This window comes from Vipera berus (assembly GCF_964194415.1).
Source record: "Vipera berus genome assembly, chromosome: 1".
Classification (NCBI taxonomy): Eukaryota; Metazoa; Chordata; class Lepidosauria; order Squamata; family Viperidae; genus Vipera; species Vipera berus.
Genome location: NC_138202.1, coordinates 104,755,374 through 105,028,888, shown reverse-complemented (window position 1 = coordinate 105,028,888; position 273,515 = coordinate 104,755,374). Strand labels below are relative to the sequence as shown.

Below are 273,515 nucleotides of genomic sequence, written 5' to 3'. Positions count from 1 at the left end.
ATAATTGATGCATGCACGATTTAAGTCAAGATCCACATTTTCTGATCTGTGGTACAAAACTGTTCATATGTGCATCCATCTGCTGTAATCACTTATGCTTCCCCAGACTTAAGCCCTGCAACCTGGCATATTGCTCACTTGGTCCTTCAAGAGGAGGCATGCCCTCCATCCAGAATCTGTATGTTTCTGTCCAGGTGATCCTATTCACAGCATTTCTGCCTTGTCTTCATTAAGCTTCAGCTGATTCACCTTCATCAAGCTCAAAACCTCCTCCAGCCACTGGTTTGAGGTGGTAGAATTGGAGTCCTTTTAGACTGATCAGCGGGATAGTCGATGCTTTAAATTAAAAACAAAAAATAGTACTTTACCAAAACATGCATAAGTTTTAGGATGTTTTCCCCCCCTCTCCCATGTAAGCTCTTAGTTAAGGTAGAAATGTTCAGGTTATCTCCAGCACAATTCTCGATGGCTGATAGGAATGTGGAATCCCATTCATTTTTATCCACCATATACTAGGATAGGGGAAGAGGGTCACTACCTTAGACATGTGCTGTGTGCCAAGTCCCAGCCACTCAACTTTGCCCAAGATTGCATCTCTTAATTAAAGCATGGGGAAAGGGTTGGGATTCTAGCAAGCTCTGTGCTTACTTAAAAGTTTACTCTGTGACTTCAGAATGAAGCACTGAGGTGTAAGTTGGCCCCTTGGCATTGACTTTGGATGGGCACCTGGGCTTCTTCCCTGTCTGCCCTGTGATGTCATGGCATTTCCTGATTATAGTTCTTACTCTTCTAAAGTCTACTGCGGAGGTCAGTAAGGACTGTATTATTTATGACATGAAATGTAAAAACGTTTGAATTTTACATAGAAATATTGCTGGTGGAAGGGAGGGGGAATGGCATGCTTCATTTAATATGTGGTACTTCTTTTATGTTGATATTGATTTATATATGTCTGATTTCCAGTTTCAGACAATCTATGTATCTCTGGGATACAGTAAGCCTATGTATTCAACAGTAGTGCTATATAGTGTTTTGGATTTGATTGCAAAAAAGGTGCTTCTAAATATAAGAATACAAATGTAGCATCTAGTTTATCTATAACTCATTAAACCAGACATGATTTTTTTTCCTGGTATTGCATAGATCAGTGATGGTGAACCTTTTAGACACCGAGTGCCCCCTCTCCTCTGGGGAGGCTGCTGGTGAGGAGGGGGCCACGGGGGGAGGCGGGACTTGGGTGACGGCACGTGTGCCCACAGAGAGGGCTCTAAATGCTGCCTCTGGCATGCATGCCATAGGTTTGCCACCACTGGCATAGATGTTTTTCACAGTTGTCACATATCAGGACATGATGTTGAGGTTTTAAAGAGCTGTAGACTGCCTTGGTGCCTCCCTAGGTACCTAAGCATCTCATTGGCATTGAGTCCACATCATTTAACAGTCCTATTAAACTGTAGGATGAAGACATGCCAGATTGATTTTGTGTAAATGAGATTTTTTTAAAAAAAATCAGTAATCTTAACAAATACATAATAATCATTTTGCTTCAGTGACTTATTAATGTGAAGACCAAGCATGGGATCACCAACTCTCTATACAGAGTTATTCTATGTCAGAATGACGTTATGGGTCTACTAAAATGTGGAGAACAAAATCTGAGTTTTGGAAAAAGCTTGTGCTAGTAATGTTCATACTGCTAATGGGCCTTTTTGAATATGTAAAAATGTCTGGCTCACTGAAAATCTTACACTGATTTTGTCTAAGGAAAAGTAGGACTGTATTTGAAAATTGATGACATTGTCCAGGTAAAAGCTTTAGAACCTACTGTGTGGCAGAACAGTGTTTTGATTAATGGATGAATTTGGGAATCATGGTTGTTCATAACTGTGCACAAGTGTATAGATCTCTGCAGGAACTCTCATCTCTAGCTGCCTTTGAAGTGAAAATCTGGAGCGGGTGTTTTAATGTAACCTTTTGTTATTAATTTGCACTGGAGGTTGCCAGTTTTTTGATCTGAGAAATGGTGGGCTGCCTAGACAAGACCACATGATACTCTTGGCTTACATGCTGGAGTTGTCAGTATGTTTCTAGACATGATTCAAGATGCTGGCTCCCATTTATAAAGCTCTCTGTGGCATGGAAATTAGTTATCTGAAAGGCTACCTATCTTCCATGGTATCTATGCAGCAGGTAAGAGCCAACAATTGGCATGCTCTGGATGCCGCAGACTAAACAGTGTAATATTTTGGGATCCAGGAAATGAGCCTTCTCTATCATACCTGACCTCTGGAATGAGATACCTCCTGAGATCCAGCTGATTTCCATCCCGATGATCTTTTGGAAGGCCTTTAAAGACCTGGCTGTTCTTCCAGGTCTTGGAACAGGGTGGATGGAAGCCTTGTTAGATATTATCATATCTTCATATGTTTTGATATTAATGATCCAGATTTGCCACGTTGCTTATTTCCTTTGTATTTTTTATTTATCTTATTGTATTTGTTTTTATATTGTGTGCTGCCCAAAGTGAGTCTGAAGTTGGGCAGAAAGTAAAATAAAAGTAAAAGTAAAAATAATCCAGCTAGGTGGCAGCATCTAATCACCCTTATTTAGCTTATATTGAAAAGCTAATCAGTATTGGACATACTTATATATTAATAAGTGATTCCAGGAAACCCTAGACTGGGAATTTTTATTCTAGAATCACTTTAATCACAAAATTATTTGCTATTATCGTCAAATAAACCTTACTGATGTGTCCATAATGCCACCCAGACTTAATATTGATTCATACGTAGAGAGAAAATTGCCAGGAAAATGGGCTAAATGGAAAGGACACGTACTAATGCGCCCTCTGATGTGAATAGACCCTTTGGAAATTCAGATGACAGGATTGGAATTATGGTGCTCCTGCAACATTTGCAGCCATTAATGTTCTGATTGGTCTGTGATTGTGGATGTGCACAATATATTGCACTTCTGAATAGAAACCAGTAGACTTTATTCTCAAGAAGAATACACCCCATCTGCATTCTGCAGGGAGCCAGCTTGGAATAGTAATTAAGCCATCAGGATAGAAACCAGGAGAGTGTGAGTTCCAGTTCCACTTTAGGCATGAAGCCAACTAGGTGACCTTGGGCCAGTCCCTCTCTCTCAGCTCTGAGATGGAGGCAATGGCAAGCGACTTCTGAAATCTTTCGAAGAAAACAAGAAAAACTAATCTAGACAGTTGCCAGCCGTCAAAACTGACTTAAACGGTATCTGTTTGTCTACAAAAGAACTAATTAATTTGCTTGCAACAAGCCAACAATTCTTTGACCGTTGGGAGCGATCTTTTCCAAAGCATGCATCTGTTCTGGAGCATGTTACTACAAGATTATGAGGTGTCAAAGCATCTCGTTTTAGGCTCAGAGATACATTTTCTTGTGACCGATCATTGCATAGCTTAAATACAGGGTGGCTGTTGGCACCCAAAACTGCTCTTTCCTTGTTACAAAGCTGCAGCTGGGAGAACTTCAGTTAGTTACTTGATCCCAGGTTTCAGTTGCCTATATTTTAAATAATTTCCATTCTTTTGATTCATCATCATAGAAATGTGGTTTTCCTAGTGAGTGGAGGTGATTTCTTTTACTGTCTTTTATTAAGAGAAAAATAAATATATATTATCAGATCAGCTTTCTTGAATTATGTAACATGTAGAAAAGTGTTTATTTGCTAGTTGTCAGGGTACAGTATGGGTTTTGTTGTAGTCTTTTTCTGAAGTGGATTACACTGGGTTGCCCTCCAGAAATAATGCTGATAAATAAATAAATATTCTGTTTCCCAAGCAAGCAAATATGATAAAGAGCCTTGGTGGAGCAGTGGGCTAATGCCTCCTTAAGTAACACCAGCTGCCTGCAATTAGTGCAGGTTCGCATCCCACCAGGCTCAAGGTTGACTCAGCCTTCCATCCTTCCGAGGTAGGTAAAATGAGGACCCAGATTGTTGGGGGCAATAAGCTGACTTTGTAATAATGCCGCTTGGGGTGTGTGTGAAAGCCCTAACAAGCAGGCATATACATAGAATGAAGGCTACTGCTAAGCTTGTAAGCCGCCCTGAGTCTTCGGAGAAGGGCGGGATATAAATGTAATAAAAATAAATAAAATAAATAAATAAATAATCCCTACACTCAAGACACTGACATTTTATTTTCTTTGTGTTCTAACGTTCTCTCTCAAGCCTTGTAAGTTTTAAATTGCCTATCCTTCACCATACTTCATTTCTTTCCCAACATTTCTTCAAATAATTTCGTGCTTTCCACATTTGATAAGGCAATTCTTTGAACTTCCTAGATTTTTATTGATACAATGTTGTGATGTGGACTACATTTTCTTTTGGCTAGGGCTGTATCACTGGGCTTCTTCTCTGTATCCTGCAAATGCTATTATTTGTATAGGTACAGAGGGGAGGGAGGGAGGCAGAAAAAGCCCCCTTTATATACAAATGGCACAACACAAGAACAGTTTTGCTTCATACTGTAAGTTTTTTAAAAAGGGCACTTAGTAAAGGAGATCCATATCATGTAAGAAATCCGTATTCCAGACAGACAAACTTACCTCTGAGCTGTGATTTCACTGGCTAAATTAAAAGGCTGTTACACAAATTTTGTCTCATAGATGGTGATCTCATTTGGGAGCCTTTTTTTAAAAAAATAATTTGATGTTCAGGGCTAGTTAGTGAACCCTCCAAAATAAGGGCCTGGTAGAGCTGGTGGTTTTAGATGCTTTTGGCAAACACAGTCCTGGTTTCCCTTAACCCAGATTAGTGTATTTCTGCTAGCGTCTTACTTGACAGATTCTTTTTGTCATTTTTATTTCTTGTGTTCCATTTAATTCTATCGCAGGCAGTATTTCCCTTTGGGAATGAGTCTGACTCATCTTGGCAAGTCTAAATATAGAATAGTCGGAGTTGCAGGGCCATCATAGCATACATTTGTGTAATATAGTTTTGTTTGCTAGGTATTTCTTATAGGATCTCTTCTAAAAAGAAGAATTTCTTCCCCACTGTCATGAAGGGAAAACAAAAATGGGAGTGTGAAATAAAATATCTTTGGGATGCACCTCAGGCTGTACAATTCATCTAGACTCCATTCTTGCACTAGGAATAATAGTAATACCACCACTACTAGCAACAGATGGGTATTATCAGATCCATCTTTTACCTCTCCTAGTCTTTGAAGCAGACTGCTTTGGAAATCAGGAACTCTTTACTAGAGACAGGCCTTAATGGAGACATGTGAGGAGGGGAGTCTGGCAGCATCCAAAGTCCTCCCCATCTTCCCCCGCAACCTGTGCCTGGTTAAATATTTGATATTCTACATGCCTAGAGTCAATTTATTTCTTTCCACACAGTGGGAATAAATAGAAACAGCAACAGGAGAGAGGCAATTGGTGTTCTTTCCTATATTTTACTCAGACTGCCTGTGTCTAAGCAGGCCACAGAAAATGTCAAAATGCTCCAAGGTAAAAGCACTCTGTTGTTGGTTTGGGAGAGAGGTAGTTAGAATTGCTTTTTTAAAGGACTGTTTAATGAGAAAAGCGTTCTCCAGAAAAGTGAAGCTCTGTCAGTGAAGTTATTGTTTGTTCTTCCTTTGATCTTCAATCCTGAAAAAGGTAATCTGCAAAAATAAGCTCTTGGCTTGCCATTCAGACAACCTGTAATGTTCCTTGTAATATTCTTTCATTCTTGAATTTTTTCTAACTAATACTGAAAAATCAAATCTTATTTTACTGCTCTCTGTAACCAAAGGCCACCCCGATGCTTCTTTTATGATGTCACGCTCTTGTTATGTATTGTTGCTTTTGGTTGATCACATTGGCTCATGGCTGTGAAAGCTGAAGTCTATATAAGTGGAAAACATCCATATGAAAAAGGAGGCTATGACTGAGAGGCAATGTGATGTAGGAATTGAAGTAGGAATGAGGAGACCCATGTTCTACTCCACCCTAAATATGGAAGCATGCTGGTCATTTTTTCTAAGCCCACAGGTCTGTGGTGAGGAAGGAGGAAGAAAGCACTTTGTCTCAAGCTCCTGAACAGAAGGCATCTATAAATACAATTCTTACGATACCAGATACTGTGATTCTCTACTGCCTGTTATGACCTAGTGTCATGCCATTATTACATATCTATCTGTCTGTCTGTCTGCCTGTCTGCCTGCCTGCCTGCCTACTTACCTACCTATCTACCGTGTTTTCCCCAAAATAAGACCTATCCCGAATATAAGTCCTAGTTTGATTTTTACACATGCACCTAATATAAGCCCTACCCCCCAAATAAGCCCTAGTTTGGCAGGGGTGGGGGTGGAGCTGCCACACGCATCCCATACCCACTTACCTTTGGATTGCTGCAGCCAGGCATCCCACACCCTGACATCTGTCATGCCACTGCTCGACTTCTTCTGCAACTGCTTGTGGCAGGAAGCTGCGCATGCCGGTGCCACCACTCATGGCATGTTGTGCTGTGGCGCATGTGAGTGGTGACACTGGTGCAATGCACCACGTGGCCTCCTGCCACAAGCGGCACCAGCGCAATGCGATGCATGGCCTCCTGCCACAAGCGGTGGCACTGGCACGACGGTGTGATGCGATTCATGGCCTGCCTGGGTGGTGGCACAACATGATGTGCGGCCTCTTGCTTCAAGCGGTGGCACCAGCACAATGCGCCAGGTGGTGTCTGGCCACGAGCAGCCACGAGTAGCCGCAGAAGTCAGGCAATGGCGTAACAGGTGTCAGGGCATGGGAAGCCTGGCTGCTAAGCACATAAGTCATCCCCCCAAAATAAGACCCCTCTCTCTCTTCTCTCTCTCTTCTCTCTCTCTCTTCTCTCTCTCTCTTCCCAGGAAAAGGTACTTAAAAGATGTCACCTGCGTTAGTTGGCTGCTTATAGACTTTCTCGAAGAACCTGACGGTTCTGGTATTAGTGTAGGAAAGAGCTTATGTGACAGTGGCTTTCTAAAGTACTGTAGTGATGATAACAAGGACTGCCCTGGTCTTGCTTCCTTACGCATCCACAAAATCATTCTGAAGTGTAAATGATTTTGGGGCAGAGGGGAATGAATTGGGGCAACATGGTTGAGAGATCTGTAAACAGCTACATTCTATAAACTGGAGTCCAATAAACTACTCTGCAGTGAGGTCTTCTGAGATCTGTATGGCTCCTAACCTGATGACGTTCCCAAAACCCTTAAAAATCTGGCTATTTGCACAGGCCTTGCCGTCGGGTGGATGGGACTATCATGTTTGTGAGGTTTTATGCTTCTTTTGTTGTTGGATTGCCATCTTGTGATTATTTTGTAACCTGTTCTTTTTTTGGGGTTTTTAATATTATTTTATAGTTGGGAGCTACTCAGAGTTGGTTGGAGTCAGATGGCATCCAAATAAACAAAGAAACAAACAACTGATATTCCTTGTTTTTTGCTGAAGTCTGCTTCCGCTGCTAAAAGATGTATTTGTTGATAACAGTTGCATTTTTTCATCTTGGATAAGAATAAAAAATATACATCTTTTAAAAAGAAAAATGTTTAACTTCTCTTGGGCCACTATTTTCTATTTTAAAATGTTGTTATTAATATAATAACACAAGAGCTGAAGTTTATTTAACTTTTTTTTTAGAAATGATTTCTTATTCTTGAGACAATTATGTTGCCATGGAGAAGATATACCTTTAAATTTATCCTGTAAATATGTAAGGGAATGTCTCTTAATTCATTTGCCACTCTCACTTGTAGCTATGTCAGCCCTGTTTTCTGTTATTTTTGTTTTTACATATTTACTTTTATTTATAGGCAAGTTCTTTCTGTGATTGTATGTTGTATATTATATTTTGCTTTCTCTGGTGACACCTATTTTTTATGGTAGGCTGGAATGTTCTTATCTGTTGCAAACTGTCTTTTAATCTCTGTAGCCTGCGTGGAATAGCAGACTGCAAAGATGTATTAATACATTAAACTGCTACTTTATTTCCTTTTTAGAAAATGAAGATTTAACCTAATAATACATATCATTAATGATTTTTTTTTAAAAAAGGGAGATAATATGAAGCAATTAAGCTGCCGCTCTCCAGAGAGTTCTTGTTACAATTGCAGAAAGTTTTAACCATTGGCACTTTTCCATTGCAGAAAATGTTGAACATTCACATGGGTAGAATGGAAGACCTTAACAGGATCTTTGTATTCCTCCTCTCCTGGGAACAGTTTGCTTTTTCTGTGGAAAAAGATATGTAACAGTGTTATGACTTAGCTATCCTGTTACAAAGATCTCCACTGTACAGCTGTTCCCTTTCATTCTCGCTCGGTGGGGGTCTGTAGCCATTAAAATGAATTATCGAAATTTGAGATGAAGTCCCCTATTTGTTAGCTGCCCCTTCATATATCATGTTCCTATACTTTCAGGGATTAGATGCAGGCAAACTAAATTAAACAGATTTCAAAAGTGAGGGTGTTTAAAAAAGGGGGTGGACAATCCCGAGTCCTTAAAGGTTCTGCCTTGGTTGAGAGCTTAATGGCTTCTCTCATCTTCTTGTGAGTGCAGACTTGTGAGTTGTCCGCTCTCCCATGGTCTCTTCATAAGGAGCAGACAGGCTCTTGTCCTCTTTTTGTCCGGAGGGGTTCGGTTGGACCAAGCTCATTGCCAACCCATTGGCCATCCTCTGGAGATGTCTTAGCTCACCACTGCCTCACCTAAAATTTCAGGCAATGTAGGACATGTTGATGTATTTGGGGAAGCAGCCTAAAATGCTATGTGTTTATATTAGTTCACCAATTTCCTATGGAACCAACCCTTTTACTTTGGTCTCTGACCTTTTTGCCCTGCAAGTGGTTCTTTTTGGCTACAAAGAAGACTGGAACTCCAGTTTCCAGAGACACATTTTGTTAAAGAGCTGGTCATCTTTTCTGTCAAGGTGGCAGATATACCTAATATTCCCACCTCCTACTTTCTCCTCAGTAGCCATCCCATGAGGTGAGTTGGGCTGAGAGAGAGTGGCTGGCTGAAAGTCAACCAACTGGCTTTCATGATTAATTATACAACAATGCATGTGTGAGAATAAAAGGAATACTTTTTAAATGGTTCAGTATTGAGTAGTAAAGATGTGTGATGCCACTTTGGTTGCTTAATGAATTTTTGAACAAATACACGTGGAATTCTGGGAGTAACATTAGGGATGTCTGAGTTGATTATACAAATGTGCATGCACTTGTGCATGCAGATGTTGGCTGAAAATCCAAACGATCTTTAGTAAATATGGATCAGAGAATTAATGTTTTGGGAACCAAGATAGTTGTGCTTGACAAGATTGCAAGTTCTAAATAAAAAAATAGAGGAAATGGGTAGAATGTGGTAAAATGTGAATTAGATATGGGAAGATGAATGGGAAAAAATGAGATGCAGAAGGTACTATTTGGTCTCGTGCAAGGACTGACTGTTTTGTCCAAAGAAGCAAAAATGTAAGAGCATGTGTCTGCCTGCTTTGTTGTATGGAAATGACAGTCAGGTATATAAAGATGAACATAATAAATTGAATACAGTGGGATGCGGTACTTTAAAAAGTGTGAAAAACCAAAATGAGACAGGGCCAAGAATGAATAGATGCTGAATACACGTGAACTGAATACAAAAGTGGACAACTAGTATGGAAAAGTATTTGAGGTTGTTCGATTATCTAAATATAATAGATGAGGAACAAACTGAAAAACAAATATATGGAAAAGAATAAATGGATCAAAAGGAAGGCCACTACAGTTGTGGTTGAATTAAGTTGATTATATTATGAAAAAGAAAAGAAGTGTAAGAACTTTAAAGACACAAAAGGTAGTGTGCAAACTGTTGTATGAATGTGGGAGAAGGATGGTTTGCAAGGATAGTAAAGTATACAGAAGCATAGCAAATGATACAAATTAGTTTTGCCTGTGTTTCTTTCATTTATTTAACTTTTTGGCTAATTGTTTCTTACTCCCTCTTTGCACCAAGCACAACACTGATTACGATGAAAAGGAAGAGCTTGTAGGTATGTTTGCATGTAAGAACTGATATCTTACGTTGTGCGCAGGCGTCTCTTTAAGTAGCTAAACTGGATATTACTGCAGCTTGATGATTTTCATTCATACTTTAGATTATTGAAAGACATTGTTTTGGGTGGCCCATAAAAAAAGAGCATGACAGTGTCTAAACTGAAGGGCTAGTATTAAACAATTGTTCAAAATTTCTTTTACTTTTTGTTGCTGCTTACATTTTTATTTGCAGTCTTTAAATATATTGACAGGGTTGCTCTTCAGGGATGAGCAATCTAAAGACTTGCCGCCTTGTTTCTATAGCAACCCCGCATCTCTGTCCTTTCAAAATAGCAAGTATGCTGCAGGGGTATTAGATTGAGCAGAATTATGTTAACAATTGAGCATCTTTCCATTTCTAAGTCTTTGCACAAGAAAATGGGCTGTACTGGCACTTAAGAAAGAAAAGGGGAGAAATGTCTTTTCTCCTGGAAAACTAATTTTGTTTTAGACAAAAAGGCTGTTTATTTTTTAGGCTTAGGTTTCTTGGTAGAAGGAAGTAATTTGCTATTTCAGATATGATGTGCTCTTAAAAAGCACGAGAATAGCTGTGGGTTTCCAACAAGCTGACAGAATCAGTGCCTGCTGTCCCGTGTTATCTTCAGTGAATTGTTCTGTATTAAAAAAAACTATCATTAGCATTATATTCAGAACCTCAGCTAAAGATATACGGGCAGAGCAGATTTCTTGCACCTTGCATGCACTTACATTCACAACCACAATTATTTCAAGAGGCAAAAAACCTTCTGTAATTTTAGCCCTTTGATCTTCTGCTGTATTCAAAATTATTCTCATCTTTGGGTTAGCCAAAGTGCAGCACTGCAAGTAGTGCTGATCTTTCAGCTCATTTCTGCTTCTCCTTCTTTCAATCTTGGTTATTGTTTCATTATCATATTATAGGACAGGGAACTCTAAATTGTGTGGATTAATCATTTTCCTTGATTTTTAGCTTGAAAAGTATTTTTTACAATTCTTAAATCAGGGTGCTGATGGTAATGTAAAACTGGTAGATATTTATGCTGTACTTAAATACGTTTTTTAAACCCTGGGAAAAATATAAACCAATTTAGGCAAGCAAGAAGAGGATGCAGCTATAACTAGTTGCATTAAAATTGAGAAACTTTTATGAACTCAATCTGTCTAAGGGTAGAGTTATGAAATGAAATGAAAATAATCCTGAATAAAATTTGTATATTTGAGCTGGAGGTTGACAATTATTGTCCCAGTTTACAACTAGGGAGACCTTTGTCTGGTTGGTTTAATAATTATTTAAGCAGCCAAATTCTGAGATCCTAATGCAGGCGTGGACCATAAACCACATGCAGCCCTGGAGAGCTTGTAATACAGCCTCACGGTATTTATATAAAAAAAATAAAAGTTTTGTTATTTATATACGTTAACTATACTTTATATGCAGCCCAGAATAATTCGTCTTCATTCATTGCAGCCCAGGCAAGCTGAAAGATTGGACATCCATGTCCTAATACATATCCTCTGCGTGAATAAACTTAGGAAAAGAGAACATGTTTTCTCATTGAATTTCTGACATGCAAAAGTATCCCTGATAGAACATAAGAATAGTTTTTATTGTTCTATGTCGATATTCTCACTTCTGGTTTCAGATATACAGCCAAAAGAAAATAAACTGCTGAATCACCTGATATGAGAAGGAGAGACACACACAAACATGAAACATAGAGCCTTGGTGGAGCAGTGGGCTAATGCGTCCTTAAGTAACACCAGCTGCCTGCAATTAGTGCAGGTTCGCATCCCACCAGGCTCAAGGTTGACTCAGCCTTCCGTCCTTCCGAGGTAGGTAAAATGAGGACCCAGATTGTTGGGGGCAATTAAGCTGACTTTGTAATAATGCCGCTTGGGGTGTGTGTGAAAGCCCTAATAAGCAGGCATATACGTAGAATGAAGGCTACTGCTAAGCTTGTAAGCCGCCCTAAGTCTTCGGAGAAGGGCGGGATATAAATGGAATTAAAATAAAATAAAAATAAATAAAAATAAAAAGAGAAAGTGTCTCATACCAAGTACAGAGCACACTAAGTTACATCACAAGTGGTCCCTTTTGCATCTGAAGGCAGTGTTCATGTGGTTATTCCTATTTGCCAAATAGCAGCTGAATAACAAATGAGCTAAAAAAAAAGGGATGCGGTGGCTCAGTGGGTTAGGACGCTGAGCTTGTCGATCAGAAGGCAGTTTGGCGGGTCGAATCCCGAGTGCCGTGTAACAGTGAGCGCCTGTTACTCGTCCCAGCTTCTGCCAACCTAGCAGTTGGAAAGCACGTAAAAATGCAAGTAGGGACCGCTACGGTGGGAAGGTAACAGCGTTCCGTGCGCCTTTGGCGTCTAGTCATGCCGGCCACATGACCACGGAGACTTCCTCGGACAAACGCTGTCTCTTCGGCTTTGAAACGGAGATAAGCACCGGCCCCTAGAGCCGGAAACGACTAGCACGCATGTGCGGGGGAACCTTTACCTTTACCTTTGCCTAACAAATGAGCTCAGGAAGACCCTTTGAAACTTAGCATCCCACAAAACATTAACATCTTAGTCTCTTCTAACATTTCATCATTTGTGATATTAAACAACACCATAGTTAGAAGAAATTTCTCCAATATTCATTTTCATGCATGGGTAATAGATTGTTTTTTGCTTCAAAGAAGATCCATCAGTAACTTGATGGATGATATTTTTGTTTGTGATTCACAATATTTTTCCCCAAACCTTTTCATCTTGTTGCAGAGGCTGGGGAGCATATTTGGTACTTTGGGTCTGTTTTGCGAGCACTTTCACAAAATGGTTACAGGAGCTTCCAGATCAATCACAAAATGACCGTAATGTGGGACTAGCTCACTTCACAGGGTTGCTCTGCCAGACAAGATACCTGCTGTCTTTGAAGAATGTTCTATTGTGGATTCTTGCGTATCTTTATCCTTCTGGATATTAGTCATTAATTTCTCGTATGAAAACTTATAAAAGAGTCATTGAATACGAGATAGGTGGCAAATAAATTTTATAAACAAATTATAAATAAGTAATAGAATCCCATTCTAACTTTCCTTTGGCTTAACTTTAAAAACTACAAATAGAGAAGGATTGTTTACCCATTTTAAATGCCCAGGCAAAGAAAAAAGATTTAGACTCCACACTAAAAATATTGGGAAATAATTGCAAACATAGAGTCTGCTAGAAGAGGAACGCAGGGACACCACAAACTAAAGATCTATAAATGTTTCATTCTGGTTTTATAGCCAGTCCTTGACTTACAACTGGTGCTTTTTTTGTCATAGAACGCACCGGAACGGAATTCCGGCACCTTTTTTTGATGGATTTTTCCAAGTTTTAAAAGCAGCTTTTGAAAATTTGATGTTTGGTCCTCGTGGACATTTAGCTGCCTAAGAACTAGTCAGGCAAACCAGGTTTACCAGACCATATTGGGTTTTACTAAAACCAGCAACTCAGCCATTTCAGCCATTTGAGCCACCAACCATTATCTCCATTTCCAACTTTCTTCTCTTTCCTAATTGGGTTTCATTCCACTTCTAATGTGAGCATGGCATCTTTTACTGGTATAGCCCACCATCTACGAGAGCTTTTCCATGAGAGACAAAACTAACTCTTACTGTAATCTCTGTATCAGCAAAGTGAAAACAAACTCTTTTGTTTGGGTAAGAATAGGTCAGGGGTCGGCAACCTTAAACACTCAAAGAGCCACTTGGACCCGTTTCCCAGAGGAAAAAGAAACACTGGGAGCCGTAAAACCCGCACGCACACGTGCATGCACATGAGGAGGAAAGCTTGATTGAAGAGTTTAATTAAAAAGAAATAGAGGCTACTGTGCATGAGTTCTCTCTCTCTCTCTCTCTCTCTCTCTCTCTCTCTCTCTCTCTCTCTCTCTCTCTCTCTCTCTCTCTCTCTCTCTCTCTCTCTCTCTCTCTCTCTCTCTCCCTCCCTCCCTCCCTCCCTCCCTCCCTCCCTCCCTCTCCCTCTCTCTCCCCCCTTCTCTCTCCCTCTTTCCGATCTTCTGCTCACCTGGCAAGCTGGCTTCACACTGTTCTCTGATAAGCTGACACACATTCTTATTGGGCTGGCTCTCCTGCCCTTGAGAGCTTCTGCTTTCTGCTGCTTCCAGCTTCCTGTGGAGATGCAGCAAAGGCAGGAGCCCCACCCAATAAGCTTGTCAGCTTGTCGGAGAACACACACACACACACACACACACACACACACACAGAGAGAGAGAGAGAGAGAGAGAGAGAGAGAGAGAGAGAGAGAGAGAGAGAGAGAGAGAGGGCACCTCTCTCTGTCTCTCTGCAAATGGTGGAGGACGACTGGGAGCCACAGGTTGCCAACCCGTGAAAAAGCCGCATGCGGCTCCAGAGCCACTGGTTGCCAACCCGTGGAATAGGTGAAGGGTCAATAAGATGCCATGGTGGAACATAGGACCCTCCTCTTTTATGAAAAGGACTGGGACTTTCACAGGTGCCAGTGATACACAGTGTACAGATAGCTGTCTCTGGATCAGTTTCATATGAAGATAGAAAGGGAGTATAGCTCGGTGCTGGTTTTCTGCCTATTGCTGCATGGCACATTTAACGTGCAAGTCTTTTATTAGGAAGTTTCATTTTTTTCCTAATCAAACTATTAGTTGGTTGTCTGTCATTGTAGGTTTCTCTGTAATTTGAGAAAATGCCTCAGACAGGACCCTCCTGAATTCACATGAAGATAAAGTGAGGAAGTGTCTTCTGTCGAGATTGTTTTTTCAAATAAAACTGTCTTTAGACCTAATGGGATTGGTTGGTTAGTCTGACCTACCTTATAAGGCTGACAATAGCCTTTCGCTTAGTACCGTAAGTACTTTCTTGAAAGATATAAGATTGGATGCCTATCATCATTAATCTTTTGCCTTAACATAACTCCTCTGATCATATCAGAGGTATCAGCATGCAAAATAAATGGAAGGTTAAAATCTGACCTCTTAAGAGAGGATATAAAGCAGTTCCTAACTGTTGGGGGGGGGAAATTGCCACACGCAGATGTCTATGAGGCTTTTGTGTTGGTGGAAAAATGAGGTGTTCCATAATATTCCAAATATCCTAGGAATCTTCATGGAAGATGCATCTGTTGAATAGCTTGCATATTCTTTTCTTGTAGCTTAATATTTTGCTGCTCAACTATGTAACTTAAGTAATGTTAGAAAATAACATCTTTTAACTGCTGCATATGTTCTTCCCAGATAGAGCTTTAAATAAATATCATCCAGGTGAGCTTCCCAGTATTTCCCCTGGTCTGGAAGTATGTTGTCCATGAATCTCTGGAAGTTTGGAGGAGCTCCATTTACAGCTGAAAGGCATTTTTACAAACTGTTATAGTCCTTCAAGTGCAGAGAGGCATGGTGGCCCAGCAGCTTAATGATGCTGGATTTGTTGGCTAGAGAAGGCCAATTCCCTGCACTTCAGTAGTTTGAGCCTAACACTGCATGACAGAGTGAACTTCCCTTACTTGCCTCAGCTTCTGCCAATCTACCAGTCTGAAAGCATGCAAATGCAAGTAGATAAATAGGTACCACTCCAATGGGACTAACAGTGAAGGCAAGAAACCAACCCATGCCAGATCTGCCCAACTTGAGGCAAACAACTAGCACGCATGTGCGGGGGAACCTTTACCTTTACCTTTATGAAACAATTAACTCTCTTCTCTCAACCCATTTTCTCCAGTAGTTTGTAAGATAGACTTAGTTTTTTCATTCCTAAGTCTGTTTTGTAGTTAAAAAAGATCCCATTCTCTGGATCAGAGTAAATGGCCCTTACAACTTAGTTTGCAATTTACATTCCTGAATATCAGCAAAAGCAATACCTCTAGAAATTTCATTGCAGCTTTAATATAATGACATTCCTTGGTGTCTTGCACAAGTTTAAAATTCTCCTATGGTATGTCATAGGAGTTTATGCCATTTCCTCCTTTGTGTGACAATACTGTCCACTTGGTCTTTGGATCTGGAATTTCACTGGTCCATCCATGACAAGAATGCTGTTGGTTTTGTCCTATACAACATACATTCAACTTTAAAGACCTGAATCCAAGTGGATGTACAAATGCTTTAACAAACTGGATGGATTGGGGTTTGATCCATGAGAATTTCATCAGGGACTTCCTCACTATTGTACACTTGAGTAATTCATTAGAAATATCTTTTTGCTGTGACTGTGTAGAAGGAGTTTGTCTCTGGGCATTTAGTACCACAGTCTGAAATCACAAGTATATACTGATTTCTTCTTGCTGACTTTGGAAAAACCCAACTATAGCCATAACAGTTCTAGAAAATAAAGTAGAATCAAGGGGATTCTTTCCACAAGTGTCTTATATTATTTTTTTCCCTTAGGTTTTTTATACTGACATTTTTGGCAAGACTGACAATGAATTTTCTTGGTCAAAAGTATATATCCCTAAGCCTCATTAGAGATTTTTTTCTTTTCACATGTGAGTTGAGATTTTCACTGTCAAAATTCAAGAAACCTTTTATAAAATACTGCAGTCTGCTCTGCATTGTTTTCTGAATGGATCTCCTCATAACGTCTGTGAAACAAAGTTTCTCCACTACATCAACTTTAAGATGTGTGGACTTTAACTCCCAGAATTCCTTAGCCTACATGTTGCCTGGGGAATTCTGGGAGGTGAAGTCCACACATCTTAAAGTTGATGAGGTTGAGAAATACTACTATAAAGATCTCCTTTTTCACAAAGACAGCTGATGTAAACAAAACTGCTTCTTGCAATGATAAAAGATATTGCCTCCCTGGTGGTTGAAGTACTCCCCAAGATGCTGTTAGAAATTTGGTTTTTATTGTTCAGCTGAATTTTCTTCCCTGGAGAAATCTATTCAATACTAAATGTCATGTAGATACTTTAATGAATTTTTTTTTAAAGAATCATTTCATTTGTATTTTTCTTCGATGGTAAGTGCCAAAAAGAGCATTAGAATAGCTGAAATAATTCTCCCACAAGCAAATTGCTTCTGTTCAGACAAAGAGTTCCCTTTGGCATCAGATTATTTTAAGTGTTTGAGAATTTCATATGGAATTTCTATCTCTAAATATCACTAACAACCAATCTTGGTTCTTGATCTGACAAAGGATAGAGAAGATATCATGGAAAATAGTGAAATGTTATGTTAGCAAAATTGGATTGCAATTATAATTAGTCACACCACACATTATTCTCTTTTTAACTGAACAATTACGAATGATCAACAATGTAATAATCAATTCAATTGCAGTCCCTACATCGTAATTTTTAATCCCTGTGAAGGCCTATAAATTGGTATAGGTAGTCCACAACGTATGACCACAATTGAGCCCAAAATTTCTGCTGCTAAGTGAGACAGTTGTTAAGTGAGTTTTGCCCTATTTTATGACCTTTCTTTGCCACAGTTGTTGAGTGAATCAGAACAGTTGATGGTAACACGGTTGTTAAGTGAATCTGGTTTCCCCATTATCTTTGCTTGTCAGGAGGGCACAAAAAGGGATCACATGACCCCGAGACACTGCAACCGTCATATATATGAACCAGTTGCCAAGCATTTGAATTTTGATCATGTGACCGTGGGGGATGCTGCAATGGTTGTAAGTGTGAAAAACAGTCATAAGTTACTTTTTCAATGTTGACGTAACTTCAAATGGTCACTAAATGAATAGTTGTAAGTCGAGGACTACCTGTATACCTTCTTTTTCTTCATTTTTTTTTTAGGACGGCACTCAGCAAAGTTAGTGAGCTTTGCTAAATACAATTCATTAGGATTTTGGATGTTACGATTTTTCACTGCTTTAATATGCTGATTTTTTTCTTTTTTCTTCTTGCTTAGGTAATCAGTGTCTTTCCTGGGGATGGAACGAGCACGGCATGTGTGGCAATGAAACAGAAGAAAATGTTTGTCTTCCTCAGCCTGTGGGAGCTCTTAGTTCTGCAGAGCTGCTTTCAATTGGATGTGGCGCTGGACACTCCTTAGCATTTTGTGGTTTACCAAGCTTAGATGTAACACTGTAGAACCCTCTGCACAATTTTAATTTCATTTTAAGGCAGGGGGCTCCAACGTTGGCAACTTTAAGACTTGTGGACTTCAACTCCCAGAATTCCTCAGCCAGCAAAGCTGGCTGAGGAATTCTGGGAGTTGAAGTCCACAAGTCTTAAAGTTGCCAAGATTGAGGACCCCTGTTCTAAGGTTTATGCTTAGTTGATAAATGCAGTTAATGTCAAAGCAATTCAGTCATACTGTATGTAGCGATGGCAAGATTATCCATATTATATACTGACAGTCATTTTGCCGGGTTCATATTTAAAAGGAGGGAGATTTTTTTTTGGGGGGGTGCTTTTATTTGAGGGGGCAAAATATGAAAACATTTAGGTGTGATGAAATGAAATAGGATGTGCTTTATTTATTGTCAAGCATGAAAAAAACAGATCCACACGTAAAGGTTCTAATTAAGTGATTTATTACTACAGCCTATACATAGGAATATCTTCATATTAAGAGTTAGCACCTGGACAGAACTAGATAAGTGGTCATGGCATTCAAGGGGGGAGGGTTGGACTTAGTTCGCTTGTGGCTACAAAATGATTCTAAACTGAGGCCTAGTTTAACTCTTTCCCCTGGCTCTGCCAGTCTCTTCCCTACATTTATTGATATCAAGCAAATGATTACCTCAGGTAGTCCTCGCTGAATGACTGCCCTATTTAATGACTCTTCAAAATTACGATGGTGCTGAAAAAGTAACTTTATGACCAGTCCCTGCCCTTGCAACTGCAGTTATGGGAACTGCATCCTGCAGTTATGGGATCCCCAATTGTACACTTCATAGCCAGCTTCCAACAAGCACAATGAAGAAGCCAACAATAAAATTACAACTCACAATCCTGATGTCTTTCTTAAAGACTATGTTGCTTAGCAACAGAGTTGTTGTTCCTAATTATGATAATTAAGTGAGGACTACCTGTCCAGTTTTTATCCAAGAAAATATAGTAGAGCATTATTCTCAATATTGAGGATTTATAATTGGACTATACTGTTTCATCAATACAAATGCCATCAGATATGGAGACTTTATCACCTGGGGACTTCCAGGTGACAAAAATGCTGGATAGATGCATCTCTGAAAGCGCAAGGATGCTAAGGATGGAATTCTGCCTGCCGGTGTGGTTGTTCTTACAAAATTTCTTCAGACAAAGAAAAGCTAAAAAAATTGCCCTTGTGTGCTCTGGATGGCAGTTCCTTATGAGGAAGCCTATAGCAGCCAAAGGATTCTGCAGGCACCTCATGAGTAAAAAATACATGGAGCCAAGGAAGATGTGATTTGCAGACTCAATAGAGCTGCAGGGGTGTCAAACTTGTGACATCACGTGACATGTCGCAATGTATTGCGACTTTTTCCATTGCCAGCAGTAGGGGTGGGTGAGGTTTCGTCATGACGCATCCGGCCTGTGGGCCGGCAGTTTGACAACCCTGCTTTAATAGATACCAAATCCCACTTTCTTAGGCACTTTGGATGGTAACTATTTAATAACTAAAGAATTCTCGGGAGTAGTAGTTTAACTGGAACTTCTGTGTTTAACAGAAAAAGAACAGAAAAAATCTTCAGGAATTAACTTGCAGCAAAAAGCACATTAAAAGCTTGGACTATAAAAGTTTTAAACAAATATAGGAACCAGTGGTATTTTTTTAAATTTTATTATTACTAGGTTCCTATATAAATAGAGGAGGGGAATGTGAGGAGAGTAGAAGTAGCTGAAATGGCTAAATTGACTTGTCTAATTAAAGAAGGAACAACAATTATTTTTTATGAAAGAGTGGAAACCCTTTATGGACTTTTTGCTGCAAATGGACAAAAATGGTGATTTGGGGATTTACTGATTAAAAAAGGTTGTTTACAGGAAGATGGGATCCAAAATATATAATTTCAGAGGCTGGAAATGGTGAATAATCATGCTAGTAATGGTTTGCCTTCAGAAGTTGTGGGTGCTCAATTACTGGAGGTTTTTAAGAAGAGATTGGACAACCATTGGTATAGGGTCTCCTGCTTGATCAGGGGGTTGGACTAGAAGACCTCCAAGGTCCCTTCCAGCTCTGTTATTCTGTTTTATATATTCTGTTTTTTTTCTGCAAAGAAGATTGGGAGTTGTTTCTTTAGATATCTTTCTTCTTCTTTGTCTCACTTTTTCATTTTTTTTATATCTTACATAGAAGCATACATACACATACATAAGCAATCAAGTACTTTATGTACTAGAGACTACGTTACCACTACTCATAGTTCCTTGTTGACATTACCTCTCTACGTTTTATTGCCTATTGACTGAATGTTTTGCTGGGTCACAAATTCAGATGGTATTTTGAAAGGCCTTTGTGAATTAGTTCAATATCTAAGCTACAGCACTAGATACAAAAATACTTTTCCTGAGTCTTCCTCCTCCATTCTTTATTTTAATCCTGGGTTGAATGCCCATCTCCTGGGGTGTATTTTATAAGTCAGACTTCTGAATATATTAGAATTATGCAGCCCTTTTGATTTAGTTTCAGCAAATTTTTTGACACACCGATTTCTGTGAGCATAGCACCTGCCTACAGCTCTTTGAAACCTTCATGTCTTTTCTCAGGATTCGATGGATACCTTGTGAGAGATAGGGGAAAATATGGCTGCTTTAAAGAGTTGCAAGCAGGTGCCACATTTGTTCTTGTAGTATCTCGAGCGGGTTCCCGATCAATAAGGACAGCAGACTTGGTAGATTTCAGCTGGTTTATTTCGTCTCCTCAGGAACGCTGACAGTGTGTTTAAAACCCTCCTTTTATACTATAGCTGGCAAGTCTTCGCCCAATCCCCAGCCAAGGATTCTCCCACCGCTTGTGTTTTTAACCAATAAGCGGTGACCGCGTGTGGAGCTGTCAACTCGCAGCTGTCAGCGGTAACCGCATGTGGAGCTATCAGCTGTCAGAGGGAGCTGTCAAACCTGCGCTGTCAAACCGCAACTGTTAAATGCACTTTTTAACTATCATACATTACACCCTTCCCCCTGCAATTAAACAATAACTATTTACAGAATTCTTGTTGTACAGTGTTCATTTCAGCCGGACTCTTGACCCCCAGACCATACATAGTCTTTTAAGTATGCTGGTGGCCTTCTTGTCCTGACGGGGCATCTCAGGGAATCGTCTGCTGTACCTTCCCTGGCTGATGGTGTTGTAGGATGTAAGGGATTCATAGCCATGGAGTTTTTGCTGCCCTGGTGACTTAGGGCAACATTGGGGGTTACCCCTATCTGGGGGTTTTCCCCAGAGTCTGGAAGGTTTTCTAGCCCATCTTGCTGGGGCATTTGCTGGGTGTTGGGGGCAAGGGTGACTGGTTCCTCTGGAGATGGTTGTCCACCAGGGGCTTGAGGCTGGTTACTTAACCCCCTTTTCCTTAATTGATCTATGTGCCGTCTAAACTGACAGTCCCCTTCCCCCTCAACAAGATAAGAAATAGGCCCAGTGCGCATAATAACCACCCCCGGTAACCATTTGTTCCCCAGTCCAAAGTTCCTGGCCCACACATAATCCCCAACATTGAATTGTCTTGGAGGAACTGGTAGTTCTGGTTCAGCTGCCACCCTGTCAGGGTGCAATCTGTCAGGTTTTGTGACCAGTCGGTGGCCCCAACGTAACTCTGCAGGACTCTTGCTGGTGGCTGTGCAGGGGGTAGAGTGCTGGGCTAAAAGAAACTGTGCCAAACATTGGTGCCAATTGCCAGTGATGATGCAGTGTAAAGCATCTTTAGTTGTTCGGACCATGACTTCAGCCAGGCCGTTAGTGGATGGCCAAAAGGGAGCAGAGGTGATGTGTTTAATCAAATTGGCCTTGGTGAAAATCTGGAAATTGGCAGAAGTAAATTGTGGCCCATTATCTGAGACTATCACATCAGGGAGACCATGTGTAGTGAAGAGCCCCCCTAAGCACTTGTACAGTGCTGGCTGTGGTTATATTTTTAACTGGGATCACCTCTAGCCACCTTGAATAACTATCAACTACAATGAGAAATAGCTGCCCCTGGAAGGGTCCTGCAAAGTCAATGTGGATCCTAGACCAGGGGTTGTGAGCTGATTCCCATCTGTGTAGAGGTACGTGAGGGGCCCCTGGCCTGGACTGCTGACAACGGTGACATCCAGCTACGTGTTCTTCAATATTTTTGTCTAAGCCCAGCCACCACAAGTAGCTTCGTGCTAAAGCCTTCATTTTTACTACTCCAGGATGACCTTCGTGTAGTGCTAGGAGGGCTCTATCTCTATGTTTGTCTGGAATGACAACTGTGCTTCCCCATAAGATACACCCTTGGTGTGTGGACAATTCATTTCTCCTTACAAAATATGCTTGGAACTCAGCCCCTGGGCTATGGCCTTGCCGCCCTGAGGTTACCCAAGCTAACAACCTACTCAGGATTTTATCTGTGGTTGTTGCTGAGGCAATGTCCTTTATCTGCAGGGGGCAATCAGGTAGTTCTTCAATGGCTAAGATTTGCCCCCCAGGTGCTGGGTCAGGGTCATTATCAGCTAAGGGTAGTCTACTTAACCCGTCAGCATGACACATTTCCTTACCCGGTCTGTAGATCAATTTGAATGAATATGCAGATAAGAACGTTGACCAATGCAGAATCCTTGGGGATAGAATTTGAGGGGTCTGTTTATCAACGGTGAATAATCCCAATAAGGGTTTGTGATCTGTAAAGATCGTGATTTCCCTTCCATATAAATAATCATGAATTTCTTTTACCCCTGCAACGATGGCTAGTGCCTCTTTGTCAATTTGGGCATAATTTCTTTCAGCCCTGGATAATGTCCTGGAGTAGTAAGCAATTTGTTTCTGAACTCCACTTTCATCTAAATGGCTTAGCACGGCGCCGACCCCATAAGGAGAGGCGTCACACGCTACACAAATTGGTTTGTGTTCGTTGTAATGGGTGATGGTTGAGTTGCTGGACAGTAAATTTTTTAGGTCCCTGAAACAGGTTTCATGGAGAGATGACCACTTCCAAGGAGTTTTTTTTATCCAGCAGCCTGTGTAAGGGTTCTGCAATAGCTGCTTTCTGGGGAAGAAAGATGTGGTAAAAATTTAAGAGCCTCAAGAAAGCTTGTAATTCTGCTTTATTCCTGGGTGTTGGGGCCATTTTAATGGCCCGCACTTTAGATTTTGTGGGATGGATTCCCTGTGCATCTATCCTATAACCCAGGAATTCCGTGGATGTCACCCCTATTGAGCATTTTTCTTTTTTAAGTTTTAACCCTGCGGTGCGAAATCTGCTTAGCACCTTCTGCAACCTTTCTGCCAGCATCTCTTCGCATTCTCTGGCGATTAGAATGTTGTCGAAGTATGGACACACCCCCGGGATGCCTTTCAAAGTTCGTTCCATAATTTCCTGGAAGATTCCAGGGGCAACAGAAATGCCAAACTGCAGACTGTTAACTTTGAAAGCCCTGCGGTGTGTCACGATCGTTTGCGCATCTGCCACCTCCCTGGTAACAGGGAGCTGCAAATAGGCATGCGCGAGATCGAGCTTAGCAAAGATGGCGCCGGACAGAATCGCAGAGAGGACGTGCTTCACCGATGGGACAGGGTAAGCATGCGGGTTCAATGCGCGGTTGAGGGTGGCCTTATAGTCAGCGCAGATCTGAACCTCGCCATTAGGTTTAACGGGGGCGACTATAGGGGTTTCCCAGCTTCCCCCGTCCACGGGTTCCAGTACTCCCAAATTTACAAGGCGTTCCAGTTCGTTCTCAATTTTTTGTTTGAGGGTGAACAGAACCCTTCTAGCCTTAATTCTGACTGGGAGGACGTCAGGTTTTAATTTCAGGGAAATAGGGGCCCCTGTGTATTTTCCTAAAGAGCCATCGAATACGTCTGCAAATTGTTTGCAGACGGCTTCGAGGCTTTTGGCCTGGGTAAGATGGACTCCTCCTAGCCAAATACCCAAGGCCTCAAACCAATTAAGTCCCACTAAACTAGCCCCCTTCTCCTGGGTGACTAGTACTTCCAGTGGTCCTAGAAATCCCCTGAAATGAACAGTTAGCATTGCTATCCCTTTTAGTTTTATTGGGGCTTGTTGAAAATCAGCCAATGTCATTTGGGTGGTTTTCAGGGGAATCTTCCATTTGCTGAGGCTGCAGATTGAGTTGTAGGTCTCCACTGAAATTATGGAGACTGAGGACCCGGAGTCCACCTCCATTTCGCAAGGAACTCCTTGCAGATGGACTGTAATTTTTATCTTTGGCCTCAGCAACTGGTGGACATTTAGACGGCTATCCGGCTCCCCATGCCAATTAGTGGTTTGTACCAAGGGCCAGGGGGGCTCAGTGCGTGGGGAGTAGGGGGTTGTCATACCTGGCAAAGATGATTCGAGGTCGTTGACGTTTCCCCGATTTCGGCTACGGCATACGGACCGGATATGCCCTGTCTTGCCACACTCGTGGCATTTGGCATTCCGGAACTTACACGATGCCTGTGGGTGAGCTGCTCCACAGCTGGCACATCTAGGTCTGAGGTCCGTTGTGCAGGGGCTTTGGTAGTTGTTTGTAGTCTAAAGTCTGTTTGGCCCCTTTCCAGCACCGCGCTGTGCCTGGGGTTTTTAAATTTTTTGCTGAATTACATCTATCTCGTTGTCGGCTTCCGTGACCTCTTCATCGCTATCAGTAAAACTGCTTTGGTGGATTGACCCGTTTGGCCCGTTGGTGGGCTGAGCTTGGGTCTCCTCATGAGTAGTGTCATGTGCTCGGATCTCGCTGATAACCTCAGTGAGGCTCATTGTCGGTTTTGCGACAATTTTCCGTTGGAGCCGCTCGTTTAGGAGTCCGAGGACGATTTGGTCCCGTATCCTGTCTTCAAGGTCCGGGAAATGGCACCAGTGAGCGGCGTGTCATACTGCTGCGACGAAGTCTGTTGTGGCTTCGCCTGGACGTTGGGTCCGACGGGCGAACTGAAGCCGCCAGTATATTTCTGAATGTACTGGCGTGAAATGTTTGTTTAGTTTGTCTATGAGCTCTGAGTAGGAGACGGTGTTGACTGGGTCAGGATTGCAGAGTCCGCTGGCAACGTCATAGACTGCTGGCCCACTGAGGCAAAGTAAAGCCGCGGCCTTTAGGTGGTCCTCCATTATTCTGTTGAAGAGGAGGTAGCCCTCTACCTGTCCCAAGTGCGACTCCCATCGCTCAGGAAATCGAATATCAAATTCTCTCATCTGTCCCAGTGTAGTCATGCTGTCCCGGTGAATGCTGCTTCGCGGATTTCTTTGGGGACGAATTTCCCCAGTGACTTCAGCTTAGTGACAGTCAGCTTGTGACTTCGCTCAGTTATAACTCCGTGAAGCAGTACCACCTTCGTCGCCAGATGTAGTGTCTCGAGCGGGTTCCTGATCAATAAGGACAGCAGACTTGGTAGATTTCAGCTGGTTTATTTCGTCTCCTCAGGAACGCTGACAGTGCATTTAAAACCCTCCTTTTATACTATAGCCGGCGAGTCTTCGCCCAATCCCCGGCCGAGGATTCTCCCGCCGCTTGTGTTTTTAACCAATAAGCGGTAACCGCATGTGGAGCTGTCAGCTGTCAGAGGGAGCTGTCAAACCTGCGCTGTCAAACCGCAACTGTTAAATGCACTTTTTAACTGTCATACATTACAGTTCTACTGTGCTTTCTAAAGCCCCTTTTGGAATTGAAGCAAAGGCATTGCATAGCCCTTGTGTGTTTGTGTGTGTGTGTATAATATATATATATATTAGGTGGTAGAAGGGGCATAAATATAACAGTAGCCTTCACAAATAAGCTAGTTAATTATAAAAAGAGTTTTATTTTCTTGGACTGGAGTTTGTCAAGTGTTTAAAATGCAGAAACGTTCAGGATACAACTGAAAAAAACAAACCATATATACAGTATACAGGTGAAACTCGAAAAATTAGAATATCGTGCAAAAGTTCATTTATTTCAGTAATGCAACTTAAAAGGGGAAACTAATATATGAGATAGACTCATTACATGCAAGCAAGATAGTTCAAGCCGTGATTTGTCATAATTGTGATGATTATGGCTTACAGCTCATGAAAACCCCAAATCCACAATCTCAGAAAATTAGAATATTGTGAAAAGGTGCAATATTCTAGGCTCAAAGTGTCCCACTCTAATCAGCTAATTAAGCCATAACACCTGCAAAGGGTTCCTGAGTCTTTAAATGGTATCTCAGTCTGGTTCAGTAGGAATCACAATCATGGGGAAGACTGCTGACCTCACAGTTGTGCAGAAAACCATCATTGACACCCTCCACAAGGAGGGAAAGCCTCAAAAGCTAATTGCAAAAGAAGTTGGATGTTCCCAAAGTGCTGTATCAAAGCACATTAATAGAAAGTTATGTGGAAGGGAAAAGTGTGGAAGAAAAAGGTGCACAAGCAGCAGGGATGACCGCAGCCTGGAGAGGATTGTCTGGAAAAGGCCATTCAAAAGTGTTGGGGACTTTCACAAGGAGTGGACTGAGGCTGGAGTCAGTGCATCAAGAGCCACACACACAGACAGATCCTGGACATGGGCTTCAAGTGTCAAGCCGCTCCTGAACAACAAACAACGTCAGAAGCGTCTTACCTGGGCTAAAGAAAAACAGACCTGGTCTGTTGCTCAGTGGTCCAAAGTCCTCTTTTCTGATGAGAGCAACTTTTGCATCTCATTTGGAAACCAAGGACCCAGAGTCTGGAGGAAGAATGGAGAGGCATACACTGCAAGATGCTTGAAGTCCAGTGTGAAGTTTCCACAGTCTGTGTTGATTTGGGGAGCCATGTCATCTGCTGGTGTTGGTCCACTGTGTTTCATTAAGTCTAGGGTCAACGACGATGCAGTAAAAGTGCTACACTCAATTTGCCAGCAAATTTGGAAAACTCAACAGTGGCCACAGGATTGGAAAAGATCAGTTTACATTCCAATTCCAAAGAAAGGCAGTGCCAAAGAATGTTCAAACTATCGCACCATTGCACTCATTTCTCATGCTAGTAAAGTTATGCTTAAAATTCTACAAGCTAGACTCCAGCAGTATGTGGATCGAGAACTACCAGAAGTACAGGCAGGATTTCGAAGAGGCAGAGGAACAAGAGATCAAATTGCTAACATACGCTGGATCATGGAGAAAGCTAGAGAGTTCCAGAAAAACATCTACTTCTGCTTCATTGACTATGCTAAAGCCTTTGATTGTGTGGATCATAACAAACTGTGGCAAGTCCTTAAAGAGATGGGCATACCAGACCATCTTATTTGTCTCTTGAGAAACCTATATGCAGGCCAAGAAGCAACAGTGAGAACTGGACACGGAACCACTGATTGGTTCAAAATTGGAAAAGGAGTCCGGCAAGGCTGTATACTGTCGCCTTGCCTATTTAACTTATATGCAGAGCACATCATGAGAAAGGCAGGGCTAGATGAATCAGAAGTTGGAATTAAGATTGCCGGAAGAAACATCAACAACCTAAGATATGCAGATGATACCACTCTAATGGCAGAAAGTGAAGAAGATCTAAAGAGCCTCTTGTTGCGAGTGAAGAAGGAGAGTGCAAAACTTGGGTTGAAACTAAACATTAAGAAAACCAAGATCATGGCATCCGGCCCTCTCAATTCCTGGCAAATAGATGGGGAAGAAATGGAGGTAGTGACAGATTTTATTTTCCTGGGCTCCAAGATCACTGCAGATGGGGACTGTAGCCAAGAAATTAAAAGACGCTTGCTCCTCGGGAGGAAAGCCATGTCAAATCTAGACAGCACACTAAAAAGCAGAGACATCACCCTGTCAACAAAAGTGCGTATAGTCAAGGCGATGGTCTTCCCAGTTGCAATGTATGGCAATGAAAGCTGGACCATAAGAAAGGCTGAGCGCCAAAGAATTGAAGCCTTTGAACTATGGTGCTGGAGAAGACTCCTGCGAGTCCCTTGGACTGCAAGGCGATCAAACCGGTCAGTCCTAGAGGAGATCAACCCTGACTGCTCTTTCGAAGGCCAGATCCTGAAGCTAAAACTCAAATACTTTGGCCATCTAATGAGAAGGAAGGACTCACTGGAGAAGAGCCTAATGCTGGGAAAGATTGAGGGCAATAGAAGAAGGGGACGACAGAGAATGAGGTGGCTGGATGGAGTCACTGAAGCAGTAGGTGTGAGCTTAAATGGACTCCAGAAGATGGTAGAGGACAGGAAGGCCTGGAGGAACATTGTCCATAGGGTCGCGATGGGTCGGACACGACTTCGCAACTAACAACAACAACAAATATTCTAATTTTCTGAGATTGTGGATTTGGGGTTTTCATGAGCTGTACGCCATAATCATCACAATTATGACAAATCACGGCTTGAACTATCTTGCTTTGCATGTAATGAGTCTATCTCATATATTAGTTTCCCCTTTTAAGTTGCATTACTGAAATAAATGAACTTTTGCACGATATTCTAATTTTTCGAGTTTCACCTGTATATGGAGATCTGTGCCACATCAGTTGAATCAGTGATAACAGTATTGTACCAATCTAAGACTTTGTGTTAATAGTCTGATACTCTGTAAGCATAATCTGTCCATCTGTCTACAAGCAGTTTATCCGGAAAGCCAATTAAAATGGATTAACAAAATCCGTTAGCCATTTGTGATCTCTGTTACTTTACCAGAAATTATTGCAGTAACTACTCCCTTTATATGCACTTTAGTTTACATAAATCATAATGTATGTACACAAGTATGTTTGGGTAGGTTAGAAATAAAAGGAAAGTCAAAGAGATAGGTCTATTGTGAGGAAGCAAGTATTGAGCAATAGTAGGTGAAGATGAGAAGGCAGGATTTTTAATTTTGCACCCGTCTTCTCCCAGAAGAGAAATTGAGCTTTAGTTGACCACAGTTATGCTATTGTGGGGAGGAGAAGGCAGAAGATAGGCCAGAGTAAGGTAGCAGTTAGTTAATTTAAATGAATTAAAGTCTACAGGACCAGGTGAATTACATTTGACAGTACTGAAGGAGCCTTTATCAGTAATCTTTGAAAAATTTTGGAGAACTGCTAAGGTTTCAAAAGGCGAGCAAATAGCATTCCCATCTTCAGAGAGGGGAAGGAGGAGGACCCAAGAAATTACAGACCTATCAGCTTGAAGTCTCTATTGGGTTAAGTCTTTGAAAAGATGATAAAGCAGCATCTTTGTAGAATGGCCTTATTTCCTAAGTGAGGGGTCTCCAAACTTGGCCACTTTAAGACTTGTGGAGTTCAACTCCCAGAATTCCACAACCAGCTGCGTTCTCCATCACTGAAAACATTCAAACAGGCTAGATGATCATTTATCAGAAATGATCCAGTGCAACCTGCATTGAGTAGAAGATTGAATTGGATAACTTGTGTAGTCACTTCAGTTCTATGATTCTAAGAACAATGAATAATGTTTGCAACAATATTGTATTTTTTGCTTTGCGTTCATAGTTGGTGAAACCAACACTGGTTGCTAGCCCTTCTTAAAGGTCTCTTCCCCTTCCTCAATTACTCAGGACATTATAGAACTTTGAGACAGAATGGTCTTCTACACATATTCTGTACCATCCAACAACATTAAGATAGGTATACAATAGGAGATTCCTGAGCAAGTCAAGATACTGAGAGCATGGTGGCAGAATGGTTAGAATGCAGTACTGCAGGTTAACTCACTGCTCACTGCCAGCAGTTCAATCTTGACGGGCCCAAGGTTGACTTAGCCTTCTATCCTTCTGAGGTTGTTCAAATGAGGACCCAGATTGTTGGGGGCAATAAACTCACTCTATAAACCTTTTAGAGAAGGTATAAACTACTATGAAGTCTAAATGATATTGCTATTGCTATTGGCCTGGTTAACACAGAGGCTACATGGTTATTCTATGTCAGAGTTACTCTAGTAGAACCTGCACTAAGCAAGGGAATGAACTAATTAGCTCCTTCTAACTCAATGAAATTAAATGGGGTGACAAACAGTCTTATACTGTGTTTTCCCTCAGATTACACCATAAAAATTCAGTAACGCAGAAAGATGTTCAATATGAAGAGGAAGATTGCTTGAAAGAAACAAAAAATACAGTATTCATGAGGTGTCCTTCCAGCTTGTTTTGTTTGTAATCATCAGCACACAGAAATCATTTCATAATGTTGAAAATGCTATAAATTATTTTACCTCTTCAGGTTCTTGCTGACATCCTTTTGTAGAAGGTTTTTTTATTTAAAAAATATGTTCTGCTATTAGGCTTACTTGTATTCAGGCTATTAAACTTTTTATCTCTAGCTCTTGATTAGGCATTTGCTTGTTTTAACAGTATTTCCTTGGCTAAAGGGAAAGATTATGAATTGAATTTTCATTCACAGCTGCATTTTGTATTCCTTGTTCTCCTCTTCCTTTGTTCTTCCTTTTTATTTTTCCTCCTAAGCTTGAGTTCATTTAAGGTGTACACCTTTAGTGATTTACATTATATTGTTAATTCTGTACTATATATCTATTGTTTTGTATTTGTTAATATATCATTGCATACTAAAATAAATAGATTTTTTTCCTTTATCCTCCTCTTTGATTTGCACAATATTAACAATAAAATTATCTGATTAGTTGTTTAATCTGTGTAAGGGACATCAAGATGCATTGCCGAATATTTTGATCATGTGGTATATTATTTTTATCAAGTAATTTTTTTAAACTTTCATTTGTTTGGGAGGGGGTGTTGCCTTTTGATATGATAGATGGATAGAACAATTTTTTTTCCATTATTTTTGATGTTAATTATATTCTGAGCCTGTTGGGTCAAAGCAAAGGCCTATCAGGTATCCAGGGACAGAATTAAAAACCCCACATCCTTATGTGCCCTCCTGAATCTATGTATGCAACCCAAATAGCCCTCTGAAAGCTTCTGGTGAATTATTATTTTGTGTGACAAAAATGGAACATTATTAAATGCAGCTGAATGAGGATTGTTCATGTAAAGCAGTGGTGGGGAACTATGGTCCCTTTATGAGTTTTGGACTTTGACTCCCAGAATTTCTGAGCCATGCTGGCTCAGGAATTCTGGGAGTTGAAGTTCATAGTTCATCAAAGGGCCATAGTTCCCCACCGCTGATGTAAAGGGTTGTGTTCCTAGAGTGCATGTTTGCTAGACAAGTTTCTTTTGGATCGAACACGCTTATAATAATAAAAATGGGGGTGATCCAAAGCTATCATTTACAGTAAGTTCCATTACTAAAAGGAAAATTAGAACATACTAAGATATGAATTCTCAGTCCTTCAGATAAACAAGGATATACTGGTAAGTTCTCTTATATTCTACTTATGACTGTAATAGTGCCTGCCCATTACAGTTGTAAGTTGTGACAATCTTAAAGTGAGTTGCCCATGTGACTGACCAGATTTTACGACCTTTTTTGAGGCAGTGGTTATTAAGTGATACTGCAGTTGTTAAGAAAACCAATTGTTTGCTAGGAGCTGCTTTGCCAAAACTGAAAGTAAATGCCAGTTTTTGGCAAAAACCTCATAAAATGAGGTCCTGTACAGCTTAAAATGAGGTGCTGTGAAGATGGACCAGTTACTAATATGCAGTAATTTGATTCTGGTGTGTGTGTGTGTGTGTGTGTGTGTGTGTGTGTGTGTATGGCAGATGTTGTGACTTTGGAAGCAGATCATAAGTACACCAGGAGAGGTCTATCATTACTTTGAACCATCACTAAGCAACGGATCATAAGTTGAGGACTACCGGTAATGCAGCACAACCAATATTTAGCAAGCATCAATGCAGTTGTTTCTAATAAATAGTAAAGGGAAACCTGATGATTTGTCCAGTGCTGATACTAAGAATAAGAGCTGCAAAGTCTTAGTTTCTCATTCATGGTGTCTATATACATAAGGGAAATTGCATTTGCATGCTATGAAATGTGTGCAGATGACTTGGAAAATGAGGGCAAGAGACGTTGCCTACGAAACAATCACGCACGAGAGGCAGGAACTCCCCGTGGCTTAACGGTCAGGTAAAGAAACTTGCTCTAAAAGATCAAGCAGGTAAAGGTGGCAGGAAGTTTATACCTTTGAACCTTAAGATTTGCAATATTCTGTTAATGTAGCCTTACAATAATCCAGTGGTGGGATTCAGCCGGTCTCCACCAGTTTGGCAGAACTAGTAGTTAATTTTTTGTTGCCCAGACCCAGAACAGACTTACCCGAAGCGGCATCCACACAGAGAACCGGTTCACATATTTGAATCCCATCACGGCTTTTATGTAACTTTCAGAAAATATTTTGTAGCCTCAGTTAAAATAGGCATGCACCCTAATGAGAGACTCTGGCAGATATTTTGGCAAAAATTTCTTGGAGGACATGACATTATGTCATTTCACCGATTTTTTTTATGGGGTGTCTAGATTGGGATACCTTTTCCTTTGGTTTCCCTTGTTTTTTAGCTGCTGCTTCCATCACAAATAAAATATTTTTGCCAAAACAAGACAATAGCCAAATATTGTCTGTGGCCTGTTAAAGGTAGAATGAATCTACCTGCCTGTGGCCCATTGCAAAATCAGAAACAAAAATAACCATGTTAATCTTTAAAATGCCACAACAGGTTTTTTTTAGTTTTATTTGTAACTTTATAGCAATGCTACCAAATTCCACAGAATTGGAGATACTTTTGCCTTGTGTCATTAAGGTGGAATTAAATCTCAGTAGGTTTTAGTCTGCTTGGATACACCTTTTTCTTTTAAAGAGAGAAGAGTTGTTAGGAGCCCTTTTCCAAAGAGTCATAGAAGGTTGCTGTGACATTCCAGCATACCAAGATGCTGTTGTTGATCAGCAAAAAAATTGGTAGCTTGGATTTTACTCCACCTAGGAGTTCCTTTCCTGCTGCAACCTATCATGATTGTGAATCCTGAAAGATCCCTCCTGATTGATCTCCATGTGTCCTCCAAAGCCCCTCAGTACAGAATCCTTCTATAGTTGATTTTGGAGCCTGTCTTGAAATTTATCAAAGAAGGACAAGCTGGAAGTCAAGCCCTTTGCCCCTTCTGCTGTAATATTGGAAATTATGGATCCTACCAAAACTAAATTATTGGGTGTGTGTTTGTTAGATCTCATGTGAGAAATTCAGCAGAAATTGGGGAAGGGGGTTGACTGGCACACACACACACACACACACACACACACACACACACACACCCATATATACATATACATATACATATACATATACATATACATATACATATACATATACATATACATATACATATACATATACATATACATATACATACTGTACACACACACACACACACACACACACACACACACACCCATATATACATATACATATACATATACATATACATATACATATACATATACATATACATATACATATACATATACATATACATATACATATACATATACATTCACATATACATATACATATACATACACACACAGACACACACACATATATACATATACATATACATATACATATACATATACATATACATATACATATACATATACATATACATATACATATACATATACATACTGTACACACACACACACACATACACACACACACACACACACACACACACACCCATATATACATATACATATACATATACATATACATATACATATACATATACATATACATATACATATACATTCACATATACATATACATATACATATACATACTGTACACACACACACACACACACACACACACACACACACACATACACACACACACACTCTGTATTATATCTCAGGCCTAGAATTTGTTTAGCCAGCAGAACGGAGATTTGATAAAAACGTTAAAGTGATACAATGGCAATGTTAGTTTAGATGCACTTTAGTATGGATTTCATCTGTATTTTTATTGGTAACCTCCCTAACATTTGTACTGTATGCATGACATTAATTTCCATCCAAATCCAGTGATTACACTGAAGCATTCTCATGTCTGACTTTTAGCACTAAAATCATTTTAGCCTATTTTTATTTATTCCAGGCAAACACTAAAAAGAACAGAAATAAATAAATAAATAAATAAATAAATAAATAAATAAATAAATAAATAAATAAATAAATAAATAAAACACAACACATTGCCAAGTTTTAGATTACACCCAATTTAAATATTACACATTTCCTGGGTAACAGCTGATTAGAGAAACTTGACCAATATGGCATCTAAACAGTTTAACTGTTTGGCTGACTAACTTGTATGGCTGACTACAAAAATACAGTTTATTGCTCTTCCCACCCTACTTTCTGACTTAAGTAAAAAAAAAGAATTAATAGATTTCAGCCCTAAGATACAATAAATATAATCACTCCATCTATATTGCCAGACATGGAGGTCCACAACTGGGAGTTTCCCAGCTGGAAAGCCTGACTGCTATTTAAGGCCATCAGATTTGGTCTGCAGGGGAAAAAAAGTCACTAGATGGCAGTAAAGAAATGCAGAAAAGTCCATTCTTTTCAGGCAGATAAAGTACTTTGCCAGATGTTACAACCTGCCAGTGGGGCCAGAAAAAAGAATACTGTAAGTTAGGGGCAGCTATAGAATTTCAAATAAAATCTTGAGATCCAGACAATCCTGGAATTAGCACTAATTAGCACTAGTTCAAATATATCTCTAGGAAGTGACATTTTCAGTCCCATCTATAAGCCTGGAAAAAACAGGCTGCTTTAATGAGTAACAGGGAAGCCCTACCCTCCTGCAAGGTTCAAAGGTTCTTGTTTTCAAAGGGTGCACAGCTTAGTTGCCATACTGGTTAGTCCTGTGGAGAGAAAGTCTGCCCCCCCTGCTTTATTGAAAACTGCAGACTGTGAAAAATCTTCCGGACTGGGTTGAATGACTAGAGATACAATTTTATGAAAAAGAGCCAAATAAAAGAAAGATTTTTCTCAGAACTGGTAAAAACGGATGGGGGAAGTAGGGTAGAACCGCCCTCTTTTCAGCAGTTTGGGAGGTACAAGCTGTCAATTAACAGAAACGTTCAGAAGAGAGATTGGACGTGTGGGTTTCAACTCAAAAAGAGTGACTTGGACAACCTCCTTACGTTGGATTTACAAAAGAGATGTGGTTATACTCGTGAGAAAAGGTAGAGGATGAAAAGAAATCACTACTTAAAAGGAATAAACATCAAGACTTTTTCTAAAAAATAAAAAAAAAGATTTATAGAGTTGGTTTATTTGATCAAGGTTAATATAACATTGTTAATTAAACCCTTCTAGCAGTTTTTGCTGTGTTTTTTTGACCAGATGTGATGGCTTCCCCAGTTGCTTCTCCATACGCTAGTTTGGATGAGGAAGAGACGGGTTCAGGGACATCAGGAGGAGATATGGAGGAACATCTGGAAGTTTCCGGAGGCTGCCAGGAATTGCGAGGCCAAGCACAACAGAGCAGTCGCAGAAGGAGCAAATGGCCAGTTGAGCTTTGGGCTGGAGAGGCACAGCTACAGTTGGGAAGCCCAGAGGCTTTGGGAGAAGAGGGCACGCAGCTGCAGCTGGTCAGCAGAGATGAGGAAGATTAAATCCCCACCCCCACACAATCTGAGAGTGCATAGGGTTGAGAGGAGACAGGCACAATGAAGGTCAGTGAGGCTATTTGTGAGTCGGCATCCTTGCCCCTCTTGATGGACTGCACTGGGGAGAGGTTATTTAGCTCAGCGCTTGGGATGAAACGATGCTGGAAGCAACATGTCCGTTTCCTTGCTGTGTGTTCTTCAGGTGCAGTGATTCTTGCCTTGACTACCAGACTTGGATTCTGTACTTCGAACTTTGGATCATGCCTCTTGAACTCTGGACTTGCCTTTGCCCTGTGGACTGGCATGAGGTTTTCCTTGAATGCCCTATTGAATCCTTGGGGATGGCGCTGATGTGCGTGTGAGGAATTTCTGGGCAAGACTATTCTGGGCTTGGAAGCCTCAATAAAGACTTCTAACACCCGTGGCCTGTATGTATGTGAGCGGGATAGGACACCAGGACTGAATTTTATTTTTATTTACAGGTAGTGCTTCACTTACAACAATTCATCTAGTGACTGTTCAAAGTTACAACAGCACTGAAAAAAGTGCCTTATGACTGTTTTTCACACTCATGACTGTTGCAGCATCCCCCTGATCATAAGATCAAAATTCAGACGCTTGGCAACTGACTCATATTTATGATGGTTGGAGTGTCCTGGGGTCACACACTCACCTTTTGTGATCTTCTGACAAGCAAAAACAATGGGGAAGCCAATTCACTTAACAACCTAACTAAATTAGTTACTAACTTAACAACTGCAGTGATTCACTTAATAAACATGTCAAGAAAGGTTGTAAAATGAGGCAAAACTCAGTTAAGTCTTAGCAATAGAAATTTTGGGCTGAATTCTGATTGTAAGTTGAGGACTACATCTATCTATCTATCTATCTATCTATCTATCTATCTATCTATCTATCTATCTATCTATCTATCTATCTATCTATCTTTCTATCTATCATCATCATCATCATTGAATGAGCCTTGGTGGAGCAGTGGGCTAATGCCTCCTTAAGTAACACCAGCTGCCTGCAATTAGTGCAGGTTCGCATCCCACCAGGCTCAAGGTTGACTCAGCCTTCCATCCTTCCGAGGTAGGTAAAATGAGGACCCAGATTGTTGGGGGCAATTAAGCTGACTTTGTAATAATGCCGCTTGGGGGGGTGTGTGAAAGCCCTAATAAGCAGGCATATACATAGAATGAAGGCTACTGCTAAGCTTGTAAACCGCCCTGAGTCTTCGGAGAAGGGCGGGATATAAATGGAATTAAAATAAAATAAATAAAAAATCATCCATCCATCCATCCATCCATCCATCCATCCATCCATCCATCCATCCATCCATCTAGCTATCTAGCTATCTAGCTATCTAGCTAGCTTTATATCACATTTAGAAACCACCCATCTCTACAGTATGTGAAAGGCTCTAGGCAGTATACAAATAAAATGTTAAAAACATAAAAAGTTAATATAAAATTTAAAAAGAGACCAAGGATAGTTAAAATTTTACATTAAAAGTTTTCTTCAGGGCACCAGCCAACCCCACTACTACATGTTTTCTCTGAGTCCCAAGCAAGATGGCAGAGCCAGATCTTTAGATATTTTTGAAAGTACAGGAAACAGGGCCAGCCTTGTCTGTAAGGGGAGAATATTCTGAAGGGCAGGGGCAAGGGCTGAGAAGGCTGTCTTCCTGGAATTGCTTCCTGAATTCTTCAACTGTTAGGGTCTTCTTGAGAGGGTAGGAGGGGTTGATGGGGCAAATACGGTTCCACAGGTAATTTAGCTCCATGCAATGTTGGGTTTTAAAAGGAATAACCAACACTTTGAACTGGACCTGGAAGCAAATTGGCACCTAATGGTGAAGCTTTAAAGATTTATTTATGGATAAGACATGGAGAGAATGGATTATTTTTTGTTGTATTTTTAGAGAAAGTGATAAGCTATGGTATTAAAATGGAAGAAATTTGTTAAACTTGTGAAGGAGTTTCTGAAAGGAGATGAATAGATGCTAAGAAATTTGTAGGACATTATTTGATGGGATTAAATTTCAATATGTTGTTTTGGGTAGCTTTTAATGAATTTTTAAAGTGAATTTCGAATGATGAAGCTTTAAAGATTTATTTAGAATTATAAGATATAGAAAGAAATGGTTTCTTATATTATTACAGAAAATGCTAAGTTACTGGCTAAAGTAAATGAAAGAAATATGAAATTGATTTACTTGTTTAAGTTTAAATATGTACTTATATTTATTTCTGGTAGCTGTTAATGGACTTTTGTTGATTAAGATTGAATTGTGAGGTTTTATAATTTGCTAATAGATAAAAGATGAGATTAAATTTCAGTAACACCACCTTTTCTAACATTTCAGCCTAAAATCTCTTCATGAAGAAAATGAAGAGATTTTACTGGTCTTAAAGAAGGGAGAAGTCATATATAAATATATGACTTCTTCCTTCATCAAGACCAGTAAAATGTAGGCTGAAATACAAAAATCCACTTCTTTCCATATCTTCTCTCACTCTCTGGTGAAAAAAAAGCAATCTGACTAATGCTGAATAAGAGTAGATCCCTTTAAATGGATATAAAATTATAGTTTGGCACATATGTCAAAACTAAAGATATGAGACAAAACATCTCGGTATCACCAAATCTGATGAAAAAGAACTTAGTTTGGAATTAATTTGGAAATTACTTTCCAATGAAAGTTTCAGCAAAATTCCCATTGGTGTAGTATTGTTTTCTAGTACATACTCAGTTGCCAGGTAGCCAAGGGGCCTATGAAAGGTGCTATCTTTCCATGTACAATCATGTATTCAGCAGTTTTCCACCTCCCACTTTCATTGAATCCCAAGGGAATACAGCAGTGTGTGTGTGTTTGTGTTGGGGAGGGGAAGAATCTTCCTATGAGTCTTTTTCCAGTCTGAGCTTCAGAGAGATTGAAAAACATACAACCCTATAAATCAACACCAGCTCTAGAACCTTTTGCCACTTCCAACAACAAAGGGGTTTTAAAAAGATACCAAGGAAAATGGAAAAGGCATTCACAAGCCCTCTATGCTCTCTCAGGGCTGATTCTGGAGTTGAAGTCCACACAAAAGAGCCAAGGTTGCCTACCCCTGTCCTAGGTAGTACAAGATTGCTTCCTTTAAAGTTTAGCTTTCAAATAGAACTTTATTAGACAACCAGCCTGCTTTAATGGCAAATTTTAGTGGACTGTGTTGAATTCTTTGCCATGAAAGTCATGTTATTGGAAAAATAATAAGGCTATAATAACTAGTTGTAGATGGTTTTTAAAAAGGCAGATATTCAAGAGATTTCCAGTATGTGGAAAAAACAACAAGAGACATCCGAGTTGGCATTTATGTCACATTTTAAAACTGATGTCATATTATGATTATTTCCATAAGATTTTATGTTTATTTGACATCTTTGTGTCCATTTAGTGAAAAAATTAATTGGTTCAGTTACTTGCTGGACATATGCTCACAGTACCACATTGGTTCATGGGATACTATATTCAAGTAATTCCCTTTTAGACTTACATTACAGAATAATTATTGTTCTGGAAACTGAAGATTTATACGGATTCTCATCTGCTCTGATATCATACTATATACCGATGTTTGGGAAACTAACACAAAAACAAAGGCACATATGAGTTTTTATGACAGCAATGTAAATTAATAGATTAAATCCTGATACTGCAGTATCCATGCCTTATCAGTTTATACAATATTCTGAAGAACATACATATACATTCCTATATATGAATAAATGTTTTATTGATAAATGCCTTCTTTAAAAAAACTATTTAGAAATGTTGATTACATATACTAATTATTACATTAGATGCCTCACTTTTTTATTAAATATACTGACCTAAACATTCAAGGATAAGAAACTTATGTTCTTTTGGATTTCCTCCCCCATTTTTTCCCTTTAAGAAATGGAATGAATTTTTGAAGTGGGATAAGGAAAAGTAAACCATCTTGTCTATTCATGTAAATTTTATTGCTACTGTCTTGTGTTTTTCTTATGTTTATCCTATGAAATACTTCATTCCTAAACTTTCTCATCACCACTGTCGTCATCATCATCATCATCATCATCATCATCATCATCATCATCATCATCAATAGCCTTAGCTTCTTCCTAGGAAGTAGTTAAGTCTTATGATGTGATGAAACTGTAATGTTTTGCTTCAGTGCTTTAGCTACAAGCAAATTTATGATGAAAATTCTAAATGTTTTCTTTCAATCTGTAGTAAAATGATATGATTCAAAACTCTATGACTACCTTTAATGTTAGGTAATTTAAGACATTATTTAGTATGATTAAAAGGTGTCTAATTCTACATCTTTCTAATTACTATCAGCTGTTAAGAGAACCACAGTAGTAAGAAAAACTGAATTCACATGTTCAACTAAATAAGCCAAACTTTTATTATTAATCGAGAAAGGAGAAATAGAGTAAAATCTACCAAACTCTCTAGGCTTTATCTATTCAGTTATGGAAATATTTATTAGTGTTGTGAAGACTGAAGACATCAGTTGTATCAAGGATTCGAGAGGTGACTTCCTCAGGCTCTCACCAGTTCACCAACTTATAAGCAAAGCATAACCAAAGCTTTTTTCTCTCTCATAGTTCCATTGGGAATCTTTCTATGGCATTTATTTACAATTTCAAAAGCATTTCTTTGGGAAGTTGTGGACATTTCAGAAAGGAATTCTGATTTACACTATACAGCAGGCATCGAAACCATCATACAAAATTTATTTCATGCTAGAATTATTTTGCATAACCTTGTGCATGCATTTTATTCGGAACTCTAAATTGCATACAGTGCCATTTTGTTGTTTCTTGAAACTCCGAAATAAGTTTATATTGAAGTAGTTTCCTGATTTGTATATTGTAAATCCCCAGGTGTTGTTGTTGGTTTTAAAAAAAACAATGTTGGTTTCTTTTTGGTTGAATTCTTTACTGATCACTTAATATAAACAATTTGTCATAAAGGGTCTTCACACTGGATCTATACACCAATAAAGTACAGAGCTGGAAAATTAGTTTAGACCAGCTGTTTCCATCAGGTTCAAAAACTGGTCCCAGGTTTCACAAGCATGCCAACAAAAACAGACAAGAAAAGAAGATTGTTCGTACATTTTACACAAGTCTAGTTGGATGAAAAGTTCTTGATTTTCATGTTCTGCGTGATGAATTTATGAAGGCATGGTCAATGTGACTGCCAATTGCACTTTGTAAACCATCCACTCTTGTGATCATGTATACAAATAAACAATCCATTGCAAAGGAATGTACGGCTTTAGAATATCTTTACAGTTTGCTACCACAACATATGTAAAAGTAAAGAGCTTTGAAGGAAAATATATTAGTTTATCTCCCCACCCTCCCCCAAAACACCCCTTTAATAGTAAAGTAAGTTAACTTGTACAATCTCAGAGGTTTTCTTTTTTTTCCCATGCAATTCATGCTATGAAACAACAACAATGAAAAAAATCTGCCATTTGTTACATTCTGGCCATAGAGAAATCCTGCATATCTCCCTCTTTGAAACCACATATATCATCCTGCAAACTTGCATGGAGGGAGATTACATTTGTCCAAAGAAGAGGTCTTCTATGCCTGCATAGTTCCACCCAGACGTTTATAAGCCATCAATGTCCATCTCGTTTTCTCCATGTCAAGTCACTTTGACTGCCTCTGTTGGCATATATTTAGCAATGACAGGACTTTCTTTGCAAAGATCTGCATGTAAAGAATATAATCAATACTTGAGCTTCTCTCCTGTGCTTTTCAAACCAAGCTGGGTGTTTTATAGCAAGGAGGAGAAAGGAGAAAGAGCTACATGCAGAGGCAGCCAATTTTCTTTTCCGCCAATACTTTTTTCCCATGCAGTCAGCCAGCCAGCTAGAGACCTCTCTACAGTGTATCTTATTGCTTTCAACATAGAAGAGACACCATGCAAAGTTTTGTCCTACTCCTTGTATTTTGCTCACACTCTTGTAAGGTTCCTATGGCTCAACAATATCCTGAGAAAAGCAAAAATCTTTAGTCATTGGCAAGTTTCAGCATTGGACTATATGACAATCTAACCCACTTCAAAAAGCCAGTGGATCTACCATTAGCTGAGAAAAGCACATACCAGGATGGGGTGCACCACCACAAGAAACTATGCGGTGCCTCCAGCTTAGCATCTTATGTACCAATAACATGCAGTGTTATGGCCTGCCAAAGCAACTAATAGTGTCAATTTAGCTCTACATGGTGAAGGATCTGGTCAAGATAAGTGTTACTAACACCAGTAGTAACACCAACCCCATGAGATGCTATCAAAAGCCATGATACTTTCAAACATCAGGATCTGGTTACAAGTGATACCACATAAGCTAATGAGAAATCATTGCTTTGCTTTCCCCTCTTTTTATTAGCTTTATTATGATTGGAATACTAGAATCTATAAGACTATTCTTTGCGACTGATCCATGCTATGGAATGGGAGACCAAGAATGTCTCATGAAGTTCGAAGAATTCCAGGCTTGAAGGATCTTTCTACCATTTTCCCATGTCTGCAAACTAAGCTGTTAAGGCTTATAACATTTCAAAACCTTCTTTCAAAAGAAAAAAAAGGCAAAAACATAGCGTATTGGATCAACATCAGAATGGGCAAACCCAATAACGTACAGCCTGATCGCAGCAGCATCCTTCATGCTTTGACATGCCAAGAGTAGTATCCCTTGCAACTTGGCCTTGGCTGGAAATGGTGGAGGAAAAAGATTCCTATGTTTCAATGGTCCCACTGCTATGATACAGAGAGAGCTATAGAGGAGCTAGAAATAAATAAGTGCAAACCCTCAATCTGTCATAGAGAAACTGCAATACTAGCAAGTCACTGTGTTGTATGTGATTGTACTGAACCTTTGGCATATCATACTGTATTATCTGATACTAAAAATGTCTCTATCTTTCTACCCCCTCCATCAAAAGCATTTATAGTTCTGTTGCTATAGAGATACTACTCAATTTGTTTACCAGCATTTTTGCATGCATTTGGTTTACTCTTCCTTCTGCCAGTTTTTTAGTCATGCATCAAACAGCTCAGCAAATCAGAGGCATTCTTATGCAATCTATGGAATGAAACTCTGTAGAAATACTAAAGGTGTCCTTGATATATTCCCCCACCCCTCAACACAGGCTAACAATATGTTGACATTTATCATTCCTTTGGCCAGCTGGCTCCATCCTTTCAATCAACTGGGTGGAGTCTCATTCTTTCAGTGGCTTTGGGAGAATTGTTCATTGGTCATCCTAAAAGAGGAAGGGTTTAGAAGCCAGGTCCCAAAGCACTAATCCAAAAACCAGGGCTCAAGCTGAATGAAAATGACCAACGTGTATCCAGTATAGAATCAGGTATAAAACACTTTGCTACCAAGGTAAACTTAACCAAAAACTTTCATATAAAAGTACAATGATCCTGCTATTTCTTATCATTACTAAACTTTGAAATTATAATCATGTATACTCTATAGTTGTCCCTTTTTTTCCCCTGCCAACATGCAATGCATCCTACAGGTTTAATAAAGTACTAATTTGTGCCACACTCTGTAGTTTTTGCAGTGTCTGTAGAAATATTATTATACTCTGCGGCTACAATCCACAAGGTTTTTGTCATAATCACCCAAAATACAAGTCGAGGTTCTGCATTTACTTAACTGAATATACCATTCAGGTATTCTGTTCAATATGAAGGAGCTGCTCATTTGAAGCACCATGGCCACAATGGAGCCTTTGTTTATGCTTACTTAAATGAAAAAAAAAATTACAGTTTTTCTAAATATGCACTTATTAATGTTATCATAGGTGGAACCTTAACAAGTATGAGATTTTAATTCTCATGGATTTAGATTAAGTATGCCACCATTTGCTTATTTTCCTTTCACATGTGCAGACAATATTGTAAGAAATATTCAGGAAGCTCAGCAATAAACTTCAGTAAAAAACAAAAATTCAACATCAGTTAATACAACTGAACACGGGAGCATAAAATGGTGGTAGAACTTTGATGGTAGTACGAGAAAAGTGGCTATTGTTCTGAACTATAAAGCATTTATGCCTTTTAAATTAAACTAGGAATTTTCACCAGAGGTGGACAAATAATAGAATTTGCCTGCATTGTCCAATTAGCTACTAATTACTAACTTCAACAATATAATATTTCCAAGTTGACTAGCCTGTTTAATGATGGAGCTTTTCTTAATTTGGTGGTTTACAAACTAGGATCCTGAAACCCATTAGGGACATGAGCTTCTGCCAGGAGAAATGGTAAAGAGATATTTTAATGACCACTTTCCCTCTGCGAAGAACTGCTTTTGCCACAGAGAAGCTTCCTTCTTGCCTCTGCAAACCTTCTGGGAAAGAAAAGCTAAAGAAGGAACTAACAGCAAAACTGTAGGGTTGAAAATATGTGTAGTGTTGAAAGAAAGGGCACCAGGCTGGCCCAGGACTGCCATAACAACAGTATGGGAAAAAAATCTAAAGTGGAGTCATATGACCACTAAGGTCATAATTCACAATAAAAGAACACGTTGGACATCCTTATCAGGTAGAATTATCTTCAAATAATAGCAAACGGCAAGTGCAAATTTCAGCCATCTCCATTTCTTGTCTGATGGATGGATTAAGATGTCTGGCTGTTACTTTTAGTGTAAGAAACCAATATTCTCATACAAACTTAAAACACTGTTCAATAAATCATATCTTAAACTATCTTACTATCTACGTGATTGGCGGACCTTATCTACATACCCTTTCTTATTCCTCCATCAGGCGGGCAGGGATATTCCCCGGTTGATAAGAGGAAGCAAGGTCCATCTCTCTCCCGAGTGCCAGAACGGGTAAATGGCAGACTTTCCTCAGGTGACATAGCCTGGTCTATGTGGGGACAGTCTTCATTTGCCAGCGCTGCCTTGGCCACCTCCCCATTCAGTTTCGAATCTTCAAACATATAAGCAGAAGGCTATTGAAACACTAAGCATGCTTTCGTTGACATGAAATCTCTCGGTAGGGTTCCAAAACTAGGTGGTAACGGTATGGGGTGGGGGAAAGGAGCACATTTGTCCTGGGTAGCTTGGTGAAGTGCAGGGCACTCTTGTTTAAAGAAAAAAAATGTTAATGGGGGGAAAACAGAAAAAAGAGAATGTTAGCTTGCTAGAAACATGGCTCCTAACTTTGTAAGCAGAAGTCTGTAATTAAAAACATGATTATATCTAGTAGGATGGAAGCTGGCACCCAAGTGGTCTGTTTCTCATCTAGCTGCCTAGAACTCACAACATTTTCTGAGGCTGGCACTCACGATGATTCAGATTGTGTTATTGGAGTAACTTCTAGCTTTGTTGTCTTACTTTTTTTCCCCCCAGTATGAATTTTGAACAAACTTATCCTTAAGTTTCCATTTCCGTATATACAAAACAGTGGCACTCATTTTATGCAGACACACATAGCATGCAATGAAAATGTGATAGCAGAACATAGATTTTTTTTTCACTTTAAAAATCCATGTGCCAAGAAGTTGACTGATGGTTCTTCTCCCTCCCCCGCCCTGCCCCACCCTGCATATTTCTATGGCAGCAGAGGATGCTGGATATCTCTGGATAATCAAATGAGATTGGAAAAACAAACATACATGGCACATGATTAAAAATGGCTTGTAAACATGTTTCCATCTGCATGTTTTTAAAGAGAGCTGACTTTGTTTCCTCTGTGTGACTTGCTTCACAATCTCAAAGCAATTTAAAGTGCTCTTTTAAAATTGTTATTAAAGTGCGAATTAGCATATTAGGAATATAGGTGAAATATGGCATAATTCACTGTGGTCAAGAAGGAATCACTTATGTAAAAGTAAACTTTTCAGAGGAACTGACACACTATAATTGCATCATTCAAACTCTTAGTTGCACAATGCTTACTACATAAAGATAGCTGGCTAGACATAGAGGTGTCTCAACACATTTTAAACTAAAGGGGACATTGATGGAGCCTAATATATTCTGTTCTTATGCTAGAATTTAATGCTCAGACTTGTCCAACGCAGTCTGTAGTTTCATTGATTCATAATGGGTAATTAGTAAAAATCAATCTCATTTAAAAGAGATCATGTAACAATCAAATGTATTCATCAGTAAATAATTTGAAAACTTTCTGAGACTTAAATTTTTTTTAAGAGCATAACATATACAAATAACATTAGGATGCCTCGAATTGCGAGATGAGTGGCAAGTAAATTTGATAAAAATAGTAATAATAATGTTTCTTCCTAAGTTGATCAGCTTTCTTATTCCTGTTATATAATTTTAGGGAAGGGTGATCTGATCCTACTTACTACTTTGTGCAGTAAGTAAAATTGGTGGACAAACCACTTTTGATTTTTACAATCCTGTAGTTTATACCTGCTATATTGACTCTATAGCTTATTTAGGAACTAACTACTGTATTTTACATTTATCTTTACAATTACCTGGAATACAATGACCATACAGAAATAGCCTGGCATGGCATTATATTGTACCTTACCAAATTAGCAAACTGAGTTTTAACAGTATCTATTTCTATCTGGCTTTTTTTTTAAAAAAAATTGAAGTCTGTTGGATCAAGCAGTTATAAATGGATAGTGCCAAGTACCTGATGCTCATTAACTTTACTATAACTGTATTCAAAATCTAATGACAACTGGCAACAGCACTAAGTTTGGAACATCTCCAGGGAATATCCAAGCAACCACACTTTTAATGCAAAACTAAAATGTAATGTAAAAATTTAAATTTCAGTGAGATTGCTAATTGACTAGAGAGTATAATGGTCTTCAAAATCTTGCAAGATTTGTAAGGTGAGAATATTGAAATATCATGAGATCTTAGATGCAAATGACAAAATCTCCGCAGATTTCATAGTGAGATTGCCAAAACGTCACGAGATTTGAGGAATTTGTGAAAATTTGATGATTTTAATTCTATTTTTCCTGTGATTTGTGTCATTATATAAAATTGCTTGATGGCCCCTGCCACCTGAAAAATTTGCCAATCTCAGACCTATGTTTTCTGTGTTGACCTGCTTGCAAATATTGATTGCTTCATTTTTTACTCTATCATTTACATTTTTGTTAATATTTCCCTCCAACCAAAAAGTAATACTTGGATTTTGAGAAAGTTTGTGCATGTATTGCCATTCTTTAGAAGGAAATGACATTTTGTAAATTATCATGGAGAATTTTAATTTTTCACAAAAAAAAATTAAAAAGCTGCTTAATCTGGACTTCCATCACAGAAGAGAGCAATTAAATCACAACATATAAAAGGGGCCAAGACAAGGAAGCTTCTGGGCATTTAGTAGGATATAAATAATTTACATTTAATAAATAATACATGGTTTTTAATAAAATTGATTCATGTAATCCTCCAGAAGAAGAGGAAAGATGGCACTTTTACAAGCTGGGTATTATGTGCTTATTTCTTAAGACAGCATACGAACTATGCCAAGACAATTGAACTCTCAAGCCATGTTTGACCCTGGAAATTTCAGTCTCTTTAAAATGATTTTTAAAAAGATATCTGGACATCTTGTAAAATGACTTCATGATGCCCAAAATATATCCTCCACCCCCTTGATTCTCACTTGAATTCCCAATTCAAGGAAGGAATCTAGATATTACAGTACATCAGAACCAATAAGCAATGGCCTGTGCCAGTGGTGGGATTCAAATATATGAACAACTGGTTCTCTGTGTGGATGCCGCTTCCGGAAGTCCATTCTGGGCCTGGGCAACAAAAAATTAGCTACCAGTTCTGCTGAAGTGGTGTGAACTGACTGAATCCCACCACTGGCCTGTGCCCATTTTTCTTAACTCACAATTCTCAATTTTCTGATTTAGCAACAATGGCTGCCCAACTCAGGAAGTAAGTAAGAAATGATCCTGAAGGAGCCAGAAAAGTTCAAATATCAAATCTGTTATATCCAGATGATTTCGGTGAGTGAGGCCTGAGCTTCAAAACTTGTCATAATATTAGTGAATCTGAGTTATATCAGTAGAGGAAAAATACAAAGGACAATTATTATCTTTTTAATAAGGGGTATTATTTTTCTCTTTATATAACATTTGACTCCTGTAATTCTTCAAAATATAATAGAGGTCACATTCAGGTTTATTGCTTTCTATTATATTTTGTTTGTTTGTGTTTGCAAAGAGAAAATGAAAAAAAAAATCAAAAGCATGGAATTATGTACATTTTCCCATGCCTCTGCTTCTAATCTCTTGCAAATTCTGTAAATACAAAATATAAGATTTTTTTTTTTAAAATGGAACCAAACTGAGCACTATATGCTCAATTGCAAAAGGTTTAATATACTGGGTCTGCGCCATGCTTTGAATTAGATTCCCCAAAACCTATGGGAGCGAGAATGCACCATCTCTTTGCATGCTTTACAGCAGCTGGATGTTTTCTTAAGTTAGCATGGCAGTGAAACACAAAGCATTGCACAGCTGTGTTAGGAAGCATAATGCTTCAAAACAGCACAATATCAAAAAAAATTCTCTGCTCTAAGAATGAGAAAATGCTTGGGGATAGAACAATGTGACACTTCGAAAAAATAAACAGGTGGGCACCTACTTTTAAGATCAGGACCACTCTTCAAAATATAAATATTGTTTGGTTTCTGAATATCAACAGATGTGAGCATCATGATGTCACCAGATGGAGAGGGGCCAAAGTCCATGACCCTTTTGATTTGGGAGAAGAGTTTTTATGAAGTGAAATGGATATCAAAAACTAATTTTGAAGGAATGGAACATTTTAAGGGATAATCACTAGAATAGCTAAAAATTGGACGAGAGTTGTCCCATCAGTTGAATCATTTCATTTGTGCATTTTCATTCGTGAGCAAGAGATTATTTGCACCGTCACTGTGGATGCATGTTTTAAGAATACTGATTGTTCTTTTTAAAGACTCCTAAAATCTTCATCTATGATTTGGGATTCAGTAAAGCAGATGATACAGTCTAAAATATAAGTTGTATTTTAGGAGACATGCTAAGAAACCTTACAATATCACACTTAGTATTACGGAGCAATAAGCTAAGTTATGTCTATTGTGAATTAGAAACTTGACATGGTGGGATGGCTTGGTAACTTTCATGTTATCTGAAAGTAATGCTGGTGGATTTGGAACTCTTGGTAGGGTGATCTTGTCTGAAAAAGGAGGTTAAGATAATGCATGACAGGCATGAGGGAAGATGGGGCCCTCCAGATGAGATGACAGCCAATCCACTCGGAAGAATGAATTCCAAAATCAAACTTGATAGAAGGCAATGGCAAATCACTTATGTACTATTGTGAAGAAAATTATGGTGTCATGGTTCCGACCGACAGTCAGAGATGAATAGAGCAGAACTCTGAGGCTTGGAAATTCCTCAAAGAACATGTTTATTAGTTACAAAGTATCAGCATGTTAAAAGTGAAACCAAGTCTGGAGTTTCAGTGTAAATAAGGATGTCATCAAGCATGGCTGAAAATTGAAACAAATTTATGCCAGATGATGAAAATCTCATGTTGAAAGGGAGTCTCTATAATTACTGGAAAGGAGCCTGCGGGGATGATATTATGTAGTCCAAAGCTAGGCTGCTGATAATGCCAATACTAAAAGAGAAGCTCCTTGTCTTTCAAGGACATATACATAATGTGAGAAGCAAGGGAAAATTGAAATGGTCAAAGCAGTATGAAGCCTACTAAATGAAGCCTACTAGGCATAAAAAAAGGTAAAGGTTCCCCCGCACATGTGTGCTAGTCGTTTCCAACTCTAGGGGCCGGTGCTCATCTCTGTTTCAAAGCCGAAGAGCCAGCGCTTGTCCGAGGACGTCTCCATGGTCATGTGGCCGGCATGACTAGACGCCAAAGGCACATGGAATGCTGTTACCTTCCCACCATAGTGGTCCCTATTTTTCTACTTGCATTTTTACGTGCTTTCGAACTGCTAGGTTGGCAGAAGCTGGGACAAGTAACAGGCACTCACGCTGCTACGCGGCACTCGGGATTCAACCCGCCAAACTGCTGATCTTCTGATCGACAAGCTCAGCGTCCTAACCCACTGAGCCACCGCGTCCCTTCTACTAGGCATATGTAGGTTTAAATGGGCCAGATTAATTACTATAAATCAGATGACCATATGATAAATATTTTCAGACTATGTAAAGAAATCAAGAGTTAATGTCTGTCAACCATGACTTCCCTACGGATGGACTTGGTTATAAATGTTAAGATATTATCTTCTAGAATTAATGTCTGGTAGGAATCTCAGTGTTATATAAATGTATGTCACCACTACAAATGCAGTGGTGGAAAACACTGACAACTTCTACTGCAACTTGAATTTAGTAGTAAACATAACATTAGAAAAGACGTGGGCACTTCAAATGGTTAATTGGAATGTAAAAGTTAGAAAAATGAATAAGCTTGGAATTACATGAAGATTTGTACTGGGGAAAAATAATAATACAGAAGAAAAGTTAACAGATTATTGAAGAAAATATTGCGTTGGTTGCTGATGTCTGCTCTGTCTAACAAAACCACAGATTCTACTCTTGGGCAACATCAAAATCAAGTAAACCAATGAGAGGAAACTAAATATGGAAATGGAGAAGTGCAACCCTAGATGCTTCTAGATTGCGGAACAGAATGTGAACTGTTGATGTTAGATATATGATTATGCTTAGGAAATTAAGGAGAGTGGGTGCACCAACAGATTATAGCCTGGAGAATATAGAATCAGGATATCAGATTAAGAACAATTTACAATGCTCAGTTTGCCCAAAAGTGAATCTAAGGACCTACGGACAGAAATAAGAGACGTAAGTGGGAAAAAGATCTAAAATTTGAAAGATGAAAAAATATCCAAGTTATTATATTCATATAAGACAGAGGACGAAAGCCTTGCACAAGAAGAAGGCTGTATGGTGACAGACTTCTAATGCTAACCAAATGCTGGTAATCCTCGACTTACAGCAGTTCATTTAGTGACCATTTGAAGTTACAATGGCACATGCAATGACCGATTTTCACAGTTATGCACATTGCAGCATCCCCACGGTCACATGTTCAAGATTCAGATGCTTGGCAAAATTGACTCATACTTATGATGGTTGCTATGTCCCAAGGCCATGTGATCCCCTTTTGTGAACTTCTGAGAAACAAAGTCAATGGGGAAGCCAGAATCACTTAACGGGGGTTACTAACTACAGTGATTCACTTAACAATCTCACTTTCTTGTGGCAAGAAAGGTAGTAAAAAGAGGGAAAATTCACTTGACAACTGCATCACTTAGCAACAGAAATTTTGGGCTCAATTGTGGTCGTAAGTTGAGGACTACCTGTCGATAAAAAAAGATAACTCAGTCCAGAAAGTTAGCAGATAGATGTTATGTTATTTGATTGATTAGCAATCTTTTAAAGAAGAGCAAGCATAGAAAATTTATTACTGATGTAGGACTAGAATAATCATGGAAGAGGTCCAGGATATGCAAATGAAGTTAGTGAATCCCAAAGGTGCTTTTTCAAAGGCAACTGGATTTTTGTGGTTTTTCCTTGAAGACATTTTGCTTCTCATCCAAGAAGCTTCTTCAGTTCTGACTGAATGGTGGGGAATGGAAGGATTTATATTTCATTGCAGTCATCTGGCCGCTAGCACTCTCTCTGAGAGTTGTTGAGGCCACTTGGAGGTTCATTTGTGCCTTCAGGGTCATCTGAATAGTGCAAATGGATGTGGGACCTTCTTGGAACTGATGAAACACATGTTTGCACTATTCAGATGACCCTGAAGGCACAGATGAGAAGCAAAATGTCTTCAAAGAAAAACAATGAAAGTCCAGTTGCCTTTTGAAAATCACCCTTGGAACAACCATGATTTGGATGACTGAGAATCTCCATACACATGAAGTTAGTGAAGAAATGTATCTACGGGTAGATATATAGATAATTTATTTATTTATTTTATTTATTTAATTTAATTTGTATACCGCCCTTCTCCCGAAGGACTCAGGGCGGTGAACAGGGCAATAAATAACAAAAATACAAAATACAAAAATTAAAAACAGATTAAACCATAGTGCCCAAATTACCAATTATCTATTGATAATCCTTTACCAATTGAATTATAAATACCAGAAACATTTTCAGAGACAACATATTCAGGAATTGACTCCCTTACAAAGTAAAGAGTCAGTAAAACAGCAACCATACACAAAAACACCCCGCGTGGAAAAAAAGCATAGGGAGAGATATAATGGTTCAGAATAGAGAAGGAAGTAAAACAAACATGCATTTTGTCCCTATAATCATTGAACTTGTTCAGCAAATCTACTGTAAACCATGACAAGACTGGAATAGATGTCAGCCTAGAACACAATTCAAGCTAGAAACACTAAAGTCTGAGATGCCTAGACAAGCCTACTTTCTTAGCCGAAGCAAAAAGACCGAAATGAGCTCATTAAATAAGCAGACCCGGAGAGTGAAAAATATGGATTAAAGTTAAAGTTTAAAGTTACAAAGATAATGTCAACCGGCATGCTAATGAACTCAGAGCTGATGTGAGAGAATGAATGTAGATGACAGTTTTGATTTTCTGGGACTCAGAATTCAAATTGGACAGCCGAGCAGTTTGATTCATGGGAAGAAGGCAAGGTTAAATAAGATCAAGGGTATTTCTGTGACAACAAAAATCAGTATAATTAAAGTAATGACTTTTCTAGGACTATTATGCAACTCTGAAAGCTGGAGATTGAGAGAGATCAAAAGATAGAACATAAATGGCTTTAAATAATTGATTTAGGAACGATTATTAAGTACCATGGACTTCAAGAAAATCCAGTTTGTCCTGGATGAAATAAAGTCCTGATTAGTCACTTGAAGTGATGACCAAAAAGCAGAAAGTCACATACATTGGGCTTCAGATGTGAGCAGGCAATGGAGTAGAAAAAATAACAGAGCTTGGCAAAATTGAGGGAAGTGGAAAAAGAGAATAGAACAAGTGGCTCAATGGGGTTTAGAAGCTTGTAAGCCGCCCTGAGTCTTCGGAGAAGGGTGGGATATAAATGGAATTAAAAAAAAAGATACCTGGACTGTCCTTGGAAGAAATAGGAATTATTGGTTGGAACAGGTTGAGATAGTGGGTATTTATCTGTATAACTACCAAAGACCAGGCCTGACTCAATGGAACCAAACTTAAAACATATTTTTTAAAATATGCCCTGTAAACCGCCCTGAGTCCTTCGGGAATAGGGTGGTATAGAAAACTAATTAAATAAATAAATAAAAATAAATAAATGTTTAAATTAACTTTTGAAATAGGATTTTCTTTCTTTGTAAAAATCCATTTTTGTTTATGCATCAACTGAGAGCTAGTTATTTAGCTATTAGTTTAGTTCCAAGTGAAAATATTTGTTTGATTATATACACGGTTTCATTAGATTTGGTAAAATTCCAATACAATTACATTTAGCTCACTTCTGAGAAATTGCACTTTATAATATAAAGTTGAGAATTTGGGGGTTCTTGAAATGAATCATTATTATCCTTTTTGTTTGCTCTTCTTCCCACCCCACTCCTTATAATTTATGCATATTTCTAATGGTTTTCGTTACTCATGCTTTAATCACCATGGTTTATATTATGCTCAACTAATATATGACAAATTAGGATCCAGCCTTCCTCATTCAGAATAATACATTATTATAGATTACAGCCATATATTTATTTCTCTTTTGTTGAGAAATAAACACAAAAGCACCTATCTAGATTTGCTTCATTGAAAATAAAAGGGACATTTTCAGTCAGGCTCTAGATTAGCAAAATATTTGTCTATCTTGTGCAGCAGACTCTGCTCAGAAAGAAATGTTATGCTCAAGTGGAATTCCAAAAGGACTCTAATTCTGCTCCATTGTTTGCTGTGAAAGGAGATGACCTTTCATCTAAGTACTCTCTCAGGAGTAGTTCCACTGAAAACCAGTTGACTCATTTTGATTGTTAAGGGTAGGATAGCACATTTGCCATTAATTATAACAGAGAAGAATTACAGAAGAGACAAGAAAACTCAGACAAGTAATGATGACATGAGAAAATGACAGCTCAGAAAGATGATGGATACAAGTACAGCTTCGAGCTATGACAGAAGTGATTTTGAAAACAGTGGTGGAATCCTCTTACAGCGGATACATTTTGGAATTATTCTGCTGGAGAGCTATGCATCTTAACTTGTTTTCCATGCAGATAGTACTAAAGAGAGCAACATAGCCAATTAGTGCCATGTTGCGTCAAGTACTTACTTTTTCTTTTGTTATTTATACCTTTTTCATCAGGATTTGTGTGTGTGTCACAACCTCAGTGGAGTTTACCTACAGCCTGTGATATCCCTTGTTGTTTTGGATTTAAAGAACTGTACTCTAATGTCCTTCTGTTGCTCAGTATGGAACTCAGGTTGATGACAATTGAAGAAAAACTTCAGAATATAAAATGTGACAGTCTGTAACATACATAAGTTGGAAGCAACATATAGGAGTAAATAAATAAACAAACAAATAAATAAACCAAATAGTGAGAAAGAGAGAAAAAGAGAAACATGAAGAACATGTAAAGACTTCAGTTGTTTCTATACAGAAGCTGATTTTAACTATCTCAAAGCTTTATAGTTTTAGCTTTTTGAACCAGTAATATTGCTTTTCATAAAACTTAGAATTATCTTATGCACATATCTAAGTGTGTGATTCAATGCCGTCTTTGTAGCAACAAAGCTTACCTTGATAAAATTTAGCTTAGCATACTAAATCTAGAGACCCTTAAACCCAACCTACCTGTGAGTAGTTACTCACCAGTGTGTTGAATTGGATCCCTCCAGGAAACGTGGGTCCCAGTAAAGATCTTTCAGCCAATAATCTCTCTCAAACCTTACTGGCCAACACTGTGATCTCTCTTCTAGACAATACCCCCATTTTTAGAGACACAATATCTCATACCTCTACTAATGAGTGAGGTAGCACAATGGTTTACTGACCGCTGAAGCAAGGGGTTAAAAATAAGCATGAGAAGTTCAGGCAGTCTTTCCTTTACAGGTCACTCTGGAAAGTTACAGTTGGGTAATCCTGAAAAAACAGTTTGTTCCCAGCAGCACTTCCAAAAATGTACCTCGGAACTTGAAGTGGTCTTGCAGTACTTACGGCCTATCATAGATAGTAGCCCTATCTATGAAATCATACTAAAACCATAGCAATGTTCTGTTACGATGCGCTATGCACAAGTCAGGCATTGAGGGATATTATATTACATTCAATGTACAGCTGGGAGAGGGAGATTTAATGTGGGTACTACCTCTCCCCGTTACCCTTTAAGACCCCTGAGTTTAGATTCATTCTTAGATAATAAACACTTCAACATGGTGATCATGGGATCTATGCCATTCATGGAGTGGGAATGAATGTGAAGGACCATGAGAGCAAGAATGGTTGGTTAATGAAAATAGCAGATGCAGAAGAACCTCAGCAGAAGTTTACATCATGTATAAGAGAGTAAGAAAAAGTACGCTGAAAAGATTCTTATGAAATGATTGTTTGCTCCCTTTTCTAGTTGTGCAAGCTAATCATCATTTGTTTTCTGTTAGTGGCCTAGTATAAACTTTATCACCAGCTCTAGGATTCAAATCACCTATGCTTTAGGCTTCCCATCTTACTACAAATTCTGATTTTAAGACATAATTCCCAATTCTGATCAGATTATTATCTTGGATTTTTTTTTAGTGCAGCTGCATTGATGTTGATCAGCATTGGTGCAGAAAGTGACCACTGAAGGTCAGATGGCTGTCAACGTGACCTGTGATTGCATCATTTTCAGTGAAGCAAATAGATTTGGATAATGCCACAAGGTAGAGAGATGCTCATTTTGTTCCTACCCAGTTTCAGTTGGGTGACTGACATTCACATTCACAAATTTCCAAAGTCAGACACATAACATTGCTGCTAGGCTTTCATTGCATGCAGAGTGAATGATTGTCCAATCTTGGTATTTAAGGAACTGTAACACAGTTGCCTCTATTTATTAATCACACATGACTGAATCCAGGATTTAGGCATTCCTAGACAGAGATTATATTGTATTGCTGAAGCTAGAACTTCCAGTTGGGTTAACCATAAACAGCATCATCACTGAGTTATTTCTTTTAAGTACAAAGACATGGAATATGCTGAAAAGACAGCCAGGGTAGTATTGCAGTGAATGTGAAAGCCTAGAACCAAGGAACCTCAGTATCTAGTCTACCTCAGCCATTGAGGGGGTTACTTTGAGTCAGTCCCTATCTTTTAACCTAATCCCTTAGTATAGGTAATTTTGGAGGAGAAAACACAATACATACTATTTGACCTCATATATTTTAATAAAGAAATGTAGAATTTTAGACCATGATGGTTGATTCTAGGGAGACAAATTAAGTCAAGGGTGGACGAAATGTTCCAGTAATAGCTCAAATTCAGTCCAAGTTTGGGGAGTAAGAAAACAAGTCTTCAAATTCTGTTCAGTTTCTACTTGTGTTCTCTTGCATATAAAAGCAGAGAGCCAAAGTGAAATTGACTTTCAATATAAATCTGGAAAAATCTCACTTTTGTGTCTCAAAAGAATAAAAAATATCAACATGTCATTATTTACACTTTGCTGTTTCAGTTCAGAATGGATCCATCCCAAATGATCCTTTATAAGATGTGAATAAGCATTATAAACTCTGTATAATAAAACTGCATCTATCAGCCATCTTCTCTTCCTCAACCTCATCATGCTTTAGACTTCAGACTTCCTATTGTATGCTATCATGCAATCACACAGTGAGTTTCTCCAGCCTCATCAGTCTCAGCAGAGAAATGTTTAATGCAGTGTTAGCGAGACCTCTAAAATATTTCTCAATCTAACAGGCTCAAGGGAGAAAGCTTGCTACGTATGTAAACTCCATTTTCATGGGTTTCTCATGGAAATGTAATGTGTTTATATCCTTTCTCTGGTCTACAAGTAGCTGAATCACACTTATGCCTTGATCATTGCAGCAAAGGGTGTTAAATTAAGTGATTGAAACAAATAGTATTGTGCTTTTTTTTGGTCTTTGTTCCTTTTTGTAAACAAAGGGCCTGTTAACATGAAATCTCTGGTGATTTTTTTCACTCCCTCTTGGTCCTGATAAAGTTATCAAGAAGGGCAAGGGCTCCAGTCCAAAGAACATGAAAATAACTAGCCCCAAATTAAAATGAACAAGTATTTATGTATCGGTTATTTAACCCTGTTGTAAATCTGAAGACTGGAATATCTTCATTTTTGTCTTACGTCGGTACCTCAGTGGGCGTGGAATGGGTTGAATTACCATTTAATGAAGGATAAAGTTTAGGATTGTTCTCAGCGGAGTAGTCGGCTTCTACTGAGCATAACCACTGGTCCTGCTTGGTGCCTATTGTTTTTATTAAATGGGAACGATTCCATTTCCAAGTTCCCCCTGAATATATTGGAGATGGACTCTGAGGCCTTCTGCATGTGAAGAACAAACTTGATTTCTCAGTGATGACATGTCATTGTATAGTTCCATTTGGGTTGGGTAAAGGGAGCATTGCTATACCTGTGGACAATGCAAGCACACGCTATGCTCCACCAGTCCCCCCCCCCTGTAATTAAAACAGTGGGAAGCTGTTTTCCTGCAAAGCAGTCAGCTGTTTATACATATAGGAGTTAGCAAAGCAGTCAGCTGTTTATACATATAGATTTGCTACACTGTCTATGGACTCATATAGGCCCTCAGGCATTCTTAGAAAATAATAATTGTGGCTGACTGCAGAGGTTCCAGGAAAAAGGCAAAACTAACATGAGATTACAGACTGCATTTTGAAGATAGGGGGAGGAGAAATTATTAGAGGGAATGGCAGGAAGCACCATCATTAACCTGCCATTGGATACATGGGTATTTTGTGATGGAACAAATCTAGGTGCATGAGGAGGTTAAGTGCTTTTTTGGCAACCATTTTGTGAAAGTGCTCACATGAAGCGCTGAAAACTGCAAATATGCTCACCAAACACAACATCTTGCCTGACTTTTACTGCATTCAAATATACCTCGTTGGCTTAGTAATTTTGCTGCTGTGCAACTAAGATCAGGAATCACTTTTTCCTTCAATAAGGCAAAACAGTTCTATTAAAGTAAACTATCCATTATGAGGTAGGTAGTGCAATCCTGTAGTGAAGCTGGTTATGCGGGTTCTAATGAATTCTCCAAACAGAGACAACTAGACCATCCTAAATGAAATGGTGTGGTACTCGGTATCATTTCACCTTAGTCAACAAACCAACATATTATCCTTTATCGTACCTTTACTACATTGGTTGGACTTGGCCTGAGATCACTTGTTTCAGCTCATCTGGTAGCCTAGAACATGTTCCTTACTTCTAAACACTGGAAAGTTGCACCAAACACAGGAAGAACATCAAATATTTACCTTTGACTGTTGACAGATTGATATCTGATGCACAAATGCACCCATTTCACTCTTTTCATTAGCCTTTTAATCACTCCAAAACTCTTTAGAAGAAAATAATAATAATAATAATAATCTCTCTTCTTTAATGTGGACTGTAAAAGCTGGAGAAAACAGATACTTGTGCAAACATGAATGAATAGTTTTCCACTGGAAGTGTTACTAATGCTACTACTAGCAGAAGTCATTAGAGGGAGATTTAAATAAAATTTTGGGATATTTTAGTACATTACAAGTAGAATAATCTAATCTTAAAATTTCCTACTGCACCAGAAACTGACAATCGCTGATCAATATCTTATTGCAAGGCGCATAGAACATTCATTAGATCTGCCTCTGAAGCAGCTACTTCCTTGTATTCTATACAACAAAGTAGCTGATCACTACATGGGAGAAATTATAACAAAATTGTAAAGAAAGCATGTTTCTTCAGATATGAAAATGAGAGTAATTAAAGAAACCTAGGATAAAGTGGGCATCTACAGTCCTTCTCAGATGCTATCTATTTTATAGGTCAACATCCACTGATAATTGAGTGTTGGTTGTGATTCTCTTTGGTTTATATTCACATCCAGGTTTAGGATACTAAGTCCTGTGATTGATACTTAGAAGTTTAACTTATGATGGCATTTGTATACAGGAAATAGGATTTACTTGGAATCTCCAGATCTCTTGATTCTGGATATGACAGAATCCTCCTCAACTCCTTAATGCCTTCCCTGCCAATTAAGCATTAAACATTTGCTTCTATTGTATTGAATAAACAACCAGGTACTGTAATCCAACTCTATTAAACAAATTACAAATGGGCTCTTGGAGTTGATGAAAAGCACAAACAAACTGTTGACTTTAAGGCTCATGCATGCAAGCTGGCCAATTGTTTTCTGCACATAACCCTTTTCATGTATAGAACCATTTGTGGATGTCCTAACATGAACTGGGCTGCATAGAAGTGCTAGCCCAGTCATAACCAGTACAAAAGAGCTGTTTGGCTTATATCATATACAGTACAGTTTACTTCATACTGCACATAATTCCAAATGTGAGAAGAAATAGACCAATGATAACAGGTGGCCACAAACTCTTTTTACACACATGGGTCACATATGATTTTAGAGCCTTCATGAAAACCAATTGGTTCTCTGAACTAAAGGTACCCAATAAGCAGGGACATTGTTCAGCAATTGGAAGTATGTAGCATACTGCTTTGTAAGCATTGTTTTATCATCCCTGTGTTACAGAATCATACATGTACTTCTTTACTCATGAAGAAGTTGCATTATTCTTGGTGACGACTTTGTGATAAGCATTTGCAACCTGAGAAGAATGCGTAGGTATGTGCAAAGGGTAAAATAGTAAAGAGGCAGTCATTGCATGGATTGTGGCCAGCCTGGAGCAATGGAAGTCTTCAAATTAAATTAAAGGATTAAAAAAAAATCCACAGGAAAAACAGAGGCAAAATGAAAACTTTACCCATCTGGATGGATTTTCAAGTTCCACAACGAAATAACTGAAAAGTTGTACTATCTCTTTGTCATCTCTTAGAAATTAGCATTTGGCACTGGTGAAGCCACACACACAAAGGAAAGTTATACTTCTTTTGTGTTCTTTCAATAGCATTCACATGCATGGCTATGAGATGGAAAGAGAAGGGTCCTCACCACATGGAGCAATAAATTAGATTTTCCACAAAAGTAAACAAATAAATGGTACTGCAAGACCATCATAAGCTCATCCTTTAAACAGATTCTTACCCCTAAAGAGTAGCATTAACTGCTGTATAAACAAGTATTTTTCTCAATATATACCAATCAGAAATGTCCCACCCCCCCCCAACACTTAGGCTGAATATTGCACACGGCTTGCAACTTACATTGATTTCACCAGCCTGTGTCTGTTTTTCTTAAAATTACATTTTTCCCCCCACAGAATAGGTCAATGATATTCCATGGATAGAGGTAGATTATGGGGTTGAACTAATCAGATCAAAGCCCTGTACATTTGTGTGCTCTTTTGAGGAGTCTCATAAAACTGAGACAGTCCCAGAACTGACCACTAGCCATGGGATATTATAACATATTCCATGATGACTAGTATTTTTATTCCCCAACCTCTCTGTTGAACCAATGTGAAAAATAGTTTTGTCCGAATGGAATTATTTTCTTATTGCTTTCATTTATCTCTATTTTTTTAAAAAAAAGATACCCTGTGAAATTATCGCTCAAGCCTCTTCAGAAGAAATCTGCCCCAATGGCCACCAAGCTCCCCTTTTTCCATCAGCCTTTTAATAGTAGATGGTTGAAGAAGCTGTTGATTGTAGACTGTTTTCAGGAGAAAGCATTGATGAGCCTCGTGTTTTGAATGCTAAGTGCTATGCTTCTGCATGATTCTACTGGGTTGGAATTGCCTGCCACAGAATAAAATCCTTAGCTGTGTGTCTTTCTGAACCTCATCACATGTCTTTAAGAAATCTAAGCTGCCATTCTAATAAGTAAATAACCACTTGGAATAACCACTTGGGGGCGAATGTTTTTCTTATGGATCTGCATGTAGATGTAAATTGCTGTATGCTTTGTTCTTCTAATCCCCCAAACCCATTGGTTTTCTGCAACTTTAGAAGTAGCGGTAGCTAAGTATAAAAGGAAAGTAGCAAGCTAGGGGGAAATGTACTGTAGGTTTGTGTTTTCTTTGGGGGGGGGCAAAAATTGTGCCCTTGACTGCTAATATGCTAAGCAGCAGGCAAACTTTGTGAACCAGCTTGAAATAAAAAATGTAGTCTGTCAGTAAAAATTGTAGAACTGAAAATATTCCTCTGCTCAATCTAGTTATTCCTTCAGAGCCTTTAAGTATCCTGTTAAACAGGACTGATCTGAGGGCTCCTTACAAACCTGTGCACTGCTAAATTTTGTTTATCAGCTTCTCCTGTTTGCCATTTGTCCCTGCAACCTGTATGTCCCACACATGATTCCATTTGTGGCAGTGGGACAGCAATGGGATAACGTGTTATCCATTGGGCTAAGAATGCAGTCTGACTGAATCTTTCAAGCTCTAGAAAGGATGGAGATTAAAAGTCAGATGGACATTCCTCTAAGAGGTTTCCTACCTGCTCTGTTAATTTCTAACATTTCTTCTTGGGCGAGTGGGCATGTGTCGCTCTGAGTACTGTGGTGTGGAGAGTTTATGACAGATTTACAATAATTGGGGGATCCCAGCTGGGGCGGCCGCGGGATATGCTTCTTTTTTTTCTTTGGTAGCTTCTGCTTAGCCATAGCTAAGGAGTAATACATTCCAAAATTGTTCACAATGACGGGTACAGGCATGGCAATGGTCAGCACGCCTGCGAGAGCACAGAGGGCCCCCACCAGCATGCCTGACCAAGTCTGAGGATACATGTCTCCGTAGCCCAGGGTAGTCATGGTGACAACAGCCCACCAGAAGCCAATGGGAATATTTTTAAAATGTGTGTGTTCACTGGCACTAGGGTCATTGGGTTTAGCACCTATTCTCTCAGCGTAGTAGATCATCGTGGCAAAGATTAAGACGCCCAGTGCCAAGAAGATGATGAGCAGCAAGAATTCATTTGTGCTGGCACGGAGAGTATGACCCAAAACCCGCAGTCCTACGAAATGGCGGGTCAGCTTGAAAATTCGCAGAATTCGCACAAACCGGACCACCCGCAAGAAGCCCAAGACGTCCTTAGCAGCTTTGGAAGACAGGCCACTGAGTCCAACCTCCAAGTAAAAAGGGAGAATGGCCACAAAGTCAATGATATTCAAGGTATTTTTGATAAATTCCAACTTGTTGGGGCAGAAAATGACCCTCATCAGAAACTCAAAAGTAAACCAAACCACGCAGACCCCTTCAATGTAGGTCAGGAAAGCCTCCGTCTCAGTCTCCTGATAGACCCGCACCTGGGTGTCATTGCCAACAATTTCCTTCTCTGTCTTGTTAACGATAGGATTAAATCTCTCATGGGTCTCGAGGCAAAAGGTGGTGATGGAAACCAGAATGAAGAAGAGGGAGGCAAATGCGATGTACTGTAGAAAGAAAGAAAAAAATAGAAGAAAACAGTTAGAGAATTAAGTTTCTTTGGGAAGGATAGAAAGATCACCAAGCATACAGAGATCCATTTGTGACTCATTAAAGGAAATAAGGTTGGCACAAATACCTAAATGCAGATTCTTGGCACTCTTTCAGTAAAGTAACCAGGTCCTGGCCTAGTTAATTTATGAGCAAAGAGAAGGCTCACATACAATTCAGGAACCATCTTGGAAATCTTGTCATTCTCTTGTGTGGAATTTGTTTTACAATTTCTCTCTTAAAAAAATAAAATAAAAAAATAACATGTTTACAACATCCAGGAAAGTGGATGTTGTTTGGGCCACTCAATATTCTGGAGTCATAAAAAAGAGGCGTTACATTAAATGGAGGAAAGTGTTTTGCCAAAATATATGGTATAGTATGATTCCTTTAGAAAAGAGCCAGGCCAATTGTTCATTTGGTATAGTGGAAAATTCCCAGTGTTTATCATTGTATCCCATGACAGCTGATGCTACTAAGGTTAGTAAGTTTTAGCAATGACGGGAAAAAAATTTAAAAGTTGTATTATTTTAAGTCATAGCCTTGTTTTAGTTTGGGGACCACAGCATTTTATTTGTTGCAAGCCTCCTTGAATATCTGCATTAAAAGCAAAACAGGTCATAAATTCAAATAAAAGAAATGCAGCAATGAATAAGAAGGTAGGGAAGATTTTTTTTAAAAAGGGGAGGTGATAATCATAGGTGTAACAAGAAGAAAAGTCAGATAATTAAATATGTCACCAGATCTTTTATTAATCTGATGCTCTTCAGATTGTATATGTATTCAGATATATTTGAATTTCAGCTCCCAGAATTCCGTTCCAGCACAATCATGCTATAGTTCATATGTATGTATGGTAGGCATGATGTTGGTAATATAGGTATGAAAAACAAGTGAAGAATGATATCAGATATCATGATCAAAGTTTTCAGGTTAGAGGGAGGATCTGTACACTAGCAAGACTTGTTTACAACCGGGTGCTGAATGCTTTATGAAAATTTTGTATATGTGTGTGTGTGTGTGTGTATGTATGTATCTATATTACTATATCTCTCTGCCTCTGTCTCTGTCTCTCTTTTTTTGAACAGAGCTGCTAGTATACTTTAGATTAAATATTGTATTGCTTACTGTTGTAAGTAACATCAGGAAAGTAGTACTTCACATGCTTAAAATCCCAGTTTTTCAGTCCATTTTCTCCCCCACTTACGCTGTTTCATACACATGACCTAGTGCTGACATGAAGCCCTGACACAGTAAAGCCCTTGTTCCAGGAAACAACTAAAACCTCCAACCTCATAAGCAGAAAATCAGGAATGCATAATTTATTACTGTACACAACATTTGAAATTTACTAATGTCAGGTGGATGTTTAAATAGCTATTTAAAGTTCAATAATAGATATTTATTAAGAATCTCTCCAATTACATGCTCATTGCTTTCATTGTTCCTATTTTTCTGATCTCAGAAGCTGGAAAAAACTTAAATGCTTTGGGATCAGAGCACCATGCTTTTAGGTAGTTCCTCACCCAATTACCATAGTCCTATCATGACTGTATTCAGAAATCACTTGATGATCTATTCAGGTTATTACACAGTTAATCCTGAAGGTGATAATGTTCTGTCAAGGATACCCAAATTTCAAAGAAATATTGATTGTTTTACGTCTGTCAGTTTCAATGTAACCATTAGTTACAAGGAGAGTATTGCTTCTGTTTCACTCCAGTGCTGCTACCATTTGTGTGAGAATTCCATATTAATGTAAAAAGTGGGAATGTAGGTTTATTCATATGCATTACAAGAATGCCTTAGGCATGCCTACCAAGTTGTAGTCTCTGAAATGAGAATTAATGATCCAGAGATAGATACCTTAAAATGTGAAAGACAAATATTCCAAGTTAAAGATTAATTGTCAGCGCAACAAAATATCAATCCAAAAACGAGAAACAAAAAGTCAAAGATTGTACTAAAACATCATGGGCTTATGATGAATGAAACTACCGTATGCTTAAACTCGACTCAGGGTGTTTCTATCTATGATTTGTTTAGTGTGTGAACCAGTAACTTTGGATTGCTTGTTATCTAACAGCAGGACCACAAACCAGGAAATAAGATACGGCTTATGACTTAATGAGCCATTCTAGTTCCCATTTAATATGAAATGAGCCAGAGGACCCAAGTGGGAGCAATCAAGCAGTTGGCACTGGGCACTTTTATTGTGACATCCAAGATTTTGAGAAGCAGTCCTTGTCCCTATCCTCACTTGCTAGACTGTAGTGCTGCACAGTGCTTCAGATATGAAAGTAAGAAGATGCTTCAGAGCATACAGGAGTGCACCCAAAACATCTGTCTGTAACTACTTAAAAAGCAGCTTATCCTAGAGGTGGGCAGTTACATCCACGCACTCCAAAGCACCTTTTTTTCCCTCTGAGTTCAGCAGCACTATCAGATTCCATTGGAATACATCACAATCCCACCTTATATAGGATAGAGTTGCTTTTTTTACATGAAAATGGGATAAACCGAGTGCCTTAGAAATGCGCATCAACTAAAACTTGTAAAAATTAATTGGAAAGCTAGTCAGGAAGCAATGCAATAAAACAGAAGGTGGCCACTATGGCATTTGTGGAAAGATTAAAAAGCATTGCTGTGTGATAGGTTTAACTCCTATAGCAATGACACTTCTGAGGAATAGAACTAAGCTAAAGGGATATGAGAGAACTATGTAAATTTTTTTTTCAGGAAAGACATATGCTAATTTTATACTTGTGAATCAGAACATCATTTCAAAATTCACATAGTTGAACAATATCATCATCATCGTCATCATCATCATCTTCATTCTTCTGCTTCAGAAAGACCATGTTTATATCATAGTTAAAAACCCAACACAGAATCAAAGCTTTCCGTATAGGATAAATAATAATTCAGGCTCAACTTAATCATGCAAATTTCATATCTTCAAAGCTTCCCGACCAGATAATGCATAGATAATAACAAGAGAAAAGCTATCATGGCTAGATATTCTGTTGTTACAAAGTATATTATTTGTCAGGTGTGCTGGTCATAAGATGCTGTGGCTGAGAAATGCTTCTGTTCCCTCCTCCCCCCACAAAAAAGTTGACCCATTGTGAAAGCTAGTTGGCATGCAGTTGCTATGGTCACCAAGGCAAGTTCACTGAATGTCACCAATGATTAAATACCAGTATTGGACACCACTATATTCAAAAGTTTGTACATTTTTTTCTAGCTATCAGCTGTGGAGAACTGTTCAGTCATGGTTAATTAAGTGTGGAGGAAAAGGCCTTCATTCTCTTCATTTTAGAGTCTTGTAGCAAACCATTTTCTGCCATCAACGTGTTATCTGGCAGTACTTCAGTATAATACTGAGAGGTACTCAAGATTTACACAAATGTGAAAATACGTTTGCGAATGCTAGCAGATAATCTCTTTGCCATGTGTTTCTTTCAGGTTCTCTTCCCATCTGTTGAACAAGAATTTGCTTCAGAGATTTATTTCAAAGGAAGAGACAATTGCTGAGAAATACTCCTGGGTGGAGCATGTTGTTCCTATACTTAGCAGCAAAATGACTAATTGGTCTATGGGATCACGAAGCGTTGCACGTGACTTAGAGACTGAACAATAACAACAACAAGAAGATGACTAAAGTGTCCGTGTGAATTTCCTGTCTTTGTAAATAAACTCTCAAGTGCATATCTTATGCGGGAAGCCTCTCATTGGGCCCTTTTAAATTGGGGAGCTTAGAGAGCCGGGGAGCCTTTTTAGCAATGTTAATATAAGAGCCTTGGTGGAGCAGTGGGCTAATGCCTCCTTAAGTAACACCAGCTGCCTGCAATTAGTGCAGGTTCGCATCCCACCAGGCTCAAGGTTGACTCAGCCTTCCATCCTTCCGAGGTAGGTAAAATGAGGACCCAGATTGTTGGGGGCAATTAAGCTGACTTTGTAATAATGCCGCTTGGGGGTGAATGAAAGCCCTAATAAGCAGGCATATACATAGAATGAAGGCTACTGCTAAGCTTGTAAGCTGCCCTGAGTCTTCGGAGAAGGGCGGGATATAAATGGAATTAAAATAAATAAATAAAATAAATAAAAAATAATATATGTGGCACAAAAGAGTAATGCTGGGAGTTGCATCCTCAACCACCTTCAATGATAACATTACAGAATGTGGCCTTCAAAGTCACTACTACCTGTGCTATTTCATTTCAAATGCATTGTCCCAAGTTGCTTTTTCAAGAGGCAACTGGACTTTCTTGTTTTTCTTTGAAGACGTTTTGCTTCTCATCCAAGAAGCTTCAGCTTCTTCAAGGAAGCCCAGTTGCCTCTTGAAAAAGCACCTTTGAGACAACCATGACCTGGATGACTGAGAATCTCCACAGACATTCAAATGCATTTCCTTACCTCTTCCTCCTTTCTATTCAGCTGCTCTCATCAGAGTTAAAGCCTAGCATTAATATAAGCAAAAACAAGCAGTTTTTGATCAAGCTTTTGGTCCACCTTCACCAACCACCACCACAAATAGAAGTCTTGTATGTGGTGGTAAGCCAGAGGAACCTAAGAAACCTTTCTGCTGACTTCTGCCTAGCATCTAATTTATAGACTGCATTGGTTATGTCTGAAATCAGTTGATGCTTGAATATGCTAGAGTCAATATTTTGTGCGGAGACATCTGTTGAAAAAGGAAGAGGTCCTTGGTGGAGCAGTGGGCTAATGCCTCCTTAAGTAACACCAGCTGCCTGCAATTAGTGCAGGTTCGCATCCCACCAGGCTCAAGGTTGACTCAGCCTTCCATCCTTCCGAGGTAGGTAAAATGAGGACCCAGATTGTTGGGGGCAATTAAGCTGACTTTGTAATAATGCCGCTTGGGGGTGAATGAAAGCCCTAATAAGCAGGCATATACATAGAATGAAGGCTACTGCTAAGCTTGTAAGCCGCCCTGAGTCTTCGGAGAAGGGCGGGATATAAATGGAATTAAAATAAATAAATAAAATAAATAATGTGATAGTGTGTTGTTGGAAATACAAGTGAATAAATGTGAATACATGTGCCACATGTTTAAAACCAATCTTTAGTCAAAACCTGTTGTGCTCACCTATGTCCTTGGATTGCAAATAGATTTTTCAAGATGATCTAAACCCTGTATTTCTTAACCTCAGTTGGTTTTCTCCACAACTTCTCATTCAGGATCATCTTCTTTGATCTTTGTAGCCAAATAGGTTCATATAACAGATATGACTCTGTCTGCAGTTAAACTATCCTTTTCATTGAAATATCCCAAAGCAATGAATGTCCTTTTCTACTAAGAAAAGTTGCTAGGCACATTTGCCAAAAGGCTCTGATACCAATAAGGCCACTTTGCTGTCCCTCCTCTTTTAAAAATCAAGCTATAACACGGATTTTAGTATCAGACTTTCAAAACCAGCTATAGGCAAGCAGGGAGAAGCAGGGAAGATTTTGCTTCCCCGGATAAATAATGCAAAATGTAATGTTTTGAAAGGAGAGTTGATATGCATGCATAATCTCCAATTACAGCTGGCAGCAAATTGTAATGCAGATAGTTCAAATGGGCTATTTTAAGAGAAGTGGAAGGCGAGGCTCTCACTTCCCTTGTCAGGGAAGCATCTTGCTGTCTCTCTCTTCTATCCCCTTCTGATTGAAAGAGCAAGTAATGACAGTGCCTCGTCTTCTGCTGGCCTTTCTTTGGGATTCTCAGAATGGTCCTCATTAGGGAAGATTTGGTAACTCACTAGCTCTAGCATCCTGCTTCATGTTTTTAAAAGATGCATCCCAAAGAGCCAGAAATGGGATGTCTGCCGAGCAGCTGGTGACCTCTGAGGGAACCAAACACATTCCCACTCTCTGAAGATTTTCCCAATCAGGAGCTGAGGGCAAAACATGCAGAAAGGAAAGGTGGCCGATGCTGTCCCTTCTTTTTGCCTTGTTTATTTGGATCAGCAGGAGTGATCTGAGATAGGCATAGATATATTGGGTGTAATGTTCTTAAAGAGGGTTTTTTGGGGGTAGGGGGGGTTAGCGTTATTGGATAAAGAGGTTGGGACTCTGTCTACCTACCAAGAGCAGATAAACTTCCCAAAAGCAACAGAACAGGACCAAATTTGGGACTGAAAAAAAGTCAGCAAAAGAAAAAAAAATGATTTCAAACTGTAGATAGAGTGGGGGAAAAAACCCCACTGTATCTTTGTTATGTATTAGGGTTAAAGAAACACTTGTATAACAGTCACCACTAGGAGGTGCTGAACTGTAACCGTTCTGGCGGGAAATGCTTTGGTGGGAAGTAGAGGTTCAATCTGATTGGCTGACTGCATACCTGGCAAGGTATATAAAAGGTACAGGTAACCCTAGCCAGTAGTACAGTTATGGTCACCAAATAAAGAGCTGTTTGACTGTACTCATCTGCCTGGCATCGTTCCTACTCTTCAGAACCCACTACACAACAGTGGCGACGAAGGTGGGATCCTGCTTTGCCTCAAAGAGCTGAATTCAGGAGGGGTTGGCTTCATGTGCTGGAGGAAAGAGGCATCTTTCTCCCCCCTCTACGGCCGGCTAGTCACCACGCTAGCGGCCACAAACTCAGAATCACACATCTGAGTCTGCGGAGCAGGATTTAATTATACAAGGAAGAAGATGCCTAAGGTTGGCCAGCCCAGAGAATTCGACATCCGCCACCCCGAACAGTGGCCATCTCACCTCGGGTAAGTCAAAAACTACCTCTGGGTGAACCAGATTGCTGAGGACAGCCTAAAAGCAGTGACCTTGCTTTGCATAAGCGGACCGGCAACATTCAATGTGGCGGAAAGCCTATTTGCCCCTACGCCGATCGAAACCGTCTCATTCACCGACCTCAAGCAGAAGCTGAATGGGCACTTCAAGCCCAGAATGTCCGAGATGGTCTGGCGGTTCCGTTTTGACCAGATGGTGCAACGGCCGGGTGAAACCGCATCAGAATTTATTGCGGCCTTGCAACAGGCCACCCATCTCTGCAGGTTTACCAACCTAGACGAGTGACTACGAGACAGGCTGGTGTGCGGCCTAAGAGACAAGACGCTTCAACAGAAACTTTTTGCCATGCCCAACCTAACACTACAAGACGCACAGGACGAAATCATGGCCGAAGAGGCGGCCGGAGGCACGGTGCAGGTGGTACAGACGCCAATACCCAGCAAATCAGAAGAATCAATTCACTATGAAGGCGCTACTTACAGCGAGATTGCAGAAGAAGAGGAAACCGAAGTCGACCAGATTTGGAAAAAAACAGAGCAACAAGAGAGAGGATGTGAGAACAGGGAGAACCAGCAAAAGCCAGCGCCGTTTCCAAAATGCAGAGGGTGCAGCGGCAACCACGCATGGGTGAACTGCAAATTCCGGTCAGCCACGTGTCGGGCCTGCGGAAAATCGGGCCACATCGCAGTGGTCTGCTGTAGTCAGTTCCGAGAGGGCCTACACAAGCAACAGCCGGAGAATCCGTCAATGAGAGGTACTGGGGCCCAGAGCCTGATCAGTGTGGGGTTTTTCGAAAGCCGGAGGGCCATTTGCCGAACCGGGGCCCGCCGCCCGCTTAAACCTAAATTAAAACTGGAAGTCCATTTACAAGGCATTCCTTGTAAAATGGAGCTAGACTCCGGCTCTGCAGTCTCGATTATATCATATGAGACTTTTAAACATGTTTGCAGCCGAAGTAAGAAGTGGGTCAAATTGGGGCCCTCCAGTATTATTTTAACCGATTTCCAAAACGCCCAGGTAAAAATCAAGGGGGAGGCTACCCTTTCCGTATGATTTAAAAGGTTTCAGGGGCGCTTGGACATCATTGTAGTTGAAGATCGTAGGACCAGCTTAGTTGGATTGGATTGGTTTGAGGCATTGGGCATTGTAATTTCAGGCATCCATAGAACACAGGGAAACAACATCAAATCTGTCTGCAAAGAGTTTGCAGATGTTTTCGATAATAAGCTGGGAAGATATACAGCCCCCCCCATTTCATTTAAATTAAATCCCAGTGTCTTACCCATTAGAATTAAACCCAGGAGAGTTCCCTTTGCACTCAAACATAAAATCAACACAAAATTAGACAAATTAGTTGAACAGGGGGTCATGCAGCCGGTAGAAGGGGGGGAGTGGGAGACCCCAATTGTCACCCCCCTCAAAGCTAACAGGGAAGTCCGTATCTGTGCTGATTATAACTGCACCCTAAATAAGGCCCTCAACCAGCACGCTTACCCCATCCCCATGGTCAGCCACGTTCTCACTTCCCTCCAAGGCGGCGCCATCTTTGCTAAACTAGACCTCGCACAGGCATATCAGCAGCTGCCGGTTACTATGGATACAACAGCAGCTCAAACAATTGTAACTCATAGGGGAGCCTTCAGAGTCAACCGCCTGCAATTTGGCATAAGCGTGGCACCTGGGATTTTTCAGGAGGTAATGGAGCAAACACTTAAAGGCATCCAAGGGGTTTGCCCTTATTTTGATGATGTCCTAATTGCAGTGGAAACAGAGGAAGTACTAGCAGACAGACTTAGGGCAGTTTTAAATAGGCGTTGTGCTGCAGGTCTCAAGCTGAAAAGGGACAAATGCAGTATAGGGGTTGCATCTACAGAATTTTTGGGGTTCAGAATCGATGCCAGTGGGATTCACCCCACAGAATCAAAAGTAAAGGCAATTAAGATGGCCCCCCACTCCCAAGAACAAAGCTGAACTGCAAGCTTTTCTGGGATTATTAAATTTCTACCATTCATTCCTACCTCACAAAGCTGCCATAGCTGAACCCTTGCATAGGCTTCTTGATAAAAAAGCCGTTTGGAAGTGGACCAATGTCCATGAAAAAAGCTTCCAGGACCTTAAGGCCCTATTATCTAACAAATCCACAGTTACCCATTACATTGAAATGAAGCCCATCTGCATTGCTTGCGATGCTTCACCCTATGGAGTGGGAGCAGTGTTAAGCCATCTGGAGGAAAATGGCAAACAGGTTCCCATCGCCTATTACTCCAGAACATTATCAGGGGCAGAGAGGAACTATGCACAGATAGACAAGGAAGCCCTGGCAATAGTGGCTGGGGTCAAGAAATTCCACGACTATGTTTACGGACCATAAGCCTCTATTAGGCTTATTCACCACCGACAAGCAAACCCCCCACATACTCTCCCCAAGGATGCTCAGGTGGTCCATATTCTTATCGGCTTACAGTTTTAAAATGATTCACAAGCCAGGGAAAGAAATGGGCCATGCTGATGGCCTCAGTAGGCTACCCCTAGCAAACATTAAGCCAGATCCGGCCCCTGCTGCACAGATACTGTCAATCCAAGACCTACCTGAATTCCCTCTCCATGCAGGGGACATAGTCGATGAGACAACCTCAGATAAAATCCTAAGCAGAGTTCTGTCTTGGGTTTTCACAGGGTGGCAGGATAGAAGTCCAGGCCCTGAATTCCAAGCTTATTAGGAGACACGAATTATCCACACATAAAGGATGCCTATTGTGGGGTAGTAGGGTCATTATACCCTCAACATTGAGAGATAGAGTTCTGCAGTCACTACATGAGGGGCACCCTGGCATAGTTCGCATGTAGATCCTAGCAAGGAGCTACCTATGGTGGCCGGGGTTAGATAAGGCAGTGGAACAGCAGGTACATGGATGCTACACTTGTCAAAGGTCCAGACCTGAGATGCCCCAAGCGCCTGTACACAAATGGGAGGCAACACACATACACACCCTGGTCCAGGGTCCACATCAACTACGCTGGTCCATTCCAAGGACACTTTTTCTTAATAGTGGTGGATAGCCACTCAAAGTGGCTAGAGGTAGTGCCAGTCCCAAACATGACCACTGCCAGAACAATCCAAGAGTTAAGGAAACTTTTTGCCACTCATGGGCTCCCTGATGTTTTGGTATCAGATAATGGGACTCAATTTACTGCTGCTGACTTTCAGGCCTTCTTGAGAGCAAACATGATTAAACATGCCACATCCATGCCCTTCCACCAGTTGTCTAACGGTCAAGCAGAAAGGATGGTGAGAACAACCAAGGACGCACTCAGGCGCATCATCGTTGGTAACTGGCATCACAGGTTAGCAGACTTCTTATTGTGTCAACCCTCCACACCATGTACAGCCACTGGAAAGAGTCCTGCGGAGCTCCGTTGGGGCAGACGCCTTATCACCAAACTGGACAGACTCCACCCCGACAGAGTGGCTTCTGAGGCTGCTCAACCCAAACCCCCAAGGGGACTACAACCGGGTGACTTGGTTTGGGCCAGGAATTACGGTCTGGGACATTTATGGATTCTGGGGGTGGTGGTTGACAAAACCGGGCCCCTATCTTACTTAGTAGGGGTGGAGGGGGGTCGACAGTTTAGATGGCATATACAGTAGACCAGTTACGAAAAAGAGTTCCAGAACGGTCACCAAGCAACCTCGGGGTAAATGACCCCTCACTGAATGCTCAAGCTGGCACACAAGCTAGCTCACATCCTCCCTACCAGAGCCACCAACAAACAACTGAGTTCACGTCTGAGGAGGACCACAATGACACAGAACTGCAGCAGGAGACTCCTGATCATTCGGATCAACAACCCTTCAATGACCGCTGTGCTAACTCTGCCACAGGGTCTGACTCTGGGGTGGGCCTACCAGAAACGGTCAGCCAGAGCTTCTCTACTGACTCTCCAGTTCAGGAGAACTTGGACTTCCAGGGCACGCCTAGCAAATTGTTAGACCAACAGGGGAGAGAACCCATAAGGCATTTATCTCGGCCTCATAGGCCACCCGCTTACCTCACTGACTATGTGGTCAACTAAGAGGAAAAAGTTGTCATGGTCTTCATTGGGCATGCCTTTTGTTATTGTAATTTCTGTAAAATTGGGTCCGCCTAATCTATATCTGGGGGTCAGTGTGTACCATTAATGGTACATTGCAACTGACATTGACATTGGGTTGCAAGGGTCAGTATGAGCAACTCTCACCTTGTTTAGAAGTTACTACCTGGAGTGGGGTCAATCACTCATGCTACCTTGAGTGGGGTCAATCACTCATAAACAAAAAGTGGAGGTTGGAGTAAGAAAATCCTTACATAAGGGTTTGCTGTATATAACCTTGGGGGGGGGGGTTTTCAATCCTTCACATTTAGTCCGGAATGTGGAAGTGGGAATGTAAATATGTTGCATAAGCCATATTGTTTAATCCTTAAAAGGGTAAGGGGTGTTATGTATTAGGGTTAAAGAAACACTTGTATAATAGTCACCACTAGGAGGCGCTGAACTGTAACCATTCTGGCGGGAAATGGTTTGGTGGGAAGTAGAGGTTCAATCTGATTGGCTGACTGCATACCTGGCAAGGTATATAAAGGGTACAGGTAACCCTAGCCAGTAGTACAGTTATGGTCACCAAATAAAGAGCTGTTTGACTGTACTCATCTGCCTGGCATCATTCCTACTCTTCAGAACCCACTACACAACAATCTTTATGGAGGAGGCAATAGGGCAGTGGCTCAGAATTCCACTGACTTCTTCATTCTGCAGAGAACCAGTTTGATTAAGGCATCAATCAAAGACCATCAGCTCCAGTTCCACCTTAAGCATGCAACCAGGTGGGTGATCGTAGCCGGTCACTCTCTCTTAGCCCTAGGAAGGAGGCAATGACAAACCATTTCAGAGAAATCTTGCCAACAAAACTGCAGGAACTTGTTCAGCAGTCTCTGAGATTTAGATACAATTGAATGGAAGAAAAAAAATATTTTCCAAACCTGCTGAGAAACCGTGTGACCGTTTAAGATTTTGGAGATTTGCTCATATTTCATTAACTCCTACAATTTCGTTTAGCAATATTGTCTAGAGTTCCTTTCACTTCGCTTTTCAGAATGGCTGCTCCATTATCAAGTCTTCAAATGTATCATTGATTTAGGGAAGTTGTTTTGTATAATTTGTCTGTATATTCATATTATCTTTTCTCTATATCTTCTTTCTCCAGTGGATCTTTGATCGCAGCCCTCTTTGAATGAACACTTTCCTTGGTTTCTGCAATTCACTTAAGTAAAACGTTTGTCCCTTCCATTCAATTGCCATCCTCAGGTTCTTTAAATATAACTCCTTGCCCCTTCTTGCTCTTTTCTGGGACTGGACCTTTAGTTGGACACATTTTCTTTTTTTTTACATTACTATTGGTACTTTTTTTTGCCAGAGAAGTTTTATTTTTATTTGCAGGTCTTTGTATTAATGATGTCAGAAATTTTAGAGTTTTTGAGGCACTCTCTTTATCAGATTGAATCCTGTAAATTATTCTTTGTCTTCCTCATGTTACTGAAGTGTTACTGATTATTTTATCTGTTTTCTTTTTAAATTGTAATTTTCCAAGATACAGTTCATGACCTCCACTTCAGTCAAGAGAAGCTCTGTTTTTGGTGACCAAATAGAACTTCTCCAACTATGATTTTGATTTTGACCTTGTTTATTCAGTGATGTCCATATATAGAATCATTGTTTAGAAGGTTGGAAGGAGACATGTGTTACAGCATCAAATTTCTTTGCAGAATATCATTAATCTATCTCCTGCTTTCTTTTATACCTTCAGCCCATTTTTTTCATAATTCATTATAAAATTTTACTTCTGAAAGAGTTTTTTTGGTATTGTGCAAATTATCTATTATGATTCTGTAGCTGAAACATATTCTTGGATCCCCATAAATATTCATTTGCCTTTTCTTAATAAATATGGTTTTTCTATTTCTTCTTTGAATTTTTTTTGTCCACAGAAGAAGATCTGATGCTCCTATGATATGAAGTGACTCATTCCAATCCATTTCAGTTTGCTCATATCCAGAATATTAATGTTCAAATTTGACATAGCCTTGATTCATGGTCCCAATATTAAGAATATCTTTGCAACACTGAAGTTTTTTTTATCTCTGGCCACATTAGCAGATGGACTTCATTTCAGCTTTAATTCAGCCACATCATAAGCACCAGCGCTTATTGATATTTGTCCTCTATTATTTTCCCTCAGTAGCTCATGTTATACCTTTCAACCTGGCTGACTTATTTTCCAGTATCATGTCCGCATTGTCCTGGTTGTGAATGTCTATTTGCTTTTCTTTGGCAGAATACTGAAATGGGTTGACATTTTCTTCTCCAGTGGACTGTATTTAGTTTAATCCCTCATCTCTAATTTGCCCATCACAGGTGACTCTTCTGGGAATATATATTCCCAACAGTATAGCTCTTCCTGTCATTGGGATGATCCTTAACCACTACTGGGAAAAATCCATTATGGCCACTTCTGTTAAAGGAAGTGGAAATAATTCTAGAAATAACACTCTAGAATTGTTTAAATTCAGTCAGGTTTTGTTAAGATTGTCAAAGAAAGATCCTTTGAGATTACCCCTTTCCTATTTTCATTATTTATATTATTTTCTTCCTCCCTCCCTTTTTTTTGTTACACATGCTGCCATATTCATTTAGACATCCTTCAAAACTACTCTAGAAGCTGGACTCCTTATTTCTAATTAGTGCGATCACAGAGTTGCTTGAACAAAATTGCTTTCTATTCTTTAGCATGTTTCTCCAAATTCATGTCTTCTAGTTGCAAAATGCATACTTTCTCATTGAAGCTGAGTTAGGAAAAAAAATTGCAGGAATTAGGAAAACTGAAGGTGGAAAGGATTTCACGACATATGGAAGACTTCAGTGAAAGCTGGGATTAATTCCAATCTCATTTCAGTATCAGTTACTAATCAATGTTAGAAGGTTATTATCTCTGAAACAGTGTAAATGATTTTTACAAGTAACAGTTGTTATTGTTGTTGAGATCCCCCTATCTAGTGGCTGTGAAATGTGAGGTTTGAGTGTCATTCCCAAATTAAATTAAGTTACTTATCAATGGATAAGCATTTTTCTATTTCTAGGGTTTTTTTGGAAATAAATCATATCCAGAGCACGACACAGCTCTACTAAATTAAAACATTTGAGTACATTCAAACACTTTATTATGCCTTAGCAATATTAGGCATAAAAACTTCACTGCATTAAATTAGACTACAGATGAATCTTATCTATACCGAGGGGCATCTGGTCTCCAGGGTCTTCTAAAACGGACTATGAGTCAAAGGCATGAAAGGCAGCTCAACCATTTCCATATGACTTGACTTTGCAGGAAATTAGGCATCAGATGACAAGACAAAGGGTCAGACATTGAAATTTTATCTAGAACATGTCTATCCTCAGTCCATACACTGCTGATGAGAGCACAGACCCAATGGGCAGATCATGTCACTTGTTTGCAGGATGAGCACATATCCGAGCAGCTCCTTTTTAGTGAACACTCGACTGGAAGATGCTTGCACAGAGGGCAGAAAACACATTTCAAAGACACACTAAAGGTCTCCCTGAGGTCACTTAATATAGACACAAGCACCTGGGAACTTCTGGCACAAAGCTGCCCTACATGGAATGGCCTCATTCACAAAGTTATGGATGAAGCTTATGAAGCTTATGAAGCAAGGTGCATTGCTAAAGCACAATGTAAGCACAAATTACGTAAGACCAGAGCTTAGTGCAACAACATATCTGTCCAATATGTGTGAGAACATACTGTGCCCAAATTGGTCTGTTCAGTCATCTTTGCACACATACCACAACTAGTCTCAACATAATTAAAAATGGTACTGAGGTCTTCAGTGACGGTGATGGACAAACAACAATAAAATGACCTTGAGAAACTAGGACCTAAACGTGGAACTTTATGCATGCCAAGCATGAATTTTCCATTGAATTACTCATGGCTTGCTTTATTCTGTCCCTAAATATCTTCTTGATTTTAATCAAGATGCTGTTTGGGTAATTATTTTTCCAGATGGTTCTTGTTTATTCAGTCTCTACAGCTAAGTGACCTTTATTAAGAAATAGCATGATGAGTGTTATCATCATTCAGGATTTCATTGGAGGCTTTTATAATACAGAACATAATTGTATGGCAATACTTGCTTACAATGGGCAGCTGCTTTCTTTGTACAAGAACTGGCATCTATTTGCCATGAATAGCAAATGATTGGCACTCGTTTTTATGCCATATCGGTATTGGTGTCATGCATAACAGAAAGTGTTCATGTCTTGTCTCTTTAATGCATTTCTTCGACTCGAGTGATTTCCAACATTAAGCACATATGATAGTAATGGCAGGCAATGGGACATTCGTAGACCAGTGCTGGCGTATTAATATTCTTCGGTTTTACCGTGATAGAAAACAATCTGATAGAATTTACTTATATAAAATATAACAATATACAATATAATTGCAATACTGTTGCCCTCATCAGATGCTGACAGCAGTGGTGGACAAGAAATTGATGGACTCAGTTACAGTGATGATGAGTGCATCATTGGGAGTCTTGAAAGAACAGGTGAGAGATAGATTGTCGTGGAGAAAATCCATCTATGCAGTCTCTAGGAGTTGAAAATGACTTGATGGCACACAATCAATTTAATCAATCAATCAATCAATCAATCAATCAATCAATCAATCAATCCATCAATCAATACTTCTGACTGATCTGCAGAAGATTGGGGCACCTGTTCTTCTTCCCCATTCCATGTACAAACTCCAGATAAACTTTCATTAACATTTAGATTAGGAGAGTATTTAATAATAGCAAAAACAAAAATGCAACTAAAAGAAATTGCTGAAATTAAAGCTGTTGCTGGTAGCCATAAATGCATTACTGTATAGGTTCACCTTAAATGCAGGTAAATAACTAGAAACTATATATAATTAGTAGCCAACCCTAACCCTACCTAGAGTCTCAGCAGGTGAATATAACTGGCTGGCCTTGTTTGGGCTTCATGGCTAAGCAGGATTACATCTTGGTAGTTCTTGGATGGAAGACTTCCAGGAAATGCCTAGGTTGCAGACTAGATTGGGAAGCAAAAAAAAAACTATTCTAAAAGAAAATAGCATGAAATCAGTTGCATTGCCAAGAAAAATATGTGGATTTATGTATGAAGTCATCAGAAGCTTAAGCTTTGACTGAAAGGAGATGTTATTTTATTAGAAGGACATTTGGAAGTTCTGCAGTGAAATTTAACAAAAATTTAACAGAAATGTTGTTCTGTTAAAACAAACAAACAAAAACTCAGGGAGATCTGAGAAGCTTGACATCTGCCAATAAAGAGAAGAACAAAGTAACAAATGAAGTCCTATATGCACTTTCTGATTTGTAGAATGCATAATGCATAATATATCATGCTGGCTATAATTTTGTTTGCAATAGTTAAATTCTAAGCATGTTACAGTAATCTAAACAAGAAATTATTAAGGCATGGTTGACTGAGGTCAAATCCACTTATAACAGAAGGAAACACAACTGATGTATTATCCAAGAGTCTGGAAAGAGATTCCTTTCCATTGTAGCCATGTCGGCTGGAATTATAAAAGTGTACCAGATTGAGAGCTTTTAGAATCTCAGGAGTTGAACATGCCTCAATTCCTGAAGATTTTTTCCAGTCTTAGGATAAATAATGTATGTTGTATGTCTAGTTTAATGAAGAGTATGTCTAGTTTAATGAAGAGAAGGATGAGGGGGGACATGATAGCAGTGTTCCAATATCTCAGGGGCTGTCACAAAGAAGAGGGAGTCAAGCTATTCTCCAAAGTGCCCAAAGGCAGGACAAGAAGCAACGAATGGAAACTAATCAAGGAGAGAAGCAACCTAGAACCAAGGAGAAACTTCCTGACAGTTAGAACAATCAGTGGAACAACCTGCCTCCAGAAGTGGTGAATGCTCCAACACTGGAAGTTTTTAAGAAGAGACTGGACAACCATTTGTCTGAAATGGTATAGGCTTTCCTGCCTGAGCAGGGGGTTGGACTAGATGACCTCCAAGGTCCCTTCCAACTTGATGATGATGATGATGTCTTTAAAGTTCAGTGCTTTGGATTGTCCAGAAAGAGGGGAAAATGGTAACTACTCTTCCATTTCTCTATTTCTGATTCAAAATTAAACAAAAAGAATATAAATGTTTTTAACTATCTAATAAGCAAGAGGGATTCCTTTTTTCCTTTTTCCCCCTAAATGTGAATTTAATGGAGGCTGATGCTTGGCTTGGTTGAGTCATTTCTTCTACAGAATAATAATTTCATTTCTTCTATGCAAATAATAATCTGCCTTCTAGTTCTGTCTCCTTGCAATTAGTACAGTGAAACAATATTAAGGTAATCAACATAACAGTTCACTTCAATAAACACCATTCACTCAGCCACAGAACCTTTTGCATTTATGTTATCCAGCTGTGAGATATAATGAAGCCGCAAGCTTGCAGATAGACTAAGCTTGCTCTGAAGGATAAAGATTGTCCATTTGCTTTCAGACGAGCTAAAAGACACAATTATGCAATCCTGAAAAACAGAACGCATTGTGCTCTATAAGGTGTGTAGCTCTGTCTTGGGGAAGAACACTCAGATGAGAAAACTGTGAAAGAGTCAATGTGCTGCCATCTGGAGAGTAAAAAAAATATTATCTCCCTGAGTTCTTTGTGTATAAAAGAGAACACAGCATTTCATGGGTAAACTTTGAGATGCACTCAATGGAAGTTTGGGTATCTTCAGAGCTGGGGTTAAAAAGAAAATAAGGAATGGTGACTATGGTCATAGGATAGAAGCCCTATGAAGTACTGAAAGACACCCCCTTAATTTAAGCATCTATTCTAAAATCAAGTTGAGGAGTTAAAATGAAAAGGCATTCAGGAATGACATAAATGGATTTAGACTCCAAACACTGCCAGTATTTCAAATAAACCCAATGACTATGCAGTCCTACAGATTTTTATTTTAAAGTAAGTTCCATCAAATTCAGTTGGGTTTGTTCCCAGAGAAGTTAGCACAGAATCACTATCTGATCCTTCTACTAAGGAAATCTGTGAAGCAGGATTACAACTTCATTAAAGGTAAAGGTAAAAGTTCCCCTGCATATGCGTGCTAGTCGTTTCCAACTCTAGGGGCCAGTGCTCATCTCCAGTGCTCATCTCCGTTTCAAAGCCAAAGAGCCAGCGCTTGTCTGAGGACGTCTCCGTGGTCATGTGGCCGGCATGACTAGATGCCAAAGGCGCACGGAACGCTGTTACCTTCCCACCGTAGTGGTCCCTATTTTTCTACTTGCATTTTTACGTGCTTTCGAACTGCTAGGTTGGCAGAAGCACAACTTCATTAACAACACCTTAATTAGAGATTGACTAATATTTTAGTAATTGTAAATTTGACTGCAAGTTTAGAATAAGTTATCCTTCACCAAGTTAGCAAACTGTGACTTGAATCTGGACATATTTGTCTGCAATTTATTTATTGTAGAAATTCAATGGACCTCATTGCTGTCAAGAGGGGAATGTTAACTGTCCTTTCTGATATCTATGGTACAGATACACCCTAGGGAAGCCCCATGAAAACAATATTTCTCTACCCACTAAATTCTGATGATCATTTCAGGTTACAGGTACCCCTGTGGCCACGTGGGGGAAAAAAGAGGTAGAATTGGATGTAGATTACCCAGCTCCATGAAAGCTTCCACTGTGATGCCAACTGCAATCACAACACAGTGGATTTTGATTTTTCCTCCAAAGGATGGAAAAAAATGCCAGGGAAAGAGGTATTAATCCTTTTCATGGTGGATGAAAGGATCAAAAATGTTCCTGACCAAGTCATGTGTGCTGCTTGTCCCCAAAAGCAAGTAAACCAAATGGCAGAAGGGATGACTTAATCATTGGTGTTGTGGGAACAGAAACATTATATTTATATTCCTTGCATGCAACCATAGTTACTATATGAAGTTTGTGTCCATTGCTTTACAAATATCATAAGCTGCTTCTACCTTCAGTATTTTTGAGTATTCTAAATGCCAAACTAAGGATCACTATACAGTATTTAGAGAGCAAAAAAAAAGATATTGGGGGAAAGCCTCTTGTAGTAATAGCAATGAAAGAAACTATATGGGTGGAAGTTTGGATAACTAAACCCTGGAAATTCCCAAGGTACCGTGTTTCCCTGAAAATAAGACCTTTTTTTTTCCCACCAGGTCTTATTTTTGTGGTGTGTGTGTGTCTTTTCCACTCACCTCCGGCACCAACAGTCTCGCCCAAAGGAGCAGCTTCATTCTGAAGCTGAGAATGGAGCTCGGTCTGCATTTTGCAGTCAGAGGCCTTTCCGGAAGGCCTTTGCAGCCAAGAACCAAGCTATGGATTCAATCCATAGCTCGGTTCTTGGCTGCAGAGGCCTTGTAGAACTGAGCTATGGATTGAATCTATAGTTCAGTTCTCGGCTGCAGTGGCCTTCTAGAAAGGCCTCTGACTGAGAAATGCAGGCCTGGAATGCTGCAGAAGAAGTGGGTCAGCGAGGAGAGGTCTGGTTGCAAGGTAAGTGGGTGCAGGTTGCGTGGGGCAGCTCCACTTCCCCCATCCACACCCTAGCTTGATTTTTAGGTGTGTGCCTCACCCCCAAACTAGGGCTTATTTTGGGGGTAGGGCTTATATTAGGCTCATCCCCCAAAACCAAGCTAGGGCTCATTTTTGGGGTATTTTATTTTTATTTTATTTTAATTCCATTTATATCCCGCCCTTCTCCGAAGACTCAGGGCGGCTTACAAGCTTAGCAGTAGCCTTCATCCTATGTATATGCCTGCTTATTAGGGCTTTCACACACACCCCAAGCGGCATTATTACAAAGTCAGCTTAATTGCCCCCAACAATCTGGGTCCTCATTTTACCTACCTCGGAAGGATGGAAGGCTGAGTCAACCTTGAGCCTGGTGGGATGCGAACCTGCACTAATTGCAGGCAGCTGGTGTTACTTAAGGAGGCATTAGCCCACTGCTCCACCAAGGCTCTTATAATAGGTCTTATAAGAGCCTCTTATAATAAGGTCTTATAAGGGTAGGTCTTACTTTCAGGAAAACATGGTAGGTAAATCCAGTTAGGGCCAGAATAGAAGTCTGAACAAAGAAGACAGGTAAGCAATTATATTGGAGAAATGAGGAATTGGGAGACAAGGCAGTGTGATAAACACAGGCAAGCTCTAGAGCACGGGTGTCAAACTGCCGGCCCATGGGCCAGATGCGTCATGCTGAAACCACGCCCATCCCATTGCCGGCAATGGAAAAAAAGTTGCAAGTTTGACACCCCTGCTCTAGAGTCAAGGAAAGAAAGCTTGATGTATCTATTTGCTTCTGCTTAGCCTTTCAAAAGATGTTTGAGGCCAAAACCAGACAGGGCATAATCAAAGCTGCAAAACAATCTTCCTTTCTTACAAGTGCAAGCAGGTGAGACATTTGCAGATAACCCTGAATTGAAGGATACTTCAGATAGGATGTGTTTGCTCCTAAAATTAGAAACATCTAAAAAGATAATAAGCAGGACTGACATTTTTGATTTAGTGTGTGAGTCATGTTTAGTTTGCTCACTGAGTCCTTGGTGCTATTCAGGTGAGACTCTGCAATAAATTAAAAGGTACAGCTTGTCACATCCACAACTGTAGATAGTGATATAAATATATAAATAGGGGAGATTTGCCAGGGCTCACGAAGTGTGAGAAATTATTTTAATGTTTTTATGTGTCAGCTGTTCCTAAATATATATGGTGTAGTCTTGCTGGCTGTATGCATAAATTTCTTATTGCAAAGAACCATGTAAATGACAGGCTAGTGAAGACATAATGTTGAGCTGCCTGCAGGCGGCAATGCCAAAAGTCTTTATTCAGGCCAAACATCTTGCACCTGCTTATGCAATCCAAACACTGTATTTACCTATCAGATATCACTAATCCTGTGGATGAGGCTATAATCCTGAATATCTACCTACCTACCTACCTACCTACCTACCTACCTACCTACCTACTTAAAGAGTTTCAAGTCAACAATAAACATCAATATTGTCTTTTCTCTAATCCAACAAATCGGTTTGGCTGCTTCAGCAAGTTCAGACATTTTCACCCACCTTTTGGCAAATCTTTCCATTTACATCATACAATAATCCTTACCTATAAAGCCCTACATGGCTTAGTCCCGGGATATTTGCAGGACCGTCTGCTGCCAGGAATGATTTCCCATCACCCTGTGCGCTCGCACAGAGAGGGCCTCCTCAGGGTGCCGTCGGCCAGACAATGTTGGCTGGTGACCCCCAGGGGGAGGGCCTTCTCTGTTGGGGCACCTACTTTGTGGAATCAGCTCCTCCGGGAGCTCCGGATGGCCCCAGACCTTCGGTCCTTTCGTCGTGACCTTAAGACATATCTTTTCCAACAGGCCGACCTGGACTGATGATAACGGGGTTTTAATTATGATTTTAAATGTTTTTATTGGTTTTAGTGAGACTTCGACATAATTTAATTCTTTTTTAATATTTGTATTTATTATATTTTATTGTTGTTAGTTGCCCTGAGTCCTTCGGGAGATAGGGCGGCATACAAGTCTCATTATAAATAAATAAATAAATAAATAAATAAATAAATAAATAAATAAATAAATAAATAAATAAATAAATAAATAAATAAATAAATAAAATCTCACAAGGCTATAATCCTGATCTGATGCTATAGCAGAGGAAGAAGCTTTTGAATGTACATCTTTTAAATGCTGGTCACAAGGAGCACTTACAGTCTATCTAGACTTCTTTCTACTGAGAACCAGTTTAGTATAGTGGTTAAGGTACCTGGCTAGAAACCCAGAGACTGTGAATTCTAGTTCCACTTAATCCAAGGTCATCCAGCACAAAGTCAGCTGGATAACCTTGGACCAGTCATTCTCTTTCTCAGCCCTAGAAAGCAGGAAACGGCAAACCACTTCCAAAATCTTGTCGAGAAAACTGCAGGGACTTGTCCAGGCAGTCCCCCAAAGTAAAAAAACTGACATGAAGCACCAAAACAAAACACAACTTCTTCAGGATTACTCAAGGCTCCTACTATATTTGTAGCTATCACTGTCAGATTTACTTAAACAACTCCCACCTTCATTAAGTAGGGTTCCTACTAAAATAACAATTTCTTTTCAGCTTCTTGGACTGCTTTACAGTTGTTAACTTATCTAACAAATCTTATTTTTAAAAGCGAGTTTATGTTTTTTATAGTATCAAATTGTAAACCAAGTAAATTAAATAAAATACTTGTGTAAGTGGAAATACTGTTTACTGTACCTTTCTCTGAATTCTTGTTTAAGATTCAGATACTACTATGACACCCTTCTGTTCCCTATCTGCCACTAATATTATGGTAAGAAATTTGCTGCAACACTACTACTAACAGGATCTGTATTGTTTTTTTTTAATATAAAACACCTCTGAAAAGATTGGCTTCTCTGAGAAGCTTATAAACAGTTGCATTTAAAAGAAGAATAAAAACATGATTCAGGTCACTCAGTGATTAAGCATGTTAGATTTGTATGTCTCTGTCTGTCTGTCTGTCTGTCTGTCTGTCTCTCTCTCTCTCTATCCATCCATCCATCTATCTATCTGTCTATCTATCTTAAATGCTTGCTCCAGAAATATGTTTGGTGAAGTCAGCAAAATGATAGGTGATTTTGGTTTCATAGATTTATAATGATAAGAATTAAAGTAAATGTCCTTTGAGTATTTATTGAATAATTAATCCCATTCCTGAATTTGAGTAGATCACTGTCCTGAATGAACCACGCCATCCTTAGGAAGAAAGGTGTCAGAACAAAAGGAAAAACCAACTTCTAATAACTGAAAATTATTTAAATTTTGTTTTCCATTTCTCTCTCTCTCTCTTTCTCTCTCCCCCTCCATCCCTCCCTCTCCATGAAATCATGTCAAAGATCATGGAGGTACTGAATTAACTCTAATGTCCAAATCAGATCTCTGGTTTTCTGTGTCAGCAAAAACCTGAAAAAATGAACAAAAATGAATAAATATTCCAGTTTGTACAGTCAAAGAAATTTCTTTTGTCTTGTTTCTGACTCTCCTCCAGGAAATTCTCTTTTTTCCTTTAATTCTGCTCTATTCACTTTAAGCATCTATTCTTCTTTGTTTCAAGAGGGTGTTTGTTCTCATTCTGTTGTCATGGGGATGCATGTCTGCTTTGCTTGCAATTTTAATTTCTTGACTGGATTTCTGCTGCAGTTTCAGAGCTTTTCTTAATGGACACATTACCATTCCAGGGAATTCTTTTAAAGGCATCCTTTCCCTTCCCTCAATATTGGCCAATCCCATTTTAACACTTAAGACTGTTCTGTTCCAGCCTACGACCGGCCCTGTTTGAATGTCAGGGACAAACCCTTTTTATAGTCAACAGGCTGGAAAAACCCAACCAAATTTATTTATAAAGAAATCAAAAGTTCAAACAAGAGTTAAACAGGAATAACAGACCAGGACTCTAGCAGAAGATCTTCAAATGGTTGCCTTCAGCAACCAGCACCTCCCACACCTTCCCCTTTTATCAGCAGTCCCAAGGCGTGGCTTCTCATTGCCTTCTCCTCCTCTCACCGAGTTGCCTCATGGCCCTTCTCTGTTCTACTCTGCTGGAATACCTGCTGCTCCTAGCATCCCTGAATAGATCCAGCTGTGAATCATCTACGTCCAATACCTTGTGCTCACACGGCTGAGTCTGATGAGGAACATGATGGGAGGGGCCAGGCTGAGAGTCCTGCAGTGCATCAGAGCCTCCCCTGACACCAAAGGCTCTCCAACCCCCTCCTCCTCCTCCTCTTCAGAATCATCAGACTCAACTGCCGGTATCACAGGCTGATGCTGAATCACAACAAAGACATAATATGTTTTTCCCCCCATGGAACAGGTTATATTACTTAGGTATTAAAGAGGCTGCTGCAAACAACTATATCATGTCCAATGAGTATATACTGACACAAACATTGACATTGTTTTTAGACTCATAGCCAAAGTTAAGAAATTAAGACCACAAGAAGCCTATTGTCCCCCAAATGCATTTGATTTTTCAATAGTACTATGAAGAGTATTGCACATATAGAAAAACAATTCTACCACAATCCAGCTATCTTATACATTCATAGTAAGGGGAATATTTAAGTGGGATAACTCACTTAACAATGACCTCTCCTCCAATAAACAAACAAAATCACCAATGGGCAATTCTTGCCTGATACTGTCTCTTCAAAGAACATTGTGGTGGTATGTTGTGTGGCTAGAGGTGGCTTTTTCCTGGCAGGTTGCGCAGCTTTCAGAATAGTTTGCCCAACTTAGTGCAATTTAAGTTGAAGGCTTTATAGGGCAGACAGTTGCATTTGTATGTGCACTGACTTCATTTGATGATTTAACAGAGGGGGCTTTTCTGGTTTTAATAACATAGGTGGAGAATAGTGGGGGAGAGAGAGAGAGAGAGAGAGAGAGAGAGAGAGAGAGAGAGAGAGAGAGAGAGAGAGAGAGAGAGAGAGAGAGAGAGAGAGAGAGAGAGAGAGAGAGAGAGAGAGAGAGAGAGAGAGAGAGTGCATAACACAATACAACCAGAAGCTAGATGTTTCTAGCCTTTGCATCTTAAGCTCATATTTGCACGGATGAACACTGTGGAATGATATGTAGCCATCACTGCTTCTTCTTTGCAGTTTTCCTACTGCCAAAGCAAAGGATTTCATTGAAGTCCATGTACTACAGCACAGTCATTAGACCATTTTTCCTAGGATATTCATCAACCATATTTAGTTGTTGTTGTTGTTGTTAGCTGCGAAGTCGTGTCCGACCCATCGCGACCCTATGGACAACATTCCTCCAGGCCTTCCTGTCCTCTACCATCTTCTGGAGTCCATTTAAGCTCACGCCTACTGCTTCAGTGACTCCATCCAGCCACCTCATTCTCTGTCGTCCCCTTCTTCTATTGCCCTCGATCTTTCCCAGCATTAGGCTCTTCTCCAGTGAGTCCTTCCTTCTCATTAGGTGGCCAAAGTATTTGAGTTTTAGCTTCAGGATCTGGCCTTCTAAAGAGCAGTCAGGATTGATCTCCTCTAGGACTGACCGGTTTGATCGCCTTGCATTCCAAGGGACTCGCAGGAGTCTTCTCCAGCACCATAGTTCAAAGGCCTCAATTCTTTGGCGCTCAGCCTTTCTTATGGTCCAACTTTCACTGCCATACATTGCAACTGGGAAGACCATAGCCTTGACTATACGCACTTTTGTTGACAGGGTGATGTCTCTGCTTTTTAGTGTGCTGTCTAGATTTGCCATGGCTTTCCTCCCGAGGAGCAAGCGTCTTTTAATTTCTTGGCTACAGTCCCCATCTGCAGTGATCTTGGAGCCCAGGAAAATAAAATCTGTCACTACCTCCATTTCTTCCCCATCTATTTGCCAGGAATTGAGAGGGCCAGATGCCATGATCTTGGTTTTCTTAATGTTAAGTTTCAACCCAACTTTTGCACTCTCCTTCTTCACCCGCAACAAGAGGCTCTTTAGTTCTTCACTTTCTGCCATTAGAGTGGTATCATCTGCGTATCTTAGGTTGTTGATATTTCTTCCGGCAATCTTAATTCCAACTTTTGATTCATCTAGCCCTGCCTTTCTCATGATGTGCTCTGCATATAAGTTAAATAGGCAGGGCGACAGTATACAGCCTTGCCGGACTCCTTTCCCAATTTTGAACCAATCAGTGGTTCCATGTCCAGTTCTCACTGTTGCTTCTTGACCCGCATATAGGTTTCTCAAGAGACAAATAAGATGGTCTGGTACTCCCATCTCTTTAAGAACTTGCCACAGTTTGTTATGATCCACACAATCAAAGGCTTTAGCATAGTCAATGAAGCAGAAGTAGATGTTTTTCTGGAACTCCCTAGCTTTCTCCATGATCCAGCGTATGTTGGCAATTTGATCTCTAGTTCCTCTGCCTCTTCGAAATCCTGCCTGTACTTCTGGTAGTTCTCGTTCCACATACTGCTGAAGTCTAGCTTGTAGGATTTTAAGCATGACTTTACTAGCATGAGAAATGAGTGCAATGGTGCGATAGTTTGAACATTCTTTGGCACTGCCTTTCTTTGGAATTGGAATGTAAACTGATCTTTTCCAATCCTGTGGCCACTGTTGAGTTTTCCAAATTTGCTGGCAAATTGAGTGTAGCACTTTTACTGCACTGTCTTTTAAGATTTTGAATAGCTCAGCTGGAATACTGTCACCTCCACTAGCTTTGTTGTTGCTCAGCTTTTCTAAGGCCCACTTCACTTCACATTCTAGGATGTCTGGCTCGAGGTCAGTGACCACCTCATTGTGATTATCAGGGACGTTAAGCTCGTTCTTGTATAGTTCTTCTGTGTAATTTTGCCACCTCTTCTTAATCTCTTCTGCCTCTGTTAGGTCCCTGCCATTTTGGTCCTTTATCATGCCCATTTTTGCATTAAACGTTCCTTTCATCTGTCCAATTTTCTTGAAAAGATCTCTGGTCCTCCCTATTCTATTGTTTTCTTCTATTTCTTTGCACTGTTCATTTAAGAAGGCATTCTTATCTCTTCTAGCTATTCTCTCGAATTCTGCATTCAATTGGGCATATCTTTCTTTTTCTCCCTTGCCTTTTGCTTCCCTCCTTTCCTCAGCTATTTGCAAAGCTTCCTCAGACAGCCATTTTGCTTTCTTGCATTTCTTTTTCTTTGGGATGGTTTTGGTTGCTACCTCTTGTACAATGTTGCGAACCTCTGTCCATAGTTCTTCAGGCACCCTGTCTATCAGATCTAATTCCTTAAATCTATTTGTCACCTCTACTGTATATTCAACGGGGATATGATTTAATTCATACCTGACTGGCCTGGTGCTTTTCCCTACTTTCTTCAGTTTAAGCCTAAACTTTGCAACAAGAAGCTCATGGTCTGAGCCACAGTCAGCTCCTGGTCTTGTTTTTACTGACTGTATAGAGCTTCTCCATCTTTGGCTGCAGAGCATATAGTCAATCTGATTTCTGTGTTGACCGTCTGGTGATGTCCATGTGTAGAGCCGTCTCTTGGGTTGTTGGAAAAGAGTGTTTGCTATGACCATCGTATTCTCTTGACAAAATTCTATCAGCCTGTGCCCTGCTTCATTTTGTACTCCAAGGCCAAACTTGCCTGTTATTCCAGTTATCTTTTGGCTTCCTACTTTAGCATTCCAATCCCCCATGATGATAAGGACATCATTTTTTGGTGTTAGTTCTATAAGGTGCTGTAGGGCTTCATAGAACCGGTCAATTTCATCCTCTTCAGCACTGGTGGTTGTGGCATAGACTTGGACTACTGTGATATTGAATGGTTTGCCTTGTATTCGAACTGAGATCATTCTGTCATTTTGAGGATTGTATCCCAGTATTGCTTTTCCTACTCTTTTATTGACTATGAAGGCTACTCCATTTCTTCTGAGGGATTCTTGCCCGCAGTAGTATACCTGATGGTCATCTGAATTAAATTCACCCATTCCTGTCCATTTTAGTTCGCTGATACCTAAGATGTCGATGTTCAGTCTTGTCATCTCTTGTTTGACCACGTCCAGCTTTCCTTGATTCATGGATCTTACATTCCAGGTTCCTATGGAGAAAAAATCTTTACAGCATTGGACTTTCCTTTCACCACCAGACACATCCACAGCTGAGCGTCCTTTCGGCTTTGGCCCAGTCGCTTCATTCTTTCTGGCGCTACTAGTACTAGCCCTCTGCTCTTCCCCAGTAGCATATTGGACGCCTTCCGACCTGAGGGGCTCATCTTCCAGCGTCATATCATTTTGCCTTTTGGTACTGTCCATAGGGTTTTCATGGCAAAGATACTGGAGTGGGTTGCCATTTCCTTCTCCAGTGGATCACGTTTTGTCAGAACTCTCGGCTATGACCTGTCCGTCTTGGGTGGCCCTGCACGGCATAGCTCATAGCTTCATTGAATTACGCAAGCCCCTTCGCCACGACAAGGCAGTAATCCAAGAAGGGGTATTTAGTTGTAGAAAACATTAATTCATTTGTCTAAAAACCTTTCAATTATGTGCATTGTATAATTCAACAAATCTCATCTTTCTTTCATAAACGTTGGCATCTGGCAGGAAAAGAGGGAACATTTTAGAAAGGAAAGTAAATGCTTTATTTTATCAAAGACATCACACTATTGCTAAAATTATGATGCAGTAGTAGCCAGCCACTTGAGAATTCCCTGTCTTGCTCCCCCACCAGCTTTTTTTTTTTTAAAAAAAAAAAAACTTTTTGGCTAGGTAAATACTTTTTTTACTTTTAGTTTTCTATAGACCAGATTTACAGGTATTCATATATTGTTGGGACTTGATGCATTTAAGCTATTTCAGGCCTTTTCTCTGTGTTAACTTTTGCTATTACATTCCCATGTTCTAGACTTACATAGAATGCCTGATGTTGTTTCCTATTCTATGCAGTGATCTTACAGGACTTATTTATTCTTTGAATATTTTTCTGGGATTAGACCATTGATATCTAAGAAGCTTTAGCTGCTAGAAAAGAAATAAAAGAAATATACAACATTTCAGAATTGAGAACTATGACAGAATCTGTCCTGGTGGATCATCCAATCTCTGAAGGATTTCTTTTATATCTCTATCAGAAGATAGCCATAAAGTCAACAATTTCCTTGAAAATGTTCTGCAAAAATGTTCTAGCCCTGTGTTCAGAGACAGCAGTTTGCACTGATTTGATTATAATCCCTCAAATACAATTCTAGAAAGCCTTTGATGAATAGAATGCAATTTTAACTTGGTGTAGTTCCATCTATGAATTACTATTAGTCCCTGGCATCTTAACCTTCAATTGCATTCCAAGGAAAGAGACGTCTTAAGGGAACTTCTCCAATTGGCAGTCAGGATGGCTTCAGTGATAAAGCTGTATACAGAAAGCCACACCAACAGTTCTAAACTCTGCCATCAATCCAATCAAATCAACTCCAAAGGACCACTCAGAGAAATGTGAAATAAATTCTAAGGCGTTCCACAAAAAAGATGGGAAACAGAAGACTCTTTTGCATTGGAATTAACAATAGTAAAATATTGCAAGGCATTTATTTTCAAAGATTCTCTTCGATCTGCTGATACTGCCTAGCCTCGGTAACAAATTGGAAACAAAATTCAAATCATTGAAAGGTGCTCATCCAGAGGGTCTCATAGCAAACTATGTTGAGAAAAGGCTTCCAAAAATAGGCACAGACTCAAGAAGATCCTGACTATTGCTTAGGGAAGAAATTGTCAAAAGCTGCTTGTGTTGTCTAGCAAAAAATAAATAATAAAAAAAAATCATGGAGTCCTAGACAATGCCTTTTAGCAGGGATGAAAAATGAGAATGGTTGACTGAGATATGAAAGCACATCAAAGCAAAGAAAGTGGGAATTGAAACTTAAAAGTAGTTTTGAAGTATCCAACTCAATCAGAAATCTGCTTTTCCAGTTCTTTAACTTCTGGGGAAAATTCTCATGAGTTGTAATAGTACAGTGACAAAACTAAATTCCTGTCAAAGTGATCCTACTTTGTCCTTCAAGTCTGCATTTTGCATTATCCATTAGGTAGCACTGTATACACTGTATAGGACGTATTTGTTAAAAGAAGGATGTATTTATTTATTTATTTATTTATTTATTTATTTATTTATTTATTTATTTATTTATTTATTTATTTATTTATTTGTACGAGGATCCATACGCTTGCTCCTGGGGAGGAAAGCCATGGCAAATCTAGACAGCACACTAAAAAGCAGAGACATCACCCTGTCAACAAAAGTGTGTATATTCAAGGCTATGGTCTTCCCAGTTGCAATGTATGGCAGTGAAAGCTGGACCATAAGAAAGGTTGAGCGCCAAAGAATTGAAGCCTTTGAACTATGGTGCTGGAGAAGACTCCTGCGAGTCCCTTGGACTGCAAGGCGATCAAACCGGTCAGTCCTAGAGGAGATCAACCCTGACTGCTCTTTAGAAGGCCAGATCCTGAAGCTAAAACTCAAATACTTTGGCCATCTAATGAGAAGGAAGGACTCACTGGAGAAGAGCCTAATGCTGGGAAAGATTGAGGGCAATAGAAGAAGGGGACGACAGAGAATGAGGTGGCTGGATGGAGTCAGTGAAGCAGTAGGTGTGAGCTTAGATGGACTCCAGAAGATGGTAGAGGACAGGAAGGCCTGGAGGAACATTGTCCATAGGGTCGCGATGGGTCGGACACAACTTCGCAACTAACAACAACAACACGAGGATCCATATAGAGCAAGAGATTTATTGTGGCATAAGCATTTTGAGACTAGAAGCTGATTTTTATCAAATGAATCTCTTGTTATGGGCTTAAATCTACCAAAGCCTGTAGCATAATAAGCCTTTTGTTAGGCCTCAAGGTATCACAAAGTAAACCTTTTGTTTTTTTTTTGCTGTACCAGACCATCACAGCTACTCTTTTAGCTCAGATTCGGTTTTGAAAGCTGCAACCAAGGTAATTGAGTTTCATTTGGTTACCAAGGCAACTGGAGGAGTAATACTATTTATTGTAAAATCAGACAAACCTACTCATGTTCTCTGTTAGTTTGAGAATAAATTGTTTGACCATTTTGAGCCACTAAGTCCGTATGATGTAAGAATAATGTATGGCCTGTTAACTGCATGTTAATATGCAGTATAATTCTGGCAGAAAAATCCTTTGTGTCATTTTTTAATGAAAATGCTGTGACTGTAAGATTTCTTTTTGATAACAGCATCTTCAAAGCAAAAATAAAATTTTTGAGCTTTTTAGTTAATAAGCAAAAAAAATATTGTACTGATTTGGACCCCAAGTGATATGCCTGAATGCTTTCTCAAAGATCTGCATTTTTGTTCTGTTATGGCAAGAAAGGATTTATTAAATATGTGCATATGAATTGAACTCATGCAGTTCCATCCTGAAAATCAGATTATTCTGAATGATACATCATGGGAAGGGGGATAAGTTGGTCGAAACAGAATTATAATTGATTCTGTGTTTTACAAATTAGAACAATGCATTGATAGTCAGACTGAATACAATGGGCAGCAACATTCAAAGAATCATGTTGTTTTTGTCCTTCTCAACCTTTGTCTGCTCTCAATAACTCCAAATCAGAGAAGTGTGATGTTGCAATCTATTTGCTCATGCTTTATACTTCGTCTCATAGCACGATGGGCTTCAGGAAACAGAAACTTTGCACTACCTCTGTTGATTCTCAGGAGACATGAAAATGGATGAGACCATTTCCCCTTTCCTTCTTTTCTCAAATCCCTGCTTGACTCACTGTATGACTTTTTGATGTTGCACAAGCCCAAACAGTGTCTTCTGGATGTATGGGAATTGGAGTTTCCCGAATTCCAAGTCAGGGAAGTTAAACTGCATAGAAGTTGGTACCAACCCAATTTAAGGAATTTGGGATTCCTCTAAATGAGGCTTTCTTCAAAATACAGCACTTAACTATTCCGTGATTGGAAAGGACATTCATATCACTGAAAGTGAGCTGGGCAATTTTGCAGGGTATCAATGTGGTATACTCTGCTCACCTCCCCCACCCCCAAATTGGCTTGTCTCTTTTCAGTATCTCTGACCCATGTTTGGAGATCCATTGCTCAGGCTTTCTGTTAATGGAGGAAAGTGGACAATCCTTGTGGTGCAGCTTCATGTGGCAAGCTTCCACAGGTTGGTAGGAAGGTCTGCGTGGGTGTATGCAAGAGTCCTGTCAAACACAGACATGCATGGGGGTGTCAAATGCAGCTCTCCGATTGAAAAGAGGGTGGAATGAAACCAATTATCTTTTTTGAGAAAGCCTGTCAAGGGAGGGGGGGCTTTACTTCTTTAGAATAAAGGGAAACAGATGATCATTTCCATGGCAACACCTGTCTGGGTTTAGCCCTGAAATGTCATCAAGAGGTTTTGATGATGAATCTGAGGATGTTTTCAGATGTCAATTAACAATAGGAAAAAGCTTTGGTGCAATATTAAGGTTCATAAATATACTGTTGCCTAATTATTACATATTCTACTTCTACAAACATGTTCTGAAGTCATCCCCCTACAAACATTCCTGTTGGTTTTTCTTTCTTTTCTTTTTAAAGATATGATTTGGGTATTGCTCGCATGCATATCTATTGTTGATCGGCTATTATAAAGATTGCAGCTTATTTTAATTTAGTTTTTTAAAAAATCTAATTAGTCTAACGGCTTGTCTGCCTTGCAACCTCTTTGATGAGCAGCCTAAGTACAAGATGTTCTTCTTGGCATTTTACATATTCTCGGCATTCCTTTGTTATTTCTCTCCAGATATACAGCTAAGTGGTACTGGGCTGAACGTAAAGCATTACTTTCCCACCTTATAGAATGAATTGCAAGCAATTGTGATAAATCAGTGCTGTGAGTGACCCTAATTCAAGAAGACAACTTTCTGAGTCTTCCAGGCGTGACTCATATACAAAGAAAAAAGCTGGATTCACCTTTAAATCTCTGAGAGTCCAAATGATATCCTTAAATTATGCCAGACACACATTTGAAACCGGATAATAGTCTATATGTTAAATGGAAGTCAAATTGGCAAACCTCACCCTCTTTGTCCTTTCAGTAAAATATCCATAGACTGACTTTTGGACTGATTCCATACAGCTCTGAGTGCTAAGAATCAAAAGAGATGGCATAGCAACTCTACCTTTTCTTCCTTGATGGATTTTCTTGGGAAAGAAAAAAATATAGAAAAAGTCTTGGGAAACATTGAGTTGGTTACAGACAACATGATCAACTGGAACCTTTGTAAAAAAAAATCTGTGATTTAAGCAACATAATTGTGCAGTAACAGTTTCATCTGAAAGCACCCTTGGTTATTACACTGCCCTCAGAAAAAAATGAATGAAATATGTACAGTCTCTTGAAATATAATGAAGACTTCAAAGATACCTTTTTCCCCCACCTCATTCTTTTTTTCCATTGGATAAAAAAAATTCTGTAAATAGCAATAAATAACCTCAGATATGACTGGACAACAAATATTTTGCTTCCTGAACACTTCTAGATGTATCTTATGGATTTTAACCTGTAATCTAACTTGTCACATACATTTTATAGAAATCTTCTGTTTTTACACAATGGCAACATATACTGTTTAGTACCTGTTGGCTATGCTGCGCACATGAAAGAAACATACAAAAACATGGAACTGTTGTTGAAGCACATCCTGTACACCAAGTACAGCTGGAATATCTGTGGAACTCTAAAAGTAAGGGGTCTGCTGCTTGGAATGCAGCTCGGATATACCAAGTGCTGTTGTTACATATGCAAATGGGCAGCCGTGCAACAGAGTTGCATTGCATTAAAAACAAATGACCATGAATTTGGTTTTGGGACAGAAAAACATGGCATACAAACCATATGTTGACCCGAGAAAGATATTTTTCGCCTCTGCTTCACATAAAACAGACTGATGAAAAATTTTATGAATTTACCTAAATTTCCTACTTGTCCCTCTGCAGAACTTTATAAGGAATTTTAGAATGGCAGAAAGTGAAGAGGAACTAAAGAGCCTCTTCTTGCGAGTGAAGAAGGAGAGTGCAAAACTTGGGTTGAAACTAAACATTAAGAAAACCAAGATCATGGCATCCGGCCCTCTCAATTCCTGGCAAATAGATGGGGAAGAAATGGAGGTAGTGACATATTTTATTTTCCTGGGCTCCAAGATCACTGCAGATGGGGACTGTAGCCAAGAAATTAAAAGACGCTTGCTCCTGGGGAGGAAAGCCATGGCAAATCTAGACAGCACACTAAAAAGCAGAGACATCACCCTGTCAACAAAAGTGCGTATAGTCAAGGCTATGGTCTTCCCAGTTGCAATGTATGGCAGTGAAAGCTGGACCATAAGAAAGGCTGAGTGCCAAAGAATTGAAGCCTTTGAACTATGGTGCTGGAGAAGACTCCTGCAGTCCCTTGAACTGCAAGGCGATCAAACCGGTCAGTCCTAGAGGAGATCAACCCTGACTGCTCTTTAGAAGGCCAGATCCTGATGCTAAAACTCAAATACTTTGGCCACCTAATGAGAAGGAAGGATTCACTGGAGAAGAGCCTAATGCTGGGAAAGATTGAGGGCAATAGAAGAAGGGGACGACAGAGAATGAGGTGGCTGGATGGAGTCACTGGAGCAGTAGGTGTGAGCTTAAATGGACTCCAGAAGATGGTAGAGGACAGGAAGGCCTGGAGGAACATTGTCCATAGGGTCGCGATGGGTCAGACACGACTTCGCAACTAACAACAACAACAGAGTGACAAGTATAAACTGAATATTTGATTAAGGCAGACTTGGTGATAACATGTTTACCAAACAAGTCTGAGAATTCTGAAGGTAATTAAGTTTTGTAAATATCGTTTAAATCAGTTCAAAGTTTGACCCAGTGATTCAGAATCACAATAATATGTGTGTCATGCATTTAAGAATTTACTCAGAATGTACAAACAGCATATAGATTTGATGGAAAAAGAAATAGTTCTTTTTCACAGTTAAATATTACATACTCCATAGTCAACAATCAAGTTACATTCTGGTCACCCTATCCAGAAGAAATTAAACTTATTATCAATAGCTCATATAGCTCTAAAGTTATTACTGTCAACAGTCAAGGGGTAAAATAGCACACAGTATATTTAATAAAAGGTATGCCCACAACTAATAATATAGTGCATAAATGTAACCCAACAGAGTAATTCTGATCTCTAAAACAGATCTTTTCCCCCCAACAATAGCTATTAATGGAAACTTATTCATTAAAGGAATTATTCTTGGAATTTTACCTTCCAGTAAATATTTAACATAAAACCTAGTGGCTCTTCCTGGCAATGGAGTCACAATAGATGCAATCAAGTTGCTGAACCCCAATACAAAAATTGCCAAACAGTAGACTGTGGCACACAATAATCTTCACTTCATAGAAAAGCCTCAGTAAGAGATATTTGAATATTTCTTCTCTGCATTACTAGTGTGGGGAAACATGTTCAGTTTTGCCCAAATAAAGTCAGTTGGGGGACCTTCGGCCAGTCACACTCTCTCAGCCCAACTCATCTCACAGGGTTGTTGTAGAGAAAATAAGAGGAAGGCACATTCTATGCTCCACTTTGAATTGTACAAAATAAAGGGTGGAAATAAATAGGCAGTTTTAGAGGTAATTACATGACAGCTGTTAAACTAGGCACTGAATGAAAAACTTTTTCAAATAAAATCCCCAAATGGCTTGGGGAATAGAATGAATGAGCATAAACAGGAAAGTCCTGAAGGGAACTATCAAAAATTGTATCACTTTATTTGTGTGACTGCAGAACTATACCCCATCTTAGCTGGTGATAGCAATAACAATAGCATTTAGGCTTATGTACTGCCCCATAGTGCTGTATAACACTGTCTGGATAGTTTACAGTGTAAACATTATTTGCATATTTCCCCCAACAATCTGGGCCCTCATTTTATCAGCCTTGGAAGGATGGAAAGCTGAGTCAACCTTGAGCCCCATCAGGATTGAACTTCAGGCTGTGGGCAGAGTTTACCTGCAATGCTTCACTTTAACCACTGCCACACCAGAGATCTTTACCTGATATAGTGAGTGCTTTATGTTACTTGAGTTGCTCAGGAGCAAGGTCTGAGAGTGCTTTTGTAGCTATCCTAAAGATGCATATTCTCACTCAGACCTTTCAGGTAAGCAATGATGTTCTGATCTCTGAAGGGACCTACTGTATCCTATGTACAGTAGATCAGCAATCCCTGGAACACATTGGGGTGATGATGAATGTAAACAGCATGCAAGAAATTGCAAGTGATTTAGATCTGAAGAAATTCCAAATGACAGCTTAGTGAAGAGCAGAAAAGTAACTTTAGCCCTGAAAATGTTAATATCAGCACATCCTTTAATTTTTTTAAAAAAAATGAGGAAAAGAAGATTGATTAACTGAAGCTTTATGGAATGCATAATTTATAAGGTTACAACTTATATGCATGGACCATGTAAACAAAACACTGAAGCATATAGCACCTTTCCATCTCTTTTGTGATTTGGTCATCTCCTCTCTTTTAGGTTAACACCCCAGGTAAAGTAAGCATCTTGTCAAAGACTTGTCAAATTTTTGATTTAGTGCAAATCATCTCTAAGGAATTGCTCTTGCAGTAAGGGGAGCATTAGCACTTCCTGGGTTATGGCCATGAATTTATGAGCCTGGATCTCTCCCAAGTGGCAATTTCCTAATTTTCTGACAGCTTTACTGCTTAATTGATAAACAGAAAACTCCTCTTGTTTTTCTCCAACTAAATGAGTGTCTTGTGGGTTTTTGTATTATGATGTTAAAACTAGAAAACAGAAAGAGCAAGGATGTCCACTTCTTCCTCTGAGGGAGAACTGCTTGCTGATTTGGCAGATTAGCTGATAGCTAGAATGATCACAGAACCAAAATAAAAGGGAAAGACAATCTGGTTTGGTTGCTTATCTCTAAAAAAGCTTGTCGCTACACATCTTCAATGAAAGCAAGTACAAATCTTCAACAGGAACGTGTGACAAAACAGAAGGTACTTTATTCAGCTCCAATGCTCATAAAGTGAAAAAAAAAGTTGCCTCCCCCCCCACTGAGTGTCGGGCCCACGGGGCTCGACAAAGCTATTTTCTGTAACATACAAACTAAACTTTCAGAATATCTGAAATTGTGCAGAATTTCTTGCACCACCTGATCAGGTTTTAGGATTTTAAAAAATAAGTTATAATTTGGTGAGTGATTCACATGAAACAAGAGTGGCTCAACTAGAACATTTTCATAAAGAATGGGCTCCAAATGTGGAAGGAATGTGAAAGATACCAGTAGAGAAGCAAATCAAGAGTTATTAATATGACCAAAGATCAGCAAATAGGAGAAGAATAAAGTAATAAAATCAGTTTTTGGTGGAAAATGTACCACTTTTGAAGTAATTGTTTCCACATTTTCACTGCAGCCATATAAAATTTGGGTATTATGTTGATGGCATATGAGAGAAGCAGCCGATTCCTCAGTGAATTGCTCTGAAAGCAATTTAAATTGGTGGGAGTCATAAATTCTGATGGCAGCTGATAATATAAGCAGGCTTGGTGAAATATCAAAGACTATGGGGGTAGGGAGGAAAAACAAACTATCTAATCAAAAACAGAATCCCAGCGGAAAGCTTACCGGGAAGAATGATGGGGATGGAAGGAGAAGAATGGAAAGCAAGGAAGAAGAAAGAGGCAATAGCAGGGGATTTTTATTTTATTTTTTACAAAAAACAGATGGAATTGACTGGCCCAGCCTGGATCTCTGAAGACAAATAGCTCCCACCATAACTTATATATGTAAGGCATCTGAGGAGCCCTGTTGGCTTAGGGATAGTGAGGACCTATGATGAGAGGAGTAAATTTCTACCTTTGAGTGATCTCTTTCTTTGGAACTGAAAGGCATTCTCTGTTGTGAGTTCATCAGAGTGTCCCCCATCCAACCTTCGGGTTTTTAAAACAACGAATGACAGTAAATCTTGCATTTTTGTAGCCACCGTTGCACTTTCCAGATCCCTGGGGAAAATGTCTATAACAACTAAGCCCCCAAATATCAATTCTAGTTTTCTTCCACGATTGGTTTGGCATTAGTTTAATCATTAATGTTTATTTTTCTCGAGAAAGTTCAGCTTTGGAGGAAGATTCACTGATTTTAAAATTGTGGTTCTGGGCACATCCCTGTTCTGTACCAGCCTGCTACCGGCCCTGCAGAAAAGGGAGGGACAACCCCTTTACAAACGGCAAGAGGCTGGAATTAAGCCTGCCAAATTTATTAACATAAAACAGCAAAACAAGACACCAACCATGAAACAGGAGCTATGAAACAGGAACTAATCAAGCGGTTGCCTTCAGCAAACCAGCCCTCCCACGCATTCCCCTTTTATACAGTTCAGGGCGTGGCTTCTCTCTGCCTCCTTCTGAGGTGCCCCATTGCCTTCCTCTGTTTACTCCTGATTGACTGCCTCCTGCGTCGGGCGTCCTTGAACAGGGCCAGCTGTGGGTCATCTTCATCCACGCTGTCAGGCTCACACAGCTGGGTCTCCGTCGTGACCAGGTGGGAGGGGCCTGGTTGAGGGCTCTCATCAGCAAGATCTTCAACCCCCTCAGCAAGGTCTTCAAAACCCCCCTCCTCCTCTGAGTCGTCCGACCCAACTGCCAAACCCACAGGCTGACCCTGAATCACAACACATCCCCATAGTAGCATTCAGCTCTCGTCCTCTAATGTCTATGCTGACATTAGCTGGAAATGAAACTGCTGTCATATTTCATGTTTTGGCAACAATGTTGGCTAGGTTTTTTTTTGTCCAGATGGTGATTGCCTTGATTGGTGGATTCCCCTGCTTCTTTAACCCTTCAACCTGTTCCAAGAAAGCAAGCACCAATCATTTAGGTACATGGGGAGGGGGTGCGGGTGGCGGCAGTTCTTTCAGGACACATTTCCATCTGTGTGAACAATCAACATTCAGCCATCATAGAATCATAGATTTAGAAAAGATTTTTGATGTAACTTAAAATGTTTGCTCATGATGAGAACTCAGTGAACTGCTGAGTGGGAGAACACTCTCCATTTCACTGTTCTAACAAGGACTTGTGAAAATAGTGTAATAAAAAAAAATTAGGATTTGCTACTCTGAGGCCTGGTGGCAGCCACCAATTTGGCTGCCTTCAAAAAGAGGTTGGTTCAATTCATGGAAGTGACAAATGGCTCCTTGGTGCTCTTGGAGCTTGATTGTTTTCTTGCAGACATTTTATCATTCAGTTCTGATGGTATTACCTTGTTTGGGTAATGAAACGTCTGCAAGCAAGCAAGCAAGCAAGCAAGCAAGCAAGCAAGCAAGCTCAGAGAGCATCAAGCAAGGGCCCCTCATTTCAACCCTGAGCTAAAAATATTCTCCTTTATTGCCTCAGTGACTGATTGCCTTGATGCCTTTGAAGGCCAGCTGCCAGGAGATTAGCGAGTTTCCTTATGCAGTTGGTTGGCCACTGTGAAAACAGACTGCTAGATTAGATGGGCCAGAGTTCTGATCCAATACATTACTGCTTATGATCCCCCTGTGTATCATAACCCACCCATTGGTGGGTTAAGAAAAACACCATCATTTTACATCTTTCTGTCATTCTAGGTAGAAAACAACCTGACAGGGCTGTTGTCCATTTGTTATGATTCCATCTGATCCCAGTTTGGAGTAGGACTAGGAGTTGGAACTGGGACTATCTGACAGGGATAGCACATCTCTCCTGGAATGTTTGGAGAGGCCAGGGGCTGAGGATGATGCTGTCCCAGGCCCCACAGGCATTGGGGGAGGTGGTCAACTGGATGGGGAGCTGCCTGTCTTCACAGACATGGGGGAGGATCGGCTGCAGACAGGGAGTGGTGATGAGTGGCAGCAGATCCCCTCTGATGAGGAACTGCTGCCTCCCGCACTCAATCCAATCCAAGAGTAGAGCAGAGTCAAGCTCAAAGGAGGTCTGTGAGGCTGCTTGGGAGAAGGTCGCCCCACCCCTCCTCACAAGGAACACCTTGCTTGGCTTGACTTAAGCAGTGGCTGGGGTAGATTGTCTTTGTCAGAACAATTGTTTTGCTTTGGCATGGACTTCCCTGGCCTTGGAACAACTCTGACTTGTATTGTGTTTCTGCCTATGGAATTCAACCCTCGCTTGTGGACTATGACCTTGCTCTGTGGACTTGGAATCTCATGTACAACTTACAGACCTTGCTGCGTGGACTTGCACCTTGTTTCTGCACTTCCTCTCTGCCTTTGCAATTTGGCTCTGGTGATCATTGGCTTTATTTGTGGAACTGGAGGTGGCTGCCTTCAGGGAAGTTTCAGATGGAGCACTACCGGCCCTTGCAGGGCCATTTGTTGTGGAATAATAAGGGACTCTGTCAAGGCCTGCCTCTGTCACAACACATTTCGTCCCCTGCTCCCAAATATGCCAAAGTCAATGTGATGCCAGGGGCATGTTGGCAACAAGCATCCACAATACCCAGAGACATATCATAAAGTACACAAAATGGTATCAGAATAGTGAAAATAACAGTGCCAGACTGTATTTACATCAGGCTATTTTGTTTTGCTTTTTAACATTTTTTTAGGAGAGGCTGTGGTGGCTCAGTGGTTAGAATCCAGTATTGCAGACTAACTCTGCTCACAACCAGGAGTTTGATCCTGATCAGCTCGAGGCTGACTCTGCCTTCCATCCTTCTGAGGTCAGTAAAATGAGGATCCAGACTATTGGGGGCAATGCAGGTGGTCCTCAACTTACAACAGTTCATCTAGTGACCATTGAAAGTTACAAACAGCACTGAAAAAGTGACTTATGACTGTTTTTCACACTTATGACCGTTGCAGCATCCCCATGACCAAAATTCAGATGCTTGGCAACTAATTCATACTTATGAGGGCTGCAGTGGCCTGGGGTAATGTGATCAGCTTCTGCGATCTTCTGGCAAGCAAATCCAATGGGGGAAACCGGATTCACTTAACAGCCGGGTTACTAACTTAACAACTGCAGAGGTTCACTTAACAACCATGGCAAGAAAGGTCATAAAATGGGGCAAATTCCACTTAACAAATATTTCACTTAGCAACCTAGAATTCTGGCTCAATTGTAGTCGTGACTCGAGGACTACCCGTATGCTGACGTTGTAAACCATTCCGGGAGTGCTGCAAAGCACTATGGAGTGGTATACAAGTGGTATTGCTTTTTTTTCATCCTCCAAAGTTGAAATGGCTGAGGAAATGGCAAATAACAGGGAGTGGAGGAAAGGAAGCATTCCTACTAAAGTACATATTAATCAGTTGGAGGGAGGCCTTGAGCACACCAAAATAAATTATAGCAGAAGGACCATTTGGCATGACTTGTACTAAGAGAACTGGGAAAGCACTCCTCTTGATGGACAGTAAGAAGAAACAGAGCTTGCCTTTGTCCAGGCTGGAGATGGATTGAGGACAACAACATCGTGCATTTATTTCCTTAGGGTTTTAGGTCATAAATAGGCTGCATGTCTTGGAAATAAAGTAGTAAGGAGGCTATAAGCATCTTGCATAAAGTTCAGTATTATGTATAGATCTGAATCAGAACCAGCAAGAAACAGCCAGTCAGAAATAAGCTTTGAAACACTGCTTCATGTGTCTCCACCTCTCCTAAACGCGGAATTCAGTTTGCATTAGAAGAGTTCAGTGGGACTTGGGACAAAGTTTTGGTTCCCAGAGATATTTTGCCTGGATACTATTCAGCATGAGGTTCATAGCTTATCACCTGGAGAAATTCTGGCATCGTACTTGAAATCCATGCAAACTTTCAGACAAACCAATGAGATACAGTCTATATTTGCATCTGGAAAGAACCTGGACCATAAAGATAACTTGAGAACTATTTATATACTCTACCCCCACAGCTGCAAGACTTTCTCAGTTTGAGATTATCACATTTCTCCATCTGTGAGCGTTTTTGGACCAATAGGCTTCAGGCCTGCCTTGTGACTGTGAAGAACTTATTAGGGCCTATTCCATGCCACCAGGTGTCTCAATCTTCAAGTTGGATAACCATAAACATTTTTAAAACAAACAAAAGGCTAGCACTGATGATGTTACCTAGTTTGGGTAATGAAACATCTGCAAGAAAACAAGCAAGCTCAGAGAGCACCAAGGACCCCTCAAAAAAGCAACAAATAATTATATTAGTCTGACTAACACCCACACCAACACTGCAGTGCACCACTTATCATTCACTATCAGCGCTGAATATCAGATAAGAATAATTTGATCCTCCCTGGAGCTTTGTCTTCTGTATATGCCAGTGGTATCTGTTTTGAGCAGTTCACTGAAAAAGTGGGGAATCTCTGCCAAAACCCATCAGCCTAATTAGGGATTTGAGGGGTTAATTTCCACTTTCTTAGCATCTGAGCTTACTCTAGATTAATTTATACACCATCCCAAGTTTGTGAGGAGTTTGGAGCCCTTTATCCTTATAGGGACAAGCTCTCATCTGGTTCTTCATAGAGAGCCATATAGCAAAGTGATGAATATATATATATATATATGAATATATATATATATATAAAAAATTATACCCTCCCAATATCCTAGATTAGAACCCACTCTTTTGGAACATGTCGGAAGCTCAAGAAATCCCAAAACGGTTTTGGGATTGAAATGATATGTTAAATGTGAATTAAACAGGGTTTAAATTCTAGACGGATGAGCTTAAACTGAATAGAGGGGAGAATAAAATATTGCAGAAATGAGAAATATTTTTTAAAAACATATCTGCAGTATTGAGTAGGGGAAAGAATGCCATTTATAGTAGGAGATTCTACCTTGTACTTTTCATGGTTATGTCTAGTTGTTTCAAATTTATACATATGCAAAAGCATTCATAGTTGTTGGTACCATTCTGTTAGATACTGGGTTCATTGCTTGATTGACGAGACAAGGTGAGTGAGTTCAGCAAGATCATTGTTTATTTGGTTGCAGGAACTGAACTGAGAAACAGGGCTGCGAATGCAGCAATTTATACCCTGGCCTCTAGGCGGCAGCCAATAGGTTTAAAGCAACCTATTGCTGCCCTAGAGGCAGCCAATGGCGGCCCTGGAGACGGGTTGTCTGAGGAGTTGGGCGCCGTTAGCCAGCTTCCCTGCTTGAGCAACCTTCCAGCAGTTAACCTCATGTGATAGTTCTTTAGCAAGACAAGCCCAATACATTACAATTCTATACACCAGTCTGTTCAGGTCACACTTCAATCACTCTGCGCTGGATCATCCTCTGTAATTCTTCTTCAATTTTCAGAAGCAAAGGAGCTCATAAATTTCTGGTGATATGGACAGCACAGGGAATGGGTCCCTGCTTTATCCTTATCATTACTGGAGGAAACAAAGCTTCTTATTTACATGTGAGACTCTGGGATAGTTCTTCCATCCACTATCAATGCAGTATCTTCCAGACAGATGATTTATCTGATTATGGAGAATGTAAAGTTTAAATTAATTTCTTTGCCTCCGTTCTGAGTAGTAACTCTAACATATCCTGGGCAATGTAAATTTTTGCTGCTACCTGCAAGCTGTGGGACTTGACGCAAGATCTGGAAAGAACTTTAGAAATCATAGACATATCAACTCTTATCCCCTTTTAAAGCACACCACCCAGGTTTATAAGTTTATATAAATATAATTATGAAAGCTAATAAGTATCCTATAGATTATACAAGGAATTACCTGGTATCTTTATTAAATGTTGATGTTGAGTTTTTGACAGTTACCTTGCCAAAATGAAAATGGAACATATTACCCATAATAATTATTTCAGGACAAACTGGCTTTATGAAAGGGCACGATACTTCAATAGTTGGTTGATGGTTGATATAATAGATGTTTATGTCAATATGTACAAATCTTTGAACATAGAAGAGGTTATGGTGCAAATTAATATTTTTTAATTGATGAAGTTTAGATTTAATACAGTATTTATTTATTTATTTATTTATTTATTTATTTATTTATTTATTTATTTATTTATTTATTATATTTGTATACCGCCCTTCTCCCGAAGGACTCAGGGCGGTGAGCAGGGCACATATAAAATGCAAAATACAAAAGTTAAAAAAGAATTAAACAGAGCCCAAGCTAAAACAATAAATAATAGTATAAAAAACCCGCAATAAAAACCCCAACACATCCCATTTATTTTTCAGATTACAATGAATTATTCTAATCCTCCTGCTTGGGTCATCTCTAATGGGATTGTTTTATTGGTAATTGAAATCCAACAAGGAATGCATCAAGGATGTCTTTGATCACTTATGTTTCAATTTTATTTGCACCTTAGTAGGAAGCAAATTAGAAACTGAAGCCTTGGTTAATGCCTTTTTAAAAATGACAGCTAATTCATTTGTTGGGAAATGTGGTCCAAAAGTATAGTTATTGTTTTTAATAAGTAAAAGTACTTTTGCTTACTTAAAAATAGCAATAACCAATACAGGCAGTCCTTGCTTAATAATGGTAATTGGGATCGGCAACTCCATTGCTAAATGATGAGTTAATAATATTCTATGTCATGTAAAGGCACCAATTTATGACAGCAGTTCGGGCAGTTGCAGTTGCTGTGTTTAGGTGAATCCCGCATGGTCACTGTCTCCTCCAGTTACATAATCACCATTTGCAACCTCCTACTATTTTCCCCCTGATTTTGCTAGTCAGAAACCAGCAGTGACAGTTGCAAATAGCAATTATATGACTGTGGAACACTGCGACCAAAATTGCAAGGCAGTTGCCAAGTGCTCAAATCACCATCAGAATGCTGCGATAGCCACAGCTATGAGGACCCCGTTATAAGTCGCCCTTTGTTCAGTGTTGTCTTAGCTTTGAATAGTCACTGGACAAATGGTCGTTCGGCGAGGACTACCTGCACTTCATATTTTCATTGTTTGGGATCACTTACCAGATAATCCTATGCTTAACAAAATACGCTAATGAAATATATCAAGAATTTGTTATCAATACCTGAATAAAAGCAAACGAACAGAGAAACAGAATTGTATCATTTTTAACTTTCAGGTAAAGTACATTTGCACTTTGTCATAGGTTTCACAAATCTTTCCTAGGCTTATCTACTCAGAAATAAATCTTGCTGAGGTTAATTGATGCAGAATTAGAAAGCATCTATTTACGCAAAGAAATCTCTTTTTTTGATTTTACATTAACTTAATAATCAGAATTAACTGGAAAGATTACTAGGCTATTTAAAATATTCAGCAGGAAAACGAGAAATTGTTATACTACAAAGAAGAATAGAACAATCAAAATATATAAAAGCCACTCTGTTAGCACCCAGTGAATAGTCTAATATCCTAGTATCATATGGATATTATAATCTAATTATAAAAATCAAGAATAAGCTCTCATAAAGAAATGCAGATTCGCTCATCTTTTCAGAATGGGACAAAATGGGAAGAACAAGACATGGACAGTCTTGTCGACGTCATCTGGGAGGAATTTGATCCTGTGACTCCTAAGGAAGTGGACAGGATTATGAGGAGGTTGAGCTCCTCCACATGCTTACTGGACCCGTGCCCTTCCTGGCTGGCTTATGCGGCTCGAGAGGGGACACGAGGCTGGTTCCTGGCGGTCATCTCTGCTTCTCTGAGTGAGGGTCACTTCCCCACCGCCTTGAAGGAGGCGGTGGTGAGACCTCTCCTCAAGAAGCCCACCTTGGACCCATCCTCATTGAATAACTTTCGTCCAGTCTCCAATCTTCGCTTCCTTGCGAAGGTTGTTGAGAGCGTGGTGGCGCACCAACTTCCTCAGGTCCTGGATGAAGCGGTTTATCTAGACCCGTACCAATCGGGCTTCAGGCCGGGCTACAGCACGGAGACGGCATTGGTCGCTCTGATGAATGATCTCTGGAGAGCCCGGGACAGGGGCCATTCCTCTGTCCTAGTCTTATTAGACCTTTCGGCGGCTTTCGATACCATCGACCATGGTATCTTGCTGCGACGCCTCAGGGGACTGGGAGTGGGAGGCACGGTTCTGCGTTGGTTCTCCTCCTTTCTCCAGGGTCGCTTGCAGTCGGTGCTGGCAGGGGGACAGAGGTCGACCCCGAGGCCTCTCGTTTGCGGAGTCCCTCAGGGGTCGGTCCTCTCGCCTCTCCTGTTCAACATCTACATGAAACCGCTGGGTGAGATCATTCGCAGCTTTGGAGTAGGGTACCATCAGTATGCTGATGACACCCAGCTTTTCATCTCAACTCCAAACAACATCAGTGATGCCATCGACGTGATGTCCCGCTGCCTGAAAGCGGTCCGGGAATGGATGGGGAGGAACAGGCTTCAACTGAACCCGGACAAGACTGAATGGCTGTACGTACCGGCAAGCCAGGATACTCAGAACATCCCATCCCTTAACATCGGGGATGAGTTACTACCCCCTGTTGATAGGGCCCGCAACCTGGGTGTCCTCCTAGACTCACAGCTCTCCCTGGAAGATCACATAGGAGCTGTGACCAAGGGGACATTCTCCCGGGTTCGACTGGTGCGCCAACTACGGCCTTATCTGGACCTGGATGCCTTACGTACAGTCACCCATGCCCTTGTGACCTCTCGCCTAGACTACTGTAACGCTCTCTACATGGGGCTGCCCTTGAGATCCACTCGGAAGCTTCAACTGGTGCAAAGTGCAGCGGCACGGACACTTTTGGGAGCCTCCCGATACTCCCATATCACACCTCTCCTCCGTGCGCTGCACTGGCTTCCGGTTGCCTTCCGAGTGAAGTTCAAGGTGCTAACAATGACATACAAAGCCCTACATGGCATGGGTCTGGACTACCTACGGGAGCACCTTCTGCCAATGTCAACACCCCACCGCCCTGTGCGCTCCCACAGAGAGGGCCTCCTCAGGGTGCCACCGCTCAAGGAATGTCGGCTGGTGGCCCCCAGGGGGAGGGCATTCTCAGTGGGTGCGCCAGCCCTCTGGAACTGCTTACCAACTGAAATCCGGATGGCCCCCGACCTCCGCACCTTCCGGCGCGACTTAAAGACTTACCTATTCCAGCAGTCCGGCCTGGCCTGATAGCTCTGATAGCTCTAATTGGGGTCCCAGTTTGTTTTGTTTTGATTATTGTTTTTCAATACTGTTTCATTATGTTGCCTATCTTACTCTGTACACCGCCCCGAGTCCCTCGGGAGAAGGGCGGTTTATAAAAACAAATAAATAAATAAATAAAATAAATAAATAAACTCACTGCAGGCAAATTGCTTTGGCCATCTCGACATACCCATCTCACCATTTTTGTCAATGGAAATAATGTCAAACAAACAGTGGCAGAAAATATTTATCTCGTTGAGTTATTCCAATGGAATAGTCCTACAGCGAGTTGTCCCACGAGAAGATGGCCTTACTGGGTTGGCTGCAGTGAGATGGCTGTGCTGGATTGGGTGCAGTGAGCTAGCCCTGACAAGTTGTCCTAGACCAGGGATAGGCAACCTTGGCTCTTTTATGACTCATGGACTTCAACTCTAAAAGAGCCAAGGTTGCCTACCCCTGTCCTAGACCCCCATTTTTAACTTGGGCTAATTTACTAAAAAGGTAAAGGTTCCCCCGCACATGCGTGCTAGTCATTTCCAACTCTAGGGGCCGGTGCTCATCTCCGTTTCAAAGCTGAAGAGTCAGCGCTTGTCCGAGGACGTCTCCGTGGTCATGTGGCCGGCATGACTAGACGCCAAAGACGCATGGAACGCTGTTACCTTCCCACCATAGTGGTCCCTATTTTTCTACTTGCATTTTTACGTGCTTTCGAACTGGTAGGTTGGCAGAAGCTGGGATGAGTAACAGGCGCTCACTCTAGCTTGCTATTATTTACAAGAATAATATTTCTCTCTCTGGTAGTGGACTTATAGAAGAGGAAAGATTCATTTATTTAGTTAAATATTGATTTTCACCATTCAGCCTCAAAAAGCTAACTGACAGCAACAATTTAAAGCAATCAGAAAGGACAACTGAAATCAAAGGCAAATAGATTGGATCTCAAGAATTCAGACAGAGTGATCCATTGAACAAATGCATTCAGCTGGGGCAAAGAATAAAAATTCAGCTTTCAGAATAGCCTCCCCATCTCTAAAAGGAGCAGAAGTGATCAGAGTAGCCGTGGAAGACATCTGGATGGATGGCTATAGCTTGGGCAATTCTGGGAAGGAAGGAAGGAAGGAAGGAAGGAAGGAAGGAAGGAAGGAAGGAAGGAAGGAAGGAAGGAAGGAAGGAAGGAATTAAGTTGAAGAATATATTGAAAGCAAATAAAAGTCATGCTAAGAAACAGATGGAAACTTAATTATGTTTAAAGATGAATAGGAAAATATGGGTCAAATCAATTAAGAAAATTAAAAAGGTGTTGTAGATGAAATTATTGGGTGAAAAATAAAATAAAAGCAATGGGGTTGTTTGCACTTATTTGTGGCAGACAAATGGAAGGTCAAATTCGTTCCTTGGTTTCTCCACATCTGAAAGGGAGAAAACAATACTAGATGCAAAAAACAAAAACAAATCTCTGTGCAAGCCACTGATGTCGGGTAGAGGTAAGTTACTCTTTTATTGATTTTAATTGGGAGGAAGCAGGGATGGACAAAGAGAATTGCAAGGTCTCTTGGCAGTGTACTTTTAGCCTGTGGCGTAATTGCAGACCCTTTCTTTCACGGGGAGGCTGCACCTGAGAGCACAGTCTTTACTGAACCGAGGCAAGGCATTTCAGCTTCCAATCTTGGCCTCTGTTTGGAATAACAGAAGATATCCTGGCCTTCTGCTTCCTCATCCCCCCTGCCCACTTTTGAAAACCCCTGTCCCTTGACTGCCTTGCCCTATGTTTAGGGACAATCAGGCAGCCCTCAGTCTTTTTGAAAGGTCTGGCTCTCTCTTGTCAACAAGAGGCTGGGACAAGGACAAGAAGAAGAGCAAAGGTTGCAATCTGAAGAACAGGTTTATTTAATAGGTTAATAAGTTTGTGTATATAATAATAATAATAATAATAATAATAATAATAATAATAATAATAATAATAATAATAATAATAATAATAATAATAATAATAATAATAATAATAATCAGAAGAAGAAGAAGAAGAAGAAGAAGAAGAAGAAGAAGAAGAAGAAGAAGAAGAAGAAGAAGAAGAAGAAGAAGAAGAAGAAGAAGAAGAAGAAGAAGAAGAAGAAGTAGTAGTTGGAAGGGACCTTGGAGGTCATCTAGTCCAACCCCCTGCTCAGGCAGGAAACCGTATACCATTTCAGGCAAATGGCTGTCCAGTCTCTTCTTAAAAACCTCCAGTGTTGGAGCATTCACCACCTCTGGAGGCAGGTTGTTCCACTGGTTAATTGTTCTAACTGTCAGGAAGTTTCTCCTTAGTTCTAGGTTGCTTCTCTCCTTGACTAGTTTCCATCTGTTGCTTCTTGTCCTGCTTTCAGGTGCTTTGGAGAATAGCTTGACTCCCTCCTCTTTGTGGCAGCCCCTGAGATATTGGAACACTGCTATCATGTCACCCCTCACCCTTCTCTTCATTAAACTACACATACCCAATTCCAGCAACCGTTCTCTATATGTTTTAGCCTCCAGCCCCCTAATCATCTTTGTTGCTCTTCTCTGTACCCTTTCTAGAGTCTCGACATCTTTTTTACATCGTGGTGAACAAACTGGATGCAGTATTCCAGGTGTGGCCTTACCAAAGCATTGTAAAGTGGTATTAGTACTTCACTTGATCTTAATTCTATCTCTCTGTTAATGCAGCCTAGCACTGTGTTGGCTTTTTCGGCAGCTGCAGCACACTGCATTTACTTATTTGTTTACTTATTTCCATATTGACTTCCAGATTGTATTCACCTAGCATGCAGTCTTTATTGGATGATTAATGATTTCCCAGCTCAGTTGCCACACAAAATTCAATGCCTTCCCCTTTTGAATCAAATGTGGAAAATCTGTTTATATACCAGTGGGTGTTTTGGGTACCAGATAACAAGTACCTCTCAGACATCATTAAAGATAACCATACTTTGCATATTTAAATAAAATTTCATTTGTTAGTCCTTTTAAGGGCATTCAACTATTGTCTACGTTACTGTAAAACTGAACCAGCCCCTAGCACAATTCAAATTATTACTTGATTACAATAATGTTGGACTAGGAACAGAGAAATCCATGTTGTAGTCCACTATTAGCCACAGAAGTTCACTAGGTGACTTTTGGTCAGTCACTCTATCTCAACTTAATCTACCTCAGTGAGTTATTGTTGTAGAGGAGAAATATGTCTTATAGTGCACTTAGATACTATATACTGTAAGCTCACATCAAATTTAAAAATTGCTCTATCATGGTTTGTTCTCCACCATAGTGGAGAAAAGTAGCACACAGTGCTAAGCCACAAATGATCCTGGTCTGGTTCACATAATATGCTAAGCTAAATCCAAATAAACCAGCCTCTGTGTCACAGTCATAGACATGTCTCTGTGCAAAATAGTTCTCACCAACCAAAATAGTAGAAGGCTTTCTGTTCACTGTGCTTGACTCCTTCCTTGAAGGTGATTCAAGCAGATATGCATGGGTTTCATTTTCAGATTTCAAAAAGCTATCAAATTGATATCAGTGTTCCAATATCTAAGAGGTTGAAACAAAGGGGGTGGGTGGGTGTCAACTTATTTTCCAAAGCACCTGAAAGCAGGACAAGAAGCCATGGATGGAAACTAATGGAGAGAACCAACCTCGAACTAAGGAGAAATTTCCTGACAGTTAGAACAATCAATCAGTGGGACGACTTCCCTTCAGAAGTTGTGGGTGCTCCTTTTTAAATAAAGATTGGACAACCATTTGTCTGAAATGGTATAGACTTTCCTGCTTGAGCAGGGGGTTGGACTAGAAGACCTCCAAGGTCCCTTCCAACTCTGTTATTCTGTTAAGCCTTGACACTTGGTGACCTTACTTTCCCATACATTTTTCTTAACATTGATCTGAAAAAAGAGCTTGGAGTCCTCAAGAATCTGCCGATTGTTTTATTACATTTAAAAGTATTCTGTTATTGTAGCATTTGGATGGGCTGTTGCTGCTGACTGTCAATGACTTGAATGTAAGTCTCTCCTCCCTTGGCTGTTCAACATTTTCAGTCCTACAGAAGTTAGGAGGAGGACATTTCAACTGTGGAGCTTGGGCCTGGACTTGTGCCCAATGGATATGCCATTGTAAAATATGGAAATCAGACTTCATTAAGCTCTAAACAGAGCAACAGCATGGTCCATTTTTTTTTTACTGATACAAAGAATGCAGCTATTTTCATCCAAAGTTTTGTTCCTGCTCATCAGAAGTAAAATAATGAAGCACACAAGCTGTGTTCTATTTAGAGGCATGATGGTAATTGTCCATATATTTGTGGCCACCCACATTAATGGTTTGATGGCATGCCTGGGAAATCTACTTGCTAATGCCAAGCCATAATGTCTTCAAAAGAATTATCTGCAGGTGATAAAGCCGGGAAGGTGGGGGTAGGTGAACTCTGCACAGTTATAGATAGCTATAGCTACTAGAGTTTCAGGGACCAAGATTTTAATGATAATTTACTTAAATTAAATGACAATAAAGTGATAGTGAACATTCTAATTGTTTTGATGACTGTGTTTGCAGCCCAGCTGTAGTAGACATACAGCTATTTAAAAATGGCCATAAGTATATGATAAGCATATTAAAGAATATTGATTATCAGGTTAAGGCAACTTAACCTGGACTAGATGACCTCCAAGGTCCCTTCCAACTTCTTCTTCTTCTTCTTCTTCTTCTTCTTCTTCTTCTTCTTCTTCTTCTTCTTCTTCTTCTTCTTCTTCTTCTTCTTCTTCTTCTTCTTCTTCTTATTATTATTATTATTATTATTATTATTATTATTATTATTATTATTATTATTATTATTATTATTATTATTATTATTATTATTATTATTATCCTATCAGTAAATATCTAGAAATCCAAATATGAAAACAGGAAAATACAAGAGTTACAAAGTACAGTATAGAAGGTATTTCTTGTTTTAGGAACAGTAGGCCAGAGTTACTTATTGGGATCCTTTTGTTGGAAGGACCATATTAAGGGGCATACAGGGCACATGATGGGAATTCAATGGTAAAGTCAGAACATTGAATTTAGAAGAGCTTTGGTGCTTCTGATTAAAAGAATAAGGTCATGGGTGAGGAGAAAGATTTCCTCTGAGAAGCAGAAGGGGTAGGCAATACAGATGGAAAAGCTACTTGACTTGATATAAAGGGAGCGTCCTTGGTTTCCTCTTAAAGAATCAAGCAGAATGAGCCATCAGCTTTCTAATTATTCCTCTGTTTTTGAATTACTCATTTTAATGGGTCATTTTTCCTATACTTTCCACAATTTCAGTCCTTAAAGTTGTTTGAAACTGTAGCCAAATATAATGGTATGTGTATCTGTGAATGAAATGAAGAACCCGAAGAAGACTGTGGCATATGGTTTTAGGGACCCTGTTATGGCTGCTCTTGTGCCGGCATGGGTCAGCAAATAGAAAGAGAAAAAGAGAAGAAACTTGATTCTAGCTTTGAAGTACAGTTGAGTTGTCACAAGAGCTGGTGAGCTAAATTGGCTGCAAGCTGGAACTGTTGTGGGGCAGAGGTAGGCAGACAAAGTCTCAGAGACACAACATCTTTGCTCAAGAAGGTAGGCGGGAGATAACTGACTTTGGCAAAGCTAAAGGCTCTGGGGAAAGGCGGAGCAGAGGATTCCTGAGAGAGTTCTTCCCCCAACCGAGCAGCCACAGTGTCGCGCCCCGCGGGCTTGACGCCCAGCGGCACCACGGGCGCGACACTCACCAGCGCTGGTCTCTTCCGCTCCTGCTTCTTCTGATCGGGCCGGCTCGGATCGGGAAAGTGCTCAACAGCTGCGGCAGCGACAACGGCCTCTACACACGGCCGCCGAGCCGGCTGACGCCCCGACTGCACGCACGCGCGTGGTGCAACCCGGCCCCGCCCTGCCGGCTACGGAGGCCTCACAGGATCCTGGAATCAGCTTCGCCCTGCCGGCTATGGTGGCCTCGCAGGACCATGGGCCCAGGTCGGATAGCAATTCGGGCCTTGCGGCGTTGGCAGGCGGGGCCCTCAGCAGCGAAGCTCGGCTGCATCAAGAACGGACTGGGGGCTTGCCAGCCTTCCGAGGGGGGGCCGGACAGCAGGGCAGAGGTGTGTCCGCAACAGGAGGGAAGGTGGCGGGATCAGGGACGGGGGTGGGGGTGGAGACTGGCGTTCGCGAGAGGACTCACCTGGGAGGTAGAGGGTGCCGGGTGGTGGGGCGTGTCACAAAAGAAGGTGTTTTGGGGACACGGGAGTTAAGTAGGGAATGGGCGGAAGTGGGTGCGGCTGGGTGGGGCGTGGGTGTATACATGCAGTGTGTATTTAACAGCGTTGGATGCGGGTAGCAGCCAACGCTGGCTTTGTTCCGTTTGATGATCGTTTGCTTTTGCTTATTAAACCGTTTTGGAAACTCAGCTTTCATCTCGGTTGCTTGAATCTCCTGCTCTCCGGACGAGGTTTGAGACACAGATGGTGGTGAGTGGCTGAGCAGATCCAGGAAAAGGTAGTGAGCAGTGCTGAACACCTTCATAAATCCAGCATATTCCTTCCCTCTAACTCTCTCTTGTTAATCAGAGAAATCAGAGAGGGAGAGGGAGAAAAGGGGAGGAAATATTCAGAGGGGAATAGTTTTGGAGAGCGAAACGTCAAGGAAACTCAACACTGGGTAGAAGCTGGAATCCTGTTGTAAATAATGTTGCTGTATGTAGTAAAGAAGAAGCCTAAAAGCCTACATTGCCTTGGTTTCTTTGTGTCAACTGCCATTCTTGTAAGCCTAAGTATATTTCCAGTCCTAAAGAGACCCCAGTCCCACTGTGACATACTGTATAACCTGTTTGTGAATTTCCTTGGCTTTGCTTTTATGCCAGCCTTCTTCGAGTGAATTCAGTAGCACCAGTCCAGAGATATGCAGTTATCGGCCTCTTTATGAATAAGAGAGAGCACAGAAAAATCATAACTGAGTCAGAATATAGTGAACGAGCCTTGTAATCTCACAATGGAACACAGATCTAGATGTGATGACCCATGACAGGAATCTAAAAGGCAACACCCTTTGGCTTGTGAGTGTGTCCCAATCCAGTAGAAGGTGCCAGCTGAATGCATGCATTGCAATGCATCACTTTTAACTGGAATGACCTTGACCTTGAGCCATTTCATGGGGGTTCATTTGCGTATCAGATCCTTTACTGAGCAATCCACTTGCCTCTGTGTGATCTTAAGGCCTAAACTGATAGAGCTGCCGCACTGATATATATTTTGTACTGTGCTGTGCTATGGCTAATGTCTGCAACATGATTAAGTATTTACAACTGTAATCTTTTGCAGGGCATTTAAAAGATAAGATCCAAAAATATGACCGTAAAACTGGCTCTGGAATTTTTTTTTATAGAAGGAACATTTAACCATGCTGGGATCAATTTCTTTACCATATGAAAAATTTAAATATAAAGTTGTTCTCATGAATCAGCACTTTACATGCTACCAAGTTCAGGCTTAAAGATGATTTCTGAAGGGATATGACCTTCTGAGCAGCACAAAAAAAGAGGAAGAGAATGTTAAAAAAAAAGGCTCAAGTGAGAAAATCTCTATTGGCACCACATTTGAAGCCAGCTTAATTTAAAAAAAAAAATGCTTCCATACTGAACCCATCCGTAATAGTCAATGTAATAAAGGGAGCGGGAGGAGAAATAATTTCATTTTCAAGAAATCTACACTTCTCAAACTTGCAAGGATTATAAATGCATAGAATGGTAGAGGAAACTCACTTTACTCTAGAAGAGGTCCTTCATGATGGCTTTGGTCCTAAGGCCAATAAGGTAATTCCAGAAAGTGGGGAAAGGGACAGCTACTGACCATATGCTGAGATACTTCTCTGCAGTTATTGATGCTGCCTGCTCTTACTTTTTACAATCCTGACCTGTAATCACTATGCTATTCCTGTCCCAAAACTGCTAAGCAGACTGCCTAGGGTGCCAGATATTGCAATGCTTTGAAATAAACCTGACCACCCCCATGTATAAATTTAGAATCCCAGCAACTTAACTCAGCTAATTGAATCACTACCGGTAGTAGCAGTGTCATATTCTCTCTCTCTCTCTCTCTCTCTCTCTCTCTCTCTCTCTCTCTCTCTCTCTCTCTCTCTCTCTCTCTCTCTCTCTCTCTCTCTCTCTCTCTCTCTCTCTCTCTCTCTCTCTCTCTCTCTCTCTCTCTCTCTCTCTCTCTCTCTCATTATGTGTGTGTGTTTATAGTGATTCAATTAGCTGAGTTATGTTGCTGGGATTCGAAATTAATATATATATCCAGATGCCCTCCCCCCACCCCACCCCCCATTCTCAGCTTTATATCCTACTGGTAAACATGCAAAATTAAACATGGTTTTTCAACAATATTTTTTTGGGGGGAATAATATTCCAGTTAAAGTGTGGGAAATAAAGCAACTAATATGTGGCTATCCTTTGCCAGTTTAGCCACTTCACTGTATTTATCACTACATATTGTAGAATCAACTATCTCTCATTCCTTCCTTGTACTGGTAACTGTTATTTCCCATTGGCCCAGTGGGGATCATCAAAACCAGATGGTATATCGGCTTTACTAGACAAACCTGATAGGGAATGTTATATTTTCGGTTCGTAGGCATTAAGTGAGAGGAGGTGTTGAAACAGCAAACAAGTTTATTAACTCAGAAGAGAAGCAAGCTAATGGCCACTGTGCAGCTATTTATACGGTTGGCCTCTTTAAACCAATAGGTTTAAAGTAGCAGTTTCCCACCCCAAACCTAATTATCAGCCTGGAGACAGCAAGTCTGGCTCAGTAACAGCAACTGTTACATAACACAGAAAAAGTAGGTCAAACATTAAGTGAGTGATCAAACATTAAGCAAGTGATGTTAAACAGAAATGGCCAATACATTACAGGGAACATGACCAAATGAGGTAATTTTATTTTATTGTAAAACTATGTTAACAGAATCTTGCAAGTTTGAAAATACAATTCCCCCCCCAGTCTCCTTTATCACCTGAGATACTAGGGAGGGTCTCTTATGATCCTCTTGCCTCACTCGCTGTCCAGCTGCATGCAATTTTTTTTGTCTGACTGTTCCCTAGATGGTTTCTATGTCTCAGTCTCTTTCTCACAGACCATTTCAAGATGTCTTTGCTCTTCATCTCACTGCAATCATACAGGAATTTGGAGGCTTACACCTGAGGACCAGCTCCAAGAAGTAATTGGCTAAGCCTATGCTATCAATACAATCAGTATTGTAATTGAGCAAAACAGCCTGGGATCTGCTTCTCAAAGTCACAAGACAGTGTGGTCACTTCAGCCTTCTCCCAAATAGCCTTATAGGGATGCCTGGAGGTCTTCTTGCCTAGTCTCCTGGCCTCAGCCCTTCCCAGGCAATTGGCGGTTCAAACTTTGTTTGAAAACATCCAAAAGAACTTAGAAGATCAATCACACCAGGATTCTGAGTTCCTTTACAGCTTCCAGGAGAGAATCTAGAGAGGTGCTTTGCTCCAAAGTGAAGCATTTCATCAAATGTTGTACAGGCCTAGTATTTGTTAATTACAGTGCTATTTAAACTCTTTTCTTTCATTGTTCAAATTTATATACAGGCCATATTTGCTGCCATGTAGTACAACATCAAAGGGCATCCCTGTTGTTTAATACCAGGTTCAGTTCTGTCTTCATTTCACCCAGCCTTCAATAAAAAGCTAATAGGCAAGTAAATTCCTCAGAATGTCGAATAGAAATCCAATACTGGCAATTTACAGATGCCTTGCTAATTAGAACCTAGCGTGGCACTGTTTTTTTTAAAAAGGGGTGTTAAAGCATATAGTATTTTCTCTAGCAGACAGCCTGTAGATATGGTATAAAATGTGTTAGATGCTGCAGCATTACAGCTGTTATATACTTGCTAGACCATAGTATACAAGAAAATACATTTTCTGGCAACCTGGTACAATCCATACTGTGATGAATAAGAGACATAAACTGCTACATTCAGAGAAAGTTTGACTTTAAATTGAAATAACATTTTGAATTTACTTCTGGGGTGTTGGATGTAAAAATCCAAGGGCCAAAGCATATATTCTGTCATTGAGCTATAATCCTTCCCATGTGAAAAAAAAATGTCCAGAATTTTTGTCCATGTCCATGTTATCAATTTAATCTGAGCATGCTTGGTATGGATGCTGCCATTGTATAGGCCACTGAATCCAGCCCCTGATCTGTAAGATAATCTGATCAAATGTATATAAATTTTGCCTTTTACACCAGTGTGTTGTATTAAATAGCTTCTACCCATCGTGCCCTGGAGATTAAAAGTATCAAGGTTGTTGCTAGGCAGAAATATAATTGCTCAACTCTGATATATAATATGAATTATGACTTGACCAGCTTGGAAGGACCTAGAACCAGGATGCATTAACAGAGGGATAGAATCAAGATCACATGAAGTGTTAATACCACTTTACAATGCCTTGGTAAGGCCACACTTGGAATACTGCATCCAGTTTTGGTCACCACGATTTAAAACAGATGTTGAGAGTCTAGAAAGAGTACAGAGAAGAGCAACAAAGATGATTAGGGGACTGGAGGCTAAAACATATAAAGAACGGTTGCTGGAATTAGGTATGTATAGTTTAATGAAGAGAAGGATGAGGGGGGACATGATAGCAGTGTTCCAATATCTCAGGGGCTGCCACAAAGAGGAGGGACTCAAGCTATTCTCCAAAGCACCCGAAGGCAGGAGAAGAAGAAACGGATGGAAACTAATCAAGGAGAAAAGCAACTTAGAACTAAGGAGAAATTTCCTGACAGTTAGAACAAGTAGAACCACCTGCCTCCAGCAGTGGCGTAGCGTGGGGGGTGCAGGGGGGGCCGGCCGCACTGGGCGCAACATCTGGGGGGGCGCCCATTAAGCTCGCCGGAGGGGGACGATTCTGCTTCACCGAGGGTCGGAGGAGCGAGCGAGTGGGCGGAGCATAGAAAGCAACCGCATTTGCTGCGCCCAGCCAGAGCGGGATCCCGTCCTCTCGCGGCTGCGGATCGCCTCCTTTCTCGGGTGGGGGTGGGGAGGCTTGGCGGCGTCTCGCCTCCCTCTCTTTCTCCCGCCGCGGCTCTCCTCCGCTTGGCTCTCAACCTGCAAGCCCGCCCCCCCTGACCCAGCTCCCGCCCCCATCTCCTTTCCCGGAGGTAAAGGTAAAGATGAGATCCCCCCATCTCTCTTAGATTCAGAAGACCCGGTTGCTGAAGTCGTGAACTCGCCGGGTCGCGCCCGTCTTCACGGGGCCTGAATGAAGGCGTCGGTGTTAAATCTAAATAACCAATCCATCACCCTCCATTTAAGCAAGAGGAACGGATAGGCGGTTCTCAAAATCACTCGGCGGCTGCCCCTGATCTTGAACTTCCTCTTAACCAAGACAAACGGGAGCTCCCAGGTTGAGAATTCGGAGGAGCTTCCCCTCGGCCGTGGAAGTTCACTTTTGAGACAGCCGCTATCTTTGGGCAATTGGTTTCACTGGGTTTCTATTGTGGGGTAAGGAGGGGGAGGGGGGCAATGTACCTTGTCCGGAAGGTATTGAGGAGAGGAGGAAGGTGACTGGAGAGGGATGGAAGTCCAGGTAGCGCCAAGTTCCTGAAATCTCTGCCAGAAAAGGAAGGAAGAGAACGGTGCTTGTCCTAGTCCTAGTTGGGAAGAGGAATCTGCCTGAAATTGACTAGTCAATGGGACTTCAGAGTTTTCCCTTTGGGGGGTAGGTCCGAGAAATTGACAAGACCCACTCTCGAATCCGTGTTGAATTTAATAAGGTCACTTTATAGTCCAATCCCCTCCGTGCTGAGAAGTAGCCGAAGCCAGTTCCGTGAGATTCATTCCCAGGTAAGCAGAGACTTCCCAGTACGTTCGACTACAGCATCCCTCATCCTTGATTGACCCTGGATGAATTGGTGATGACTGGGACTTGAAATCCAGGACATCGAGCGAGCCCGGGTTGGGAGGGGAAAGGGGGAGGAAGGGGGTAGCCTGGACTGTGGGTCTGCAGGAGGCAACAATCTGGAATATGGACAATTTGGAATAACCTTGGGAAGCTGAGGCATTGTAAGTTGGAAGTCATTGTTTGTTGCCTAACATGTTGGGTCACCCCACACCACATGCTAAGCCATAAACCGTGGTTGGTATCCAGGGTTTAGGACAAGATGGAGAAAACTAGCCAATTGTGGGATCATAAATCTTGATGAAGCCCATCATCGCTCCATGTGATGTATGCACTCAATCTACAAACGTAGTCCAAGCCTATTCATATCTGTTGTAAGGTCATTCTCTCGTGGGGTTTATCTTGACATCCACTAAGAGTGGAACAAACATGCCCCATTAACCATTTTCAACGCCATGTCCTCTCTTTGTCTCATCCTAAATCACAGCTGAGGCACCTTAAAGTTGCCTTGTTTCAGTTTTAAACTAGCATTTTCCCTCTTCTCCAGAGACCCTTTTTTGCCTTGAACCTAACTCAAGGGTAGGCAACCTTGGCTCTTTTATGACTCATGGACTTCAACTCCCAGAATTCCTGAGCTAGTGGAAGAGACTCGAGTGCTAAAATCCACGGGTTAGGGGGCGCAAATTACTTGCCTTGCCCCGGGTGCTGACAACCCACGCTACGCCACTGGCCTCCAGAAGCGGTGAATGCTCCAACACTGGAAGTTTTTAAGAAGAGACTGGACAACCATTTGTCTGAAATGGTATAGGGTTTCCTGCTTGAGCAGGGGGTTGGACTAGAAAACTTCCAAAATCCCTTCCATCATCATCATCATCATCATCATCATCATTTCAGAAAAACCATAGTTTAAATGTAGAGATGCATAAACAATAGTCACTCAAAACCAAGAAAACTTTTCAAGCTTTTTTCTCAACATTTAGCTGGGCCACTCATCCCTGATTACCATTTCAGCCTTTACTTTAATCACTTCATGTGCAAGCACAGCAGAACTGATCCTATGTAAGCTCACTAAGCCTGCTTTGGCTTCCTGCCTGTCTGCTTATTCTAAACTGAGTCTGCCTGCCTCTTTGTGAAGTGCTTATGGGAGCTCTTAGGGCCACCACTGACCATTTCCAATAAAGAGAACAATGTTGTACTACAAGTTCTCTTATTGAAGAATCTTGTAGTGGCAAGTTACTGATGGAAGTAGTTTAGCAAAGCTGGACTATTTTAATATTCATCATTCCTCTTCACTTACCTGCTTGACAAGTGTGTATATTCACTTGCATGCTGGATTTTATGGCTTTCTGGCACACAAGTTATTTGCACAGATTTTTGCATGCTTGTAATTCTTGGGACAGGATGTGTGGGGTACAGCTTCTTCTCCTTCCTTCCCTAAGAAATGATATTTGGTTTTTACTTAGACTACAAGTGTTAGCAGAGTCTGCTAAATGCATTTTTACAAAACCAGCATTCTTCATCTTTAAATTCCTTAGTCAGGGCTTGATGCCTGGTCCATCTACATGAACATGCACTGAATGGGACATATACAGTCTATCTTCCCTTAAATCCCCAAAGAGAGAAATGCGGATGTTATATTATGTCATGACCCTAGTATAGGGTTTTACGTGACTTCTATCACCCCTCTTGGCAGGGGAAGGGAGGATTTCATTGTGGGAGCATGATATAATTCAACACCTGTATTTCTTTGCTCTGAGAGCTTCAGGAAAGGAAGCTTTAAATCAGGGGTCTTTGAACTTGGCCCTTTTATGACTTGTGGACTTCAACTCCCAAGATTCCTCAGCCAGGGTGCCTGGCTGAGGAATTCTGGGAGTTGAAGTCCACAAGTCATAAAAGGGCCAAGTTTGAAGATCTCTGCTTTAAACAAACCAGACTAAACACCTTCAAAGCATCTTGGTAATGTTGAAAACAAACAATTCAATTTCCCCACCTGATTGGCCAACTTAAACATAAGCCAACTTAAATATGAGTCAGCCGTGTGCAACAGCAGCCAAAAAAGCGAATACAATCCCTGGTTGTATAAACAGGCACAGAATCAAATTCATATGAAGTACCGCTTTATAAAGCCTTAGTAACACCACACCTTGGAATAATGAATCCAGTTTTAGTCACATTACAAAAAAGATATTGAGACTTTGGAAAAACTGCAGAGAAGAGAAACTAGGATGATGAAAGGCCTGGAGACTAAAATATATGAAGAACAATTGTAGGATTTGGGTATGACTAGTCAAGAGAAAAGAAGGACTAGGGGTGACATGATACCAATATTCCAGTATTGGAGGAGCTGCCACAAAGAAGAGGGGGTCAACTTAATTTCCCAAGCACCAGAGGACAGGACAAGAAACAATGGATGGAAATTAATCAAGGAGCGAAGCAGTTAAGGAAAAACTTCCTAACAGTGAGAACAATTAACCAGTAGAACAGTATGTCTTTAATTTTTTTAAGACCTTACTTAATCACTGTATGTTTTTAAGAAGAGTCTGCACATCTATTTGTACAAAATAGTATAGAATCTCCTGCTTGAGCAGGGGGGTTGACTAGAAGACCTCCAAGGTCCCTATTCTATATTGAAACTTCTAGATGAACAAGGACCATATTGGAGAATATGACTCTTGTGTCTCAGGAAGGGGTAAATTACATGGCTTTGGGATGAAACGCCCACATTCATTTCAAGTTCTCAACAAACTCATTGAGTTTCTGCAAACTGCAAAGAATGCTGAACAGATGACAAGTGGCAGAATCTTTCTAATACAGAAACATAAAGGAAAAGACATATTTAAGTTATGTAGGATTCATAGCAAACCTATTATATCTTTTTTGAAAGAAAGTGGGCTCTTTTTCCCAATGAGCCAAAAGGACCTTCCCAAAATTCACAAAGCAAAATAGACCAGTTGGTCAAAGAAGAAAAACAAACTCTTTTACATATTGGATAGATGACTTTAAAAAGCATTTGATTCACTTCTACACAGCTGGATTAGAAAATGAGTAAAAAGTTTTGGAATGAGTAAAAACAGACAAAGATGCATGGAAAACAAATCTAATATACAATGATGAAGATATTGATAAAGTCAGAAGAGGAATATTCAAATGTGATGAATTGTCACCTTTGCTATTAGCTTTAGCAGTGATACCACTTACACTACTGTAAACAAAGCCATATGTAACTATCAGTTCATAAAATAATATCTCAAAGTAACGCATTTGCTTCATATGGATGATATAACATTTTTAACATGAAAAACAGAAATTGAGTTCCTACTGAACACTATCCAATTTGGGCTAGGGATGTGTGCAACATTCACAATTAATGCATTGCTAGAGGAATGCAATTGCAATTTTCTTTGGAGAAATATGCAAGTTTGAAATTAAAGGAAGCAAAAATGTTGAAGAAAATGGATTACCACTAAAGAATACCAGCACAATTAGACAATTGGCACTAGAAGTAGGATACAAATACTTAGTATTAATGGAAGCTTCTGTCTTATTACATGACAAATTTAAAAGAATATGAGCTGTAATAAAACAAAACTGATTTTTAAAAACAAAATTAAATGCAGGAAATATAATTAAAGTCATAAACACATGGGCTGCTCTATTTGATATACTGCAGGTATAACTGATTAAACACAAGCTGAATTAGACATATTTCATATGAAAATAGCATTAATGACTGGAATAAGAAAGAATAAGAAAAATAAGCTACTATCACCATATTTAGCCCCCCCCCCCAAACTCTTGCCTCCACTGTTCCTTGAGCTCTGACTATCTCCAAAAGAAACTGATTACTCAGTTCATCTTAAAGAATTGTTTAGTTTTGGCCAAAGCTCTGTATGCACATACAGTGGGTGTAGATAGGGAAAATGGCACCAAGATTACAATGGTAGAGTTGGTGTGGCTTTTAATTATATTTTTGTCATCTTCCAACCTAGACTCAAAGCAGGACTCAACACGGATTGGCTGTTTCTCTTTACACATTAAAATAGGGCAGTGGCCTTCATCTGAAATTGCCCATTTCAGTAAAAATTCATCCAGTATTTCACCAGTTGTTGACTTGTTTGAGAGGAGTCATCCTTTCCCTTGTGTTATGTATCGGCTACTTCCCCCCACCCGGTTTTGGTGGATGGAGAAGAAGAACTATTCTATTCTATTCTATTCTATTCTATTCTATTCTATTCTATTCTATTCTATTCTGTTCTGTTCTGTTCTGTTCTGTTCTGTTCTGTTCTGTTCTGTTCTATTCTATTCTATTCTATTCTATTCCGTTCTATTCTGTTCTGTTCTATTTTAGTCTAGTCTAGTCTAGTCTAGTCTAGTCTAGTCTAGTCTAGTCTAGTCTAGTCTAGTCTAGTCTAGTCTAGTATCTATTCTGGATTCTAGATGCAGATGCTTAGAATATTTTGTTCTCTGGAAGATCTAAGCCTGAATCAGACATATTGTGGGAGGAGACAATGGATGTTTATGTGCCACAACATATTTGCTAGTTCCATCTGAAATTCTAATCTAAGTCTCAGCATTATGAACTGTCTCCAGAATCTCTCCACAGTGACCCTCCTGGGACAAAGGGATTTATGTGGAGTTTAGCTCCAGCATTTTACATTCTTGTCATAGAAATGATGTCAATCAAATATTTCAGAAAGGATCAATGGCTGCCTGGGTCAAACTGGATTCATTAGGAAGGAAACAGGATTAGAATTGCAGGATAAGAATAAGCACTAGTAACAAATGCCATAAAAATAAAAAAGAAAAAGAAACTGGAAACAGTGACAAATGACTACATAATATGTGTCTGTAGCAAAATTGCTTAGACTGTTTATAAGACAAGATATGATTACATAGTAAAATGTTACCGTATATACTTGAGTATAAGCCGAATTTTTCAGCCCACTTTTTGGGCTGAAAAATTCCACTTCGGCTTATACTCCAGTCAACAAAAAAAACTTACCGAGGACTTGTGCGCGGCCGAGGCTTTGGTGCTTCCGGGATCGCGCGCACCTCTCCCAAGCCACCGCCGTCCGGAGACCTGCCGAAGTTTGGGGAGGTTTGGGAAGGTGCGCGCGCACCTCCCCAAACCTCCCCAAACGTCGGCAGGTCTCCGGACCTCCGCGCCCTGCCTGCCTGCTTCTTTCCGCTGTGGAAAGAAGCAGGCAGGCAGGGCGCGGAGGAACGGAGACCCGGCGATGTTTGGGGAGGTTTGGGGAGGCGCCCAAACCTCCCCAAACGTCGGCAGGTGTCCGGACGGCGGTGGCTTGGGAGAGGTGCGCGCGATCCCGGAAGCACCAAAGCCTCGGCCACGCACAAGTCCTCGGTAAGTTTTTTTTGTTGACTGGAGTATAAGCCGAAGTGGAATTTTTCAGCCCAAAAAGTGGGCTGGAAAATTCGGCTTATACTCAAGTATATACGGTAGATATAGAAATTGAAATATAGTTACTTGGTCTAGTGATTAAAGCTCCAGGCTAGAAACCAGGACACTGTGAGTTCTAGTTCCACCTTAGGTATGAAAACTGCTGGGTGACTTTGGGTCAGTCATTCTCGCTCAACCCGACTCATCTCACAGGGTACTTATACTGTGGAAATTAGGAGGATGAAGATATAATGGATATGTTCATTGCCCTGAGTTATTTATGAAAAATAATAAAGGCAGGATATAAATAAATAAAAATAAAATAAAAACTACCAAAGGCTTTGATTTGAGTGGATCATCTGTCATATCAAATAGAAGAGAAATAAACCAGCAGGCAGGGAAACTATTCTAGCAGCCTTAAGGTGGCTGGTCCTCTGCTTGGTTCCTAGTCATTCAAACATTGATTTCTTCCTGGGTTATTTGTCTACTCTGATCTAGTCAAATTCAGGAGATTAAAATAACACACCACTCTTCTAAAAAAGATGATCCTTTCTTCACCACAGGGAAAAAAGATTTCCATAAACTCTTCCCTCATCTCCAGTAGAATTAATTTCAGTTAAAGTAATATCTCTCACATACAAGCCCACATTTTCCAGTAACATAATATGCAAAGTAATATGTAATATATAAAAAAATATGTAAAAAGGCCACAAAATAGTTTTTCTTAACCTACTTATTAGCCTTTATTATACTTTTCACAAGGATCCTTTTTATCTTCTTGGCCAGAGGCCTTTGCTTAAATGCAACCCCCTCTTAAATTTAAATGTTTGAGGTTTTTAAGAAACAAAAATGCATGCATACACTTAAACCTCTGTGTTAATTATGTCCTTCCATTGTGACTGAACAAGCTGTGTTAATCCCTTTCCAAATGCTATTCCAATTAATTATACACCCCTCACTAACAATATGACTATTCTCATATCACAGAAAAGAGGCGGCAAAGAAATCCCAGTCTACCTTATTGACCAAAGGCCCTTCTACAAAGAAGTAGCTACAGTGGAAGAGAGAGATTAGAATTTTGCTATCCTCTATTGCTGCTAGAAGGGACGCAGTGGCTCAGTGGGTTAGGACGCTGAGCTTGTCGATCAGAAGGTCGGCAGTTTGGCGGGTCGAATCCCGAGTGCTGCGTAACAGAGTGAGCACCTGTTACTCGTCCCAGCTTCTGCCAACCTAGCAGTTCGAAAGCATGTAAAAATGCAAGTAGAAAAATAGGGACCACTATGGTGGGAAGGTAACAGCGTTCTGTGCGCCTTTGGCATCTAGTCATGCCAGCCACATGACCACGGAGACGTCCTCGGACAAGCGCTGGCTCTTCGGCTTTGAAACGGAGATGAGCACTGGCCCCTAGAGTCCGAAACGATTAGCACGCATTTGCGGGGGAACCTTTACCTTTACCTTTTTATTGCTGCTAGGTTCATCCATTTGGTTAAGCCATCACAGTGCTTACTTGATTTGAATATAACAAGGTGGATGAGCCCAACCGTGATGGTTTATAAACCATCGCTTACAGTTAAGTGTCCTGTGATTATCCTGGCACTGGGGCTTATTCAATCATTCAATAAGTGTGCATTGCTTACTTCACATGTTTTGGCACAATCTGTATGCCTTTCTCTCTGTCATATTACATACTGTATTTCAACACCGTTGCTATACAATATTGGTTTTACGTGTTATACACAGCATGTACAGCTTCTCTAAATGTAATGGAAAATTTTATGGGAAATAGATGGGAAATCTTTCCCTCCACATCAGCTTTGGTTTGGGAATATGTTCCCTCCACTAAGCACACACACATATAAAAAGCATGCAACATTATAAAGTGTGGGGATGTTCACTGATATTGACTAAAATCTTAGAGGTTGTGATAGATTCTTTGCAAATAATTTCAAGATTAACAAGGCATTTTGCCACTTCTATAGCTATAATAGCTGATGTAAATGTGAATCAATTCAATGTTAATATCAACCAAAAATCTCTCCCATTTCCTCTCCATTTTTGAGATGAATATACAAATAAATAAATATTAGATCAATAAAAACAACTTGAAGACCTAGGGAACTTAATACAGCACCATAAGATGAAGGATGCTATTACAATCATTAAATCAATTTTATTTAAAGTAATGGGATCTCAGCCATTCATTAAGCATAAGGAGTTCTCTCTTTTTTTTTAAAAGGTATCTCTAATACTTTAGGGAACATAGATTGTTTACTGTTTATCTATACAGGGACAAGAATATCTGTCAATGTATACATCATTTTTCCCAGCCTCAACAATTTTAAGATGTATGGACTTCAACTCCCAGAATTCCTGAGTCAGCATATGGTAGGAGTAAAAATCCATACATCTTAAGGTTGTTGAGGTTGGGAAACACTGCCACGTTCTGATACTTTGCAAAGATGCTATAGCAAGAAAGGAAATGCAGAAATATTAAGAACTGGTACCAAGCTTATTCTGTGAACTTTCTGGACCATGTTTTCTTTGTCAGAACTGGAGGCAGCTGAATCACCTTCTTCTGCATTATGGCAGTGGTGCAAGAGTAGATGACTAAATTGCTACAAAAACTTAGGCTTAAAATAGTAAGATAAATAGTAAAACAAAACATTAAAAGCACAATTTGGGATAAATTAGAAAACAAAGATATGTATATCTGGAAGGAGAGAAGCAATTTTTAAGAGAACAGTCTGAAATTACAGTATATCAATAAAGATAGTGACAAGATCTCAATGATTTTTGCGGATGACTGGCAAAATTCATACTCAGGAACAGTGCCTGAAATTAATGGCATTTTTATGCTCATTACAAGGAAGGCAGAGTAAGCAAATATTAAGTATATAGATAAGAAGTATAGAGCATAGCCTATAGCAAATATAGCAGTATTGAATTTGCCACTTAATTTCAAAGTTTGTGGAGGACAGGACAAGAAGTGAATGACAGTATTCCTGCTGACTATTTCTCAGTATAAGTAGCATCATATCATTGCAGAAATCAGATCTGGAAATGTACAGAATTTTAATTGCATATAAATTATAATTGGCTTGATTATGTCTCAGTTATGTTAATTATGTCTATTAAAATCATTTGGCTTTTGATGATATCGTTTCCTGTGTACACTATAATTGGAATGAATTTAGCTACAAAGTTTTGTTACTTGGATGCAAAATGATCGTAAGAGAAGAATTTTTCTCTTTAAAAAAAACTACTTATGGACCATATCCTATTAGTTACCTTTTATGAAGGAAATTTAAAGAAACACTATAATATACAGTAAAATGTATTTTTTTAAAACAACAACAACAACAACTGAAGTACTATTGCAAGAATAACAATAATTCATGATCTTTATCTGGACAATGATACTGAAGAAAATATTTTCTACCTTTTATCATAAAAATGGAGGTTTCTCTAATCTTCAGAGCCTATATATGAGGTAAATTACATTCATTACATAAGAGTGTATGTGATACCGGTAAATCCTTTATTACTATGCTTATGAGAAATCAATTTGAACTTAGAAGAGTGAAGATTGCTAAATCCCACCAATTTCTAGTGCAAGAGCAATCCCATTAAGTCCAGGCAGGTCAAGGTTACCAGTGGCTACTAAAGAAGCGACTCATTTGGGCTCTTTTCATCTAGACAAAATAAAAGCTTAGCATGACCACAGGTCAGAAATAAACAACCTGCTGTGTAAAACCAAGCAAAATGCCCATCATCACAGGGAAAATGGGCTGATGTCAACCCTCAGTGCAATGCATCTCCCTGCTGGGTCACTGTGGATAAAAGCCAGGTTGCAGGGCAGTCAGATTTAGACCCATATACACCCTGGCAGCATCATTTTCCAGTAATATATGAATGACAGTAATGATATGGAAATAAATAAGAGCATCTCCTCACTGGGGATGGATGGGTGTAGGGTTGGGGTCACTGTGCAGCCAGGAGATGTTGCCGAACGATGGCTTAAAATTTATTTATTTATTTATTTTATTTATTTGTTTTTATAAACCGCCCTTCTCCCGAGGGACTCGGGGCGGTGTACAGAGTAGGACAGGCAACAAAGTGAAACAGTATTGAAAAACAATAATCAAAGCAAAACAAACTGGGACCCCAATTAGAGCTGTCAGAGCTATCAGGCCAGGCCGGACTGCTGGAATAGGTAAGTCTTTAAGTCGCGCCGGAAGGTGCGGAGGTCGGGGGCCATCCGGATTTCAGTTGGTAAGCAGTTCCAGAGGGCTGGCGCACCCACTGAAAATGCCCTCCCCCTGGGGGCCACCAGTCGACATTCCTTGAGCGGTGGTACCCTGAGGAGGCCCTCTCTGTGGGAGCGCACAGGGCGGTGGGGTGTTGACATTGGCAGAAGGTGCTCCCGTAGGTAGTCCGGACCCATGCCATGTAGGGCTTTGTATGTCATTGTTAGCACCTTGAACTTCACACGGAAGGCAACTGGAAGCCAGTGCAGCGCACGGAGGAGAGGTGTGATATGGGAGTATCGGGAGGCTCCCAAGAGTGTCCGTGCCGCTGCACTTTGCACCAGTTGAAGCTTCCGAGTGGATCTCAAGGGCAGCCCCATGTAGAGAGCGTTACAGTAGTCTAGGCGAGAGGTCACAAGGGCATGGGTGACTGTACGTAAGGCATCCAGGTCCAGATAAGGCCGTAGTTGGCAAACTAGTCGAACCCGGGAGAAGGCCCCCTTGGTCACAGCTCCTATGTGATCTTCCAGGGAGAGCTGCGAGTCTAGGAGGACACCCAGGTTGCGGGCCCTATCAACAGGTGGTAGTAACTTGTCCCCGATGTTAAGGGATGGGATGTTCTGAGTATCCTGGCTTGCCGGTACGTACAGCCATTCAGTCTTGTCCGGGTTCAGTTGAAGCCTGTTCCTCCCCATCCATTCCCGGACCGCTTTCAGGCAGCGGGACATCACGTCGAGGGCATCACTGATGTTGTTTGGAGTTGAGATGAAAAGCTGGGTGTCATCAGCATACTGATGGTACCCTACTCCAAAGCTGCGAATGATCTCACCCAGCGGTTTCATGTAGATGTTGAACAGGAGAGGCGAGAGGACCGACCCCTGAGGGACTCCGCAAACGAGAGGCCTCGGGGTCGACCTCTGTCCCCCTGCCAGCACCGACTGCGAGCGACCCTGGAGAAAGGAGGAGAACCAACGCAGAACCGTGCCTCCCACTCCCAGCCCCCTGAGGCGTCGCAGCAAGATACCATGGTCGATGGTATCGAAAGCCGCCGAGAGGTCTAATAAGACTAGGACAGAGGAATGGCCTCTGTCCCGGGCTCTCCAGAGATCATTCATCAGAGCGACCAATGCCGTCTCCGTGCTGTAGCCCGGCCTGAAGCCCGATTGGTACGGGTCTAGATAAACCGCTTCATCCAGGATCTGAGGAAGTTGGTGCGCCACCACGCTCTCAACAACCTTCGCAAGGAAGCGAAGATTGTAGACTGGACGAAAGTTATTCAATGAGGATGGGTCCAAGGTGGGCTTATTGAGGAGAGGTCTCACCACCGCCTCCTTCAAGGTGGTGGGGAAGTGACCCTCACTCAGAGAAGCAGAGATGACCGCCAGGAACCAGCCTCGTGTCCCCTCTCGAGCTGCATAAGCCAGCCAGGAAGGGCACGGGTCCAGTAAGCATGTGGAGGAGCTCAACCTCCTCATAATCCTGTCCACTTCCTTAGGAGTCACAGGATCAAATTCCTCCCAGATGACGTCGACAAGATTGTCCATGTCTTGTTCTTCCAACTCAGCCCAGTTGGAGTCCAGGCCGGTTCGAATCCGAGCAATTTTATCCAGCAGATATTGACCGAATTCCTCGGCTCGACCCTGCAAGGGTTCCTCCCTCACCTCTTGGTTCAGTAGGGAGCGAGTCACCCTGAACAAGGCAGCCGGGCAATTATCTGCGGACGCGATGAGGGTGGAAAAGTAGTTGGATTTTGCCACCCTTATCGCAGCGAGATAAGACCTGGTGAGGATTCTTAATCGCAATCGGTCGGATTCGGATCGACTGGTTCTCCAACGGCTCTCTAGGCCCCGTCTCCGACGCTTCATCTCCCGGAGCTCCGCGGTGAACCATGGGGCTCGCTGGGATCTGCGCCGGGTCAGAGGCCGCAAGGGTACAACTCGGTCCAGAGCCTCCGTGGCTGCCTTTTCCCAGGCTTCCACTAAGGCATCCGCCGAGTTGTGAGCAGGGAGTGCATGTGCACTCCTTTTAAAAATATTAAATCTCCTCGAGATTTTGATTCTATTTATTTTATATGTGTCAAATTTAAAAACTGCCCACCTCCCTCACAGAGCCATTCTGAATGGTGAACAAGTGAAATTGCCTTGGCTTTATTCTTGAGCATGGACCAGTGTTAACAACTGACAAGTGGTTAATCAGAAGCTCGGAAGTACCTACCTGCCTATCTATCAAACTTGCATGCATGGATGGATGTATACTCCTCTTTTCAGTTTAATCCAGTAGGCTAACCCTCATTTCTGATTACTGCCATGCACCTTGGCAGCTCACCTCCTCTTGCTGAGGAGTTGGTTAAATAAAGCTGTATGTAAATGCAGCAGATCATTCACAGGAAGCAATCTGCTGTCATCCTGAATTAAATGCTTGGGTAACCTTCCTGCTATTATACATGAATGATCTTCTGTTCAGCACTAAACCGAGCCTGTGTAGTCCTGCAAACTCTCAGAAAAGCAAGGCTCCAACTTGCTTCCTCTCTTTAGGGATCCCTTGGGGAGTGAAGGCAAAGAAGAAAGAGAGAGCCTCTTTTGGAAATACAGAATGTCATCATAATGGATTAGATGTTCCCCATTAGAATGACTTACATTAGGATATTCTTTCAAAGGCAAAAGAAAGGATTTTCCCCCCCCCACGAACGTGTATACAATCAAATATCAAAAATATCAAATCAAAACAAAGCAAAATACCCTGAACCCATCATTATAAAACACAGCAGAGAGTAAAACAAGCCTAGGCATGTAAAAACAAGTCAAAAGACATAAGGAGGTGCAATATTCTAAAAGGCAAATCAGATCATACCATTAATAGAATTTGTTAGTAACTAAAGGTCTGGAACAAAGACTTCAGGCGATTGTGTTTATATATTACACATTTTTGATCATGTAAAACCCAGAGGAAATCAATGTCCTCTAACGATTCAAATCATAGTACAGAACGGAAAAAAAAAATACTGTAGCAATTCAAATTACATCTCTCTCTAAAACAGATTGAAAAATGTTAACAGGGAGATGTGAGTCATTTTTTTTTAAAGTCAACATGTTTCACCAAATGTAGTTAAAGGGAAGGCATTCCAAACTATCAGTAGTGCAGATTAGGCAGATTTTATAGGGCATCTAGGATTGGCTTGTTTCTAATCAGTTTAGTGATCATATTTGTAACAGGTGTTGGATTTTATATTGTTTTCAACTTAGAGTGTTTGTAATATTTTGTTTTCTCTTTTTTATTAGTTAGCAATAGCATGGAGCAAAAATCCATTTTGAAAAATAAGAGTTCTGGATTGGATCTGTTGACCTAATTTCTCACTTCTCTGCTCTTTGCTATTTTTCCCCGTGTTTACATATGATCATAAATAAACTTACTGAATAATAACCCAGTATCAGCCTCTGTTTTGTAGCGCTTTTTATATTTGCTTTCTCTTTGGAAATCCAGTATAAAGTATAGAATAAAACGTAAGGTATTCCACTGGAAATGAATGGGTTACTTCCTTTGGATGTACACATGGGTGACTATGGTAACAATGAATTTTTAGACCTCCCAGAGGAAATAGGTGCTTCAAAATAACTAAAAATTGGTGTTATTACCTTTGGAAATCAAAATATTTCTCTTCTTATTCTTTCCTAAGTCCCTTTGGGTCAGGTATTCTTCTGATGAATTCATGGACCTTTTCAACAATGGTATTTTGATTTTGCTCCCTTTGAGATATTTTTTCTCCTGGCCATGGCTACATTTATGTATTATTAAAACTCTCCTGTCTCTCTGTAGCCTTCAATTAGCCCAAATGGTGCATCATAGTTCACACAGTTTTGAACCAAGGTACCTCAAATCTGCTAACTTATTCCTGTGTAATTGAAATTTTAAGAATCTTTACACCAGTTTTATTTTATGGTAACCTGACTGTGATTTCCAGTACACCCTGGAAACTTCTTACAACAAGCAAAGACAATGAAGAAGCCAGCAAGAAGTCAGAAGTCACTCCCAGTCCCACTGTTTTTTGTGTGTGGGGGGGGGGGTTTGCCTGCCTGTGGTCATTCTGTTTATTTGTTTAGGTAGGGAAATATCTCTCAAATGATAACCCAACACGTCATGGGTTGTCTAGTAACGTCTATGCAAGTACTAATCAGTTCCACCCCTGCTTAGCATTCAAGCCCAGACAAAGTCAGCCTGCTGTTGCAACTCTCTATTTATTTTTTAACATGAAATAAGAATGTTCATGGCTGGTGCTTTATAGAAGGCTAGCATGCTCTCTTTTTCTCTTTTTTTCTCTGTATGTAATTCATTCACTGATTTAAATAAATAAAATCAGGTGAATTAAGGATCCTAGCAGGTACCATGTAGAAAGCCAGATTCCAGAGGCTGGTAAAATAAGAAATACCATGTAGAATCAATCAATGCCCTCTACATATTCAACATTTGTTTGCCACTGTGGGCAGCTATTTGAACTCTAGAAGCTGGTTCTGTGAGTAATCATACTCTCCATGATTTTGCACACAAACATCAAACGGACGGAGGTATGTTTCATTATTTTGTAAAAGTTCCATTTGTTGTGGGTTCTCATGTCACCATAATTCTTCACATCTCTGTTATGTTACTTGTCTTTCTTTCCAAAATCAAAAACCTGGAATCCTTTAATTCTTCTACAAGAGTGGCTACAATTCTTTGGTCATTCTGCCTGCTCTATGCCTCCTTAAACTTCTGGTGTTGCTTTGAGAAACAGTGGCTGGATCTGTACCTGAGCATTTGGACACAGCTAAACAACCATGTTATTTCATCTTCTCCAACTTGCTCTAGCAAATTCCCCTGCTTTTTCCTCAGTATTTCAGAAGACAGGGCATATTGGCAAAGTGAATCAAATAATGAAGCTAATACTACAAATTCTGTAAAGCTATAAAAGGACTAGACTTTTGAAAAAGATCTATTTAGGCTGCAGAGCATAAAGCATTGCTTAAGTAGCAGGTATTTGAAATATAATATCTGAGCAATTGGAGCAAAACCTGGATGTCTTACTGTGGCTTTCTCAGTGTCTTCCAGATGTTTTGACTCAGAATTTGAAGCGTTATATTTTCAACACGTCTGAAGTTGGGAAAGATATAGTTACATATACCATGTAGTTAACAACTCAGTTCAAACCCTGAGAGACTATTAGTCATTTAAACCTATCTTCAGAGCTGTCTTTCCTATAAACCTCTGGTAACCCTTTGTGGACTTTTTGTTGACATCAGGACTGAAAAGTTGATAATTTATGCATTTGCATATAGATAAGGAATGAGTTATAGGAAGAAGAGGTATCTGTTTTTTACTTACAGGGACTGAAGAGTTATTAAACTTGTTTATATTTGTGATGAAGTCCATAATTTCTTTTCTTTTTCTTTATCTTTTTTTTGCTTTGCATTTTTATTACTCTTTCCTCTATTTCTCTTTCTTTCTCTTAGGTTATATTTGGTTTTGCTATTATAATAAGAAAAAAGTTAAAATGACTCCATAGAAGTTGGAGAAGCTGAACAAGATATACAGAAAGGCCTCTAAAACCAATATTATAAGCAGCTTGTTCTTGCACAATACACCAGAAATTTTAGTTGTGCTCACCAGGGAGTGCAAAAAAGAGACTTTTTTTGGGGGGGGGGGCTCTGCCCAGATTTGAATGTTGTTGCCCATGAAATCTTGAGTCACCTTCATCTTGTGGATGCTTCTTCCACTTTCTTGCCTCACATTTTTTAAACGTATTCTGCTGAAATTTAGCCGGCTTTTTAAATCATTCTTCCTTCTTGTAATTTGGGATATATGATTATGTCATATTTGTTTTGCAATGTATTCATTGTTCGTTATTTAATGAAAAGGTAAATGCATTTTTCAGGTATGTATGCACTTACAAATAATCTTTATACAACTCTTTCTAGTGCTTTTAGGATCACAAGCAAGTTATATCCCTCATATTGCCCTTTTATTCATTATATTTTTATAATACCTCATCATGTTTTCATATGTCCAGATTATCCCTTCTATATTATTTGATGGTCAAACATTTTAAAAAATGACTTTTTGTTTTTGTTTTTTAAAAAACCCTGCTAAACAATTTAAGAACTGTACCAAGTATTTCACTGAACGCAATATGGTTTCCTCACTTCGTAGGCATGATGGCAAGATGGTTAAAAAGAATAAGTCCTTGTACACAGTTCAATAATTAGTCATACAAGTCTCAAAGAGATTTATTTATTTACTTGTTTACTTATTTACACATTTGTCTAGCTACCCATCTTTCAATCAACTCTGGGCAGCTTCCCATCTTTCTGAAGGTTTAATAGTAAAAATCTGTGAAGTGGCTCACATTCAAATGGGGAAAAGTGATCCCGAGCACATGGGGATGGAGGGCACACATGTCCCTCCTTTCAGAAACTCCTGAAATCAAATGTTGTTTTTTTCTTGGAATCCAAATCACTTTTCCCTTTTGGATCCAGACTGCTGCACAGCTTTACATTATATATAGTTTGAGAATATAGGTCAGCCCATTTCCCCACTGCAAAAAGAGCAATTTGTTGTGAAGAAGCAGTAGAGAGTGACATATCTGTTCCTTGTCTACTTCTTTTCTCCAAACCTGCCTCCGCTAACTGTTCTTTTCTTTTCCCCTTGGGCATAGCTTTGCATGATGTTTTGCATGAAAGCAATAGACTGTTGTTATTAGGGATGGGGAACTTGGGGCTAAGGCATCAATCAATCAATCAATCAATCAGAATAGAGCTGGAAGGGACCTTGGAGGTCTTCTTGTCCAGCCCTCATGCTCAGTCAGAAGACCCTATACCATTTCAGTCAAGTGGCTGTTCATTCTCTTCTTAAAGACCTCCAGTGATGAAGCACCCACAACTTCTGACAGCAAGTTGTTCCAGTGGTTAATTGTTTTCACTGTTAGGGCATTTCTTCTTAATTCCAGGTTGCTTTTTTCCTTGATTAGTTTCCATCCATTGTTTCCTGTCTTGTCTTTGGAAAATATGTTAACCCTAAGTCAACAGGCTAAGAACACCGGTTCTTCACTTTCGCTTAGTCACCAAGTGACTATTGTGCAACTGAAATTTCTATGAAACATTTTGCACTAACTAATGTTGTCAGATGCCTATCTTCACTTTCTTTGACACTTGCTAGCAACTGCCATAACCAAGGGGGAGGGGGCACTTGGGAGGGGAAGGATGCTGAAGGTGTGAAAGAATGCTGTGGGAATTTGCGGGAGTATGGACACTAACAGGAACCAGAGGTGTCAAAACAAGCCACCTTCCTGCCTTCAAGGATGCTGGCCCTGGGAAAGGAATTTACAGCGGCACCTGAGGCTCCGGGTTCCCAAAACATTGGAACAGAGCCTGATTGGACTGCTCTTACAGGGGCGGGAAGGTTTTGGACATTGGGGATTGCTTTCAAGATATGCTTTTCGTGTGGCTTTTCTTTAGAGCAGGGCTCTTCAAACTTGGCCCTTTTATGACTTGTGGACTTCAATTCCCAGAATTCCTCAGCCAGGCACGCTGGTTGAGGAATTCTGGGAGTTGACATCCACAAGTCATAAAAGGGCCAAGTTTGAAGACCTCTGCTTTAGAGCTTGCCTAGTTCACGCTGCACTCAGCGTCTCTGGTAAAAGTACCTTTTCTCTAACACCTATGGAGTCCAGGGTCATTCTTTCCTAAGGAGCAGGCTGTGGCCAGTCTGACAAATGTACAATATGAGTTCCATGGAAGTTATGCACGTGGGGAGGGAATATATCTATGAATGTCACGTGTTGGGAACAACTGATATAGTAAAGAAGATTGTTTTCGTGCCTTTCTCATTGGCTACTTGAGTGCAGTTTGTTTGGACAGGATGTGGCCCTGATGGGGGCATTGACCTGATCCAGTGAGGCATTTCTTTTCTCTTTGTGAGCACGTAATTGGGCAAAGTGGCAGCCCACTTTTAAAATTTAACCTTTAGCCACATTTTCTTTGGGGAAATGCCCTGGGGAATAAACCTGTCCTACTTGGTTGCATTCAGCACAAGAAATTGTTCCTTTTCTGCTTATATCTAATTACAGAAGCCATCTAGATATGACTGCTTGCGGCTTTCATTCATTTTATGGGTAGGTACTTATGAATGTGGTCTTAAATCATTCGCCACACTGCTATTTGTGAAATCTGGAGAAATAGCAACTTTGGTTTCTTTCCCCCCCCCCCCATTCATGATAATGATACATGCCACTGTTCGCACCCATATTTGAGATTTGTTAAATAACGATGAGTGGCTCAATAAAATACAGGTAGTCCATTTAATTTGTGGTTTTGTGCATTTATGATTGCTAAGAGGAGATCAGATGTCAGTATTTGTTCTGAAGTTTTTCATATAAAGCTATTTCAGACCATTTTTAAAATTACTTTCTATGAGTAAAGAGAAGGATGAGGGGGGTGACATGATAGCAGTGTTCCAATATCTCAGGGGCTGCCACAAAGAAGAGGAGTCAAGCTATTTTCCAAAGCACCTGAAGGCAGGACAAGAAGCAACGCATGGAAACTAACCAAGGAGAGAAGCAACCTAGAACTAAGGAGAAACTTCCTGACAGTTAGAACAACTAACCAGTGGAACAACCTGCCTCCAGAAGTGGTGAATGCTCCAACATTGGAAGTTTTTAAGAAGAGACTGGACAGCCATTTGTCCGAAATGATATAGGGTTTCCTGCTTGAGCAGGGGGTTGGACTAGATGACCTCCAAAGTCCCTTCCAACTTTATTATTATTATTGATCATTGCACAATCAGCCAGATGTTCAGACTGGATTTGGCATTTTTGTCTACCTATCGAGTCCTTACCAAGGACCTGGGATAGGCGGATGTGGATGTTTGATGGTATTACAGATATCGTCGCAGGATGAAAGCAGTTCCTAGTAAGGCCGCCTTTTGCAATTGACGGATGGCGAATTTGTCAATGCCAATGGTGTTCAAGTGGTGCTCCAGTTGTTTTGGGATTGCACCCAAGGTGCCTATTATTATTGGTACTACCCTTGCTTGCCTTTGCCACAGTCTTTCTATTTATATTTGTAGGTCTTTGTATTTTGTTATCTTCTCCAGTTCTTTCTCGTCTATTCTGCTGTCTCCAGGCACTGCCACGTCCACTATCCAGACTTTTTTGTCTTTCTTATCGACAATTGTTATGTCCGGGGTGTTATGTTGCAGGTGCTTGTCTATTTGAATTCTGAAGTCCCAGAGCAGTTTAACTTTACCATTTTCTATGACTTTCTCTATTTTATGATCCCACCAGTTCTTGCTTACAGGCAAATGATATTTCTTGCAGATCTTCCAATGCACCATTGTTGCTACTTTGTCATGCCACTGCTTGTAGTCAGTCTGTGTGATCTTCTTGCAGCAGCTTACCAGGTGGTCCATTGTTTCTTCAGCTTCTTTGCATAGCCGGCACTTACCGTCTGTTGCTGTCTTCTCAATTTTGACTTTGTATACATTTGTCCTTAAGGCTTGGTCTTTTGCAGCCAGAATTAGTCCCTCGGTCTCTTTCTTCAACTTTCCTGTTCTTAGCCATTGCCAGGTCTTGTTATTATCTGCTTTCCCAGCTATTTTTTTAATGTACTGGCCATGTAGTGCTTTGTCTTCCCATGCCTCTATTCTGTTCTTCATTTGGTCTTTCTTGTAGGCCAGTCTGGTCTCTCCAGTAGTCAGTAAGCCTTCTTGATATACTAATTTCAGTGCATCTTCATCATTGTCCTTCAGATATTCTTCCAAAGCCATTTTTTTCTTCTTCAACCATCTGATGTACTTGCAGCATTCCACGTCCACCTATTTGCCTTGGTAGATAGAGTCTGTCAATGTCACTGCGTGGATGAAGGGCATGATTCATTGTCATTATTTTTCTGGTCTTCCTATCCATTGCTTTTATTTCTGCTTGAGTCCAGTCCACTATTCCAGCTGTGTATCTAATGACTGGAATTGCCCAGATGTTGATTGCCTTCACAATATTTCTTCCATTGAGTTTGGACTTTAAGATCTTCTTCACTCTCTTGATGTATTCACCTCTAATCTTTTTCTTGACTTTAGTGTGCTTGATGTTGTCAGCTTGAAGGATACCCAAGTATTTGTAGTAATCTTCCTCATCCAGACTCTTAATGTTATTTTCGTGGGGCATCTTTATTCCTTCAGTTTTCACTATTTTTCCTTGTATGAGAGTAAGTGTGGCACATTTGTCCAAGCCAAACTCCATTGCAATATCTTGACTATATATATGGACAGTGTTCAGCAGCAATTCTATTTCAGATGATGTTTTCCCATACAGCTTCAGATCATCCATGTAAAGGAGGTGGGATAGTCTGGCAGATGTTTTTGATGTTTGATAGCCATGTCCTGAGTTATTCCACATTGTTGACAGAGGAAACAGTGCAATAACAAATAGTAGTGGTGATAATGAATCTCCTTGAAATATTCCTCCCTTGATATTAACCTCTCCCAGTCTTTCACCATTGACCTGCAACTGTGTCTTCCATTGTGCCATCAATCTTTACACAAATTTTCTGATGTTTTTACTGACTCCTGTTACTTCTAGGCACTTCATTATCCAGTCATGTGGTAGAGAGTCAAATGCCTTTTTGTAGTCAATCCATGCCAAATTCAGGTTGGTCTTCCTTTTCTTGCAGTTTTCCAAGATCATTTTGTTTATTATTACTACTACTATTATTTGCAAAAGGGCAGATAAGTTTCTATATCTGCATAATATTGGATGTATCACCTACTTCTTACCAAATTATTTCTCCAAAGTACAGATTAGATCACTTGGCATCCTACTGTCCATCTCTATTCTGTACATAAAAGGATTATGGTTACCTTTGGGACTGTTTTGAGTAATTATCCACGGTATTGTTTCCAATTCTGTAGTTCTGAAAAGTTCAATGACTTTTGTCATAGATATAAAGATGTATAGATAATGTAGATTATTGATATTAACTCCAGCCCATCTCCTCTGGTCAAAAATCACTTCCCCGCTATTCCTACTTAATATCCTTTTGAAGCTTTCAAAAATATGTGATTTTTGGGACTGTGCAGCAAAAGAGCCCTTAGTATATGGATTTTGGAAAATTAATAACAGATTAAAGGACCAGAAAGATTTCAAATTACAGTTTTGAATTATTTAGAAGATCTATTCTAATGGGAAAATGGAAATTGTTTGATAAGGAGACCTTGAAGGCTACTGCCAATGCCAGAGGATAAAGAAAATAGAGCAGATATCCTTAGTGCAAACATTTGAATACCGTTCAGCTAAAGTTTCAGAAAGAAATGGATCAGGCGCTTGATAAAATTGTAGAACGATTGCAATGCATGTTTATGAAATTAATTTGAAAGGGATCTTAAAGGTAATTTACATGAATCTGATGAAAGATTTATTTCCTACAAGAGATGAAGAAATATTAAACATGATGTCGACGTGATGTCCTGTTGCCTGGAGGCGGTGAGGGTCTGGATGGGGAGGAACAGGCTTCGTCTAAATCCTGACAAGACCGAGTGGCTGTGCATACCGGCATCTCGGGTTGTCCACTCTATTCCATCTTTATCTATAGGGGGTGAGGTGTTACCCCCCGTAGATAGGGCTCGCAACTTGGGTGTCCTCCTTGACTCACAGCTCAGTTTAGAAGATCATATAGGAGCTGTGACCAGGGGGGCTTTTGCCCAGGTTTGCCTGGTGCGCCAGTTGCGGCCGTATTTGGACCGAGATGCCCTACGCACAGTCACTCATGTGCTTGTGACCTCTCAGATAGACTACTGCAACGCTCTCTACATGGGGCTGCCCTTGAATACCACTCAGAGGCTCCAGCTGGTGCAGAATGCGGCCGCGCGAGTTGTGATAGGGGTCTCCCGATACTCCCATGTAACACCTCTGCTCCGCGAGCTGCTTTGGCTTCCAGTTGTCTTCCGGGTGAGATTCAAGGTGCTGGTGATGACCTATAAAGCCCTAAATGGCATGGGCCCGGATTATTTACGGGAGTACCTTTTGCCAGCATTAACTTCCCATCGTCCTGTGCGCTCCCACAGAGAGGGCCTCTTCAGGGTGCCGTCGGTCAGGGAATGTCGACTGGCGGCCCCCAGGGGGAGAGCATTCTCTGTGGGCATGCCTGCCCTCTGGAATAAGCACCCTGTTGAGCTCCAGATGCTTCCCGACCTTCGCTCTTTTCACCGCGACCTGAAGACTTGGCTATTTGAACTTGCTGGCCTGGACTGAGGGATTGGGATTTTAGATTTTAGATTTTAAATTTTAAATTTTAGAACATCTTTTATTGTTTAGGGCTACTGGGTTTAATTTATTTTAATTTTTGTATATTATGTGTTGTATATAGTGTTTTAATTGCCCTGTACACTGCCCTGAGTCCTTCGGGAGAGGGGCGGTATATAAATCCAAATAATAATAATAATAATAATAATAATAATAATAATAATAATAATAATAATAATAATAATAACAACAACAACAATAATAACAATAATAACAATAATAATAATAATAATAATAATAATAATAATAATAATAATAATAATAATAATAATAATAATAATAATAATAATAATAATAATAATAATAATAATAATAATTAGGAAAACGATTTGGATATTCCTTTTTCCTCTGAATATGCAAAAGAGCTCTGCTAAGATTTGGAGGGACTTTTTAAGACGTGACAAACAAAAGGATAACTTTGAATACAAGAGAAATCTGTTAAAGTTTTGAAGAATTTCAATACCTGAAACACAGATGAACAGGATATTTTTTTAAAGGGATCAAATGAGAGAAGATTTATAAGATTGACTGTTTGATCAAGGTGAAAGAAAAAAATAGTTATACCTGGTCAGCTTTACTGAAATTTGTTGACAAAGATCGACTGATGTAGCATTGTTTTCCTTACCTAAGATATGAACTACAGGGAGAAGAGAGATTATGTTTTGTTTAGAGATGATGTCAAACTATTAAAATTATTTCTACCTGCTGGGATAAAGGGGAAAGTTACTTTTTCTTTTTTTCTTCCCTTTTTCACTTCTCCTTTTTCTTTTATATTTGTTTGCATTTTTATAGTTTATATTGACTTTTATACTTTATATGCTTATGAATTTTGTATGCTAATTATTTATTAATTCTTAATATATATTTTTTAAAGAGCAATATTTTGTGTTTTATTTCCCATGCTGGATATTTCAATTTTGGCTCTTTTCTGAAGAAGCCAGTTACTGAAACATGAAGGTATAATCACCGTGAGTCACTTGACAGAAATGCCCAGGTTCCGCCAGCAGCTGAGTAGCTTTCATTTTAGTGAAAGGAAGTTTTACTGAGTTCATCAGACTATAATTATTGATAACATCTCAGATAATTATGGCATAAAATTACACTTTTATATTGTGCAAGATAGAATAAAACAACCATCTGTTCATTAACTTTAAACAAATAATTGACTATGAACAAAAGACTGTGAAGACGACTATTGTATTTGTATAACAATGCCTACCTTTCCTACCATCAGTGTCCCTCAGGTTAGCTGTTTCAGTTTTGTGATGATATGGTCAAATCCATGCAGGTCTCTTCCACCTGTGTAACACCTATGGCTTTCTAACAAGGTTTCAACAAACTTGGGTGATTTTGGATTACTATTGTCCAGAGGTTATGAGTACTCTGTCACTGACTACATTCTTAAGCTTTTATAAATTAACCAAACATATTAAGCATTTTATTGGGGGGGGGGGAATAAACTCTCACCAGCAGTTATGTGTATATTTTATAAAATTCTATTTCCTGTAAGAAATAACTAAAATTATGTAGAGAGAAAGGAATTTAACATGTATTAGTAAGTTAAATGTTGGAACCTAGACAATATGTTGCTGATAAAATGTTAAGCATTTGTGATACAAATGCCTAATATTTTATCAGCAACATATTGTCTAGGTTGCAACATTTAACTTACTAAGTTAACTTAACTTCCTAAAACTGTTCACCCAGAAAAAAGTTGCCAGGCATGGAATGAGATTCAGTGTTCCGGAGCTCTGTCTTTCCCAGGATACTCTAATCCAATTCCATTCTTCATCTAGATTTCTGTTTAACCTGGTCAGCATTTCACGCTTAATTCCCACCTGCCTTCACATGTATGGCACTCCACCCTATTTGTGCAGAAAGTGGAAATATTAAAAACTCTCTTTGCTGCCCTCTAGTGCTTATCAGAATATTTCTAGTCTGTATATGTAGACTCACCATATGTGAACTGAATTCTGCATTGGTTAATAATACTCAGGTCCTGAAAGTTGGTTCAATGATTTCTGCCATTGGACACACCCTGCAATCCTAGTAGAGCTTTAGCAGTACTACAGGAAATACCGCCCCCCCCCCCATTTTTTTTCTTGCAAATTTGGATATGCTGCAGTTTAGCCTGGTCGATATCAGGGCTGATTCTGCTATGATGCAAACACCCAGTGAAGAAATTTCACCATGTAAGGTATCGGATGCATATTAAACAAGTAACATACACAGTTTTAAATGTTAGCTGTGAAAGAAGATAGAAAATAAAACAGGTTTTATTTTTAAAATAAATTGGAGACTTCCTTTAAAGTCTACTCTACACAGGTTGTGTGTAGTTGTGAAATGAGTTGTGACCAATTCTGAGATCGTTTTTGTCATGGTTGTTAAGCAAATCACTGCACTTAAGTGAATCATGCAGTTATTAAGCAAATCCAGCTTTCCCCATTGATTCTGCTTGTCAGAAGCCCCTGGAAAGGTTGTCAATGATGACCACCTGACCCTGGGACGCTGCAACCATCGTAAATACAGGCCAGTTGCCCAAAGCCTCAATTTTCATCATTTGACTATAGGTGTGCTGTGATGGCTGTAAGTGTGAGGACCAGTTGCAATTTACTATTTTCAGTTTCATGTAACTTCAAAAGACTGCTAAACGAATGGGTGTAAGTTGAGGATTATCTGTTCTCCAAGCCTTTTTTCCCCCCTTCAATAATTATAAACCTGTATATGTATGTTCTCATGGAGATGTATGAAACATTATTCTGTAGCGTCTTTGAGCAGCAGCTGTCATCCAGTAACAGCTATACATTTTTGTTGTGTGGAAGAAGTTTGGTCCTAAAGCTGTCTTCTACAGATGATATTTCTTACTGCTGAAATAATGTCACACTGTGAAGTAAATTCTTATCAGATTTTTTTTTCTTCTGTAAAAAACGTTGTCGTGACTTTTGTCTCCTTGCTTGGTGGAAGGCTGGACAAACCTAGGATTAAAATTCTTTTTCTTCCCCAAAAGAAAAATCTTTTATATGTTTAGATACTGTGTGCATTCTCAGAAAGACAAACTATTTTATTGATAAATATTACTGTAGTACTCGAGGAAAACGTTGCCTGAATGGCTTTTGTTGTGGAAGATGCAAAAGAGTACGGTTTTGAAAATATATCATCAGGGAACATGAAAAAAATGCTTTTTAAAGAAGAATTATTGCTGGGGTTTTACAAATTATAAGTAGATCCTTTAGCAGCTTTTATGTGACACATTTAGTTTTTCTCTGCATGTGTTCAGCCTATGTGGAACAGAAACTAATTGTTTCCTTGAAAACCTTTAAGGAATCCACTCATTCCAGTTGATGTAACTCTTAAAGCAGTGGCATACAAGTTAAAGGCTTTTCTTCAATTTCTGTTGGATACCATGTAAAAAAAATACTAGAAAAAGAATAGGCATTTAAACCAATCCTGTAACATCATCATCATCATCATCATCATCATGTTGGAAGGGATCTTGGAAGTCATCTAGTCCAACCCCCTGCTCAGGCAGGAAACCTTATACCATTTCAGACAAATGGCTGTCCAGTCTCTTCTTAAAAACTTCCAATGTTGGAGCATCCACAGCTTCTGGAGGCAGGTTGTTCCACTGTTTAATTGTTCTGTCAGGAAGTTTCTCCTTAGTTCTAGGTTGCTTCTCTCCTTGACTAGTTTCCATCTGTTGCTTCTTGTCCTGCCTTCTTATTTTATTGCGATTAATTGCTAATCAGTCTTACTCCTGTTGCTCCTTCTGATCTTTCAGACATATTTTCTATCTTGGAATCAGGTATTTAGAATCCAGTTTTCATGTAGTCTCCATAGCAAAATATGCAATGTGGTACCTGAAGTGGGAATGCAACTGTTTGCCTTTGCCCTTTACAAAAAGTTGTGCAAGGACATTCCAATTGTGATTCATCATGTTGCTGCTTCTACATTTGGGATGGGTGGCAAAGCACCTTGCATCATTGCAGAATAGAAAGCGAAGGTTCACAAAAAAATATAAGAATGAGGAAATGTATAAATTGGACAAACAAATTTTGATTCTAATAGCTAAATTCAGGAAACAACCCACTTTGCCTTGGATTGATTTAGAGGCCACTTCTAATTCAACTTCATGGCCAAATCCAAATCTTGATGCAGAACCTGAATTTCCCATTGATGTAAACATAGAAATATAACAGAAATACCTATTTTTCCAGGAATACTTTCCATTTCCAGGAAATTCAATTCCTTATCAAAGGATAAATTTCAAATAAATTGCATCTTTACATGTGATTTTTTAAAAAGCCATTGCAGACCATATTGGTATTTCTTGGAGGAAATAAATGAAACTTGCAGATAAAACTGATTGCATTAAGAGTTATATCTGCAAAGTTTAGGTGAGCAGGTACAAGATGTCTTTTTTCTGAACAACAAACAAAAAATATTAGTCAGGAGTAGGTTACTCTGCTTGTTTGCTTTCCTGAAACTATTAGAAGAACTCACTCTCATCATGCTGTAAGAAATAAAAAATATATAGCCAGGGCCATGTAATCCAGCAACCATACAAAATCACAGCCATGCTTAATTATTTAATAACAATATCCCAATAGAGAATACTGCTTCCCCAAGATACAGGTCCTATAACAAATCTAGTAACTGTGGTAGCTTTCATATATCTGTGGAATGATGTCTGCCATCACAACAGGAAGTGTGTTCAGTGATACTGGAGCAATTAGAGCAATTAACACTCACGGTGGGTCTACTCTAGTCACTGGGTGAATTATAGGTCACTGATGGTCACTCAGAAATTATAGGTGAGTTTTCAACTGGGTCAGGCTCAACTTCTTTCCACATTCTATTGTCTTCAGTTAGTCATTGTTTCAGTGTGAAAAGACTGCTCAACTGTTCAGCTGTTTGTCCTCCTCAAAGAAGATTTCAGAAAGACCAACTTTAAATTTAAGGAATATCCTAAGAATAACATTGCTGGTGTTTGATTTCTTGTTGCAAGTACTGCATTGCAATATTCAAATTGAAATTTTCAAGCTTTTGAGTCAGTGTAATATTTCTCCAATAACTGCAAACTGTTCGATTTCTTGGACTGTTTTCAGCCATCAGCCAATACTATTAGTTCCTTGACTTTTTCTTCTCCAAGAGGTTCAACATGAAATTCATTCAACATTCAAGATCTCAAGCTTGGATGATATAATCACTCTCGTTGTCCATATAATATAACCACTGTCAAGCATAAGTTCATCAGAGCAGTGATAAAACTGTTAGTTTTAAGTTGTATGTAACATGAAACAGTGTAATTCCAAAGGTGCTTTTTCAAAAGGCAATTGGACTTTGTTTTTCCTTAAAGAGGTTTCGCTTCTCATCCAAGAAGCTTCTTCAGTTCTCATCCAAGCTCATCCAAAATGTCTTCAAGGTAAAACAAAGTAAGTCCAGTTGCCTTTTGGAAAAAAAAACACCTTTGGAAGAGCTATGATGACTGGATGACTGAGAATCTCCATAGACATGATACAGTGTTGAGTCTTTCCTAGTTTCTGTTTGAATAATCTCAGCTATGGTGAGAGAATTCTCAGTCTCAGTGCATGATTGTATGGTCTTCTGAATTCTATTTTGTACTGATGTCTGCCAAGGAAAAAAGCCCCAAACTGCATTTGAGCAGCTGCTACAAGTGGAATTTTTTGGATTAAAGATTGGCAGTACTGACTGATGATCAGGAATGAAGACAAACTGCCTTACATACAAGTCCTAACGTAAGCAGTTAATGCTCCAAACCAAACTCAGCACTGTTGTGTAGTGAGTTCTTCGCGCAGGAAAGGAGACGAGGCAAGTGAGTTCAGCAAAGTTCATGGTTTATTGCTTGCAGGATCTGAACTGAGAATTGGGCTGCAGCCTGCAGCAATTTATAGCCTGGCCCCTAGGCGGCAGCCAATAGGTTTGAAGCAACCCATTGCTGCCTAGGGGCAGCCAATAGCAGCTCTGGAGACGGGGAGTCTGAGCTGCTGGAGAGCCGTTAGCTGCTCCAGCTAACCACGTGGTGTTACAACTGAGCCCAATACATAACACCCCTCCCCTCTTAGAACAGACAATATCATAGCAATAATTTAGCAATAATACAAGTTACAAGACTTAACATCATAGCAACTGTTAGCAAACAATACAGATTACAAGGTTTAACTTTATAGCATCAGTTAGCCAGAATGAATAGGTTTCCATTAACAGCATGCTAGACAGTTACATCACAGCTCCGTTATAGCACAGTACAGTGACAAGTCAACAGTACAGACAACATTATAGTTCTTTTATTTTACAACATAATCAGCAAGATAAGAAGGAGGCTTGCGTGCCCTTGTGGAACGCCTCAGGGTTCCAGTCACTTTCTGGTCTACCAGCTTACCCATCGGGCCAGGTAGACCATTGTCCCTTGATGCACTTGAGTCAAAGCAATTAGATACCGGCTGGCTGGCCTCTCCAGGTTGGCCCACCCCAGAGTCAGATTGATCAGCAGAGTTGGCACAGCAGTTGTTAAAATCCTGTTGGCTTGCTCCGTCAGGGGATCCATGTTGCACTTCTGGACTCCCCTCCTCTACACCCAGTTCCTCACTGCTTGTGAGGGAATAGTCTTGAGAGTCCCTATATGGGCTGGCTTGGCTGCAAGTTTGGGGACTTTGGGAGGGACTTATGATGCAGTCCTCACTTAGTGGCCATTCTGGAAACCGTTTTCTGAGTTGATCAATGTGGCATCTGACAACTCGCCCTCCCTCCAGCCCCACTTCATAAGAAAGGGGACCAGATGATTTGGTAATTTTACCAGGAACCCACAGATTCCCATGTCCATAGTTTCTGGCCCATACCCAATCGCCCACTTGCAGCCCCCTTGGGGGTTTTGGTCGAGAGGCTTCTGCTGCCACTCTATCTGGATGCAACCTGTCCAGTTTAGTGATCAGTCGCCTCCCCCAACCAAGTTCTGCAGGACTTTTGCCTGTAGCAGTGCAGGGCGTAGAATGCTGGCAGAGTAAAAAATCTGCCAATCTGTGATGCCAGTCACCTGTTACTAGGCGTTTAAGTGATTCCTTCATGGTCCTCACCATATGTTCAGCTTGACCATTAGAGGACGGGTGAAAGGGGGCAGACGTTGCATGTCTGATGAGATTTGCTCTTAGGAAGGCCTGAAATTCAGCAGCAGTGAATTGGGCCCCATTGTCTGAAACTAAGACATCTGGCAACCCATGTGTGGCAAAGAGTTTTCTCAGCACCTGGATGGTCCTAGCAGTAGTCATGTTAGCAACTGGGATTACTTCAAGCCATTTAGAGTGACTGTCTACCACTATGAGGAAGAGCTGTCCCTGAAAGGGCCCAGTGTAGTCTATGTGAATTCTAGACCAGGGAGTGTGCGTTTCCTCCCACCTGTGAACTGGAGCGTGTGGCATTTCAGACCTCGATGGCTGGCATATATAACATCCATGTACCTGTGCCTCAATGTCCTTGTCTAAGCCAGGCCACCAAAGGTAGCTTCTTGCCAAAGCTTCCATTCTGACAATGCCTGGATGGCCTTCATGTAGTGACTGTAAAACTCTATCTCTCAGTGAAGAGGGGATTATGACTCTGTTCCCCCATAGGATACACCCCTTGTGAGCTGATAGCTCATGTCTTCTAACGAAGTAACTCTGGAACTCAGAGCCTGGGCTTTTATTATCTAACCACCCCGTGTATACCCATGAAAGCACTCTACTAAGTATTTTGTCTGTAGCTGTTTCTGCAGCTATGTCCCCAGCGTGGAGGGGAAATTCTGGCAGGTCCTGAATGGACAGAATTCTGACCGCAGGGGCCGGGTCTGGTTCCGTTAGTGGCAGTGGGAGTCTGCTCAGGCAATCAGCATGGCCCATTTCTTTGCCGAGTTTGTGAACCAGCTTAAATGTGTATGCAGATAAGAAAATAGGCCTTCTCACCCTTCGAGGCTTAACCCTAATGGGAACTACGTTGGGATCTAGCTTGAATGAGATAGGCGGGCCTGTGTATGTTCCTAGGGCTGAATCAAAAATGTCTGCAAAGTCCTCGCAAACTGATGAAAGGTTTGCAGCTTGTGTCCGGTTGATACCAGTTATTTGAATGCCTAAAGCATCAAACCAATCAAGTCCTATTAGACTCGTTCTCTGGCCCCTACTACTATGACATCCAGGTGCCCATAAAACCCTTTAAATTTTACGGCCAAGGTGGCTTCCCCCTTAACTTTGACTTGAGCATTTTGAAAGTCAGTTAAAATTATGTCAGAGGGCCTTAGCTTGGCCCATTTTCTACTGCGACCTCACAGGAAATTGAAGGTATCCAGGGAAATAATGGAGACAGCAGAGCCAGAGTCCAACTCCATTTTACAAGGAACTCCTTGTAGCTCTACCTGCAGTTTGAGTTTAGGGTTGAGGGGGCGTCGGGCCCCGGTGCAGCATACACTTCTACGGCTTCTACAAAACCCCACACTAAATGGACCCTGGGCCCCAGTACCTCTCCTGGTCGGATCTTCCGACTGGTGTTTGGGTGGCCGGTCCCTCTGGTGAGCTCTGCAAACCACTGTGATGTGGCCTGTTTTGCCACAGGCCCTGCATGTGGCTGACCGGAATCTGCAATCAGTGCATTGGTGGCTGCTGCCACAACCTTTACATCTAGGTAAGAGAACTGCCTTGTAAGTGTTCTCTTGCTGTTTGCTGCTGTGGTGCTGTGTGTCGGGTTGCTTGTGAAGCTTGTTGACTTCAGGATCTTCTTCCTCTGAAGATTCCTCTGAGCGTTTGGCTTCCTTGTGGTGGACTGTTTCATCGTGTTTTGTCATTTTGGTGGGCTGGACTGTTTGGACTGCACCCCCGGTGGCTTTGTCTGCCATTACTTCGTCTTGGGTTTCGATGAAGGTTAAATTCGGTCTGGTAAAAAGTTTTTGCTGGAGCGTTTGGTTCCATAGGCCGCAGTTGAGCCGGTCTCGCAGTCGCTCCTCGACGTTGGAAAATTTACAGAGGTGTGCGGCCTGCCTCAAGGCCACAATGTATCTGACACTGTTTCGCTGGGCTGCTGCATTTGCTGTTCAAACTTGAAACACCAAGCAATCACCAACATCTTCATCTGGAAATGCTCTCCCAGCTTTTTCTTGAGGTCAGCGTAGGAAACTGACTCCAATAGCGTCAGGGTGAAGAGGTTTTCGGCCAGGTCGAATGTGGCTGGGCCGCACATGCAGAGCAGTGTGGCGGCCTTCAACCCATCTTCTGCAACTTGGTTTGCCCGAAGGTAGTTTTCTACCTGATACAAGTAGGAAGGCCATCCCTCTGGATGCTTGACATCGAATTCGCGTAGTCTTCTGACCTTCGGCATTCTGTCTTCAGCTGGTTCCTGTGGTTTTCGATCCTGCTTCTCCAAGGCCCAGGGACTGAATCCGCTGAGCACGTGGTCGCTAGCGTGGCTGGCTAGCCGACTGTAGGGGGGGACAAATGCCTTTTCCCTCCAGGCGTGAGCTGCCTCTCCCCTAGTGAACTTCAGCTCTTTTGGAAAAGCAGGATCCCACCTTCATCGCCAGTGTTGTGTAGTGAGTTCTTCGCACAGGAAAGGAGACAAGCCAATAGGTTTGAAGCAACCCATTGCTGCCTAGGGGCAGCCAATAGCAGCTCTGGAGACGGGGAGTCTGAGCTGCTGGAGAGCCGTTAGCTGCTCCAGCTAACCACGTGGTGTTACAACTGAGCCCAATACATAACAAGCACTTTCCTATTTGCATACTTTCTCTCTCTCTAGAATGATGAATTAGTGTGATGTGAGAGCCACTGGGCATTCACTGCTGTTTTTCAAGACATGGGACATAAACTGTAATGATGCTGATGCTGGTGCTGATGTTACTAGTCAGATTCACTGGTCATGACAAATGAACACAGCGTCTGACATCATAATTTTCTTTACGTCTGTGATAACTGATTCACAGTTTTTTAATCAACTGCCATGCCTTTCCCATTTGTAAGAAAGTGTTCAAAGACTATACTGTAGGACAGTGGCTAGATTGGCAGGAAACCTAAAGAGGATCATGGCTGTGACACATCTGGCAGTGTTAGGGCATTTAGAACGGCTTGAACTTTCCCTACATCCATTTGTAGGCCTTCTGCATCAATGCCACAGCTGCAATGTGTAATACTAGATTAAAGGACTTCTTCTCATTGCACCAATCTTTTCAGTCCTGCACCGAGGCTTTGTGACTCACTGTCCCACTTTATGGTATTTTTTTGCAAGTTCCTTTTTTAAAGCTGCCTTGAGCCAATAAGGGTCAACCTGTGCCACAATGATAGCACAAATGCATTTGGATTGGTGACTCTGTTACCAGGACAAATGTATTCACATTTGTCTTTACTCCAGATTGGAGGTTTGTAGTATTTATGCTGTAAGTTTCTATAGAGATAGCAAAGACTGCCTGTAATAATGGGTTGGATACCAAAAATTCCTGCAGTATTTTTTTTTACCAGTTCTACAAACCTGAACTGTGAGGACATGACTGGGAGGCTCAGAACAGGCAATGAACCTTCTTAATAAGCTGTGGGATTTGCCTCCAATAAAACTCAGTAAAACAGGCATCATTTTTTTAAAAAAACAACTATCTCATTTTCCTGATAAAAAATGTTCAAGTCTCTCCATATATAATGCCCAGCAATCTATAGCAGGGGTCCCCGACCCCCGATTTGTGGACCAGTACCAGGCCATGGCATGCCAGCAACTGGGCTGCACAAGCAAGCAAAGCCCCATCCACAAGATACAGGAAGCACACAAAACCACGCACCTTCCTGTCCGTGGAAAAACCTCTCTCCATGGAACCGGTCCCTGGTGCCCAAAATGTTGGGGACCTCTGATCTATAGCACTGTCAAACAAATACATCTTTTCAATAAAACTAATCACCTGGCCATACTTATTTCCCTTTTGTCTTTATTGACTGTGACCAGTTCAGCATTATTTTGATGATGGATTTCTCGTGGTTATTTTTCTTTTGCCCTTTCTACCCTTCTGGAGATAAAGTGAAGCCCGAAAGCTTGAAAAACCCTATTTGATTGCCACTGTGGTATCTTTACTACTGATAAAAAAAATATATTTGAATCAGGATTAAGTTTCTCTGCACTTTTTTTTTTAATAAAAGCTCTGAAAGAATCCAACTCCAGTGAGCCTGTAAGAATAACAGCTTACGCAGGCAGGCCAAGGCAACTAAACAACAGCACAAGATCAGCGGTAGGTTTAACCAATCAGCCATAACAATAACCCACAGGGTGGATTATGTAAGAGCAGCACTTAGATTTTGAGGGGTTAAAAAAAGGGATGTCATCCCCACCCCTTATGCTTTTAGTGGGTAATGTCATAAAATATTCAGAGGAATAGCAGCAGTGGTAATTCCCCTGGAATAAATCTTTAAAAAAAAAGAGGGGAGGGAAATGAATAATGTTTTCCCTTTCTCTTACTAAGCAACCTGTATGAAGCTAGCACACATCATACATATATGACTAGACAGGGAACTGGAAATATTCCAGAACAGCAGCTGCAAGAAACAGGGAGTTCTAAGAAATACAATCTATGCAGTTAAAGAGCCACTCGTCCAGATTTCACAGGCTCCACCAAAACCTTTTAAAATGTGTGTCCTTGGATGAGAAAACTGGCAGTACCACTCTGTTTTCCAAGAATGCTGCAGCAGTTACATTTCAGCATTACCGTTACAATACCCTGTGACTGCTAAGCCTGCTAAAATCATTTCATATACAGTAAGTAGAAACTACGGTTGTCAATCAGAAAATTTAAATTCTCCTTCCCTTCTCAGTTTTGGGAGAGGGAAGGTTTCCTATCACGGAGAACCTCAAGACAAGTGCATCAGCTTTTATAATACACAGCCTTATTTCTGTGTCTCTAGAAATCTCTCCAGGTCAGAAGTCTTCAGATAGAGTTGTGCTTCAGTTCAGAACATGAACAAATCTGCCTGAATGAATCCAGATTTGCTTGAATCTATGCACATCCTAGTGGGAATGTGCTTCTGTTAGTTTGAACAGGGGAACATCTCCTCCTGGACTGAGATAGAACCAATCAGCCTTGATAGCCCAACACTCTTTTGAAGATCTGCATAATCCTATTCCTTGTCACCTTGACAAGGAAAGTTATGTTAACCATGGATTCATGATAAATAACATTTTCTCCCTTATGTTTCACTGAGCATATTTTTGACGCAGTTATTTCTTATTTTAAAGACCTGTTTTACTTGCATAACGGCATGACTGCACATTGTTTTAGCCTGGGTGGGAAGGAATCCCTTTGGACAGCTGTACTTGTATGTCCTGCCCATAAGGGCAGTGCCAGACTGATGTGGGCACTGGGTTTGTCCCACTTGGCATTTTTGTGGTCTTCCTTAGCTTGTCTCCATTGCTAGGCCTATCTAGGTCTCTGTTTAAACTCATTATTGGTATTTATTCTTAGTCATTGTTAATCAAAGGTGCCATCCAGTGTCTGAATTCTATTTCTAATTTCAGTCTTTAATTTTCTTTGTGATTAATTACAGTTTCTGCTTTGTGCAGAATAATTATGTAATGACATACTCTTTCTCCCTGTCTCTCAAGATCCCTGTTTTTTATATATCTGAATCTGATTCTTCAAAATGTTATTGTGGATGAATATTTTCCAGTGGAAGAGCACATGGCCATGCTTCCCTAATAAGGCAGATTGCTCTTTGAAAAGAGAGAGAGCTCTTTTTCATCTGGAGCTTCATTTTACTTGTCTGCCATTTAGGGGCCCTCTGTGAGAGAGATGGGTGGTTTCTAAATTTGGGATATACAGATATACAGGTAGTTCTTGATTTACAACCATTTGTTTAGTGACCGTTCAACGTTTCAACTGCACTGGAAAAAACTCATTTCTGACCGTTTTTCACGCTTATGACCCTTGCAGCATCCTCATGGTCACATGATCAAAATTTGGCTGCTTAGCAACTGGTTCTTATTTATGACAGTTACAGTGTCTCAGGGACATGTGATCACCTTTTGCGACCTTCTGAGAAACAAAATCAATGGGGAACTAAATCCACTTTTTATAAATGCGTTACTAAACAACTGCAGTAATCCACAACTGTAGCAAGAAAGATTGTAAAATGAGTCAAAACTCACTTAACAACTGTCTCGCTTAGCAACAGAAATTTTGGGCTAAATTGTGGTCATAAGTTAAGGACTACCTGTATATATAGTTCAGGAAACAATCTGAAGATATCTCTGTTGCCACAAAAACTATTCTTTTTATTTATTTTGTTTCAATGGATATTTGAAAGGGAAACCAAGAAAAAATAGATAAAAGAACCAAAAAAGGAAGGAAAATAGGCAGTTTGGCAGTTTGGCAGCTTTGTGAGATTCCACAGGAGACAGGTCCAAACATTTTGCCTCCTTTTTAAAGCTTTTTTTTTTGTGGAACCTTGGTCAAAATATACTATCCTTTTAAGTCAGAGGACAACTTGGAAAAAAATCATGAAAAATCAGGTTTGGGATAATTAGAACCACTAGTGTTCTATGCTAGTCTTCTACAAGGAATATAATATTATTTTAAAATTCTTATTCAGCATTGACTATGGTAGTTCGAAACACTTACCAATAACTTGCCACTAATCAATATCCTATTTATATGAAGCCATCAAATACTTGTGCAGATTGATTTGGTATTTTAAAAGTCTGAAATATTGGTGTAAAAAAATTTGCTAATGTTTAGCCCACTAACACAGGGTTTTTCAACCAGTGGTACGGGTATCACCTGTGGTACACTGGCATGTGGCAGGTGGTATGCGACCATCCTAGAAAAGTGGTAGTGAGGGAGGGGAATGAGCTGAACTGGTGGCAGCACTGCACAAGCCTGAGCGAGAGACGGCTGGAGCTGCAGGGCTGTCAGGGCTCAGTGGAAGCACCAGGATCAGCGCCAGGCTCCAGCTGGAGCTCGGCACTGATCCTGGTGCTTCTGAGCTCAGAAGAAGCGCTGATCAGCTGGAATGTTGCAGCATCTCCAGGGTCTTGTGATTTACATCCAGATGCTTGGCAACTGATTCATATTTATGATGGTCACAGTGTCCCAGGGTCATGTGAAGTGGCCAAAACCTGCTGCAACTACCCAGCAGAGGTGGGGGGGGGGAACAAAAACCAAACACTCCCCCCCACCCCACCCCCGATGCCAATCCTCAACAGGAATGCTCACAACTATGAAAACCTCGTACAGGAGGAAGAGCGCCACCGGGTGGGCAGGCAGGTATCTTGCTTGGCTGTGGCTTGGGGGCACTTTTTTCAGTGCCATTGTAACTTCAAACAGTCACTAAGCAAACTGTTATAAGTAGAGGACTACCTGTACTTCATCACTTTTTTCCTTTTTTTTTTTGTCAAGTTTTTGACAGCTTCCTAGGCGACTGGTGGTACTCGGATGCTGCCATATCCTAAAAGTGGTACAATGGGTGAAAAGGTTGAAAAGCCCTGCACTAACACACCCAATCGGTCTGTGCTTTATCTATTTTGGGAGTGAATTTTGCCTTGGCAGAGCTGGTGTAGCTCTATACTTGATGGAATCAGTTTTTTAAAAACTCTTTGTAACACTCCCACAAAAAGCCTCCCACTTCCCCAAATGCAGAAACCAGCCCACACATAACAATAGACGAATATTAAACCTCAAATCTTTTCATATCACTTCTTGTCTTGATACACTATAGAACTCTTCCCTGGCAAATCTTTTAAAATGTTCTAAACAGATTTTTAAAACGTATCCAGTAGAAACATACTGTTGATATTATGGATCAAAATACTTATTGGATAATAATTTGTTTATAATAGGGGCAACAATCTGAAAAGCCAATGGCTTTCTCTTATTATGTTTTTTTTTTCTTTTTCTATCAAGATATACTTAGATTCCATGGAGGCTATAATAAGCAGTTAGCAGAAACCATTCTGTATTCACACTGAGAATTAGCTTCCAAGTTCCAATGCTAACAAGTGACATATCCCCCAAAGCAGTAAATAATAAAAGTTTTGTTTCTGGGCCTTTTTTTCTATTGGATTTGTGTGGGTAGCTATTTTATTTATTGATTTGCTAAATTTATTTGCCACTCATCTTGCTGTGGGGCTACTCTAGGCAGCTTACAACAATAAAATGGAAAAAAAAATGATAAAAATGTAAACATAACAATAGCAAAGGACCAAAACAATAAAAATGAACAATGGAAGTACAATAATATGAAATTAAAAAGAGAGGCAGAGGGGGAGCAAGAAGCACAGGGGGAAGTTGAGGTTAGCTAATTAGTCCAGTGATGTACTTTCCTATTGTGCCTCCAGGCCTCTCTCTTGTGCCTCTCTCTGCACCTGTGGCCAAAATGCTGGCATATTCTTCAAAATGGAAAAGTCAGATGCCTTCTAGAAAAAACATCTCTGTAATTATGCAAACCTGTTCTCCTTTACTGACAAGAAGACTAGCTCTGAAACCACAACATGGCACTGTGGACTATTTATTGAATCAGAGCAGCAGTATCCACAAATCACCAAAAAAAGTAAGACGGAGATTATATACAGTATATACCATATTCTTTTCCTATGAAGAATTATTGTATATTCATCTATTTTTTACATTTTATTTGTAGGTAGCCCCAAGCAATTACAACAACATGGTAATAAAATAAGCAACAATGCTAACGGCATAGAGGTGCCTTGGATAAATGCCTACAAACAATTTGAGCGAAAATTATATTTTTGGTATCATTGGTATCATTAATAATCTAGATATACTGTAAGACATTACTGACCCATAAAATGTCAATGTGGAAATAATAGGACCACAAATGAACTACAAACAACACAACCTCAGTTTGGCTTAGTCTATCATGTTGTGCAACCCCACTTTGTAAAGTGATTTCTATTCCCAAAATTGTAAAATATGTTTAAAGAAAGCAAAAGAAGTCTTGATTCCAGAGGACAAGCCTAGTTATACTGACCTGTTCAAAGATGTAAGCTAAATGTGATCTCGAGCCAGTGCAAAAACACTTAACGTTTGGGGGCGGGGGGAATGGAAGCCACTTATATTCCATGAACTATTGATGAATGGATCTGACTGAACCCCACTAATAATGTTTTGTGGTGTACCTGAGGAGAGGTGTGTGGTTTAGAGCAGGGCTTTTCAACCTTTTCACCCATTGTACCACTTTTAGGATATGCCAGCATCCAAGGACCCCTAGTTGCCTAGCAAGGTGTCAAAAACTGACCAAAAAAAAAGAAGGAAAAAAGTGATGAAGTACAGGGAGTCCTCGACTTACAACAGTTCATTTAGTGACTGTTCAAAGTTACAATGGCACTGAAAAAAGTGCCCCCCAAGCCACAGCTGAGCAAGACACCTGCATGCTTGCCTGGCGGTGCTCTTCCTCCTGCCCGAGGTTTTCATTGTGATCATTTCTGTTGAGGATTGGCAGCGGGGGTGGGGTGGGGGGTGTTTGGTTTTTATTTCCCCCCCCTCTGCTGGATGGTTGCAACAGGTTTTGGCCACTTCACATGACCCTGGGACACTGTGACCGTCATAAATATGAATCAGTTGCCAAGCATCTGAATGTAAATCACAAGACCCTGGAGATGCTGCAACATTCCAGCTGATCGGTGCTTCTTCTGGACTCAGCAGAAGTGACAGGATCAGCGCCAGGATTAACGCCAAGCTCCAGCTGGAACCTGACACTGATCCTTATGCTTCCACTGAGCCGTGACAGCCCCGAAGAAGCACTGATCCTGGCGCTTTCACTGAGCCCTGACAGCCCTGCAGCTCCAGCCATCTCTCGCTCAGGCTTGTGTGGTGCTGCCACCAGTTCAGCTAATTCCCCTCCCCCGTTACCACTTTTCTAGGATGGTCGCGTACCACCTGCCATGTGCCAATGTACCACAGGTGGTACCCATACCACTGGTTGAAAAGCCCTGGTTTAGAGAGCACATTATTAGTTTGTCAAGAAAGAGGAATGGTGAGGAACTTCAAGAAGAACAGCTAGGAAGTTGCTAATGCTACATTCTGTCTCCCATCCCCAGGGGATCAAGGTGGATAAACAATGTGAGATATGTGAAATCATCACACAAATGTTTCACGCCCCATGTCTGCATCAGACTCCAAGATGCCACTATATAATGGCCATCACTTTGGCATGCTGCCACCTGAGATGGGTGTCTCATCCTGGTTTGTACATAAAGACAAATAGTATCTTGGAAGGTCTCTAAAGTTTGGCTTCAGCAGTCATATGTATGACATTGTGCGTGGAAAAAAAAACCACGGCTTCTTTAAAATAGTCATTCAAAGTACCACTGCCTAGTATATTTCTTAAGCGTAGCATCCTGTGTAGATGTAGCATATTACTTCTGATGTTAAAAAAAATAAATCTATAAAAGAGTATGGTACTTTATTATTCCATGGAACGAACGAAGCACTCAAATGCTAAATTGTTTCTAGTAAGCTATTTGGGTACTATGTGGATTAAAATGTAGTATCAGTTAATTGGATAACTCTGATATTAAATCAGGCAGCAGTTTAGCTGTCGGTTTGTATTCCGGTGTCTGGCTGGTCGGTGTGGGTGGGGGCAGTCTTAGGGATTCTTTGGTTGGGCTGTTTACTAATGGCTCCTTGGCAGTTTCTTGATTGGGGTATTGCTTACTTGATTGTTGGTCTGAAGGCGACCTTGGAGTTAATCTGTGCTGATCTGAGTGCTGATTACTGGTGGAGAGTTGCTGGAGTCTTTTTCCTCTTTTGGGCTGGTTGAGTGTCTCTTTTGCATAGTCTATAGATGTTGTTAATGTGTCTGTTGATGGCTGATTTGTCAGAGTGCCAGTCTTCTAGAAATTCCCTGGCATTTTGGGATTTGGCTAAACAGCAGGTAGTCCTCAACTTACAACAGTTCATTTAGTGACAACGTTCAAAGTTACAACGGCACTGAAAAAAATGACTTATGACCATTTTTCACCATTACAACGTTTGGCAACCGGTTCATACTTATGATTACTACTGTGTCCCAAGCTCACGTATGATCACCTTTTGTGACCTTCTGACAAGCAAAGTCAATAGGGAAGCCAGATTCACTTAACAACTGGGTTACTGATTTAGAAGCTGCAGTGATTCACTTGACAACTGTGGCAAGAAAGGTCATAAAACGGGGCAAAACTCACTTAACAAATGTCTCACTTAACAACAGAAATTTTGGGCTCAATTGTGGTCATAAGTCAAGGACTACCTGTACAGCTTGGATAAAGGAGGGGAAGAGTGGGGGCGGGAGAAAAAAGCTGAAATGAAAGAATTTGTTATAACAACAGAAAAAGTGAAGAAAGGGACAAGCAAGATCCAAACTCAGCCCAAACTATCAAGGCAATTAATGCCTGGGCAATTCCAGTCATAGATATATAGTGAGAATAATGGACTGAACCTAACCAGAACTAAAGACCTGGATAGGAACACTAGAAAAATAATCATAATGAATCAAGCCCCTCACCCACACAACAACGTTGACTGACCTTATTTACCAAGAAGTGTAGAGGGACATGTAGTGTTGCAAGTATACCAGACAGTTGAAGACAAAAAAGTGATGGAAGAACAGTGAAAAAGATGCACTGAAGCTAGTATAATAGGAAGGCTTACTGCATACAGAAGAGATGAAATTGCTATAAGACAGACATGTCAAACACAAGGCCCGGGGGCCGGATTCGGCCCGCGAAGTGGTTTCATGTGGCCCGCGAAGCCATCCTGGAAACAGTGAGGGAATGGCCCCCACTGCCTTGGCCCTGGCCCAGAGACCCTCCTTCTGCCAGAGACCCTCAGATCTGTCCCACTCCAGCCTAAGCCCCCATAGGCACCCTTGATGCGAACGATGTAGAGCTGGCCATGCCCACCCAGTAGGCCATACACACTCTAGCCACGCCCACCCAGTAGGCCATGCCCACCCTAGCCATACCTACCCAGCCCCTTGAGGGCAACGGCAATGCTGGTGCGGCCCTCAATGAAATTGAGTTTGACAGGAAAGTTGAAGAAAGAGAGAGAGAGGAGCTAACTTTGGCTTCATAAGACCAAGCCTTAAGAATAAATGCATACAAAGCAAGAATTGAGAAGACAACAGCAGCAAATGCCATCTCTGCAAGGAAGCTGAAGAAACACTGGGCCATCTAGTTAGCTACTATAAGACAAGCAATGACATGACAAAGCAACAATGGTGACTTGCCATATCTGCCAGAAGTATCACCTGCCTGGAAGCAAAAGTGGTGTGACCACAAAACAGACAAAATAATAGAAAATCAAAAAGGGCTCGGGGACTTTAGAATTCAAACAGACAAACATCCACCATGCAACACTCCAGACTTAACAATTATTGATAAGATAGCAAAAAAGTCTGGATTGTGGACATTGCAATACCTGGAGAGAGAGCAGTATAGAAGAGAAACAACTGAAGAAAGTTACAAAATTACAAAATACCTGCAAACAGAAATAGAATGATTGTGGCAAAAGAAGTAGAATGACTATGTCAAAATAAAGCAAAAATAGGGCCAACAGTAATAGGTGCCTTGAGTGCAATCCCAAAAACAATTGAAACATCACTAGAACTCTATCGGCATTGAGAAAATCAGTCAGTTAATTGCAAAAAAAAAGGTTTACTGGGAACAGTTTACATTTTATGGCAGTGATGGCGAACCTTTTAGAGACCGAGTGCCCAAACTGCAACCCAAAACCCACTTATGTATCATTGGGTGCTGAGTGGGCGTGGCCCTCTGGGTGGGCGTGGCCCATTGGGTGGGCATGGCTGAGGTGGTAATGGCAGACTGGTTGGGACTAAAAAGTTCAATCAATCAATTCCAACTTTGCAAGATCTTTTTTTTGCCCCGCGAAAAGTTGAAATTGATTGATTGAACCTTTTTTTTTTTGCACACGGCGGCAGAGGCCTAAAGCGAAAAGGTTTTATAAAACCCAACTGAAGGCCTAGGACTGGGTCGATGGGGTGCGTGCCCACAGAGAGGGCTCTGCGTGCCACCTGTGGCACCCGTGCCACAGGTTTACCACCACGGTCCTATGGCAACACCTCTAACACCATTAAACACCCACACCTGCCTATTCCAGGTCCTTGGGAGGAACTTGATAGGTGGACAAAAATGCCAAATCCAGTCTGAACATCTGATTGATGGTGCATGGAACAACAACAACAACAACAACAATAATACTAATAATAATATATCTCATCCTTAAACAATCTTCTGCAGTGTCTCTTCCCTCTCCCATCATGGTTAAGAAATTATCGCTCTAAGCTACTTGGAATTAACTTTATGATGGAACTGTGAAGTAAAAAAGGATGTGTTCCTTATTAGACAACAATTAAAACTTTTTCCAGTCTGCCAAGCCCACCCTTTTCCATTTTGGGTATCTGAAAAAGTACTTTTTCTAATCCTGCTCAGTGCCACTTGCTAGATAAAATCTTGGCACAGGAGACCCAGATCCTGTTTTGTGACACATTTAGGAAATTAGTTGAATGGCCTCAAGCAAATAACAGCTTATCATACAATTATTACTCTTCTCTGAAAAATGAAACTTACAGTAGCCTTCATCATAAGGATTAAATATTTAAATATAAATACTGGAGAGTTACTGTTCATATAGCGTAAGACAAAATAACACAATCATTTGTGGTGATGACAAAAATCACAACATAGAGTACACTCTTTTGCATGCTTGCACAGTTTCTCTAGTAAATAATTTCCTGTCTGCTAATAGTAGCCTGAAATCTGTTTATATGGTTGACGGCTAGGAATTCATTTTTTTCACACAACCATAGAGAGAAATAAAACAGAATGTGTTGCAAAAAAATGCTGAAGACTGAAAACACAGATATGTAGACACTTCAATTCTGGTTAGCATTTATAAAGTCTTATATAAGTAAAGTGCTTTCCTTTCCACTGTCAGTTCTAAGTGAGAAATATCCTGACTGCAAGCAACAAACATTGAGAGAAGCAGCAGCGCTATGGGCAGAATGTACCAAAGAAATACCTTACATGCCCTCCTAACTTCACATCCCACTCACTATAACAAAATGGGACAGGATCTGGAAGAGACTGCATTTAGAAGTCATGAAAAGAAAAGATAACCCCTTCACGCCTTTTCTTATTCCTGCAAAGAATCTAATCTCTTCAACTAGAATATGAATTCTACCCTCCTGTGATTGGTGACTACAGATGAGGAGAAAAAAAATTAGAAAGTAGCAATTGGTTTTGAAGAAGTTCCATAGAGGGTTAAGGAACGATATTTGGTCTGTGCATAAATTGGTTCACGTGATACTCTACTTTTTGCAAATTAGTTTCCAGTCCATTAATGTGTTTGAGACCAATGAATGTATTTCAATCTACAAATTAGTCTTCTGCTGCTTCCCTTTTATAACAGTATAATAAAAACACTGATCACTTCAGAACTATACTACTTTGGGCAAATCCTTTGATCTCTTTTATATTTCATTTGTACCTTTCAACAGGCTTCACTGTGTGGACCAGCCAGAAGCTTTGAGATCCTTCCCTGGCTGGGTACTTTTCTTGTAATAGATCACTGTTAAAATGCTACTTACATTATTTTAAAGCCAGTCTCTTGAATTTTTCTGCCAATCACCAGTGTCATTAATTTTAACCTCTGCAGAAAAATCTCATTCATCCAGACATATTTAAGAAACTCCATTTAATTGAAAAGTGCCAGATCATTATTGAACATGATCCAAGTATGATCTTTAGGTATTCACAGTCTATACAGTCTTACTATTTATAAAGATTTGCCAGTCTGGATTTCATTTATGAGAACAGGATAGTGCAGAGGTTAAAGTTAAGGTATTGGGATTTAAGTCTCTACTAAACAAAACAAAACTCACTGGGAGATTTTGAACAAGTTACTGTTTCTTATTGCAACCTAATATGTTTTCTTAAGCGATTACACTGAAGGGAAGCTGATCGTGAATGTTACCAAGTTTCTAGAAAAAAAACAAGTAATAGTTAAATAAATAAGGGTCATAAAGTCAAATAAGATCACAAAGGTGGATCTTCATAAAAATAATAGAAAATACCTGAGTAAAAATTTGTGTAGCACTTTCCCCATAATCTTTGCCCCACTAGAAGGAAATATATTCACTGTATATCTAATAAGTAAAATGCACATCTGAACTGATTCTTTCATCTCTGCTCCTACTGAGATACTCTTATATCTACTCTACGGACAGAAGTAATCTAGAACAAGCATGAACAAGGAATCTTCTTGATCTGAGAGGTGCTCAAGATATGCTAAAGAACCATATTCCATTTCCAGCAAAATTTCACAGAAAAGGTGTAAAGAGACACAGGGTGTCTTGTGGTTGTCTTCAGAAAAAAAGCTAAATGATTGTCTGCCAGCCTTCCCTCACTTGGTTTTCCTTCAGAGGTGTTGTTGTTGTTGTTGTTGTTGTTAGTTGCGAAGTCGTGTCCGACCCATCGTGACCCTATGGACAATGTTCCTCCAGGCCTTCCTGTCCTCTACCATCTTCTGGAGTCCAGTTAAGCTCACGCTTACTGCTTCAGTGACTCCATCCAGCCACCTCATTCTCTGTCGTCCCCTTTTTCTATTGCCCTCAATCTTTCCCAGCATTAGGCTCTTCTCCAGTGAGTCCTTCCTCCTCATTAGGTGGCCAAAGTATTTGAGTTTTAGCTTCAGGATCTGGCCTTCTAAAGAGCAGTCAGGGTTGATCTCCTCTAGGACTGACCGGTTTGATCGCCTTGCAGTCCAAGGGACTCGCAGGAGTCTTCTCCAGCACCAGAGTTCAAAGGCCTCAATTCTTTTGCGCTCAGCCTTTCTTATGGTCCAACTTTCACTGCCATACATTGCAACTGGGAAGACCATAGCCTTGACTATACGCACTTTTGTTGACAGGGTGATGTCTCTGCTTTTTAGTGTGCTGTCTAGATTTGCCATGGCTTTCCTCCCTAGGAGCAAGCGTCTTTTAATTTCTTGACTACAGTCCCCATCTGCAGTGATCTTGGAGCCCAGGAAAATAAAATCTGTCACTACCTCCATTTCTTCCCCATCTATTTGCCAGGAATTAAGAGGGCCGGATGCCATGATCTTAGTTTTCTTAATGTTTAGTTTCAACCCAACTTTTGCACTCTCCTTCTTCACTTGCAACAAGAGACTCTTCAGTTCCTCTTCACTTTCTGCCATTAGAGTGGTATCATCTGCATATCTTAGGTTGTTGATATTTCTTCCAGCAATCTTAATTCCAACTTTTGATTCATCTAGCCCTGCCTTTCTCATGATGTGCTCTGCATATAAGTTAAATAGGCAAGGCGACAGTATACAGCCTTGCCGGACTCCTTTCCCAATTTTGAACCAATCAGTGGTTCCGTGTCCAGTTCTCCCTGTTGCTTCTTGGCCCGCATATAGGTTTCTCAAGAGACAAATAAGATGGTCTGGTACTCCCATCTCTTTAAGAACTTGCCACAGTTTGTTATGATCCACACAATCAAAGGCTTTAGCATAGTCAATGAAGCAGAAGTAGATGTTTTTCTGGAACTCTCTAGCTTTTTCCATGATCCATCGTATGTTGGCAATTTGATCTCTAGTTCCTCTGCCTCTTCGAAATCCTGCCTGTACTTCTGGTAGTTCTCGATCCACATACTGCTGGAGTCTAGCTTGTAGGATTTTAAGCATAACTTTACTAGCATGAGAAATGAGTGCAATGGTGCGATAGTTTGAACATTCTTTGGCACTGCCTTTCTTTGGAATTGGAATGTAAACTGATCTTTTCCAATCCTGTGGCCACTGTTGAGTTTTCCAAATTTGCTGGCAAATTGAGTGTAGCACTTTTACTGCATCGTCTTTTAAGATTTTGAATAGCTCAGCTGGAATACTGTCACCTCCACTAGCTTTGTTGTTGCTCAGCTTTTCTAAGACCCACTTCACTTCACATTCTAGGATGTCTGGCTCGAAGTCAGTGACCACCTCATTGTGATTATCAGGGACGTTAAGCTCATTCTTGTATAGTTCTTCTGTGTAATTTTGCCATCTCTTCTTAATCTCTTCTGCCTCTGTTAGGTCCCTGCCATTTTGGTCCTTTATCATGCCCATTTTTGCATTGAACGTTCCCTTCATCTCTCCAATTTTCTTGAAAAGATCTCTGGTCCTCCCTATTCTATTGTTTTCTTCTATTTCTTTGCACTGTTCATTTAAGAAGTCATTCTTATCTCTTCTAGCTATTCTCTGGAATTCTGCATTCAATTGGGCGTATCTTTCTTTTTCTCCCTTGCCTTTTGCTTCCCTCCTTTCCTCAGCTATTTGCAAAGCTTCCTCAGACAGAGGCAGTATGCCGAAGCCAGAACCGGGAGAACCTGCACGAGCTTGAAGTGATGTCTGCAGGTATGAGACCAACAACGACCGATAGGGAAAGGCCCCCGGGGTCCCTAGTGCAAACCGTAGCTAGGTATAAGGGGTCACTAGCGGTCCATCAAATACTTAAACTGAAGGTCAAAATCAAAGTCCAGCTCCAAGGGGTCCCCTGCAAAATGGAGGTCGACTCGGGATCTTCGGTCTCCCTCATTTCGTTAAAAACCTTTCGGGAAATTTGCCGCCAATGTAAGCAGCAAATTCCCTTACAACCCACCCAAATACACCTAGCCGATTTCCAAAAAGCCCCCATCACACTTAAGGGAAAAGCTAAGATCCAGGTGGAGTTTAAACATTTCAAGGGATTTTTAACAATTCTAGTAACCCAGGGGAACCAAACTAGCCTAATAGGCCTCGACTGGTTCGAGGCCTTAGGAATTGCCCTAACCGGAGTTAACGCAACCCAGGCCGCAAGCCTCGAGGACGTATGCAATCAATTTGCGGACGACTTCGATGGCTTGCTCGGGAGGTATACAGGTCCCCCAGTATCCCTAAAATTAAATCCCGAAATATTACCAATAAGATTAAAAGCCAGAAGAGTCCCGTTCGCGCTCAAAAGTAAAATTGAGAGCGAACTAGACCGACTGGTTGAACTCGGGGTTCTAGAACCGGTCGAGGGCGGCACTTGGGAGACCCTTATAGTAACCCCAATTAAACCTAACAGACAAATAAGAATTTGCACCGACTATAAGGCCACCCTAAACCGAGCGTTGAATTCGTATGTTTACCCGATCCAAGCAGTAAAAGACGTCCTCGCGGCTATACGATCAGGCGCCATCTTCGCCAAGCTGGACTTGGTGCAAGCGTATTTGCAACTACCCGTCACCCAGGAAACCGCAGATGCGCAGACTATCGTTACCCACCGCAGGGCATTCAAAGTGAAGTGCCTGCAGTTTGGGATTTCGGCAGCCCCGGGAATTTTCCAAGAAATTATGGAAAAAACCCTTAAAGGAATCCCCGGGGTCTGCCCTTACTTCGACGACATACTAATAGCAGGCGAGTCAGAAGCAGACCTAGCAGACAGATTGCGCGAAGTCCTAGGCAGATTCAGAGCAGCGGGGCTCAAACTAAAAAGAGACAAATGCTCTATTGGGGTACCCTCTGCAGAGTTCCTGGGATATAAGATCGACTCCCAAGGAATCCACCCCACCGACACAAAAATAAAAGCCATTAAATCCGCCCCCACTCCAAAAAACAAACAGGAATTACAAGCCTTTTTGGGACTGCTAATTTTGTATCATACATTCTTGCCCCATAAGGCAACTATAGCGGAACCCCTTTTCTGCAAATATAACAACTGCATTCAAATTAAAACTACCAAAACATTTTTTATCAATATTGAATTTATCTTAGGTTTTACATCTCCTCCCTGTCATTAAAAAGTATAGTTATTCTGACCCATATATTGCAGTGCTTGCACCAAAGCATTTGTTCATCCTGTCATTCTCTATCATCCACATCCTATCATTGTGAAGTCATTCTACAAAGATAATTTTCAGAGCATAGGATCTGCCTCATAACTTATTTTTTCAACACTTTTTATTTTTTGAAACATATAGACCTGTTAGCAATGTCATATCCATCAGAAACTTATTTTTAAATTTATAGAAAATGTCCAGGTTTCAGGAACATGCTAGTTATTATATATTTTCATTCATTCATTAACGTAAGTAGATATCTGAAAGCATAGCCATCAGAAAGAACAGGATTTTTTTTAAAAAAAAATATATTTACAAGCTGTATAATATTAAATAAAAACTTTGATGGAAATTGAGGTCAGTACTGCATATTAGAGTATCTTGTATCAAACCATTATTAAAATCAAGTCTATATCTAATACTGATATCCAATATTGATATCCAATATCAAATATTAAGAGACAGTTTTGTTTAGCAATAGCAATAGCATTTAGACTTATATACTGCTTCACAGTGCTTTACAGCCCTCTCTAAGCAGTTTACAGAGTCAGCATATTGCCCCCAATAATCTTGGTCCTCATTTTACCGACCTCGGAAAGAGGGAAGACTGAATCAATCTTGAGTCGGTGAGAATCGAACTGCTGAACTGCTGGCAGTCGGCAGTCAGCAGAATTACTCGACCCAGCTTCTGCCAACCTAGCAGTTCGAAAGCACGTAAAAATGCAAGTAGAAAAATAGGGACCACTATGGTGGGAAGGTAACAGCGCTCCGTGTGCCTTTGGCGTCTAATCATGCCGGCCACATGACCATGGAGACGTCCTCAGACAAGCGCTGGCTTTTCGGCTTTGAAACGGAGATAAGCACCGGCCCCTAGAGTTGGAAACGACTAGCACACATGTGCGGGGTAACCTTTACCTTTACCTTACTGCATTCTAACCACTGCGCCAGCACAGTTGGTTAAAGTGCTGGTCTAGAACCCAGAAGAGTATGAGTTCTAGTTCTGCTTTAGGCATGAAAGCCAGCTCAATGACCTTAGGCCAGTTACTCTTTCCCTTAGCTCAACTCACCTTACAGGATTGTTGTTCTGGAGAAAATAGAAGGAGGAAGGAGTATTAGGTTTATTCACCATGATGTAGGGGAAAAAAAGATGGGATAAAAATCTAAAAACATTAACAATAGTGATCAATATAATATAAATAAGTCAGAATGAACCATTGACAAAAATTTCTGTCTTTTCTAATGTGTCTGTCATTATTTAACAAATCAGGGGAAAGCAAATGAATGAAAGCCTTATGTTAAAGAAGAAACCCAAACTTCAGATGTGCTTAAAGTCCATATGTAGAATTATAATCCATAAGCAGTTTCCAAGTTGAATTAAATTCTGTACCAGATTTGTTTTTCAAATGTAAAGTTATTTTTGATATTAATGCCTACTCCCACACTTTAATTTGCTATGGTTCTAAAGAGGGAATTATGTGTGATTTCCAATAAAAGGGATAATTTGTCCTGGCAGCTGGTTTCATATACCGAGCCAACTCAGTACACTTTGTAGGGATATGCGATTTGGGGATGTTTAAGAGAAAAACAGCTGGCAGAAAAGAGAATTCAACTTTTAAAATGTGTTTATTTCTAAATTTCTTCCACACTTTTTTGAGCTTTCTAACACTGCCACCAGATATGAAAGAATGATCTGGACTGATTATTGCATTTCTAACAGTTTTTATAAAAATGTGTTTATCAATTATGGCAGTCAGCACTGGAGTAATAGCAAAATATCTTGTATCCATTTTCTGTAAGTGTAAATATTCATGGCAAATTTAACATTTGTCTTCCATCAATTTTCCCATTGTTGCATATTAATTATCCTGTTTAAATTCTTCATTCTTTAAAACACACAATATTTAACTTCTTGGGTTTCTGGGTTGTATTTTGCGAACAAGTTGTAAATCAGCTCCAGCAGCTGTTTGGGATTTCTACATTTTTCAAATTAAGTCAGTTCTCTTAAGTAATCCATTTTGTTTTTGTTATTTCTTTTGTAAGCTTTTTTTAAAAAACCATATAATAGAGTTTAGCAATTCCTTGGTGCCTGTCTATGCTATGAATAAGAATCATGATATGAAAGATGCAGATACAGTTTAGAACAGTTCATTTAGTGACTTCAAAGTTACAACGGCACTGAAAGAAGGGAGTTATGACCGTGTTTCACACTTATGACCATTCTGGTATCCCCAAGGTCCGGTGATCAAAATTCAGACCCTTGGCGACTGACTCATATTTATGATGGCTGCCGTGTCCCAGGGTCATGTGACCAACGTCTAGCAACCAAAGTCAGTGGGGAAAGCCAATTCACTTAACAACCACATCACTAACTTAACAACTGCAGTGACTCACTTAAAAACGATGACAAGAAAGGTGGTAACATGGGGCAAATTCATTTTAACAAATGTCTTGCTTAGCACCAGAAATTTTGGGCTCAATTGTGGTCGTAAGTTGAGGACTGCCTGTACTGTCTCACGTGCATATATAAATCCCCCGTATATAGAAAGACATCTAATCTACTGGCTACTGAGCTAATTAAAATTGTGGTATAAACCCATTGGAAAAACATAATTACTGATGAATGGTGAATAATGGTTTTGAAGGCTATCAGGTCTCTTTGTTTGTAACCTTCTACTGGGCCAAATTGGAAGGTAGAGGGCAACCATTATTGAACCAAGGGAACACACCTGGGACAATTTACAAAATGCCGGGGCCCATGAACCCCATGGAGATGAAATTTTAGAAAGTGTTTCAGCACCGCCATGCTGCTGCTTCTTCAGCACCATAGATGCACTGCCGTGATCAGCTGCGGTCACGTGATCCTCATCTCCAGCTCTCCCTGACGGCTTTGCAGAAGTCAGTGAGGAGGCAGGTAGGAACCGTCAAGCTGAGCAGGAATGCCAATGCTCTCTGCCACCTTCCCACTAGCAAAGCTTATGCCAGTGGGAAGTTTGCAAGGAAAAAGTCAACGGAGAAGCTGGCAGGGAAGGTTGCAAGTTTCTCAAGTTAGTCTAGTCTCACCCATGCAGCCTCCTGTTTTCCCTCTGCCCTCCTGCTGCACTGGACGCTTGTGCATTTAGTAGAGGAATGTGTTTGGTAGAAACAGAAATCGATGAGCCTTTAAATGTGTGAGAAAGAAGACCAGATGCTGCCTGCAGCAGAGAGGAGACAACCGAGGACACATTTTAGTCCCGACTGACACGGAGCAGATGTGTAACAATAACTGATGAAAGTAAACATCCCAGGGGGCATCTTTAGTGTGCTCTATGGGGTTTCATTTCTTTCTGTGTTTGCCAGCTTTGGTCCATATTAGGTGGGTTGTTTGCTCTTGTTGCTTCTCTAAGTCATTCTGGGCAATGGTACTGGAGCAGCTGCTCACCTGGGACGGTTTTATTTTCTGCCTGGTGATTGCCATTATCAGAAGCCGTTGCGGGCTAATTGGCTAGCTGTGGTGTGACTCCTCACCAGCCAGTGGATCCAGCAGCTGAGTCTGAGGAATTAGATGAGGAGGAGGGGCCTGGAGTGACATTAGACTCAGAGGAAGGCTCTGAGGAGCTCCAAGACTTAAGTTGGATGAGGAGCCTGGCCCCTCTACTCACGCTCAGGCCGAGACACAGCTATGCTGGGAGCCTGAGTTGGACAGCTGGAAAAAATTCCAGATGCATGAATGCGTAGGCAAGAGAAGCGAGTAGGACAGAGGAATGCAATGGGGTGGCTCCAAAGGCAAAGGAGAAGGCATTAGGAAGCCATGCCTTGGCTGAATTATAAAAGGAAAGGTGTGGGAGGTGTTGGTTGCTGAAGGCAACCATTCATGTTGAGGATCGAGTTTCTGTGGACTGTGTTTGTTTGCCTTGGACATTGACTCAGGTCTGTGAGAATAAAAGGGGTGTTTTTTTTCTTGCGGTTCTTGCCTGTTTCTTGGAAGAGGGGTTTCTCCTTGTGAGCATAACAAGGACTCATGTAGGCTGGGACAGAACAGGCTGCGATGTTCTTTCAGCTCTATATTGGTGCTGGTGGAGATGTGGCTCTTGCAGCAATAGGCAAGCTGCCCTTGGGACAGTAGAAATCCCACTTCCCAGATGTGAAAAAGACTCTTCCTCTAAAAAATGAGGGAAGGGCAGATCAGCATTGTCTGGTTATAGTTGGGGACCAAGCTTTCATTTTGCTATCCTCTGCTGTTGGTGGTTTGAGAGACATGGGATGTCAGTCCCAGGTACCATTCAAAAAAGTAAGTAAACGTTTATTATTAGCATGATGGCTTTTTACAATAACCAGAAAAACCACACTGCTTCGGACCTGGATTCAGTCTATGAAACAACCTAAAAAGTCACTGAGGCAGAACCCACAAATGAAGTGTCTTGAGAAAAATAGTTCCTTTGGTGTGATAGGTGCCTCTGATTTGCAAGAGGCACAATAGAAAGTTGAGCTTCCAAATTCTACTTCCCCTCCTTTTGCAACAATAGAGGCAAGAACTTGTTATGTATTACTGTACGAATTAACGTTATGTATTAACGATATGGTTGTTTATGCATTAAGTGTTTAAGTACATGAGGTAAACTGGCAGCTTTTGACAGCTGTCAAAAGCTGCCGAGGGCTAATGTGCAAGCGTGATGGTTTGACAGCTCTCAGCTGTCAAAGCGCTCGTAAACAGTGCAGGCGTGGCTAACAGTGACAGCTCTGGCTGTCAAAACCAGCCACCGCCGATTGGCCCTCGCCGACCGCGGGAAACCGGCACGGTTCGGATTGGCTAGCCAGCGTGCCAGCTGGGGTATAAAAGCAGGCGCTGGAAGACTGTCAAGCGCCCGGTTCCTCACCATTAAAGATTATTAAACTTGAGCCAGCTGTCTCGCGTGATCCTTACTGAAGACACTTCACTGGCGATGAGGATGGGATCCACTGCTGCGCAAAGCTGAAGTCACTAGCCGGGGAAAGAGAATCTCTTCCAAGGCTCAGACCTAGTCACAGCTGAAGTCACTGAGCGGGAAGTTCAACTTCCTCAAAAACGCTCGCGAAGCAGTACCCAGATCCGGAACAGCATTGCCAACCTCGGGTATATCCGTGAGTTTGACATTCGTCACCCAGAATGTTGGGAGTCGCACTGGGGCCAGGTCGAGAGGTTCCTGCTGGTCAACAAAATCACGGAGGATCGGTCCAAGGCAGCGGCACTCCTCTGCCTCAGCGGACCGGCCGTGTATGATGTGGCCGTCGGACTTTTCAGCCCGACATGGCATGGGTCCGGAGTACCTCGGGGACCACCTGCTACCAGCGTCAACTTCCCTCCGCCCTGTGCGCTCCCACAGAGAGGGCCTCCTCAGGGTGCCACCGGTCAGAGAATGTTGGCTGGTGGCCCCCAGGGGGAGGGCCTTCTCTGTGGGCGCCCCGGCTTTATGGAATCAGCTGCCGGTTGAGCTCCAGATGGCACCTGACCTTCGCTCCTTCCGACGCGGTCTGAAGACCTTTTTATTTGAACAAGCTGGCCTGGCCTGATGGGGGATGTATTGGGGTTTTTATTGTGGATTTTTTATATTGTTATCTATTATTTTAGTTCGGGCTTCTATTTAATACTTTTTAAATTTTTGTACTTTGTATTTTTTATGTGCCCTGTTCACCGCCCTGAGTCCTTCGGGAGAAGGGCGGTATACAAATATAATAAAATAAATAAATAAATAAAAATATGCGGAACTCACAGAAGGGCTAAGTAAGCATTTCATGCCGACTAAATCTGAACTCTTCTGGCGTGTGAACTTTGCACGACGGTGCCAACTCCCAGAGGAATCAGCCACAGATTTCATAGCGGGGGTCCGGCATGCCGCTCGGAGATGCTGGTTCCCAGATTTGGAGGACCGCATCCATGACCAGATAGTCATTGGGCTTAAGGATGAGCGACTGCAAAAGAAGCTGGTCGCGAAGCCCACCTTGAGTTTGGCCGAGGTATCCATGGAAATCATGGCTTACGAGGATAGCCACTGTGAAACAACCGGACGACCAGGGAACAGACCATTCAGGTCCATACACCAGGAGGACATAGCCCCCAGCAACTTCGGGGACAATGACGTTCTGACCGATGTGGATGCTGTCCAACGGAGGTTCGAAAAACTCCAGACCTGCCGCGACGGCTGCGGGGGCTTGCCAAGCAACAAAACCTCCAGCAAAAACCCCAATTACCAAAGGGGCAATCCCCAAGAAAACCTGCCCAGATGCGCCAGCTGTGGAGGAAGCCACCCCAGGGCCACCTGCCATTTCCATAGCGCAAAATGCCACGGCTGTGGCAAAACTGGGCACCTCAGAGCTGTATGCCGAAGCCAGAACCGGGAGAACCTGCACGAGCTTGAAGTGATGTCTGCAGGTATGAGACCAACAACGACCGATAGGGAAAGGCCCCCGGGGTCCCTAGTGCAAACCGTAGCTAGGTATAAGGGGTCACTAGCGGTCCATCAAATACTTAAACTGAAGGTCAAAATCAAAGTCCAGCTCCAAGGGGTCCCCTGCAAAATGGAGGTCGACTCGGGATCTTCGGTCTCCCTCATTTCGTTAAAAACCTTTCGGGAAATTTGCCGCCAATGTAAGCAGCAAATTCCCTTACAACCCACCCAAATACACCTAGCCGATTTCCAAAAAGCCCCCATCACACTTAAGGGAAAAGCTAAGATCCAGGTGGAGTTTAAACATTTCAAGGGATTTTTAACAATTCTAGTAACCCAGGGGAACCAAACTAGCCTAATAGGCCTCGACTGGTTCGAGGCCTTAGGAATTGCCCTAACCGGAGTTAACGCAACCCAGGCCGCAAGCCTCGAGGACGTATGCAATCAATTTGCGGACGACTTCGATGGCTTGCTCGGGAGGTATACAGGTCCCCCAGTATCCCTAAAATTAAATCCCGAAATATTACCAATAAGATTAAAAGCCAGAAGAGTCCCGTTCGCGCTCAAAAGTAAAATTGAGAGCGAACTAGACCGACTGGTTGAACTCGGGGTTCTAGAACCGGTCGAGGGCGGCACTTGGGAGACCCTTATAGTAACCCCAATTAAACCTAACAGACAAATAAGAATTTGCACCGACTATAAGGCCACCCTAAACCGAGCGTTGAATTCGTATGTTTACCCGATCCAAGCAGTAAAAGACGTCCTCGCGGCTATACGATCAGGCGCCATCTTCGCCAAGCTGGACTTGGTGCAAGCGTATTTGCAACTACCCGTCACCCAGGAAACCGCAGATGCGCAGACTATCGTTACCCACCGCAGGGCATTCAAAGTGAAGTGCCTGCAGTTTGGGATTTCGGCAGCCCCGGGAATTTTCCAAGAAATTATGGAAAAAACCCTTAAAGGAATCCCCGGGGTCTGCCCTTACTTCGACGACATACTAATAGCAGGCGAGTCAGAAGCAGACCTAGCAGACAGATTGCGCGAAGTCCTAGGCAGATTCAGAGCAGCGGGGCTCAAACTAAAAAGAGACAAATGCTCTATTGGGGTACCCTCTGCAGAGTTCCTGGGATATAAGATCGACTCCCAAGGAATCCACCCCACCGACACAAAAATAAAAGCCATTAAATCCGCCCCCACTCCAAAAAACAAACAGGAATTACAAGCCTTTTTGGGACTGCTAATTTTGTATCATACATTCTTGCCCCATAAGGCAACTATAGCGGAACCCCTGCATAGGCTACTGGACAAGGGAAACCCCTGGTCCTGGTCCCCCCAGCACGACACCAGTTTCCAGCACTTAAAAAGTCTACTCACAAGAAATGCCACAGTAACGCTATTCAGGGAAGAACTTCCCCTGTGCATAGCATGCGATGCTTCCCCATATGGGATCGGAGCAGTTCTAAGTCACTTGACTGAGAACGGAACTCAAAAACCAATTGCATTTTACTCTAGAACACTGTCAAAACCGGAGCGTAATTACGCGCAAATAAATAGGGAGGCTTTAGCGATAGTTGCCGGCATGAAAAAATTTCACGACTACCTGTATGGACGGCAATTTACAATCTTCACAGACCACAAACCACTGTTAGGAATCTTTACATGGGATAAGCAGACGCCCCAAATTCTCTCTCCCCAAATATTAAGGTGGTCTACCTTTCTATCTGCGTATTCGTTCAAATTAATCCACAAGCCAGGGAAAGAAATGGGGCATGCTGATGGGCTTAGTAGACTTCCCCTTCCTACCAATGATCCCGACCCCGCCCCAGTGGGCAATATCCTTGCCATTTTAGAACTACCAGAATGCCCATTATCCGCTAAGGATATAGCCACCGCCACAACCACGGACAAAACCATTAGCAGAGTTCTAAACTGGGTCACCTCTGGTTGGCAAATAAAATCCCCCGGTCTTGAATTCCTGCCATATTTCTCAAGAAGACAGGAACTGTCTTCCCATCTGGGGTGCGTACTATGGGAAAATAGGGTCGTAGTCCCTGACAAACATAGACCCAAAGTTTTACGCACATTGCATGAAGGACACCCGGGGACAGTAAAAATGAAGGCATTGGCGAGAAGCTACGTCTGGTGGCCTGGCATCGATAAAGATATCGAGGCACATGTAGTTGGATGCTACCCCTGCCAACTAACCAGACCTGCACATCCACACGCCCCAGTTCATAAGTGGGAGGCAACAAAAAATCCTTGGTCCCAGGTGCACCTAGATTTTGTGGGACCCTTCCAGGGACAAGTATTTTTGATAGCAGTTGATAGCTACTCCAGGTGGCTGGAGGTCGTGCCTGTCAGCAGCACAACTACGGCTGCCACAGTACAAGTTCTGAGGGGGCTTTTTGCCACACATGGCCTTCCGGATGCAGTGGTCTCAGATAACGGCCCCCAATTTACTTCCCGCGAATTCCAGATTTTCACCAGGGAGAACTCTATTAGGCATGTCACGTCGGCTCCCTTCCACCCCTCGACGAATGGCTTGGCTGAGGTTATGGTGAAATCCACGAAAGACGCGCTATGGAAAATCATCATGGGGAACTGGTGCCGCAGGTTGGCCCAATTCCTTCTTGCCCAGCACACCACCCACTACACGGCTACAGGGAAGTCACCAGCAGAACTTCGTTGGGGGCGACGCCTGGTGACCAGACTGGACCGATTGCACCCCGACAGGGCAACAGCGGATCCTGAACAACCTCTTCCACACAGAACATTTGCAAGGGGTCAAACTGTCTGGGCAAGAAACTATGGGGGAGGGAACAAATGGATTCCAGGGGTTGTAACTGAGCAAACGGGGCCCTTATCATACTTGATTGACACTGGCGATAATTGCCCCTTACGTCGGCATATCGACCAACTTCGGCAGCACAGCACTCAAAACATGGGGGAAAGGGACAGCGGGTCATTTCCAACCCCGAGCACCATGCCCAAATGGAATAACACCCCCCGCGCAACACCCCCAATAAGCTCGAGCAACGGCGGAAACCAGGGATCTCCGGATCCAGACCCCACACAAGTAATGGCGCATCCAGAACCGAGGGAAGGGGAACCGAACGCAACAACACCCCTTCGCCGTTCAGTAAGAACCAAGAAACCCCCGGCATACTTAAGAGACTATGAATGGGGCATAAGTAAACGACAACCAAAAGGGGGTAACCTCACCAGTTCAGGGGAGGGGTAAGGGGTGTTATGTATTACTGTACGAATTAACGTTATGTATTAACGATATGGTTGGTTATGCATTAAGTATTTAAGTACGTGAGGTAAACCGGCAGCTTTTGACAGCTGTCAAAAGCTGCCGAGGGCTAATGCGCAAGCGCGATGGTTTGACAGCTCTCAGCTGTCAAAGCACTCGTAAACAGCGCAGGCGTGGCTAACAGTGACAGCTCTGGCTGTCAAAACCAGCCGCCGCCGATTGGCCCTCGCCGACCGCGGGAAACCGGCGCATTTCGGATTGGTTAGCCAGAGTGCCAGCTGGGGTATAAAAGCAGGCGCTGGAAGACTGTCAAGCGCCCGGTTCCTCACCATTAAAGATTGTTAAACTTGAGCCAGCTGTCTCGCGCGATCCTTACCGAAGACACTTCAGAACTAATCTGGAAGGTAACTGCCTTCGAGTCAGTTTTGAATGCTGGCTGTTCCAGCCCCTGCAATTTTCTTGGCAAGGTTTTTCAAAAGTGGTTTGCCATTGCCTCCTTCCTAGGGCTGAGAGAAAAGGGCTGGAACAAAGCCACCCAACTGGCTTTGTGCTTAAGGCAGGACTAGAACTCACAGGCAGCCAATTTCTAGTCTGTACCTTCACCACTATACCATGTTGGTTATAACCAAAATGATACAGTACAGCAATACTTTAAGCTGGAAAAAAACCCTAGGATGTACTGTATCTCTGATGTTTACATTATTGCACAGTTCATTTGTTTTTTCAGACCCATTCCCCAAACTGCTGATTATTAATTTCTCATGCCCATAACCCTTCCCACTAATACCCACAAGGAGAAGATTCACACCTCGCGCTAAGCTATGGGAGGTTTAATCAAAGTTAATTAAATAAACTGTAACCAATGTGGTTCATGATACACTGATCTATTACTGATGATCTGGGAGCTGCAATGACAGATCATAGAACTCACTGCGGCATAAAAAAGCAAGCTGTATTTTGACTTAGCACAATCTGTGAACTTAGTCAAGCAATTTAGAAAGATCAAAGGTGCTGTTCTGACCTGACATCCAGTTGCCAGAGGAGACGAACCCTTGTGAATATATTGGTGGCCAATATCTGGATTAGAATAAGCGTGGAATAAATGCAGTGCATTTACTACAGACTGGTAAATCATTATATAACAATCTTAGAGTGCATCGATATTCTCACAGGGGGTAGTCTGCTTCTGCTATATTCGGCCAGTTGGTTTCCTGTTTTTCCCCCCAAAATAATTTTTTAAATTAGGTAAAGCAAACAGGGGTTTCGTTCATCTCTCTGTCCCTAAAAATAATGAATTCCACAAGTGAAGGTGTCTATTCATTTCAGGATGTTAAACAAATGTGAGACTGCCTTTGTAACTGAAGCCTAGCTAGCTAGCTGTGTCCTGGTTGTTTTCCTTTGGGACAACCATGACCTGGATGACAGAATCTCCATAGACATTTAGCTATGCACTTTCAGATGAACACCCTTCGAATGGTGTGGGAGTATGAATAGATTTCCAGAAAACATTGCAGACTACAAGGAACCATTTGCGCTTCAGTCTGAGAGGCAGGCCACACAGACTCATCCCCAACAGCCTGCACCTATCTTCAACAGTGAAGGGACACAGGGCAAAAAACATCCTGCAGCCAAGAAAGCTCCACACCCATCTGCACTACTCAGGTGACACTGAGGGAACAGATAAATCTCCAAGTGGCCTCAATGTCTCTCTAAAAGAATGCAAATGACCAGCGGTCTGCAAGGAATATAAATCCTTCCATTCCCCACCATCCAATCAGAGCTGAAGTAGTTTCTTGGATGAGAAGTGAACCGTCTTCAAAGAAAAACAAGAAAGTCCAGTTGCCTCTTGAAAAAGAACTTTTGGGACAACCATGACCTGGATGACTGAGAATCTCCATAGACAACCAGTAAAGTGATCCATTGAAAACAGAATCTATAAGAGGTGATATGTTTTCCAATGGTAAATATAATTGTTCTTTGTGCTCTTAAGACCAGAAAATGGTCTGAAATCTGGAGCAACCAAATCCTAATATTAATTAGTCAACTTGCTTCCATATGTAGCGTCTCAGTAATTTAGAACCAGACAATCTCTTCCAGTGCCTAATCTTACTTTATGCCCAAAGAGCAGAAGACAATTTTTCAAAGGCTTTCAAACCCTAAACCCTGAAATAATCTAGTGTTCAGTGAAAGATCTATTGTATCTTTTTAAGACTGTTCACTGGTTTGCATTGGATTGTTTTAAATTATAATCTACCTGTTCTGTTTCTGAAGAGCTAGATCTACATGTGTTTACAGGTATTCCTCAACTTATGACCACACTTGAGCCCCAAATTTCTGTTGTTAAATGAGTTTTGCCCTATTTTAGGACCTTTCTTGCCACAATTGTTAAGTGAATCACTGCAGTTGATAAGTTATTAACTTGGTTATTAAGTGAATCTGGCTTCCCCATTGACTTTGCTTGTCAAAAGGTTGCAGAAGGTGATCACATGACCTTCGGACACACCAATGGTTATAAATATGAGTCAGTTGCCTAGTATCTGAATTTTGATCGTGGGATCATGGGGCTGCTACAAAGGTTGTAACTGTGAAAAATGGTCCCAGGTCACTTTTTTCATTGCCGTTGTAACTTTGAACGGTCACTAAATGAACTGTTGTAAGTTGAGGACTACCTGTAATGTATTCATTTAAGCATGGTTTGGGAAGGCAGCCTTGCTTGGGGCTCACAAGAGGCTAGGCTCCTTCATTTGAAAGCTGTTGTGCAATTTCAGTCAGTAACACACAACTACCTTTTCTCTCAGGCATTCAATCTCTATCTTTTTGTGGCTTGCGAGTTAGACTGATAATTTTACACAAAATCCTTTGCGGTGCAAACTACTTAATCATCTTAGTTTTCTTTCCAAGGATCTGACTTTGCCAGTAGAGGAGAAGGAGAAGAAATCCATGGGGAGAGAAGGAACAGAGGAAGAACACAGAAACAAGACCGAAGAGAAACATTTGGAGTGAAAGAGAGTAGCCTAATCAATCACACTAGTATTTTAGAATACTTTTAGTGATGTTTTTGTACCAGTAACCGTATAAGCATCTGCAAAAGCACTATGTAGACTATTATACTGCTCAAAAAAAATAAAGGGAACACTTAAACAACACAATGTACTGTATTTAATAGTAGGATGTCTTAGCTTGTGTTCCCTGTATTTTTTTCAGCAGTATATTTTCCCTTCCACTCCAGCATATGAATATCTTACTTTCAGAAAGCTATATTGTGGTATCTTGGCCATAGAGTGTTGTTTAATTTCTGTCATTCAAGTATAACACAAGGGACACTCATAGGGAGGAGTTTAAAAAACTAATAATGGGAGCCAAGATTGCATGAAAGGCTTCAATTGCACAGTTGCAGCTGCCATCTTGATTTTTTTCAACATGCCCTCTTTTTTGCCAGATATCTGGTAACCTTAAAAAAGACCCAATAATAGGAGGTGTTAGGAGCACCAGGGTGAGGTGGACATGGTGGTAACTATCACACACACATACTTTGCTTACATTCAAGAAACTCCCAACATCCTGGGAAAATCTCTACCAAATTATGTGATGCCAATGAAATGCAGGTCAGGGGTACTTGAAAAAACTTTTCCTGACTTAAAGGAGAGAAACCAAGAGGTTTAGGGGAATATGGCTGCCTAAATTAAACTTTGTCAATAGTCCTGAATTTTAACAGCCATGAATAATTGTGGACTAGACTATTGCAACAATAAAGCCTGATATAAAGATGGAAATCACAACATGTCACAGAAGTTGGGCTGTGCACTTCAGAAATGTTTTATTAATTGATTTATATGATTTAGAATCTACCTGGCTCCAAATAATTCTGTGCAGTTTACATCTTAAAAACAAGACACAACAAAAATAAAGGAACAGCTCAGGTGTTTCTCTGGAAGAGAAAACCATACATAACAAAATATATTATCTTAGGAAACCAGCTTAAGCAGTCTGCAAGCATAAGGAACAGCTATTTTAACTACTAGATTGTTGTAATTATTTCTAGAGGACACATATTAAGAATGGATTTCATCTTTGGGAACATCATTGTGACATAAAGGTTAAGGTGCTGAGCCAAAATTAGCACAACTCAAGTTGAAGTTCATCATCAGCCCATAGAAACTCACTGGATGACTTTGAGCTACCTGATTTCATCTGGTTTTATTGTCAAAATAAAATGAAGGAGATTCCCACAGAAGCTGCCTTGAACTCTTAGAGAAAATGAATATGTAAGGTCAAATTGCTGTTTCAGACAAAATACTGAGAGACAGTCAGCTTTGAAAAATCTATTATTTATTAATTTGTAGCTCACTTTTATTATTTTTACAAATGACTCAAGGCAACGAACATATCCAATATACCTTCTGCCTCCTATTTTTCCAACTACAGCAACCCTGTGAGGTGGTTGGGCTGAGAGACAGAGACTGACCCAAGGTTACCAGCTGGCTTTCATGGATAATGTGGGACTAGAATTCATGGTCCCCCACTTTCTAGCCTAGTGACTTAACCCCTAGACAAAACTGGATCTCTACTATTAGATTGGCTCTCTACTATTATTCTACTCTTTTACTATTGGTGTAACACAACCTGGAGTATAGTATTGGGGGAATGCTCAACAGCATATTGAATATTGCTTTTAAAAACACCCTAGGTTTTCAAAATACCAGTGGCACTAATTTATGAGAAACTTTTTTGTGAACAAGCGCCATAAGACTCATAGGAGGTGAGAGCTAGAGTAAGTAGGTCCACTGGGCTGGTTATTTATGAAACCACCCTTGAGACACATGGAGGAATTATACTGTACTTTCTCCTCTTGTTAGCGATACTCTAATGGAACATGCAACATCACAAATATTGAGAAAAGAAAGTCTAAATTATTATGGTGTTATTGTGGTTTAATGACTTCACAATTTGCATCTGCGTTAACAACTCTAGAAATTATATTATATTTTAAAATATAAACATATAATTTAAATTTATATACTAAATATAGAAATATATAATTTATATATTAAATATAATTTAATATATAAATATATAATTTAAAATAAGGAATATAAATTCAAAAAGGACAAAGAACCCGTTTTAACTACAATTTTGTAACAATTAGCCCAGAAAGAGCAAATTAGACTTCTGTGCTTATGGATAACATCTCTCCAGGGTTTTAAGCAGTGATTTTTTTCCCCACCCTTATTTGAATTTTATTGATTGAGCCTAAGACAATCTCTATTCAAAGGAATAAAAACTGTAAGGAATAACCTTATCCCTTATAGAATAACTCTGTCAAAAATCCATCAGATACCTCCAAAAGTTTCAATAAAGCTTTGATTACTAATCTTGTGCCTCTTTTAAAAGGGAAATAGCAGAGAAGAGGCAAGGACAGCTCAGTTGCCTACTGATTGTCCAGCATGAAATCTAAGGATTGCAAAGTGCTACTTTACTTAAAAATATTCAAAAGTGTTTTAACAAGCAAACTCTTATTCCCCCCCCCCACATAATTTTCTGGGGTGGAAGGCTTGGAGGATGTCATTCTTGCCTTTCTGCTTACCCCTGTTGAGCCATGGTGATGCAGTGGTTAGAATGCAGTACTGCAGGCTACTTCTGCTGACTGCCGGCTGCCAGCAGTTTGGCAGTTCGTTTCTCACCGGCTCAAGTTTGACTCAGCCTTCCATCCTTCTTAGGTCAGTAAAATGAAGACCCAGATTGTTGGGGAGCAACATGCTGACCCTGTAAAACTGCTTAGAAAGGAAGGCTGTAAAGCGCTGTAAAGCGGTATACAAGTCTAAGTGTTATTGCTATTGTTATCCTGAGATAATGCTTCTACTCACCAAATTAGCAGGGTAAATGAATAGAATGCTGGGTGCTGGGCATAGCTGATTGGGAAGCTTGGTCCTTCATGAAAAGGTCTCAGAATAGCAGAATAACAGAGTTGGATGGGACCTTCAAAAAAGTCACTGGTTCCTGGTTTTGATAGGGTGCCAGGCTATGCATGGCACACTGGCAAACTTGGCCTCTTACATGCAGGCTCAGAAGCATAACTACAGATTTCTTTTCGCAAGGCATCCTAGCTGACCAACGGATTCGAGATGGTACCAAGAAGTTTTGCATAACATTTAAGTAAGCTGAATTCCACCTTGTCGTCACAGATTTTGCTTATCTTGTAGACTGGATAGAACACCTTGGCCTCTCCTGGGCAGGACTTAGTTGGATTGGGTTTGCAATATGCTGGCAGTTCTCTGTGGGTTTCTTTTCTTTTTTTCTTTTTAATTAGTAGAGGTAAGAGAAGAAGCCTGGAGCTTTGTGACACAATGCTACAGAAATGGTCAGGTGGGAAGGAAAGTGGGATTCAAAGCCTTGCAGTTGTGTCTGTCCTCTCCCCCGCTCCATTTCTTAAATCAGCCATCAGCCAGGCCAGCACTGCCATACAACGTCCTTTTACACATTCTTGAGAAACTTTATCCCAATCATGCAGAATTTAAAATAAAATTCAATGTCTGAATGATGAGTGCTAGGCCCATATTCAATGTTGAAAGCCCACTTGTGCAGACAGGATCAGCACAGAAGTAATTCTCTCTTCCTTCTTTCTGCTTGAATGTACTATAGACCAATGTATTCTAACCAGTGTAGAAGAGCGACAGACAATAAAATACAACAAAGTGCAATAAAAACAATACATGATCGTAGATTAAAAAGTCAAATCAATCGAAGAAGTAACTGTAACATTCCAGGCATCAGGAGATCTACACTATTTAAATCCCCAAGGTCATCCAGAACAGCCAAGTTTTTATACACTTCTTGAAGATCATGAGATATTTCTTTATCTCAGAGGCTTTTTGGAAGATCATGTATAATATCAGGGGGCAAGCTGTTCCCAAGAAAGGGAGCCCCCCCCACAGATAATAGTCACCATCAGTCTTTCTACCTGCAGCAAAGTCAGAGCAAAGTTAAGGTTTATGACTGCTCACATGAAAGAATTTTAAAACTGAAAAAGATCAAAGCTCTGTTAACTTTGCCATGCTCAAAGAGCTGCTACAGAAGGAGAGTTTAAAGAGGTCATAAAACTAATGTCTTTATGAGAAACCCCATTACACTTTCCCACTGCCTCTCAGTGATCAGCATTTATATAAGTCAGGGGTGTCAAACTGCTGGCCGGCGGGCCGGTTGCCTCATGCAGAGGCCGTGCCCAGCCCAGCAATGTGGAAAAAAGTCACGATACGTCGCGATACGTTGCGACACATCACATGACGTGGTGAGTTTGACACCCGTGATATAAGTGAAGCTGCAATATTATATAGTGTCCGCAGCAAGAGCAGAAAAGGCCATGAATATATGGAGTGTTTCATGGCTACCTGATTCAAATTGCTCCATGAAAGCAGCACTGGGTAGTGATTTGCAAATTGGCTTGGATCGGGTGTTTGAATCAAAGATTCACTGATCTGCTTTTTAAAGGCCTAGTACCCTTCTGCCATAAGATCTCAAAAATTCTTAAAATTGCACTTTTGTTCCAATGTCAATTCTTAATTTTCTTGCAATGTCCTCTGGCCAGAACAATGGTCACTCATCCTTCAGCAACCACACCTCCTTTGAATAATTATTTCTGATCTGTCATAAAAGAAGCCATATTTTGGCAAGTCTTAACAGGCTGTTCACATTAAGACGATAGCTAAAATGGTGGCTCCTTTACAATGATTTATTTATTTATTTATTAAATGTATATGCCACCCATCTCACTGTCAAGCAACTTCAGGCAGCTTAACTAATTTAGATCTATTTCCCTTGTTAAAAATACTTTTTTAAAAAAGATCTGTTTTATATCATTTAAGATGAGCTATTCTTCTATCTGCAATTTCAGATGGATTGAGCCCAGCATCTTTTCTGTTTCTCTGGTGGTAATGCAGACAGCCATCCATCCAAGTAGCAACACTTTTATTTTAAGACCTGGAAACATTATTTATATCAAATAATTCTTTCTATTGCCCTGTACGACCAAACCTCTCTTCATTATGTCTTATGTAGTCCTGGAGGTTGAATCAGCCTTCTATTCCAAGTAGATGATGTAGTTTCTCAAAGAATTAAAATAGGACTGCATTCCTAAGAAGCCGTGGATATGAATCTCATGAATTATAAGTGTCCTTTTGCAAATCCAGATGTGACAGAGGAAGCACCGAGAATATTGGTGAATCAAATAAATGTGTGCTCCAAAGAAAGAGAATTTAATGATAAAGATTAAATGAAATACAAGGAATACTTCTGAGCAGGGAGTGATGCCCAAAAGACAGAAAGCATTCAGCTTTCTTATCTTGGCATCAAGCTAAATGGGTCAAAATAATTTGTGTTTCTCAGCAAATGACAGAAAGTGATAAGATGAAAGATGGATAATTTTGTCCAAAGAACTCAAATCTTGTGCATATGATTTTACCTGCATTACCTTTACCATTACCTTTACCTATATTAACGAATAAAATAATAAAAATAAAAACTTTGATCCAAAAAGATATGGCAATAATTGGGAAGGAAGATTGTGCTATCTCTGATTAACCAAACATGGTATCAGTCTAAATATGAGGCATAAATTATCAAGTAAATAATTAGATGGAAAAAAATACGGCAGGAACCATTTCATCTATCTGAAATGAAAGTGTCCACCTTACTTCAAATAGGCTTGGTAAGCACTTATTGCTAACAAAGCTTGAGAAAAGTAGACGTGATTTAATTAGGAAAAGATTCTGCTAACTTACCTTTGTTGGCTTTTGTTATTATTTTGGTCTGTTTTAAGTTGCAGTAAGCTTGTTTCTGAATCAAAAAGGACAAAGAAACTTTAAAAGATAAATACTGCGTGTCTAACATCATAGGAATCAGATGGCAGAGTCTGATGGTGCCCTTCAAAAACTCTCTCTGTGTCTGATAGTTAAAGTGGTGGCTCTAATAGAACAGAACTCTATTAGGAGATGGTTTAGAGTCCAGGGGTAGGCAACCTTGGCTCTTTTATGACTCGTGGACTTCAACTCCCAGAATTCCTGAGCCAGCTTGGCTGCCTCAGGAATTCTGGGAGTTGAAGTCCACGAGTCATAAAAGAGCCAAGGTTGTCTACCCCTGGTTTAGACAGAGAGCAACACTGTACTTCAAAAGGCAACATCTGTAAATGGAACACTGCCTGTTTTTCCATCACATTGTCCTTCCCTCTTCCTATATTCTATTCCACTTTTTCTCACATCTTTTCTGATTCCCTTCCCCCCCCAGTTTTCTTTGGCTCCCAAATTGCATTTATGGATTGGATTCTTGTATGTCACAGGTCAGTCATGCATTTCAATATTTTGAATGGTTGATTTGTATGACTTATCGATAGAATCTTCGGCGGTGCCTCATAAATTATGCTTCCTTGTCTCTAGTTAGTTTCTGAAGTGTCTCATCTTTATGCAAGAAGGATTATGAATATGATCAAAGCCGCCGGCTAGTGACCAGCTGAAAATAATTTGTCTTATGGTAATTATGAAGAATATAGCAATCCTAGATGTGGGGTGATAATATTAATTTATATTCTTATCCCAAATCCTACTGGTTTAGGCTAGCCAGACCCCCCAGAGGCAGAAATGGGAGCTGGGGTATAGTAGCCTCTTTTAATTCTTGATGGAGCCATTCAAGGCTATATGTTTGCCAACAAATTGCTAATAGCAGCTTAATAATTCTTTGGCAACTAAAGTACCAATAATCAAAGAGGTAAGAGATTAGTATTTGTCCTGTCTTCCTTTAAATCCAGCCTTTGCTTTCCAATAATCAATGATTTTAGCTCAAAGATAAACTATTTCATTTTTACCCTCTTGCCTCACGTCATTTTATTCTCCAATGTGCCTTGCTGAATATAATTTTAATTTACAATCATGGTTCTACAATTTCATGCAGAAAATAGATATTATGCGGATCATGGTATATTGCAAGCTGTGGGTTAGTAGATGTGGGAAATTGCCCAAACAAGCATAATTATGTATTTTCTTTTACAGGTAATCCTTGACTTACAACCATTCATTTAGTGACCATTCAAAGTTACAATGGCACTGAGAAAAGTGATTTATGACTGGCTTTTACTGTATATTTACAAACATTGCAGCGTCCTCAAGGTCACGTGATCAAAATTTGGGTAACCGGCATGTATGTTACACTGTCCAGGGATCCTGTGATAACCATTTGTAACCATCCCAGCCAGCTTCTGACAAACAAAGTCAATGGGGAAAGCAAGATTCATTTAATGACCATATGATTTGCTTAACAACTGTGGCAAAAAAGGTCATAAAATGGGGCAAAACTCACAACAATTGCCTTGCTTAACAATGGAAATTTGGGGCACTACTGTGGTCATAATTCAAGGACTATTTGTATTAAAATCCCTCCCACAGCCTGAATATCTCTCCACAGATGTTACTAGGACTTCTGGTTTATGTCTAGGATAACTCGCCATGGCCACAGCCATCTCGCTGTGGGATAACTTGCCACAGTCAACTTGTCACAGGACAATTCACCATCGGTCAATTCCATGTGTTCTGTGAGGAATCCATTTTAAAGGTTGCCGTAGACATTTTTAACCACAGTCCACTACTAATTGTAGAAGGCCATTAAACTAGTGTTTATTTTAATCCAAAACAAATTAGAATGAGTGGAACTGACAGTAAGCTTAAGTACTAGCTTCATACTATAGGAGTATAATCACAAATATATTTATTTTTATTTAATTTATTTCTAGGCTTCCATAAGAGTAGAAATCTTTTGCTTGAGAACTACATGTGGGCCTTTTCTGCCTTGGGTATTTATTTATTTATTTTCTTATAGTGCTTTGGGTTCCTTTATATATTCCATTGGCCCACGCAATAGAAAGGAAACTATGTGTATGGGAGGAAGGTCAAAGCAATATTTTGTGCTGGGGCCTCTCAAAATCTTTAAAAATCTCTCTTCCACCTTAAGTTCACTGGATTCTCAAGGGGAATCTAGGATTCTCTATAGCATCTTCCTTCCTTCCTTCCTTCCTTCCTTCCTTCCTTCCTTCCTTCCTTCCTTCCTTCCTTCCTTCCTTCCTTCCTTCCTTCCTGTAGCAAGCCATCTTGAGAAACTTGGAAGCTATGTCAGGATGCTTTTTGTTGATTACAGCTCGGCTTTCAACACCATTTTGCCGAGCACTCTCATTGAAAAGCTGACTGACTTGAAATTTTCCTCATCCATCTGCGACTGGATTCAAGAGTTTCTCAGAGACCAGTTACAAACAGTGAGGGTCGGGTCTGTTTTATCCACCCCCCTGAAGCTTTGAACCGGCTCGCCACAGGGCTGTGTGCTTAGCCCCTACCTGTACTCATTGTACACATATGATTGTGTATCGTCCGACCCATCTACTGCGATAATTAAGTTCGCAGATGACACCACCGTAGTGGGTCTTATTACAGGTGGAGATGAGACAGCATACAGGGGGGAGGTACAAAAACTATCCATATGGTGTTTCAACAACAACTTGCACCTGAACATTGGCAAGACGAAAGAGATGGTGCTAGACTTCCGGAGGAAAAAAGAGGAACCTGCCCCACTTTACATCGGGGGGGGCTGTGTGGAGAGAGTTTCCTCCTTTAAATTTCTGGGAGTCTATCTTTGTGAAGATCTTACCTGGAAAGTTAATACAACCCAGGTGGCCAGAAAGGCCCAACAGAGACTCCACTTCCTCAGGGTCTTCCAGAAGAACAGGGTAGAAATATGGCTAATGACCCTCTTTTACCGGTCTATTATAGAGAGCATCCTCTCGTACTGTATTGTGGTTTGGTATGCTGGACTGACAGCCACGGATAGGAAAGTATTACAGAGGGTGGTGAGCATAGCACAAGACATTGTGGGCTGTCCCCTGACACCACTGGATGACATCTCCAGGGCTCACTGCCTTGGAAGAGTGAGAAAAATTCTCAGGGATGACTCACACCTTGGTCGGTATCTCTTTACTCCCCTACCATCGGGTAGGAGATATAGGAGTATAGCCAGCCATACCAACAGGCTGAAGAACAGCTTTTATCCATGGGCTGTTAGGCTCTTGAACGGGAAATAATTTTTTAAACTTTATGTATGATTGACTTGCGAGGCTGGTGTGTTGTGCAATTAGCTCACATGGTGTAATAAGATGGAGGGTTTGTTGTCATTGTGAGTTGGGGGGGCATGAAGGGAGGCTCAGCCAATATCAATGTATACATGGTTGTACTTTGACAATAAAGTTTCATCCTTCCTTCCTTCCTTCCTTCCTTCCTTCCTTCCTTCCTTCCTTCCTTCCTTCCTTCCTTGTGGAATGACAGCTAATATTTTAAAAATAATTAATAATATAAGTGCCTATTTGTAAAATATGGGAAGCACAGAAATGCAGTAAGTCATTTTTTTCAACTTTTACTGACCAGCATCTAGGATTTTTCTGCTATTCTTTCCTGCCCAGAGTAGTTGTTTTTTGTTGGCTTAAAAATATACTTGACATAAGTCTTGGGTTTGCGCTCATTTTGTGTTTGAACCTATGGTAAAAAATAAGTAGGTTCTGCATCTGAGTCTACCAGATGAGTTTCTGTTCCTCCCAAAATCTGGTAGCCAGTATCATCTTGTTATTGGGAAACATTTTAGGATATTAAAAATATGTCTGTTTTCCTTGATCCTGAGATGACAAATTAGATTATCCAAGCCAAATTAAATTCAATAAGCTGCATTATTATATTTATATTGCTTAGATACTGTCTTGTAAATAAAATGGGAGCTGGATATACTAATGAATCATGTATTCAGCTATTTAAGAAGTCAAACCAAGTGATTTTGTATTTACATGTTTTGTATTTAATTTTTACTCAGGTTGGCTGAAGATTTTGAGGTTCCCAAAGGACAGTTGTTTCACTAGGGTACAGGATAGAAGAGCATTTTCAGAATGGGCCACTTAGGGGTCACTATTTTAATTTGGACAGCAATCTAAAGCATTCATGATTCATAGCGTTAGCAATTTCAAATGACTACATAAGACTGTGCAAGGCTCGTAAGACTCTCTAAACTAAGGGTATTCCCCAACCTCATTTTGGAAAATAATTAGCAAGAGGAATCTTGACATACCTTTAAAAAGCCATCTCATCTTCCACTTCTTGAAAAGGCTAGAAGCTTCTTAGCAATTTGATGGATCTTATGTAAAGGTTTACTGAGTTAACAAAGAACCTCCTTGCATTTTTTTTAAAAAAGTCACCTACTGCATTTTGAAATCACAATACTGGGACTGTATCATAAAAAGCAAAGATTCAACAATAGCTTGCCATGGCACAATGGACAAGTGGCAAATACTGTAATAGCATGAGATATCTGACACCTCTTTCTACATTTTGCAGAAATTTATGTTGCTGGGATAGGCTGCTTGTGTGGCTCAGCAGGTATGCACATGTTTGAATTTCTAAGAAATAAACTGAGAGAGAAAGGATGATGATGATGATGACACTTGAAAAAAATATTTTCATGAAATTTGCAAAGGATAAAATGGAGTGGTCTTCTCAGATGAGCTTTTCGCAAGAGGTTCCAGTGCACTTTGGGATATTGATTTATTTCTGCCTAGATGTAGCTAACATTTCAAGTAATCCATAGTGATTTAAATTTACATTAAGTCTTTTAATAAAGTCACACATACTCTGGGGATTTCTTAAAGGAATAAACATCTCAGACTAGTCAGTGCAGTTACAGTCATCTTTACTGCTTGGGTATAGTTCAAAGAATGTGTTTGTTTCTCAAAACAACCTTTTCACTTCCACATCAAATGGCCATTAAACATCTGCTGCAGTTGCTGGGCAATCCTATATATCTTTTCCCAGAAATAAGTCCACTGAGCTTTATACATGAACGATTTATCCTTGACATTTTTCGCAGCCTGGTGAAATTGCTGGTCCATCTGTAAAACCTGGTATCAGTTAATCTGAGGAAAAGGGCTGGAAGATTAAGCATGGTGTGTATTACAAGAGAGATTTGCATCGTAAATCTTCTCTTCCATAAATTAACCAAAGAAAGCTAATGATGAAGCTCTTTTCCCTTGTTCTCCTTTTCAAAACTTCTCCATAGGATACGGAAGAACAATAAGGACCTCAGTGAAGAAAAAATTGCCCCACATAATATCCTTGCATCCATATGAAAATTAAGTAAGAAATTCTATCATCTGTCTGTCTGTCTGTCTGTCTGTCTGTCTGTCTGTCTGTCTGTCTGTCTGTCTGTCTATCTATCTATCTATCTATCTATCTATCTATCTATCTATCTATCTATCTATCTATCTATCCATCTCTATCTCTTTCATTCAATCATGCCTGATTCTTGGAGACTGCCTGAAAAGGTCCCTGCAGTCTTCTTGGCAAGATTTTATAAAGTGATTTCCCCCTCCATCCTTCCTAGAACTGAGATAAAAGGACTAGACCAAGGTCACCCTGTTGCTAGCTTTGGGCCTAAGGCAGGATTAAAACTGAGAGGCTCCTGATTCCTAGCATACAGCTTTAACCACTACACCAAACTGCCCCTTATGAATATATTAGCGGGACAGAACACAGCAAAAGGGACAGAAAACACAATAGTCTGTGCTTATTTCTACACTGCTTCTCACAAAGGTTAGCAAAGCAAATTAATTGCTCAAATATCTACATCTTGCTAAATATAGAAATAGTTGTTTGTCTGAATTATCTGATCAAAGAGCCCACAAAGGTAACAACCCCCCCCCCTACAGAATAAGAGATTATTAATGGAGCATTGTATGCTGCAACTACATTACAGCTTTTTGTATAGCTCACTGAAATTACAGCATTATTACATTTTCCCCCAATTCCAAGTGATTATCATGTAATTTTAACATACTGTTATTAAAGAAGCTTTTCATGAGCAATTATCTTAGAAAATCCTGGAGCACAGATTTATTCTTAATTTGTTTGCCTGATTAATTTGAGCAGCACAGCCGTGTGTAAATCATGTTGAAGGAAATAAGAATCCCTTGAAACATGATCCATTGGCCCTTGATTTGGTTGTTAGTGACAGAAAAATTATTGCAACTCTTGCTGAAACTTCAAAAATATATTTGACTGTCTCAGACTGATTAAGAATGTTACAAAACCAAGATTGGGTATTGCCCAGGATCATACTGTTATATATTTACATAGAGCAGACATGTCAAACACAAGGCCCAGGGGCCGGATCCGGCCAGCGAAGTGGTTTCATGTGGCCTGCGAACCCATCCTGGAAACAGTGATGGAATGGCCCCCACTGCCTTGGCCCTGGCCCAGGCCTGCTGGGAGCCAATGTACAATTTCGTGGTGGCCATCTATGCTGAAACGCATTCAGTCTTAGCTCCACAAGGCCATCTGCTGTGTTGGCCCCACCCCCTGGGCGCGCGCTGGGGAGGTATCACCCTTTGTGAAGAATGAAGAAGTGCACCATTGCCTGGAAGTGGCCAGCACATGGCCCTGCCTACTTCGGGCAGGCTAGGGGGTGGGCAGCATTGTGCTTCTCTTCAGATTCATGCCACCCGGCTCAGCCTCTCAGCACTGTGAGGAAAGCACCCCGCTGCCTACCAAAATCGGGGAGGCTGGGGGCTGGGCAGCATTGTGCAGGTAACATCGACTCTCATGCTGCTCATGGCATCCCCTCCCCCAGAGCCCACCAAGCCAGATATGTGAAGTAGGCGAGGACCATGTGCTGGCCATTTCCAGGCAATGGTGCATTTCTTCATTCCTCACAAAGGATGACACTTCCCCAGCTGCGTTTCTTGCCTGTTTTTCTTCCTCCCTCATCTCAAATATTTTCCCACCACAGGAAGGAAGGAAGGAAGGAAGGAAGGAAGGAAGGAAGGAAGGAAGGAAGGAAGGAAGGAAGGAAGGAAGGAGAGGGAGGGTCTGAGGGAAGTTCTGCCTTAGTCCTTCCCTGCTGCCCTTTCAACATCCCCTTGCCCCCTCCTCCTGGCCTATCCTGGGGGGTCTCCCATCCTATTGCTAAGGAAGCTTTGGATACAAAGCCAGGTGTCCTCACATGGAGAGGGACCTCGTACCCATCATGGGCAATCTGGCTAAGGACAGCAAGCACAGCAGCAGCAGCCTTGAGGAAGTAAGTGCAGCTGGGCGCCCCCTTGGGGAAGTGGGGCTGGGCTTAGTGCCACGGGTGCTTGAGGGCTTGGCTGGGCATTTGACCTCTGGATCACTGTCCAGCCTCCCTCCCCCACATGGCCTGAGAGGAACAGTAAGGCTTCTCCAATGGACCATGCCTTGGCACTTGCCCCAGTCCTATCTCCTTCTGCCAGAGACCCTCAGATCTGACCCACTCCTGCCCAGACCCCCATAGGTACCCTTGACACGAATGATGTAGAGCTGGCCATGCCCACCCAGTAGGCCACACGCACTCCAGCCACGTCCACCCAGTAGGTCACGCCCCACCTGGTCACACACACCTGGCCCCCTGAGGGAAACCACAATGCTGATGTGGCCCTCAATGAAATTGAGTTTGACACCCCTGAGAGAGAGAGAGAGAGAGAGAGAGAGAGAGAGAGAGAGAGAGAGAGAGAGAGAGAGAGAGAAACCACTTTCTTAATTAAGTCAAGAGCCTAGATTAGTTAGTGTCAACTTTGCTTACTCAGTTCAAAATGTCTAAAATTTGAAGCAGAAGGATCAGAGATAAAGATGCTATCTAATTTTAAAGCACATTTAATCTAACTTTTATCCATCCTGTGATAATAATTTGAATGAATTTTCTTTGCAGTAGGAATATATAATAAATAATTTCCTCAGTAGAAAATACCAGCTCAGTAAGCAGCAAGGTATATTAAGTATATAAAAACTGCAAAGCTAATTGCAAAATCCTCAAAATTGTTGATAATTGCTTTTTATTCCAATTTATTTAAAAATGCAGCAGACTGCCTTAAATGAAATCTTAATAAAAGAAAGGACTCATTCTCTCTTTACTTAGCAACAATTTTTCTTGATACAAATGTAACATCACATCAAATAAATTTTGCAGGTTTTTAAGATGTAAGGCCTTTCTTAATAGACAACAATCCAAGTGTATATGTTTATATATAGAGAGAGAGGGGGGGAGAGGACATTAAAATTATTTACAGGATTACTTCTTTAGGAACTAAACTTTTAGAATCTAAAACAGCTAATTCAGAAAAGCCAACAGGAAAGAGCCTCACATTTTTCATCTGCTTCTGTCTTTTGGAAGGTAAAATTAGATAACAAAATAATCTATTTCTTATGTTAACATCTCTGCAATGAAATCAAAGGTAACAGGAAAGAAATGAGAAACATTTTTCTCAATGTAATATGTCTAATTTAGCTGATTCTAGAAAAAAATAGTATTTTTTGTACACTCTTGAAAACTATTTTGAATCTAAACAATTCTTAAGAATGAAATATTCTTAATTTGGACTTTACTTTTACTGTTTGGACTGTTGTGTGTTTTGAAAAATAGATTATTTAGAATCTAGTTATGTTGCACTTCAGTCTTTAAATAATTAACCTAGTATATGCATAACAATATATGATGTTTTCCCTGGTGAGCTTAACATCAATAACAACATTTATTAAAAAGGCTAAAATAATTTCTGGGGGTATTATCTGTATAGTAAAAGTTTGGACAAGCAGTGATCATGTTACATATGTGCATAAGCGTAGTCAGTAGCGTATGCCTTTTTTAAAATATCAAACATGCAAAGAAACAAAAATAAGTCCAAAATATCTGTATTACATCCAGAAATGCCAACTTTGCAACCAATATTTCTCATCCATAACTGTGGCACCTTAAGGATACCTGCATACATGCAAATGTTTCTCTGGGATCAGTAACGCAACAGGGATTGCTTTTTCCTTCCAGTAACATATACCTAAAACCAGTTTATTGCATTTGGCAATTGTACTAAAAAAATCTCATTCATTTAATTTGAAATCAAGTGAAAAATCTGTGTTCGAGTGTGTTCGAGTCTGTCCAGATCCTCCTGTATCTTATGCCTATCTTCTGGAGTATTGGCTATTCCTGCCAGCTTGGTGTTGTCTGCAAATTTGATGAGTTCCCCATCTATCCCCTCATCCAAATCGTTGATGAAGATGTTGAAGAGCTGCACAGACCTCTTCTAGATTTTCCTTTTGCCTTTCCGAGTTAACTCCTTGGTCTGTCATTGAGCAAGAATTGCCTTTGTAGGGAAGCATATTATCATTTGATGTATATTTAACATATGTTCTACCTTTATTTACCAATTATATAGTAAGATTAAAACATCGCCTGGCCCGCACCGCCTCCGCTGCCCGCATTGCGCAGCCCTGTCATATAGAGTGGGCTCTGCTGCTCCCACAGCACCAGCCACACCGGCTCTGGCCCCAGGGAGGGGAGCCCGCTGCCAACACCCTTCACACCTGTGACTGCAGCAGCACCGCCCCCCCACCCCCCCGCCTCCTGCACCCGCCAAGATGAGAGTTCTGGCACCTTTTTTATAGAAAAAAAGCACTGTATATATGTGTGTGTGTGTGTGTATGTATGTGTATGTGTACATGTGTATATATGTATATGTATATATATGTTAAGTGTTTGTTAAGTATTTGTTAAGTATCCAAAAAAATTTACACACACACACACACACACACACACATACTGCTCAAAAAAATAAAGGGAACACTTAAACAACACAATGTACTGTATTTAATAGTAGGATGTCTTATTTTGTGTTCCCTTTATTTTTTTGAGCAATATATATATATTCGAAACAGGAAATAAGATTTGTCCCGTGTCTGCGACCAAGCAAGTGTATTCTGAATGCTTAACAAACATTTAACACATATCTCCCTTGCTTCTCAGCTAACAAAGAGAGAGAGAGAGAGCCTGTGGCCTAGGGGTTAAAACAACTGCTTAAGATGCAGTCAGCCCAGGTTTGAATCTCAGAAGGGTATGGCTGACTGATGAGAACAAATAAGTTTGAAATGATCATTTATTTTTTTATTTTATTTTTAATTCCATTTATATCCCGCCCTTCTCCGAAGACTCAGGGCGGCTTACAAGCTTAGCAGTAGCCTTCATTCTCCCTTTATTCTTTGTTAGCAAGCCCAAAAATTTACACAAATATGAGCTGCCACTGCTGTGGCTACTGCCTGTAGATGGCCTTGGGCTAGGCTGAAACAGGAAATAAGATTTGTCCCATGTCTGCGACCAAGCAAGTGTATTCTGAATGCTTAACAAACTATATATATATATATATATATATATATATATATATATATATATATATATATATATATATATATATATATATATATATATATATGCTATCCGCAGGCTATAGTCACAACTTACGACAGTTCATTCTTTGTGTAAATTATTCAAATTGCTAATATAGAATTTGGGAGGCTGATATGGCCATTTCGAACTTATTTTGTTCTCATCAGTCAGTCATACCCTTTATCTGAGATTCGAACCTGGGCTAATTATATATTAGGCAGTTGTTTTAACCCCTAGGCCACAGGCTCTTTCTCTCTTTATTAGCTAGGAAGCAAGGGAGATATATATACAGTATATATATAATACATATTATATATTTTCAGCTTAAGAAATACTTAAATGGTTAAACCTGATTATCAAATGTTTGAAACGACGAAAGCCACAAATAGTCTTTGTAAGTGTTTGCTGTCAATAAATCAATTTGATATGCAGATATTGACAGTTGAATGAAAGAGGAGAGACCATGTTAGCATCTATGTGAACATGTCAGTAAGATGTACTTATTCATGAGAAAACAATATTTCAGATTTGTTGGATCCCATTGTGTTTGAAAAGGAAAGAGCAAATCATTCTTTTGCATGTGATGCAATGACAATGTTTTATTCAAACATAGAAACCCAGTTTGGTCTAGTGGTTAAGGGCACTAGGATAGAAAGTGGGAGACCATGAGTTCAAGTCCTGCCTTAGCCATAAAAGCTGACTGGATGACTTTGGGCCTTTCAGCCCAATCAACCTTACAGCATTGTTTTGTTGTGGTGAAAAAAAGAGGAGGAAAGGGCATTGGATATGTTTGCTGCCTTGAGTTGTTTGTAAAAATAATAAATGGTGGGATACAAGATATGTTTTTGTGATTTTTTTTGGAAAGTGTTATTTTCTCAGAACTGGACTTTGAAAAAGGGTTTTTTTATTATTTTGGGATGTCCATATTTGGATATCCTGGAAGGAATTTCGACATGTATTGTATGGAAATCAAAAACTGGACAATAAAAAAGAGTTCTCTCCATTATGCTTACCACAAAGAGACTTGTCTTTCAGTGTTGGAAAGATACATGTATGATCTCAATTACTTAGTAAGCTGAAGTCCTGATGTTATTTGAGACTTAGGAAACGGTCGCCAATAGACGTAGACTATAGTGAAATAATCATCCTTAATTTAAATGTTTTTTGTGTTGAAATGTTATATATGTATCTCATATATGTATGTATAGCTTTCCTGTTTTTTTTCTTTTTGCTGTTTAATTAAAGAAAGTAAAGCAAATAAGAATTCAGTGAATGCTAATATGAATTAAAAATAAATGTGCAATTAATTAGAGATCTCTATCTGTCTATGAAAAAAATCTGGATGCCTGCTGGTTATGGATTTTTCAGTTATTTATTGTCCTTACAATTAGGTCTTTGCAATTTTTCTCCTAGCATTTTCTACCAAGGGTAGTGTGGGGAGCTAGTACTAAATCTAAACAATTATCAAAATGACATCTGTGAACTATCCAATTTTTAAAAGACTTAGACCATGGAAAGCTTGAAATTGTGGTTTGATTTTTATCCTAAATTATCTGAGTATGCATGTAATGTCTTTTTTTAAATAACTGTGTCAGAGATTTGTGTGCCTCTCTGCCTTAAACTCAAGAGACATTGTTCTCTTTCTCTCCTTCTGCCTTAAATGGGAGTGTTGGCAGCAAATGTGAGCATAGTAAGACTAAATCCATTACATTCACATTATAATTTAAAATTAAAAAACAACAACTTAAAATGACATCCTCTCTCCTTGGGTGATTGTTTATTACCTACTTCATACCAGAAAGCTGCTGAGTAATTAATTGCCATTTTAAACTAGAATTTATAATGCAGCATATTCTGTATTAAAATTACATGTTAGTACGGAATGTCAACTGAATGGGTAGAACAATCGTATTAATGAGCAAGAAAAAAAATCCTCTTTTTTCAACTTTTTTCTTTTTCATTATTCATAGAGGAAACTCCTTTTAATTTTTTTTAAAGGCTCTGTTTCCACCTCACTATTCAAAATAGGAGTATATATACTTTGCCCAGCTTGAGAGTCACTCTGGTCTAAATATACTTATGGGTTAGTGGCCTAGAAAAAAAAATTAGGGTCCTGGAAGAACCTTTATATCCTTAGCATCTCACAGCTCTCTCTCCTGCTCTATGCCAGCCAGATATGTAGGTATTTGTGATATTGTGGTTTCCTGGCTTCAGAAAGTGGCAGGCAGACGTATTGATGGGAAGAGAAGGAGAAAATAAATCACAGATTTTCTCCTTCAGAGTCAAAGAGCAAAAGCTCAAAGAATCTGTGGGGCAGAGATTATTGGATTTACAGTTTAAATGTCCAGCCGTGATACATCGAAAGGAAGAGAGAACATAAAGACACTTCTACTGTTAGTTGAATTTTATTGCATTTCCTTAAAGTAGCCAATCCACGAAAACCCTCTGATCCTGTCAAGATGGCTTTCACTTATGGAGTGGGATCTCCAATGGTTTTCAAATCCAAAAAGGCATATTTCAGGGATACCATAATATATGTTTATTCATTCTTCTCCTGGGTGGTAGGGGAAGGGGGATGTTTTCAATCTCTCCAGACCCATGTTCTGAGATAGAGAGAGAGGGTGAAATGAAGCAAGGAAAATCTATGAATATGAGAATGAGGAAGGAGGTGTGTGTGTGCATGTGTGAGAAAGAGGGGTGGGGGGACAAATTAGAGATCAGTCCTACTACTAGGATCAATCCTACCATTGTCCTTATTCTTGTTGTCAATACCACCATTATCATACTGTCCCATTGTTTGAAGGGTTTGTTTCCGAACACTTCATTACCAGGCTAGGTAACACCTTCAGCAGGGTTTAGGGGGTGTCAGTATTCTTCTGTTTATAAGGGCTTTGTGTGGTCAGTAGGTCTTGTGATGGGTCAGGTGTGGGTGTGTCAAGTGAGAGTTTTGTGTTGGGTCTTGTGATGAGTCAGGTGTAAGTGTGTCGAGTGAGGGTCTTGTGAGGGTCAGGTGGGAGTCATGGGTGGGAGTCTTGTCATGGGTCTTGTGATGGGAATTTTACCTCAGGTGAAGGCCATTGTGAGGCGATGTGCTGGTTGGGAGGGCTTGCATGGGTTGATTGAGGATCAGTGCTATCTCCAATTGGCTGTGCAGTTGATTTGGATTCTGAGGGGTTTGTAGGCTGGTTGTACAATCCCTCCCCCCACAGCACTTCACCCCCCCAGTGAGACTCACATGACGTAACCTCCCCATCACAAGGCCCATCACAATGATTAATTATCACATTTTAAATAATTACCATCAAATATTAAGCATCACAATTCCAGCTGCTTTGCAGAATATTACCATTTCATCAATATCATGAGAAATGTAGTAAGTTTTTAAAAATCATGCATTATTCCATTTCTTGTGCTACTTTTTCTTCTTTGCAAATATATGGATAAAATTGACAGAAGTTATGAAACCACATGTTTTTTGCATTCTGTACAAGGAGAAGTACCATTATTTTATATAATATGCCCACCTTCACCGCTTATTCAGAGTTAGGGATGATTATTATTCCCATTTGCACATAATCTGAAAGTTAGCTATAGCCTGTTAACCAACTAGGACAGCCAGTTAAGTCACAGGCTAGAAACAGGAGACCAGGAGTTCTAGTCCCACCTTGGGCAAAAAGCCAGCTGGGTGACCCTGGGCCAATCACTCCTCTCTCTCTCTCAGTCCTGGGAAGCAGACAAGGGCAAGCCACTTCTGAAATTTTGCCTAGAAAACAGCAGAAACTCATCCAGGCAGCCACCAAGAATCAAGACTGACTTGAAGGCACACACAGAAAAAAAAGAAGAGCAAATTCAGGGAAAAATCATTTCTCTCCTGTTCAGGGTAGAGTAACTTTATCTCTACTTCTGTCAGCATTACTTCTTGGCATGATATTGGAACAGGTTGTCACTGTCATCTCCCAGTATGCTTTTTTTTTCAATTTCTCAGTCTAGCAAGCAAGTAAATAAAATAGTGCTTGAGCAAGGATGTTCATTTTAATTTTCCTATTTCATTTCGTGAAGCACTTAAATTAATTTAAAACATAAAGTACGGCCTCTTAGCACATCAGACCATTCATCTACTCAGTGGCGCCTGCTAACTGGGCAATGTTTGCCAGAGTTTTTGGCAGAGGTCTTTCCCACCAACTATTTGAGATGTCAGAATGAAATCTGGGACCTTCTGCAGGCAATATATATTCTGTCTTTGAGTTATAAAACCTGTTTTGAGTCCCTCCTCTACTCAAAATCTGAGAAAGTTCACATGTTGCTGAGAGCTTCTCCATTTTAACTGTAACTGTTTTTACCTTTCAAACATTATCTCCTCCCCACCCTAAAAAAAAGTGTTTATTGGAAATGGCAATCAATCATGGCTTCCTTGTGAGTGCACTGGAATTTATATATACATATTTATCATATTGCCATGTTATTAGATGTATCTTGGAATGTATGTCAAGTGCCTGATGTCATACACCAGGGGAATCAGGAGATTTGGGAAGTTCAAATGAGTATAAAGATTTATTGCAAGCTTAACTCTACCAAAATCTGAGCTACTAATGGTCAAGGAAAATGAGCAGGAATTAAGAAAGCATTCAAGGTGGGATGGACTTAAATCATTTGTGGGCAAGCAGGGATTCTTGACTTATGACACATTTGACCCTTGTTCAAGTTCAGCTTGGCCATCTCCTACACCTAAAAATGAAAGTATTGAACTGCTTTGATCTTATGATGTAAATCATTCCATATATGAACTGAGGAGGAGGAGGATGACTTACCAAAGGACAGACCCATAATGTGACTATGAAAAATTAAAAAAAACCACAACCTAGATCCAAATTCAAATCTTCTCAACCTGACTCGTATGAGTAGAAGCCCCAACTGCAAATTTACTAGATTGTGTCACTACTTTCCCATAGAGAGAAGCTCTCTCTTTCTTTCTCTCTCTTTTTTAACGGATATTTTATGCTCACAAAAAATCTTTACAATGTACACAATGTAGGAATGATTGATGGTGTGATGAACCAGAATGGTAACAGCTAGAGGTGTTGCTGTTGCTGTTTAGGAATTAATTATGGCTGGTGTCAGTTAAGGAAAGATTTTCATTTGCACTACCGTACAATAGTTCCCATACTTAAGTATTGATTAAAATATGTAGTTAGACCTCTCCCATCAACATTTAAAGTTTCTTTGTGTTAATTTGTTTAAATGATTAGTCTAGTCCAGGGGTGTCAAACTCGCAACATCAGGTGATATGTCGTGACGTATCGTGGCTTTTTTGCCATTGCCGGCAATGGGGTGGGTGCAGTTTTGCTATGATGCGTCTGGCCCGCAGACTGGCAGTTTGATACCCCTGGTCTAGTCTATTGTTAAATATAAACATTCTGGTTATTTTATTTTATTTTATTTTATTTTATTTTATTATTATATTATTATATTATATTATTATATTATATTATATTATATTATTACATTATATTACATTATATTACATTATATTATATTATATTATATTATATTATATTATATTATATTATATTATATTATATTATATTATATTATATTATATTATATTATATTATATTATATTATATTATATTATATTATATTATATTATATTATATTATATTATATTATATTATATTATATTATATTATATTATTATTATTATATTATATTTTACAAGATTATTAGACTACAGTTTACTCATATCAGCCTTTTCCATATCTTCTCCTTCACTTTTCCTTCCCTTTCCTTCACTTAGGCAACCATCTAAAATTCAAGCTATAGTGAGGTTGGGCATTTTTGGAGTCCTGTAATCCTCAGCTTAATTTCATGCCATCTTGCCTAGTTTAAACAGCTGAGATCTCTTATGCTTTCCTGCAGCCTGTTGCTTGGAAGAGAAGAAAGAGAAAAGAGAAGTTATCAGAAAGAGAGAAAACAGAATGATATACACAGAGAAAAGATTCTTCCTATAAATTGGGGCACTGGCTTTACCTTTTGCCCATTTTGAGCTAACTGACTTCCTCCACCAGATTTCCTTTGCTGCATATCTTTTAGCTGCTCTTCAGAATTCAGAGCTGGATTTGGGTGAGGACTACAAGCAAGGAATTCTGTTTCTAGCCCATATGAAGTCCCATTTCCAGAATACTTCTAATATAATCATTTGGCTTTAATTAGTTGATTGTGCAGACTAAATAGCTCAGTTGCTCAATTAGCTATCCACCCTAATGGAGAAAAGATGTTTTCTTGGCTCAGTCTGCCTTCCCCTTATCACTCCCTTTTATTATATAAGATGTATTTTTACTGTTTTTGTTGTACACTGCCCAGAGTCACATTTATGAGATGAGCCACTTTATAAATTTTATCAACCAATCATCACTCCAAGCAAGAAGTATTTATGTATTTGCTTCTTTTGCTCTTTTAATCACTTGCAATTTGGTTAACAACTCAGAGGCTTGTGGCTTCAGATTGCGCAAACACCTGTGATGTAAAAAGTTTTCCAAAAGCTGAACCTGGGATTATGTTAATACAAATATTATCACTGTCTATGACTACCTTTAGACAGCAAAAAAATAAAGTCCAATTACTTTTGGGCTGATATCATAGAAGAACCTGACCTTCTAGGCTTCTGAAGTAACAGCCCAGTGCAGTGCTGGATTTATTCAGTTATTTGTTCATCAATTAATTAATTCAATTTATATGACCATCCATCTTGCCATGGCAACTCTGGGCAGTTAAGAGCATTTAAAATCAGCATACAGATAACATAAAACCCACAATACAAACATCAATGTATTCTGCTATAAGTGTAACACCTGCTCCTTAAAGTTGAGGACAGATGGGCTTAACATGTACAATAATCCACTTAAGTACCATAGCCCTCCCCTTATCCCAACCCCCATCCCAATTCCTGTACCCCTAAAGTCCAAAGATTCATGGTGATTGAAAAGAAGAATCAGAAGAAAGCTGATGTAGCCCATATCCACAGTTAGCAGCTTTAACCCTAGCCTTAAAGCCAGTTTGCTACAAATCAACAGCTTTACCAACTAACGGTTTGGCTTCCATGTCTGAGAACACATGCAAGTCTTCAAGACTTGCTTACTCCTCAAGCAATGGGACTTGTAGCATGTTTCTCTTGACATACCAAATGGAATGAGTAGAGACAATCAGGGAGAGTTCCACAAATAAACCAGCCCCATGTCATATAAGACTTTATCGGTGACAGTCAGTATCTTGAATGGCAGCCAATGCAGCTCCCAGAAAAGAGCTATAACAACAGCACACCAAGATGCACTTATAATTGCCAGGGCCTCCACATTCTGAACCAGCTGCAGCTTAAGAACACTCTTCAAGGGTAGCCCAAGGTAAAGCACATTTGTTATAGGCAGAAAGAATACCCTTGAGAAATGGAAAGCAAAGCCATCACTGAGACAACGATCAAATAAAAGAAATCTGAATCTGGGGCAAAACTGTAATCTGAGCAAACACCTTAGACAAAGACCCTTCCTAGTTCTCAAGAAGAAGGAGGGAGGGGAAAGGTCATTCAAACGTGTGAGGTTCTATTTCTTAACTGTAAAGATGGTGTTAGCATTCACAACTTTGGTTTCTAGTTGAGTCTGCTTTGGAGAGCTTGCAACATTGGAATAAAACCACTCAGGAGACGATCAAAGCATGAGTGGCCACGAGCAGTGCTTCCTGGTGAATCTGCCACATTGTGCCAGTTGTGTGAAAGCCCTCCTGACCACAGCTGTCATCTATCCTTGAAGAGGAGCTTCAAGCCCATGAGGACCAATCATGCCACATTTCTCCTTGAAGTAGTTCTCCCCAGAAGAAGAGATGGAAGAAAAAAATCTCAGGATCCAGGGAAGTCCTAAAACCCAAAGCTGCTCATTTTTTTTGCTAAGATTGACCTGAAATCTGTTTAGTTTAGCTAGGAAGTGCTGATGCAGGATTTCCAGTCTGCCCACTCTGCCCCACTCCCAAGGCAAGTGTGGATGGCCAGGTGTTTGGGGCAATAGTCAAGGGGAAGGAAGAGACTTTGCTTGCAGCACAAGCCAGAAAAGAAGTAGAATGATGGAGACAGGACAAACAGTCAATAAGGAGGATGATCAAATCAAGGAGGCAAGGGATCCTGGAATGTGTCTTATTATGCCTACTGGTATTGGTCTTACCAATGTAGATACTTTACCGTGGCTACAACAGTTGAGCCTAATGCTTCTATTTTTAGTATAAGAGGAACGTGCAACAAAGAAAACAGCCAAGGGATGCAATTACAATATTTAGGATACTACTAGCTAATCCATGTTTTCTTAAACTCCCTTTCCTTCATTTCCATTAACTTCTAGGGACAGTAACTATTTTGTGATCACTTGGTCTAATCAGCCCATAGGAGCAAAGTTGGCCTGTATATCAGGAAGAAGAAGGTGACTGTAGGTAGAATGAGGTAGAATGTATTTTTCTAGGTTTTAGCATATCTATTTAATGCTAAACATTTTAGCCATAAGATAGTAAACACATACTCTGATATTAAAATGAAATCTATTATGTAAGGTTTTAAATTAAATCAGTAATACATTCAAACTTTTAAAATTAAATCCTTAATGTCTCAGATTACATTGATCAGGAACTGTTCGCGCCTCCCCCTCCCCCGCAGAACAAGCCTGCACACTTGTATAACAGTTTTTCAACTTAAACATTTTGCTTTGATTATCTACTGTAATATTATTATTATTATTAATTTAATTTGTATACCGCCCTTCTCCCGAAGGACTCAGGGCAGTGAACAGGGCAATACATAAAAACAAGATACAAAAATTAAAAATTATAAAAAAGTAATTAAACAACAATGCCCGTAATTAATACAGATTAAAAGTTAAGATCCATTTATAAAATCCAACCCCGTCCCGTCAGGCCAGGCCAGCTTGTTCAAAAAGATGGGTTTTAAGATCGCGCCGGAAGGAGCGGAGATCGGGCGCCATCCGGAGCTTGACCGGAAGATGGTTCCATAGATCTGGCGCACCCACAGAGAACGCCCTCTGTGGGTTATGAGGGGGTGAGAAAGGTGGTCCCCCACAGATGAATCCATTGCAGAAAATCAATAATGAAAACTCAAGACATTCTGCTTTCCGCATAGGAATATATAATGCAGATTATACTGGAAAGGGGTATAATGAGGATTCATTCTTTTTTGGCCTGGATGAAGCTACATCATTTCATTCAATATCAGATGAGTATAATGGTGATGATTACTATTACAGCTATGCTTCATGCACTTCAATATTTCTTCCTTGGACTTAGACAACTCCACAGCATAAGAAATACTGTGAACTCTAAACAGAGAGAGGATGCTTCCTTGCAAGTATCTAAAAGGCTTCAGAACTTATTGAGCTCTAAAGACTTTGTAGATTTGAGTTTCATCTGAAGAATTATATGGGCATCATTTGAAAATTGGTTACAGCTAAATATATAATCATGATTAAAACGCACGTGAACTGTAATAGAAATGCAAATACTGGTGGGGAAAAGGGTTATTGTGGCGGCGGCGTGGTTGCAATGCAATATTGCAGTTTAATTCTGCTGAATTAAACATGTTGTACTTTGACAATAAAGGTTTATTATTATTATTATAATAGACGGGGACGGGGCCTAGAGAGCGGTTGGAGGTCCAGCCGATCCGAATCCGACCGATTGCGACTAAGAGCCTACATTAGGTCTTATCTCGCTGCGATAAGGGAGGCGAGGTCTAACCACTTCGCCACCCTTATCGCGTCCGCAGATAATCGCCCGGCCGCCCTGTTTAGGGTGACTCGCTCCCTCCTAAATCAGGAGGTGAGGGAGGATCCCTTGCAGGGTCGTGCCGAGGAGTTTAACCAACATCTGTCGGACAAAATCGCTCGGATTCGGACCGGTCTGGACTCTGACTGGGCAGAGTCTGACGATCAGGACACGGGCGGTCTTGTCGATATCACCTGGGAGGAGTTTGATTCTGTGACTCCGGAGGAAGTGGACAGGATCATGGGGAGGCTGAGCACCACCACATGTTTATTGGACCCGTGCCCTTCCTGGCTGGTCTATGCAGCCCGGGAGAGGACACGCAGCTGGTTCCAGGCAGTTATATCGGCTTCTCTGAGTGAGGGTAGCTTCCCCGCCGTCTTGAAGGAGGCGGTGGTGAGGCCTCTCCTCAAGAAGCCTGCCTTGGACCCAGCTGTATTGAACAACTTTCGTCCTGTCTCCAACCTTCGCTTTCTTGCGAAGGTTGTTGAGAGTGTGGTGGCGCATCAGCTCCCTCTGGTCCTGGATGAAGCGGATTATCTAGACCCGTACCAATCGGGTTTCAGGCCCGGGCACAGCACGGAGACGGCATTGGTCGCGCTGGTGAATGATCTCTGGAGGGCTCGGGACAGGGGATATTCCTCTGTTCTAGTCCTATTAGACCTCTCGGCGGCTTTCGATACCATCGACCATGGTATCTTGCTGCGGCGTCTCAGGGGACTGGGAGTGGGAGGCACAGTCTTACAGTGGTTCTCCTCCTATCTACAGGGACGTTCGCAGTCGGTGTTGGCAGGAGGGCAGAGGTCGACCGCGAGGTCTCTCATTTGTGGAGTTCCTCAGGGGTCGGTCCTCTCGCCTCTCCTGTTCAACATCTACATGAAACCGCTGGGTGAGATCATTCGTGGCTTTGGAGTTGGGTATCATCAGTACGCTGATGATACCCAACTTTTCCTTTCGACCCCAAACCACCCCAGTGATGCCCTCAACGTGATGTCCCGTTGCCTGGAGGCGGTTCGGGTCTGGATGGGGAGGAACAGACTTCAACTCAACCCCGACAAGACTGAGTGGCTTTGCATACCTTCATCCCGGGTTTATTCGGACATTCCACCTCTGGCTATGGGGGGTGAACTATTACCCCCCGTAGATAGGGCTCGCAACTTGGGAGTCCTCCTAGATTCACGGCTCACCTTGGAAGACCATATAGGAGCTGTGACTAGGGGGGCCTTCGCCCAGGTTCGCCTGGTGCGCCAGTTGTGGCCCTATCTTAGCCGGGATGATTTGTGCACGGTCACTCATGCGCTCGTGTCCTCTCGTCTGGACTACTGCAACGCTCTCTACATGGGGCTGCCCTTGAGGACCACCCGGAAGCTCCAACTGGTACAGAATGCAGCCGCGAGAGTTGTGTTGGGAGTCTCCCGATACTCCCATGTTACACCTCTGCTCCGTGAGCTGCATTGGTTGCCAGTTGTCTTCCGGGTGAGATTCAAGGTACTGGTAACGGTGTTCAAAGCCCTTCATGGCATGGGGCCGGAGTACCTTAGGGAACATCTGCTGCCGGCATCAAGCTCCCTGCGCCCTGTGCGTTCCCACAGAGAGGGCCTCCTCAGGGTGCCACCGATCAGAGAATGTCGATTGGTGGCCCCCAGGGGGAGATCCTTCTCTGTGGGCGCTCCGGAGCTGTGGAATCAGCTACCGGTAGAGCTCCGGATGGCGCCCGATCTTCGCTCCTTTCGTCGCGATCTCAAGACGTTTTTGTTTGTACAAGCCGGCCTAGCCTGATGGGGATCGGTGGGGTTGTTTTATTTTTGGTGTCTTAATTTTATCTTGGGGTTTTTAGAATTGTATTCCTATTGTTTTAACTTGGGCAATCATTTAATCTCTTTTTAATGTTTGTACTTGGTATTTTATTCTGCCCTGTGAACCGCCCTGAGTCCTCAGGGAGAAGGGCGGTATATAAATATTATTAAATTAAATTAAATTAAATTAAATTAATATGCTGTCAGTTCGATCCTGATCAGCTCAAGGTTGACTTAGCCTTCCATCCTTCCAAGGTTGGTAAAATGAGGGCCCAGGTTGTTGGGGTCAATATGCTGACTCTGTAAACCGCTTAGAGAGGGCTGTAAAAGCATTATGAAGTGGAATATAAGTCTAACTGCTATTGATACTGGAAGACTCTTTGTTAGATGAATGTTTTATTCTTTATGCTTTAAAAATAATCTACATGAGTTTCCTTTAATGGCATTTTAGGTAGGTTGAGATTTGTTAATCTATGTGCTTATAAACTATAATACCACATATCCAAGAATTCTTTTATACACACTTTCATTGATTGATCTTTGTATGGTACATGGTATTGTTAACTGTCCATTACTATATCTTCAATGGGTAGCATGTGAACATATAGGACAGACTGAGCTACATAAATGTCTGCGTGGACATTTATATTTCTTTACAGAAACTTTGCAAAACCTGTATGTTAACAATGTTACGAGGACTATCTATACACATAGCCTGGGTCTATTAGCAGAAGAAATCAAATCACGTGCATATCAAAGGAATAGAAAATAGAATTCCAGAACATGTACTCCCAGAACTGCTGCAGCCAACACAAAAAACAATGCATATTATAGACCACAGCTCCTCTACTGATTCTCTTAAACCTTTAGTGACTTCAACCTTCACTTATGCCTTCTACTTTGCCTTCTACAGGTAGTCCTCAATGGTTCATTTAGTGACCATTTGAAGTTACCATGGCATGGAAAAAAGTGACTTATGACTGGTTTTCACACTCATCACCGTTCCAGCATCCCCAGGGTCACATGATCAAAATTCAAACACTTGGCAACTGACTCATATTTAGGACGGTTGCAGGGTCCTGGGGTCGAGTGATCACTTTTTGTGACTTTCTGACAACCATGTGACTTACTTAACAACTGCAGGGATTCACTTAACAACCGTGGCAGGAAAAGTTGTAAACTGGGGCAAAACTCACTTAACAACTGTCTCGCTTAGCCACAGAAATGTTGGGGGTCAATTGAGATTGTAAGTCGAAGATTACCTGTACTCCAGCTGGGCCTCCAGAATCTCTGAGACAATTTTAACTGAAGCTGCTAGGAATGCAGCGCTCTGCATACAAAGCATGAGCTTTAGCATCAACTACAGTTTCTCCTCAAATGCATTGAATTTGATCTTTCTATAAACAATGGCAAATTAAATTAGGAGGCCTCTGATCTTGATGCATATGCGTAATTTAGCAGCTCCAGAGAGGCAAGGCATTGGATAGATTTTCCAGAAACCAACTTATGCCTATATTTTTGCTCAAAGCCAGCAAGATTCACCTGAAAAAGCCCTTGTCTTGGCTTCCATACTGTCACACTTTCCTGGGAAAGATGATTAGGACTCAAAAGTTGCTGCTCTGTAACACTTTTTGCTTTTATGATGTAGTAAATATTTAATTAATCTTTTCCTGTTCCCGACTATTTAAAGATTCACTGCTTTCCACTCACTAAATTCAGCGAAGACTACACAACGAAAACAATGTCACCTACCAGAGAGTGTAGAAAGCATCTCAGGACTCGCTTCCAACAGAACATCTCATTTATTCTTTTGCCAGCCTGGCACCACCCCAGTTATTCTGAGATATTGGCTGAGCAAAATGCTTCCAGTAAATAACAAAAATGGTTTTATGTACCCAATAATTCATTTTGTTCTTCCCGTCAAATTTTCTGTTCATCTTTAGATAATCAACAATTGCTTTTGAAGTGCTTTAGAGCCTTCTCCTTCTCCAGATGGAAAACATCAATCAAGCAATGAATTAGTTCTTTGTATGCATGCATGCACGGGCATACATCCCTACAGACACCAATAAACATGCCTCAGTGGGGGGAGGGGGGAACTATCATATAATGCATAAGGAAAATGCAGAAATGCCAAGAATAGATGAATAAATGTAGGTTTTCATTTATGTGTGCTTTTATAAGTATGTGGCTATGTACACGTACAGCCACAAAGATACTAAAATTAATCCTATTTTTTCCTGCAACCATTAATCCATTCTCTCCATACGTCATGCAGCAAGAGCTGCATGTGATTGAGCCAGCCCCCAGTGACGTCAGTATGTGTTTTGATGACATCAAAGAAAAAAAAATCCTTTCTCATTTTAGCACAAAAGAGTGTTTCCTCACAACACCATATATTCTGACAAACCTTTGCCTAACCCGATCACAACTCCAGTGATAAGCTGAGTATAAAATTTCTTTTCTGTTGCTTGCAACTGTTGGTGAGCAGAAGGTAGAATAGTCATCTTGCCCTACAGTGAAATAATTGTTTACATGCATATCTTGATACGAGTTGCTTTAGCCTAACGAAAATGTGATTACTATAGAGAATAAATCTGGAGCATTGTGTCTGCCATTTGTCTTGGAAATCAGATCAAAGTGCCCTTGCAGCTCATTGAAAAACAACAAAAACTTTAAGACACAGGTCTTCCATTAAGAAGCTTTAGTAATGAATTTCTCTTCATCTTGTTGAATGGGAAAAAAATGGAATGAAAGTTAAAGAGGAATCCTGACACAAGACATGTTCTAGGCAATTACTTGTAAGCATGTGAGAAGGTGTCTCTTTTTGGGTGGGATTTTGATTTGTTGGAATGTTTTTTCTCCTCATAGACCAAAAAAGAAAAAGAAAAAGAAAGAAAAAGAAAAGTGCCATTATATCTGCCCTTGTTCCAAAAGGCTGGCTTTGTGTGTCTTACAGGCAATATTGTTCCTTGTCTGTCTTTAAGTACAGTATATGCAAGAACATGCAGGACATGAAATACAAATAGGGATCAAGAAACACCAAATTAAAAACCTCCTTAAAGGGCCTGGAAACAAGTAGTCTGGGTTTTGACTTGTATGGCTTACCCTTGCATATCTGGAGGAATAGGGATCCTCAAAGAGTGCCCAAATCCGAGGCTGCCACCTCTTCCAAAAGCCCCCAGGCCTTCCATCTGGGGAATCACTCAGGGCCAGGCGTTTGGTCATCTCCAGCTCCTCTTCACCATCACCTGAATCTCCTGTGCCATCTGCATCTCCATCATCAGCACTGCTATCCAGGGGTGCTCCACCAAAACTGTCCAGGGCCTCTTCAGCATCACGATGCTGCCTATAGGTCATCCAGCAGCAAGGCTCCACATCTGTTTCATCAATGCCCCAGAAGGCTAGCTCCTCCTCATACAGAGGTCCACACACATCGGCTGGGCAATGCAGCTTACCTGTTCGGTAATAGTTCAGGATGTGGGCAAAGACACCCGGGTGCCGATCAAAGAAGAATTCATCTGCACGGGGGTCATAGTCAAAGTGACTGTGGGCATCTGGCTCAGCGATCCAGGCCAGCCGGGTGCCAGGCAAGGTGCGTAAGGTGCTGCGGTAAGTCTGGTGCCTAGTCCCTCCCACATTGATCACAATACGATCACTTTCATCACCCTGGCCCATCTCGTCTCTTATTAGGCATGTCGTGGAATCATCCAAGCAAGCACAACACACAACAAGCTCATAAAGGGTGGCTGCTCATCTGCAATCAGTAACTAACTTGATACCTTAGACATGCGGACAAGAGACGCCCACTGTTCTTAGCCACTTATATCCTTCACAGCAAGTGATGCAAAATCAAGAGTACCAGTGAAAGTTAATGATGGCAGATTCAACTTCTTTATTGGGAAGTCAATGTGCTCCTAGAGTAGCATTAAATGTAAGATGCAGGTGCCTATAAATAGAACATGCTGATGAAAGGCTCCTTCCAAGAACAAAGATTGTGAGGGGTGTTTCGTTAGGGAGGTAAGTATGGTTGTGAGTGAGGAAGATTGCTTCCTTGCTGAGCTGTGGCAATTAATACCTCCAGTGCCACGCTGCTGACCTACAAAGAAGATGCAAAGAGTGATGATAGGGGCCTGCAACAAGAGACTGAGGGCAGTGAAATAGGGCTTTACAGATACAACCCACACATACGCTCACACAAACACATAATACAGTGCGAGGAAGAAAGGGCATATACCAGTGCTCAGCAGCAATCAGACCAGATCCCCTGAAAATGCTGAACAAAATTCCTTCTGTACCTCAGTCCTAGAGGCAGAGGCAGGCGCAAGAGGCAGCTCTTCAGAAGAGCTCAACACATAGCAAGCCAAATACCGGTGTCGATTATTTTTTTCCCCCAGAACAGAAATTCAACGAGCACGTGAAATTCAAAGGCTCTAAAGAAACGCTGGCGATGATGAAGCAATAGCTAATATATTGGGGCGGGGGAAGACGTAGCTAACAATCCCCCAGCTGAAAGAAAAGATCACGAAATCCGCCTTCCCTCTCGGTGTCTTCTTTGGCGCCCTCCCTGCTGATGCAGTTCACACTTCGCAGCAGCCCCCAAAACGGCCCTCGCGCCTGTAGCTCTCGCCGCCCGAGATCAATCAAAGAAAGATCCGGGGATCAATCAAAGAAAGGCGCCAGAAGCGCAAGGCGCGGGCTTGCCTGGCTTTACGATAGCGTGGTGCTGAAAGGACAGCGCTCGATTCCTTCGCCAAGGAAGCGCCTCTGGAGGAGAGGGAGAGAAAGAGATGATTTGGCTGGCTTCTATCTGTCTTGAAGCCGAAGGTGGAACGAGATGCGGAGACTGGGTGGCCGGAATAAATCAAGGCGAGGGCATCTTTATTCCGCCTTCACAACAGGCTGGATGGAGCCGGCGATTCAGGCAGGTTGAGCGATGCTGAAGCCGCAGGTGGGTTGTGCTGTGGAGAGGCGGAAGATCGGCGCGTCTTGCTCTCGCTCTCCCTCTGTTCTTCCCTCTCACGCGCCCGCTGCCCAAAAGATCTGGCAGGTGGTGCTGAAGGCTCTGTGCCAGGGAACACGGTGCTGGTGCTGCTGCTGCTGCTGCCGCCTCTGCCGCCGTCGTTCTTGCCGCTAATCCGGCTAGTTCGGTTTCTGGACACTTCGCGCAGGCGCACTGGGCTAGGAATAGAGCAGTTCTCTCTGGGTCCTAATGCAGCACCAAGAGAGGCAGATCCCAGCAAGAGGATGCTGAGCGGAATCACCTGGAAAAGGAGCCATCAGGTAGAGACTGCAGTGAACTGGGAGTGTGTGCACAGCGCGCGTGCAATCCGCCTAGCTTCTTTCAACAGGAGGCGCCGGGAGAGAGAGGCGGGAACTGTATTGTTGGTCAGGCAGCTGGAGAAGACCTGACTCCGTCTGGCTATGTATGTTCTCGGTTCAGCCTGATCTCCGGTTTTAGGGTATGAGAGTTTCCGATGGAAGACCTTCAACATTTGGGGACACCTTCTGAAACATTCCTGAACTGTGCCTTTGAATTTGCCGCTCTAGCAGAAAGCAGGCCCTAGGACGGAAGAAGAAGGAAGCAGCAGCGTCTGAGAGATTCTGCATTTCTACTGTCTCCTTCTACAAACCTCAGATTCTGATGGGAATTGCCTAATGGGAAAGGGATTAAAGTCTAGGTTTCATGTCGCATTGCATTTGAGACACCCAGGTCATTTTCTCTTCACAAGCAATTTATAGAATCTTCTAACATCAACCTGAACACCACTGTAGTGGTAATAATCTTCATAATAGATACATCAGCAACAGGATGGCTGGATGATGCTGGAAAGTGCTATAAATTACCAGTGAGGAACTGGCCAGGGGCATCTGAGGTCTAATAGATAGATTCAAGCCAGCCTTCACTGTAACAGAACAAGCTGAGACAACTGCAGGGAAGAAGCAAACTTTCTACTCACGCTTTTCCCAAAGATAGCAACATCTGACACATAACATTTTTTCCTAGAGAAAATCTGTGTCTCCCCTAACATCCGTCCACCATCCCATCAGTTGGCGTATGTAGTTCAGGCAAAAAAGAAAGAAATTCTTCCTGACATGAGTTATTTCTCAGCAGAAGTAAAAAGAAAAATGGCATAAGTGGCTCTTGGTTTGTTTAAGAGAGCATATATTTGCCACGGTAAACACCAACGATTAGACATTTTAAAAAACTACAAATTAAAGAGGATTTCAGGGAAGAAATCCACCTATTTATGACCTCCAGCTTGATGTTAGATTTGCTTCACTGAGGAAAAAAACAGGATTCCTGGGGCACCTTGTAGTCTATACTAAAGTCCTGCTTCAATATAATATTCAGAATATATACAAGCTCTTCTCACATAGTGTACAGTACAATGGAAATCCCGAGTTATGGTATTCTGATGAAAGCCCATTCTTCCAGAGAGAAGTCAGAATTTATGATGCAACATGACATGAAGCTGAAGACTTTGATTCAAATGCCTCATTTTCACTCTGTAATTATTACTTTTTTTTCTATTGCCTTGCATGGGTAATAGAAATTGAGCTGATATTAGTTTCCCATTCAGGCTTTGTCCTGCAAATATTTTTATAATTCTATGTTCTGGAAAGCCTATGGCGTACAACTGGATCATCTCTTTTATATGGGAATGCTAGCTACATTTTCAAATCCTTATGCTGATACTTAACATTTTGTATGTGTTTATTTGAAAGAAGGCAACGCTTTGCTGCAGTAAAGCCCTGTCTCATCTCAGAAAGCTACTGAAGATATATATATATATTTTAAAAAAACCACATCTCTTCCTCCCGGTCCTTGTCCTTTATATTTGGCCAGGAGTCCTCAAACTCATCTTGCATATTTATGGTTGTTTGGAAACATCGACTTGTGATTTGTTTTCAATCTGCTTTGCTGGTCTTATTGACTGAAATATACTTAGTCAGCTGTTCTGAATCTGCATTGAATCTGAATAACTATACCCAAACTTCTTGAAGCACTGATGTTAGGAAAGTTGTATAATAGATTTAACCATGGTGAGATTTCTGAGTTTTAACATAGTGTTCTCAATATAAAGCACATAAGGCATTCTTCCCCATTCTTCTTACATATGTGTCAAATTTCTAGTTTTTAATTTTTTCCATATGTGTCAAATTCCAGTTCCATCATAAAGAGAAAATGAGAGTTGGAGATTAGAGCTTCTGGAGAGAAACAGGTTAGAAGAGAGTGGTATAAGGACATAGAATTCTTATTTAGGATGACAAACAAATACTATGTGCATTGGTTATATCACTTGTACTTTGACCTCTGGTGAGAGCTTTTTTAGGAAATAAAAAACTGAATAAAATGCATTTTCATACTCCAACTAGATGTCATCAAGAACAGTGACTTTTTTCAAATAGATCTTATCTGAAAACTTCTATTGCTAAGTGCTGAGTAATTCAGGGAGAAACAAATGCTGCTTATAGGTTTCTTTTGCTGCAAATGTTTCCCAATTAAACCAGGAAAGTATAGAATAACTTTAGGGCATAGGTATTGCACAAAGTCTGATTAAAGGTACTATGGAAGGAATCTGTAAGAAATAGTCAAACTCAAGTAAGCTGCAAAAATATTTTTAAGATATTCCTGTTGAAACAGGTAAGACAGATTCAAGTGACAAAATGCACTTATATTTACAAAATACATCTGATAGTCTTTCATATCAGTGATGAATGTCTGTGGCTTAGAGCTGTGGTATCTTAGAAGACATAGCTTGCTGGATAGAAAAATGTCTTAATAACAATATAGAAAGGCTTGTTATAAATGGAAAAATCAATCTGTCACTTCCTTTCTGCTTTGTCTGTACACTCAATGAAAAAGACACTGGAAGAATGTGCTCTACATTCCTATTGTTTTTTTGCTTAATACAGTTGACCATTTTTTCCATACAGAAATGATACATGTCATTTAAAGTATCAGTTTAAAATCTCCTCTTAAAATATTCTCATGTAGCTTTAAGGTTTGTGCAATTTGCTATATAGCCAATTACTTACTTGAGGAGTATCTTGTTCCAGTATTCATGTTCATGTTTACCTACTTAAATAGAAGTACAGTTTAATTCTCTGTGGTTTGGAATCATCAACTATCCATTGTTAACATCATCAGTCATCTGGATGCTCTTACAAACAAACATATATTATATAAAGAAGTTGTAACAAAGAAAAACAGTATGAAGAATCCATCCATCCATCCATCCATCCATCCATCCCAGAATTAGAGTCCTTGGATCTTCTGTATGTATATTTAATTTTTTAATTTAATTTAATAACATTTATATACCGCCCTTCTCCCTGAGGACTCAGGGCGGTTCACAGGGCAGAATAAAATAGCGAATACAAACATTAAAATAAGATTAAACAAATTGCCCTAGTTAAAAACAATATAAATACAACACTAAAAAATATGTGATAGAATAGATAAAAATATACTGCTCAAAAAAATAAAGGGAACACTTAAACAACACAATGTACTGTATTTAATAGTAGGATGTCTTATCTTGTGTTCCCTTTATTTTTTTGAGCAGTATATATTCTTATCACAGCCTTTTCTGGTCTGTCTCCATGGTTTGGTCCCATTTTGAGTGTTCTAACTGTTGTGCATCTGCATATTGATTTTTTTCAGGAAGATAAATATTTGGTCATATGAAATATAATAAGAAAATACCAAATAATCCTCTATCCTAGTAAGAAAGAATGATTGACCGGAATTCATAGAAAATAGAATAACAGAGTTGGAAGGGACCTTGGAGGACATCTAGTCCAACTTCCTGCACAAGCCCAAGATTCTATACCATTTCAGACAAGTGACTGTCCAGTCTTTTCCTGAAGACTTCCAGTGATGGGGCACCTTCAACTTCTGGAGGCAAGGCATTCCACCGGTTGATTGTTCTCGGTGTTAGGAAATTTCTCCTTAGTTTTAGGTTGCTTCTCCCCTAGATTTGTTTCCATCCATTGGTTCTTGTCTTGCCTTCTGGTGCTTTGATAAGTAGTTTTCCTCCTTCATCTTTGTAACAGCCCCTCAAATACCGGAACACTGCTATCATATCAACCCTAGTCCTTCTTTTCACTAAATTAGACATACACAGTTCCTGCAACCGTACTTCATATGTCTTAGTCTCCAGTCCCCTAATCATCTTTGTTGCACTTTTCTGCACTCTTTCCAGAGTCTCAACCTCTTTTTTATAGATTCCTGCATGTCTATGGAGATTCTCAGTCATCCAGGTCATGGTTGTCTCAAAGATGCCTTTTCACAAGGCAACTGGACTTTCTTGTTTTTCCTTTGAAGACTTTTCACTTCTCATCCAAGAAGCTTCTTCAGCTTCTTCAGAGCAAAATGTCTTCAAAGGAAAAAACAAGAAAGTCCAGTTGCCTTGTGAAAAAGCATCTTTGGGACATAGATTCCTGTAGTTTCTTTTCTCTCGCTCTTCAGTAACAAAGTGTTAGCATTTCATTGGTATTCATCAGGGATCAGATTGTGATGGATCTCTGATTGTTAATGAGTAGAAGGTGCCAACCAACAGTGGTGAGTTATATTAATAAAAAAATGATGCAACTACAGGTACTATTTTCAAAATAAACAAACAAATTGCTATTTTTTAAAAAAATATACTAATAAGTGCACATTTGAAGTCTTATGTGGTAGTGTGCAAAATGCAATTGTTTGCATGCTCTCTGGAAAAACGTCTTCAGTGGAATGCAGCAAATGTATGGGAGCTGCACTGGTTGTCAGCAGGTTTTCATAGACAGTTATTGGAACTCTCTGTGGGAACAGATTATATCTTTTTCATGCTTCCAATATCCTATTTTGAGATGAAATACAATGCTGAAAGATAGGAATGCTGATTGGTTGCTAAGGACCCTTCCAGATCCAATTTGTGATAGGTTCTATTTGTGCTAGATGGGGGGATTATAGGAGGGTGGGACAGTGGGGCACCAGGTTTGAGAAGGCCTAACTAACCTAAACATCATCCACAGAATATACACATCTTCACTCAGAAATGCCAATGTCAAACTGTAGTGTTGGACTCTTGACTTATCTATTTCTCTCATTTTTGTCTTGCCTGTCTTTCTTTACTTGGTTTAACCATTGTCATGAGCTTGCTATTAGAATTATGCTTTTGGGTTGCTATCTCTCTCCTTCTCTCTCTCCCTCTCCCTCTCCCTCTCTCTCCCTCTCTCTTTCTCCCTCTCTCCCTCCCTCCCCCTCTCTCTTCTGGACTTGCTTCAATTCATCTTATTCTAATGACAGTGGTGAGAATCCTGCAAAGACTTGCTTTTCTGATTTAATTGAAGAAATTATCATTCCTCCAGAACTGTGGATCCAAGCATCTTTCCTTGGAAAACAGATTGCTTTTAAAGCAGCAAAAAAGCAAACTTGGGCAAACAATTACTATGCTGATACAAAAGATTGCAGAAGGGGAAAAAAAACTAGGGATTTAGCAAACACCAGACAATATGCATGAGACTGAGTTATGGACAATGTCATCATGTTTTCAGCTACTGAACTATTCCAAATTAACTGGATTGCAAGCCTATATAAAAATGCAGCAAATATATAACATCTTTCATTAGGAAAGAAAGCTGGTTCAGATGTCAAGCTATTATCTAAATAATAGAGTTTGATCAAATATTTGTTGTACATTATCACAGTATAGTAGAGATAACAATTATACTCTGGTTATATTGATGGAAGGGATAAAAATGATAAATGTATCTTATATCACAAGTATACAAAAGCAAATGCTTGCACTTCCTACATCATCCCAAGGTCAGTCCTACATCATCCTACCATCAGTTCAATGTGAACCACAAATGTTATTTTTACATGGGGAAGGAAGTTATCTCGTGTCTACTGGGTGAAATTCTCAGCGGTGTGAAACCTTCAAAGGGGAAAGGAGTGAGATTCTGCATCACTTGATAACACATTTTATTAGGGTTATGACAGTTCATCAGTACCTCTTTCTTATATCTGTTTGAATGTCCTGACTCTCCAAAGAACGTTTTACATCTGGCAGACCTATCAGAACAAATTACAAATTCTTCATGCCTCAACGTGACCTTAAATATGACATTTTGCAATGGATGCAAATTCCATTGAAAGCAAGAAAATGTCACACACTGGAATAAAAACAAATCAAGAGATGCATCTGCATTAAGGCTACACTTCTTGGTTGTAGCACCTAACCTCTGGAATGTATCCCTCTACGGATCTCTATGCCTCCCATCCTAATGATGTTCCAAATGTCTTTGAAAAGCTAGAGGTCATCCAAAGCATTGGGATAGGGTAGACGTTGAGTATCCATCAGTTGTGGGTGGAGTGTTGTGACTGTACTGTATATTTTTCTCTTTTGGATGCTCACAATACATTTCTTGTTGTCTCTTGCTTTTAAAGTGTAAGCCTTCCAGAGTCATTCAGACCTGGGCTGCCTCTGAATCACACAAACAAACAAAATCTGAGCATTTCAAATACCTTCTCAACACTGTATGATAGACTTAGGGAGAAATCAAATGATTCAGGGAAGTATAAGTTTCTTCCAAAATGTAACCAGAAATTAGCTTTCATGAATTTTCCACTCTTTGGTTTTAGTAATGTCCCCTTGGAATAACAGAGGACAAATATTCTTTAAGATACCCCGCAAGTATTGTAAAAAGTATTATTATTATTATTATTATTATTATTATTATTATTAGTAGTAGTAGTAGTAGTAGTAGTAGTAGTAGTAGTAGTAGTAGTAGTAGTATTCGCACAGTCAGCAACATTTTCAGACTGGGTTTGGTATTTTTGTCTACACATCAAATCCTTACCAGGGACCTGGGATAGGCAGGATGTCTGATGGTGTTACAGATATCATCGCAGGATGGAAGCTGTTCCGAGTAAGGCCACCTTTTGCAATTGACTGATGGTGAATTTGTCAATGCCGATGATGTTCAAGTGGTGTTCCAGTTATTCTGGGTTTACATCCAAAGCCAGGGGTAGGCAACCTCAGCTCTTTTCTGACTCATAGACTTCAACTCCCAGAATTCCTGAGTCATGCTGACTCAGGAATTCTAGGAGTTGAAGTCCATGAGTCAGAAAAGAGCCAAAGTTGCCGACCCCTGCCCAAGGCTTTTGTTATTGTTGTTATTGTTATTGTATTATTGTTGTTGTTGTTGTTGTTGTCCACCCAGATTCATTTAGGTGAGACAGATAATGCAAGTTTTTAACTGGCTGACCTAATCAATACTAAATTTGGTGTTGCAGAATGAAGCTGCCAAGGAAATTTCATGTTTGAAAATGGGCTCGACATATCTGAGGGCTGCAGAGAAAAAAGAAATCCCTAATTTATTCCCATGACAGACGTCCTTGGGTAGCGGTTCAGAATGTTTCCATTTGCTCAGCTCTAAGCTCCTCCCTCCTGGTCGTCTGGCCCATAATAAAACATACGCGGCCTAATGCAACACAAATGCAAAACAGAAATGCATATGCACGTGTGCATCCACACACAAAATACACCACTTTATTACACAGGCTAAAATAGGGACTCTTCCTATGACCCCTGCTAATTAAGGGGGTTAGAAAGAATTTCAGGAGCTATACACTTAATGCTTTCCATACCTGTCCATCATGACTCGATATTTTTTTCCTCGTCATTCACTGCCAACTCATATTTCATTAATCTATAGGTGACACTGAAACAATGTTCTTTGGTGACACCATTATAATTTTTTCTCATATTTGCCTTTGAATTATTAAGGTGCACTTTCCTAGTTTCTGAAACTCTTTATAGCTATTTCTGATCTTTTCCTGAACAATTTGTTTTATCAGGAAATATGATCACCTCACTGCTCAGCTCAAACCTCATATCAGGTTATACAGTAGTGGCCAAAATTGTGGAAACCTTTTGGGAAAACTGTATTTTTGAGGTTCTTGGGAAAGTGTATTTTTGAGGTTTGATGGCTAATAACACCACTTTTTTGGACTAGTACCATAAAATTATATATCAATGGAAAGATAATTTAATCAGGAATGTAATGCAACATAGTTTGTTCAATTATCTATACTGTATTCTATGAAAAGGTATAGTCAAAAAACCAGAAAAAGGAAGCACAACTTGCTTAGGTTGATATCAGATAGATTTCCTTCATCTGATTGTAGCCAATGAGCATGAGTGTTTAGAGAGCCAATCAGGTGTCATCTTGTTTTGGCAATGACCCAATCAGATCACAGTAGGATTCAGTTATTGATGTCTTGTATTGAGTCGTCCTCGGACAAGCGCTGGCTCTTCGGCTTTGAAACGGAGATGAGTACCGGCCCCTAGAGTCGGAAACGACTAGCACGCATGTGCGGGGGAACCTTTACCTTTATTGAAGCTGAGAGGAGAACATTTGTCAGTGTGTTATGTGATCGCTATCAAGTTGGTTGGGGTTTTTTGTGTTCTTCCATTTAGTCAGCTTGTAAAACGTAATAAAATTAAAGTAATGGTGCAAAGAGTTGACTGGTCGCCCAGAAAGTGATGTAAACTAGTATTATTAAGTGAACAAGCCTACAGTTATAAAGAAATTAGAAGAAAAATTGGTGGAAACTTAACCAAAGATGGCATTTCTACTGTACACTTTTCCCAAAAGTTTTCCACAATTTTGGCCACTACTGTATACAAATTAAAAAAGCATCAGTTCCAATTTCAGTGCCTGACAGACCCCAACTTTGCATGTGTGAGACTTATCCAGGTATTACCCTATTTTCTGAGTTTGCATGCAAATCCATGACAACCTCTATTATCTTATGCCATGGCAGCTGAATTTGCTCAAAAGCTTTTGCTGAAAATCCTAGTGTAAAAGATCTGTTGAATTGCCTTTCGTTCAATATATTAGCTATATTAGCTAGTCATATGAATACCCATTTTTTATATGTAATGCTTTAAACAGTGACTCAGATTGGAATGTTTGCATTATTTGCTCAGTTATTGTTGTTGGAGAGACAGCTCTGAGTTTTTAGAAACAATGGAACAAGAGAGCCATAAAGAACTGTGCTATCCAGAGACAAGAGAAGCAGAAAGAGGAGGAGTGAAAAAAGAAAGAAAAGGAAATTGCTGATTGTCTAACTCAGAAAACGTAGGAACTTGAAATGCAGCATATGTTTATAAACTGCCTAGGATACAGAAAAAGATATTAAAACAACAAACATTACTATCACAAGAGCAACATAGGCTGCATTTGGGTTGGTTTTTTTTAAAAAGGGACCTACAATGCACTGAATCAAAAGTAAGGAGATGGGAAGCATTAGATCCACAGCATAGAGAGAAAACCTCAGTCTGTTTCTGATCCTTCCTCCTTCTAAAATCGCCTTCATTCTGTCTTTTTCCAGAACAAGGTGGAATGGTAGACAGGGAAGTAGAATTAGGTTCAGAAAACATGCGAGACTTTAGCTTATTGCTTCAACAGCAAGAGCACAGAGCTTCTCTTGGTGTCTGCAATGACAGAGGAAAGAGACTGGGATTAAAAAAATGAACTACAAGGAATGATTTCTGTCCCTGTACTTAGCTAAACATGTTGAATTGTAGGAATTTTTGGTTTTTCATTTGCCGATGTTTTATTTCCCACCTAGGCAACATCTTGAGCACTACGATCTTTGAGAAATAATGTGTGTTAGTTAGTTACGAATGCACAATTGTATATGATTGGGTTGGTTGAGCTTTTGAGTGTTCTTTTTCTGTGTGATATAAATATATATATATATATATATATATATATATATATATATATATATATACACACACACACATATATATATATATAATATATAGTGTATATATATACAGTGTATATATATATATTTATATATACAGTATATATATATATATACAGTATATATATATATATATATATATATATATATACAGTGTATATATATATATATATATATACAGTGTATATATATATATATATATATACAGTATATATATATATATATATATATATATATATATATATATATATATATATATATATATATATATATATATATATATATATATATATATATATATATATATATATATATTTAATTTAATTTAATTTAATTTAATATTTGCATTTGTATACCGCCCTTTCCCTGAGGACTCAGGGCGGTTTACAGGGAATTAAAATCAAAACATACAAAAGTTAAAACCAATTTAAAAAGCATTAAATTCACCCTGTACATTAAAACCCCAGTTAAAATTTTCCCCTCAGCCTGGGCCCGAGAGCTCAAAGAGCCAGGTCTTCAGGCCCCGGCGGAATGATCGGAGGTCGGGAGCAGTCCTCAGCTCTACTGGCAGCTGGTTCCAGAGGGCAGGCGCTCCCACTGAGAAGGCCCTATCCCTGGGTGTCACCCGCCGGCAATCTCTCACCGGCGGAACCCTGAGCAGACCCTCCCTGTGGGAGCGCACTGGGCGAAGGGCGTTTGATGCCGGCAGCAGGTGTTCCCTCAAATAACCCGGACCCAGGCCATGTAGGGCTTTATAGGTGATAACCAGCCCCTTGAATTTCACCCGGAGGGCAACCGGAAGCCAATGCAGCTCGCGGAGTAGAGGTGTTACATGGGAGTATCGGGAAACCCCCATTACAACTCGCGCGGCCGCATTCTGCACCAGTTGAAGCCTCCGAGTGGTCTTCAAGGGCAGCCCCATGTAGAGAGCGTTACAGTAGTCCAAACGGGAGGTCACAAGCGCATGAGTGACTGTGCGTAGGGCGTCTCGGTCCAGATAGGGACGCAACTGGCGCACCAGGCGAACCTGTGCAAAAGCCCCCCTGGTCACGGCTCCTATGTGATCTTCAAAATTGAGCCGTGAATCCAGGAGGACGCCCAAGTGTATATATATATATATACAGTGTATATATATATATATACAGTATATATATATACAGTGTATATATATATATATACAGTATATACAGTATATATATATATATATATATATGTGTGTGTGTGTGTGTGTAAATTACTAACAAAGAATTAAAGGGAAACTGAGATGCATTTCTGACTCCTTAGTCGTCATCAGTCAGCTATACCCTTCTGAGATTCGAACCTGGGCTGATTGCATACAAGGCAGTGTTATTTGCCTCTAAGCCACAAGGTCCCTCTCACTCTGTTAGCTTTTTTCTGCAAGGGAAGATATGTTTCAAATGTTAACTATTTAGATTACCTTGCTAGGCCCCAAACATGGGGCAAATCTTTATTTCCTGTTTTCAGCCTATCTTGAAGGCTATCAAACAGGCACTAGTCACACCGGACAATTCATATATTTGTGTAAATTACTAACAAAGAATTAAAGGGAAACTGAGATGCATTTCTGACTCCTTAGTTATCTCGCTAACAGAGCGAGAGGGACCTTGTGGCTTAGAGGCAAATAACACTGCCTTGTATGCAATCAGCCCAGGTTCGAATCTCAGAAGGGTATAGCTGACTGGTGGCTCAGTGGGTTAGGACGCTGAGCTTGTTGATCAGAAGGTCGGCAGTTTGGCGGGTCGAATCCCGAGTGCCGCGTAACAGAGTGAGTGCCTGTTACTCGTCCCAGCTTCTGTCAACCTAGCAGTTCGAAAGCACGTAAAAATGCAAGTAGAAAAATAGGGACCACTACGGTGGGAAGGTAACAACGTTCCGTGCGCCTTTGGCGTCTAGTCATGCCGGCCACATGACCACGGAGATGTCCTCGGACAAATGCTGGCTCTTCGGCTTTGAAACGGAGATGAGCACCGGCCCCTAGAGTCGGAAACGACTAGCACGCATGTGCGGGGGAACCTTTACATATATATATATATATATATATATATATATATATATATATATATATATATATATATATATATATATATATATATATATATATATATATATATATATATATATATATATATATATATATATATATATATATATATATATATCTCCTTATGGGGTTCTTGTCACAATTTTCTTTTTTAAAGTCTTCGATGCACATGGTCTTTATTGTAATATATTTGCATTCCTTAGAAGCCTGAGATGTTTAGTACTCCCTCAAATCTTAAAACTTTTTTCTAGTTAAAAATAAACAAACCAATGAAAATCCAAACTTGGGGCAATTCAGCATTGCAGACTAATCTGTTTCTGTTCCTGAAGCCATCTTTATGGTCTGGCCACAGGCCCAGGCTACAGCTACCCTAGGTCTGCTTGTCTTTCTACAGAGAAGGTAAATCTTGCTGAGGGCTACCTATGTGGGTGGGTCTCTTAGTGTGGAGTCTTTGGTGGATTTTTGAGCTTGGTTGTTTGCTTGCAGACATTTCATTACCCAACTAGGTCACATCATCAGTGTGAGTGGTGCTTGCTCCCTGTTTACATACTGTATAGTAGCTTGTTCTGCCAGCTTTGGTGGCATGGGCTTTTCTCCTTGGTAGTTTCTTGATGAGGGTGCTTGTTTGCCTGCTATTAATCCATTTATCTAGGTGTAGGCTGCTGGAGGAAGGGATGCGGTGGCTCAGTGGGTTAGGACACTGAGCCTGTCGATCAGAAGGTCAGCAGTTTGGCAGGTCGAATCCCGAGTGCCGCGTAACAGAGTGAGCGCCTGTTACTCGTCCCAGCTTCTGCCAATCTAGCAGTTCGAAAGCACGTAAAAATGAAAGTAGAAAAATAGGGACCGCTACGGTGGGAAGGTAACAGCGCTCTGTGCGCCTTTGGCGTCTAGTCATGCCGGCCACATGACCACGGAGACGTCCTCGGACAAGCGCTGCCTCTTCGGCTTTGAAACGGAGATGAGCACCGGCCCCTAGAGTCGAAAACGACTAGCACACATGTGCGGGGGAACCTTTACCTTTGCCTTAGGTTGCTGGAGACAATGTGTTCTGGTCTTTTTGTTTCCTTTTTAGTTTTTTATTGTCTCTTTTGAATAGTGTGTAAATATGGTTTATTTCTATGCATCTGTTTGACGGTTTCTTTGTCTGAATATCAAGCTTCCAGGAAGGAAATACCTAGCATTTTTCAATCTAACTTGGCCTAGAATGCTCAGTTTGCTAGTTGAAACTATGGTTGAGCCTGCCCATACAGTATGTTGTGGCTTAAGGAGTATAGGTTGTGACTGGGAGTAGATGAAGAACAACACCATTCATTCTTGTACTCTAACGGCAGTGGGTGCCTATATTGGCAATGGGGTGTGAGAATTTGCCCTTAGTTATACAGATATTTCATTTTTAAGTTTAACTGGAATTAGTGGGAATTAAACTGATCTATTCTAAATGTTGTATGTGAATCTGATCTATTTCAGTCTTTCTTTTTTTAAAAAAAAGGTTATACAGGTTGGGTTGAAACTTTCTGCAAATGATGCTTTAATTTTGCACTTCAAATGAAAACAACGCAGTCCTTTAATCAGTAGTTGTGCTATTCTTAATGAGATTCCATGTTAAGCTCAGACCACTTTTTAATTGTTCAGTTGGAATGGGGTTCAAAATTACAAGGGCAGAAAGTAGGGCCATAAATTGATAGCTTGGCTATCAGGAAATGGGAGGGGAGTGGTGAAGGAAAGAGGAGAGGAAGAAGAGGAAAGTAGGGAAGTAGGGAAGAAAGAGAAGAAAGGGAGAAAGAAGGTAGAGAAGAGGGAAGAGAGAGGAGGAGTGTGGATACAGTAAAAGGGGAAATGGACGAGCACCACCCAAATTTATGTGTGTGTATTTATCTTATTAACAGTATCTAATAGATAAGAAAGTAAAAAGAATGTATGTTAATACTTGATAAAATATTACGGTATATTTGTTGATATGTATGGGGGAGAGTTGGAAAAAATAAAAATAAAAAACTTTAAGACAAAAAAATTGATAGCTTGGCAACTCTGAATTATACTGATATTTTGTCAGAGTGTTAGGTTTAATGATGGAAGAACTAAACTTATATCCACAAGAAAATCTTCACTGGAGTGAGTCATTCAACTCTGTTCTGTGAAATTAAATTTGCTTCCAGGGTTAATATATTTGTTCCAAATAGTCCTCATGAAGCAACTAATGCTGTAGTATGTAGTCAGTTTTGCTGGCTGCTGTTAAACTATATTTAGCTCCGGAGAAAATAAATAACTATTTATATGTATTGTTCTATTAAATATTCATTATGGTCAAAACAGATTTTGTGGCAACTTATGTGTGAATGCATAGCTTTTTTGTTCATAAATTGCAATTGTAAACATCTATTATTGGTGGCAAACATTGTAGATTAGGAATGTGGTACTAAAAAGAGAGGTCAGTCTTCTTCCTTTTGCATGATTATCATTATCTTCATTGAAATTGTCTCCGGTGAAGCGGTTGTTGACAAATAGCAATTCTAGGCAGATAAATTTTTGATTGGAACATTTCAAAGACAAGAATGGACTTAGCTTCCTTGGTCATGATTTCAGCACAGAGTAATTACTTTCCCCCTGCAGTTGCTGTTTGGAAAATCTTTAAAGAAATGAAGACACATTGAAATATCTCCATTGTTATTGCCTTGCTTGGACTTTATTATCAATCTCCATCTTACAAGAAGGAGTAAGTAGTACTTTTTTATTATGTTATATCAAAGCTGGGAATGCCACTGAAACAGGATCTGTGCTAAGGTTAGATTTATGCCTGCTTCTCATATGCATATTGATTTCTTTAGAAGTCATTATTGCAAGCTGGTTGCTAAATCATTTTTAGACTTCACTGAAGAGGTCCATATTTGTCTGGTGGATGAAAGAGGAATGAAAAGATACAAGAGTGATTTGATTAAACAAGCTATTCTGTCTGACCAGGGTCCTCAAACATAATTCCTTTCCCAAAATCACATTGAAAGATCCCTACTATTGCTCCATTTCACCCCTGACCTTTTCTTTGGAAGAATCAAGGATCATTCTGTTATAGAAAAAGTATACAGAAAATCTAATGCTTTCTTGATTTCTATGGTCAAGAATTAGGAGTCCAATCCAAAAATGTGTATAATATTCATTACCTTCTTTATAAAGTCTTTGTATGGAGACTGGAGCACTCTTTCAAATTCCACGCAACAATTTAAACATCAGACAGGAGCAAGCATTGCAAAGAGACAAAGAATTGCTTAGAATCCGCTAGCAGATGATGAGTTTCTAAGTGCGCTATCTGGTGGTTTTCTTAAATTTCTAAACACTTCTCAGAGGTAGTAGTCTCTAGGCAGCACTTTTTAAGGAAATTAGTCAAGCAGACAAAGGAAGTTTCACATTCTTAATAAGGTTAATTAACTTACAGCTGGTGGGTATTTCAAGCAGCTTAAAACAACAGCCCATTCTACTTTCTTTTGAATTGATCTGGAGCCATTAGCATTTCAGATAGCTTTTCCAGTCTGGCACCTCTAAAGGTCATGGACTACACTTTCCATAATCCCCAGGCTGTTGGAGTTAAAGGATTACAGATAGTTTTTGACTTATGACCCACAGTTGAGCTTTGAATTTTGATCATAAACCATTGTGGTTCTACATCAAGGCACCACAAGACCAGACTCAATTTTACAGCTGTTTTTTAATGATGATCATAAAGTGAGTCACCACAGTCATTAAGTGAATCACATGTGAATAGAATAGAGCTGGAAGTGACCTTGAAGGTCTTCTAGATCTGCTCAAGCAGGAGAACCTATATCATCTCAGACAAGTGACTGTCCAGTCTCTTCTTAAAAACCTCCAGCGATGGAGCACCCATGTTTGTTAAGTGAACCACATAATTGTTAAGCAGATTCAGCAGATCCAGTGGGTGGGAGGGTTTTTTGCCATTTTCTGGCAGAAAATGGAAAAAAAGTCACAAATTGTGTGTCATGGTTCCGACAGATGAAACCCTTCAAAAGAACTTCGAGGCATTATTTTTCTTAAAGAATCTTTTATTCGGGAAACAAAGTATCGGCACTATATAGTAGAATCCCAGAACTAAATTCCCCTCCCCTGGATACAATGTAGCAAAGTACAATTCCCACCCCCAATAAACAGTCATAAATCACATTCCCCAATTAGCTTGAAGCGTGGGTTTTCTCCCCAGCTCTCCAGCCCGCCAAACGTTTTCAGCTCTGGACCCAGTTTGTCCTTAGATTCCCACGGCAGAATTATTAATATTATGGCTAACTGAACTCTCATCCCAATCCCTCCTCCCAGCACCAACTGATTCGAAAAGCAGAGAGAAAATGGCTGCATTTTCATCTGTTGTCAAAGCCGATGTTAGCAGCAGTGACATTGTGGGCCATGTTACAGGATAGTTCAACCGGTCATCAATGTAAGCAGATTGCTAAGCATGCTAAAGAGACCATGGATTGTGAGTGCAGCAATCATAACTTTGAGAACAGGTTGCAAGTAGCTTTGTTTGAAATCCATAACTCTGAATGCTTGTTAAGCAACTGGTCATAGGTCAAGGTTTAGATGTATTGTGTGCTACCTTGTGGAAGGCTTTTATAGGCTTTTATAGTCACACAATCTTTTTTCCCCCACACAACCGTTTGAAGATTATGGCAAGTTTTTCAAGCTACTTATTTACTTGTTTCAAAACAACAGTCACACAGCATACTTTGTTACTGAATTAATCCATGTTTTAAATTCACAGATTACACTGAGTAATGAATTAATGGAGTGGGCTAGGAGCTCACAAAATACTAAGCTACTTTCAGATGTAAACATTAACCAAGATTCAAATGTTTAATTATTTCCCACATACTTCAGTTGCTTTCACTGGATCCTCATTTCTTCTGCTTAAACGTGTTGTTGTGAACACAACCAAGAGACACCAAACCTCTTTCAGGTATTTATTCATTCAAAAGTCCAAAAAAGAGGAGGCTGGATCCCAGTGGTGCCTTCTAAAACCTCTATAAAGAACTCCAAAATAATACTCCAGAAAACCTTTCAAGTAAATATATTTCTCAGCAACTCTGTTAAACAATTTGTAAATACAGTAATAGGATGCAGTAGAAATGCACAGAGTAAACAACATAGCATAATATTGTAAATGTTTACAAAAATAAATCTTTTGCTTCTGAAGGGCTTTTCTGATAGCAGTGATATGACTACAAAAGCATATTTATCATTATGAGTGAAGAATTCATCTTTACAGAAGCATCTCCAGGGAGGCTTCAAGCATTTTAATACATACTTCTAACGTAAGCTGCAGTGATGACCTTATATGATTTACCACGTAAGAAACGTAATCCACCAAGGATGGATGAATGTTTGAACAATAATATTTCTCTGTATTTTCTCCTAAGAGAAAATGCAAGGGGAAAAAATGGCTTACTAAATTGGAGCAATTATTTGGCCTCAAGAATTTGCATTAATCTGAGTTAAAGTGAAACCTCAATTTTGTGTAAAGGTTGCCACCTAGTGTTTATTCTCAGTGAACAATCACAAGTATTTTACTCTGTGAACACCTTTTCACAACCACATTGATGTTCATTCCTCTAGTCAGCGCAAAAAGATGCCAACATAAATTCCACTGCCCAATTACTGAGTATTTCTTTGCATCAAGAATGAGCTAGTTACATTACAGGTTTAATGCAGGACAATTTAAATGAAATCCCTTAATTTCCTCCCCACCTCCCATTTGGCTCTTCCTGCTGGTGGGAATAATCACCGCTTACAGATAGTCCTCAACTTACAACTATTATTAATTTAGTGACTGAAGTTACAACATCACTAAAAAAAGTGATGTTTGGGCAGTGCTCATATTTATGACGGTTGCCATATTCCCATGGACACATGATCAAAATTTGGATACTTGGCAACTGGCCTGTGTCTACTACGATGGTTGCAGCATTCCGGGGTCATGCGATTCCCATTTGCAAATATTCCCAACTGGCTTCTGACAAGCAAAGTCAATGGAGGAAGCCGGAGTTGCTTAATCACTGCACGATTCCCCTAACATCTGCAATGATTTGCTTAATGACCATGGCAAAAATGAGCATCACTCATTTAAGAATTGCCTTGCTTAGCTATGGAAATTCTGGTTCTGGTTGCAGTTGTGAGGGCTTTTTTTTAAATTCCATTTATATCCCGCCCTTCTCCGAAGACTCAGGGCGGCTTACAAGCTTAGCAGTAGAGTTGAGGTCAACCTGCAATGTGTGGTAGGTGATTATGGGTGTGGAATGGAGAATAGAATAGAATAGAATAGAATAGAATAGAATAGAATAGAATAGAATAGAATAGAATAGAATAGAATAGAATAGAATAGAATAGAATAGAATAGAATAGAATAGGAGCTGGAAGGGACTTTGGAGGTCTTCTAGTCCAACCCCTTGCTCAAGCAGGAGAACCTACACCATCTCAGACTGTTGAATGTCTTGTCTCTTCTTAAAGACCTCCAGTGATGGAGTGCTCACGTCTTCTGGGGGCAAGCTGTTCCACTGGTTGATTGTCCTCACTGTCAGGAAGTTTCTCCTTAATTCCAGGATGCTTCTCTCTTTGATCAGTTTTGAACCATTGTTTCTTGTCCTTCCCTCTGGTGCTTTGGTGAACAACCTGCCCCCCTCTGCCTTGTGGCAGCCCCTCAGATAACCAGAACACTGCTATCATGTCTTCCCTATTTTTTTCTACCCCTGTTGAGTGGCTCAAAGTGGCCATCAGTGGTGCCACTTTATGAAATTATTTTAAAAAAAAGAATGTTCAAGAGGATCCTTGAGTTATAGATAGCACTTTGTATTTTTATTGCTTTTTATTGCTTTAGGATTTTATCCATGCATTCATTATTACTTATGTCAAATTATTGTGGAGCTTTTATTACTAAGATTGAAACCAACCAAAATTGAGTGTGTTGGATAAAGCTTTAATAAATAAATAAATAAATAAATAAATTACAATGCATATGTAGAACTGCATGAAAATATTCATTGAATATTGCAACTTTTTACGTAGTGTTTTATATTTTAGGTTGCAGTGAAAGCCAGGGTATCTAATGCATTCTACTGCTATCAATATAAATGAAAAATATTTCATATGTTCTGGTATACTTCAATAAAGCTAAGAGTGAGTTAGCATTCTAATAAGATATATATGTAGCTTTGACTGAAAATTTAATTTGAAGACAGTTTCATTTCATCATTTGATACAGATTCTGAATTCAAATGATTATCAAGATTATGAATTAGTCTGTACTTTCTCTTGAGTAAAAAGTCTAAATCACATTGATTCTTCTGAATAGAAAGTCCAAATCAAGTCAATTTAACTTTTCAATTCAATTCAGTATCTCAGATTAGATCATAACTCCTTTCTACTTTCATTATTACAAAGCATTTCTAATTGTATTCATATTTTATCCTGCAGATGGCAGAATTGTACAGTTGTTTGTGGTCAAAGTAAATTGTATGTTTTATGTATATATTTGTAGGGACTGGAAAAGTTTGTAAAATTATTCGCTGCTCACAATATTTCGATTGGCCCCATGGGTAGAAAATGAGTAATATTTTATTAAAAGAGAACCAAGGACTCTATAATGAGATACACTTCTTTAATTTGTGAGGGAAAGTTATGTGTAACTCTTTCTTAAAACAAAGTAAAAGAAAACGTTTGATAATGATGATAATAATAATAATAAAAATTAATAATAATAATTAATAATAATTAAAAAATCTGCAGATATTGTGGGTGGAGCCTTGGTGGAGCAGTGGGCTAATGCCTCCTTAAGTAACACCAGCTGCCTGCAATTAGTGCAGGTTCGCATCCCACCAGGCTCAAGGTTGACTCAGCCTTCCATCCTTCCGAGGTAGGTAAAATGAGGACCCAGATTGTTGGGGGCAATAAGCTGACTTTGTAATAATGCCGCTTGGGGTGTGTGTGAAAGCCCTAATAAGCAGGCATATACATAGAATGAAGGCTACTGCTAAGCTTGTAAGCCGCCCTGAGTCTTCGGAGAAGGGCGGGATATAAATGGAATTAAAATAAAAATAAATAAATAAATATATAGAGACATGGATTTTACCCATCTCTCTCTCTCTCTCCCCCATCATACCCAGTTTCAACAAAATTAGTGCAAAGTTCTTAAACACAAATACTTGACAATTTTTTTGATATCTTCAGGAAAATTAAATGACATTTGCAGACATAATTGTATGCAAAACACCTTACAAATTCAAGCCAGGAGTTTGCTTTTCACTGGGTAAGGAAGTATTTTTTTTTTGGAGGAGGGGAAACATACACTATAAAATCTTCCACTTTGATTGGTAGGTCATTCAATGCCTTTCTCTCCTATTGCTGATATTTTATAAGTATGCATAACCTCAGTGTAGGCTGTAGCTAATTTTCCAAGAACATTGAATCTTTTTTGCTGGTACTCAGAAGTAGTAAACTGCTCCCATTTTGGTTCAGGTCACTCCGTAAGGATCCAGTTTCACCTTACAGAGCCAAAGAATTACTTCAAAAGCAGCACAATTCAATTCTAAATTTGGAGTTTGGAGAAATTCAATGCACATCTCTTCCATCAAACTACTTTTGAGTCCCACATGAAGTGTTTACCCCAAACAGCTTTTTCATAACATGCTGACTGTATATTTCCTTCTTCAAGTGCTACTAAAGCTCTTGGACCTTTAGGTATGTTGTGACAGCAACTGCTTGCCAGCATGGTCAGGCAGTCTCAACCTATCAGGAGGGAATTAATTTGAGAAATGCTGCTTTAATATAAAGAATTAATATTAACATAAAGTATAACTAGGCCTTTGCCTGAATAAACACCTCAGCACTAAATAGAATTATGGCATCCTAATTCTTTCCGTCTGATCTATTTATAGTTTGGAAAACCACCAATGACATCATGGAATCCTATTTTGTGAATTCATCATACATCAGTGTTGCAAATGACAGCCCCATTTTGATTGAGGAATCTTTTGATGCATGGAATTCTACCTAATTAATTTTGATTTATATGTTTTATTTGCCAACGTCCATTTTGATTGAGAAGAACACTGAAGGATATTTTAAAGGATGGCATTGCATGTGGTTAAAATAGAGGAAAATGACACTTTTTAAGGCTAGTACATAGTATTCTGACCAGAAATTTTAGGACCATCTTGTCAGATGGAATTGTGGGTACTGCTAATGGCACACAGAATATGTGATCTGGCCAGACATTCACATTATGCCTCACTGTTCTCATTATATCAGGGAAGAAGATCAATGGCCCAGGTTGCTGAAAATATGCCTAACTCTGTTCTTCAGCAAAACTGCAATAATGGAAGAGCAGGTTTACAGTCTAAAATACATACTAGGAGAAGAAAAGGGGATAGGAAACAGGAAAAAAAGCATATTTGAGCACTTGTTCCTAAAGTGACATAGCAGCTCATATCAGTTCTTAAACTGATATGTGTTGGTTTGCTTATTCCAAAAGTGTGTGTCTTTTTTCTTTCATTCTATTGCTCCTTCTTTTAGAAATTTAAACTTCCTAGAGTCTTTGGAAGTTGAGTGACTTTTAAACTCAGTAAGGGATAGGAAGAAAAAGGGGAAGGAGAGGGAAGGGAAGGGAGCAAATGCACACGATTTTTCAGTAGAAATCTTTTATCCTTGAGTATAGCCGGATAGAGCTTGATTCTTAGCAAGTGCACTGAAATAGTTTTGCTTATTTTGGGTTTTTTTTTTAGCTTTTGAATCAGAGGAAGAAAAGGTTTGCATTTCATACTTTGAAACTCTCTAGAAAATATATAACTGGTCATGACTGTTGTAAGGGGGATGATCTCTCTGCTTAAAGGGTTTTGTGGATGTTAAGATTTTCTGATAGGGTATATTCTAAGTATATTCTGAGAATGTTCTTTTTATAATTTTCTTGTCTAATGACACTATCTTTCAACAGGTTGGCATCGTCTGTTGACTGCAATCGTTTGAGCCTCTGTCATAGTCATATAGATCATGGGAGACCTCTTGATATTTGGGGGAAAATGTGAAGAGAAAGCTTGGTATATCTATTACTAGGAAATGTCTGTCTGATTGTTTTGTGATTTCTAAAATTGACTGACCTCTCATCTTAGACTTGAAACAGTAATTATTGAGAAGTGATTCATAAGGGAATAAGAGTTGTTGGCCAACTATCCCTCTTCTCTTGCACTTCAGATGCCACCTACATATAGGATTGAAATCACTGGTTAACTATTCACAGCTAGGAATACTTTGTATCCTGGTAATAGCTTATTTCCTTAATAATAAACAGGTTACTGAATCTCACTTTCTGGACCAAAAGTTTCATCAGTAGTTACTGGTCATTTAGAAAGATTGGGCATGGCAACAGTGTTAAGGAATAGGATTTTTAGGTGCTATATAAGTTCCTTTCAAAGCTTTACATCAGGGATCTTCAAACCTGGCCCTTTGATGACTTGTGGACTTCAACTCCCAGAATTCATCAACCAGGCATGCTGGCTGAGGAATTCTGGGAGTTGAAGTCCACAAGTCATAAAAGGGCCATGTTTGAAGACCCCTGCTTTACATACTATAACTTATTTCCTGTTTAACAAAAATGGAGCTGGGAAACATAATTGGTTATTTTATTGAAGGGTAAGAAAGTCAGTTAAATGTTAATTAAAATAGGTTTTAAATGTAATAAAGAAAATACATTTAAATAATTCTACTTGCTGCTGAAACCCTAGGAAAATTGTGCTGGTGTAATTGGGCAATTTGTGAATAAACTTTGGCAGTATGATCTTGGTGGAAGCCAGGGCTGGCCCAAAGGAACTCAACTCAACTCAACAAGAGATCTAACCTAGAATGAAAGAGAAAGTTCCTGTCAATGAGAACAATCAGTGGAAAGGCTTGCCTCCAGAAGTTGTGGATGCTCCATCACTGGAGATTTTTAAGAAGAGACAACATTTGTCCAAAATGGTATAGGGTCTCCTGCTTGAGCAGGGGGTTGGACTAGAAGATTTCCAAAGTCCCTTCCAACTGTTATTCTATTATATTGTAATTTTGTAATTCTTTGAAAACTGTAGATTTTCATTCCTGATTTGAAGATTGCCCAGCTGATCTTTCCTCCATTTTCTTATCTGAGATGAATTGGTACACATCACATATAAGTCTGACATAAACAGGGGATTTTATATTTCAAAGAACAGGAACAACAGTTCCAGCCAGTGGGAAATCTAAGTTTTAATTCCAAGAGATCAGGAGTCTTAACTATATTTAGAGAAAGCTGTGATACAGGATGCTGGATTCAACTGACTTTCAATTTCATTAGCTGAGAGATTCTAATGTTCCTAAATTAGACATCATTCTCTTGAGGTATCAAAAGTTCCTGGTATTTTATGTGAAGAAGTAAGTATCCCATTCAACTTAATGATCTCTGCTCTGTTTATATTTTATTTTGCCCACTATAGTTTTTCTCTACATTTTTATAACTAGTAATATTTAAAGTAAGCAAGAAAACATTGGTTACAGGGGTTCTGAACTTACAAATTGATTTCTTTTTCTATAATTGAAAAATCTGCTCTTTCTGCCTCCCCACCTATTGGCACTTTAATAGGAGTAAGTATGGTAGTAGTAGCAATGGTGATAGAAATAACAATATGATAATTCTGCTGGAATCGGATCCATGGACAACAGAAATCTCTGTGTTTGTAGCTTTCTGTCATATGGTCGTATAACTGAGAACCTGATATCCTATTAATTCATTGTCCTGTCATATTATCCTAGCTTTTTCTTGCTGTGTTAGAAAAAAATGCACATACAAACCATGTGCGTCTGTGAGTGAGTGAAAAAGAATGTGTCTATTTTGAGATGTGTTAAATGCAGATTCTCTGTTGTAACATTAGAAGCAGCTTGTGGAAAGTTGGATGCTAAAATAAATCATTGAAATTCAATACTAAGGAATACTTGTAGAATAGGGTGTTCGTTATTGAGCACAACTATTTTGATAGAGAGCTGTAAGGTTCCATTTTATGTGAGCAGATCATTTCTTTTGCTTTCAGGAAAAGGGAAATTTCTGTAGAAAAAAGAAAGCAAGAGAATTGAGAGACAATTTTTTGTGGAAATGTATTACCTTGTTTCAACAGTGAGAGGATTTTCCGGCAAGAATTACAAGTTTACCAGATTTTGAAAGGGGTTTTGCAAATCCATTATGATTAAACCAACAATAGTTATGCCCTTCCTAACTAATCCATTTCTTGAGTCCTTCCTTCCTTCCTTCCTTCCTTCCTTCCTTCCTTCCTTCCTTCCTTCCTTCCTTCCTTCCTTCCTTCCTTCCTTCCTTCCTTCCTTCCTTCCTTCCCATCAAGTCAGTTTCAACACAGAGTGACCACTTATGTTTTCTCCAGGAATAAATAGTTAAAAATGAACAAATAATTTTAAAGCAAGATTTAACACACTAGATTGTTGCCAGTCTAAAGTGTGTGTGTGTGCGTGATAACATGGGTAGGGTCCAATAGGACTTACACAACCTCTAATTTTGTCTGTTTTTTAAAAAAAAATCTTTACTTTTAAAATTTAAAATCCACCAAAGCAATGCACAGCTAATTTCAAATGGTACATAAACAATGTAAGAACCAATAATAAAATTATGCCCAAACTTTAAAAATAGCAATAACACTTACTGAATTATCTCTAAAGACCATGTTTAAAAGTTGTTTAGCCACTCCTAAAAACCAAGGCAAAGGGCATGCAATTCTTCAGTTTGGGAGGAACATTCAGAAACCAAAACTGATCCTTCTCTTATGCCCAATAATTGGACTTTCTAAAAGGTGCTGCTCTTCAAAGGGGTTTTCATCTAGAAGAAAAGGTAAAGTCTTCTTCAGCTTGATAGAGATGCCAAGCAACTGCACGGAGAAATCCATTCAGTTTTCTTGGCACCAGAAAGAAGTTTGCTATTGCCTTACCAGATATTTTTACTTCCCAATTTAACCTCCAGTTCTGGTATTCCATGAAATAATCCTGTAGAAGTACTAACCAGTCCAGATCCTGTTCAGTTCCCAGGCCCAGCCAAGGTCAGCCAAGTATTGTCACCTGTACCTAAATTTCCAAAGGTAAGATTCACAATCTTTTTCAGGATGTGTGGCAAGTTGGTGAACAGCCTTCAAGCTGGACACTGAACCAGGACAAAGAGGGCAGCTCTAGTTCAATGTGTAAAATAAGTAAAAAAATAAAATAGTAAGCCCTTATTATCATATTATCCCCTATAGATAAGAGTGTCCATAGGACGGAGTCAAATAAGTCATGATGACAGCTTCAATGGTGCAGTTGAAGCTTTGACCGTTTCTATATGAGCCTGTCACATTAAAAGTGGAATGTTTGGACACATCTTAAGTCAGAAAGTATCAGATCCAGAATAATGCAGTACTCTCAGAGCTCAATCTGCCAAGCATCCATCCATCCGAAGATGGAAAAAGTTCTGTGTGAAGCAACAAAGCCACTCTCCCCCTCTCCACTTCCTTTAGATATCAATACAGGTTAAAAAGCAGACTCAGTCCCATGTCCTGGTTGAAAGTCTGCTTGAAGTGGGTTCTGAAAATCAGTATCATCCAAAGGTTCAGTGTACAACACAAGGTAACCATGGGTTGATCAGCCTCTTCCATCTTCATGATTGTAGGTTAAGTATTAGGGGAGTTCAAGTCAGATCTATCTGGAAGGCACCAGGGGAGACTATTCTTGGTACATTGGTATGCCAGTACAAATAATATATGGGAGGACAGAAATGGTAACTGTGGCTATTAGCACAGCATTCTGTATTTCGAAGGAAGAACAAGTTACTCAGAGCTGGCTTCAAGAAGCCAGTTTACTGGCCAGAAAAAGAACAGCTGCTTGGAAGTTATTGCCCTTCTCCCTTCCAGAAACAACATTTGACTCCAGCTGCTGGTTGCCCAGGAATTGTAGACGAGGGAAGATGTAGTTGCAACAGGAAGATAAGACGAATAAGGGCTACTCGGTCATTTTATAGCATCCCAGTCCAAGCCAGGCTGCTTATAAGAGAAATCGAGATCCAGCAGAGGATCTGGAAGAAGCTTTGTCAACTACTGTCTTATGGACAAGAGGCTGTCTTATGGACAAGACCCACCTGGTGGCCAGCAGCATTTCGGGGGATCTGGAAAGCTGAGCCAGCCAAAATAAGCAGTGATTAGTGGTACAGCAGGAAGACCCAGGAAGTGAGTAACTTTGGATTCAGAAGGCTAAGAAGTTCTTTGACCCAAAGCTCTGAGAACTAAGCACTGGTAGAAAAGAAGCATCCAGGAAGAACTCCAACATGTGGTCAGTAATAGAACACTGGACACAGCCCAAGTCCTCCAAAAAGACAGAGAAAGCATCAGTTATTACTAGCAAAAGTACTACTGGGAGTAGGTGAGGAATTGGGAGTCTGGCTAAAAGCAGTTTCCAACAACCTCCACTTTCCAGCACAATCCAGCAAGCTATAAAAGTGAGTATAAGTTAACATGGGCTATGGAGGACCAGGCAGAGGCCAAAAGTCCCAGTGGAGGAAGAGTTCAAGTTAAAAGGGAAAATTAAAGAACAGGAATGAGGAATACTGTAGAATGTACAATATAAACATGTTGATAAAATAGGAGTGTGTAAGGTAATAGACATGAGAAAATAAAAGCAGAAAACTAGTTATAAGAAAAAAGAAGCAGTTCTCTTAATGTAAAAACATTGTATTTTTTAGTATCTTACAATTTAAAAAATCTCATTTAGTGAGAATTGTGGGTGTCTCTGACTAGCACCACCTCACAAAGAACCTATGACAATAAGTGTCCTCTTGAAATATATAATAATTTATTTTAGAAAGTATAGTTTCCCCTGTATTTGTTATAGCATTCCAGTAATTTACCATGCAACATAAAGTTCATAGCATTATCAAAATAGCAATACAGTAGCTATTTCTGCTTCTAAGCAAAAGCAGAATGTATTGATGATTGAATCTGTAGGACTGGTTTTACCAGAGTATGAAGTCATGAGTTATAATACTGAGGTCAAGATCTGATGGGCAATGGAAGGCAATTTGAAAAGAGAGTGAAATTGCAGAAGCTTAATATGTGACTTGACCAAACAGAGTCAAAAATTATTTGTCGATATTATATTGGAATCCCTAGCCGAAGACAAATAACTCCCAACAATTTTATAAATAAGGATTTTTATTTAGAATATTGTTGAAAACATTCTCAGCATCCATATTGTATAAATATATAAAGTTAAAGTTTGGCACAACAAACCAAGCAACATTAAATACATACATTTTTATTGTTCTTTCCACGGAAACTTTTTTTTTGGTTTTTTTGCAAAGTATACAAAATATTTGTTCTTGTTCTTTTTTTTTTAAAAAAAAGAAGTGGTCCACAACCTTTTCTGCATATATGTGGATGTGATTATGGGGCAGGGGTTTAGATGGGGGGAAATTGCAAAGAAAGGCAGCAATTGTGAATGCATCTGGCTGCTTAAGGTATACAGATAGTAATGGGAATTGAGGAGCCTATCCAGGACCTATAAGGATCCCTGTCCTTCGACCTTTCCACGGTAAAAACATTGGCCATTTCATGGTGCACAATTCTAAAAGACCTCTATATACAAATTAAATAGCTTTTGTTTATAACCAATAAATAAGTGCATTCTTGGAGTAATACAAGCATGGAAAAAAGGAATTATTAGATAAGATTTGAAAGCGAGTAAAAAAAATAAAATAGCCGTAAGTATTGTTCGTTTTCAGTCTTGGAAATGCAGGTTTAAGTAGGATTGCTGGTTAAAAGAAAGCATTCGTCATATTTGCACTTCATAGCACTTGGTAAATAGGATTGCTGGCGCTGTGGTTGGCAGAGTCCTGAGGAACCTGAGTGCAGCTGACGGGGGAGCTGGTTTGGGCTCCGGTATCACTCAGACTGGCCCCTTCGTGGAGTGAACAAGGGCTCCCTTCAATCCCACTTTCAGCCGTGGGTAGAGCAGGACAGGCTGTGCTCTCTGTTGAAATCCGTTCCACGATGCTGGACAAGCAATCCAGGCTGGAAACGACCGAATTCTTCCCTTGCTTTGAATCTAAAGACAGGGAGATCCGTCAGTCCCAGGACAATACCAACAAGCTATTTTTTGCAGGAGTCCTCACACGTACACAAACATGAAATACATATATTTTATATCATATACTGCTGCTCAGCAGTCAATTTCAGCTGAATACCTATTCAGTATCCCTACAGTTGCAAATTCAATGGGCATTACAGTAATGGCACATAAGCCAGGAATAAGTGAAGCTGGGAATACAAAAAGGGACCGTTTAAAAATTTATGCATGTATTTATTAAATTTATGTACTGCCCATCTCACTGTTCAAGTCTAAGGTTATGTACCAAAACAACTGCTCATTTTGATCACCAATGAAAATTAAATGCCTGCAACTTAATCACCATAACAGTATATTTGATAAAATGTACCGTATATGCTTTCAGTTACACGGATGTGAATAAAGAAGTATCCAAAATATTATATATCTTAATTGAGAAGAATTTTTTTTAAAGACAAATACTTACCACTAAGTGATTCTGAATAGTAGTTGCTGTCATAACTGCTCCTTCTGCGAGAACTGCAAGGAGGACCACTGTATTCCATCTGAGACAAAACCCAACAATACGAGGCATTCAGTCAGAAACGTCAACACAAACCTTGACTCAAAAGTTTAATGGTAGTTTCATTTAGTGATAGATATGCAGCTCTTTATATATCAGATACCACACATTTTTCATATCTATCTTATCTTACACACACACACACACACACACACCATTAATTTAATGTCCCCTGATTAGTGGATATCTATCTATCTATCTATCTATCTATCTATCTATCTATCTATCTATCTATCTATCTATCTATCTATCTATCTATCTATCTACCTACCTACCTATCTATCTATCAGATATATGTAATAGATATATGTAATATATCTATAGTGGATATCTATCTATCTATCTATCTATCTATCTATCTATCTATCTATCTATCATCTATCTATCTATCTATCTATCTATCTATCTATCATCTATCTATCTATCTATCTATCTATCTATCTATCTATCTATCTATCTATCTATCTATCACACACACACACAAAACTTTAATTTAATGTCCACTAATCAGGGTAGAAAAACCTCACTTAATGATAGAAGTGCCTTTTATTACCATGCCAAATAGATGTATTTATTATGCATTGTTCTGTTGTGATGGCATTCTTTAATTTCATATTGTGTAAGCCACCTGGATTAAAGTGCCATACATGCCTCAACAAATTATTAAGAAAACAAACATTCCTTGTCTTCCAGAAGGCCACTAAGACCTGGACTTTCCTCCACAGGCAAGGGGCAAGAAGGGAGGGAAGGTGATTCTGTGATGGGATTGTTACAAGCGCTTGGTGGTTTTAAAGGGTCTATTTATATATCTATTGAAATTTAAAATTTATTTAATTGCACATCCAGAGGTACTTTATATACTATGAATGGCCATATCTATGGAGAGTGGCCATGGACATTTTTTTAAAAAAATAATAATAAAAATTAGGTAAACTACATAATTTTTATGAATGTGAGGTCCATGGTTCTGGCATTAGCAATAGCAATAACACTTAAGACTTATATACTGATTCACAGTGCTTTACAGCCCTCTCTAAGCGGTTTACAGACTCAGCCTATTGCCCCCAACAATATGGGTCCTCAATTTTACCAACCTCGAAAGGAAGGAAGGCTGAGTCAACCTTGAGCCAGTGAGAATCAAACTGCTGGCAGTCGGCGGAGTTAGCCTGCAATACTGCATCTGCAGAGCAGTATGCCACCACAGCTCTTAGAACAGGAGGAACTTTTTTTACTCTTAACTGAATTCCAAATATTCATCAGAGTAGGGAAACTAAACTAGAAGAGAATGGTTAGTTGCCAAGGATTATGCATGACTCATTTGTCTTTCCTTGTCAAATGATCTCTCCGGCAAGTCATAGCCTCTCAGGCTTCCTGTACTTTGATTAAGTCCTTCAGAAGGCTCCTCCTCTCTGACTATTTTAGATTGGGATATGTGTGCAGTCAGAAAAGTTTCAGAGCGATTGAGAGGTGTGTTAACAGCAATCCCCTCAGACACACTCCCAACAACAGAATAAAATCAGCTCAACAAAAGATGAAGTATCGAGAAAACCCAAGTCCTGCTCAACATGAAACTCACTAAATCACATGGGAACAGACATTCTTTTTCAATCTAGCCAAGGGCTTTTCAACCAGTGGTACGGGTACCACCTATGGTACATGGGCACCTGGCAGGTGGTACACGACCATCCTAGAAAAGTGGTAGCGGGGGAGGGGAATGAGCTGAACCGGTGGCAGCACCGCACAAGCCTGAGCGAGAGATGGCTGGAGCTGCAGGGCTGTCAGGGCTCAGCGGAAGCGCCAGGATGTGCCACTTTCCAGCTGATCGGCGCTTCTTCAGTGCTTTCAGGGCTCAGTGGAAGCGCCAGGATCAGTGCCAAGCTCCAGCTGGAGCTCAGTGCTGATCCTGGTGCTTCTGCTGAGCCCTGAAGAAACACCAATCAGTGGGAAAGCAGCACTGATCCTGGCACTTCTGCTGAGCCCAGAAGAAGCGCTGATCAGCTGGAATGTTGCAGCATCTCCAGGGTCTTGTGATTTACATTCAGATGCTTGGCAACTGATTCATATTTATGATGGTCACAGTGTTCCAGGGTCATGTGAAGTGACCAAAACCTGCTGCAACCACCCAGCAGATGGGGGGGGGAATAAAAACCAAACACCCCCACCCCACCCCCGCTGCCAATCCTCAACAGAAATGATCACAACAATGAAAACCTTGGACAGGAGGAAGAACGCCGCCGGGCAGGCAGGCAGGTGTCTTACTCAGCTGTGGCTTGGCGGGCACTTTTTTCAGTGCCATTGTAATGTTGAACAGTCACTAAGCAAACTGTTGTAAGTCGAGGACTACCTGTACTTCATCACTTTTTTCCTTTTTTGGGGGGGTCAAGTTTTTGACACCTTGCTAGGCGACTGGTGGTACTCGGATATTGCCATATCCTAAAAGTGGTACAATGGGTGAAAAGCCCTGATCTAGCCTACCTCACGGGATCCTTATTATGGGAACTAGTTTCAGGGGGAAAAGACTCTCTTATATGTTACTATGATGTTCCCCCTTTCAGGAGAAAAAATATCTCATGAACAATTTTATTTTTTTTTAGAAAAGGGGAAGGGGGTTGGTAGAAAAGTCTGTGGAATTACAGATCAAATTTTACTGCAGCATAATGCTAATCTTCACTTTTTTCCAGGTTGCTATTACATATATTAAAGCACTTTATCATTGCAAGAAATCTCCAATAAATTACTTAAGATCCACAGCAGTGTTATAAATTTTTGCCTAGTGAGGCTTCTTCCTAATTCACAAAACTCTATGAATATTTACTGGAAAGTAAGTTCCAAAGAAGACAGGATAGACGCTAGAAAATAATTTAGAGGATCCATTGCCAAGTAATGCTTTTCTTCCAGAAAAGCTTTGAACTAGCATGTTTTAATGAGCATCTTTCATTGAAGGTTCTCCAGATATGAGCAGTTTCAGAAGTATTTACTTTGGACCGCTCTATTCTGGAGGAAGTGAATGAGGTCAGGGTATAATTTTAACTGCTATCCACATCTCAAAAATATTAACTTTAGGATATATAGCTGCATATATAGAAGGGGAGATTGTATCTTTGGGCAAGCAAGATGAGAATATTCCATTTAATGTACAGGATAAGTATGCATTTCCCCCAGTGATTAAATTTCATAAGCAAATATATTTGCTATTTGCTAATGAAATTTAATCACTGAGGAAAATGCATATAGTAATTATATTTGCTCCAAGAAAAAAAAAGGGTTCATTTTACTGCAAGGACGACAGCGGGAGTTGAATTTCAGAAGACACAGATTGCATTTCGTACCACAAATCCTCTGGAGCAGAAAGAGCAATACTTAAAGTTTGTTCCCTAACTGTTTGAAGCAGTATTTTGTAACTTTCTTTGTGTATGTGTATGTATATGTATATGTGTATTTGTGTGTGTCTGTGTGTGTACATGCAAGTGTGTACACTAAAGCCTTTGAGTCAATTCTTGACAATTCCATGCAGTATCTTATTTTGGAAGTGCCACTGCCTCCTGCTTAGGGATGAGACAGAATGACTGGACCAAGATCACTCAGCTGGCTTCATGCCTGCAGCAGAATTCAGCTTCCTGGTTTTTAGCTTGTTGCCCTAACTAATATACCAATCTGGATCTCTTGTTGAGGATGTTTCAAAATTGTATATATTTTTCTTTGAGCTGGAGCCACCAAAGAAGCTTCTGTTGAAGGGCAACCCATTACTTGACTAAATAAATAAATGTACTCTGTAGTTTAGGAAACACATCTACCTGAAGTGAAATCTCATCAGTTTAGTGAGTGCTCATTCCTTAGAGTGCAACCTCACTAATAGAACTATGGCTGGATGGGAAGATGACTTGGAACTGGAGTTAAAAGCAGAACAGTGAAACAATTTATTCCATCAATTTATTACAACCACTGACACATAGGAATTTCCATATCAAATTCCTCCTGTCTCCACCCTAATTCCTGAGGGAACAAATAGCCCAAACTGGGATTAAGAAGCAGACCTCCTCTCCCTTTTCCACTCAAGGCTGAGAGCGCCAAAAAAACTTGCCTATGGACCTCTTTCTCCTCTTTCTCTCGGATTAGAGACTAAGCCTGCTTCAGCACCAGAACAGAGCATTCCCTATTTTCCCTGACATAAGCATGAAGAGAAACTGATCCTCTTTACCAAGGAATCAGAGGGCACTTGCAGACAGATGGCTCTAGCATGGCCCATCAAAAGGCACCTCAGAATGATTATAAGCTTTCTCCTTTGTCCTGGAAAGAAAAAAAAACGTGCAGAGAAAACCGGGGAGAATGCATACTGACTAACCATATCTCCTCCTGAACACATACTAAACAACAAGTCTTCCTACTACTACTGTCAGTAGATACCACTTCCAGAAAGGCAAGCTACCACTTGCAGCTTTAAGAAGCTTTTGAGGAAGCCAAGACTAGAAGTTGGGGTTCTGCCACCTGGGGACCATATTTTCTGAGCCATGAAAGCAGGCTGTATTCCAGCATTTGAGGGGCTACCACAAAGAAGAGGGCATCAAACTGTTCTCCAAAACTCCAGAGGGCAGGACAAGAAACAATGGTTGGAAACCCAACCAAAGAGAGAAGCAAACTAGAATTAAGGAGAAACTTCCTAACAGTGAGGACAATTAACCAGTGGAACAGCTTGCCTTCCGAAATTGTGGGGTGCTCCATCACTGGAGGTTTTTAAGAAGAGATTGGACAGTCACTTGTCTGAGATGGTATAGGTTCTCCTGCTTGAGCAGGAGGCTGGACTAGAAGATCTCCAAGGTCCCTTCCTATCCTATCTTATCCCTCCCCCGCCAAATAATTTTGGGGTTTGGGTTGGCAGACACACAGTTGGAGCCAACCACAGATTTCAGGGCAACCCGTTTCAGGCCAGAGTTTCTCATCTTTAAGATGGACTGTCAAGACATATGGAGAAACCGCTCTCGTGGACTTCCTGTGCAATTCAAGGCAAATAGCAATAGCCCTTAGACTTATATACCGCTTCACAGCCCTCTCTACGCGGTTCACAGAGTCAGCCTACGGCCCCTCAACAATCTGGGTCCTCGTGCAGACCGAAGCGTCCTCGAGAAGCGGCGGCGGCGGCTTCCGCCAGCGAGCAGACTCACCATGCCGTCGGAGCAATTGGAGCGTGGGCTGGAGGCGTCGGAGTCGCCGCTGTAATGTTCCAGGACCGGGTAGTAGACATCCTCTTGCTCCCGCAGCAGCGCCTGCAGGCTTTCGATGTATCGGATGGCGTTGCGCAGGATCTCCACCTTGGGCAAGCGCTGGTTGGGGTTGGTGGAGGTGCAGCGCTTGAGCGTCTCGAAGGCCTCGTTGACCTTGCTGAGCCGCCTCCGCTCGCGCATGGTGGCCGCCTTGCGACGGTCGGCGTTGGTGGTCTTCCTCTTGCAGGCTTTGCAGGCCCAAAGCAGGCAGCGGCCGGCCTGGTGGTGCCCGCTGGGCGCCCGGATGTGCTCGTCCTCGTGGCCGTGGTGGTGGTGGCTGTGCTCGTCGGCCTTCAGCAGGCCTCCCACGTGCACCAGCCGCGGGTCCAAGTCTTCGAAGAAGTGCATGTCCGACGTGTTGAAGCAAGGGTCGTCGTAGAAGTCGCCGGCGGGCGAGAAGGAGCAGAGGGAGCCCTCGGTCAGCTCCATGTGGCCTAGGACGTCCATGGAAGAGCGGTGGCCGCCGGGCTCGCCACCCGGGCAGACGGCGGCGGGCTTTTCCTAGCGTTGGAGGGGAGCGCGGAGTGGGTGGTTGGGTGGGGGGGCTCCGAGGCCAAATGACCCGCCGAGGGAGAACCAGAGAGCGCGGGAGGGGGCTTCGACCTCGCTTCCAGCTTCTTTATCCCCCCCCCCCTTTCCTCTTTCTTCCTCCGCCGCCGCTCTGCCTGCCTGGAAGCGAACGGCAGGCCCTTCCCGATGCCATCCCGCCTGGTCTCCTCGTGGCTCTATTTATCCCGGAGAGGAGGCTGGCCGTTCCTCCGCAGCCACCTCTGCCCCCACCTGCCGGCCTATCCCCTCGGGCCTCGCAAAGCCGGTCGCCGGGAGCGGGGCTGTCTCTCTCCAAGTGGGCGGGAGGACGGGTGGGGGGGGGAGAGGCGAGAGGCCGCGCCGTCGTGATTGGACGGCCTGGCCGAAGAGACGCCCGGCCGAAGAGAGTCGGAGCAACGTGGCCCCGTTTGCGGGAGGGGAGGGGGGGGCAAATGCCAAACGCCTGTCGGGGAATGGGCCGGATTGGGGGGGGGGGTGTCGAAATTTGCCTAATGCACCCGCGATCGGAAGGGAGGCGATGCGGCTCTCGGTTTCCGTTCGTTTCCGATGCGGTGCGTTTAGTCTTTGTCCACCGCTTGGAATAAACTTGAGAAAGGAATAAATGCGGCAACGTAATAAGAGCCGGTTTTGGAAACGAGTGGCCTTTTATCCTTTTTAATTATCTTTTCCCTCTTCCTCTCTCTCTCTCTCTCTCTCTCTCTCTCTCCCCCCGTAAGGCAATTCATCCTTTTACCACGTCAAAACGTTACACTCTTGAGCTATCTACTGAAAGGTTAAAAAAGAAAGAAAGAAAAGAAACTACTGTAGTAATCTTTGAGACCACGTCGAATTTATTTTAATTGGTTTCCAGGATCGTGAAATTACCGAGGCCTGATGGTTAAATCGAAAGGGTTTGGGAGCCGATTCGTAGGGATTTCCCCAGGTTTGGAAAATGCCAATATCGCTGTTTTGTTTTGTTTTTAATTGGGAAGAGGCTTCTGGAGGATTTCCCCATCGAAGCCGTCGTAGTTTTGAAACTGCTTTAATCTGTTGTACACCTGTCGCTGCTTTTAATTGACCTACCTATGAAGCAGGATGGTGATCCGCTTTGTAATATTCGATCTCAAGGTTACGTTTCTCTAAACGTGGCCATCGGTTGCTCTTTGGGGCTGTAGCAGCTTTGGGTATTTTTTTTTCAACCCTGTTTTTTATATTTCAATGCATACGAGGGAAAAATCTGTTATCGTTAGAGGCCATAATTTATTTATTTTTTATTTTTAAAACCATTTATATCCCGCCCTTCTCCAAAGACTCAGGGCGGCTTACAATTTAAGCACAAACCAATGTGTTTAGCAATAATGTCCGGGGTAAGCGTCTTTTCGTTACTGAATATTCTCGCTCTAGTTTTTTTCCGATTCAACATTTTTTATTTCACGGGTGGAAGTGAAAGGCGCACGTGCGCCTCACCGGGAAATCCGTAGGCTTCCAACGTAGCTGCTCAGAAGGAGAATTTGATTCCGTATCTGTTTTTCGATTTCAACTATGGTGAAAATGGAAGGCGGACAAAATCAAGTATTTTTCTATTGCTCTCCCCAACCCGCCGCCTTCGGATAATAAAAAGCCATTAAAAAAAGAAACGGATCGCCGCGGTTAATTTCTCCAGTCCTTGCAGGATTGCGATCTATAGACCTAGCCGTCCCTGGGGACAAATTGGAGGCAAGATTTTGGAGCGGGTGGGGTTATGAAAGCGGAGGTCTCTCCAGATAGGTCGGGATGTGGTCTTCTTTCCGTTAGCCTGGAAGTTTTTCCAAAGCCAACCCACGGGCATTCGTTGCTTTACGAGTTTATTTTTTACTCTAGCTTATTTTGAATCGCCGGGATCAGAATCGCGGCTATCCTGAGCTACGAGTAACTTAAACGAGTGCTTAGAGTCCGACAGAAAAAGAGTTAGGGAGCACCGCGATAGGAGGCACTGAACTCCCAATGTCCGATGGGAAGGATTGGCGGGGGCTGCGAAATCGGATTTGAGCAAGGGCGAAGGTCCTTTAGGTGCTTTAAAAAAAAAGGAAGGGGGAGGGGGGTTGCTCATGATTGGTGACATTCAGCCCACCCACGAAATCGTTGCAAGGGTAAGAAGACCCCAGCCAACCAGCAAGGGGTGGGAAAAGCGGTTCCGAAGGCCAAAAAGTGGAGAGGCCGGAGCGGAGTAGCCTTCCCTCGCCAAGGCAAAAAAATCTTTCGGGCCGGACTAGTAAAACGGAGAGGAGAGGACGCGGTGTTTATCGTCAACCTCCTCCTCTCTGGAGCATCTACTTTGGGTGGGCAGAATTTGCCAACTTCAGTCCTACTGATTGCTATGCCTTTGCCCTCGGCTCTTTAAAAAAAAAGCATACTCGGCTGAGTCAAGAAGGCCAGTTTCAGGCTGCCCAACAAGGTTTGCAAACTTGATGCCTGGCACCTAACCGCTGGTGCCCATCCCCAGCTCTGCTGGCCCGTTGGGGAGTTGAAATGAAGGGTATCTGCTCTTTCCTTTTTGGAAGGAGAGCCCTGGAAGGCTTGCCGGAGCTGATCTGGCATTCTGAAGGAGGAGGGGACCCTCGTTTTTTTAGCCTTCCGGAGAACGAATATTTGCTCACTGACAATGCTGCTCCAGCTACCAGAAAGAAGGATCTGTTGTATCTGTTGTTTTGAACAGGGGAAAACCAAATAGACGGTGGACGTTTCTAAATCTTGACATCAGATTGAGATGTAGTCAACATTTTTCAGAAATGCGCAAATGATAGACTAATTAGAAACGTGTTTTGTTGGTGATTTCTTAGAAATACCTTTCACTGTGCAGGGTGGGGTTTACTTCTTTATAAATAGATATAAAATTAACCTGAGTTGAAAGCATCTCCTTACTTTTTTATTCTCCAGTGGCCAACAGGATTCTAATCTATTTTGTTATTGTTGTTAGTTGCGAAGTCGTGTCCGACCCATCCTGACCCCATGGACAACGTTCCTCCAGGCCTTCCTGTCCTCTACCATCTTCTGGAGTCCATTTAGGCTCACTCCTACTGCTTCAGTGACTCCATCCAGCCACCTCATTCTCTGTCGTCCCTTTCTTCTCTTGCCCTCAACCTTTCCCAGCATTAGGCTCTTCTCCAGTGAGTCCTTCCTTCTCATTAGGTGGCCAAAGTATTTGAGTTTCAACTTCAGGATCTGGCCTTCTAAAGAGCAGTCTAATCTATATGGTCCCATATGTACTGCATTGTATTCCTATACTAGTATATACTGTATATAGCGGCAGTGATCATATATTTCAGAAAGTACTTCTGTTATATCCATTCATCATCCTTGGTGATGTTGGCTGGAGTTTATGAGAATTATAATCCAAAATATTTTGAGAAATTTTGCTGACAAGCTCTAACGAACTGTTTTTCTAAGAATCCATATCTACATCCAGAAAGAGAGATAAATAGGCAGTGCGCTATTCAACTTTCAATTTTGAGTTCTGAAGTCCACACATCTTAAAGATGACAAGGTTAGGAAACACTTCATTACAGTATAATACAGTCATAGGTATACAGTAATTACTTATTTCACATAACTGGTAAACAGCAACAAACAGCAAGACACAGACTAACTTTTCTACTTTTTTTCCTTGTCTTTTGATACAGCACAATTATGAATAAATAATTGTTGCCACAGATATTTTATATAGCTGTTATGTGAACAAGCATAGATTTGTAATCATTTCAGTCTGTTGGGAAAATACTTAATAATCATTATAATCTTTTAAATTGTTTTTAAGTTTTGAAATTTGTTGTATTGTTTTAAAAAAACCTTGTGAACCGCCCTGAGTCCTACGGGAGAAGGGCGGTATATAAATCTAAATAAATAAAATAAATAAATAAAATAAATAAAAATTCTCTATATAAAATAGGATAGCTAAGCTAAGTTTAGATGTGATTAGTACTTGGATGGAGGACTACCTGGAAATCCAAGGGTCAAGGGCTAGATTGGGAAACTATCTGGACATACCCATGAAATAATCGGGAACTGAACTCAGGTGGAGACTTTCATCACTCTGATGAACTTTTAACAGGTCTTCAGGAAGCGTTACAATAAGTGTCCGCTAGAGGATGCTGTCTCTATATTGATCTTGAATCATATTAAATCGCGATTTTTCTTTTTCTGCATAACGTTGCTTTCAGTCATACCTGGAGTATTAAAATATATACAAAATAGCACTATTTGGTTTCAAGGCTGCCCTGTCTTAGTTTCTAGATAACCCAGATCCATATTATTCAATTTACAGTTAATCATTGCGACTAGATTTCTCCTAAGGCTAATTCTCTGAAGGGGGAAACCCCAGATCAAGTCAAACAGCCCTTCTACCACCCGCTTTCCAGTTAGCTGACAATCAAGTGATTCAAGATCTTCTAAAGCTATTTATTTCTCATCTTTCCATAAAACCAAAGTAAAATGAATAAAAATTCTGGAGCAGCACAAGAGATCTTGCTAGTTTATAAAACAGAAATGTATACCTAATTCATAAGGTTAAATAATAATGAAATGTTTTAATGTTTATATGAATCCTAGGAAGGCAAATTATAAAGAAATCTATAAAAATTTGGTAACACAATGCTAATATTTAGGTACATAGTGTACCTCTTAAGGTCAGAGTTTTATACAAGGGAAAATAAAGAGGTAAGGCAGTCTGTACTGGCCCATCACATCAATCTGAATTTCCAGAAACCCTTCCACAAATCCTGATTTGATAATCCATCTCAATTTCTTGGCTCAATATCAAATTGCCGTTTTATTCTCCTGTGGACATATGTTCAATATCCCCGTTTAGCTTAGAGAGCTGAGATTTCCTTGTAATCTCCTAGCTATCCTCTACTTGAGTCTGGCGCTGCTTAGCTTCTTTGAAGATTAAACAAAATCAGCTAGGTGCTACTACTGATAGTGACATTAAAAATACATTATTCCATATTCAAGTAAATATGCCCTTGAGTCACCTCAATTCCTGGTGACTATGGTCACACTCATGTGGTTTTCTTGGCAGCCATAAATGTTTTTATTAGAAATATGAATACATGTCCTTATCCTTAGATTATGTCATATTCTCTAAATTTATAATTCTAAACTATATAGAGTTGCTACCCTGTATCAAATGTTCAGTTTACTCATAACTATGAATAGTATTGACCAGTCTATGTCTTAATGAAACATAGTAAATTAAAAAAAATGGAAAGATTGTGAGCAAAGTAGATGGGAATAGACTGCCACTATAAATAATATTTCCAACATTAAATGACTGTAGTGGTACTCATACAATGGGATTTTACATAGTTCACCAATTTTCCATTTTTGGTCTATCCCAAATATGGCTTGGATTCCCCAATCCACCAGCACAGATTTAGGACATTGTACAGAAATTTGGGGGAACATATAAAAAATTTGTTTCAGCACTAAGACAGTATCTATCAGCAGAATAGTACAACATGAGACAAATCTATCCGCTGCATTTATGAAAAAAGATTTCCATGACTCAATTAATACATTGATGAAAGATGTACTCGAAAATCTTATATGAGGAGACGCTTTTGCCTTATATCTTGATAATGTTTATGTGCCATCAAGTTGTTGTCAACTGTTAGGGACCACATAGATATGTCTCCTCCATTACTATCCCTGGTCTTTCAATGGTGGATTCAGTAAATCTATCTACCTTACTGCTGGTGATCCTCTTCTTCTGTTTTCTTCTAACTTTCCCAAAATAAGAAGCTTCTCCAGAGAAGTCTTCATATAATGCATCTAAAGTAATATAATTTGACTCTGATTATTTGTGCCTCTAGATTGATTTGCTTAATGATCTATTCATTTAATTTCTTGGCTGTCCACTATATTCTCAGGAATCTTCACCCACACCAGGTTTCAAAAGGATCAACACACTTTCAATCCTGGTCTTTCAAAGTCCAACCTTTACTTCCATAGATACAGCTCTCTCTCTCCCTCTCTCTCTCTCTCTCCCCCCCCCCATAAGAGAACCAATAACTACAGAAGACTTCAAACTTCAAGAAGGCAACTGGACAAAGCACTAAGGGTTGAAGAATATTTACATCTGAGGAACAGAAAGAGATGCATACTAAGTTCTACCAAACACACAACAGCAGTTTCCAGCTGCAGGCCACAAGGCTGATTACTATATTAATCTTGTTCTTCATTGTTTTCTGTAACAAAATAGTTTTGATATTCTTAGAATATTATCAGTTTAAACTGATATACAGTTCTTATATTTAATCAGACCATTGTTGTCAGTGTCCCCTATCTCTTTTCAGAAATAATGTACTGTAGCGACAGCTGAAAGATGTTGTCACAGCTTCCTACCACTTGATCCCAGTCAGTATTTTCCCCCCTTTTCTTTCATGGATTGGCACTGGTGGTTGCATTCTGTTAATTTTCAATTTGGCGTGGATGATTTCTGAACTTTGCCTCATCCTTTCCATTCCTTCCTGGTCATCTATGTCTAGTTACTCTGAACCACTGCTTCCTGCACCTCCTGCCCCCAAGTATCATAATGAGCTAAATCTGTTAAAAACTGAATCTCTACTAGTCACACATCCATGCTGTCACCAACCGAGTTGGTGCATGAGAATCCAAAATTAAGGAACAGAAAGAAATTAACAAAGGAGGCCTCCAAAAAGGGAATGGAGTAAAGTAACTTGATGCATATATTAAATATATTACTATATTTAATATATTAAATATAGTAATATAATATATCAATATATTAAATATAACTCATCATCATGTTATATTGATGGAGAAGGAACACCTCGGAAAAATAAAGAGGGTCAATCAATCAGAATTAGAGCTAGAAGGGACTTCGGAGGTCTTCTAGTCCAACCCTCTCTGCTCAAGCAGGAGGCCCTATAGTCCAGGGGTAGGCAACCTTGGCTCTTTTATGACTTGTGGACGTCAACTCCCGGAATTCCTGAGCCAGACATGCTGGGAGTTGATGTCCATGAGTCATGAAAGAGCCAAGGTTGCCTACCCCTGCCCTATACCAATCAATAATCTTCTAATCAATTAACGTGAGAGAGTTGAGGATAGTTTTAAGAGGTTGAGTAACAAAAGAGCGAAGTTACGCTCAGAATGCACGAAACCAGCGGCACAGCTCATGTTGGCGCCAGAGCTGCTGCGCAGTGAGGCCTTACCGGCACCTGAAAGCCGCAGGGACTTCCAGGAAGGCCCTGGTGGCACTTTATCCGCCTTCCTCCACTCTGGGAAGTTTTGCTTCACATGCCCAGAGCGCTTCATGGCAGTGGCTGAAGCAGAGGAGTAAGCCGCTCTTGAACCTTTTGGGACTCAGCTCAGTCTTGGCGAGGTGTCGTGTCACTGAAGTCTTCCTCTCCGTTTAAATACATTGCTCAGGTTCAGGATTAAAGTGCTGAGGCAGCGCGAGTGTCTGGTGTGCGCCTAGCCTGGGCGTTCCATTCTGAATGAAAAAATGCCAGTTACCGGTTTTTTATCTAATGTCAGTTTTCAAGAAGAGATCTGGGCTTACGTATGCTATTTCAGGGGTTCCGAACCTTGGCAATTTTAAGACCTGTGGACTTCAACTCCCATGCTGGCTGGGGAATTCTGGGAGCTGAAGTCCACAGATCTTAAAGTTGCCAAGGTTCGGGACCCCTGCACTATTGTATAGGCTACGTTTGCTCTTATGGGCACATTTCAATGGGCCCAAGGCCCAAGGCTAGAAATGAGCGTCCCACCTTAGCTATGAAAGCCAGCTGGGTGACTTTGGGCCAGTCACTCCCTCTCAAACCAACCCATTTCATAGGTTGCTCTTGTAGGGAAAACAGGAGGATGAAGGTGGTAGTAGGTAAGTACAGCACCTTGAGTTATTTATAAAAATAATAAAGGTAGGATTAAAAACTGTGAGAGGGATCTCGGAGTCCTAGTGGACAATCACTTAAATGTGAGCCAGCAGTGTGCTGCAGCTGCCAAAAAAGCCAACACAGTGCTAGGCTGCATTAACAGAGGGATAGAATGAAGATCACATGAAGTGTTAATACCACCTTACAATGCCTTGGTATGGCCACACCTGGAATACTGCATCCAGTTTTGGTCACCACGATGTAAAAAATAAGTTGAGACTCTAGAAAGAGTACAGAGAAGAGCAACAGATGATTAGGGGACTGGAGGCTGAAACATATAAGGAACGGTTGCTGGAATTGGGAATGTCTAGTTTAATGAAGAGAAGGACGAGGGTGGGGACATGATAGCAGTATTCCAATAGCTCAGGGGTTGTCACAAAGAAGAGGGAGTCAAGCTATTCTCCAAAGCACTTGAAGGCAGGACAAGAAGCAACTGATGGAAACTAACCAAAGAGAGAAGCAACCTAGAACTAAGGAGAAATTTCCTGACAGTTAGAACAATTAACCAGTGGAACAACCTGCCTCCGGAAGCTGTGAATCAGACATGTCAAACACAAGGCCCAGGGGCCAGATCCGGCCTGCGAAGTGGTTTCATGTGGCCCCCGAAGCCATCCTGTAAACAGTGAGGGAACGGCCCCCTCTGCCTTGGCCCTGGCCCAGAGACCCTCCTCCTGCCAGAGACCCTCAGATCTGTCCCACTCCTGCCCAGGCCCCCATAGGTACCCTTGATGCGAATGATGTAGAGCTGGCCACGCCCACCCAGTAGGCCATACACACACTAGCCACGCCCACCCAGTAGGCCACGCCCACCCTGGCCATACCCACCCGGCCCCCCGAGGGCAACCACAATGCTGATGTGGCCCTCAATGAAATTGAGTTTGACACCCCTGCTGTGAATGCTCCAACACTGGAAGTTTTAAAGAAGAGACTGGACAGCCATTTGTCTGAAATAGTATAGGGTTTCCTGCCTGAGCAGGAGTTGGACTAGATGACCTCCAAGGTCCCTTCCAACTCTATTATTATTTTAAAAAGTTTCTTTAAAGGCAGAGCCATAATTCCCTCAGATTTCTAAGTGAATGTTCAGGGGCTGTTGCTGGCAGATCTCATTGCTGTCTGGAAGGTTGTAATGAATGGAAGGGTTTTCTAAACACAAAATAGCCCTGCCTGTTGGAATAAATACATATCAGAGGGAATCATGTACACAACACACACACACTTTTAAGACTTTTAAGAATAATTGACTTCAGCTTTCCATCTTTGCCCCAATACTTTCAGAGCTCTACATGTTATTTTCAAATAATTCACAATTATATGATATGAAAAAGCTGCAATCACTTTAAGACGGAGTCATTAAAGCAGTGGGTCCTTATTGTGATTTAGAAGCCATAAAATAAGATGTCCCTGCATAAATAAATGGCTCCTATAGGGTAGGGTTCAAAATACTTCTTCTGAAGCATTTTTAAAATGTATACTATTGTGCTAATTATTTTATTTATTGCTTTTGAAAGAATTGGGAGTTCAGGAAGAACCCCCCCTCCCAAGTGATGGACTAGATTCTCCATCAGGAGGAATTATCTGATGCCAGGAGTTACAATTTAGCTCATGCAGACATACAACTCTGTCTTGCTAGGGTTTTGTTTGTTTCAGGCCTTCCAGCTCGATTCAAAACATCAGCACAATCTGCAGCTTGCCTGAGGTGTCAATATACAACTGTACGCTCATGTGCTGATGACATCTCACTCCAAACTGATGTGGTCAGTTATCCATTAGTTGCAGCCAGAATTGGCAAAATTGGAGGCAAGAATGTTTCTCCTTCGCCTCTCAATGGCTTCATGCACATATGAAGTAAAATGGAAAAGAAGATTTGGTACTATGGAGCATCCAATACTATGGATTTGACTACTTCCAGTTGCTGTGTGGAACTGTCTTCTCAGAAGTGGAAATATCATTTCTTTTACTTTCTTATTTGTTGCCCTCTGTAGCTCTACAAAAGGATCAGCTCTTTCAGATTTTAAATTTCATAAGTGAGCAAAGCATTCTTATTTTTCTAATTATTTTATTTGTATGGCATCAGATTGGAAAAGAGGTGCTAAGCTAGAGTGTCCCATGTGCCAAATAACTGGCTAATTTTGGTACTGTTCTGTTTAACCTTGATTATTATAAATGTAATTCATTTCTCAGTATTGTGCAATAAGTTCAGGTTAATTCAGGAAAATAAATAGAGAGGTGGGTAGAAAAGGAAAAGTACCTTAAACTGGTAGATAAGTGACAAATAAATGGGCACCTTGAACCTTCTTGGCTACAATTTTGCCAATTCTGGCTGCAACAAATGGAAAACTGATTAGGACAATTCAGGTCCTAATTTGAACTGAACTTTAACTGCTTTAATTGCTTTAAAATTAAATTGTGTTTGACTATGAATTTGTGTTGACTGAATAGTACAGACATGTCAAACACAAAGCCCGGGGGCCGGATCCGGCCCGCGAAGTGGTTTCATGTGGCCCGTGAAGCCATCCTGGAAACATTGAGGGAACAGCCCCCACTGCCTTGGCCCTGGCCCAGAGATTCTCCTTCTGCCAGAGACCCTCAGATCTGTCCCACTCCTGCCCAGGCCCCCATAGGCACCCTTGATGCGAACGATGTAGAGCTGGCCACGCCCACCCAGTGGGCCATACATACTCTAGCCATGCCCACCCAGTAGGCCATGCCCACCCAGGCCACACCCACCCGGCCCCTTGAGGGCAATCGCAATGCTGATGCGGCCCTCAATGAAATTGAGTTTGACACCCCTGGAATAGTAAGATAGTGTCCTTTCTACCCTTCAAGAATTTCCTGCTTTCCTGCTTCATTCCTTTTCCTCATTGGGAGATAAGCCAATCTCACAGGAGATAAGTAAAATCAAACTTTCTTAGAAAAGGAAATATAAAATATAATTCCGCTATTTTTAACTATAAATATAATAATTTGGGGTACATATACTCAGAGATTTTCAGTATATAGTGACACTGCTTACATGCATTGAAACAACCAGTACTTAATAAATTAATTTTAAAACAATACCATAATTTTTAATAAAGCTTTAAAGATTATTTTCTGAAGATAAGAATCAGATTAAGCCATGCACTTAAATTTCATGGACTGTTTGCTTACAGAACACCAGCCATATTGGGATACTTGACATCCAGGTATTTTAAGTGTCCTTTAGGATATATGTGAACTGGTTTAGATCCCCAAGCTTACTCTTGCATTGGTATTATAACAATGAACGACCAGGCCATGCAGGAGACAAATAGCAGATAGGACTCACTGGTGTGTGTTGTTGTTTTTTTCATTCTGCTGGTGTCAAGAGTAGAGTTTGAAGCCATACTGACACTGGGCCATTCTTTCACATACATTACATTATTTCTGAGACAATCACAGGAAATACTACTTAATAAAAACTTCAGGAATTTCTTCTACCAAATACTGTGGCTACCAGACTGATATTAATATTCAGGAAAAAGAGAATACGTAGTTGCTGTTTTTTACTCCAGCACCCATGCAAACTTGCTGCCTCTTTCCAAGTTTTACTTTTGTCTTGAAAGATGGCTGCTGTGTTCGTTTTCTGGATTAGTTACCGCATCTCCCCTTGGCACAGAAAATGTGCAGCTGCTCTCCAAAGCTCATTTTTATGGTACAGAAAGGTTTCACTCCCTTTTTTCTTCTTTGGTCAAAGGCAGAGAGAAAGACTTGTGAATCACCAGATTTGTAATAGTTTTAAGTGGTTAGAATACTTTTGTATAGGGAAAAATATAAATGGATTTAATTGAGCAAACTAAGTATGTTGTTAATGCTGTGACTCTAAATGACTTTGTGCAGGGCAGGTGAAATTGCAACTTTTCCCCTTACTGTTTCCATATATTAGTTCATTTTTTGCCCCTTGTATTAAAATTTAAAAATGTGTACTACCATTTTGTGAGCTGTTATTTATGTCAGCTTACTAAAATATTCAGTAGTTTCTATTCAAAAGCAATACAGAGATCAGTCAAGCTCAATTACCACTGAGGAGAAGCCATGATGGTGCAGTGGTTAGAATGCAGTATTGCAAGCTGCCAGGAGTTCAATTCTGACCAGCTCAAGGTTGACTCAGCCTTCCATCCTTCAAAGGTCAGTAAAATGAGGACCCAGATTGTTGGGGGCAATATGCTGACTCTGTAAACTGCTTAGAGAGCAGTTTACAGAGCACTATGGAGCGATATATAAGTCTGCTATTGCTACTGCTACTACGAAGCAAGTTTATGAACAAATATATTGTAGTCTTGTGTTATAAGAACAAGTGTGTTCCTATTTACACTATGATTCTAGTTTGCCTTCTCAATAAAGCCAGGTTGAATATTTTCATCAAACGCTTTATTCTTGGTTCACTTCCTTTCTCAGCATCTCAGCTACAGTATGCTCATGGTAAGAGGAGAGCTATGTTAGTCTATGGCAAATTAAAACTGTGTTAGTCAACCTCAGCTACTTAAAACTATATGAACTTTTAATTTCCAGAATTCCTCAGCCTATGAATGTTGATACACACTGGTCTGTGGTAACAAAAGATCAGAAAAAGTCTGGTAGCCCTTTTCCAACTAACAACTTTTATTATTAAAAGGTATATATTTCTGTGAGCTGAAGCTCACTTCATCAAATGCGAGGTCGTTTCATCAACTATACTCCTGTCACAAGCCATATCAAGTAGTGACCACTCATAGGAAGAGGCAAGATAATGAATATGTTTCAAAAGCAGCAGACTCCAAATATTTTGGTTTAACCTGTCAGTTACCTTCATCGCCATGATTATAGTATATAAAAACAGTCCAGTCAAATCTCACAGATACCTCTTTGATCCATAAGGACTCCTACAGTTAAGGGTAACAAATAAACATTTCATGAAAGGCCAGGAGAACAAGCCATTGTTCCTTTGCCTATATTAATTTTTGAAAGCAAAGGTCCTGATTCCACCGGTTTAAAGCCTGCATGGATACAATGTTTTGGGATCCCATGGTATTCAGCTGTGATGGAATGTAGCCTGGATTCCCAGAAGGGAGGGAATACTTTCCAGAGGAGCAAGAGACAACTCAGTTCAGATAGGTCATGTGAGAGAAAGAGAGGGAAGACAGCTCCTCCCTAATAGTTTCCATAGATTTGTGGTGGTGGACGTTTCCTTTAGTTTGGCAAGATTCTGTATATAGATGTGGAACAATCTGCTTGGAGGAGTCATGTTTTCCTTGGGTTTTGGAGCCTGACATCAGCCCCTAAAATATATACTTGCTTGATCTTTTCCCTAGGAAAAAAGCCATGCTGCTCTGGCTATTTTAGTTTGTGATCAAGATCTTCTTGAAGGTAACCAGAAAGCTGTTTAACTACTGAATATATCACTCTCAGAGTTCTTTCTTTTCCTTCTCCAGAGTATTATGAGGCAGTATTATGAGGCAATAAGAAATTTACCACTCCATGCTCTGGATCCCTCCATTAATCTATTGGTCCCATTCAGCCCGAATCTGAAAACAGCTGGGGAGAAGGAGGTTTGTTAAGGGCAAAGAAGAAGGTAAGTATTCTGTAAATGGATTAATTTTCTTGAAATCTTAGCTCTCCCAACTTCTGACTAAAGTCATTGTCCTAAATTGTGAAGAATGGACATCACAAGATTAGCATAATATGATTATACAATTTGTATGGTTTTTTGCAAGATTCCCATACCCTTAATTTTGCTATTTATATTCAATCTTCAGTATATTATGACTCTGAAAAATTCACACTGGGTTGTTATACAAAATGTCCCTTCCAGTTCCTTTCCTTATGGCATGCTTGCCTGCAATAAGTCACCAGACTCCATGATTAACCATAAGGCTTTGCACCAAATATGGATGCATACCTGGTAGAAGTCTCACTTGAAAAATCTAATTTCCCATATGTTCTTTTTCTTCCACTGCTTCCATTGCTGGTAGTGGGGAAAAATCAATACTAGCAAAAGCCATTAAAATAGTTTTTTGCCTGCTGAGAGCACAGATAGATTTAACTGTCAAATCAATCAAACTGTCCATTATTAAATGAGCCTCTCATTCATTGATTTTTATGGTAATCTACATATGCTGTATCTTGATTTCTATAGGCCTTGTTCATCCTACTGACTGGTTTAGACGATGTGTGCTCCTCACAACAGCAAGTTGGGAGAGCCCAAATAATGCAGTTGCCTCCTTGTTCTTCCTTTGCCAAGTTTCCTGTTGGATCTTTTCCAGAAAGGGGTTATATGCTTTGTAAAACTTTAAATGTGCAACCTTTCTATTTCCCATGGAATTTACAGTTTTATTTGTAACTTCTGATGTAACTCTCTTAAGACATGTTTTAGGCAGATTGATACCAGAGGATTCATTGAACAGCCTTTCCAGATAATCTCAAACCAGTGATTTATATATAGAAAGCTGCGAAATCTAAAACCATTTGATGGCCTTTTCTTCAAGCTTAATGTGACAAAATGTACAGTACAGTGGCATAGCTATGTTGGGTATAAAATGCACACCTCAAAGAAAAATCCATAACAGTTTCTGCAGTAGATAAACATAGCTTATGTTTCAGTCATGCTGAACTGATGCTAAATCTCTTTCTCCTAGCAATGATTGGGGGCTTTTAAAATAATATAGTGCTTTTTTTAATGTTATGAGAAATATAAAAATGTTGGGATGATTTATATCAGGGAAATGTTTAGATACTCAAATGTAATGGATTTTGAGAAAATTTCAATTAATAAGAACGTTTTGAATGGTTTCAAAAGATTAGCTGTGGATTTATTTAAAGATTAATATTTGTTTGAATATGGTTAAAAAGAATAGAATTTTTTTTGGACATAAATGTATTTTAGCTTAAGAGGGACATGTTTTTCAAGTAGTATATTATTTACTTCTCTTTTTTGTTTTTAAGATATGAGAAATGTAAAATTGTTGGGATGGCTTGCATTAGGAAAAAGACTTAAATACTTAAGTGTAATTAACTAAGAAAATCTTAACAGGTAAAAATGTTTTTGAACATTGTGGGGAAAATAAGAAAAACAGGATCTATGTTAAGGCGATTAGGATGATTAATTAGAAAAAAAAGCTTCGACTTCCGGTGGCTCCGCGGCGACGAAGGGAGCCTTCCCGGGCTGCCCGCGGCTCAGCTGTTGTTTTTTCGCCCGAAACAGCGCCGATCAGCTGTTCGGGCGAATCCGAAGCCCCCTCCTCGGGAGAAGAGGAGGGGGCGAGCTCCCAGGTAGGGGTAGAGTTCTCCAGGGCCGCCTGAGCTTATGGCTTGGGCGGCTGAAGGATTGAACTCCCCCGTAGCCTGGGCTGCTCCCAGCTGGCCGTCGCCTCTGCTCCTGACTTCTTGGAGCAGAGCCAGCCGTCTGCGACCACCCCTGCCTGAAGGAATGACTATGATTTAAAGGAGCAGGCAGAGCGATACAAGAGGAAATGGTAAAGAGGATTACTATGTTTTACTCTCCAGCTTGATGGACTTTTTTGGATTACAAATCTGAAGTGAAAGTGCGTCATATTTGGTAAAAGATGGCGGCTAAACCACCCCCTAAAACTCTTCGGAGTGCTGGAACTTCTCCCGTGCAACAATCATTATTGCAGGCGCTGCATCCTCCTGATGTATTGACATCAAAGGACTTACAAGATGCTCTTGAAAAACATACCCAGGTAATTTTGGAATCAATTAATATTAGATTTGCACAGATGGAGGAGAAATTGGAGAAATTGGAGGAGAGAATGGAGGAGAGGATGGAACAGAAGCTCAAAGCAATGAGGGTAGACATCTTGACTTCAGTGTGTAAAGTGGCTCGGTGTGTGGAAGAATTGGAGGAAAAGCTAGAAGACTTGACTCAAAAGAATGCTATATTAGAAGCAAAAGTATTGGAGAATGAAAATAAAATGGAAAAGGAACTGTGTCTTGCTCAATATTTCCAGATGCAGTTTGCCATTAGAATTAGAGGCTTAAAGGAGAATACTAAGGAAGATCTAAAGCAGCTGGTTTCTGAGGCTTTTGAAATAGTGTTGAAACAGCCAGCATCTGAAATAAAAGGAGGCATGGACAAAGTATTTCGTGTGAATTCATGGATTGCCAGACAGAGGAAGTTGCCTAGAGATGTGGTGGTATATTTTGCAAAAAGGGAAACTAGAGATGAAGTTATACAAGCTGCTTATGATACTAAAGTTATGATTGCTAATCAAGAAGTTTTGGTCTTAAAAGAAATTCCTCCAAAGATTCTAAGGAGAAGGAAGGATTTTACATTTCTTGTGCAAGAGCTCAAGCAGCGAGATATAAGGTTCAGATGGGAGATCCCAGTGGGGTTGATGGTGACGCACGAAGGTAAAAAGTACCGTTTGGTTACTGTGATGCAAGCGCGTGATTTCTACAATAATGTTTTAAATGCAACGCCATTAACACTTTTGGAAGCTGGAAAGGGATCTGGAGAAGGAGCGCATCAAGAGGCCGAAGATGGTCAGATAGAAGACAACGGTGTTGGAGGAGATCAAGATATAACCTCGTCGGATGAATCTATAAAACAGAGGGTGACGCGTGCTGCTGCAAAACGATCTAAGAAGAGAAAGTAGCAGGAATCGCAGAAGTCTTTGGAACTTTTACGATATAGTCAAGTAGTCAAGTAGGGGAGGGGGGAAAAGATTTGGGTGTAGACGCAATATATTTTTATATTTGGTGGTTTTGTGAAAAGGCTGAGCTTTTTTGGATTAAAGTTCAAGTTTTGTTTGCAATCTTTTTTTTTTTTCTTCTTTTTTCTTTTTTGTTGTGTTTGGAATAATTATAGATGTGGTACTGGAAGAGGAACGGTCGATTACAGAAGAGTTGACTTTAAAGTTTTTTTGATTTGGGATCCTTGGTTAATTTGGAAAATTATTTGTAAGAATGTTATATCATGGAATGGATAAAATGGATGGAGTTTATTTAGGATAAGTATAGGGTTGAGAAGGGTTTTTTTTTTCTTTTTCCTTTTTTTTTTGTCTTTAATATATGTTTAATACTATTAAGGTTTGTTCCATTCTATATAAGCTAGAGAGTGTCCTTTTCTTATTCTAGTTTTTTTTTATATATATATTTAATATTGTTAAGGTTTGTTTTATCCTATATAAGCTAGAGAGTGATGGATTTTAGAATTTATAGTTGTTAGTATATGGTTGCTTAGGTTTGCTTTTTTTTTATATATATATATACCTTGTATTCAGCTCTGGGAAGTAGGGGGGGGAGGGGGGGAGGTAGGGGGGGGAGGAGGGAGGGGGGAGGAGGGGAGGTAGGGGGGGAGGAGGGAGGGGGAAGGGGGGTTTTTTAAAGGAAAATTGTATTTTAAAACTTTTCAATAAAAAAAAAAGCTTCACATTGATGTGGTTGTTACTTGTAGAAATACTAGAAAAATGTTTATATTCAATTATTTATTAAAATACTAAGAAATGTACTAATTTAAGGTTGATAAATGAGAATATTACAGGAAGAAGAGAAAATCAAGGAAAGGTACTATGTGGATTATAGAATTGTAGAAACTAATTGTTATTGATTGTTTGTAAACATAAACCCAGACAAAACGCTGTTTACCAAATATTAAGGTGATTATGTTAAAAAAATTAATAATATATTTTTTTTAAAAAAATAAAGATATTTATTTATACATCACCATAACACATAGCACTTTACAAAGGAAAAAGTTGACTGTCCCTTAATGCAGGGGATTGATTATAAGGTGGATGTTACATTGTTCTGAGATTCATTTTTGCTTAAACTACTCCTAGTATTTTTTTCCATCCCCCAAAGCAGAAGAATTAAAGCTATTATTATTTCACTGGTGGAAAATTATGTTCCTGTTTCTGAGATCATGGTTTGCCCTTTATTCTTTCTGCTTGAGGTTTCTTAGTATTACATTTTGTAAATAACCCTGCTTACTGAGCCCTTAACTATTAATTATTATTTATTATTAATTATTCACAAAGTATGAGGCAAAGTCACACACACACACACAGAGAGATACAAATAACCAAATGGATTCCACAGGTGGAAGCCTCTAGCTGAGCAAGCCTGGGGTTAGAACAGGGGTGGGCAACCATGGCAACAGTTCATATATAGCACACTAGACAGGAGATATTGTTTTATTACCTTTTGGTAAATAATGTCAGTAGACAGGAATGTAGCCATATATCTGCAGATGAAATTTATCACTCAACTTTTTATATGACATTTGGCTTCTGCTGAGGATTCCTTGTCCTGAGCAGCTATCTCTTAGCCGCACATAAAGTCCTGCCTAAAATTTCTAAAATTTCATAGCACAATCCTTTATGCAAATCAAAAAACATTTCAGTCATAGTCTGCTTCATATTTCAGTGGGGAAATGAATACCTGCAATTTTGTTTCCAGAGTAAGGATGATAGGTTTCTGAGTTATATTTTATCTATTACAAGTGTCCTATCTTTTTATTTGTAAATAAATTAGAAATATATGTAGAGTACAAATATCTCTTCTATTGCTATTTCCACCTTATTCAAGGGCTTTTTTATTTGTGTTATTTACATAAATTAGACATAAAGCTAAAGATGGTGTGTTTAAGCTGAATTGATTGTGAATACAAAACAACTGTAGACCAGGCAACTAATTATGGTTTTGCATGTTATATGAATCCAGCCAGCTGCATTTTCCATAACCCACAATAAAACAAACTTTAGTGTAATACATGTGCAAATCTCCCAATAGAACAAGAAAGCACATGTTAATAAAGAGGTCAACATTCCTGTAGCTTTATAGCTGAAATTCTGTTCAGCCTGGCTATCTTAGTTTCTAAGCATTTCTATTTAAAGCCACTGTTGAATGCTCCACGTTGAGTGAAAACATTTTAAGGTACGTTAACAATTTTATTTGAAAGAGAGCAGGGATGAAGAGTCAAAAAGTTTCAGTCATGATTAGTAAATGAAGTTAGTAAGGGTATCAAAAAGATCCCTACTATTTGCTTGCAAAAATAAAATCTTCTAGTATTGTTTTCTCTAACATTGTGATTTTATCGAGCAGCTAGTCATAAGGAACTTTTGGGATCTTTGAAACTTTCCAGAATGACCTTGTTTCCCACATAGTACTGTGGCTCCTTGTGAGTGAGAAAATGGCCATAACGTTGGAGATAAGTTGGTGAGCTCCATCAAATCTAATGATTTGACAGCTTGCACATTGTTAACTCACTGGAGAAGAGCCTAATGCTGGGAAAGATCGAGGGCAATAGAAGAAGGGGACGACAGAGAATGAGGTGGCTGGATGGAGTCACTGAAGCAGTAGGCGTGAGCTTAAATGGACTCCAGAAGATGGTAGAGGACAGGAAGGCCTGGAGGAATGTTGTCCATAGGGTCGAGATGGGTCGGACACGACTTCGCAGCTAACAACAACAACAACATTGTTAAAACACTGTATTGACCATTCTCCACTAGTATTGCCAGCACTTTAATTAGTGTGTGTTGAGTATTTTTGAACTTCATGAAACAACATCTGAAATTTATCTAGCAACAAAGCATCACCTGGTGAATTGCGCAGATTAAGCTGTCATTGACAGCTTAACTATAGCAGCCATTGGAGAACCCAGCAATCCTGCACATGTGTTCACAAGTTTCAGTTTGCTCAACCATTGATACAGTATATTAATGCAAGATAGGCATAAGGATCATGGTTCCTACATTTACAAAAGGCACCTTGTTTTTTAAAAGAATATTTATTAAACCAATATTTAATTCAGATTTTATGTGCTGTACGTATTTACTCAGCACATGATTGTACAGTGAGTTGCATCTCATGTTGCAGAGCATGATTTTGAGGTGGGAAGGAAAAAGGCAACACATAGAAGAATCAGGTACCTGGTCACAAAATGAAACCAGACCAACTACTATTAAATGAAATTCTCGTACAGGTTATACCACTCTAATAGGAACCCAATCTATATCAAATAAAGCAATGAAATAACACAGCAAAATGAAGAGAATGAGTCAAAGCAGCAACTGGATGGGGAATGAATGGGTCATCTCCTCAATTGTGGAAACCACTATAATTCCCTTGAAGTAATTGGAGCTCTGCTGATTAAGCCAGCTGGGGATTTGTTCTTATAAAACTTGGTTCCTCCCCAAATATTTTTCCTTCTTCAAGGGGGCACCTGTCGGTGGTGGAGTTGGGGATGGTGCTGGATTAGTGCACATGCAGCCTGTCTGCTTGGCCCCAACCCTTTGCACCCAAAATGAACTCCAGCTGCTGCTCTCCACAGCAGGTGCTCCATCCATCCTCTGGCAGCTGTTTGAATGCATACTGTTATCATCCATATGAAGTCCAATGGCCTTGTCTCAATGCAGGATCTATCCTCTGAACCTCATGATTATGACTTGGTTCTCCCTGTGGAAGAAACATACATCTAGAACAGGGGTGTCAAACTGCCAGGCCACGGGCCGGATGCATCATACAGAGGTCGCGCCCACCCCACCTCTGGCAATGCAAAAAAAAAAAAGTCATGATACGTCTTGACACAATCACATGACGTGGCAAGTTTGACACCCGTGATCTAGAATGATCTACTTCAGACAACCAAAGTTCCTAGGACTGAAAGCATCTGAATCAACTGAAATACATGTTCCTTACATTGCCTGAAATCATTGTTCCCTCTGAATGAGAAAACATTGTGACTCCTTCTGTGCTTTGAGAACATATCTCATCACGTACAGTATCCTTGCAGTTTCACACCAATGTGGTACCACTGAAAATCAGGCTGGATGTCTTATGAGAACCAGAGCATTATTTAGCAGACATTTCAAAAGAGAAATGCATGGGGGAGGGGTTATTCTAAAGCCGGGAGACATGACGTTTGTCATGAGGTTGCATGATCATCGGGCCAGCTTATCCAGTTTCTTAAAATTTGATCAAATCACTGTGTGAGTGTCAGTCTCATTTCTGTAATTGCAAGATCCCAACTCCTTTACTTATTAAGACTGGTCTGAAAGTGGGAAAAGAGGTGTTAGCAGCAATGGGAAAATTTTGGCAGCATCCATCATAAATGAACATTTCCACATTTATATGACATGGACATTTCCAAGCTAATATAGATATCTAAACAGTCCTTTCTACAATTAGTAGTTTATAATTTGCTTGGGATGTGCTAGAAAAAACAACAACTCCAGACTCATTAAATGTTGAGTGAAGTGATATCAGCAGTGGAAGTCAGCTAAGTGGTAGCATACGGTTACACAAGTGACAGTCTTCACACCTGCTGCCGAGAATAACAGTAGCTGGCTGACTTGAACCATGGTACTACAAGTAAAGCATTGTGCTGAGCACAGATTGAATTACATGCCAAGCAACTCTTCAGCTTCTCCCTGACAGTGTGGACAATTCAGCATCATAGTAGTAGATGTAGAAGCTTTAGCAGACATTGTGTTCTATAATTGAGGAGGATTAACATATACAGGTAATCCTCATCTTACAGCAGTTCATTTAGCGACTGTTCGAACTTACAGTGGCATTGAAAAAAGTGAGTTAAGACTGTTTTTCACACCTATGACTGGGGCAGTCTCCCTGTGGTCACGTAATCAAAATTCAGATACTTGGTAACTGACTTGTATTTAAGACGGTTGCAGTGTCCTGAGGTCATGTGCTAGCCTTTTGCAAGCTTTTGACAAGTAAAGCCAAAGGGGAAGCCAGGTTCATTTAACAACTGAAAGGATTCACTTAATAACTGTGGAAAGAAAGATTGTATAATGGAGCAAAATTCACTTAACAATTGTCTCACTTAGCAACAGAAATTTTGGGCTCAGTTGTGATCGTAAGTTGATTACTACCTGTTAATGATAAAAGGTAAAGGTAAAGGGTCCCCCGCACATGCGTGCTAGTCGTTTCCGACTCTAGGGGCCGGTGCTCATCTCCGTTTCAAAGCCGAAGAGCCAGCGCTTGTCCGAGGATGTCTCCGTGGTCATGTGGCCGGCATGACTGGACGCCAAAGGCGCACTGAACGCTGTTACCTTCCCACCATAGTGGTCCCTATTTTTCTACTTGCATTTTTACGTGCTTTCGAACTGCTAGGTTGGCAGAAGCTGGGACAAGTAACAGGCGCTCACTCTGTTACGCGGCACTTGGGATTTGACTACCTGTTAATGATAGACTGTGTCAAAGCTAACATTTATAAAAAGTTCAATACACTCTGTGCACTCTCTACAGCAGACATGTCAAACACAAGGCCCGGGGGCCAGATCCGGCCCGCGAAGTGGTTTCATGTGGCCCGCGAAGCCATCCTGGAAACAGTGAGGGAATGGCCCCCACTGCCTTGGCCCTGGCCCAGAGACCCTCCTTCTGCCAGAGGCCCTCAGATCTGTCCCACTCCTGCCCAGGCCCCCATAGGCACCCTTGATGCGAATGATGTAGAGCTGGCCACGCCCACCCAGTAGGCCATATGCACTCTAGCCACACCCACCCAGTAGGCCACACCCACCCTGGCCATACCCACCCGGCCCCCTGAGGGCAACTGCAATGCTGATGCGGCCCTCAATGAAATTGAGTTTGACACCCCTGCTCTACAGTATATGACAATGAATATTTTGGTAAAATAGCATAGTTAAAAAAATGGAGAATCTCTAAATCAGCTTCCCAGTCCTGGCAGTTCCAGATGCAATCTGTTGGGCTGCAACCTACAAGCAACACATCTGTCAAGTTGAAGAATTCTATTTGCATATCTTCCAAAACTATATCTGTATCTTCCATTCTCCATAGAACTGCATAGCCTAAATTCATATGTTTAGTGAGCATGCCCATTGTTAAATCATTCTTCTGTGCATCCAGAGGCATTGAACTCTATCATATTAAGTTTCTTTGAGCCAGGCTGTAGTTTTACAAGACAGTATAACTGATTTGATTTGGTTCAAATTCATTATAAAGATAAAAACTGCCAAGTTATTTTCCAGGTGGGAAATGAGCAAAAAATTAAGGTATTCTGTGCCCTCTAACACCTGCTTTCAAGGATGATACATTCAGATGGCAAAATTTACAGATAATGATTATTATTTTTAATTATAGGTTGACATCTTAGGAAGACTGTTAATCTTCCACTGGACCCTCAGAAAGCAAGTGTATACAGATGCTGTTGAATATGACAAGTCTGTTTCTATTGCTGCATTCTACAGAGTAAAGGGAAATGATAGAAGGACGATCACATTGTGAAACACCACAATCTGTTTCTCTGCCACACAGAAAGAATAAGACAAAGTAGTCTGGATTAAGTAAATAGGATGTTCAAGAGGAAAAATACCAAAGTATTTACAAAAGATGTAAATTATTTTTTTTTAAATTACCCATTTTGAACATTGATTCAGAAACTAAGGCATGGTTCCTGATATATATGTATGTTGATGAAACAGTAGTGAACATTACACAAGGAATGGACAAAAATGCAGTCAAAATATTAATATTCCCCGTCAATTGGCCATGAGGAAATGTACTCTTTATGAAAAGTGTTTTCCCCAAATTTTTGGGGGGGTGTATGTGGAATAAAATTATAATTATCCATTACTGTTAAATTACCTAAGATTAGTCTTTTGAAGAATGGATGAACCACCATTGATTACCTCCAGGATCAATTCCCAGTCTCCTTGCTGGGTGCACAAGGGGCACTAACATCATAAAAGATCCCTGTCTACTACCTTATGATCCAAAGATTCACATACTTCTCAGGTAACTTTGACAGTGAGGATCTCTGAGAGATTTCAATCCATTTAGCTTCCAACCTGAGGCAAATATGAGAAATTTTATCCATGAAAATGTCTATTGCCAAATGATCATGACTTACATTATATCTTCTATCTAGCCAGTTCTTTCCCTGAAGCTCTGGAACATTTTAAATAGTGCAATTAGCTGACATTCTGCAGGTGAAAAAAGTAGTTTTTCTTCCCTGCCTTATCATCCCAGAATAACCCTGAATTTCAGCTCGTATCTGTACCTTTTGTTTTGTACCAGTGTTGCTTTGTACCTACCTCATTTTTGGAGCTTCTTGGAAAACCAAGGAATCACCCAAGATTGGCAAATAAGCACAAACCTCTCTAGCACCATCCATGTTTGAGCAGCTAACAAGGTGCCCAAAGAATCGCCCTTCCTATTGTTGGGAAATTTATTGATTTAATTTTCCAATAAACAAACAAACAAAAAAAGCAATCAGTATCTCAAATCTCTAATTGGTTTAATGCATCATTTGGAAAAAAGAAGCATTCGGGACAAACAGACTCCACAAAGTTAAATCAAAATATAATGTGGATTTCTGCAGATTTTTCCTGGATGTGATGAGGAACAGCTGGGGCCACTAGTTCTGCTTAACATGTCAGAGTTTGGCTCCATCACTGAGTATCAGTCTAGGGCCTAGACTCTAGGCAAAAGAAGTCAGAAAAGCGACCCACGAAGTAAGGAAGATTTTGAGGGTGAGGTTTGGGGAAAAACAACTTTACTATGACAGAAGGATCATTGTAGCATTGTAGGTTTGACCTGTATTGTATTTATTATCCATCCATTGTTATTAGGTGAGTGGTCCCAATAAGCATGTGTATTACTTTATCCAATAACCTTTGAATGGTGTTCACCATTAGGAGGATAAAGCAGATACTCTAAAGGTGCAATACATCAGTGTAAAGTATCAAATGAAGAAAGAAACTTCTTGGCAAGCTGTGCCTAATTCAGATTTAAACTGTCATTAGTGTATGTTACTTTGAATTGCCTGACAAATCTCAAAATTGCTAAAAGCCTTTCGGCCAGGAAAAAACAACAACACTGAAATCAAGCTTTACTTTCTCCAGTGGTGCTTCTGTCCCATCCCCACAATCACAGCTTCTTTGAAGAAAAATAAAAGTGGTTCCTACTTTCCAGCCTAAACATCGGAATGAGTGAACTCCATAGGGAGTTCAACTCTCCAGTTCTTGCTTGAAATGCTTTTTTGCTCAGGACAGATGGGCAGATTGAGAGCAGAATTTTGGAAGAGATGCCATAAGACAATGCTAC

At 40.4% G+C, this 273,515-nt stretch overlaps 3 protein-coding genes across 3 annotated transcripts in view; 1 reads left to right on the top strand and 2 right to left on the bottom strand.

The window, feature by feature from the left end:
* SERGEF (secretion regulating guanine nucleotide exchange factor) overlaps nt 1-21,099 on the top strand; it is a gene marked incomplete at its 5' end in the record, with an annotated part of 82,097 nt that extends 60,998 nt beyond the window's left edge. The window contains one exon of the mRNA XM_081315338.1: nt 17,951-21,099. Coding sequence (XP_081171464.1) covers nt 17,951-18,132 — 182 coding nt within the window. The 3' untranslated portion in view covers nt 18,133-21,099. The remainder of the gene's footprint in view (nt 1-17,950) is intronic.
* Nucleotides 21,100-41,367: 20,268 nt separating this feature from the next.
* On the bottom strand, nt 41,368-212,896 carry KCNC1 (potassium voltage-gated channel subfamily C member 1; the record flags this gene model as incomplete). Its single annotated transcript, XM_081314733.1, has 4 exons — nt 41,368-41,432; nt 44,490-44,678; nt 61,372-62,305; nt 212,327-212,896. 4 exons carry the CDS (start codon nt 212,894-212,896, stop codon nt 41,368-41,370), a joined length of 1,758 nt encoding a protein of 585 aa, XP_081170859.1.
* Nucleotides 212,897-241,312: 28,416 nt separating this feature from the next.
* MYOD1 (myogenic differentiation 1) lies at nt 241,313-248,701 on the bottom strand. Its single transcript, XM_081314852.1, has 3 exons — nt 247,915-248,701; nt 242,660-242,738; nt 241,313-242,172 (listed from the first exon to the last, which is right to left on the bottom strand). The coding sequence occupies exons 1-3, from the start codon at nt 248,458-248,460 to the stop codon at nt 241,913-241,915; spliced, it is 885 nt and encodes a 294-aa protein (XP_081170978.1). The 5' UTR covers nt 248,461-248,701; the 3' UTR covers nt 241,313-241,912.
* Between the last annotated feature and the right edge of the window lie 24,814 nt (nt 248,702-273,515).

Excerpts from the sequence above, each read along its gene's own strand:
- MYOD1 (XM_081314852.1), bottom strand. The coding sequence starts at position 248,460 with ATGGACGTCCTAGGCCACATGGAGCTGACCGAGGGCTCCCTCTGCTCC. Across the intron at positions 242,739-247,914 it reads CCAATTGCTCCGACGGCATG|ATGGAATACAGTGGTCCTCC; the intron begins GTGAGTCTGCTC and ends GTTTTGTCTCAG. Across the intron at positions 242,173-242,659 it reads CTATTCAGAATCACTTAGTG|ATTCAAAGCAAGGGAAGAAT; the intron begins GTAAGTATTTGT and ends CCCTGTCTTTAG.